This window comes from Canis aureus, chromosome 21 (assembly GCF_053574225.1).
Source record: "Canis aureus isolate CA01 chromosome 21, VMU_Caureus_v.1.0, whole genome shotgun sequence".
Taxonomy (NCBI): domain Eukaryota; kingdom Metazoa; phylum Chordata; class Mammalia; order Carnivora; family Canidae; genus Canis; species Canis aureus.
Genome location: NC_135631.1, coordinates 44,352,764 through 44,638,550, shown reverse-complemented (window position 1 = coordinate 44,638,550; position 285,787 = coordinate 44,352,764). Strand labels below are relative to the sequence as shown.

The 285,787-nt window shown below is 38.3% G+C and overlaps 2 protein-coding genes, 2 long non-coding RNA genes and 2 gene segments (V, D, J or C); 4 read left to right on the top strand and 2 right to left on the bottom strand.

The window, feature by feature from the left end:
* The first annotated feature begins 20,631 nt into the window (after positions 1-20,631).
* On the top strand, positions 20,632-36,026 carry LOC144293010 (T-cell receptor gamma chain C region DFL12-like). The segment is given in 4 exon segments: positions 20,632-21,333; positions 29,694-30,023; positions 33,288-33,335; positions 35,784-36,026. Coding segments are annotated over 3 exon segments (315 nt in total).
* A 32,526-nt stretch (positions 36,027-68,552) lies between these two features.
* On the bottom strand, positions 68,553-77,607 carry LOC144293009 (uncharacterized). Its single transcript, XR_013360438.1, has 4 exons — positions 77,464-77,607; positions 77,042-77,165; positions 75,945-76,156; positions 68,553-68,817 (listed from the first exon to the last, which is right to left on the bottom strand). It is a non-coding gene; the product is annotated as an uncharacterized LOC144293009 (long non-coding RNA).
* A 127-nt stretch (positions 77,608-77,734) lies between these two features.
* On the top strand, positions 77,735-119,220 carry LOC144292074 (uncharacterized). The gene is made up of 6 exons (XM_077861789.1): positions 77,735-78,271; positions 79,133-79,966; positions 80,076-80,602; positions 112,994-113,354; positions 116,830-116,877; positions 118,745-119,220. Exons 2-6 carry the CDS (start codon positions 79,924-79,926, stop codon positions 118,885-118,887), a joined length of 1,122 nt encoding a protein of 373 aa, XP_077717915.1. The 5' UTR covers positions 77,735-78,271; positions 79,133-79,923; the 3' UTR covers positions 118,888-119,220.
* Positions 119,221-121,006: 1,786 nt separating this feature from the next.
* Positions 121,007-148,538, top strand: LOC144292073 (T-cell receptor gamma chain C region C10.5-like). The segment is given in 5 exon segments: positions 121,007-121,086; positions 134,029-134,105; positions 141,737-142,066; positions 145,580-145,615; positions 147,942-148,538. Coding segments are annotated over 5 exon segments (666 nt in total).
* Positions 148,539-151,594: 3,056 nt separating this feature from the next.
* On the bottom strand, positions 151,595-206,935 carry STARD3NL (STARD3 N-terminal like). Of its 2 annotated transcripts, XM_077864088.1 has the most exons (10): positions 206,754-206,935; positions 206,010-206,066; positions 175,784-176,051; positions 170,117-170,194; positions 167,087-167,164; positions 164,676-164,729; positions 164,445-164,562; positions 164,142-164,237; positions 153,513-153,588; positions 151,595-152,336 (listed from the first exon to the last, which is right to left on the bottom strand). In XM_077864088.1, exons 3-9 carry the CDS (start codon positions 176,006-176,008, stop codon positions 153,530-153,532), a joined length of 708 nt encoding a protein of 235 aa, XP_077720214.1. In that variant the 5' UTR covers positions 176,009-176,051; positions 206,010-206,066; positions 206,754-206,935; the 3' UTR covers positions 151,595-152,336; positions 153,513-153,529. The 2 variants fall into 2 exon arrangements, with proteins under 2 accessions (XP_077720214.1, XP_077720213.1); XM_077864087.1 differs by lacking the exon at positions 206,010-206,066 and having other exon boundaries at positions 206,754-206,934.
* Positions 206,936-207,141: 206 nt separating this feature from the next.
* On the top strand, positions 207,142-263,116 carry LOC144293007 (uncharacterized). The gene is made up of 3 exons (XR_013360437.1): positions 207,142-207,638; positions 209,493-209,614; positions 261,159-263,116. It is a non-coding gene; the product is annotated as an uncharacterized LOC144293007 (long non-coding RNA).
* Positions 263,117-285,787: the final 22,671 nt, after the last annotated feature.

Genomic DNA, 285,787 nt, shown 5'->3' with positions numbered 1-285,787 from the left:
TTTTTATTGGAGTTCAATTTGCCAACATATAGCATAACACCCAGTGCTCATCCCATCAAGTGCCCCCCTCAGTGCCCATCACCCAGTCACCCCCACCCCCCGTCCACCTCCCTTTCCACCACCCCTTTTTCTTTTCCCAGAGTTAGGAGTCTCATGTTCTGTCTCCCTTTCTGACATTTCCCACTCATTTTTTTCTCCTTTCCCCCTTATTCCCTTTCACTATTTTTTATATTCCCCAAATGAATGAGATCATATAATGTTTGTCCTTTTCAATTGAATTTTCAAAGTCTATGGAAAGCTTAGTGGCATTAATGTACATGATTACTCAAAGTCTAAATGATCTCAAGGTTCACTAACTCCTCTTTATTCTCTGAGCTTCTGTTTTTGTAGTGGGAGATTTTTAATTTAGACATACCTTCTTTTGAAAGAGCCCAGCTAATGCTCTGACTCTCTATTAAAGGTCTGAGCCTTCCAGCATACTCAGGAAGGGGTGAGGATAGAGGGGCAGAAATCTATCTTGGTCTGTTTGGGGTATGTCTTCATCCCCCATTTTGTCTTCCCCATTTCCTAATACAAGCAAACCCTCTCCTCTTGTGGAATCCTCTCAGGGCCTAACTCCACAGAGCATGACTCTGAGACCTATTAAACTGACTATTAAACTTAGAGGGAAACTAGCTAAATATGAAGACACTCTCAGGAGAAATCAGCCCAAGTCAATTAAATTACAAGTTTTCAACATGATTCCATATGACCTTTGAGTTACACATAACTGGAAGGACAGTAGCCTTGGGCATGGAGCAATCAACCCTATGGTGGGAAGTGAGGGGCAAGCCCAACTTTTGAGACATTTCCTCCATCTGCCCTTCTCATCTTGGCTAAGATGAATTTCACCAAGGACACTTTGGCCACAAACACCGAAGGCAGACCAGCCAGAGGCCAACCAGCCCTCCTGTCCTAAGTAAACATTTGCTAATTAAATAGTTGGGTATTTTTAAGATTTTATTTATTTATTTGAGAGAGAGAAAGAGAGAGAGAACAGCAGAGGGAAGGAGAAGCAAACTTGCCACTGAGCAGGGAGCACAATGTGGGGCTGGATCTCAAGACCCTGAGATCATGACCTGAGCTGAAGGCCCAGGCTTAACCGACTGAGCCACCCAGGTGCCCCTAGATGGTTGTTTAAATGAATGATTCATAAAAACACCGAACGCTTCTTATTCCAATGGATAACACTGGGTATAGTGGTGACTACATTAATGTCCGTTGAGGTGAGATTGATATTTTGAGTATTAGAGAGGAGCTCACATTACCTATCGGTGGGGGATTTTGCATAGATGAATGCTCAAAATGTCCTGATAATTTGGGCTCAACTCATTTTCTTTCAGTCTTGAGGTGGGTGAGACACAATGAGTTTGAAAAATTTGACTAACATTATGTTATCACGTTAAAGCTGATTAAGTTTAAGGATATCTTAAATATCATGATTTCATAGTAACATCCATTACCAACTGACCATACATAGTAGTACTGTGTAAAAGTTGATGTCCGTTACATCAGACTCACCTTGTAAAAATCACAATTCTAAAAATTGCCTGGTAAACCTGGAAATTCACATTTCTGTTTTGTTTCGGGTACTCTTTATATTCAGCTCTGAGCACAGGTTCACTGGCACAGCCTGGGCCATAGGAATGGGATAACTTTGGAGAGGTCAATATTAAACATTAGAATCAGGAAATTTTTTTGTCACTTCCACATTCCCTAAATTATCTCATAGACACCTTGCATTGCTTTTAAATTTTATTTTAAAATTTATTTTAAAAATAATTCATGGGGTCCTTAGTCTCAGGCCAAAGCAGTGATGGATTATACAGGTATGGCCAAGACTAAGGATCCAAACCATCCAGACAAGAAGAAGGAGGAGCTGCTTAAAAAGCAGGAAGACTAAAGATGGAGCTGTCCCAGCTGCACATTGTCGAGGTGACAGGAGGTGCTGTTTCCAAGCTCTCCAAGAAAGGACTTATTCACAAATCCATCACCTATGTTCTCACCATCATCAACCAGACTCAGAAAGAGAACCGCAGGAAATTCTACCAGCATAAAAGGACAAGCCCAAGGTATGGTATGAATATGTAGCCCAAGAAGACAGGTGCCATGCTAGCTGAACGAACAGGAGGAAAACCTAAACACCAAGAAGCAGCAGTGCAAGGAGTGGCTGTCCTGGTGGGAAAAGCATGTTGTCAAGACCTGAGCACTGGTATCAATAAAACACAAACTAGTGGAAAAAAAAGAATTCACCTGGCTCGTAATGCTAAAAATAACTGCATATTATTGAGCACTTAGACACCACATGTGAAATTTGATACTTAGAAAGGCCAATAACTGGCTCTGTCTTGATCATTTTTCTCTCCTCTTCTCAAACAACCTTGGCTTCTTTACAAAATAAAACCTTATTTTCTTTTTCACAATATTAATTCTGCCAATCCATGAGCATGGAATATTTTTCCATCTCTTTGTGTCTTCCTCAATTTCTTTCAGAAGTGTTCTATAGTTTTGAGGGTATAGATCCTTTACATCTTTGGTTAGGTTTATTCCTAGGTATCTTATGCTTTTGGGTGCAATTGTAAATGGGATTGACTCCTTAATTTCTCTTTCTTCAGTCTCATTGTTAGTGTATAGAAATGCCATTGATTTCTGGGCATTGATTTTGTATCCTGCCACGCTACCGAATTGCTGTATGAGTTCTAGCAATCTTGGGGTGGAGACTTTTGGGTTTTCTATGTAGAGTATCATGTCATCGGCGAAGAGGAAGAGTTTGACTTCTTCTTTGCCAATTTGAATGCCTTTAATGTCTTTTTGTTGTCTGATTGCTGAGGCTAGGACTTCCAGTACTATGTTGAACAGCAGTGGTGAGAGTGGACATCCCTGTCTTGTTCCTGATCTTAGGGGAAAGGCTCCCAGTGCTTCCCCATTGAAAATGATATTTGCTGTGGGCTTTTCATAGATGGCTTTTAAGATGTCGAGGAATGTTCCCTCTATCCCTACACTCTCAAGAGTTTTGATCAGGAATGGATGCTGTATTTTGTCAAATGCTTTCTCTGCATCCAATGAGAGGATCATATGGTTCTTGGTTTTTCTCTTGCCGATATGATGAATCACATTGATTGTTTTACGGGTGTTGAACCAGCCCTGTGTCCCAGGGATAAATCCTACTTGGTCATGGTGAATAATTTTCTTAATGTACTGTTGGATCCTATTGGCCAGTATCTTGTTGAGAATTTTTGCATCCATGTTCATCAGGGATATTGGTCTGTAATTGTCCTTTTTGGCGGGGTCTTTGTCTGGTTTTGGAATTAAGGTGATGCTGGCCTCATAGAACGAATTTGGAAGTACTCCATCTCTTTCTATCTTTCCAAACAGCTTTAGGAGAATAGGTATGGTTTCTTCTTTAAACGTTTGATAAAATTCCCCAGAGAAGCCATCTGGCCCTGGACTCTTGTGTCTTGGGAGGTTTTTGATGACTGCTTCAATTTCCTCCCTGGTTATTGGCCTGTTAAGGTTTTCTATTTCTTCCTGTTCCAGTTTTGGTAGTTTGTGGCTTTCCAGGAATGCGTCCATTTCTTCTAGATTGCCTAATTTATTGGCGTATAGCTGTTCATAATATGTTTTTAAAATCGTTTGTATTTCCTTGGTGTTGGTAGTGATCTCTCCTTTCTCATTCATGATTTTATTAATTTGAGTCTTCTCTCTCTTCTTTTTAATAAGGCTGGCTAATGGTTTATCTATCTTATTAATTCTTTCAAAGAACCAACTCCTGGTTCTGTTGATCTGTTCCACAGTTCTTCTGGTCTCGATTTCGTTGAGTTCTGCTTTAATCTTTATTAACTCCCTTCTTCTCTTGGGTGTAGGATCTATTTGCTGTTTTTTCTCTAGCTCCTTTATGTGTAAGGTTAGCTTTTCTATTTGAGTTCTTTCCAGTTTTTGAATGGATGCTTGTATTGCGATGTATTTCCCCCTTAGGACTGCTTTTGCTGCATCCCAAAGATTTTGGATGGTTGTATCTTCATTCTCATTAATTTCCATGAATGTTTTTAATTCTTCCTTAATTTCCTGGTTGACCCTTTCATCTTTTAGCAGCATGGTCCTTAACCTCCACGTGTTTGAGGTCCTTCCAAACTTCTTGTTGTGATTTAGTTCTAATTTCAAGGCATTATGGTCTGAGAATATGCAGGGGACGATCCCAATCTTTTGGTATCGGTTCAGACCCGATTTGTGACCCAATATGTGGTCTATTCTGGAGAAAGTTCCATGTGCGCTTGAGAAGAATGTGTATTCAGTTGAGTTTGGATGTAAAGTTCTGTAGATATCTGTGAAATCCATCTGGTCCAGTGTATCATTTAAAGCTCTCGTTTCTTTGGAGATGTTGTGCTTAGAAGACCTATCGAGTATAGAAAGAGCTAGATTGAAGTCACCAAGTATAAGTGTATTATTATCTAAGTATTTCTTCACTTTGGTTAATAATTGATTTATATATTTGGCAGCTCCCACATTCGGGGCATATATATTGAGGATTGTTAAGTCCTCTTGTTGAATAGATCCTTTAAGTATGATAAAATGTCGATGTTACCCAGGGCAATATACACGTTTAATGCAATCCCTATCAAAATACCATGGACTTTCTTCATAGAGTTAGAACAAATTATTTTAAGATTTGTGTGGAATCAGAAAAGACCCCGAATAGCCAGGGGAATTTTAAAAAAGAAAACCATATCTGGGGGCATCACAATGCCAGTTTTCAGGTTGTACTACAAAGCTGTGGTCATCAAGACAGTGTGGTACTGGCACAAAAACAGACGCATAGATCAGTGGAACAGAATAGAGAATCCAGAAGTGGACCCTGAACTTCATGATCAACTAATATTCGATAAAGGAGGAAAGACTATCCATTGGAAGAAAGACAGTCTCCTCAATAAATGGTGCTGGGAAAATTGGACATCCACATGCAAAAGAATGAAACTAGACCACTCTCTTTCACCATACACAAAGATAAACTCTAAATGGATGAAAGATCTAAATGTGAGACAAGATTCCATCAAAATCCTAGGGAAGAACACAGGCAACACCCTTTTTGAACTCGGCCATAGTAACTTCTTGTAAGATACATCCACGAAGGCAAAAGAAACAAAATGAACTATTGGGACTTCATCAAGATAAGAAGCTTTTGCACAGCAAAGGATACAGTCAACAAAACTCAAAGACAACCTACAGAATGGGAGAAGATATTTACAAATGACCTATCAGATAAAGGGCTAGTTTCCAAGATCTATAAAGAACTTCTTAAACTCAACACCAAAGAAACAAACAATCCAATCATGAAATGGGCAAAAGACATGAAGAGAAATCTCACAGAGGAAGACATAGACATGGCCAACATGCATATGAGAAAATGCTCTGCATCACTTGCCATCAGGGAAATGCAAATCAAAACCACAATGAGATACCACCTCACACCAGTGAGAATGGGGAAAATTAGCAAGGCAGGAAACAACAAATGTTGGAGAGGATGCGGAGAAAAGGGAACCCTCTTACACTGTTGGTGGGAATGTGAACTGGTGCAGCCACTCTGGAAAACTGTGTGGAGGTTCCTCAAACAGTTAAAAATATACCTGCCCTACGACCCAGCAATTGCACTGTTGGGGATTTACCCCAAAGATACAAATGCAATGAAACGCCGGGACACCTGCACCCCGATGTTTAGAGCAGCAATGGCCATGATAGCCAAACTGTGGAAGGAGCCTCGGTGTCCAACAAAAGATGAATGGATAAAGAAGATGTGGTTTTTGTATACAATGGGATATTACTCAGCTCTTAGAAACGACAAATACCCACCATTTTCTTCAACGTGGATGGAACTGGAGGGTATTATGCTGAGTGAAGTAAGTCAGTCGGTGAAGGACAAACATTATATGTACTCATTCTTTTGGGGAATATAAATAATAGTGAAAGGGAATATAAGGGAAGGGAGAAGAAATGTGTGGGAAATATCAGACAGGGAGACAGAACGTAAAGACTGCTAACTCTGGGAAACCAACTAGGGGTGGTGGAAGGGGAGAAGGGCGGGGAGTGGGAGTGAATGGGTGACGGGCACTGGGGGTTATTCTGTATGTTAGTAAATTGAACACCAATAAAAAATAAATTTAAAAAAAAACCTTATTTTCTCTCCTGATTCCCATTAACTCTCTTCCAAGTTATAGACAAGGTTCCTGCTTGGGAGATCCCAGAGTAGCTTCTTGACCACAGTATGTCTTTTCCTCTGTGTAGGATAGACACTAAGTACTACAGAGAGTGGCACAAATACTCACTCTTTTTATTAACACTGTACTATGACACTGTAGTATATGGCTTTCTTTAAGTCTCTTGTTCACGTGCAGATGCAAGAATGAGATGGTCTCTAATAGACTTGCACACAGTATTGCTCAAAACTATAGTTTCTTTCAGGAAAGTTGTTTGGGACTTTTATTGTCTGAAAGCACAATTTACTAGCTTTCTTGGAACAGGTGCTAAAAAATCAGCCTCATGTGATCTTCACTTGGGACTAAGAAAAGATAGACTTTCAAGTAGGACTCTGTGTGTCCCCTTAGTTGGGGACACAAAGTTCTTTCCCAAAAGAAAGGCAAGGATGCTGAGGGACAGGAAGGGTGGATCCTCTGAAACCTGTTTTTTCCTCAGGATCGACACTCCGTGTTTCTCCATACTGGTCTGTGCCCTCTTAGGCTAATCCCTATGGGTTCCACTAAGGAGAATCTTTGCTCTGATTGCTATCAAATCTTGGCCAATCAAAGTTGAAGTTCAAAGAACCATCACTATGTCACCTGACACAAACATTCCTTCTTGGGCATTAGATTTCCAAGCATGTGGATCTGAGGTCCTGGGAGCAAAGAAACAAATATTTCCAGTGAGTTAATTAATATGAAAGGGAACAGGCACTCGCACCTGCACCTCTTAGTTCCTGAGCATAAACCTCTGGTTCTGGGGTAGATGGCACCATATGTTGGCTCTGGGGAATGATGCACATCATCTGTCAGGGAGGCATCTTGAGCTCTCTCTGCTCCCACTTCTCAGTCTCCTGGTGATGCTCTAATGACTGCTTCCAAGCAGCACCCAGAAGATAAGGAAGACCATAGATGCAGCCTATGAGGGTCTGCCTCATAATACTTGGGACAAGGTAAAGAGAGATAGCAGTCCCTATGCAGGAGCAAAAGGGATAAATCAAGCAGATGATTAAATGAGTGAGTTATGTTTGTTCCAAATTTAGCAAAACAATTTGAGACATAGGGGGAAGATTATATCTAATTTGTTTCATTTCACTCTCCACAAAGCCACCAAGTCCCATGTCTAACAGAACAGGATGTGCCCTGTTCCTTTGGTAACAAAACAGGAAACAGGACTAGAGTTGAGAGATTATCATTAAATTCTGTGCTTTTCTAGTTGATAAACTAAGAAAGAGCATGTAGATTATTTGTAATGCTTTTGTTCTTTGGTTAAATAATGGATTCTCTGGTATTTGTTGACATTAGGTAAGTCAACACATAAGTCAAATAAAATAAGTAATATAAAAGAGATCAATGTGTAGATATATGATTATACTGCTTTATGAACCAGTACTATGATGAATCCAATTCTGCATTCTTGATGTTCTTTAATACAATAAGCAAGTGTATAGTAGTGAAACAACTCCAATTCTTATTAAATAATTGAGCCTAGAGAAATGCCTGCCACTTTCATAATGTCAACAAAAATTCAGCCTCATACATTTGTTATACTTGATTTATCCCTTCTGACCTTCCTTAATCTACTTTCCTGCCATCTATGAGTCAACTTTTAACTATTTCAATCACAAGTTGATCATTCCTAGCTATAGTAATTCTGTTGCCTTTATTTTTTAACTTCTAAATTAACTAGTTATAAAATAATTACCAAAAAAATCTGTAGTTATATTCTGGAAATGGTAGTATTAGCATTTGCACTTCAAGGGTTAACGGATTTCTTTGACTCTACAATCTGAGAAGTTGGGATTTAAAGGTAGAGAATCATTTGTGAGTAATATAAAACACCATGGGATTGAAGCCAGGCCAGCTACTCAATACTCCCTGAAGGTGTCCATGGTGGGAAAATGGTGAAGTTAATTAATGTTGCATTCAAAATTTGAAACACTAGATGTCTACCAAAAATAGTGACTTCAAGGAATAAGCTTGAAAATACTAACTTGAAAAAAAATAAAACAGCAGAGTATTGTATATATGGTCAGCTCTCAGATATGTGAATATGTATATTAATAAAATCAAGGTAAATTTAAAAGTTATGCTGAGTGAAGTAAGTCAATCGGAGAAGGACAAACATATGTTCTCATTCATTTGGAGAATATAAATAATAGTGAAAGGGAATATAAGGGAAGGGAGAAGAAATGTGTGGGAAATATCAGAAAGGGAGACAGAACATAAAGACTCCTAACTCTGGGAAACGAACTAGGGGTGGTGGAAGGGGAGGAGGGCAGGGAGTGGGGGTGAATCGGTGACAGGCATTGGGGAGGGGCACTTGACAGGATGAGCACTGGGTGCTATTCTGTATGTTGGTAAATTGAACACCAATAAAAAATAAATTTATTTAAAAAAATAGTGATAAAGCCTGTGATGGACAATTTTTACTTCCTTGAACTTTTTCTGATTTTTTAAATGTTTAAAATGACTTCCTATAAATTTGTTATAAAGATACACACTGTAAAATGTTAAATTTATACTTACCTATAAATTTCAGTTATAAAAGTATTCATAAGTCTATAATAAAACTAAAAGTATAAATGAGTCTATATATAGAGATGATCACTTAAATTATATATGTATATGTAATTTAAAATTATGCATGTATATAATTTCATATTTGCACATAATCATATAATTTTATATCTATCTATTTATCTACTAAGCTGTAGGGGAAAACCCTGAGAAAACAGTGAAAATAGACTTGCCTACAGTGCTATAATAATGGAGGCATTTATTATTTTTATATATTTCCCTTTCCACAGAATTTTTTATTGAGTTCTCATTTACTTATCCAAGCTCCCACATGTACCAGCTGTGAAAGTTAACATCCGTTTGTTACATTTCTCTCATTTGTACAGCAGTGACTGTAATAATATCAGCATCTTAAGACTGTTGAGAGACAGTGCCTAAAAGATAGCAAGTGTTCAAAAAATAGTAATATTAATGGTGGCTATTCCATGCCAAAATTACTTTTAGAAGTTCTTCAAGTATTGAGGTATATTTGAGACAGACAACAAGGTTTAGGCAGGTTTCAAGCCACTATCCACTCTACACACAAGTCTATCTGGTGTTATCCAAAACAAGTGAAAGATAGAAATTGAAATTTGGATTTTGTGAAGTTGTATCTGTGTTGAGATGTTCAAATTAAGTTTTTAAATCTATCCTACTGTTTGTTAATTTGGTATCCAAATAATATCAATAAAAATTACAACAATGGATATAAATATTGAAAAATACTGCAATGTCTCACATTTCTCTGTCCTGAATCCACAAAGTGAAGGGTTTTACATTGAACAAAAGGATCTTCTCATTTGTTCTGTATAAACAACTGAGAAGGACAGGGGTTTAAAAAGGAAAATTAAGGCAATCTCTGCATCATCACCAACACATCAACCAACGCTGTCTCCCTTGATCTTCTGGGCACCCATGGGTGTCCTGTCTGTCTGCAGCCAGCACAGAAGAGCCCTAGGGAACCACGTGACCCACGCAAGTCAGGCCACACCCTTCTCTCCCTGACCTGAACTATCTGGTCATTAAGTTCTTATTTTCCTGTCTTCTCAGGAAGATGTCATTGCCAGAAACATTCATCTCTTCCTTCTGAGCTCATAGCTGCTCCTAGTCCTTTCAATTTTTGATGAAAGAGCAAAGAAATTATTTAATGGTGCATATTTATATATCAGGTGTATAGAATTTCTCTTTTTGATAACAGTTTGGTTTTTACACTTTAAGTAGGAGTAACCTGAAATGTTAATTTTCCAGATAAATATATAAAAAGTCCAAATACTGTGTAAGATGATATCTACCCACTTGTACCAGTTAAAACACACCCTGATATATATTTAACAACAATGTCATGTGCTCAAGTTCATTTAGGTTCTGTAGCCAAAAACAGTACTCCCAGGTTCATTTTGCCTTGATATAAATTCACAGGAAAGGAAAATGTGGGTATTTACTATTGTGCCTGCTACAAGCATAGTATAGAGGTGTCCATAATGAAGGATAGTCAGATGAAAGACAGGCAGGAATAAGGGGTGCTGCCTTAAGAGGAAACCACCCTTAAAAAGATTTTGTACCTCTCTGGAGGGAGCCCACCACCTTTTCCCACCTGAACAACTACATGTTAGATAGATGAGCACACAGACAAAAACCTGGTTAGTTGACAGGTGCATGGAGGGTTAATCAGATTAATACATCAACCAACAAGCTCACAAAAACCACTAGACTTAGAAATTCTGGGGGCAACTTTCCCAGGTCCCCTTCCTCTTTGAGAGCTTTGTACTGTCGCCCAACAAACTTTGCTTTGCTACACACCACTCTTTGTCTGGTCTACCTCTTCATTCTTGGAAGTGGTGTAACCAAGAACTGTGGGCATTAAAGGAAAAAGAAATCCTGCAAAACCCAGACAACCCACACAGAGCCTCTTCTCAGGTTTGTGTCAACCTGAGCAGACCTCATTGGCTCGTTCTCAGGGCTGACCAATGTAAACTTGCATTATATTCACACATTAGGACCTACAGAATCCAAATCATGTGCTCTTTTTTTCCTTAACTGTCTAGAGATTTCATGAACATTTAACATTGCTCAGATCCAAAGAGGAAACCATTAAGTGCCAGGAAACATGCTGCTGTGCTGATAATATATATCACAATTGTGATATATATATATATATATATATATATATATATATATATATCACAATTCTCTCTCTCTCTCTCTATATATATATATATATATACATAAAATCATCACATTTTTGCAGTATAATATTGATTTTGTCCACTGTGATATGAATAATCTGAGACTTAGAGAGATGAAATAACTTTCAAATCCCTCATCCCATCTTTCTTCATCTCCATCAGTTCATCTGCAGCCATTCAGCATTTATTTGCTCTATACACACTGGAGGAGAATGTGGACAGGAGCTCATACCTTCTCCTACCCTGAAGAGTATAGATTATTTCACACTGTAGGATCAGGCTACAGCCCAAGCAGCATACTTCCCTCTGTACAAGCCTCAGATCCTCCAGGGCAGGGGGATGGACATTAGTGATCACAGAGTAAGGTGGAAAATCCTATCAGGACCCTTTTCCCCCAAGGTTCTGCTGTGAGCCTAGAGAGGACTGCAGAGGCCATTTAATCAGAGCTGCTGCTCTTTCTTAGGCACTGTTCTAAATCCCTTAGATATAATCTAGCTCATCCTGTGACAACACTGTGACATTGGCACTGTCATAATTCACATTTTATAGATGAGGAGACAAAGGCATAAGGACATTATTTACTTTGTGGTCACAGAGTTGCCAAATGGAGATAGAGGGCTGGTTTCTGGCTCAATTTCTGTCCTTGTACACAAAGTACTATTCTGCCTCTGAAATACAAGCAGTAGAAATGGCATTTACTCTGTTGTTTCTACAGCCAAAGAGAAAACAAACTGTCATTCACAAGATAATTACCGAAGCAGATAGATGAATATCTATGCTGAGTCAGAATTTGAGCATTGTCTTCCTAGAATAAGTCTAAACATGTTGGCTGATTGGACTTTCAAATCATAAAACAATAAGCTACAATAGCAAACAATAAAACAGTATAAGAAAGAACAAAATATAAAACAAAACCCATAACATAGTATTTTCTTTTTTAAAAAATAAAAGAAATAAATTTAAAAATAAACCTTTTATTTTTAGACATTTATAATAGGACACTTGCCCCTGACACTGAAACACAGCCATGCCTATTCATTTCATAACTGTCTATAACTTCTTATGAGCTATATAGCAGAGTTAATGATTAATCACAACAGAGATCTTAAAGTAAAAAAGCTTAAATAAAATATTGTTATCTGACTCTCTATTAAAAAATATTTGCCAGGCTCTGCTATGCAACATAAAGTTAGGGAATGAGTTTGCAACTATAACTAAAACTCAGGATGCAATAAGAAAAAGATAATGGTAAATTACTACATGGAAATGAAAAAAAAAAAGCTTGCATAACAAAAAGCAGCAAAAGTTAAAACAAAGGACAAATTATAAATCATTAGGAAAGAGTTGCAACCTGTAAAGCACATAAAGGCCAACTACCTCCAATATAAAAATACATTTTAAAAATGGAGGTAAAATATTTAAAATACCTATAATAAAAAGGCAGAAGACATGAAAACCCAACTTATGGAGAGAAACATAAAAATAGCCCTTAAAGATATAAAAAGATGATCAACTTCACTTATAATAAGATAAAGATCAATTAAAACTACATTAAGATATCATTTCTCACTCATGAGATTTGCAAGAATTTAAAATTTTGACAATACATTCTGTTGGTGAAGCTGTGGGGAAAAGCAGGCACTCATACATTGATGGTAAGGATGAAAAATACAATCGTTTTGTGGGGAAATTTGGAAATATCTAACAAAAGCTCTTATGCATTTACCCTTTAACCTAATAAAAGCACTTTTAGAAACTTAGTCTAAAGGTACAACTTTCAAAAATGTGAAAATGTATATGGACTTTCATTGTGTAACGGCAAAATGTTGGAAATGACAAAAATATCCAAATATAGAGAGATTGTTTGAATAAATAATGGCACATGCACATAAAGGAGGGCTAAACACCATAAAATAGAATGTGAGATGTAAAATCAATTGTAATTATAATGGCAATTCACAACTGGAAAGTGAAATTTTAGAAATAGTATCATTTACAGTAGCAACAGCTACAATATAAAAAAACCTCTACAATATTTAGAGGTAAATTTAACCAAAATGGGAAGGATTTGTATGCTGAAAACAATAAAACTTTATTGACAGAAGTCAAAAAAGAACTAAATAAATCTAGAGATATACTATGTTCATAGATTGCAAGATATACCATGTTCATAGTTACAAAGTTAGACATTCTGCAAACTGATAAATATATTCAATGTAATCTCAACCAAAATCCCAGGAGTGCTTTTTCTAAAAATCAATAAACTGTTTGCAAAATTTATATGGGAAGACAAAGAACATAGTATTGCCAAAATAGTTTCTTTTTTTTAATAAATTAATTTTTTATTGGTGTTCAATTTATCAACATACAGAATAACACCCAGTGCTCATCCTGTCAAGTGCCCACCTCAGTGCCCATCACCCATTCACCCTCACCCCCCGCCCTCCTCCCCTTCCACCACCCCTAGTTCGTTTCCCAGAGTTAGGAGTCTTTATGTTCTGTCTCCCTTTCTGATATTTCTCACACATTTCTTCTCCCTTCCCTTATATTCCCTTTCACTATTATTTATATTCCCCACATGAATGAGAACATACACTGTTTGTCCTTCTCCAATTGACTTACTTCACTCAGCATAATACCCTCCAGTTCCATCCACGTTGAAGCAAATGGTGGGTATTTGTCATTTCTAAGAGCTGAGTAATATCCCATTGTATACATAAACCACATCTTCTTTATCCATTCATCTTTCGTTGGACACCGAGGCTCCTTCCACAGTTTGGCTATTGTGGACATTGCTGCTAGAAACATCGGGGTGCAGGTGTCCCGGCGTTTCATTGCATCTGAATCTTTGGGGTAAATCCCCAACAGTGCAATTGCTGGGTCGTAGGGCAGGTCTATTTTTAACTCTTTGAGAACCCTCCACACAGTTTTCCAGAGTGGCTGCACCAGTTCACATTCCCACCAACAGTGTAAGAGGGTTCCCTTTTCTCCGCATCCTCTCCAACATGCCAAAATAGTTTCAAAAAGAGTTTAAACACTATTAAGCTACAATGGTCAAGATAGTGGGGGTATTTGTGAAAGCATAGATACATAGAAAAGACAAACAGAATCCAGAAATAGAGTAACACATAAATGATTAGCTAATTCCTAACGCAGATGCCAGGAAAATCCAATAGACAAAGAATAGAGTTTTCTACAACTGGTTAAGAAAAATTTTTCATGTATGTAAAACAAACAAAAAAACTTCTACCCATGCTATACATCATATACACAAATTTAAAAATGCATTGGAGGCCTAAAAGTAAAAACTAAACAATAATACTTCTAGATGAAAATATGGAGAAAATCTCTGTGACTTGGGTTAGGAAAAGATTTCTCATACAAGACACAAAAAGCAAGAGTCATAGGAGCTCCTGGGTGGCTCAGCAACTGAACACCTTCCTTCTGCTCAGGGCATGATCCCAGGGTCGGAATCAAGTCCCACATCAGGCTCCCTACTGGGAACCTGCTTCTCCCTCTGCCTGTGTCTCTGCCTCTGTGTCGCTCATGAGTAAATAAAATTATGCTGAGTGAAGTAAGTCAAAGAAGGACAAACATTATATGTTCTCATTCATGTGGGGAATATAAATAATAGTGAAAGGGAATATAAGGGAAGGGAGAAGAAATGTGTGGGAAATATCAGAAAGGGAGACAGAACATAAAGACTGCTAACTCTGGGAAACGAACTAGGGGTGGTAGAAGGTGAGGAGGGCGGGGGGGGTGGGAGTGATTGGGTGATATGGGCACTGGGTGTTATTCTGTATGTTGGTAAATTGAACACCAATAAAAAATAAATTTAAAAAAATCAAGAATAATAAAAGAAATATGTGGTCTATTGCATTTCCTCAAAATTAACATTTCTGTTCTTCTCAAAACTGAAAATTGAAGGAAAATAGAAATTTCAAAAAAATGGAAAGAAAAGCCACAGGTTCAAAGAAAACATTCTCCATATATATATCAGAGGAAAGGTTGATGTCCAAACTACAGAGAGAAGTCCCAAGACTCAATAATGAGAAAAGAAATCCTGTTTAGAAATTGGAAAGGTATATAATGGGAATTTGTGCAGAACTCAACTGAAACTTACTTCTCTTCTTTTTTTTAAAAAAGATTTATTTATTTATTCATGATAGACACACACACAGAGAGGCAGAGACACAGGAGGAGGGAGAAGCAGGCTCAGCCCAACACGGGACTCCATCCCGGGACCCCGGGATCCCGCCCCAGGCCAAAGGCAGGCGCTAAACCGCTGAGCCACCCAGGGATCCCCTGCTCTTCTTCTTTTGATAGAAGAATTTTAATGTAAATAGCAATTTACACTAAACAAACTAACAACAACAACAAAAAAGGAAAAGGACACACATGTGCTCAGAGATGTGGAGAGTTGGCAATGGCACAGCTCTCATCTTACTGTAACATCCAAAAAAGCAAGACACACTGAAATTTGATACTTTGTTTGAACCCATCAGATAACTAGGGTTTCAGGGTTAATGACTTACACAAAAACTGGAAATAGAAAGGCACTTGCAGGGAGAAACAGAATGCTCACCTTGGACAGATATTGTCAAACACATTCATCTGGTAACAAGACTAAAGTGGACATTTTTAATGAAACAGTAAGAGCTGAGTATAGACTAGTGGAAGAGTGTAAACCCTGGGGGACCATATATATGAGGTACTTCCTATCACCTTTTAAGCTTCTTCTCCAGGATCTCCATAAAATTCTTGCAGGGAATATCAGGGACAATTCAGAGAAAGCTTCCCAGGAGGGTATGAACAGCTACTGCTGAAATCCACCCAGACCTCATCTACCTCAATCATCACTGTAGGAAACAAGTGACTTCACCTGCAAGGGAAGGTGCTGGTGGAATCGCACTGCAGATAAGAGAAGGCAAAGGAAGTGACCACTGAAACTGCTCAGAACATCTCCCCTCTCTTCAAAAGTAACAAATTTTCACCTGCAGAAGAATGGGCATCAAAACTACAGCCTGAAGTAGGTGGGTACTTACTGCAGTTGGGGGAGGGGGACAAGGATTTAAAATATTCTACCGGTGTGGGTGCCTGGGTGGCTCAATTGGTTGAGCATTGGACTCTTGACTTTGGCTCAGGTCATGATTTCTGGATCCAGTCTGTGTTGGGTTCAACGCTCAGTAGGTAGCCTGCTTTGGATTCTGTTTCTTCCTCTCCCCCTTCCCCTGCTCATGCTCTCTCCCTAAAAAAACAAAATCTTTTTAAAAAATTAAATAAAATGTTCTACCTCTGAAAAAAAGAAGCAGGATTACTTGTGAAAGTACATCCTTAAGACCCAGTTTCACTGTATCTGGTTAAAATTGAGACTTCATAAAAATATCAGAGAATGTCTCCTTTCCTGATCTTTCACCCCCATGCTAGCAATTCTTGAGTAAAACTAACAGTGAAATAGAGCTAAGAGAGCTCCAAGAGACCTTTCTTCGGGAGCAGAACAAAGACTCAAAGACAAGTGAAGAGACAAAGACAAAGTACAACTAGAGAAATTTTAAGTGTCTGAAGTCACAACAACAAATTTCACAATTTCACAACTTACCAAACTTCAAATCCAGTCTAACTCCTGACCGGTGAACCCAAACCCTCATACTAAAGGCCTAGCAAGAAAGATGCATAAAATATGTTTACCTCAGTATCTTCTACACCATACAACATGTTCAGCTTCCAACCAATAATTTCAGAGGCATACAACAAGTCTAGAATAAAGACAGTCTGATGACACAAAGCAATCACCAGAACAGACTGAGGCATTACCCAGATGTTAGAACTATCAGGGAATTTAATATAACTATGATTAACATGTTAGAGACTCTAATCTAATAGAAAAGGTAAACAATATGCAAGATCAGACAGATAATTTTAGCAGAGAGATTTCGAGAACCAAAGGAAATGCAAGAAACCAAAAGTACTTAACAGAAATGAAGAATGCAATGAATGGCTCACCAGTGTATTTAAGAGATATAAAGAATTGGCACAAAGACAGGCCACTAGGAATTACACAAACTGCAATGGAAAGACATGAGAGAGAGAGAGAGAGACAGAGACAGAGACAGAGACAGAGACAGAGACAGAGACAGAGACAGAGAGGCGGGATGGAGGGGACAGAGAAAGAGAGACAGAAAATCAGAACTCTCCTCCTCCCTTCTCCCACTCTGATTTGAACCAATAAAGGAACAGTCCTTTAATAAGAAATGGCTTCTTTACACTAATATCATTGGATGGTAACAACCACATAATGATGTCAGAAATCTGCTGATAAACTGACTTAGAGCCCTGTGTTGCAGGATGTTTTAGGGTAAATACTGTGGGCCCCTTCTCTGCAGTCTATGAGTCTTTGCTGTGTGTTCAGAGCACCACTTCCTCTTACTAAACCAGCCCTCAGATTTGCTCAGAGATCAGCCCGGTGTTCAGTCACCTCTGACAAGAGCTGGTAGGATGCTGCTCCTAACACACGTTATCCTTGTGACATCCCTGTGGAGCTGTAAGTGGCTTTACCCATGGGGGATTTCATTTCGTGAAGAAAGCTGGCAGAAAGAATGGGCAATCAAGTCAGCCCATAAGGGCAGAAAAAAGCCCACATGGCCATTCACCTTAGGCTGATAAATTACACCATGACCTTGAATTCTTCAGGAAGAACATGTGAACCTCAGACCCCAAGCTTTTCATCAATAGAGAACAATGAACACTATTTAAAATAAATGTCAATGTTCTCATTCATTTGGGGAATATAAATAATAGTGAAAGGGAAAATAAGGGAAGGGAGAAGAAATGTGTGGGAAATATCAGAAAGGGAGACAGAACGTAAAGACTGCTAACTCTGGGAAACGAACTAGGGGTGGTAGAAGGGGAGGAGGGCGGGGGGTGGGAATGAATGGGTGACGGGCACTGGGTGTTATTCTGTATGTTAGTAAATTGAACACCAATAAAAAAATTAAAAAAAAAATAAATAAAAATAAAATGAAAAAGAAAAAAAAAATAAAAATAAAAAATAAAAAAAAAAAATAAAATAAATGTCAAAATTTTGCTGATGCTTTTCTTTTTCTTTCAGATACCAAGGCAGACACTTTAATAACCCAACTCATGCCATCCGTTATCAAGAAGCAAGGCAACACAGCATTTTTAGAATGCCAAATAAAAACAGGTGCCTTTAAGAAGAATGTATATATACACTGGTACCGACAGAAGCCAGACCAGCCTCTACAACGAATTCTGTATATTTCCTCGAATGAAAATGTGGTCCACGAACAAGGTGTTAGTGAGGAAAGATATGAAGCCAGGAAATGGAAGCAGGATTTGCCTGCGAGTCTCAGGATACACCGAGTTAATGAGGCAGATGCTGGGCTGTATTACTGTGCCTGCTGGGATACACCATATGGAAATGCTCCACTGCCACTGAACAAAAACCCTCCCACAACTCCACACCCCTGCAAACACTTACATGCTCCTTTCTACCTTCCAGAGGGACCTGGCTACTATCTATACAGGGCTTTCTCCTGCATTTGTGTCCTCGGGAAGGTCTGAGCTAGGAGTCCAAGGATGCAATCTGTGTTGTTTCTTTCAGTAGGTCACTTTATTATCTACCTCTCTGGGGTCTAGGCTGGCTTTTGTTAGTGACTTAACTGGTATCCTAGTTAGTGTCCTACTTCTCCATCTATGAAAAGTTTCTGAGAAGGAAAGTCAAATCCAGCATGCAAAATGGTGTGCTGACTTGGAAGGAAGGAAGGAAGGAAGGAAGGAAGGAAGGAAGGAAGGAAAGATAGATGATAAATAGATAGATGAGAGATAGATAGATAGATAGATAGATAGATAGATAAATAGATAGATGATAGATAGATAGATAGATGATAGATAGATAGATAGATAGATAGATAGATAGATAGATAGATAGATGATAGATAGATGATAGTCTTTGGAGTAACATGGACCTGGATTTGAATATCTGCTCAGCACTTAACTGAGAGCATAATTCAGAAAAGTTACTAAATCTTTCTCATAGGGTTGCTGGGGATTAAAGAGGTTCCATACAGGACAGATCTAGCACAGGGTCAACATATCATGGAGTTCTTTCCCATTACAACTAATTGTTTCACTGAGCCATCAAAACTAACTGTAGCATTTAAAAGTCACATTTTACATTGTTCTCCAAACAATAGCAAAATTTCCTTTATTTCGAAAAGCTAAGAATTGTGAATGGGAAAATAATTGAGGATAATAAATCAAAGGATATTTTACCTCCAAGAATTTTCTTTCATTCACATCAGAGCACAGGAAACATTCTAGCATCTAAAGCAACAACTACAATAATTGTTAATATTCACCAAACCTTGGGAACTTTCTGCAAATTACTGATGTATAGAATGTACGTATTTCTGAATAAAATTGTGGAATTATTGTCTCACTTGTTACTATATAAAGTAATAAGAATTTCTTCCAATTCTCACAACAGCCATATAGCTTCCTACACTCTCCAAACGTATGGTGGAAAATCTATAACTCAGTGTGAAAAAGAGCTCAAGGATAGGTGTGTTTGGAGCAAAACCTAAGGGAAAACTTGAGGGTGTTGCTCCAAAGGGTAAGATAACAATGAATTATTATAACAGGGGATTTAGATGAGGTCTTATGACATCTGATAGTTTTGTTTTGTTTTTTTTAACCACGAACATAATAACACTGAGACAGAAAGTGAGAAGGTCTTTCATTGGTTCTAAAGCAATCTTCCTCCTCAGTCCCTGCCTCTAAAGAAAAGGGGCTGCCACTGCCTCCCCAGTCCTGATTCATGCCCCATCTTGGATTCCATTCTGATTAGTCACTGGAAATGCCATCCCCATGAACTTATATGCCTTTGCCTTGGATTTGCAGGTTGACTATACCTTTTTTATGCTTTTTCACTGTTAACTTCTTCAAGTGCCTTTGAATTTCCTCTCTTGCTTTTCAGATGGAAACACCAAAATGAGAACCTCTCAGAATCAACTCTCTTTTACCCCAACATCAGACACAACAGTGCACGTACAGTGCACATACTGTTGCACTGTTGCAAGCAGTCTGAGGTTTTCCTGGAGAAGGCCACTGTACCCACCAAAAGAAGGAGAGCCCCTGAAATAAATCCTATATAGCCCAACCAATATTCCCTGTATGACTAGCGCAATTCTGGCTTGGACACTGATAAGAAAGACAACAGAATCTTGTACCTGATAATCATTGAAATCCTCATGTCCAATGAAACCACCTGCTGTTGTGCCTGCTGAGATCTCACAATATCACAAAGTCAGAAGGGACTTGTAAGAAAACCTGAACTCCTTTCTCACTTAAGCAATCAAAGCAGACCTTTTTCTGCTCTCTTAATCAAAGGTTCATAAAGTCTTGGAACAGGAAGAGCCCTTTGGACTTACATAGCCCAATGCCCACACAACAAATGAGGACATGGGGACTGAAGGATGGCAAATGCCTTGTCCAAAACTAGTTAACCTCAGAAGTAGAGCTGCACATGCATTTCTGAAGAACATAGAATAGCTTCCAAGAAGTTTTTTCTTTCAACATTTCAGAGAAATGGATTTTGTTTTGAAATTTTGGTTTAAATAGGAATCTATTATCTCAAGGGAGATAGATTTCTACAAATTTCTTTTTTATTCCAGGAACAATAATGTTGCTACACAAATTAGTTTCTCGTTTTGCCTTGTGTGGTAAAGAATCATGTTGCCAAGTCGTAAAAGTAGCCGATTTTAAAAATGGAGAACACTGTTCACATTTCTTAAGTATATTTCTGTTGGCATATTTGTATTTTTGGTTACTGAAGGTTTCCTCCTTTAAAAATACAATCCCAAATTACTAACAGAGCAGGTCCAGTGTTTGTGAGAACAGAAGGGCTTTTTCCTTTGATGCAACCTCTGAGCAGTTTCACACACTTGAACACCTGGAAATCAAAATCTCTTAATTGACTGAATACTTTTCCTGGTAATGTAGATAAGTAGTTGGTTGATCAGTTACCCCCAATCTCTTCATCTTTTTTCTTTTGCTCTTATTGTTTCTGTTTCCTATCAGCACTTCACAGAAAAATTTATAAAATGTCAGATACTATGAAGCCTATATTCAAGGATTTCCAAGGGAACCCAGATCAAATTGCAAGGTTTTTTTTTTCTACCTACTGGTCATGCCATGAAGCTCAGGAGAAGGCTGACATTTTTGTAGAACCTCCAACCAGTGTGATAACTCAGGCTGGATCAAGATATTTGGAGAAGGAACTAAGCTCATAGTAACACCCTCAGGTAAGTAACTTTGTTTTATTTAAACCCTGTGACCGAAGCTTTTTAGAAAGAACAATGTAGGATCACCTCATCATATGGACAGTAATTTTGCAGCCACTGGGCCCTCTATATGGAAACACAACTACTTTGCAAATGGTTTATTTACTTCCGTGTTTGCAAGCAGATTAAAACTCTACTTTTAGAAAATACCTGCACTGTAAAATATATTCAGGATTGAAATTAAGATATTTTGAGAACTGTGTCTACTAACCATTACTGTGAGTTATTGGTTCAACATGCTTTTCTTGTAGACAGTCACTTACGTGAGAAACACTTTAACTCCCTCTAGTATTAATACTGCCCCTTTCTTAATGAGTAGTGCTTCTTTCTCTAATAACCTGCAAAATCGGTATGACTGCTTTGATCTCTTTTTAAGTGCAGTGCAAAAAAATTAACTCCTACAGTAAATGACTATAGAATATCAATAAATCCCACTTATTCTTATTACTATAGCATCTTAGAGGGGAGGCTGAGACTAGTCAAAATTTGGGCTATTATTATTCTTGCGATATTGCCTAGAGATCATCCATTTTAATGGAATTTGTGAGCTCAGTAAACCATTTCAGCTACAGAATCCATGAAAAGAGTCTTGATGCTTTTACATTTTCATCTGCTCATTTATTGTCTTAGCAAATATTTATTGAAGACAGTTTCTGTGATGGACAATAGAGATAAAAGGGTGAAGAAGACAGTCCCAACACTCAAAAAACTTCTAGACTGGAGGACACGTACTCTAGATTTTGGTCATTGGGCCCCAAATTTTTCGGCTTGTGGCTGCCAGAGACACAGAACATCTTAGATTCATGAGCTCTTTTGCTTTCTTCATTTATGTAACACCTATTGCTCATAAAATTCATATATTTGTTGGAAGAATTTGATAAAATGGCCTGAAATCATACCAGTAGAGGGAATAATAATAATAGGTAAGATTTGTTAAGGGCCAGATACCATGCTGACTAGTCTAGTGCATTATTTCATTCAACTGCCCTATACAAAAAATCCTCTTGATCCGTTTCACAGATAGGCAAACTGAGGTTTGGAGAATTTCATTTATTTGCCTAAAGTCATGGCTGGTTACTCTGGCAAAGACTGGGATCCAAGAGAGACTTGCCCACTCCAAAAAGCATGGCCTCAACCATTATGTGTTATGAGAAACATTAGGCCGTATTTTTTTTTAAGATTTTAAGAGAGAAAGAGGGAGAGAGAGTGCACATCATTTAGTAAGTAGCAGAGGGGAGGGAGAGGGAGAGGAGAAAGAATCTGAAGCAGACTCCATACTGAGTGCGAGCCCAACATGGGACTCCATCCTAGGACCAGGAGATCATGACCTGAGCAGAAACCAAGAGTGGGATACTTAACCGATTGAGCCACCCACGTGCCCTAGGCCATATTTTTATATTCTGATTGTGTAGCCTGACATTTTAAGTAGACTCTTCACCTGAATGCTTAACTAGTAATAGCTCATAATTTGTATTACTATTCATGTGGAAAAGAATGCTTCTACTTCTAATCATGGCATTAAAATTGCTTCTCTTCTCCACAAAAGATCAAGCAAGTCATGTTGAATATGCATTTATTAAAATTTCTTTTTTTTAATTTTTTTATTGGAGTTCAATTGGCCAACATATAACATAACACCCAGTGCTCATCCCACCAAGTGCCCCCCTCAGTGCTCGTCACCCAGTCACCTCAGCCCCCCGCCCACTTCCCCTTCCACTACCCCTTGTTCATTTCCCAGAGTTAGGTGTCTCTCATGTTTTGTCACCCTCACTGATATTTCTACTCATTTTCTCTCCTTTCCCTTTATTCCCTTTCATTAATTTTTATATTCTCCAAATGAATGAGACCATATAATGTTTGTCCTTTTCCAATTGACTTATTTCACTCAACATAATTCTTAGGGTATTTCTAAAGGACAAATCCTTCTGACACCAATGCATTCAGTCTTCTTTCTGTATTGGCATCAAACTGACTGGAAATATTGAAGCTGGCAAAAGGATGGGAGCAGTTGCACTGCATGCAGGACTCAGCTACATAACTCAAAGTTGCCTTTGCACTCATGCTAGAACAACTTCAGAAAGACCAAATCAAATAGGATCCTCTGATGGGCAGCTCGGAATTTTACCCTGGAATCAATACCCTGGAAACTGTTACGGCAATTTCAGGTTCAAAGGAACAGTCTTTCAGGATTAAATAGGTTAAAAGAGATCATCATTATTTCAGACTCTGTAACAACTCATCAGGTCTTGTATCATTGGAGATTAGATTCTGGAAACTCACTTTACAATCAAACCAGATATCCACCCCTCAATACATAGAGATAAAATAATCCTGTAAAAATATTGAATATTAATTTATTAAATACTCAAATACATTATTTCTATTTTTTCTTCTTTGAAAATTAAATAAATAATAACTATAAATTATATTCTAGAAAAAGAACTGATATTATAGAAGAAAACCCTTTAAGGGAAGAGATTAAACGTTCAGGAAAATAGTCAGAAATTCAGACTCTCCAACCGTTGTGAGTAAAATGAGAAAGATGGAACCAAGATGCCCAGGGAGAGAGGGGTCAGTTCATCAATTCATATCTAATGTGGTTTTGCTTGAGCTTCATCGTTGTTTAAAATTAGCAGAATTTGGGGGTCCTCAGTGGCTCAGTCGGTTAAGTGTCCAACTCTTGATGTGGTCTCAGGTCATGATCTCAGGGTCTTGAGACAATTTATTTCCTTGCCTGTTGGTCATGCCTCTCTCCCTGTCCCTCTGCTCCAACTCCCTGCTCTCACTCTCTCACTTTCTCTCTCTCTCTCTCAAAAAAAAAAAAAAAACCTTAGCAGAGTCCTTTTTTATAAATTTATATAAATGTTGAAAAAACGTGGGCACAATTTTAAAAGAGGCACAAAGGGAGTTTTTTGGAAAAGCCTTTTAGACAGTGAGTGGGTATGGCTGGAACAGCAACAAAGTGATGGGTCCTGACACACAGCTCAGGGTTACAGGTAAATTTTCTTTACATTCTTCCCTATAAGGTAGGGAGGGGAGGCAAATAATACAGGGGCTGCAGGCTAGGTGCTGGTGCTGGCTCAGAATTCTAGGATTTGATTCCAGTTTGGTCACAGGTAGTAGCATGATCCTTGGAGAAGTTGGTGACTTTGTCCCAGTTCTTGGAGGTAGTTGCTGCCTGAGCAAGCTTGGAGGACATTAATTAACAAGGAGCTAACTAGCTAGAGCAACTGCAGGTCCCTAAAAGGAGGAAATGTTAGGTGTGCTTGGGATTTCTGCATTGAAAGTTTTGTAAAGAAGATTGTATATGTTATTCATGTGATTCGAAAAATAACCAATGGAAAAGAATGAACAAAAATTATTAAACTTTCATTCAGTCAGAGGATGATTACTATCAACTATCAAAATATTTAACTATGCAACATATTCAAGAATATGCTAGGGTTTTTTTCCCCCTTAATCTCAGTCTAGTAAATTGGTTCATTCTTCATTAGCTTTTTTTAAAATAATAAATTTTTATTGGTGTTCAATTTCCCAACATACAGAATAACACCCAGTGCTCATCCCATCAAGTGCCCCCTTCAGTGCCCGTCACCCATTCACCCCCACCCCCCACCCTCCTCCCCTTCCACCACCCCTAGGTCGTTTCTCAGAGTTAGGAGTCTTTATCTTCATTAGCTTTAAAGATGAAATTTTTCCTTCATGAAGGTTAACATCTTAGAAGGATGTTTCTAGAGTACTAGGTCTAGTCAAAAGTTTTCAAAGAATCTTCATAAAGGCAATAAAACACTGAAAAAATGAAAGACATATATTTAGTTTTCCTTACTAGTTGTGATCAGGGGCACACATGAATACACAAATTGAAAAGGAAGTTTCTGTTGCTCTTTTTTCCAACTGACTACATAGTCAATGTAAATTCTAGCAATCAAGTTTAATAATGGTGGCACAGTTATAATTCATGAGGACCTCAAAAGATGTTTTCGAGGACAGTATGGTGCAGAGAAAAATATGGACTGTGAATCTATATCTATCACTTTCTGTATAATCATCCTTTAGTAAATAAATTTTGATTAACTGGCTATTGCTTTCTTAAAATTATTAAAATAATATACGCTTATTATGGAAAAATTGGAAAAGGGAAAAAATAAAGAAAAATTAAAATTTTATAGTGACACTGTTATTGTTAACATTTTGGCTTTCCATCTATTCATTTATCAATATAACAATAATCTAAAGTGAATGGTGATAGGAGTATATGAAATTAAATATAGAAATAGCTATCATAAAAAACAGGACATGATCAGTGATAAATAATGTCTATTCTCCAGAATTCAAATGAACACCACTGGAAATTTTTATGAAAGCAAGAGTACAGAAAAATATATTTATTACAGGTCACTTTAGAACAAATGGTCTAATTTGTGGAATACTTCAATTTCTTTTTTTTTTTTTTGAATACTTCAATTTCTAATATTCATTGTCACCTGCTTCTAAAAATGATGAGAGTGTAGGGGTGCCTGGGTGGCTCAGTTGGTTGAGCATCTGACTCTTGACTCTTGATTTCAGTTTGGGTCATGGTCTCAGGGTCATAGGATCAAGCCCTGCATCAAGCCGCCTGTCCAGCCACAGGTCAAGCCCCATGGTTGGCTTCACACTCAGCGAGAGTCTGCTTATCTCCCTCTTTCTTCCCCGCTCAAGCACTCTACTTCTGTCTCCAAAATAAATAAATAAATAAATAAATAAATAAATAAATAAATAAATAAATATTAGAAAAAAATTTTAAAATGATGAGAATATAATAAGTATTGTCTCAAATATTGTTACCCTGAATATAAGGTGGTCTCTCATTTTTCAGTGGAAATGTCCAGATATAAAGGAAAAAAGGAAGAGGTTTTACAACCTGAATATATAAACTTATAGTCATATGGATAAAAGTCAAATATTCACTCACATATTTAATATCTTAATTGAATTAACCTACAAAGTTAAAAATTATATCAATGCAAACATCAGTTGAGAAATGCTACTTTTGTTTTGTTTTCACTAAATTCCATTAAAAACTTTTGTTCAGGCTCTCCACACGCATCTAAAACATCTACTTTAGAACACATTTCTGAGTTGTCTCAGAGTCTGAGTGTCTGTTTTTGGATCACATTACGATAAGGTCACCAGATACACTATTTGAATATAAAATTACCCACTTAAAATTTTTTTGAAAAATATTTTTTCATTTACTCCGGTATTGTATATTTTGCAATGCAAGCATAATGTGTAGAGACTTTTGTTCCAAGTAATATTTACCAAATCCATATTAAACTTCCTTATCGTCCTTTAGTAGAACAACCTCTAAAACTAGCATTGAGATTTTTCAGGTTATCTTGTCAAGTAGTATTGTTTGATCAAAGTTGAGCATTAGAAGTGCCTCTTTAAAGTGAGAGATTGCCCAAGGAAACATAAGGCAACCCTGTTGAAGGATAATTGGGGGAACAAAAGACTTGCCTTATGCCCTGGCATTTCAGTGTGTTGAATTCTGTATGTTTTGCATCTATATTGCAGTGTGGAATTTGCAAACATCTCCTATTTTTCAAATAGACTTTAAACCACCAAGCTCTGGGGCAGAAAAAGAAACAAGCTCTAATGCACAAACTATTTCTCATTTATTTAAACTACTTCCAAAATCTATTTGAGAAGAGTTAAAATGAAATACACAAGTAGAGTTAGACAATAAAATGAAAATAGAAGATCAAAAGCACTAAGGAAATCAGATGAAAAAAGACCTGTGATTATCTAGCAAGAAACACAGGATAAAATTTTATGTTCAAAGATAGGAGGTATGTGGTGGAGTACATACTTTATATTACCTGAGAAAATGAAGCACACCAAATATTCAAATTTGTTATGTCTTTCCCACCAAAAAAATTAGAAAAAGACTTCAATGTATGAGTCTCTTAGGGGGAAATGTGAAGTGAAACAGTGGGCATTGGCTTCCACGGCCATTTTATAAAATGGAAGAAATGGTCTTTAAACAGTGCATTTCATGCTACCACTGCATCATTACCATGGGCACCATGACTTTTAATGTATTTACAGATGGTGACCTCCAGCAGATATGGTTAGACATCAACAAGTCTGGCCCTCATGCTCATAGTTATCAGAAAAAGTTTAAACTTTTTAACTATAGTTAGAACTTTAAATAAATTTAGGAATGTCATAAATTTGAAATATATATTTAAATATGAAACTGCTCTAATTATTTACTTAATAAAAGAAAAATAACAGAAAAATAGAGAACAATTAAATAAACATTAATATGGAGGTTTGAAATATCACACTTGCACTTGAAAATGTAGTTGATATTTGGTAAACTTAAATAGAATTCACACTGGTACATCTTAATAAAATATAAATAACTCAGACAATTTAATTCCAATGTACTTTGTGATTATGCAAATGAATGTGTATAAATATATTGGACAGGTTTATTTATCTTGGAATCTAGTTTCTAATTTATGCATCATAAAAATTATTTTGGCCATAAAAATAACTGTTAACAAGTTTAAAAAAGTATGTTGAAAGAAAAACCATGTCATATTACTATCCAAAATATACCACTAACCATATATAATAAAGTGCACTATTTTAATGCTCAGCTAATATTCCATTGAGAAAATTGTGGAAGTTCAAGATTCATTTTATCCTGGAAAGAATAAAATATCAAGAATCTAACTAAAGAAAAGTAACAGGATGTAAAATCAATGTGTTACCGTCCAGAAACTTTTTGATTTCATCATTTGATTTTCAATTTCTTTACAATAATGAATCAGAACTATTCCTATTAAAAAAAACACACCAAGGTTTCTAATATGAAAATTAGATTATTTAATATGTTGAGTAGAGGCTAACATTATGTGAATATCATGCACAATTGAAAAACTAATCTCCTTTATCTAACACGCTTTTTACATTAAAAATAAAGTATATGGTTGGAGAAATATACAGTATCTTACTATTATAATCAATAAAATACTATTTGCAATCCAAGCAAGATGTATAAACTTAAAATAGGTACCTTATGGCCTAATTCTGTTTATAGAATGAATAAATTTCAACATTTGTTTACTGATCAGGAGCTTTGCTACACAGGGAGAAATTCTCAAGATTTTTTTCCTAATATATATATATATATATATATATATATATATATATATATATATATATATATTAGAGAGTGTCACAAGCCACCCCCCAAAATAATTTTTTCCTTTTCTTGCCAAACGAGAAATTTAGCTCCTCTTTTCTAAGGAAATTTCCCATTGATACTAAACTAACTCCAAACTAGCCCAAAGAGAATATTAGTAAAACACTTGGGTTTCAGGTGGAAATAAATTTTAGAAGGGTTCTAACATTTATTTTAATCATTAATAGTAAATGTAGAATCAAGTAACATACCAGTGTTCAAGTGACATGTCCTTTAAAACTAATGATATTTTGTTATATATTTTGACATTATGTCTGCAACAAACTCTACAACCATACACCTAATATTACACCAGTTATATATGTATTATATTCAGCAGGAGAAATCACAGATACTGTGGCATTCTAAAAAAACGTTTATCAGCTGTCAAGGGCAGATTCAACTTTAAAGGGAGACTCAGAGTCAAATTTGGTGTCTTCTTAGTCACACATAAGTTTCAAATGATATTTCAATATAAAATTTGCTTTCAGTGAACATTTTCCAAAGCAAAACAATATTCTGATATGTGTCCTTACTTAACAAGGTTAATATAGAAGTATTTCTGAAAAGAATAAGTTTTCTAATAGTAGTTTTGGAAATACTGCTCCTTTGCTTCTAAATATGAGGCACTGTAAATAATTGGGAGGTGCAGCTTTAAACATTAATCTACTCAAAATCCTCAAGTGGTTCAGATATGAGATTGAAATGTTTTGAAAACAGAAATCAAGTAGGAGACCTCCATCACTTCAGCAGTGTGCATGGGATCCATATTTGAATATTTAAAGGTCAACTTGATAGAGTGTCAAGTACACATGGAAGTAGATTCCCATTCAAAAAGTGAGTGTGTATTGTTTCCAAAAAATCTCACATTTCAATCCATACTCTGCTACTGGACAAGTTACATGACTTCTTGAACCTGTTTTCCCATTGAAAATAAGAACAATTAGTATCTCCTATCCCATTGTGGATGAAAGATGTAAGCACTAATTCTAGGGCAAATTTCCTCTTGTGCTTGGTGGTTCCAAACCACATAATGTTTGTGTTGCTCTAATAATGTTTTAATTGCTGTTACACCTCTCCACAGATAGAAACCTTAATGTAGGCACTTCCCCCAAGCCTACAATTTTTCTTCCCTCAATTGCTGAAACAACACTCCACAATGCTGGAACATATCTTTGTCTTCTTGAGAATTTTTTCCCTGATGTTATCAAGATAGACTGGAAAGAAAAGAATGACAAAACAGTTCTGAAATCCCAGCAGGGAGATACCATAAAGACTTATGACACATACATGAAATTCAGCTGGCTGACCGTGACTGGAGTGTCAGTGAATAAAGAATACAAATGTATCATCAAACATGAGAGGAATAAAGGAGGAGTTGAACAAGAGATTCTATTTCCTTCACAGAAAAAAGGTATGTATATGTATATATAAACAACCTTCCATACCCTTTTTCCAAAGGAAATATCCCACCTTTTCTGTCAGATATTAATGAAAAAAAATTGAAACTTTTCTTTAATGTTTTTATGTTTAATGGTAGCATAGATGTTCTGTTATTTCCCCCAAAGAATCAAAGTAGGATGGGCTTTGGAAAATACAGAGAAAAAGAAAAAGACTAATTTCCTTAGCCTTTCTCAGCCTCAGTTTCATCATCCAAAACATGAAAGTCATCACAATGATGTTTTTAAAGTTATTGTATGAATTAAACGAAATAATACACATGAAAGCACCTAGCAACATCACACACAAGAGATGCTCTAGAAGAGAACCATCTTTAATTATCTCACTTGATCAGGAAATAAGGACAATTATACATCTTTCAGGGATGTTCTACTCAGTAGTCAAGGTGCTTCTCACTTTAATTTTGCTGTACTCAAAATATAACTCATTAACAATGAGATATAGGCTACAATAATATGGTTGCTGAGGTGTTAGTACAGTCTTGTATTTCTCAGATTTGAATTTTATATACCACCCTAAGGTGAAATTTGGTAAGTAAAGATTGGGTGAAGCTAACATGTACAAACATTCATCCATTCTACACATGAATATATTCTTTACCATTGGTAAATGCTGCTCAGCAAACATTTCTTGCAGTTCTAGCATGTGCCAGGCCTGGAAGGGATGCAGGATGAACTACTCTCCCAAGGAGGATCACTACAGTAGAGAGAATACACTTTTCCTAATCACTCAGGGTCACTTGTGATTCAGGCATTGTGACCCAAACTAATCTCATTGGTGCAGATACTGGATATATTTCCACAGTGTGGGCAGATGGATGTGCCCTGGTCTCGCTGTGATCTAGTAACCTCTAGACTGAAAAGTCAAGTCCTGAGCAGGAACATCAAAGACCAAAGCCCCAGAGGGCCCATAAGAAGGAACCAGTTAGAGCTTTTCCCTGTGTTTCACAAGCCCTTGGGAACCAGTGGGAAACAAACACTTAACAACACATGCAAAGACCTTTGCTGTGTACCACTATGAATTGCTAAACTAAATCTTTATCTTCTTGGATCCTTCATTTTTCCAATGATCAAATTAGAGTGGAACACTTATCTTTGCTTTGTCTGGCATGTGATGAATAGAAAGTGCAGTGTCAGTGAAAATGTTTGGTTTTGAAAACATGACACAGATACATTCATTCTTTTGTTTAATGTATTAATGTATATCCTATCCTAAATAAAACTGAGTTTACAAACAACCCTAATTTTTTTTTTATTTCTATAGCTAAGAAACAGGAGACAAATGAGCAAAGCACAAGTTTAATGTAACCACTGGGCTGTAGTCCTTTAGGGATTGATTGTTATAGTGATCAAAGTAAAAATATACTATAGTAAATTCCATGGTGATTAGAGAAAAGGGAGAAATTCTTATATATGATGTATTTTACCTGAGAATTAATTCCTAGAAGGAATATCTTCCAAGATCTTCTCATAGGAACAAAGTTAATGAGGGCATTTCTGTTAATGCCTTTCGTCAGCAAACTTCTAATGCTCTTTCTTGTAAGTTTTTTGTTTGTTCTTTTTGCTTTTGATGAAAGCTAAAAATATATAGTACATGGAAGCCCAAATCCATGAAGTGATCTCAAAGAGAGAAAACTAATCTGATCCAAGTTTTAAGCAAACTTAATTGAGAAAGAGAACTTAGCCTACACCACACAGATTTTTATTTGAGAGATTGCTACCTTAATGTTTTTCAGTCGATCAATGCATGGTGATGGATGTTTATTTCCCTTTTAATGAGCAAAGCCACTGTATGAAAAAGAAAGAGACTTTTAAGACACTTAAAAGTCAATTCCTGAAGATATTTTAACATCTAAACCTGACTAGATGAACATTTTTATTTTTTGGATTTACCCCAAAGCCTATAGCTCAGATTTATTTTTTTAAGAGTGTACCAAAATAAGATTGTATGGAGTGAATAATGTGCACAACAGAACCATATCTGTATGGACAAGGACACATTGAGCAGAGAAAAGATAAATCAAAACCAGTTGAGACTTTCTTCCTCCATCCAACAGTCAATGATCTTTTTAAGGATTCTTGTCTTTGTATGCATGTTGGGTTTTTGTTTTTGTTTTTGTTTTTGTTTTACACTGTAGAGAAATACAACCTTCAACTCAGTTTTATATATTCAGAAAACTATGATTATTTCTTGGCCAATCATTCTATCCCTGGAAAGATGTGCATGAAATGCTGAACTTCTGTAATAAAAAGGTCATTTGCTAAGAGTAATTAACTAACTGTAAGAGATGATGTCTGAGAGTCCACAACGGTGGAGTTATGTATGATTTCTATGGATTGTTTTACAAGGTATTTTCCACATACTCTAGTTCATCTAAACCCTCACAATGGTCCTTTGAGTGCTGCCTTTGCCGGTCACTGGTAAGACTCCCAATAAGTTACTTAGACACTATAAACTTTACTTTTTTGAGTCTAACACGGAGTCCTCCAAAATACAGTTTACATCCATGTCATTGGGGGATCAGATGACGTAATACATGTGAACCTTTCACAAAGTTCCTGGCACAGGAAAATCACTCGATAGATACAGGTTATCATTAGTATCATTATCATGTCTACAAATACCACCACTCCAGAAAATCATGTGCAGGAGCTGAGGATACTGGGAACATGCATGATTTGGAAATATCAGGCTGCTTTCTTTTGCTAAGGTGGGGAATTTACCTAATCCAGACTCCTTCTGACTTATAAGATTCTACTGTGGATTCCAGGGTTGGATGAATTCATTTTGGTAGCAATCCTTCATGTCAGCAGTGGGTGCTGAGGACTGAACGGTATCCACTGTTTCTGGCTATTTTTCCTTTCAATAAGTATTTTTAGAACACCTTCTTTGCAGCAGGCACTGGACTGGGAGCTATGAGCACAGACAGAAAACAAGTCTTAGATATTGCCCTTCAGTTGTGAGAAAAAAAGATAAAATGAATCATTCATGAACTTCAACATCTTCATGTGCAGAAATACAATATATGAATTGATCTACTGAACTACACAGATCAGACCAATCATTTCTGGAATCATGGGGCTCATATTAGTAAAGGCTCTATCCTCTGGGTTGACAAATTCTATCTGTTGTCTATCTATCCATCTATCCACAACACAGACATATTAAAAACAATGTATATGAACCATTGAATCATACTTGCTCTTATTTCTTTTAGAGCTCACTGCTATTACCTCCGCAAAACCTTCTATGAGATATGAAGATGGTAAGTTTTTGTCTATGTTTGCCTTTATGTTACACTACAGCATTTTTTTCTCCTGATCAACTTGACATTTAAACTTCCCTGGTGTCAGGGTGAAATATCAGAATGGCTGGATCTTGCAAAATAGACTGAATCATATTTTAAATCAATTCATCATTTCTCAGGAGTCATCTTTGCAAAGTAAATGCTGGTTTGGGTGTGAAAGAACTATAAATTAGGAGTTCAGTGATGTGCTCTGAATTCTTTCAGCAATGGACTTCATATATTTCTGTGGCCTTTGTTTCTACCAATTGAGGAAAACATGATATCAGGTTGTTTCTAGAGGCTTTTTAATAAGTCTTTATTCTTGCTGGTAGTTAATAACATGAACTGACACTGAAGTTCTTGTACAAAAGGCATTGTGCTGCACTGAGTGCATTTTGTTTAATTCTCTTAATACTCACTATGAAGGATTTTATTCTTATTTTACACACGAAGACAGTGAGCTAAAATTAGTTAAGTTCCTTGCACCACATCACACAGTGAGATCTGGAGCTTTAACCCAGACTGTCTGAGCCAACAATTCATACACTTACTCAGTTTTCTATTCTTCTTCTAAGCTTTTGTCATAGAGTATGAGATCCCAAAGCCAAGGCACTGAGACAGATACACATATGGAAAGGGGTCAGTACAGTTTCAAATGCCATAGACTGGACATTAACCCCAGTCTTTTAATTATTAGTTGCATGGATATGAGTATAGTAGTTACATTTCCTGAGCCAATCAGGAATAATAGGAATAACACCTCACTCAGTTATTGAAGATATAATGTCACATATGTGGAACATCTATCATAGGGTATATCATTTAGCTGATACATTGTAAGTACTAGTTTCTGGCCTTTTCTTCCAAAATATGTACCAAGAAAGCACAAGGAACTTTGGCTCTTGTCCTGCTTATCTGCTCTCCATGTCCAATATCAAGGGGCCTCTAAACCTTAGCTAACATATTATTTGACCAAGGACAAGAAATTATGAGTACAACACCACTAGAGGTCCTTTTCCATGAAGGGCTAATGATTCTGGAATTCTGAATATTTGGAGATAAACATGTAAAACAATATTCCACAGGAACAGACTCAGCCTGGTGGCTCATTGAGTAGCTAATCTGGCCCAACATCTCTGGCATTATTTCTTGGTATCATATTTTTCCTGCAAAACCTCAAAGGATAGTAAATGGATAGGATATAGGATAATAAATTATCCTATAACATCATAGCTACAATTAAGGTATTCAGTAAAGACAAAGGAATGACCTTCTCAAGTTGCAGAGAATTTGGATTAGCACCATTCTTGCACTTTATTTTATTATTTTTTAAAGTTTTAATTTAAATTCCAGTTATACAGCGTAGTATTAATTTAAGGTTTAAAATATAGAGCTTTATCACTTCCATACATCACCTAGTATTCATCACAACTAACCCTCTTACTGAAACCTCCTACCTACTCTACTGCAGCACAACCACATTTCCATTGATTGTTCCCCTAAAAGGAATCTCAGCAATGTATAAGGTGTAATAGCTAAGATGCTTCTAAATTAGCAATCCATCTTTATATTGATGCTTAACTCTTTGTTGTCGGGGGTATTTATTACACGTGGACATACAGAAATACCGAGTAAGTAAGAATGTGTTCTTGAACATTATGTGCTGGGATTAAAATCTTGCTTGTGGTACTTACTAATTGTATGACATCAGGCAACTTAGTTCTCTGTCCTCAATTTATTTGTAAAATAGCAATGAAAATAATAATCTCCAAGGTTGAAAAATTAGAGAGTGAGACAAACCATAAGGGACTCCTAACTCTGGGAAACAAAGGTTGCAGAAGGGGAGGTGGGTAAGGGAATGAGGTAACTGGATGAGGAGCACTGAGGAGGACACTTGACAGGATAAGTGCTGAGTGTTATACTATATGTTGGCATGTAGTATATGCCATATGTGAATTTAAATGCCATATATGAAATTAAATTTAAAAATGTAAAATTAATATTGAAGCTTTGCCTACAAACCTCTCAAATTAGAGGCCTGGCATTTAGTTAGTGGTTAAGGCATATTAGCTATGTTGTTATTTACAGATGTTGTGGGGGTGAAGAAATGGTAAAAGCTATTTTTAACCAATTTTTTTCAGGCTAACTCATTTATCTAAGACATATCCTTACTTTTTAATACTTTAGAATGTTCTAAATGATCTTCTCAGAGGTTGTTTATTGACTCAACCTGCAAGCTGGATTCTGAGTTATTTGGTATTGATGCTGGTGGTAGTATTGATGATGTAGACATTTACTGTTGGGTTGTGCTGATGTGAGAGGTCCTTTCAATCTAGATCATCAAAAATGTATAATGTGAGCCCCTCCCCCGCTAATAAGCCCTAGTCTTCAAAAGAACAGGTGAAACTAATAAGTGACTTCTTTTAGACGTCCTGCAGCTGCAGCTCATGAACACCTCTGCCTACTACATCTACCTCCTCCTCCTCCTCAAGAGCCTGGCCTACTCCGTTGCGATCACCTTCTATCTACTTGGAGACCAGCATTCTGTGGCAATGGGAAGAGTTCCCTAACACACGGTGACACCAAAGGTCCCCTTTTTCTCCATTGGCTATTGTGGCGAAAAGTGTCTGCTGAGGATCTAGTGCAGCTTTCTCTCTGAGATTGGATTATTTCAGCTCAAATGTGTCTTTTCCTATGGAGAAATTATTGTAGAATAGGTATACAAATCACTGGGCAAACAGAAACTTTCACTCTGTAGCAAGAACAAAACTGCCATGACTCAGGGGCGGGGCCAGGGGGCCATTCCTAGGGGCTTCAGCGCTGCTCTCTCCTCGATGTCCACCAGCAGCTCAGCCACTCAGTACCCATACCTCAGAGTTCAACCAATACACAGCTTCCAGCTACATCTCCAAAGGGTCTTTAACCAAATAATTGCTTCAAATCCTTTTATTTTACACATTGGGAAGCTGGCATCTTTGCTACCTCTACTATTTTTGAAAATAGGCATAATAAAAACAATCAAAAGTCTACTTTTGCATCTGTGTTCTTTCATTTGGTGCAGTCTAACTGAGATTCTGAAGTAAGGGACAACATGACAACTGAGTTTTCAAAATCAGCAGTGGTTGTAATAATGGTCAATTCCAAATTTCTAATTCTTTCCCTGACATAGTCCTTATTATGACTTCTTTGAGGCACTGGCACCTGAGAGCCACAGCCAGTGATGGTGCCCAGGTTATTTCTCCTTCAACAGTCAGCTGATTCAGACCCATTTCATTTAAGACACTCTAGTGGCAACAGTATAACATAAACGTCTGGCAGCTGTGGTCAAAACTATACCAGTGTTTCATGGGCACCACATTTCTTGATCTCACAAGAATCCCATGAGAACTGCACTAACACTGGAAAGCTAGAGTGATGGAGGGTTTAAATGGTTGGACTTGAACCCCAAGTTCCTGGGTTTAAATCTTGGTTCTATAGCTATTTGAACTCTCTATGCCTTAATTTCCCCATTTGCAATATTAAGATACAGTGTTCCCGGTCTCCTGGAGCTGTGTGGATGGGATGAGTTAACTTTGCTGGGCACATGCCAGCCCTCAACATCATTAGCATCTACAGTTGGCAGCTCTAATCTCTAAATAATAGATAACACACCTCCTCTCACACACTCACACACAACTTCGAAGTATGCACTAAGATTTACAGGCAATATCATAGCACCATTTTCAACAGTCCCCAGTTAAGTCAAAAGCCTAATAAGAAGCTAAAAAAAAAAGTAAAATAAATGATACTGCATGTGGACCACTATTCATTTACACAAAAATGTAGATTATTGAAGAAATGGAAAATTGATCAGTGTTGTTGAAAGGGTGGCTGGCTGGCTCGGTCAAGGGAGTGAGCAACTCTTGATCTTGGAATCTTGAGTTGGAGTTCCACACCAGGGATAGAGATTATGTAAATAAATGAAAACTTTAAGAAAAAAAAAAGTGTTGTTGAAGAACTTTGCATGGCAGGACCTTACTAAAAGTGTTGGATTATACCTTCACATAGTTCCAGAATCAAAACACTGTAAAAATTGAAAAACAAAACCTTGCTCCAACCACTGTCTCTAACTCCCCACAACTTACATGTTACACTTTTCTTGTCCATCCTTTCAGTTTATTTAGGTTAATACGAATTTAGATATAAAAAATAAATAAATGCAAAAAAAAATTAAATAAATAAATGCAAATAGATCTAATTTTCTTCCTTCTAACACACAAACAGTAGTAATATATATTATTCTGCATATCTTGATCACACATCCTTGTGCTATTTTCATGTCAATACAAAAGAACACTTAGCTGCACAGTATTTCATTGGTGACTATACACTTTATAAGATATGTTATTCACTTCCCTGTGATAGACCAGTGGATTATTTCCAGTCTTTACTATTATAAAATATGCTGAAATTATAATATTGTTTTATGCCACTCTGATGGAGTTATTGGTCATTTTAACAGGTATTGTCAGCTTACCCTGATAGATCTAGCACCATTGTGCACTTCTACCACAATGTAGGTGGATGTCAGGACACTGTTATCAAACATCACAATTTTGCTAATCTGACATGTAAAAAGTAGTATCTCATCATGGTATTAGTTTGCTTTTCTCTAATGAGAATAAGCATCTTTTCATACATTGAATCCATTTATATTTCTCTTTTTGTGCAATATTTGTCCAGTCCTTTGAACATAGTTTCTATGTGCAGTAATACTACCAAGCATGACACTCATTTATATGTGTGTGTATATTTGTACAAACATGAAGGTAAACAAAATGTTCATTGTATGGTTATTGGGTAAAGAAATAAATGACTATTCATTTCTCTCCTTTTCTAATGATTCCTTTTAAAGTAAAATATTTTATATATTAGAATAAAATGTCTCATTTAAAATTCAGAAATTAGAGAGCTTATTTATTTATTTATTCATGAGAGACACACAGCCAGAGGCAGAGACACAGAGAGAGAAGCAGGCTCCTCACAAGGAGTCTGATGCAGGACTCGATCCCAGACCCCAGGATCATCACACCCTGAGCCAAAGACAGGCACTCAACTGCTGAGCCACCCAGGCGTCCCCAGAAGGATCTACCTTTTTATTTACAATCAACATCAGTTGCTATGAAACAGGAGCATTTGGAAACCAAATAGAGGTTCCCATGCGGAAATAACAGACCCACCAGATACAAGGAAGAGGAAATTTAATTTTGATCTGCATTTTGATTCTCAAGAATATGATCAAACCTACTTAGGACAAACAACTGGGCCTCTACTTAGACTCTGGAACTGCTTCTGCATGTGGAAAGGACGGAGGCACAGAGGGGAAACCAGCAAATGATGGAAAGCTGAGTGGGCTGATATTCCTGCTGGGGCTCCTAGACAGTGTCTCCTTCGGTTTCCAACTCCTCAGCACCTTCTTTCCCCAACTGGATCTGGGCTGCCCTGGACTGGGATGTGCAGAGAGGGGGAGGGTGGTGGTGCCAGAGATGGTGTGAGTGGCAGGAGGGTGTTGATGTGAGGACGGTGCTTTATTTTCTCAGGCTTGTTTTATCTATGTGCTCTATCAAACATGGTTGATTCGTGGAAAATGCTTGAGGTCAAACCGGTCTCTGCTAGTTGGGGCTGTGGAAGAGGTGGCCCTAGCGTTTGAAAGATGAAATAAGGACAGTTAAACCACAGCCAATTTTGCTCACTTCCAATAGGCCACAGCTAATGGAAGGAAAATATTCAACACACACATGATCTTGCTATCATACATACTCTTATGCTATGAGTAATGGGTTCCCCTATTTTGTACCACGTTCATTCCAAGTAGCTACTATGTGAGTTGGGATCCTCTGACCAGGACCGTTGACACACTTCACCCTCAGTCCACTCTGATGACACTGTTCTCAAGAAAACAGCACACAGACTTCTTGTAGTGTTAGGTGATCCCAGACATTCCACCAGAGTCTATTCTTTTCCATGGTAGGTGATTCACCAAGTCTCATTTTGTCAGTGTAGGTAGGATGACATGAGACCTCTGCCCATGTCATGAGGTCTCATGCCAACATGAGACTGTTGGCATAGGCAAAGTGTACACATCACAACAGCAGGTGCTTCTCTCCTCACAAGATAACAGACATATGGAGGCCCTGAGTTCAACTGTGTAATTGAATGTCACAGACTGAGTCATCTCAGTCCCTCTAAAGGGACAAGTGACTACAGAGTCAGGCTGAGCAAGGCTCAATAGAGACATGCACATCAAGTAAGTGTGCTGGGGGTGGAGCAGAGGACCACCCTGTTCAGCAATGTGTGCACAAAGAGCAAATTCCCCCACTCCCACCCCACCTGAGCATGGTACACAGATGGTGCCCAGTCCTGGGACCCAATCTGTCCAGTACTTGGGGAAACAAACTTCTATTGCTGAGATTGCCAACCTAGGCTTTCACAGTCTGACTTCACAACACTTTCCCACCATAGACTTCACTCCTGTTAGTCTGTGCTTAAGAGCCATCTTCTGGGTGAATCTTGGCCTCCATGAGTAGAGGCCTCATGCTACTGCTTCAGCCCAGCATGTGTGGAAGAGAGGGTAAATTATACACTCACATCCAGCTTAGGCATCATCTGTGGGCCTGGTGTTTATGGGACTCCACTCCTGAGGTAGGATATTCTAACTGTGGCCACGCCACTGAGTTCTTGATATTTGGGTCCAAAGGTCAGAAACTGTAGACCCTCCTCACCTCTTTCTCCACATTAAGAAACTCTTTCTGGTTAAGCCTCAACCTCTCATATCCTTCTTGGTGGCACTCCTGTCATTTGGTCATTCCAGAACAAGCACAGATGGAATCACTCTAACAGCACAAATAAATGGTCAGTTTCCACCCAAGACAGCACCACTGCCATTACACACAGGTGAGGTTTTTTTGAAGGACACAATGAATAGTGAAGGAAAACTAATAGACACGCTGCCTTCCTGTGAAGCATTAAGGTAAATATTCACGTTTGGAAGAAAGAGCTCACAGTATAATTTATCTCATTTTAATTCAAATTAGTGAAACACTATTTTTTAAAAATTAACCAAACAGAAAGGAAAGATGATGGCAATGATTTCAGACTGTGGGTTCAAAATAAGTCTTACACTATTTCAGAACCATACTTATAAAAGAAATGTGCTATTTCATAATGAAAATAATACCAAAATATCTGGTTACACTGTGCATGTGTTCTCATTCCCTCCTTGCCCCATTCGGTAATTCCAATGCTTCAGGCCAAACACATGATGCAAAACAAAAGAAGCAAAATGAATCCTGTTGATATGTTGGAGTTTACCACTTCTTAAAATTGTACAAAGAGCCCATAAGTGTGATTTAAAAAACACAAGGGAAATGAAGGATGTTAAATAAGAAATACAAAAGAAATATAAAAACACGAAGCAAAAAATTCCAACCTGAAAGGGAGACAGAACGTAAAGACTGCTAACTCTGGGAAACGAACTAGGGGTGGTAGAAGGGGAAGAGGGCGGGGGGTGGGAGTGAATGGGCGACGGGCACTGGGGGTTATTCTGTATGTTAGTAAATTGAACACCAATAAAAAATAAATTAAAAAAAAATTCCAACCTGCATATCTAAATAAAAAGATATTTTCTTCAGGCGCCTTAGTAGTGTGTTCAATTAAGCATCAGATTCCTGGTTTCACCTCTGGTCCCGGTCTCAACACCTGGGGATAGAGCTCCCCCACTGGGATCCTCAGTGCAGAGTCCGCTTAAAGATTTTCACTCCCTCTGCCCCACCCCATAGCATTCTCTCTCTAAAAAGAAATAAGTAAATCTTTAAAAAAAAAAAAAGATATTTTGCATCATAAAAAAGTGTTATTCCAATGTAGTAAGAAATCTTTTGATCCGGAATACAGCACAAGACTTTGCTCCAACTATTCATGAACCGATAAGACTCCGTCTCACTGAACACAGGATGGATCATCACATTATCTTACCAGCCACAGGCAGGTCCTCAATGTACATGGATCTGTACAATGTCTATGAGGTATTACAATAAATAAATTCTTTATTAGCCATGCATTCAAGTCAGCAGTGGACGTCTCCTTCAACTTTCAATAGGGAGACCCCAGCTGTAGTCCTGTTTTGTTTTTGTTTGTTTTATTTTTGTTTTTACCTCCAGTGACTTTCAGTAATGGCTTTTCACACTTAGAAAAAGAGAGAACTCAAAAATATTTGAGATGTACAGTTAAAGAGGAAATGCTACACTTTGCTTTATGTCTTTATGAGAAAGTGTGTGTGCTGAAGATGGGCTGTTATAGACACAAAAAGACCTGGGTGTGGCTACATAAGAATTTATTTTAAAGTATTTTAGAATTTGACTATTCACATGCCCCCTTCTTTGCTGTGTCTCGATCACTAAAGCAGAAAGTCTGGCCAGGGCCTGTGAGCCTCTGGGGATGCAGGCATGGGTTTCATTTGCAGCCTCTCTGGCTGCCTCTGGAGCCAGTCCCCACCTGTACAGGCCCCACCCCACTGTTCTGAGCTGGTCACCACTTTCTTCCTGTCTTCACATAATTAGGCAGAGTTGTTTCTACTATGATTCTCTTTGTGCCTATCTGCTTGCATTTCTGAGGTTGAAGAGCTTTGCTTGATGATTTGAAGGGATTGAACAGACCCCACCTCGAGACCCATCGCTTACTGCTCTGACTGGATCACATGTTTCATCTCGGAGGCTCCACAGCACTTGGGGGACATCTGGGTGCAGGACAAAGACAGACCCTGGTACCAGGGTCTGAGTGGAAGAGCTGGAGCCTGAGTCTCTGCCACTTGCCGCTGTGCCACCTGGGACAGTCACTCACCATTCTAGTCCCACATTCTCAGATGTAAACCAAGACGCCAATGGTTCCCACATCTCACAGCACTGCTCCCCTCATAGCACACTTCGTTGAACAACACCTGACACAGAGCCATTCTGACTGTGTAGACAAGATGCACTCAATCTTACTGTGTAGGAATTTGGGTGGTGATGAGAATAATGTTGGTGGTCACTTTGTTGTGTATACAAATATGGAGTTGTAATGCTGTACTCCAGAAACTTCTATAATGTTGTATGCCAATTTTACTTCAATAAAACAGAGAAAGAAATTTGGAACTCTAACTTATTTTTCAGACTTCAAAAATTCATACCCCAAAAATTCAATTTTTTACCATGCAAAAGAATGGTAAGAAATTGTACATGAAGAACATATAACCTTAAATTCATGTGAATGAGGCAAATCTGCTGTACACTTGTACTTATATCCTTGAATTTTACCTTGAGTCTACTCAAAGAAACAGTCCAATTTTAACTAATTTGTTTCAATAGAGAAACAAATTAAAGTAAGTTTTAAAACAGCATGGTTTTTTACTGTCCTGCTTTTTCTCCGGATTTCCTTCAGATCCTACCTAGTTGAGAAGAAGAGAAGATGTATCACTGTCCATTCAGGAATAATATAATTTATTTAATATTACAATATAAGTGCATCAAATTTTAAGACCTCTGGAGATACATGGGTTTAATCCTCAAGAGATTTAGCTTAACAAAACTGTAACTGTAAAATAAAGTTTTACTTTATTTCTTGTAGGAGGAAAACCTTTAAGAGAATCTATAACTCATGCTAACCTGTCAAAATGAATGTCACTTCTATACTACTAAAAATATTTATATAGACTAAGAATTATTATCTACTGCTATTCTTCCCCACCTCCTGGCTGACCCAGCTTGCATATATTTTTCAAATGCAAATGCCTGTGAGCTTTGGTACAAATAATCTAATCTAATTGTTTTTAAAAGTTGCTGTACCCAGTGAATGAAAGTGGCGAAGACTTCCCAATGTCAAGGGGGATGCCAGATGGTCACTGTTACATGCTCTTGCCTGTGACCACTGCTACAAACATTGTGAGTCATGCCTCATGAGCCTTATATTGATAGTATGTTTGACCCTGCTATCTCACTCTAATATTTCTTAGGAAATATTTTTAACGAAATATTTTATTTCCATTATGTACACTTTTCTCCTAAAAATCATAAAGTCTAAATGTGTGAGAGAAGAAAAAAAAGTTAAATGATTATCATATTTCCACAAAATATTTTACATTTGCTTAAAATTATATTCATATAATTTGGGACGGCATGGAAAATGCAAATTTTATAAAGTAAAGGCAAATATGTAATGAAAAAAAGTGTATATATCACAGGATCATACTTATGATAATAAAAAGTAAGGATACATATGCAAATCAGAAAGACAAGAAGAAAATAACCAGGTGACTTAAATCATTTCTGGATATTCCAAAATTTCTACAGCAAACGGACTTCATAATTTTTAAATTATAATTGTTAAAACAGGGTGTAAATAATACCAGCAGTATGGCCATGATTATGTGAAATTACAATCACAAAACCAGCAGGAGACAAACTGAACTGTCAACGCTGATGTGGCCACAGAGTTAGAAGGACAGGTTCTTCAATTGCTGTTCTGTGCACATTTTTATAAAAGGCAAGTGTTACTGTCAGGGAAGGGACACAAAACAGGAGCAGTGAGAAGACAAGGGAGTGGGTGAGGGATGGAGCCTCCTCACACAGAGGAGGCAGCCTGCTTCACAGCTGCTTTCCTCAGGTCAGATAATATGACTCAAAGAGGACAGTTTGTTCTTCTGAAAATATCTGCCTGCATTATAGGCAAGAACAAGTCTGGTACAGGTAATGAATAGCAGACAATGTTAGGAAAGATCGTGTCCCACTTTTTAACCTCATAAATGTCACAGAGTTCAGATTAAATTTGTGGCAAAATAAATAGACCAGGATATCACTATCAGAAGGCTCCACTTGCCAACCTGTTAAACTGTTGTAAATCTTAAAGACACTAGGATAGAGTAAATGCCTTCTCACTTGGAAATGAGTCTGAGGAAGACTGTCACACACACCACGTCTTTCTGTTTCTGGGCTTCCTCTCCACATGTCAGGCTAATGGTATTTGAGCTATAATAAGCCTCCATGTCTTGGAACTGTGTCTGTGTCCTAACTAAAGATAAACTTTTTTTTAATTATAAATTTATTTTTTATTGGTGTTCAATTTGCCAACATACAGAATAACACCCAGTGCTCATCCCGTCAAGTGCCCCCCTCAGTGCCCATCACACATTCACCCCCACCCCCCGCCCTCCTCCCCTTCCACCACCCCTAGTTCGTTTCCCAGTGTTAGGAGTCTTTATGTTCTGTCTCCCTTTCTGATATTTCCTACCCATTTCTTCTCCCTTCCCTTCTATTCCCTTTCACTATTATTTATATTCCCTAAATGAATGAGAACATATAATGTTTGTCCTTCTCCGATTGACTTACTTCACTCAGCATAATACCCTCCAGTTCCATCCATGTTGAAACAAATGGTGGGTATTTGTCATTTCTAATGGCTGAGTAATATTCCATTGTATACATAAACCACATCTTCTTTATCCATTCATCTTTCGATGGAAACCGAGGCTCCTTCCACAGTTTGGCTATTGTGGACATTGCTGCTAGAAACATCGGGGTGCAGGTGTCCCGGCGTTTCATTACATCTGTATATTTGGGGTAAATCCCCAACAGTGCAATTGCTGGGTCGTAGGGCAGGTCTATTTTTAACTGTTTGAGGAACCTCCACACTGTTTTCCAGAGTGGCTGCACCAGTTCACATTCCCACCAACAGTGTAAGAGGGTCCCCTTTTCTCCGCATCCTCTTCAACATTTGTGGTTTCCTGCCTTGTTAATTTTCCCCATTCTCACTGGTGTGAGGTGGTATCTCATTGCGGTTTGGTTTTGTATTTCCCTGATGGCAAGTGATGCAGAGCGTTTTCTCATGTGCTTGTTGGCCATGTCTGTCTTCCTCTGTGAGATTTCTCTTCATGTCTTTTGCCCATTTCATGATTGGATTGTTTGTTTCTTTGGTGTTGAGTTTAAGAAGTTCTTTATAGATCTTGGAAACTAGCCCTTTATCTGATATGTCATTTGCAAAGATCTTCTCCCATTCTGTAGGTTGTCTTTGAGTTTTGTTGACTGTATCCTTTGCTGTGCAAAAGCTTCTTATCTTGATGAAGTCCCAATAGTTCATTTTTGCTTTTGTTTCTTTTGCCTTCGTGGATGTATCTTGCAAGAAGTTACTGTGGCCGAGTTCAAAAAGGGTGTTTCCTATGTTCTCCTCTAGGATTTTGATGGAATCTTGTCTCACATTTAGATCTAGGATTTTGATGGAATCTTGTCTCACATTTAGATCTTTCATCCATTTTGAGTTTATCTTTGTGTATGGTGAAAGAGAGTGGTCTGGTTTCATTCTTCTGCATGTGGATGTCCAATTTTCCCAGCACCATTTATTGAAGAGACTGTCTTTCTTCCAGTGGATAGTAAAGACAAACTTTTAAATAAAATAAAAAGACATGTATGCTTTGCATAATTTAAAAGTGAAATCTAGCAAAGACTTCTGGCTATAGTCAAGTGAGGTTAACAAATCTTCTACTTAAAAATAATATATAAAATTAGACATTAAAACAGCAAAACCAGTCATTTCAGCCCTTAGTAAATGTCACAATAAGCTAAGAAGTGTTTGTGCTTGAAAAGCTGCAAAATTCATGGAACAACAGTGGTGCTCTTGCCTGGAGCTGATCCTATTCTTCACCCACTTCTCAATATCCAGCTCCATGGAATGAAACTTCTAGATAGGACAGGCCATGAGGACTAGCAGTAAAATTGTACAGTGTTAGAAACCTCAGGTAATTTGGAATGGGGAATGATGTGATGGAGAGCTGACAATATCACTGGTGTGCAAGCAGGAAGGCCAGGGGCTCTGCTGGTTTGCAGTTGTGGTCATGGCTGCAGCAAGCATGTGCATAGTTGAAGCTTTACGCATGCTTAGCAGAAACCTAAACAAACCCAAGCCAGCCAAACACTCCTAGCAAACCCCTAGGCCATAGGCATATGTAAACATGAAGAGACTCACAAAATACATAATCTGGGTAAGACTCAAAATTGCCTAAAATATGAATATGCTACCCAGTACACACACCATAATGATTTGGCAGAGGATGGAAGTCTTAATCAAAGTTCTTGATCACAATCCCTATCTAATTGTGGCTACTAGTAAGCTATGTAGGCAGAGGGTGATCCCCAAGAAGATAGGCTGAAAAAAATAAACAATTAAAAAAGAAAACAAGAGCTCCATGAATAGGCACATATTGCAGGGGATATAATACCACAGATTTACCTCAAGCAACATTGTTAGTACACAAACAGCAATGAAAACAAATTTAGGGGGGGGGAAATCACAATCTAGAATTGCTGGAAAAATTTGCAACAAAATATTTTTCAAGAAAAAATTAACAAGACAGGCAAAGAATCACAAATGTGTGCCTATTACAAGAGGAAAAACCCCACAACTCAACTCAAACCGTCCTTGAGCATGCCCAGACATTTTCTGTAGCAGAACAAGACTTAAACACAGCTATTAGAAATATGTTTTAAAAAACCTAGAAAACCATGTTTAAAGAATTAAAGGAAAGTATGGCAATAAATCAACAAATGGAGATCTAAAGAAGGAGACAGAAATTACAAAAAAGAATAGATTTTTTTTAAAAAAATCTGAAATAGCAAAGCATTACAACTGAAGTGAACTATTCACTAGAAGGCTTTAAGTGAATATTCTAGTTGGCAGAATATAAAACCTTAATAAAAGAGGATTTCCAAAACCTGATATACGGCTTCTTTGAAAACCCATAGCTGACATCACCCTTAATGTTGAAAGACTGAATGCATCCCCCACAAAACAAGACAGGGATGTCTGCTCTTGGTACTTCTATTGAATTTGGTATTAAAAGTTCTAGAAAAAAATGAATATATCTAAGAGATTGCAAAGGAAAAGTTAAAATGTCTTCATCCACAGATGACATGATTCCATGGCTACTACACACAAAGATACACTATTCAAAAGTAGAACTCATAAACACGTTTAGCATTGACACAAGGTGCACATTCAAAGTACAAAACATCAGTTGGATTTATATACACTAACATGAACAACTTGAAAATGAAATTAAGGAAATAATTCTATTTACAATAAACCCGAGGGGGAGGGGCAAGACGGCGGAAGAGTAGGGTCCCCAAATCACCCGTCTCCACCAAATTACCTAGAAAACCTTCAAATTATCCTGAAAATCTATGAATTCAGCCTGAGAATTAAAGAATTAAAGAGAGAACACCTGGAATGCTACAGTGAGAAGAGTTTGCGCTTCTATCAAGGTAGGAAGACGGGGAAAAAGAAATAAAGACACAAAGGCCTCCAAGGGGGAGGGGCCCGCGAGGAGCCGGGCTGAGGCCGGGGCGAGTGTCCCCAGGACAGGAGAGCCCCGTCCCGGAGACGCAGGAGCTGCACCGACCTTCCCGGGCGGAAAGGGGCTCGCGGGGAGTTGGAGCAGGACCCAGGAGGGCGGGGATGCCCTCGGGCTCCCCGGGGACAGTAACAGCAACTGCGCGCCCAGGAGAGTGCGCCGAGCTCCCTAAGGGCTGCAGCGCGCACGGCGGGACCCGGAGCAGCTCGGGGGGGCTCGGGGGCGGCTCCGCGGAGGGGGCTGCGGGGCGGGAGCAGCTCGGGGGGCTCGGGGGCGGCTCCGCGGAGGGGGCTGCGGGGCGGGAGCGGCTCGGAGGGGCTCGGACGGCGGCTCCGCGGAGGGGGCTGCGAGGGGGGAGCAGCTCGGGGGGGCTCGGGGGCGGCTCCGCGGAGGGGGCTGCGGCCCGGGAGCGCGAATCCACCAGCGCAGGCTCCGGAGCACAGGGCGCCGGGACACAGCCCAGGATCCCGCCTCCCCCGGGACAGGCAGAGGCCGGGAGGGCCCAGGACAGCAAGGACGCTCCTGCCCCAGCTGAGCAGATCAGCGGCCCCGCCCCGGAGCCTCCAGGCCCTGCAGACGGAGAGCTCTGGAGCTACTGCCGGGGCTGACTTCAGGGCTCCAGAGCTGGCCCCGCCACTGGGGCTGTTCCTCCTGGGGCCTCACGGGGTAAACAACCCCCACTGAGCCCTGCACCAGGCAGGGGCAGAGCAGCTCCCCCAAGTACTAACACCTGAAAATCAGCACAACAGGCCCCTCCCCCAGAAGACCAGCTAGACGGACAACTTCCAGGGGAAGCCAAGGGACTTAAAGAACACAGAATCAGAAGATACTCCCCTGTGGTTCTTTTTTTTTTTTTTTTTTTTGTTCTGTTTTGTTTGGTTTTGCTTTTTGATTTGTTTCCTTCCCCCACCCCCCTTTTTTTCTCCTTTCTTTTTCTTTCTCTTCTTCTTCCCTTTTTTTTTCTTTTTCGTTTTTTTTCTTCCTTTTTTTTCTCTTTCTCTTTTCTTTCCTTCTTTCTCTCCTCTCTTTTTCTCTTTTTCCCAATACAACTTGCTTTTGGCCACTCTGCACTGAGCAAAATGACTAGAAGGAAAACCTCACCTCAAAAGAAAGAATCAGAAACAGTCGTCTCTCCCACAGAGTTACAAAATCTGGATTACAATTCAATGTCAGAAAGCCAATTCAGAAGCACTATTATACAGCTACTGGTGGCTCTAGAAAAAAGCATAAAGGACTCAAGAGACTTCATGACTGCAGAATTTAGAGCTATACAGGCAGAAATTAAAAATCAATTGAATGAGATGCAATCCAAACTAGAAGTCCTAACGACGAGGGTTAACGAGGTGGAAGAACGAGTGAGTGACCTAGAAGACAAGTTGATAGCAAAGAGGGAAACTGAGGAAAAAAGAGACAAACAATTAAAAGACCATGAAGATAGATTAAGGGAAATAAACGACAGCCTGAGGAAGAAAAACCTACGTTTAATTGGGGTTCCCGAGGGCGCCGAAAGGGACAGAGGGCCAGAATATGTATTTGAACAAATTCTAGCTGAAAACTTTCCTAATCTGGGAAGGGAAACAGGCATTCAGATCCAGGAAATAGAGAGATCCCCCACTAAAATCAATAAAAACCGTTCAACACCTTGACATTTAATAGTGAAGCTTGCAAATTCCAAAGATAAGGAGAAGATCCTTAAAGCAGCAAGAGACAAGAAATCCCTGACTTTTATGGGGAGGAGTATTAGGGTAACAGCAGACCTCTCCACAGAGACCTGGCAGGCCAGAAAGGGCTGGCAGGATATATTCAGGGTCCTAAATGAGAAGAACATGCAACCAAGAATACTTTATCCAGCAAGGCTCTCATTCAAAATGGAAGGAGAGATAAAGAGCTTCTGAGACAGGCAGCAACTAAAAGAATATGTGACCTCCAAACCAGCTCTGCAAGAAATTTTAAGGGGGACTCTTAAAATTCCCCTTTAAGAAGAAGTTCAGTGGAACAGTCCACAAAAACAAGGACTGAATAGATATCATGATGACACTAAACTCATATCTCTCAATAGTAACTCTGAATGTGAATGGGCTTAATGACCCCATCAAAAGGCGCAGGGTTTCAGACTGGTTAAAAAAGCAGGACCCATCTATTTGCTGTCTACAAGAGACTCATTTTAGACAGAAGGACACCTACAGCCTGAAAATAAAAGGTTGGAGAACCATTTACCATTCGAATGGTCCCCAAAAGAAAGCAGGGGTAGCCATCCTTATATCAGATAAACTAAAATTTACCCCAAAGACTGTAGTGAGAGATGAAGAGGGACACTATATCATACTTAAAGGATCTATTCAACAAGAGGACTTAACAATCCTCAATATATATGCTCCGAATGTGGGAGCTGCCAAATATATAAATCAATTATTAACCAAAGTGAAGAAATACTTAGATAATAATACACTTATACTTGGTGACTTCAATCTAGCTCTTTCTATACTCGATAGGTCTTCTAAGCACAACATCTCCAAAGAAACGAGAGCTTTAAATGATACACTGGACCAGATGGATTTCACAGATATCTACAGAACTTTACATCCAAACTCAACTGAATACACATTCTTCTCAAGCGCACATGGAACTTTCTCCAGAATAGACCACATATTGGGTCACAAATCGGGTCTGAACCGATACCAAAAGATTGGGATCGTCCCCTGCATATTCTCAGACCATAATGCCTTGAAATTAGAACTAAATCACAACAAGAAGTTTGGAAGGACCTCAAACACGTGGAGGTTAAGGACCATGCTGCTAAAAGATGAAAGGGTCAACCAGGAAATTAAGGAAGAATTAAAAACATTCATGGAAATTAATGAGAATGAAGATACAACCATCCAAAATCTTTGGGATGCAGCAAAAGCAGTCCTAAGGGGGAAATACATCGCAATACAAGCATCCATTCAAAAACTGGAAAGAACTCAAATACAAAAGCTAACCTTACACATAAAGGAGCTAGAGAAAAAACAGCAAATAGATCCTACACCCAAGAGAAGAAGGGAGTTAATAAAGATTCGAGCAGAACTCAACGAAATCGAGACCAGAAGAACTGTGGAACAGATCAACAGAACCAGGAGTTGGTTCTTTGAAAGAATTAATAAGATAGATAAACCATTAGCCAGCCTTATTAAAAAGAAGAGAGAGAAGACTCAAATTAATAAAATCATGAATGAGAAAGGAGAGATCACTACCAACACCAAGGAAATACAAACGATTTTAAAAACATATTATGAACAGCTATACGCCAATAAATTAGGCAATCTAGGAGAAATGGACGCATTCCTGGAAAGCCACAAACTACCAAAACTGGAACAGGAAGAAATAGAAAACCTGAACAGGCCAATAACCAGGGAGGAAATTGAAGCAGTCATCAAAAACCTCCCAAGACACAAGAGTCCAGGGCCAGATGGCTTCTCTGGGGAATTTTATCAAACGTTTAAAGAAGAAACCATACCTATTCTCCTAAAGCTGTTTGGAAAGATAGAAAGAGATGGAGTACTTCCAAATTCGTTCTATGAGGCCAGCATCACCTTAATTCCAAAACCAGACAAAGACCCCACCAAAAAGGACAATTACAGACCAATATCCCTGATGAACATGGATGCAAAAATTCTCAACAAGATACTGGCCAATAGGATCCAACAGTACATTAAGAAAATTATTCACCATGACCAAGTAGGATTTATCCCTGGGACACAAGGCTGGTTCAACACCCGTAAAACAATCAATGTGATTCATCATATCAGCAAGAGAAAAACCAAGAACCATATGATCCTCTCATTGGATGCAGAGAAAGCATTTGACAAAATACAGCATCCATTCCTGAACAAAACTCTTCAGAGTGTAGGGATAGAGGGAACATTCCTCGACATCTTAAAAGCCATCTATGAAAAGCCCACAGCAAATATCATTCTCAATGGGGAAGCACTGGGAGCCTTTCCCCTAAGATCAGGAACAAGACAGGGATGTCCACTCTCACCACTGCTGTTCAACATAGTACTGGAAGTCCTAGCCTCAGCAATCAGACAACAAAAAGACATTAAAGGCATTCAAATTGGCAAAGAAGAAGTCAAACTCTCCCTCTTCGCCGATGACATGATACTCTACATAGAAAACCCAAAAGTCTCCACCCCAAGATTGCTAGAACTCATACAGCAATTCGGTAGCATGGCAGGATACAAAATCAATGCCCAGAAATCAATGGCATTTCTCCACACTAACAATGAGACTGAAGAAAGAGAAATTAAGGAGTCAATCCCATTTACAATTGCACCCAAAAGCATAAGATACCCAGGAATAAACCTAACCAAAGAGGTAAAGGATCTATACCCTAAAAACTATAGAACACTTCTGAAAGAAATTGAGGAAGACACAAAGAGATGGAAAAATATTCCATGCTCATGGATTGGCAGAATTAATATTGTGAAAATGTCAATGTTACCCAGGGCAATTTACACGTTTAATGCAATCCCTATCAAAATACCATGGACTTTCTTCAGAGAGTTAGAACAAATTATTTTAAGATTTGTGTGGAATCAGAAAAGACCCCGAATAGCCAGGGGAATTTTAAAAAAGAAAACCATATCTGGGGGCATCACAATGCCAGATTTCAGGTTGTACTACAAAGCTGTGGTCATCAAGACAGTGTGGTACTGGCACAAAAACAGACACATAGATCAGTGGAACAGAATAGAGAATCCAGAAGTGGACCCTGAACTTTATGGGCAACTAATATTCGATAAAGGAGGAAAGACTATCCATTGGAAGAAAGACAGTCTCTTCAATAAATGGTGCTGGGAAAATTGGACATCCACATGCAGAAGAATGAAACTAGACCACTCTCTTGCACCATACACAAAGACAAACTCAAAATGGATGAAAGATCTAAATGTGAGACAAGATTCCATCAAAATCCTAGAGAAGAACACAGGCAACACCCTTTTTGAACTCGGCCACAGTAACTTCTTGCAAGATACATCCACGAAGGCAAAAGAAACAAAAGCAAAAATGAACTATTGGGACTTCATCAAGATAAGAAGCTTTTGCACAGCAAAGGATACAGTCAACAAAACTCAAAGACAACCTACAGAATGGGAGAAGATATTTGCAAATGACATATCAGATAAAGGGCTAGTTTCCAAGATCTATAAAGAACTTCTTAAACTCAACAGCAAAGAAACAAACAATCCAATCATGAAATGGGCAAAAGACATGAAGAGAAATCTCACAGAGGAAGACATAGACATGGCCAACATGCATATGAGAAAATGCTCTGCATCACTTGCCATCAGGGAAATACAAATCAAAACCACAATGAGATACCACCTCACACCGGTGAGAATGGGGAAAATTAACAAGGCAGGAAACCACAAATGTTGGAGAGGATGCGGAGAAAAGGGAACCCTCTTACACTGTTGGTGGGAATGTGAACTGGTGCAGCCACTCTGGAAAACTCTGTGGAGATTCCTCAAAGAGTTAAAAATAGACCTGCCCTACGACCCAGCAATTGCCCTATTGGGGATTTACCCCAAAGATACAGATGCAGTGAAACGCCGGGACACCTGCACCCCGATGTTTCTAGCAGCAATGGCCACGATAGCCAAACTGTGGAAGAAGCCTCTGTGTCCAACGAAAGATGAGTGGATAAAGAAGATGTGGTTTATGTATACAATGGAATATTACTCAGCTATTAGAAATGACAAATACCCACCATTTGCTTCAACGTGGATGGAACTGGAGGGTATTATGCTGAGTGAAGTAAGTCAGTCGGTGAAGGACAAACATTATATGTTCTCATTCATTTGGGGAATATAAATAATAGTGAAAGGGAATAGAAGGGAAGGGAGAAGAAATGTGTGGGAAATATCAGAAAGGGAGACAGAACGTAAAGACTGCTAACTCTGGGAAACGAACTAGGGGTGGTGGAAGGGGAGAAGGGCGGGGGGTGGGAGTGAATGGGTGACGGGCACTGGGGGTTATTCTGTATGTTAGTAAATTGAACACCAATAAAAAAAAATTAAAAAAAGAACATCATACTATGAAAAAGAAGCCGCATGCAAAAAAAATGACATATTCTGCAGTTATATAAATTTTCCATAAAGGTCAAATTTTCTTTTTTCAAAGATTTTATTTATTTATTCATGAGAGATACATAGAGAGAGGCAGAAACATAGGCAGAGGAAGAACCAGTCTCTATGCAGGGATCCTGATGTGAGACTTGATCCAGGACCAGGATCACTCCGTGAGCCAAAGGCAGACGTTCAACCGCTAAGACACCCAGGCATCCCAAAGGGCGAATTTTCAATACAGAAAGCAGATCATGATTTACCTGGGACTAGAAGTAGGAGTGAGGACTAGCTGGAAATAAAGAAACATCTTAGAATGATAAAAGTGCTCTAAAATTACACACCGTGTTGATTTAAAAAGTAAAAATTTACTAAAAACCATGCAATCACACATTTACAATGGATGACCATGCTATGCAAATTATACCTCACAAAAAACTGTTTTTTTTTTTTAATTAAGGTTAGGTAATATCCTTAGCCATAATGTGTTAATACTTTTCAACACTGTGTTCCAATCTACGCACTGTACACGAAGTCACTATATAATGATCATCTAATTAGGAGCACTGCTGAGAGATAAAGGCGTTCCCGACACTGGCATGGGGCCTTGAGAGTTAGCCAGACTGTTCCAGGCAAACCAGCGTGTATGGCTGGTAATGTGTAGACAGTGTCAAATTCTAATTTCAGCATCTTCATCCACATATGCTTAGCACAGATAATATTAAGCAATTGAGCTATTCAATTGCAATTTTAAATCAGTCTTCCCATGAGTCAAGGGGTGACCAACTGCTCTTTCCTCAGCATCATGACTGGTTCATTTCAGCTGTCTGACCACACATAACACCTTTAACTCAGTTTTCTAAGAAGATTCTGCCTCCTCGTCCTTCCATTGAATACACAGGTAAGCAGAACACAGTTAGACCAACACGCAAAACTGCAAGCAAACCCCCTTCATATTCTTTAAAAGTAAATCTAACAAAAAGGTGCTAATTTATCAAGTCTCTAAGATATTAAAATTCAAGCCATTTTTTACAAGAAAAAATGCAAATATTTTAATTTTTGGCGAGTCTCATGTTTTTCTTCTCTTCTTTTCATCCATTCCTTCCACAGCTATAAATCTACTGTGTGCCAGCACCACAGTAGGTGTAAGAGAAAGAAAGTCAGGAGAAGGCAAGCTGCCCCCAGATGCCCTCTTCTCCACCAGGAGCCAACCAGCGCCGCATCAGTTCCAGGGCAGCAGAAGCACAGATGCCTGTTCTGTTAAATTTTCAGCCACTTGCCTCCTGAGCCAGCGGTGCTTTAGAGTAGTCTTCTGTCCTCAGCACATTAATTCCAATTACAGTTTTTAAGTATAATTCTTTCCTAACTTGAAGGTCAGACAATGAAAATATAATACAATAAAGTAAGTCACTTTGAACACTCCTTCTCTCCTACTACACACTTGCATTTTGTCTTGAACAAAGCAGCTTCCCAGCAGAGCACCCTGACCAGGTTTGTCCTACTTCAGCTCCATAATCCAATGAAATGGAAATGCTCCCAACACCACTAGGTGGGGGTGAAAGTCAGAGCCAGTGGATTTGGAATTGTAAATCTGATTCACAATGATGTCTCCAGAGGTTTTCCTCCCATTATTATCCTGCTGCTCTGAAATTCTAGTTAAGTGAACACATTACTCCTGATACTTTTATTAGTCTTAGAAAATAAACGCTATGCAAAAACATGCATGAAACTGTGAACTTCCTTTCTTCCAAAGAACAAGTCCTACGACCTACAAAAAATTCTCCTTGTAATAAGCCTCATATTGAGGTATACAGAGTTTAATACTTCTGAGGTTTCGCTAGCTGAGAAATTAATTTTCTGCAAATTCACATCTGTATTTCATCTAACTCTATGCTTTCCTGTTTAACCTACATTTAGATGCAATATCAAGAGTCCAGAATATCATGTTACTTGGAGTTCCCTGATTCGCTGGGTCCCATTGCTGTGTCTCTGATCACTCACATGAGTCTTTCTGCCTGGAATCTGCTGTACCGTCGTGTGTGTGTGTGTGTGTGTGTGAGTTCAATTACTCACTGAGCTCAATGCTGGGAATACAATAATGCAGTCTCTAACTCAGGTACCCATCTGCATGGTAGGAACAGCCGGGTCAGCGCTGAGGGCAGGGAGCCAGCACAGATGACAGGGCTGTGGGAGAGGTTCCTAAGGAAATGCAGAGAACACCCTCCCAGCAGCCCCGGGGTGGGGGTGGGGTGGGAGAAGCCTTCTCTCCTGTGAGTGGACAGTAGGGCTGCAGAGGAACAGTGGGAAGGATAGAAAAGCAAGCTGAGCAATGGCCTGGAGGCTTTGGCTCATGACATCTTCAGCAAAGCTAAAAAGGGAATACAAGGAGACAGACAGGGTTGGACAACTGGTAAGTGAGGTCAAATGGTGCTTTCTGGAAGGCTGAGGACCCATGACTTCCTTGATCCTTTCCACAAGTGAAGGCTTTTGCACAGGGAAGATGTGATCAACACTGTGTTTCCATTAATACTGAAAGGCCGCACATGGATTAGCTGTGAGCATGGACTCCAGCCCTGAGCCGGGTTCAAATCCTAAGTCCATCTCTTACTCTTTGTATGACTTTGCACAAATTTCCCTCTCTGTGCCTATATTTAATCATCTCTAAAACAGGGTTAATGAGACTTTCAAGTCCTAGACTGGCTTCAGGAACCAATGGAACAAGGCTAGTGTTCTATTTCACATGGGGCTCTGGTGGGGCTGGGACAGGGTGACTGTGGCAGGAGGTAGGAGGCTGGTGCAAAAACCGAAGCAGGAGATGCTGAATGGAAGGTGGAAAAGCAGGAGTTGGGACAATGATGAGACATAAGAAGCAGAAATCCAGAGGGAGGACATGGCCCAGTGAGCAATGGGACAAGAGCCCCTGAGAAAGGGCGGGTCTCCAGGGAGGCTCTGGTCTCCATCACCAGCAACCAGGTAGACAGAGCTCCATCCTCACAGTGGGGTCCTGGAGGATGGTCAGGTGAGGGCATGGCAGGTAATCAGAGAACATCCAGCCCCTTCCCCTGGTCTGCCTGTCTTCTGAGATGCAGAGGGCACATCACAGGGTCTGTGGCCCTCAGAGACATTTATTTTACACTATGGGTCTCACCACGGGTCCCACAGCAAGACCAGGTCTCAGTTACTTTCCTGTCTCCATGCCTGCTGTGCTCCATGTCTGCTCAGTGTTCTGAGAGCAGAGGGAGGGAGGAGAGGGAGGGAGGACTGGGCTTTTGAGTGATGAATGAAAACACAAATGACAATCACATTTTTTACCTGCTTCAGATTCAGGAGGGAATAAAACTAAAAAAAAAAAAAAAAAGTATTTTGAAATCTCTTGACAAAAAACCTGTTTTGTTAATAAGCTATGAACAGTTCCAACTAGTTTTAAAAATTGCCTGTTATTCATATGATTCCTTGACTCAGTATTTATGGCATCTCTCCTTGGGGAACACCGTCCTCCCTGCAGAAATCAACAGCATCATCACAACCAAAGCCCAAAGCAAATCTAAATTCCCGGTCATGTCAGACAAATGGCCTAAAGTATGGATTTCAGTAGAGAAATGTAATTTGTAAAGCACAATAGCCTTTTATAAATGTATAAAACATTATAGGGCTGCCTGGGTGGCTCAGTGGTTGAGCATCTGTCTTTGCCTCAGGTCGTGATCCTGGGGTCCTGGGATCGAGTCCCACATTGAGCTCTCTGCTTCTCCCTCTGCCTGTGTCTCTGCCTCTCTCTCTCTGCATTTCTCATGAATAAATAAATAAATAAAATCCTTAAAATAAAATAAATAAAATAAATAAAACATTATTAAGATGATTTTTTAAAAAGCTATTCAATAAAAAGATGCCCACAGATAAGAAAGGAATTTAAAAAGCACAGAAAAGAGGAGGAAGCCTGAGGTGGGAGCTCAGCAAACTCACACGTGGTGACAGGGACCATCTCAGAGAGGCTCAGGGCCCCAGGGGAGGCAACGCTGAGAGAAGTTGGGGGAGCACTCGGCCTAATATGCTGTAGACCATGAAAATACAGGCTGTTGTAAACTGTTTCATTCATCCCGTGTTCTGCTGTATTATTTCTTCTGAACTTGGTTAAATCACATAAACTTTCAAGCCTCAAGCCTCAGTCACGTTAATAGTTGACGTGCTTTCAATCAAGTCAATTTGATGTTGACACACAATTACAGAAGCAACTTCCATGAGCTCTCCCTGCCCCTGCTCCAGGAAAGGTTTCATAGAAGGACAGAGGGCACAGCACAGAATTATCTTGATCTGATTCAGGTGTTTAAAATTTCCTCTTGAATAATAATTATGCCCTTATAGATCTCTGCTCTGTAAAAAAAAAAAAAAATGGAAAAAAAAAAGAACATTTACAGGGTTATTTATCCTCCACTGTTCTTTGGGAACATATTCATGGTTAACTTTCTCTAGGACATAAGACTTTTTTTCTTAGGCAGAGGTGGCTGAGTGGCTCAGTCAGGTAAGTATCTGCCTTTGGCTTGGGTCATGAACTCAGGGTCCAGGGTTGAGCCCCACATCGGGCTCCCTGCTCAGCGGCGAGACTGCCTCTCCCTCTGCCCCTGGCCCTTTGCACTCTCCTTCACTCACTCTCTCACAGGAAAATAAATCAAATAATTTTTAAAAAGCCTTTTTTTTTCTTCTTAGGGCAAACCAAGCCGGATGAGTGACCGAGCATAATCACAGCATGTGTTGAGATGGCCTGGGTCTCTGCACGGAGCCTGGATCATGTCACCAGCAGGAGGGCAGGTGCGGCCCCTGGACTTCCACTCACATCATCCTGCAGAAGATTCCAGCCCAATAATGAACCTTGCAGCTCAGTCCGTCATGGGGATTTCCTGGTCAGTGTCCAGGGAGCTCCCAGCCCATAGGGAGGTGATAACTGCCTGGGAGGGCTCAGGATCCCACAGTGCTAGGAACCCCTCCGCTCCTCGCAGGAGGATGGGGAAGCTAAAGGGGGCTGAGCACTTGTCTGGCTGGCTGCCCCCCTCCTCCACCATTCATGCAGAGAGGTGCTGGCTGTTTCTGTGGCTGGGATGTCCTTTCCCCCAGGGCTCCCACATCTTCTGAGGAAGCCTGGCCTTATAGCTCGAGAGAGGACCACATTCTCTCACCAGCCTGTCATCCACCTGCTCGGGATTTCTTCAGGGCCCACTGAGGGATGGAGCCCCGATGTCCCCCTAACCCTGCCAAGTGTGTCAGATCATGACTTCCAGGCTCTTCCTTCTAGAAAATGTGGGAGGCTGTACTGTACCTGTGACAGGATTGCTCTGGGAGTAAAGGGCACTAGTCACTGCTGTCATCAACTGACAGACACATCATCCAGCACCATTCGCATTAGACCTTTTACATTGGGAGGAACCTGCTCCCAAAGATCCCTGTCTGAGCCAGAAGCTCCCAATGCCTGGAAAAGCTCTGCCCACACCACTCTGTCCCCAGCCCCTGAACCGACACTGGCCAACATGGGCGTCTCCGTGGCTCCCGACCCCACTGGCTGCTGGTGCTCTCCCTCCTCCCAGGGTCTAGCAGGCCACTGTGTGGGGAAACCGAGTTTTTGTCCCCACAAGGTCCAACCTGCAAAGGCACTGTCCCCACAGAAGGGACCCCTGAAATGCAGAGCCGGGGCTCCCCCTAGTGGTTAGGGAGCCCAGGGATCATCCCACAGGACCTGGGCCTAGTCTCTCCATCCCCCCAACTAGGACTCCTAGCACCATGACCCCTGACCAGGGTGATACCAGCAGGAGCCTGACAGAACAGGGATCAGGGGACATGGGGTGTCAAGCTCTGTGAGTATAAACACAGTTGCAGGAACAGTATTTTAGCAAATCACTACACACACACACACAGGCACGCTCACACACACAACCATACACACCCTGCAGCCAGAGGGAGCTTCCTGGAAGAAGAGGCATTTTACATTCTGATACTCATTAGGTTTATAGGCTGACATTAAGTGCCAGGAAGTACTAACATCTATGTTCACCAAAAATGACAACTTTCATAAACAGTGATTTCTTCTCACAGCAGTCACATTTCGGGGCCACTTTTGGTAAGTTTATATTTGTTTGAACAAAATTAATAGATCATATAGAATAGGAAAACCCAATCACTGGCAAAATGTTTATGGAAAAGAATTCTTAATATCTTTCACCTGATTACTCTTTTTTTCCCTATATAATTCTGTGTACAATATAAGCTGACCAGAAATGAACATTGTTAGACTTCTGAATTTGGTAGGTGTTTGTGATTCATGGTTTCAATTCTCTTGGTAGATTCCTGACTTTGATAAATCTTGATAGGGAAATAGCTCTTACTGACCCAAGATTTTTCCAGGGTCTAATTTATAGGCTGTGCAATTTGGGAGCTCCTCCATTCATACCTGTCTGTAAGATCCCTACATGAAATTAACTTCTTCCAAAATAAATGGTGCTTATTTAGTTATCTGGTCCTGGTTCAGAGCCTTTGAAAAACATTTCCACACCAAATAAGAGTCATCAAAATATTTACTTCAGAAAATTTCAAGATCCTTGATCGTCCAAAGCCCTGAAAAAAAAGGATGAGGGGGAGGAGGATGGGAAAGTGGCCTTCTCCAGAAGTGTCCACAGAGATGGTTTGGGTTTTTTGTTTTGTTTTAAGATTTTATTTATTTATTCATGAGAGACACAGAGATAGAGGTAGAGGCACAGGCAGAGGAAGAAGCAGGCTCCATGTAGGGAGCCCGATGCATAACTCGATCCCAGGACCCCAGGATCACGACCTGAGCCAAAGGCAGATTTTTCTTTTCCACTCAGTGGATTTCTAGAGGATATGTGGTTACCACTGTGAAAGTTCTTTCCACCTCTCTCTCTCCCAGCTACTCTGACTCAAGTTCTGAGGTCACCAAACCATTGTAGACACATCCCCGGGCCCTATGTTGGTGAATCTGTAGCAATGTTTTATTCCAAATGGCCTTGACCCAGCAAGTCCTACCCACGCCCACTCTTGGTGTTTTCAGATTTCTCTTTCAAACCCAGTGGCGCGTGGACCTTCGAACAGTTCCAAGACCCTTAAAAAAAAATCACATGAAGCAAGCCTGTGGTTTTTATTAAACAGATAGCTAGCTGGCATTCCCAGCAATACCATGAAGAGATTCTTGACTTATATCTGAGTGGTGCTTATAATTGCCAAGCAGGCCCTCTCTCAATCTGGATTTTTAACAGTCCCTCCGCACAACTGGAGCCCTGGGCTCCGTGCACCATGCTGTCACACTGCTGTCACCTCGGCCTCCTGCTCCTGACAGGGCGGTGACAGCGTCGGAGGGAAAGCTGCTGAGAGATCAGAGAGGGACAGAGGGCTGCGCTCAGCGATGATGCCGCCCGAGTCACCTGGAAGCCTTCCACCGGAGCTGGTGTGCCTTCCTGAGGCCTCACGGATCTTTCCAGAAGAAAGACATTTTGCACTTTTTTCATTAAGTCTGGCAACCCTATGTGAGGCTGATTTTTTACATTAGGAGGAACAGAAAACCTCTGACAAACTGAATTACTATGTGCACCAGTGCATGTGCTCATGCACACACAAACATGCACACACACACATCCATTTACCTTTGAGAAAAGCCAAAAGCGCACCAACATCACTGATCCAAATTTCTTCTAATAAAGCAGGTTCAATGATTGTCAAATTCACTCACCTTTTTAGAGGAGTCCTTGGTGAAGAATGTCTAAGAGCCTGTCATTATCTGTTGACCGAGAATACTCATGTGCACCTGAGATTTTATTTTCAAGGGTTATAAACTAGGGTTAATGTTTGAAAGGCACTTGACCCCCATACCTGACATGTCCTGGGTGCTCTGATATAGTGGCTGAGTTTGAAATGCCAGATCCACCTGATGAGAGAGGCACACAGTACAGAGGAGGGGTGGGGGATTTAATCCTGCCTCAGCTGCTCATAGTCCTGTGATACTGAATGAGTCACTTGCATTTGGGGAGCTGTTTTTTCATCTTTAAAGATGAGGAACAATGAGCTTCTGTAAGGAAGGTTTTCCTTTTCTTGGGGAAAGACTTTCCTCTGCAGTTGTCCTTCTAGTTGGATTTGGAATCAAATTGATATGAGCCAGATTAAAAGGAGAAGATCAAATTAAATAGAAATACATATGAGGGGGTCCACACAGACATGGAAAGTCCCAAAACAATGAGGCAACAGGCAGCTTATAAGAGCTAAGGAGAGAGGTAGGGTCTAGGACACAAGGGGTCCAGGAGCAGGAATGTGAGAGGAGGTGTTTAGAGGAACAAGGCTGCAGATGATCCCTTAAGCAAAGGGGAGTCTCTATTAATAGGTCTCTTGCTGCCACAGGCTCTCCTTTCCAGTATAAATTTTAGCAGTTCAGGGAGAGGCACAAGCTTTTCCTGCATCTGCTAGGTTTTGATTTTTTAACTTAAAATAATCTTCATGCCAAAGTGGCCCATCAAGGTCAACCTTCCCCGGTCCCCACATTTTTCATCTGTAATTGTCAAAGTTTCTGTGATTCCTTAGCAAAGTGTGATTCCCCAGCACACTACTTATAACTGGGTATTAATAATGGGGTTACTCATTTAACAAAAGACAATGGATTTTTTTAACTTATTTCAGTAAAATGTGTTATAAAGGTATAAGATGAATATACAAAAAAATATTTTATCCACCATCTCCTTATAAAAACATATGGATGGCTTTCCTCTTTTGGCTTTTCTAAGCTTGCCCAATTCACTAAGAGATGACATCATGTGGACATCGAATTTATCTCATGGGACCTAGTGAAGAAGTCAAACTGCATTGAATCTCAGACTTTCCCATGGTCAGAAGGGAGCTGTCCCAGGTGAGGGAGAGCAGGCCAGCCTCTCAGAGGTTAAATGAAAAGGTTGAAGCTTCAGCACCTGGCTCTTTGCACAGGGTCTGCCTGAGTCCACACCTGCTCTGACCCACCTGCCTCTCCCCTGGGGCTGAGGTCTGGGGCCATCAGAGCAGTTGTATTCATGGCAGCAGCAGGATGACCTGGGAGGACAGGAAGTACTGCTCCCTCCACAGCCACCTGATTTCTCTTCCTGGAGACCCTCCACTCTTCACAGCGGGGTTGAGGGAAGCCTTAGCTAATCTTTCTGTGCTGATCAAGAGTTTTCTGCTAATAATAATTAAAAGTGTATCTCTTTTAGACAAATAAAACTGTTCAGCAGCACTTACAAAAGTGCACAGATGCATCACAGCAGGAAGAAAATAGAGGACAGGAAAATAATTGTCACTGATGAAATGCATTTCCAGGGCCAGAATGGATCCTCTACACTCTAGGTTGTCAAGTCAGCAAATCAAAACTTCAAGGACTTTCCTGTCCCTGTAAATGTTGCCCTTGACCAGAAACACAGAATATCCCAGCCAGCCAGGCCACAAACATCAAGAATCTGTAATGATTTCCCATGTATACATAAGATCAGATATGCAACCCCAGCCAATCAACCTAACCCATATACTCTATCCTTATTCCCTGACTGACTTACTAGCCTTGTAAGGAAATCCTTGACCTCCCAGCTCATCCATCCTGTTGCCCTTGGGTTACTTCTAAGGTTCTATAAAACTCCCTCTTGCCTAAATTCGCAGGGGCAGAGTGTTCCACTGCTTATGAGGCCCTGAACTCCCCAATCCATGGATAGTTCTCTTTGAATAAAGGACATCATACTCTACACACTGAATTGTTTTACTCTTGTCATTTGACACACCCAGGAGAGTATTTGGCTGGAGGTTTGGAACAGATTTCATTATATACTAAGGGTGATCATAGATGTGAGCCAGTAGATATTGAGTCTTTACTTTCAGCAGTGTCTGAATAAAAATGGTAACAGTAATTGAGAGAAAAAGAATTTTGAATGCTGACAACATAAACCAAAATTTATTTTCATAAAACAATAGATGGTCATGGATTATCCCCCAAAAGTAGGATTTTCCTATTGATAGAAATCTAGAAAAATGGGAACAGAAGATTTCACCCAATTTCTCCCCACCCATATTGTTCAACTTCTATATTCAGACTCTTTCCACCTGTCACTTTGCTGTGCAGATGTCACCCCCATTGTCACTCTTTTCACTTAAAATTTTGGCATAGCTGCCCTAGATGCCGTCTGAGGAATATCTCAAAGGAATATTATTTTAACAGAATATTCTAGTCAACACTTAACCAACTCAGCACAACCTCAAAGCCTGCATTTTGGAACACTTGAGCCTTAAATCTTGGTGATAGCCCACCATATCTGTCCTCCCTTCAGGCTGACAGGCTATCATTAGCATAATTAATTGATATCACAATACCCATGAGGTCCTGGTAAACAGGGCACAACTACAAAGGAATTTCGCATTTAGGTGGAAGTCAATACGACTTTTATTTTTCAAATCTTCATTTCAGAACCTTTTAACAGTTGATCCTTCCAAGGCCCTGCCTTAACCATTTCTGAGCATCTAACACTGGAAGTACAGCACCTGGTCCTGCCCCCTAGAGTGCACTGCCCCCTAGTTCAATGCAGGCTTCTTCTTTCGGACACACACACACACACACACACACACACACATCAGATTTTTCCATAACTGTATATTCCCTATAATTCTACACTATGAGAACCCCAGAAATTATCTACAGCAATCGGTCCAGTTTTGAGGTGAACCAACCCCCATCATTTCTTGAGCACTTTCTATGCATCTGGGGCAGGCTACATGCTTTGCTTGCATTCCCTGCTCAGTCTGCCTGCAACTAAATGGGGTCCCTTTTGACAGATAAGGAAAGGAGGAGAAATGCTTGCCCAAGACTACATAAGAACCAAGTTATGTTAGGGAATTTAAATCTTCTGATGAGCCCTCTGAGAGAAATACTCCAATTTACCTCAGGATGTCTGTTGCCTTTTTAGCAGGGATCTCTGCTCTGTACTTGTCCCTGCCTCGCGAGCAGTCTGCACACCGATTGCTCCATTAGTATCAAGACCATTTGAAGCTTGAGATTTGTGTCCAGTCAGACCTGGCTAACATCACCACCTAATTCCTTTTACCCATACTGCTTAGGAAAAGTTGCTTAAAATACCAGCAAAAGCTTTGCCCATTTTAAAGGAAGGGAAGTAACATTCATCTCACAGGGTGATTTTCGGGATTCAATCAATGAGCAGAAACCATTTAGTATGTGCTCAGGTGTAGTGATGTCCAAGGATTGTTGTTGTCACTGGTGCCCTCGCTGCATCAACACTCCTCAGTGTTTCTCAACATCCTGGCCATAGATGGTCCCTCATCGCCCCCCTTGTGATCAGAAGTATCCCTGCTCTCTGGCCCCTCCCTCCCTCCCGCCTCTCTCTAAAGTACCTGCAAGTACCTCAGGGAAACAGAGGCTCAGACTCTAACCTGCCTCTGCCACCACCCAGGCAGTCTCCTCCCAGCAGGTACAGACTTAAGGTCACCCCGGACTTCTGTCTCCCTGTTAGGACCAGAGTCATGCTGTCCTGTGCATTTTCCTGTTTCCAGGTAAGTCTGGACTCCCTCCCAGGTGCAAGGCATAAGGGCTTCCTGAGGCTCTGACCACCACTGCCTCTTAGTGGTCCTCAAAGGCAGCCATGCAGTGATCAGACTTGAGTGAGGCTATGGTCCTGTTGCCCTGCCCACTGCTACTTACTTTGCAGCTGAGAGTCTGAGAGCAGAAGTAAAGGAAGCAGTAAGGTTAAATTCTCAGCACCCTCCTGCACTGGCATGTCTGGGCCTCAGCTCCTGAGGGGGGGCGGACATGATCCTCAGGCAGGTTGATGCATCAACACTGGATGAGACCCAGGGACCTCCACCTTTACTCTTCAACTCTACTCCATATGGGATTTGGGGATCGGATTCCCTGGACTTCTCTTCTCTCCTCTGTAAAATGAGATGATTTAACATCTACAGTTGTGTGACTGATTTCAGTGTTAAAACAAAATGGTACAAATAAGATAAAACTATGTTCACTACCTTTTTATAAAGTTAGCTGGGTAAAAAAAAAAAAAAAGTAATGAACGAGAGAAAGAAAGCAAGTATTACTGGTTCTCTAGCCTGATCAAGAAACTCTTGCTGTACGTGGGGAAGAAGTAATAGCTCTTTGAGGAGGTCTAATTGAATTAAACCCATTTTCAGTTGAAATTTCAGAGTCTCTATACTGCTCACTAGCATTGGTAACTATGATTAATCAAAGGATATTCTAAATGATCTCAAGGAAATCGGTCCCTTAGGTTCACTAACTCCTTATGTGTCTCCTAGAGCTTCTGTATTTGTGGTGAGAAATTTATGATTAAGAAAGACCTTTAAAAAAAAAAAAGGAATGCTTTGGTTGCACTCCCATCATTGTTGGCCAGTACCCTTTTTCAGTTACTCATTTTTATAGAAATTATATTTGGGTTTGTCACTGGAAGACAAAGAGGCAACTCAACTATGAGTTTTGTTGGGTGTATAATCTGAAAAACAAGCAAACAGACAATAAATAATTATTGACAGATCTGGAAGGAATTAATGTGATTAGTCACTGATCAAGATGTATGTCTGTCACTCACATAATGATTTGTGGACTTCAAAAGCCAGCAGTGAAGTTTGTACTTTTTGTAATAACAGTTAGTATATGTTGGTAATGGAAATATGGAATACACTGTTAAGAGCATGGTATTATTTCACTAAACTGTGGTAACTGAAATTCATGCATATTGAAACAGGCAAAGCTAGGATTTTCTGTATATTTTTATATATCAATATGCATGCATTTATGTATGCAAGTTTCTTTAAATATGACAAGACTTGTTTTAAAAAAATGTAAGACAAAAAAATAATGCAAGACAGATGGTCCTAAAAATTAGTTTTGATCTTTATCCATTCCCCCTTGAAAACTGCCATAACAGGTGTGGTGAGACAGCAATCTGGAGTGTCAGAGCATATGACAGGAGCACCTTGCCTGGCCAACTGCTCCTTGGCCACTATCAACATCAAATAAAGATGTTCTGCATGAAATAAAAAAAAAGAAATGCCTTCTTATGAAAGAGCCCAGCTAACACCCTGACCCTCTACTGAAGGCCTCGGTCAAGGCTAAGACCTCCAGCATGTGCAGGAAGAGGTAAGGGTAGAGAGATAGAAACCTATCTTGGTCTACTTGGGGGATGTTCCACCGTTTGGTCTTCCCCGTTTCCTAATACAAGCAGGCCCTCTCCTCTTGTGGCATTCTCTCAGGGCCTGACTCCACAGAGCAGTGACTCTGAGACCTATTACACTTTAGTTAGAGAGAAACTAGCTAAATATGAAGACACTCTCAGGAGAAGTCAACTCATGTCAATTAAATTATAATTTATCAAGATGGGGGATCCCTGGGTGGCTCAGCAGTTTAGCGCCTGCCTTCGGCCCAGGACGTGATCCTGGAGTTCCGGGATCGAGTCCCACATTGGGCTCCCTGCATGGAGCCTGCTTCTCCCTCTGCCTGTGTCTCTGCCTCTCTCTTCTCTCTCTCTCTCTCTCTCTCTCTCTCTGTGTGTGTGTCTCATGATTAAATAAATAAAATCTTTAAAAAAATTTATCAAGATGATTCCATAGTACCTTTGAGTTACACACAACTGGAAAGACAATGGTCTTGGGCATGGAGCAATCAACCCTTTGGGGTTGGTGGTGTAAGTTCAACTTTCCAGGCATTTCCTCCACATGCCCTTCTCCTTTTGGCTAAGGTGAGCTTCACCAAGGACACTTTGGCCACACACACCAAAGGCAAACCTTCCAGATGCCAACCAGCCCTCCTGTCCTAAGTAAACATTTGTTAATTAAATGGTTGTTTAAATCACTGATTCAGGGGCTGCCCGGGTGGCTTGGCAGTTTAGCGCTGCCTTGGCCCAGGGTGTGGTCCTGGGGTCCCAGGATCGAGTCCCACATTGGGCTCCCTGCGTGGAGCCTACTTCTCCCTCTGCCTATGTCTCTGCCTCTCTCTGTGTGTCTCTCATGAATAAATAAATACAATCTTTAAAAAATAAATAAATAAATAAATAAATAAATAAATATCACTGATTCATAAAAACACTGGAATAATCTTATTTGAATGTAAAGCACCAAGTTCAGTTGGTGACTCCTCTGTTGAAGTGAAATTGATATTTTGACTCTTACTAAGGGGTTCACATTGCTTCATGGTGGGGGATTTTGCATAATGGAAGCTCAAAATATTCTGATAATTTGGGCAGAACTCATTTTACTTCATTTCTGAGGTGAGTAAGGACACAATGTCTCTGAACAATATGACCAACATTATGTTATCAAATTAAGGCGGATTAACTCTCAGAGTATTTTAAATATCAGGATTTTCATTAGGTCCATGACCAACTGCCCACAAATACTAGTATTTTGGAAAAATTAATGGCTATTTACCACAGACTCACCATGTAAAAAATCACAATTCAAAAAATTACTTGGCATACCTGGAAATCCATGTTAACTGTTTTGTGTCAGGTGCTTTTCATGTTCAGCTCCTAGAACCAGCTCAGGGACACAGCCATGATAGAGGAAAGGGCACAACTTTGGAGAGGTCACCTCAGCACATTAGGACCAGGATAGTTTTTTCTGTCACTTGCACATACCCTAAATTGTCTCATAGAAATTTTGTATTATTTTTTAATTTTATTTTAAAATTTATTCTAAAAAGAATTCACGAGGCTTCTTGGTGGCTCAGTGGTGGCTCAGGTCTTATTCCGGTGTCCTGGGATTGAGTTCCACCACTGTCAGGGAAGGAGCCCTGAGCTGACTCTGCTCCCACTTCCCAGTCTCCTCCTGATGCTCCTATTGACTGCTTCCAAGAAGCACCCAGAAAATAAGGAAGACCAAAGATCCATCCTATAAGGGTCTCCATCTTAAGGGCCAGGGCAAGGTAGAGAGTCTTGGTTCATGTAGAGGAGCAAAAGGAAGAAATCAAGCAGATGGTCAAATATGTGAGTTATATTTGTCTGCAAATTAGTAAAACAATTTAGAGAGTAGGGGGGAGATTAAATCTAGTTCATTTCATTTCACTTTCCACAAAGCCACCAACGTCCCATATCTAACAGAACAGGATGTGCCCTATTCCTTTGGTAACAAAACAGGAAACTTGACAAGTGTTGAGTGATTATTATTAAATTCTGTGCTTTTCTGTTTAATGAAGTAAGAAAGGAGTTTGTGGATTATTTGTAATGCTTTCATTCTCAGATTAAATAATGGATTCTCTGGTATTTGGTGACTTATTCAGTAAGTCAGTAATACATAAGTCAAATAAATAATATAAATGAGATCTAGGTGTAAATAAATGACTTATGAATAAAAATTTTTGATGAATCCAATTCTGTGTTCTCAATGTTCTTTAATACAATAAGCAAGTATGCAGTAGTGAAAAAAAATCTCAACTACAAAACAATTGAGACTAGAGAAATGGCTGCCACTTTCATGTCAACAAAATCTGCCTTCCACTCTTGTGTTAATTGATTCATCTTTTCTGTAATTTCTTAAACTACCTTTTTTCCACTTTTGTGTCAACATTTAAGCATGTTTCAATCACAAGCTGATCATTTCTAGCTACTGTAGTTCTGTTGCCTGTATTTTTTAACTTCAAAATTGAAGTTACAGAGTAATTACCAAAAATGCCATTATATTCTGGAAGTAGTATAATTAGAAATTTGCAGCCATTTGAAACTAGAACTAAATCACAAGAAGAAGTTTGGAAGGATTTCAAACACATAGAGGTTAAAGGCCATCCTGCTAAAAGATGAGAGGGTCAACCAGGAAATTAGGGAAGAATTAAAAAGATTCATGGAAACTAATGAGAATGAAGATACAACCATTCAAAATCTTTGGGATACAGCAAAAGCAGTCCTGAGGGGGAAATACATCGCAATACAAGCATCCATCCAAAAACTGGAAAGAACTCAAAAACAAAAGCTAACCTTGCATCTAAAGGAGCTGGAGAAAAAACAGCAAATAGATCCTACACCCAGCAGAAGAAGAGAGTTAATAAAGATTCGAGCAGAACTCAATGAAAAAGAGACCAGAAGAACTGTGGAACAGATGAACAAAACCAGGAGTTGGTTCTTTGAAAGAATTAATAAGATAGATAAACCATTAGCCAGCCTTATTAAAAAGAAGAGAGAAAAGACTCAAATTAATAAAATCATGAATGAGAAAGGAGAGATCATCACCAATACCAAGGAAATACAAACGATTTAAAAAACTTATTATGAGTAGCTATACGCCAATAAATTAGGCAATCTAGAAGAAATGGACGCATTTCTGGAAAACCACAAACTACCAAAACTGGAAGAGGAAGAAATAGAAAACCTGAACAGGCCAATAACCAGGGAGGAAATTGAAGCAGTCATCAAAAACCTCCCAAGACACAAAAGTCCAGGGCCAGATGGCTTCCCTGGGGAATTCTATCAAACGTTTAAAAAAGGAGCCATACCTATTCTACTAAAGCTGTTCAGAAAGATAGAAAGAGATGGAGTACTTCCAAACTCATTCTATGAGGCCAGCATCACCTTAATTCCAAAACCAGACAAAGACCACACCTTAAAGGAGAATTATAGACCAATATCCCTGATGAACACAGACGCAAAAATTCTCAACAAGATACTAGCCAATAGGATCCAATAATACATTAAGAAGATTATTCACCATGGCCAAGTAGGATTTATCCCTGCGATGCAAGGTTCAACACTCATAAAGCAATCAATGTGATTCATCATATCAGCAAGAGAAAAAACAAGAACCATATGATCCTCTCAATAGATGCAGAGAAAGCATTTGACAAAATACATCATCCATTCCTGATCAAAACTCTTCAGAGTGTAGGGATAGAGAGAACATTCCTCAGCATCTCAAAAGCCATCTATGAAAAGCCCACAGCAAATATCATTCTCAATGGGGAAGCACTGGGAGCCTTTCCCCTAAGATCATGAACAAGACAGGGATGTCCACTCTCACCTCTGCTATTCAACATAGTACTAGAAGCCCTAGCCTCAGCAATCAGACAACAAAAAGACATTAAAGGCATTCAAATTGGCAAAGAAGAAGTCAAACTCTCCTTCTTCACTGATGACATGATACTCTACATAGAAAACCCAAAAGACTCCACCCAAGATTGCTAGAACTCATACAGCAATTCGGTAGCGTGGCAGGATACAAAATCAATGCCCAGAAATCAGTAGCATTTCTCCACACTAACAATGAGACTGAAGAAAGAGAAATTAAGGAGTCAATTCCATTTACAATCTCACCCAAAAGCATAAGGTACCTAGGAATATACCTAACCGAAGAAGTAAAGGATCTATACCCTAAAAACTACAGAACACTTCTGAAAGAAATTGAGGAAGACACAAAGAGATGGAAAAATATTCCATGCTCATGGATTGGAAGAATTAATATAGTGAAAATGTCAATGTTGCCCAGGGCAATTTACACATTTAACGCAATCCCTATCAAAATACCATGGACTTTCTTCAGAGAGTTGGAACAAATCATCTTAAGATTTGTGTGAAATCAGAAAAGACCCCAAATACCAGGGGAATATTAAAAAAGAAGACCATAGCTGGGGGCATCACAATGCCGGATTTCAGGTTGTACTACAAAGCTGTGGTCATCAAGACAGTGTGGTACTGGCACAAAAACAGACACATAGATAAGTGGAGCAGAACAGAGAATCCAGAAGTGGACCCTCAACTTTATGGTCAACTAATATTCGACAAAGCAGGAAAGACTATCCACTGGAAAAAAAGAGTCTCTTCAATAAATGGTGCTGGGAAAATTGGACATCCACATGCAGAATGAAACTAGACCATTCTCTTGCACCATACACAAAGATAAACTCAAAATGGATGAAAGATCTAAATGTGAGACAAGATTCCATCAAAATCCTAGAGGAGAACACAGGCAACACCCTTTTTGAACTTGGCCACAGCAACTTCTTACAAGATGCATCCATGAAGGCAAGAGAAACAAAAGCAAAAATGAACTATTGGGACTTCATCAAGATAAAAAGCTTCTGCACAGTAAAAGAAACAGTCAACAAAACTAAAAGACAACCTACAGAATGGGAGAAGATATTTGCAAATGACCTATTAGATAAAGGACTAGTTTCCAAGATCTATAAAGACCTTATTAAACTCAACAGCAAAGAAACAAACAATCCAATCATGAAATGGGAAAAAGACATGAACAGAAATCTCACAGAGGAAGACATAGACATGGCCAACATGCACATGAGAAAATGCTCTGCATCACTTGCCATCAGGGAAATACAAATCAAAACCACAATGAGATTCCACCTCACACCAGTGAGAATGAGGAAAATTAACAAGACAGGAAATCACAAATGTTGAAGAGGATGCGGAGAAAGGGGAACCCTCTTACACTGTTGGTGGGAATGTGAACTGGTGCAGCCACTCTGGAAAACCGTGTGGAGGTTCCTCAAAGAGTTAAAAATATACCTGCCCTACGACCCAGCAATTGCACTGTTGGGGATTTACCCCAAAGATACAGATGCAATGAAACGCAGGGACACCTGCACCCGATGTTTATAGCAGCAATGTCTACAATAGCCAAACTGTGAAAAGAGCCTCTGTGTCCATCGAAAGATGAATGGATAGAGAAGATGTGGTCTATGTATACAATGGAAAATGACATTAGAAACGAAAATACCCACCATTTGCTTCGACGTGGATGGACCTGGAGGGTATTATGCTGAGTGAAATAAGTCAATCGGAAAAGGACAAACATTATATGTTCTCATTCATTTGGGGAATTTAAAAATTAGTGAAAGGGAGTAAAGGGAAAGGAGAGAAAATGAGTGAAAATATCAGTGAGGGTGCCAAAACATGAGAGACATCTAACTCTGGGAAATGAACAAAGGGTAGTGGAAGGGGAGGTGGGTGGGCAGTTGGGGTGACTGGGTGATGGGCACTAAGGGGGGCACTTGGCGGGATGATCCCTGGGTGTTATGCGATATGTTGGCAAATTGAACTCTAATAAAAAAATTTTTTTAAAGAAATTTGCAGCCAATGGGCCAACAGATTTCATTGACTCTACTTCTATTCTTTCCTTAGTCAATTAAAAACAAAGAATTCATTAGTTTCTGTGTACAAAGGTGAATGTGCAGCCATTCCGTCAAGGAGTGGAGTTCCATATGAAAATGAAAACACATAATGTAATGAGGTTATAAAAACATATGACAGCTATTGGTAATTGGTATTCCTTATGCACTAGGCACTGTATTAAGTTCTTCGTATACTTTCTGTTCTGTAATCCCAGTAACCATACCTGAGATAGCCATTATTAGTATCATCATCTCAATTTTATAAGTATTTTGTAGTTAGAAATGTGATACTTGGAAAAATTAAGTCCTCTGATAATGAACAGCAAATTGGAATCTGACTCCGGATCTGTCTAATGACAGCATCTGAGCTCTCGATCCAGAGTGATGAGCAAAACAAAACAAAAACACAATTTTTTGAGGAAGACATGTTGGGGGAAATAGAATTTAACCTTCCATACGATTAAGTTTTTCTTTTCTTGATCTGAAGCATATTCCATTTCCCGGAACCACACAAAGTTATTAACATTGATCCCTGTTCTATGAACTTAGAGACAATCTGCAGATGATTTTCTGCAAAGACTATTATGCAATCATTTTTTTCTGACTTCTGGATCCCTAGATTTTTTCTCCAGGAAAGATAGGCATAACAAAAACTGTTTATTGAGCAAAAGAAAGCATTGAGATGGAAAACAAATTGATGCTCCTTGATTACTGTCTTTGGAGCTGCATTCCTCCACTCTCTGCCCACTGATGTGTACTGTACAGAAAACTCTTCATATGTGAATGGACAAGAGAGTAAAGGACCTCCAGGTCAATCATGGAGACTGCATTGAGAAGTTGATTTGATACTTTGCTTGCTGAATATGGGTGCGTTACATCCTTCTTAATTCCTTTTCTGAGTTTATATATTTTCATAAAAGGGACTACAAGAATATTTAGAATCAAAATATTGTTTAACAAAGTCTTCCTTGTTTTCCAATAATAATAAAAATATAACTTTAAAGCATCAAAGGAACATATTTCCAGGCACAGATGGACTTTGTGTCTATTATCATTTTTAGCATGATAGCATAAATTAACTTTCTGAAGGACATTTACTACACTAATTATAGATGTAGAAACTCAAACATGAACAATTAAATAACTCAGCTGACATCCGAGGGGGTAAGTAGTATAGAAGAGTGCCTATTTTTATAGGTCAATAATAATATTCACAATAACGTTTTAAGGACTTGATGTATTTCAAAATATGAAGTTAACTAAATGGGTTAAGTGGTAGAGGAGGAAGTTTGATTATCTCTGTCAATTAAAAATATTCTCATAGATAATTTAAAGACCTGCAATATTGCTCACAATAAGAAGTGGTTAACTTTATTTGGTTAAAATTAAGAGAATAAAAACCAAATATGAAAAATCTCCCTTAAAAATGTTATGTTTAGGGGCAGCCTGGGTGGCTCAGTGGTTTAGCTCTGCCTTCAGCCCAGGGCGTGATCCTGGAGACCTGGGATCAAGTCCCACGTCAGGCTCCCTGCATTGAGCCTGCTTCTCCCTCTGCCTATGTCTTTGTCTGTCTCTGTCTCTCTTTCTCGTGAATAAATAAATAAATAAAATCTTCTAGAAAAAAAGAGTCTCTCTCTCTTTAAAAAAAAAAAATATATATATATATATATATAACTGAAAGCATTCCTATTTCCATTTTTAAATATGCAGAGTGATGCCTGGGTGGCATAATCAGTGAAGTGTTGGACTCTTGGCTCAGGGCCTGATATCAAGGTCCTGCAATCCAGCCCTACATCCAGCTCAGAGCTCAGCATGGAGTCTGCATGGGATTCTCTCTCTCTCTCCTTTTGCCCCTCCCCCCATGTATACACAGGTGCACTCTCTTGTCTCTCTCTCACAAATAAATAAATATTTTACAAATTATAAATATGTAGCAAATGATCAAAGTAAAATTAAATGATGGGTGCTTTGTATTGTCATTTTTATAATTCATTTTTATAAGAATTTCCTTATGGAACTGTTACTTATATGTGTTTTCTTATTTCCTGTCTCTGTGTCTTTGTAGGAGTTCCTTATCTTTGCCACAGTCCTCATTTGTGAAATGGAGATTAATTATAACAGCTATTTCATGGGCCTACAGAATGTATTACATAAAATAATGCAAGAAGGCATTTACAACATTGCCTCAAAAACTGCAAGGCCACAATGGACTTTAGACTTTAATAGATATTAGCTATAAAGCTGACCACTCTACTCCACATAACATTGCTTTGAAAATTATCCCGTCTGTGACATCCTGCTCATGAGACAGTTCAAGGGACAGAGCGAGTAGAAGTCTGCTTTCCAGAGACTGCTCAGACTCATGTATCCCCAGCAGTTGTAGTCTAGTCCCTTTGTAGAGACACCTAAATTAAATATAAAATTTGATTCTTGTGTATTAATCTAGCTGGTGACATTTCAGTCAACTTTAAAAATGCTTGTGCACAAAGCATACTCTGTAACCTCATGAGATATTTCACTGTCTGAGTTCTGTTGTGCTATGTTACCAAGGAGTTCAGGTTGGGTTTCACATCCCATTCCCAGAACAACTGCAAATCGGAGAAAGACAGACATTGGGGCCAAAGCCAGCAGGCCTGTCCTCATGTTCCTGAGCAATGCTTTTACAGTTTTGGATTCCAGAGGGAATGGCTAAGTGGGTATGAGCCATCCTACCTAATCCAGATGAGCCTATTCAAAAGGAATTTCTTTCCAGATCTCCTGATTGGGATCCCTCTTACTCAATCTGCCCAACATTCATGGGGAGGATGCCACAAAATGCTCATTTCCTTCGTTGATTATGAAGAACCCAGGAAACTGTCTAAGTCACCACTTTTTCTGAGAAACCTGAACCAGCCCGCCCATCTGCCAATGACATGATAAGTGCTGTTAAGAGGGACCTCACTTCTTACCTTTTTGCTGGGGATCCAGCCAGGCCAACAGGATACTACTGCTGGAAGCGGTCATCATCTTACCCCTCTGGGCTTGTGAGTTGTCCCCAAGTCATGTCAGTCACAGAAGAGATTCAAGAAACTCTTTATTGTTGCCTTTCCTATAATATTTGTTCATGGAAATTTCTCTTCTTTGCTTGCAGTTGGCCTTGGGCAGGTAAAATTGGAACAACCTGAAATATCAAATTCCAGAGCAAGAGATAAGAGTGCCCACATATCATGCAAGGTAGTCACTGAGGATTTTAACAATGAAGTTATACACTGGTACTGACACAAACCAGATTAGGAGATAGAATATCTAATATTGGTTCAAACAAGCTCTACTCAAGTTTCTTTAGATGTGAGGAAAAACAAACTTAAGTAAAAATGCTCCTACTTCCACTTCAACCTTGAATATAAATTTCTTAAAAAAGGAAGACAAAGCCATGTACTACTGTGCCTGCTGGAATAGGATCCACAGCATCAGAGTTGCCAAGAGAAGCTGCACAAGAATCATCTTCTGGTCTGACCCACCCACATTCTTCTCAATATGAGAAACCACAGAAGCTGCACAGCTGGGTGCCCAGCCTGAGCCTCTCCCTCTGCATTATTTTCTGAGCTTTCAGGGAGACTTCATAGACTCTGCTTGGTGAACCCCACGTGATATCAGCAAAGATAATGTATATATATAAACATTTTGATATTGTTTCCTTCAAAATTCATTTTCTGGGAACTCTGAAAATACATCATATACGGTTAAGAGAAAAATCATTTTGTCTGTTAACTGACTTTAGAGGAAGAGATTTTTAGTACTTGAATGGTTCAGAAGGAAGACAGGAAGGGGTATATATTTTACATAAATGTCCCTGTTATTATTACCTTCGTATTTTACTTCTAGGCATTACAACTCCTCAGAGTGCAATGATCTGTCAAATGTAACAGTTGGATGCCTTTTAATAGTGTCTGTGGCCATCCTGAAGGAACCTACTGACCATGAAATCCTCTAGTAGACAATCAGCTATTTCGAGGAAAGGAGAGAGTAAAGTAAAATTCCTGTATCCTAGAAGTAGAAGCAGTACCTTACTCCACATTCAAGATCCATACTGGGACAAAACCAGGATTGAGCCATTGGAACTTGCCCCTGAGCAAATCAAGTGCCTCCAGCATGACAGATATGCCTCTAAGACTTTGTTTTCCAGGGTTCTACAAAGCAAATTAAAGATCCTGATTAACGACCAGATGGTTAAAAGGAAAGATAATGCAATCTCTCTACATGTCTAAAGAAAAGAAAGGTAATGTCTATCACAAATCAATAAAACAAAAATAATTTTGAGGGCCAATTTATTTGATTAGTCACTGGATGATTGTGAATTTTCAAGAAACAGGGAAACACACACTGTAAAAACTCCTCTCCCACAGCTTTAGAAACCACTTTCAAAGGATGAGATAAATCCTTTACTTCACAAAAATAATGGTACTTTTGGTAACATGTTTATCTGACCATTTAATTGCCATGCCAGCAGTTTACCCCTGGTTCCTGAGATCATGAAACACACTCATTCTGTTTCTCATTCTAAGAATCATTGGCCCTATCAAGTGCAGAGATGCTATGGAAAGCAGAATGAATTCCTCCCACAGCAGTGTCAACCCCTTCCCAGCGGCAAACTCAGGATCCTGTGTCCCACACCTTGTCCATTATGACTCATAATTGTGGTAGGTCCCCAGTGGTAAGGCCCCAAGGGATGGGCCTCACCTCCCCCTCTACGCCTACACAAACAATGGCAAGAAGACCCCAGAATGAAATATAGAGTCAGAGAATATAAACCCTTTCTGGAAAGAAATGAATGAAAAGAGAGATTAAGCTCCTCCCAATCTCTGTGCTAAATACTTAATACAGATTATTTAATTTAATCCTTAAAACAATAGTGCAGAATATGATCCACATGGCCATATGTGGATTAATCTCAGGCGATGGAGCCACCCTGATTTTTCAACACACAATAATCATGAAACACTACAGTGATGAGCAATAGGAAAGGGGGTACCTTATCTACACGGTTTTGAAGTACAGGATAGTTTATAAAGAAGAACATGTTTTTCTTGAAGAATTATAAGTAAAATTTACAAATTTACTGAAGGACAAATGAAGTCTGCCCTGGTCTGGACCTTGGCAGGCATTTCTAAGGTGTGCATATTAACCTACAAGGGGATACTCTGGTTTCTCTTCAGATCATATAAATCTTTCACCTTTTTACCTCCAAGGGGTCCACAACATGTAGCACCAAGAGAGGACTTGACCAGGATGAAAGGTAGAGTCAGTATTTTCAGCACCCCTGCCATCAATAGTTTGGGATTTTTACATTTAATAACAAATTGTTTATATTACAGTTTAAAATATACCTGCATAATAAATAATAAAATAGAACTGTATAGATGACATGTAAAATGATTATATATTTATATTATCCCATGTAATACTATTACTACCTATATCTACGGATAAAAGGAAAACTAAAATAGTATAATTAAACACATTGGCAATAATGGTTGGAAGAGGGTGTCTGCTAATTATGCCCATGCGCAGCAACCCCCAGTTTTGTAAATCAGTTTTCATTTAAACTCGGCCTTGGCCATATGCTTACAAATTGCCTATAGCTGTCATTATACCACAATGGCAGAGCTGAATATTTGCAACAGGGGCCCAAAGCCAAGATGTTGATCTCTTCGCCCTCTACAGAAAATATTTAACAATCACCTCCCTAGAATTATATACTGTGGAGTGCATTTATTTTTATTTCACATTTCCCTATTCCTCCAAGTTTCCTCAATGACCCTTTGTTGTTACATAGCCACTCCACCCATATTATCTGTCTTCCTCTGGATAAATTGTTTAAACTCTCATTCTTTTTCCTCAGTTGGAAAAGGAAAATATAAATATATTTACCTAGAGGAACTGTCAAGAGGACTTACTTGCAGAATACATATAAAGTTCTTACAAGTGCTTGGAGCATGCCTCATGCTCACTCTCCTTAGGCATACTTTGATTATATGGGTTATTATGGCATATTTGAACATAACAAAATATGGAAACAAAACTGTACCTTATTATTTGCTTCAACTTTTTATTTTAAATAATAGAATAAATGAAAATAGACCAATTTTCCTTTCAGACATTTCTAGTAGAACACCTGCTGCTGACATTCCTGGAACACAGCCATGCCAATGCATTTCCTAACTGTCAATGACTGCTTTTGTGCTACAATGGCAGAGGTGGTAAATCACAAGAGAGATCTTAGGCCAAACAGTCTAAATAAAATATTTGCAATCTGGCCCTGTACAGAAAAATGTTGGCAGCGTCTCTGTGCAAAATGAGTAAAGGAATGAATTCATAGCTATCACTAAAATTTAAGATACAAGAAGAAAATATATTGCTATATTTTACTGCATGAAAATGAAAAAAAAACTTGCAATGTAAAACGCAGCATAAGATGAAGCAAAAGACAAATGACAAACCATGAGGAAAACTTGCAACTTGTATAGCACATAATGGTCAACTATCCTCAAAATAAAAATCCATTCTAAAAATGGAAGTAAATCACTTAACACATCCTGTAGGAAAGTAGCAAAAGATGAAAAGCCTATTTATGAAAAGAAATATAAAAAATAGTTCTTAAAAATATAAATAGAAGTTCAACTTCACTTTTAATAAGATAAATATTAATTAAAACTATATTGAGATACCATTTCACATTCACAAGATTGAATAAAAATAATAACCTCGTGAAGCTATGGGAAAAACAGACATCTCACACACTGCTACTAAGGATGCAAAATACAACACTTTTGTGAAAGAATCTGGAAACCTGAACCAGCCCCGCCTTCCTGCCAATGCCTGACAAGTTCTTTTAGCAGGGACCTCACTTCTTACCTTGTACCCTGGGGAGCTAGCCAGGTCAACAGGATGCTACTGCTGGAAGTGATCATCATCTCATCCCTCTGGACTTGTAAGTTGTCCCCAAGTCATATGAGTCTACAGGAGAGACTTGAGAAATTATTTATTGTTGCCTTTTCCCATATCATTTGTTCACTGGAGTTTCTCTTCTTTGCTTGCAGTTGGCCTTGGGCAGGTGAAGTTAGAACAACATGAAATATCAGTTTCCAGAGCAAGAGATAAGACTGCTCGCATATCATGCAAGGTGATCACTGAGGATTTTAACAGTGAAGTTATACACTGGTACCGACACAAACCAGATCAGGAGATAGAACATCTAATAATGGTCCAAACAAGCTCTACTCAAGCTTCTTTAGATGGGAGGAAAAACAAACTTGAGGCAAGTAAAAATGCTGTTACTTCCACATCAACTTTGAGTATAAATTTCTTACAAGAAGACGACGAAGCCATGTACTACTGTGCCTGCTGGAAAGGATCCACAGCATCAGAGTTGCCAAAAGAAGCTGCACAAGAATCATCTTCAGGTCTGACCCACCCACATTCTTCTCAATATGAGCAACCACAAAAGCTGCACAGCTGGGTGACCACTCTGAGCCTCTGTCCCTTGGCAGTATTTCCTGAGCTTTGCAGGAAGACATCATTGGTTCTGCTCAGTGAATTCCACATGATATCAGCAATGATAGCATATGTATAACCATTTTGATACTATTTTCCTTGAAATTCACTTGTCTGAGAACTCTGAAAATACAAGGTGGTTGGTTCAGAGAAAGCTCCATCTGTCTATTAATTCATTTTAGAGAAAGAGATTTTTAGTACTGAATAGTTCAGAAGGAAGACAGAAAGGGGTATATGTTTTACATAAGTATTTCCTTTTATTACTATTCTCTGATTTTAGTCATAGGCATTAAAACTCCACATAAGTGCAATGATCTGTCAAACATAAAAATCGTATGTCTTTTATCAGTAGTCTGTGGCCATCCTGAAGGAACCTACTGACCATGAAATCCTGAAGTAGACAATCAGCTTTTTGGGGAAAGGAGAGAGCAAAGTATAAGTCCTGTATCCTAGAGTTAGAAGTAGCACCTCACTCCACATTCAAGGATCAATACTGGGACAAAACTAGGATTGAGCCATTGGAACAGGCTCCTGAGCAAATCAAGTGCCTCCAGCATGGTGGATATGTCTCTAAGACTTTGTTTTCCAGGGTTCTTCAAAGTAAACTAAAGATCCTGAATAAGGACCAGATGGTTAAAAAGAAAGATAATGCATTCTCCTTACATCTTTAAAGAAAAGAAAGGTAATGGCCATCACAAATCAATAAAACAAGAAATAATTATGTATAATTGAATTCTGTGATTAACATCTGGATGGTTGTGAATTTTCAAGAAACAGGGAAACACACAGTGTAAAAACTCTTCTCCCTCAGCTTTAGAAACCATTTTCAAAGGATAAGATAAATACTTTACTTCACAAAAATTTGGTACTTTTCATAACATGTTTATCTGACCATTTGATTGCCATGCCAGCAGTTTACCCCTGGTTCCGGAGATCATGACAACAGTTTCATTATGTATCATTCTAAGAATCATTGACCCTATCAAGTGCAGAGGTGCTATGGAAAGCAGAATGAATTCCTCCCACAGCAGTGTCAACCCCTTCCCAGGGGGCTAACTCAGGATCTTGTGTCCCACACCTTGTCCATTATGACTCATAATTGTGGTGGGTCCTCAGTGGTAAGACCCCAAGGGATGGGTCTCAATAGAGACTTGAGACCTCCCCCTACACACCTACAAAAACAATGGTAAGAAGATCCCAGAATGGAATATAGTGTCAGAGAATATAAAACTTTTCCAAAAAGAAGTAAATGAAAATTGGGTTTAAGTTCCTCACAGTATCTGTGCTAAATATCCTATACAGATTACTTAATTTAATCCTTAAAACAAGAGTGCAAAATTTGATGGCAAGGCCACATGGGGACTGATCTCAGGCAATGGAGCCACCCTCACTATTCAACACACATTAACCATGGAACTTTACACTGATGAACAATAGGGAGAGAGGTAACTTATCTAGGAGGCTTGGAAGTGAAAAAATACAATGTAGCTCTTTGAAAATATGTTTTCTGAAGAAATATACATAAAATTTATAAATTTACTGAAGCACAAACCAAGTCTGTCCTGATCTGAACCTTGGCAGGTGTGCATTCTAACCTCCAAAGGGTCCAGAACATGTAGCCCCATGAGGACTTGATTGAAATGGAGGGCCAAAGTTAGAGTCAGTATTTTCAGCACTCTTGCCATCAATAGTTTTGGATTTTTACATTTAGTAACCAATTGTTTTTATAACAATTTAAAATATAACTGCATAACAAAAAATACAGTAACTGTATAGATAACAAGTAGAATGGATGTATATTTATATTTTCCCGTGTAATAGTATTACTACTTAAACCTCCAGAAAAAAAGGAAAACCCAAAAACTGTAATAAACCACATTGGCAATAGTGTTTACCTTGGAACAGGAAGACTGCTAATTATGCCCATGCCCAGCAACCCCCAGTTTTGTAAATAAGGTTTTATTGAAAGTTGGCCTTGACCATATGCTTACACATTGTCTATAGCTGTTCTTGTACTACAAAGGCAGGGCTGAATATTTACAATGGAGATCTACAAATCCTAAAATATTCAGCCTTTGTTACATATCCACTCCCCCTCCATATTAACTGTCTTCCACAGGATAAATTGCTTGACATATCTTTGATTCTTATCCTTCAATTGGAAATAGAAAATATAAATATATTTACCTGGAGGAACTGTTGAGAGGACTTACTTACAGAATACATATAAAGTCTTACAAGTGCTTGGAGGATGCCTAATACTCACTCTCCATAAGCATACTTTGAATATATGGGTTATTATGGCATATTTGATCATAAGATAACAAAATACAGAACCCAAACTATGACTCACTATATGCTTCAATCTTTTATTTTAAATAATAGAATAAGGAAAAAATAGACCACTTTTCCTTACAGGCATTTCTAACAGAACACCTGCTGTTGACATGTCTGGAACACAGCCATACCTATGTATTACCTAACTGTCAATGACTGCTTTTGTGCTACAATAGCAGAGGTGGTGAATCACAGGCATCTTACATATTGCTGGTAAGGATGCAAAATACAACCCTGTTGTGCAGGAATTTGGAAATATCTAACAAAAACTTTTATGCATTTATAATTCAACCTAGGAAAAACACTTTTTGAAATTCACTCTTGAAGCTACAGTTTCAATACTATGAGCAAGTATATGCAAAAAGCTTCATCTGGTAATGGCAAAATCTTGAAAATGACATATCAAAACATAATGGATTTGATTGAATAAGTTATGACACATGCACCTAATGTGGGAGTATACACTGCTATATAGAATGTGAGGTGTAAAACCACCTGTAATTTATCTAGTGGCAATTCATAATTAGAAAGTGAAATTTTAAAAATAGTATAATTTACAGTAACAACAATAACTATCAAAAGACCTCTATAACACAGAGAGATGAGATGAAATTTAACTAAGCATGGGAAGGATTTCCATGCTAAAAACAATAAAACATTATTGACAGAAGCCATAGAAGAACCAAATAAATCTAGAGATATACCATATTCATAGATTGGAAGACTCAATAGTGATAAATGCGTTCAATGTAATCCCAACCAAATTCCCAGAAGAGCTCTTCATAGAAATCAACAAACTGGTTGCAAAATTTATATGGGAAGAGGAAAACATAGCATTGCCAAAACAGTTTTGAAAAGTACGTAAAATGCCATGAAGCTACAATGGTCAAGACAGTGGAGTATTGGTGAAAGCATAGACGCATAGATAAGAGGAACAGAATCCAGAAATAGGGCAACACATAAGCACTTAACTAATTCCTAACAATGACTGGGAAATCCAATGAAGAAAAGAGAGACCTTTCTCCACTGTTTATGAGACAACTGAACTTCTGTGTAGAAAATAATAAATTTCAATGCATATCAAACACCACATACACAAACTAACTAAAAACAGATGCTAGAACTAAGTTTTGTGATTCCTTAGCAAAGTATGATTCCCCAGCACACTACTTATGACTGGTTGTAATAATAGAGTTACTCATCTAACAAAGACAGCTGATTTTGTTAACTGTTTTCAATACAATGTATTATAAAGGTAGAAATTGAAAATAAAAGGAAGAATATTTTATCCACATTCTACTCATTGGAATGTATTGATAGCTTTCCTCTTTTGGGTTTTCCAATCTTGTCCAGTTTTCTAAGAGTTCACATCATGTGGACATCCAATTTATTCCATGGGACCTAGTAAAGAAGTCAAACTGCATCAGATTTCAGATTCTCCCAGGGTCAGAAGGGAGCTGTCCCAGGTTAGAGAAAACTCACTGATGTCTCAGAGGTTAAATGAAAAGGTCCAAGTTTCATCACCTGGCTCTTTGTACAGGGTCAGCCTGAGTCCACACCTGCTCTGACCCACCTGCCTCTCCCCTGGGGCTGAGGTCAGGGGCCACCGGAGCAGTTGTATTCATGGCAGGATGACCTGGGAGGACAGGAAGTACTGCTCCCTTCAGAGCCACCTGATTTCTTTCTTCCTGGGGACCAGGAGGTCTTGCTCAGAACCCTCCACTTTCCACATGAGGGTAGAGGGAAAGCCTTAGCTACTCTTTCTGTGCTGCTCAAGAGTTTTCTGCTAATAGCTTTTAAATGTATTCCTTTTAGACTATATAAGTTTTCAGCACCACTTACAAAGTGCACAGATGCACCACAGCAGGAAGAGGAGTAGAGGACAGGAAAACAATTGTCACTTGTTGAAATGCACTTCCAGGTCCAGGGTGGACTCTCTATTCTCTGGGTTGTCAGATCAGCAAACTAAAACTTAGATACTCTCCTTTCCCTGTAAATGCTGCCCTTGACCAAAAACAGTCTATCCCAGCCAGCCAGGCCCCAGACACCAAGAATATGTAACGTTTTCCTGGTTCTACATAAGATCAGATATGCAACCCCAGCCAATCAACCTAAGCCAAATACTTTCTCCTCATTCCCTGACTGACCTGCCAGCCTTGTGAAGAAATCCCTGACTTCCCAGCTCATCCTGGGCTGCTTCTAAGGCTCTACAAAACTATTTCTTGCTCTGAATCCCTGGGGCAGAGTGCTCCACCACTTATGAGGCTCTGAACTCCCCAATCCATGGATAGTTCTCCTTTGAATAAAGGACATCACATTCTAGAATATACATTGTATATTATTTTGTCATATGACACACTCAAGAGAGTATTTGGCTCGAGGTGTGAGACAGACTTCATTACACGCTAAGGCTGGTCATGACCAAAAGTTGTTGAGTCTTTGCTTTCAGCAGGGTTTGAACAAATGATAACAATAATTGAGAGAAAAATACTTTTGAAGGCTGACAACACAAACTAAAATTTAGTTTCATCAAATAATAGATGGTTGTGTATTATTCCCCCCTAAATAAGATTCTCTTATTGGTAGAAATCTAGAAAAATGCAAAGAAAAGTGTTACTCAATTTCTAAGCACCCACATTGCTCAACATCTATATTCAGACTCATTCCACCTGTCATTTGCTGTGCCGATGACAGCCCCACCGGCTCACTCCTTTCCACTTACCACTTTGGCCCAACTGCCCTACACCTGATGAGGGCCTGAATGATGGCTCTGGAATATTCTTTTAGCAGAATATTCTAGTCAACACTTCACCAAGTCAGTATAACCTCAAAGCCTGCATTTTGGGGCATTTGAGACTTCAATCTTGGTTATAGTTCAGCATATCTGTCTTTCAGTTTTTACCAAGAGGAGGAGCTCAGAAGCTAGGTCTGGTGGTGGGTGTGAAGGACCCAAACTTCCTGCCCCGGCCAACCCTTCCTGACCGTCTCCACTGCTTTCTTCTTCCAGGCTGACAGGCTGTCATTAGCATAATTTCCGTAACTACACCCAAAAGGCCCAGGTATACTTTCACATTTCCTTGGCAGTCAATACTACTTTTATTTCTCAAAGCTTCATTTCAGATGCATTCCTCAGCTGACCCTTCCTGAGGCCCCGCCTTTATCATTTCTGAGCATCTGACACTGGAACTGCAGCACCTGGTCCTGCTCCCTGGTCTGCACAGCCCCCCTGGCTCAATGCAGGCTACAGACACACATACACACACATGCACCTATTTTCCAAGACTATAATAGTTCTTATAATCCTACACTATGAAGACCCCAGAAATCATCTACTGCAATCAGTCCAGTTTTAAGGTGAAAGCATAACATTTCTTAAGTATTTTCTATGCATCTGGGACAGGCTACATGCTTTGCTCATATTCCCTACTTACACTGCCTGTAACTAAATGAGGTCTCTTTTGACAAATAAGGAAAAGGAGGAGAAACAGCTTGCCCGAGACTACACAACTCTCATGTTATGTTAGGGCATTTAAGTCTTCTGATGAGCCCTCTGGGATAAAGGCTCTAATATAGCTGCTCCCTTTTCAGCAGGGATCCCTGTTCTCTGCTTATCCCTGCCTCCCAAGCATACTCACTGCTCCATTAGTACCACGAGACCATTTGACGCTTGAGACCATTTGACGCTTGAGATTTGTGTCCAGTAAGAACTAGCTAACATCCACACCTACTTCCTCTTAGGCATGCCACATTGGAAGAGTTACTTAAAATGCCAGCCAAGCCTTCCCCATTTTAAAGGGGGGGAGGGAGTAGCATTCATCTCACAGGGTGATTTTCAGGATTTAATCCAACAATGAGCAGAAGTAATTAGCGCAGTGCTCAGGTATAATCTATATCCAATGAAGGACTGTTGTCACTGGAGCTCTGCTTGTACCGCCATTCCTTAGTATTTCTCAGTGCCCTGAGTACTGATGGTCTCTCACCCTCCCTTGTGGTCAGACCTAACCCTGTCCTCTGCCCCTCCCTCCTCCCACCTCTCTCTCACCAGTACCTGCAGGTGCCTCAGGGAAGCAGAAGCTCAGACCCTAACCTGCCCTCTGCAGTCTCCTTTCAACAGGTGCAGCCTTGAGGTCACACCAGGCTTCTGTCCACCTGGTAGGACACAGGGTCATGCTGTTCCAAACACATTCCTGTTTCCAGGTAAGTCTGGACTCCCTCCCAGGTGCAGGGCATAAGGGCTTATCCTGAGGCTCTGGCCACCACTGCCCCTTAGTGGTCCTCAAAGGCAGCCATGCAGTGATCAAACTTGAGCAGAGGCTATGGTCCTGTTGCCCCGCCCACTACTAGTTACTTTACAGTGGAGACTCGGAGCAGAAGCACAGGAAGCAGTAAGGCTAACTTCTCAGCACCCTCCTGCACTGGCATGACTGGGGTTCACTGTGGGGGGACATGATCCTCAGGCAGTTTGATGCATCAACTCTGGATGAGAACCAGGGCCCTCACCTTCCACTTCTGCTTGAATTCTGCTTGAATGCTACTCCATAAGGGATTTGGGGATTAGATTCCCTGGACTTCTTTTCTCTCGTCTGTAAAATAAGATGATTCAACTTCTACGATCGTGTGACAGATTTCAGTGTTAAAACAAAATTGTACAAATAACATAGCACTGTGTTCATTACCTTCTATAAAGTTAGGTGATTAATAAGAAAGAAGAAAGAAAAAGAAAGAAGAAAGAAAACTGGTGTTTCTGTTCTCCAGCTCCAAACAGGAAAACTCCTGCTGAATGTGGGGAAGAAGTAAAAGCTCTTTGAGGAGGTCTAGCTGAATTAAACCCATTTTCAATGAATTTTCAAAGTCTACATATGGCTCAATAACATTGGTAAATATAATTAATGAAAAGAAATTCTAAATAACTGAGACAAAATTGAACCCTCGGGGACACTCACTCCTCATCTGTCTCCATGAGCTTCTGTTTTTGATCCGGGAGATTTATGATTAAGAAATGCCTTCATCAAGATAAGAAGCTTTTGCACAGCAAAGGATACAGTCAACAAAACTCAAAGACAACCTACAGAATGGGAGAAGATATTTGCAAATGACATATCAGATAAAGGGCTAGTTTCCAAGATCTATAAAGAACTTCTTAAACTCAACACCAAAGAAACAAACAATCCAATCATGAAATGGGCAAAAGACATGAACAGAAATCTCACAGAAGAAGACATAGACATGGCCAACATGCACATGAGAAAATGCTCTGCATCACTTGCCATCAGGGAAATACAAATCAAAACCACAATGAGATACCACCTCACACCAGTGAGAATGGGAAAAATTAACAAGGCAGGAAACAACAAATGTTGGAGAGGATGTGGAGAAAAGGGAACCCTCTTACACTGTTGGTGGGAATGTGAACTGGTGCAGCCACTCTGGAAAACTGTGTGGAGGTTCCTCAAACAGTTAAAAATATACCTGCCCTACGACCCAGCAATTGCACTGTTGGGGATTTACCCCAAAGATACAAATGCAATGAAACGCCGGGACACCTGCACCCCGATGTTTCTAGCAGCAATGGCCACGATAGCCAAACTGTGGAAGGAGCCTCGGTGTCCAACGAAAGATGAGTGGATAAAGAAGATGTGGTTTATGTATACAATGGAATATTACTCAGCTATTAGAAATGACAAATACCCACCATTTGCTTCAACGTGGATGGAACTGGAGGGTATTATGCTGAGTGAAGTAAGTCAGTCGGAGAAGGACAAACATTATATGTTCTCATTCATTTGGGGAATATAAATAATAGTGAAAGGGAAAATAAGGGAAGGGAGAAGAAATGTGTGGGAAATATCAGAAAGGGAGACAGAACATAAAGACTGCTAACTCTGGGAAACGAACTAGGGGTGGTAGAAGGGGAGGAGGGCGGGGGGTGGGAGTGAATGGGTGACGGGCACTGGGTGTTATTCTGTATGTTAGTAAATTGAACACCAATAATAAAAAATAAATTAAAAAAAATAAAATAAAAAAAAAAAAAAAAAAAAAAAAGAAATGCCTTCTTTTATAAGAGTCCAGCTAACACCCACAGACACATACTCTTTTGAAGGCCTGGATCAAGGCTATGACTTCCAGCATGTGAGGAAGGGGTAGAGGTGGAGGCGCAGAAATCTTTGTTGGTCTGTTTGGGGGATGTTCCTCCATTCCGTCTTCCCCATTACCTAATACAAGCAAACCCTCTCCTCTTGTGGCATCCTCTCAGGGCCTGACTCCATAGAGCAGTGACTCTGAGTCCTGACTATTACACTTTAGTTAGGGAGAAACTAGCTAAATATGAAGACACTCTCAGGAGAAGTCAGCTCATGTCAATTAAATTATAATTTATCAAGATGATTCAATAGTACCTTTCAGTTACACATAACTGGAAGGACAGTGATCTTGGGCATGGAGCAATCGACCCTATGGGGGGCCGTGTAAGTTCAACTTTCGAGACATTTCCTCCACATGCCCTTCTCCTTTTGGCTATTTTGGCTAAGGTGAGCTTCACCAAGGACACTTTGGCCACACACACCAAAGGCAAACCATCCAGAGGCCACCCAGCCCACCTGTCCTAAGTAAACATGTGCTAATCAAATGTTATTTAAGTTGCTGATTCATAAAAACACTGGAATCATCTTATTTGAATGTAAAGCACCACGTTCAGTTGTTGACTCCCTTAGTGTCTGTTGAAATGAGATTGATATTTTGATCTTACTGAGGGCTTACATTACTTCATGGTGGGGGATTTTGCATAATGGAAGCTCAAAATATTCTGATAGGGATCCCTGGGTGGCGCAGTGGTTTAGCGCCTGCCTTTGGCCCAGGGCGCGATCCTGGAGACCCGGGATCGAATCCCACGTCGGGCTCCCGGTGCATGGAGCCTGCTTCTCCCTCTGCCTATGTCTCTCTCTCTCTCTCTCTCTCTCTCTCTGTGTGTGTGTGACTATCATAAATAAATAAAAATTAAAAAAAATATTTTGATAATTTGGGCATAACTCATTTTACTTCATTTCTGATGTGGTTAAAGACACAGTGACTCTGAACAACATGACCAATATTATGTTACCAAATTAAGGCTGATTAAGTTTCAGAATATTTTATTTTATTTTTTATTATTTTTTTTTAAGTTTCAGAATATTTTAAATATCAGTATTTTCATAGGTCTATTATCAACTGCCTGCACATGCTAGTATTTTGGAAAAATTCATGGCTATTACCTCAGACTCACCTTGTAAAAATCATAATTCTAAAAATTGCCTGGGACATCTGGGAATCCATGTTGACTGTTTTGTGTTGGGTGTTCAGTCACGAGAACCTGCCCAGGGACACAGCCTGACAGAGGAAGAGCACAACTTTGAAGAGGTCACCTAGGTACACTGGGATCAGAATAGCTTATTTTATGTCATTTCCATATTCCCTAAATTATCTCATAGAAATTTTGTATTATATTTGAATCCTATTTTAAAATTTATTTTAAAAGAATTCACATGATTCTTAATATTGAAAATCTCTGCATATTACTCAGCACTTAGACACCACATGTGAAATTTGTTATTTTAAATTCCTGTAACTGGCTCTATCTTGACCACTTTTCTCCCCTCTTCTCAAACCTTGGCTTCATTTAGAAAACAAAATTTTATTTTCTCTCAATTCCCATTGCTCTCTGCCAAGTTAGAGACAAGGTTTATTCTTGGAGAGCTCAGAGTAGCTTCTTGACCAGACTGTCTTTTCCTCTGTGTAGGATAGATACAAAGTCCTAAAGAGAGTGGCACCAAAATGCCATCTTCTTATTAACAAAGTACTGTAATTTCTTGCTTGATGTCTTGCAAGATGTCTCTTGCATCCCCATGCATATGCAGGAATGAGATCACATCTAGCAGAACTGCACACAGTGTTGCACACAGGCAGTTTCCTTCAGCAAAGATGTTTGGCACCTTTATTGCCTGAATATGTGACCTCCTAATTTGGGGAAATGTTGCTAGAAAATCATTTTCATGTGATCTTCACCTGGAGACTGGCAAAAGATAAAATTTCAGTTAGTACTCTGTGTGTCCCTTTCTTTGTGGGCACACATTTCTCTCCCAGTCAAATGATAAGCATGGATGCTGAGGGGCATAAAGGCTGGGTTCTCCGAAACCTTGCTTCCCACCCAGGATGGACACTCCTGGTTTCTCCACACTGCTCTCTGCCCCTTTGGCTAACCCCCATGCATTCCACTAATGGACATCTTTGCTCTGATTGCCAGCAGATCTTGGCCATTCAAAGCTGAAGTTTAAAACCATCACCATGTCACCTGACATAAGCATTCCTTCTTGGGCATTAGATTTCCAAGCCTGTGGAAACAGAGCTCTGGGAGAAAAGAAACAAATTCATTCAGTGGGTTAGTTGGTATGAAAGAGAATGACCTCTCCCACTGGCCGGCCCCTCTTAGTTCTGAGTATAAACCTCCAGCTCTGGAGTAGGTGCCACAATATGTTGGATGCAGTTTGATGCTGCCAACCCAAAGCCACTGTCAGGGAGGGACCCCTTAGCTGAATCTGCTTCCACTTCCCAATCTCCTGCTGATGCTCCCAATGACTGCTTCAAAGCAGCTCCCAGAAAATAAGGAACACCATAGATGCAGCCCATGAGGGTCTGCCTCTTAAGGTCCAGAGCAAGGTAAAGAAAGGTAGATGATTCTTGTAGAGGAGCAAAAGGAAGAAATCAAGAAGATGGTCACAAAAGTGGGTTATGTTTGTCCCCAAATTAGTAAAATAATTTAGGGCATAGGGGGGAGATTAAATCTAGTTTGTTTCTTTTCACTTTCCACAAAGCCACCAAGGTCATATCCCTAACAGAACAGGATGTGCCCTATTGCTTTGATAACAAACAGGAAACTCGATAACTGTTTAGAGATTATCATTTAAAGTCTGTGCTTTTCTGTTTGATGAGCTAAGAAAGGAACTTGTGGATTATTTAAAATGCTTTTGTTCTTAGATTAAATAATGGATTCTCTGGTGTTTGATGACTTATTCAGTTAGTCAGCCATACATAAGTTAAATAAAACAAATAATATAAAAGAGATCCATGTCTAGATAAATGAATTATGAATCAGTATTTTGATGAATGAATTCTGTGTTCTCAGTGTTCTTTACTACGTAAGCAATTGTTTGGGAGCTCAAAAAAATCTCAAACTCTTATTAAATAATTGAAACTAAAGAAATGCTTGTCACTTTCATGACAACAAAATCTGCCTTCCACACTTATATTGATAGATTCATCTTGGGCAGCCCAGGTGGCTCAGCGATTTAGCACCGCCTTCAGCCCAGGGCCTGATCCTGGAGACCCGGGATGGAGTTCCACGTCAGGCTCCCTGCGTGTAGTCTGCTTCTCCCTCGGCCTGTGTCTCTGCCTCTCTCTCTCTCTCTGTCTCTCATGAATAAATAAATAAAATCTTTTTTTTTTTTTAAAAGGACTCTGAATCCTGTCTGTCACATCCCAGTCCTAGATCAACAGCAATTCATAGACATAAAGGCCAAACCCAGCAGGCTGGTCCTCATGTTTCTGAGCCAAGTTTTTGCAGTTTGGATATCAGGGGGAATGGCTGAGTGAGTGTGAGAACCATCCTATCTAAGCCAGAAGGACACATTCATACCAGGAATTTCTTTCCAGATTTCCTGATGGGAGCCCTCTTACCTCATCTGCCCAGCACTCATGGGGCACAGGAAGCTCCAAATTGCTCATATCGGTGACAAATCATGAAGAACTTCAGAGAGCTTACTAAGCCACCACTTCTTCTGAGAAACCTGAACCAGCCCACCCTCCTGCCACTGATCTGACAAGTCCTGCTAAAGGGATCTCACTTCTTACCTTGTGTCTGGGGATCCAGCCAGGCCAACAGGATGCCACTGCTGGAAGCGGTCATCTTCTCTTCCCTCTGGACCTGTGAGTTGTCTCTAAGTCACATCAGTCTGCAGAAAAGACTCGAGAAATGATTTATTGTTATCTTTTCCCATATCATTTATTCATGGAAATTTCTCTTCTTTGTTTGCAGTTGGTCTTGGGCAGGTGAGGTTGGAACAACCTCAAATATCAATTTCTGGAACAAAATATAAGAGCATTAACATATTATGCAAGTTGCATGCTCAAAACTTTAACACTAAAGTGATACACTGGTACCGACAGAAACCAGAGCAGGACATAGAACATCTAACATGGGTCCAAACAAGCGCTAGCAAAGTCCCATCTTTAGATGGGAGGAAAAACAAACTTGAGGCAAGTAAAAATGCTCTTACTTCCACTTCAACTTTGAAAATAAATTTCTTACAAGAAGAAGATGAGGCCATGTACTACTGTTCCTGCTGGAGTAGGATCCACAGCATCAGAGTTGACAAGAGAAGCTGCATAAGAACCATCTTCAGGTCTGACCCACTCACATCCTTCTCAACATGGGCAACCACAGCTGTGTACCCAGCCTGAGCCTCTCTCCCTTGGCAGTATTTCCTGAGCTTTGCAGGAAGACATCATCAGCTCTGCTCAGACAGTGAATCCCACATAATATCAGCAATGATGGCATATGTATAAGAATTTTGATACTGTTTTCCTTGAAATTCACTTGTCTGGGAACTCTGAAAATATAGGGTGGATGGTTCAGAGAAAACTCCATTTGTTTGTTAACTCAATTTAGAGGAAGATATTTTTAGTACTTGAATGGTTCAGAAAGGGTATACATTTTACATAAATATTTCCCTGTTATTGGGTTATTTCTGATTTTACTCATAGGCATACTATTCCTCAGAGATGCAAAGATCTGTCAAATGTAAAAATTGGTGCCTTTTGTTAGTGTCTCTGGCCATCCTGAAGGAATCTAGTGACCATTAAATCCTGAGGTAAACAATCAGCTATTTCAGGGATAGGAGAGACCGAGGAATAAATCCTGTGTCCTAGAGGTAGAAAGAGCACCTGACTCCACATTCAAGGATCAATACTGGGACAAAACAACCACTGCTCCATTGGAACAGGCCCCTGAGCAAATGAAGTGCCTCCAGAATGGTAGATATATACCTCTAAGACTTTATTTTCCAAGGCTGTACAAAGAAAAATAAAGATCCTGAATAAGGATTAGATGGCTAAAAGAAAGATAATACACACTCCCTACATGTCTAAAGAAAAGAAAGGCAATGTCCATCACAAATCAATAAAACAAGAAATAATTATGTATAATTGAATTCTGTGATTAACATCTGGATGGTTGTGAATTTTCAAGAAATAGGGAAACACACAGTGTAAAAACTTCTCTCCCACAGATTTAGAATCCACTTTCAAAGGATGAGATAAATCCTTTACTTCAAAAATTTGGTACTTTTGGTAACATGTTTATCTGACCATTTAATTGCCATGCTGGCAATTTAACCCTGGTTCTTGAGATCATGACAACACCTTCATTCTGTATCATTTTAAGAATGAGGAGACCTTATCAAGTGCAGAGATGCCATGGAAAGCAGAATGAATTCCTCCCACAGCAGTGTCAACCCCTTCCCGGGGGCAAACTCAGGATCTTGTGTCCCACACCTTGTCCATTATGACCCCTACTTGATTTGGGTCCCCAGTGGGAAGACCTTGAGGGATGAGTGTCAACCTGGCCTCACCTGGCCCCTAACACTCCCTAACACCCCTAAGAAGACCCAGAATGGAATATAGTTTCAGAGAATAAGAGCCCTTTAAAGAGAAGTGAATGAAAAGAAGGATTAAGCTTCTCCCAGTCTCTGTGCTAAATACTTTATACAGATTATTTCATTTAATTCTTAAAATAACTGTGCAAAATCAGATTACTGTGGACACATGAGGACTAACCTCAGGAGATGGAGCCACCCTGACTATTCAATATACATTTAACCATGAAACATAATACTGATGAGCAATAGGGAAAGGGATACCTTATCTAGGAGGCTTTGAGTGACAGGATCCTCTGTAACTGTTAGGAAACATGTCTTTTTTGAAGAATTATAAGTAAAATTTATAAATTATTGAAGGACAAACCAAATCTGCCCTAATCTAGACTTTGATAGGCAATTCTAAGGGATGCATATTAACCTCCAAGGGCCCAGAACATGTAGCCCCAAGAGAAGACTTGATCAAGATGGAGGGCTAAAGATAGAGTCAGTATTTTTAGCACTCTTGCCATCAGTATTTTTGGATTTTTACATTTAATAATAAATGTTTTATAAAATAGTTTAAAATATAACTGCATAACAAATAATAAAATAAAAGTGTATAGATGACATGTAAAATGGTCACGTATTTATGTTTTCCCATGTAATAATATTACTACTTATATCTCCAGAAAAAAGCAAAACTAAAAAACTATAATTAACCACATTGGCAATAGTAGTTACCTTGGAACAGAGGTCTGCTAATTATGTCCATCCCCAGCAACCCCTGGTTTTGTAAATAAGGTTTTATTGAAACTTGGCCTTGACCATATGCTTACAAATTATCTATAATTGCTCTTATGCTACAATAGCGGAGCTGAATATTTGCAACAGAGACCCACAAAGCCTAAAATTTTTATCTTTTCGCCCTCTACAGAAGATATTTGTCAATCGCTTCCCTAGAATAATATACTGTGGAGCGACACTTATTTTTATTTCACATTTCCCTATTCCTCAGAGTTTTTCACTGACCCTTTGTTACATATCCACTCCCCCCCCCATATTAACTGTCTTCCTCTGAATGAATTGCTTGACATGTCTTTGAATCCATTTCCTCACTGGAAAATGGAAAATATAAATATATTTACCAGGAGGAACTGGTGAGAGGATGAACTCATAGAATACATATAAATTTCTTACAAGTGCTTGGAACATGCCTAATGCTCACTCTCTTTATGCATACTTTGAATATATGAGTTATTATGGCATATTTGAACATATTATAACAACATATAGAACCAAAACCAAAATATATAGCTTATTATTTTCTTCAAATTTTTTATTTAAATAATAGAATAAGTGAAAATAGAGTACTTTTCCTTTCAGACATTTCCAGTAGAACACCTGCTGTCGACATTCCTGGAACACAGCCATGCCTATGCATTTCCTAACTGTCAATGACTGCTTTTGGGCTAGAATGCTGGAAGTAATGAATCACAAGAGAGACCTTAGGGCCAAACAACCTAAGTAAAATATTAGTTATCTGGCCCTGTACAGAAAAATGTTGGCTGCACCTTCCATGCAGAATGAGTAAAGGAATTAGTTCATAATTATCACTAAAATTCAAAATACAATAAGAAAGTACATTGATAAATTTTACTACATGAAAGTGAAAATAAACCTTGCTTTGCAGAAAGCAGCATAAGTTAAATCAAAAGACAAATGATAATCTTTGAGGAAATATTTGCAATATGTAAAGCACATAATGTTCAACTGTGGTAAAAAGAAGAACACATTTTAAAAATGGAAGTAAATCATTAAAATCATTAAAAAATCATTAAAAACCTTCTATAGATAAATAGCAAAAAACATAAAAAGCTAATTTGTGAAGAGAAATATAAAAATAGTTTTTACATATATGAATACATGCTCAACTTCACTTTTAATTAGATAGATGTCTATTAAAACTATAGAGAGATACCATTTCCTATTCATGAGAATGAATAAAAGTGAAACATTCTGTTGGTGAGGCTGTGGGAGAAAATTGGCGTCTTACAACATATTGCTAGTAGGGATGCAAAATACAACCCTTTCATGGGGTAATTTGGTAACAAAAGTTCATATGCATTTACCTTTCAACCTAGCAAAAACACTTTTTGAAATTACTCTGAAGGCACAGCTTCAACACTATGAGCATATATAGGCACAAAGATATTCACTGGGTAACTGCAAAATGTTGGATATAACACAGCAAGTTTGATTGAATAAATGATGGCACATGCACCTAATGGAGGAATATACACTGTAAATAGAATGTGATATGTAAAGCCACTTGTAATTTGTATGCTGGCTATTCACAATTGGAAAATGAAATTTAATAAATAGTATCACTTACAAAAACAACACTAACAATTAAAAAAAAACTCTATAATACATAGAGGTGAAATTTAACCAAAAATGGGAAGGATTTGTATCCCGAAATCAATGAAACTTTAATGACATAAGCCAAAGAACAACTAAATAAATCTAGAGATATACCATGTTCATAGATTGAAAGACTCAATAGTGATAAATGCATTCCATGTAATCTCAACCCAAATCCCAGAAGAACTTTTAGAAATCAACAAACTGGTTCCAAAATTTATATAGGAAGAGGAAAACATAGCATTGCCAAAACAGGTTTGAAAAGAAGTTAAACACTTACTAGGAAGCTACAATAGTCAAGACAGTGGGATATTGGTGAAAGTATGGACACATAGATGAGAGGAAGAGAATCCAGAAATAGGGCAACACGTAAGTGGTCAACTAATTCCTAATGAAGATGCCAGGGAAATCCAAAGAACAAAGAATAGACTTTTCTACAACTGGGTATGAGACAATTGTTCATCTATGTAAAAAAACAATAAACCTCAATCCATACCAAACATCACATACACAAACTAACTAAAAACAGTTTCCAGGACTAAATGTAAAAACAAAAACAATAACACTTATAGATGAAAATACAGGAGAAAATCTTTGTGACCTTGGGTTAGCCAAAGATTTCTTACATAGGACACAAAAAGTAAGAATCCTAAAGGAAATGTTTGATGATTTGCACTTCCTTAAACTTACAATTTCTGTTTATCTCATGACTGCAAATGGAAGGAAAATAGAAAAGGGAGAGAAAAGCCAGATTAAACTAAAATATTGTTCAAATACATATCAGAGAAAATACTGAGCTCCACAATACAGAGAGAAGTCTCAAGACTCAATAATAACAAATGAAACTCAGTTTAAAAATTACAAAGAGCTATACTGGGAATTTGGGCAGAACTCAAATTTACTTCTCTTCTTTTGATAGCAGAACTTTAAGGTAAATAACAATTTACACAAACAAACAAACAAAAACTAGGAAAAAGGACCCCAATGTGCTCAGAAGTGTAGAGAACATGGCTCCCATCTTAAACAACACCCCAAATAGCAGGACAACCTGAAATGTAATACTTTGTTTGAATCAATTGAATAGCTGAGATTCAGGGTACTTTACCTAAACAATAATTGTAGACACACAGGCACTTGCAGGGAGAAACGGTAAGTGAGCATTTGCTAACCTTGGACAGATGTTATGGAACACATACACCTGGTCACAAGATTAAAGTGTAAATTTCCAATGGAATATTAAGAGCTGGAAAAGTGTGAAACCTGAGGGACCATATGTAAGGTATTTCCTGTCACCTTTTAAGCTTCTTCTCCAGGATCTCCATAAAATTCTTGCAGAAAAGATCAGGAAAAATCCAGAAAAGGCTTCCCTGTTGGTGTTATAAAAGGGGGAACAACTACTGCTGAGACCCACCCAGACCTCACCTACCCCATCACCACTGTAGGAAACAAGTGACCTTATCTGGAGGGGAACGTGCTGGTGGAATCTCATTATAGTTGAGGGAAGACAAAGGAGAGGACCACAAAAAATGTTCCCCAGAAATGTTCAAAAATAACACATTCATCTGCAGAAGGATGAGCATCAAACCACAATCTGAAGTAGGTGCTTACTTATTGTGGTTGAGGGAGGGAGACAGGATTTAAATTTTAAAATTTTCTACCTCTGGAAAAAAAGGCAGGAATATCTGTGAAGGCCACATCCTTAAGACCTAGTTTCGCTGTACCTGGTTAAAATTGAGACTTAATAAAAATATCAGAGAGCATCTCCTGACCTTTCACTCCCATGCTATAAAACCTTGAGTAAAACTAAAAGTAGAATAGACCTCATAGAGCTTCAAAAGACAGCCTTTCTCAAAAAAAAAAAAAAAAGACTTTCTCTGAGGAAGAGTACAAAGCGAAGACTCAAAGACAAGTAAAGAGAGAAAGAAAAGTTACAACTAGGAAATATTTAAGTGTCTGAACTCTGAAAACAATAAATTTCAACCCTGATAACTTAGCAACTACAAGCTTCAAATCCAGTCTAACTTCTAACTAGTTAACACAAACTCCCATGCTCAAGGCCTAGCAGGAAAAGTGTGCTCATTTCAAGCACAAAATATATTTACCTCAATATCTACTATACAAGACAACATGTCCAGGTTCCAACCAAAAATTTCAGAAGCATACAGTAGGTCAAAAAGAAGTGCAGTCTGAGGACACAAAGTAATCACCAGAACCAGATAGAGACATGACAAAGATGTTGGAACTATTAAGGAATTCAAAATAACTATGTTAAAGGTTCTAACCTAATAGCAAAGGTAAACAATATTCAAGATCCAAGAGACAGCTTCCAAGAAGCTTTTTCTTTCAACATATCAAAGAACTGGATTTTTTTTTCAAATTTTTGGTTAAATAGGAATCTATTATTTCATGGAAGATAGATTTCTACAAATCTATTCCTTCATTCCAGGAATAATATGTCACCACACAAATTATTTTCTCATTTTGCATCATGTGGTAAAGAATCATGTTGTTAAGTTATAAAAAGTCATTAAGATGAAGAACATTGTTCACATTTCTCAAATATATTTCTGTTGACATGTTTGCATTTTTGGTTACTGAAGAGTTTCCTTCTTTAGAAATACAATCCCAAATTACCAATGGAGCAGGTCTGGTGTTTGTGAGAATACAAGAGCTTTTCCTTTGATGCCTTTTCTGAGCAATTTCACACACTTGAACACCTGGATACCAAAACCACTTAATTCACTGACTGTTTTCCTACTGATTTATATAAGTAGTTGGCTGACCAGTTAATCCCGGTCTCTCTTCTTTTTCTTTTGCTCTTGTTTGTTTTCTATCAGCATTTTTCCATGATTACAGCCTCCTTGGAAAACAGACATTTGGGTCAGCTAATCTGAGGAAAACTTACAAGGTAGCAGATGGTTTCAGATGCCATGAAACCTATATTCAAGGATTTCCCAGGGAATACAGAAGATCAAATTGACCATACAGGGTTTCTACCTGCTGGTTATGTTGTGATGTTCAGCAAAAGGCTAATGTTTTTGTAGAGCCTCTAACCAGTGTGATAACTCAGGCTGGATCAAGATATTTGGAGAAGGAACTAAGATCATAGTAACTCCCCCAGGTAAGTAACTTTGTTCTGTTTTAATTCTGTGAATGAAAAACTGACAGATTATTTTTAGGAAAAAAAAACAATAATAACAATGTAGGATCAGCTCAGCGCATGGACAGTAATTTTGCAGCTACTGGTCCCTCTATATGGAAACACAACTACTTTGCAAATGGTTTATTTACTTCACTGCTTGCAAGCAGATATTAAATCTGCCTTTAAAAAATACACACACACTGAGATATATTCGGGATTGAAACTAAAATTATTTTTAGGACTGTGTCTATGAACCATTGGTGTGAGTTATTGGTTCAACATGCTTTCCTTATAGACAGTCATGTGATAAACGTTATTAATTACCTCTAATATTAGTAGGACTTCTTTTTTAATGAGTAGTGCTTCTTTCTCTAATAACCTGCGAAATTTATATGATTGCTTTTGTGTCATCTTTAGGAGCAGTGCAAAAAAATTCACTCCTACAGTAAATGACTAATAGAACATCAATAATTCGACTTATTACTGGAGCATCTTAGAGGGGAGTCTGAGGTTAGTAATTTGTACTATTGTTCGTCTGGTTAATAATACCTAGAGATAGTCCAGTTTAGTGTATTTGTAAGCTAAATAAATCATTTCAGCTCCAGAACCCATAAAAAGAGTCTGCATGACTTTAAATTTTTGTTTGTTCATTTATTGTCCCAGCAAACATTTATTTTTTTTAATTTATTTTTTATTGGTGTTCAATTTACTAACATACAGAATAACCCCCAGTGCCCGTCACCCCTTCACTCCCACCCCCCGCCCTCCTCCCCTTCTACCACCCTTAGTTCGTTTCCCAGAGTTAGCAGTCTTTACGTTCTGTCTCCCTTTCTGATATTTCCCACACATTTCTTCTCCCTTCCCTTCTATTCCCTTTCACTATTATTTATATTCCCCAAATGAATGAGAACATATAATGTTTGTCCTTCTCCGAATGACTTACTTCACTCAGCATAATACCCTCCAGTTCCATCCACGTTGAAGCAAATGGTGGGTATTTGTCATTTCTAATAGCTGAGTAATATTCCATTGTATACATAAACCACATCTTCTTTATCCATTCATCTTTCGTTGGACACCGAGGCTCCTTCCACAGTTTGGCTATCGTGGCCATTGCTGCTAGAAACATCGGGGTGCAGGTGTCCCGGCGTTTCATTGCATCTGTATCTTTGGGGTAAATCCCCAACAGTGCAATTGCTGGGTCGTAGGGCAGGTCTATTTTTAATTCTTTGAGGAACCTCCACACAGTTTTCCAGAGTGGCTGCACCAGTTCACATTCCCACCAACAGTGTAAGAGGGTTCCCTTTTCTCCGCATCCTCTCCAACATTTGTTGTTTCCTGCCTTGTTAATTTGCCCCATTCTCGCTGGTGTGAGGTGGTATCTCATTGTGGTTTTGATTTGTATTTCCCTGATGGCAAGTGATGCAGAGCATTTTCTCATGTGCATGTTGGCCATGTCTATGTCTTCCTCTGTGAGATTTCTCTTAATGTCTTTTGCCCATTTCATGATTGGATTGTTTGTTTCTTTGCTGTTGAGTTTAATAAGTTCTTTATAGATCTTGGAAACTAGCCCTTTATCTGATATGTCATTTGCAAATATCTTCTCCCATTCTGTAGGTTGTCTTTGAGTTTTGTTGACTGTATCCTTTGCTGTGCAAAAGCTTCTTATCTTGATGAAGTCCCAATAGTTCATTTTTGCTTTTGTTTCTTTTGCCTTCGTGGATGTATCTTGCAAGAAGTTACTGTGGCCAAGTTCAAAAAGGGTGTTGCCTGTGTTCTTCTCTAGGATTTTGATGGAATCTTGTCTCACATTTAGATCTTTCATCCATTTTGAGTTTATCTTTGTGTATGGTGCAAGAGAGTGGTCTAGTTTCATTCTTCTGCATGTGGATGTCCAATTTTCCCAGCACCATTTATTGAAGAGACTGTCTTTCTTCCAATGGATAGTCTTTCCTCCTTTATCGAATATTAGTTGCCCATAAAGTTCAGGGTCCACTTCTGGATTCTCTATTCTGTTCCACTGATCTATATGTCTGTTTTTGTGCCAGTACCACACTGTCTTGATGACCACAGCTTTGTAGTACAACCGGAAATCTGGCATTGTGATGCCCCCAGATATGGTTTTCTTTTTTAAAAATCCCCTGGCTATTCGGGGTCTTTTCTGATTCCACACATCTTAAAATAATTTGTTCTAACTCTCTGAAGAAAGTCCATGGTATTTTGATAGGGATTGCATTAAACGTGTATATTGCTCTGGGTAACATTGACATTTTCACAATATTAATTCTGCCAATCCATGAGCATGGAATATTTTTCCATCTCTTTGTGTCTTCCTCAATTTCTTTCAGAAGTGTTCTATAGTTTTGAGGGTATAGATCCTTTACATCTTTGGTTAGGTTTATTCCTAGGTATCTTATGCTTTTGGGTGCAATTGTAAATGGGATTGACTCCTTAATTTCTCTTTCTTCAGTCTCATTGTTAGTGTATAGAAATGCCATTGATTTCTGGGCATTGATTTTGTATCCTGCCATGCTACCGAATTGCTGTATGAGTTCTAGCAATCTTGGGGTGGAGACTTTTGGGTTTTCTACGTAGAGTATCATGTCATCGGCAAAGAGGGAGAGTTTGACTTCTTCTTTGCCAATTTGAATGCCTTTAATGTCTTTTTGTTGTCTGATTACTGAGGCAAGGACTTCCAGTACTATGTTGAACAGCAGTGGTGAGAGTGGACATCCCTGTCTTGTTCCTGATCTTAGGGGAAAGGCTCCCAGTGCTTCCCCATTGAAAATGATATTTGCTGTGGGCTTTTCATAGATGGCTTTTAAGATGTCGAGGAATGTTCCCTCTATCCCTACACTCTGAAGAGTTTTGTTCAGGAATGGGTGCTGTATTTTGTCAAATGCTTTCTCTGCATCCAATGAGAGGATCATATGGTTCTTGGTTTTTCTCTTGCTGATATGATGAATCACATTGATTGTTTTACGGGTGTTGAACCAGCCCTGTGTCCCAGGGATAAATCCTACTTGGTCATGGTGAATAATTTTCTTAATGTACTGTTGGATCCTATTGGCCAGTATCTTGTTGAGAATTTTTGCATCCATGTTCATCAGGGATATTGGTCTGTAATTCTCCTTTTTGGTGGGGTCTTTGTCTGGTTTTGGAATTAAGGTGATGCTGGCCTCATAGAACGAATTTGGAAGTACTCCATCTCTTTCTATCTTTCCAAACAGCTTTAGGAGAATAGGTATGGTTTCTTCTTCAAACGTTTGATAAAATTCCCCTGGGAAGCCATCTGGCCCTGGACTCTTGTGTCTTGGGAGGTTTTTGATGACTGCTTCAATTTCCTCCCTGGTTATTGGCCTGTTCAGGTTTTCTATTTCTTCCTGTTCCAGTTTTGGTAGTTTGTGGCTTTCCAGGAATGCGTCCATTTCTCCTAGATTGCCTAATTTATTGGCGTATAGCTGTTCATAATATGTTTTTAAAATCGTTTGTATTTCCTTGGTGTTGGTAGTGATCTCTCCTTTCTCATTCATGATTTTATTAATTTGAGTCTTCTCTCTCTTCTTTTTAATAAGGCTGGCTAATGGTTTATCTATCTTATTAATTCTTTCAAAGAACCAACTCCTGGTTCTGTTGATCTGTTCCACAGTTCTTCTGGTCTCGATTTCGTTGAGTTCTGCTCGAATCTTTATTAACTCCCTTCTTCTCTTGGGTGTAGGATCTATTTGCTGTTTTTTCTCTAGCTCCTTTATGTGTAAGGTTAGCTTTTGTATTTGAGTTCTTTCCAGTTTTTGAATGGATGCTTGTATTGTGATGTATTTCCCCCTTAGGACTGCTTTTGCTGCATCCCAAAGATTTTGGACGGTTGTATCTTCATTCTCATTAGTTTCCATGGGTCTTTTTAATTCTTCCTTAATTTCCTGGTTGACCCTTTCATCTTTTAGCAGGATGGTCCTTAACCTCCACGTGTTTGAGGTCCTTCCAAACTTCTTGTTGTGATTTAGTTCTAATTTCAAGGCATTATGGTCTGAGAATATGCAGGGGACGATCCCAATCTTTTGGTATCGGTTCAGACCCGATTTGTGACCCAATATGTGGTCTATTCTGGAGAAAGTTCCATGTGCGCTTGAGAAGAATGTGTATTCAGTTGAGTTTGGATGTAAAGTTCTGTAGATATCTGTGAAATCCATCTGGTCCAGTGTATCATTTAAAGCTCTCGTTTCTTTGGAGCTGTTGTGCTTAGAAGACCTATCGAGTATAGAAAGAGCTAGATTGAAGTCACCAAGTATAAGTGTATTATTATCTAAGTATTTCTTTACTTTGGTTAATAATTGATTTATATATTTGGCAGCTCCCACATTCGGGGCATATATATTGAGGATTGTTAAGTCCTCTTGTTGAATAGATCCTTTAAGTATGATATAGTGTCCCTCTTCATCTCTCACTACAGTCTTTGGGGTAAATTTTAGTTTATCTGATATAAGGATGGCTACCCCTGCTTTCTTTTGGGGACCATTCGAATGGTAAATGGTTCTCCAACCTTTTATTTTCAGGCTGTAGGTGTCCTTCTGTCTAAAATGAGTCTCTTGTAGACAGCAAATAGATGGGTCCTGCTTTTTTATCCAGTCTGAAACCCTGCGCCTTTTGATGGGGTCATTAAGCCCGTTTTCATTCAGAGTTACTATTGAGAGATATGAGTTTAGTGTCATCATGATATCTATTCAGTCCTTGTTTTTGTGGACTGTTCCACTGAACTTCTTCTTAAAGGGGAATTTTAAGAGTCCCCCTTAAAATTTCTTGCGGAGCTGGTTTGGAGGTCACATATTCTTTTAGTTGCTGCCTGTCTCAGAAGCTCTTTATCTCTCCTTCCATTTTGAATGAGAGCCTTGCTGGATAAAGTATTCTTGGTTGCATGTTCTTCTCATTTAGGACCCTGAATATATCCTGCCAGCCCTTTCTGGCCTGCCAGGTCTCTGTGGAGAGGTCTGCTGTTACCCTAATACTCCTCCCCATAAAAGTCAGGGATTTCTTGTCTCTTGCTGCTTTAAGGATCTTCTCTTTATCTTTGGAATTTGCAAGCTTCACTATTAAATGTCAAGGTGTTGAACGGATTTTATTGATTTTAGGGGGTGATCTCTCTATTTCCTGGATCTGAATGCCTGTTTCCCTTCCCAGATTAGGAAAGTTTTCAGCTAGAATTTGTTCAAATACATATTCTGGCCCTCTATCCCTTTCGGCACCCTCGGGAACACCAATTAAACGTAGGTTTTTCTTCCTCAGGTTGTCGTTTATTTCCCTTAATCTATCTTCATGGTCTTTTAATTGTTTGTCTCTTTTTTCCTCAGTTTCCCTCTTTGCTATCAACTTGTCTTCTATGTTACTCACTGGTTCTTCCACCTCGTTAACCCTCGTCGTCAGGACTTCTAGTTTGGATTGCATCTCATTCAATTGATTTTTAATTTCTGCCTGATTAGCTCTAAATTCTGCAGTCATGAAGTCTCTTGAGTCCTTTATGCTTTTTTCTAGAGCCACCAGTAGCTGTATAATAGTGCTTCTGAATTGGCTTTCTGACATTGAATTGTAATCCAGATTTTGTAACTCTGTGGGAGAGACGACTGTTTCTGATTCTTTCTTTTGAGGTGAGGTTTTCCTTCTAGTCATTTTGCTCAGTGCAGAGTGGCCAAAAGCAAGTTGTATTGGGAAAAGGAGAAAAAGAGAGGAGAGAAAGAAGGAAAGAAAAGAGAAAGAGAAAAAAAAGGAAGAAAAAAAACGAAAAAAAAAGAAGAAAAAGAGAAAGAAAAAGAAAGAAAGGAGAAAAAAGGGGGGTGGGGGAAGGAAACAAATCAAAAAGCAAATCAAAACAAAAAAAAAAAAAAAAAAGAACCACCGGGGAGTATCTTCTGATTCTGTGTACTTTAAGTCCCTTGGCTTCCCCTCGAAGTTGTCAGTCAGTCTAGCTGGTCTTCTGGGGGAGGGGCCTGCTGTGCTGATTTTCAGGTGTTAGCAGTTGGGGGAGCTGCTGTGCCCCTGCCTGGTGCAGGGCTCAGTGGGGGTTGTTTACCCCGTGAGGCCCCAGGAGGAACAGCCCCAGTGGCGGGGCCAGCTCTGGAAACCTGGATTCAGCCCCCGCAGGAACTCCGGAGGTCTCTGTCTGCAGGGCCTGGAGGCTCCGGGGCGGGGCCGCTACTCTGCTCAGCTGGGGCAGGAGCGTCCTCGCTGTCCTGGGCCCTCCCGGCCTCTGCCTGTCCCGGGGGAGGCGGGATCCTGGGCTGTGTCCCGGCGCCCTGTGCTGCGGGGCCTGCGCTGGTGGATTCGCGCTCCCGCCCCGCAGGCCCCTCCGCGGAGCCGCCCCCGAGCCCCCCGAGCTGCTCCCGCCCCGCAGCCCCCTCCGCGGAGCCGCCCCTGAGCCCCCCGAGCTGCTCCGGGTCCCGCCGTGCGCGCTGCAGCCCTTAGGGAGCTCGGCGCACTCTCCTGGGCGCGCAGTTGCTGTTACTGTCCCCGGGAGCCCGAGGGCATCCCCGCCCTCCTGGGTCCTGCTCCACCTCCCCGCGAGCCCCTTTCCGCCCGGGAAGGTCGGTGCAGCTCCTGCGTCTCCGGGACGGGGCTCTCCTGTCCTGGGGACACTCGCCCCGGCCTCAGCCCGGCTCCTCGCGGGGCCCCTCCCCCTTGGAGGCCTTTGTGTCTTTATTTCTTTTTCCCCGTCTTCCTACCTTGATAGAAGCGCGAACTCTTCTCACTGTAGCATTCCAGCTGGTCTCTCTTTAATTCTCAGGCCGAATTCATTGATTTTCAGGATAATTTGAAGGTTTTGTAGGTAATTTGGTGGAGACAGGTGATTTAGAGACCCTACTCTTCCGCCTTCTTGCCCCTCCCCCCCCAGCAAACATTTATTAAGGACAGTTTTGGTGCTGGAAGCTAAAGGTAAAAGGGTGATCAAGACACAGTCCCAACACTCAAAAAGCCTCTAGTCTAGAGGACAACTGTTCTGGATTGTGGTCATTGGACCACCTATTTTTCCACTTGTAACTTCCATGGACACAGAATGTCTTGGATTCATGAGTTCTTTTGTTTTCTTAATTTATATAAAAAATTACTTATAAAATCCACATATTTGGATTTGGTAGAAGAATTTGATAAAATGGACTGAAACCATCTCAGTAAAGAGAATAATAATATTAGCTAAGATTTATTGAGGACCATTTACCATGTTAACTAGTTCCAGTGCGTTATCTTATTTCTCAACAGCCCTATACAGAAAAGTCTCTTATTGCATTTCACAGACAGTGAAACTGAGGTTTGGAGAAGGTCAGTTATTTGCCTAAAGTCACATGGCTAGTTACTATGGCAGAGAGTGGGATCCAACAGAGATTTATCCATTCCAAAATGCATGGTCTAGACTATTAAGTGATACTAAAAACAATAGACCATGTTTTTATATTCTGATATTTACTGTTCTGTAGCCTGAATTTTTAAATAGATAGTTTAGCTGAATTCTTTATTAGTAATAGCTCATAATTTGTATTACTACTCATGTGGAAAAGAATGCTTCTGCTTCTAATCATGCCACTAAAATTGACTCTCTTCTCCTCACAAGATCAAATAGGTCATGTAGAATATGCATTTATTAAATTCTCACAATGTGCATCCCTGGGTGGCTCAGTGGTTGAGCGTCTGCCTTTGGCTCAGGTCATGATCCCGGGATCCTGGGATCCAGTCCCACATGAGGCTCCCTGTGGGGAGCCTGCTTCTCTCTCTGTGTCTCTCATGAATAAATAAAATGTTTAAAACAAAATAAATTCTCACAATGTGATTCTTATGGTATTTTTTATAAAATGACAAGTCTTTTTGACACCTTTGTATTCAATCTTCTTTCTGGAAGAAAGAAGAATTTTGCTGGAAATATTGAAGCTGATGGAATTGGAGTAGTTGTACCATATGCATGATTCAATTACATAACTCAGAGCAGCCTTCCCACTCATGCTGGGGCAGCTGCAGAAAGACCAAACCAAATGGAGTCCTCTGGTGGAGCAGCTCAGATTGTAAATCAGCTCAGATTGTAAATCAAAACTGCTAGATATTTTCAAGTCCAAAGGAGCATTCTTTTAGGAATAAATACATTAAGAGATCATCATTAAAATTTCAGACTCTATAACAACTCGTCAGGTCTACTATCACTTGGAATTAGATTTGGAAAGAGCTTACTTTACAATCAAACAAGATATCCACCCCTTAATGTATAGAAATAAAATAATATCTGTAAAAATATTGAACACTGATATAGTATATACTCAAATATATTATTTCTATTTTTGTTCCTCTTTGAAAATTTTAAAGAAATAATAACTATAAATTACACTCTAATAAAAAAGTGACATCAGAAGAAAACTCTCCAAAGCAAGAGTTTAGACAGTTCAGGAAAATGGAGAGAAAAGGTAAAATCATCATCTCTAACACTTGTGAGTGAGATGAGAAAGAGAGAAGAACCAGACTAGGCAGAGAGGAGTCAGTTCACATCCACTCTTTAAAAAAAAAAAAAGCATTATTTATTATTTATTTTAGAGAGAGTGAGAACAGGGGAGAGGGGCAGAAGGAGAGGGAGAGAGAGAAAATCTAAAGCAGATCCAGTGCTGAGCTTAAACCATGGCTTGGTTTCAGGACCCTGAGATCAAGACCTGAGCTGAAATCAAGAGTTAGGCTCTTAAATGATTGAGCCACCAGAGGCTCGAGTTCATATCTATTCTTGACTATGTTCATGTCTAATGGGATTATGCTTAAGTTTCATCTTTGTTTAATGTTAGCAGGGTCCATTTTTAATATATTTATATAAATACTGAAAAAAATATAGGCACAATTTTAAAAGAGGCATCACAGGGGTTTTTTGTAAAAGCTTTTCAAACAGTGGGTTGTTTGACTGGAGCAGAATCAAAGTGTTTGGTCCTGGCACAAAGCTCATGGTTACAGGTAAATTTCTTTACATTCTGCCCTATAAGTAGGGAGGGGAGGCAGATTATACAGGGGTTGCGGGCGAGGTGCTGGTGGTGGCTCAGAATTCTAGGATTCAATCCCAGTTTGGCCAGAAGTAGCAGCAGGATACTTGGAGAGGTTAGTGACTACATCCTAGTCCTTTAGCTAATTAGCTAAAGCAACTGAAGTTCCTTAAAAAGTGTAGATGTTAATTCATTTGGGATTTCTGTGTTGAAAGTTTTGTAAAGAAGTTTGTATATCTTATTTATTTGATTTCAAAAATAACCAATGGTCCCCCCCCCAAAAAAAATAACCAATGGAAAAGAATGAACAAAAAAATTTTTATGCAATATATTCAAGAACATCATAAGGTAGGGGTTTTTTTTTCCCCCTGAATTCAGTTTGGTAAATTTGTTCATTCTTCATTAGCCTTAAAGATGAAATTTTGCCTGAATGAGGGAGAAAATCTCACAGGAATATTTCTAGAGCACAAGGTCTTGTCAAATAATAAAAATATTTTATATTTTTAAGATTTTATTGATTTATTTGAGAAAGAGAGAGAGAGAGGATGAGCGGGGGAGGGGCAGATGGAGAAGGAAAAGAAGCAGATTCCTTGCTTAGCACAGAGCTCCATGTGGAGTGACCCTAGGATACTGAGATCATGACCTGAGCAGAAGTCAGATGCTTAACCAACTGAGCCACCCAGGTGCCCCTCATATAAAAGTTTTCAAATAATTTTAACAAAGGTGATAAAACATTGAAAACATGAAAGAAATGATGTATTTAGTTTTCCTTAGTGGTTGTGATCATGGGCACAAATGAATTCATAAACTGAAAACTAAGTTTCTGGTGTTCTTTTTTCCAACTCACTACATAAGCAATGTAAATTCTAGCAATCAAGTTTAATAATGGTGACACATATAATTCATGAGGTCCTACAAAAATGTCTTCTAGGAGAGTGTAGTGCAGAAAAAAATATGGATTGTGAACCTAGATCTATCATTTTCCATATAATCATCCTTTAACAAATGCATTTTGATTCACTTCTCATTGCTTTCTTAAAATTATAAAAATAATACATTACTCATTATTGAAGAAATTGGAAAAGAAAAAAATTAAAATTTTATAGTGACACTTGTTACTGTTAACAATTTGGATTTCCATCCACTCACTTTATCAATGTAACAACAATATCAAATGAATTATGATAAGAGTATATGAAATTAAATACGGAAATAGCTATCGTTAAAATTGGGAAATGATCTGTGATAAAGAATGTCCATTCTTCAGAATTCAAATGACCACTCACTGGAGATCTTTATGATATCAAGAGTACAGAAAAATATATTACTAATTACCATCTAGTCTGAGGATCATTTTAGAACAAATTAATTTTGGAATACTTCAGTTTCTAAGACTCATTGTCACCTGCTTCTAAAAATGATGAGAATGTAGTAGGCACTGTCTCAAATATTATTAGCCTGAATATAAGGTTATCTCTCCTTTTTAAGTGGAAATATTCCAGACATAAAGGAAAAAGGAAGGAGGTTTTGCAACTTGAGTATATAAACGTATAGCGATCCAGAAAAAAGTCAAGTATTCACTTGTATATTTAATCTCTTAATTGAATTATATCTAAAAGTTAAAAATTATATCAATACGAACATCAGTTGAGAAATACTGCTTTTTTTTGCCCTCAGTTTCATTAGAAAATTTTGCTCTATCTCTTCACATGCATCTCAGACTTTAGAGAAATTTCTGCCTTATCTTAAGGTCTGAGTGTCTGCTTTGGGATCCCCTTATGATGTCACTGGATAGTCTATCTGAAGACAAAATTACCCACTTACAAAGTTTTTTAAAAACATATTTTTTATTTACTTTGGTATTCTATATTTTGCAATGTAAGCAGAACATGCAGAGACTTTCATTCCAGGTAATATTTATCAAATCCATATTAAACTTCTTTATTGTCTTTTACTAGCTCTACCTCTAAAACTAGCATTGAGTTTATTTCAGTTGATATCTTGTCAAGTAGTATTGTTTGTATAGTAGAGCATTAGAATATGAGAAGCTAAAACAGAAGGCAACCTCTGTTTCATGAGGTATAATGTTGGGAAAGAAAGCCTTACCTTATGGTCTGGCATTTCAGTGTGTTGGAACTACACATGTTTTGTGTCTATATCACAAAGTGAGATTTGGAAGCATCTTCTGCCACTTTTTATGTCATCTTTGAGATAGACCTCACCAAACTATGAAGCTCTGGGGCAGAAAAAGAAACAAGTTCTGATGCACAAACTATTTTTCACTTATTTATTCTGCATATTTCCAAAATCTATTTGAGAAAACAAAATAAAATACACAAGTAGAGTTAGGCCATGAAATAAAAATATAAGATCAAAAGCACTAAGGAAAGCAGAGAAAAATGGCCTGTGACTATCTAGCAAGAAACACAGAGTAAAATTTTATGTTCAAAGGTATGAGAAAAATATGGAGTACATACTTTATATTATCTGAGAAAATCATGCACACCAAATCTTCAAATATGTTATGTTTTTCCCACCATAAAATTAGAAAAGGATTTCTCTAGAAGGAATGTGAAGTGAAACAATGGGCATTGGCTTCCACAGCCATTTTGTAAAATGGAAGAAATGGTCTTTAAACAAATGCATTTCATGCTGTCACTGTGTCATTGCTATGGGCACCATACATTTAATGTCATTCACAGATAGTGACCTCCAGCAGACATGGCCAGACACCAACAAGTTTGGCTTTCATGCTCATATTTACCAAAAAAAAAAAAGTTTAAACTTTTTAACTATAGTTACAACTTTAAAGTTAGAGATGTCATAAATTTGAAATTCATATTCAAATATGAAATATCCCTATTTATTTATAAAAGAAAAATAGAGAACAATGATATCAACACCAATATAAAAATTGAAATATTACACTTGTACTTGAAAATGTACTTGACATTTGGTAAATTTCCATAGAATTCACACTGCTGCATCTTAAGAAAATATAAATAACTCAGGCAATTTAACTCCAATATATTTTATGATTATGCAAATGAATTTGTATAAATGTGTTAGGCTTATTTATTTTTGAATATGCTTTCTGTTATACGTATTATAAAAATGATTTTGGCCATAAAATAACTGTTAATAAGTTTTAAAAAGAATGTTGAAGGAAAAACCATGTAATATAGCTACCCAAAATATAGGCACTAACCATATATAATCAAATACACTATTTTAATGCTCAGCTAATATTCCATTGAGAAAATTGTGGAAGTTCAAGATTCATTTCATGCTGGAAAGAATAAAATATCAAGAATCTAGCTAAACAAAGTAACAGGAGGTAAAATCAATGTGTTACCATCCAGAAACTTTTCAATTTCATCATTTGATTTTCATTTATTTACAATAATGAATCAGAAGTATTCCTATTAAAAAAACACACCAAAGTTTCTAAGATGAAAATTAGATTACTTAATATATTGACTAGAGGCTAACATGTAAATATCATGTACTATTGAAAAAATTAATCTCTTTTATCTAACATGCTTTTAAATTAAAAATAAAGTATATGATTGGAGAAACATACAGTATCTTACTATTATAATCAATATTTGAAGATTTAAAGGTCAACTTGTTAGATTGTCAAGTACGTGTTGAAGTACATTCCCATTCAAAAAGTGAGTGTATACTATTTTAAAAATCTCACATTTTAATCCAAACTCCACCACTTAATAGCTGTGACTTTGAGCAAATTTTTGACTTCTTGAACTGGTTTTCCCAATAAAAATAAGAACTATTAGTATCTCCTAACCCACTGTGGACAAAGGCCACGATAAGCCCTAATTCTATGACAAATTTCCTTCATTTCACTGTGGTTGGTGGTTCCAAACTACATGACATTTGTGTTGCTCTAATAGTGTTTTAATTGTTCTTCCACATCCCCCACAGATAGAAGCCTTGATGCAGACAATTCCCCCAAGCCCACCACTTTTTTCCCTTCAATTGCTGAAACAACACTTCACAATGCTGGAACGTATCTTTGTCTTCTCGAGAATTTTTTCCGTGATGTTATCAAGATAGATTGGAAAGAGAAGAGTGGCAAAACAATTCCACAATCCCAGCAGGGAAACACTATGAAGACTAAGGACACATTCATGAAATTCAGCTGGCTGACTGTGATGGAAGCATCAATGGATAAAGGATACAAATGTGTCGTCAAACATGAGAGAAATAAAGGAAGGGTTGATCAAGAGATTCTGTTTTCTTCCCAGATAAAAGGTATGTGTATGTATGTGTGTATGTGTATATACCTTTTTTCAAAGGAAATACCCCACCATTTTTGTCAAATATTAATGAAAAGAAACAAATAGAAATCTTTCTTTAATGCTGTTACCTTTAATGGTAACATAAATGTCCTGCTATTTCCCCAGAGAATCAAAGTAGACTGGGCTTTGGAAAATATAGGGAAAAAGAAAAAGACAAATTCCCTTAGCCTTTCTCAGCCTCAGTTTCATCATCGAAAATTATGAAGTTTACAGTGGTGCTTTTAAGGTCATTATATTGACTAAATGAAAAAATATACATGAAAGCACCTACTAACCTCACACACCATAAATGTTCAGAAAAAGAGTCCACATTTGATGATCTTATTTGATCAAGAAACAAAAACAATTATACATTTTTGGGGAATGTTCTATTCAGAAGTCAAAGTCTCTTTCATTTTAATCTAGTCTAACCAGGTACTACCCATCAATGAGTGGATGACAAAAATACTATTCATTTGAGGGAGCTGGATCACAGTTCAACAAAAATAGTAATTTGGTTGCTGAGGTTTAAGTTTGTCTTGAGTTTCTCAGATTTGAATTTTATATACCACCCTAAGGTGAAATTTGGTAAATAAAGATTGGGTGAAGCTAACATTCTTCCATTTTACACAATGAGTATATTCTTTACCATTGGTAAATGCTGCTCAGCACACATTTCTTGCAGTTCTAGTGTGTGCCAGGCCTGGAAGGGATGCAGGATGAACTACTCTCCCAAGGAGGATCACCATAGTAGAGAGAATATACTTTTCCTAATCACTCAGGGTCACTTGTGGTTCAGGCACTGAGACTCAAACTAACCTCTTTGGTAGAGATACTGGACATATTTAGACAGTGTGGGTAGATGGCTGAATGTGCCCTGGCCCCCCTGTGCTCTAGTAACCTCTAGACTCAGGAGTCAAGTCCTGAGCATGAACATCACAGACCAAGGCCCCAGAAGCCCATAAGAAGGAACCAATTTGTTCTTTTCCCTGTGTTTCACAAGGCCTTGGGAAGGACCAGAGGATAAACACTTAACCAAATATGCAAAGACCTTTGCTGTGTACCACTCTGGATTGCAGAACTAAATCTTTATCTTCTTGGATCCTTCATTTTTCCATGATCAAATTTAGAGTGAAACAATTATTTACTTTTTCTTTCTCCTGGCATTCGATGAACTGCAAAAATAGCGAAAATGTGTGGTTTTGAAAACATGACATGGATGCATTTATTCATATCTTTATTGTATTTATCCATATTTTCCTAGAAAAACTGGTATTAGATTACAAACAGCCCTAGTTTTTTTTTTTCTACACCTAGGAAACAGAGGAGACAAATGAGCAAAGCACAAGTTAATGTAACCACTGGGCTGAAGTCCTTTAGGTATTGATTTTTATAGTGATCAATGTAAAAATATAGTAGGTTGCATGGTGATGATTATCCAAAAAGGAGAAGTTCTTGTTTATGGTGTGTTTTACTAAGTAATTAAATTTTGAAAAGAATGTCTCTCAAGATCTTCTCATAGCAACAAAACTAATGAGACCATTTCTGTTAATGCCTTTCTACAGCAAATTTCTAATGCTATTGCTTGTAAGTTTTTTTGTTTCTTGAAGCACAATCAATGAAGTCATTTTGAAGAGTGAGAAACTAATCTGGTCCAAGTTTTCAACCAACCTTGGTTTAGAAAGTGAAACTAGGGATCCCTGGGTGGCACAGCGGTTTGGCGCCTGCCTTTGGCCCAGGGCGCGATCCTGGAGACCCCCGATCGAATCCCACATCAGGCTCCCGGTGCATGGAGCCTGCTTCTCCCTCTGCCTGTGTCTCTGCCTCTCTCTCTCTCTCTCTCTCTGTGACTATCATAAATAAATAAAAATTAAAAAAAAAAGAAAGTGAAACTAGGTTACATATAAAGATTTAATTTGAAAAATCGTTGCCTTAATGTTTAAACTTCAAACAATACATGATGATAAGAGATTTTTATTTTTCTTTTGGTGAGCAAAGCCACTGTATGGAAAAGAGACTTTTAACACACTTAAAAGTCTGTTCTTGAAGATATTTTAACATCTAAAAATAATTATATGAACATTTTTTATTCTTTGGATTTATCCCAAAGCTTATAGCTCAGAATCACTTTTTAAGAACATACCAAAATAAGATTGTGTGGGGTGAATAATTTGCATAACAGAACCATATTATGTGCACAAGGACACATTGAGCAGAGAAAGGATAAAACAAAGCATGTTGGGATTCTCTTCCTCCATTCAACTGTCAATGATCTTTTTAAGGATTTTTGTCTTTGTATGCATGTTGGGTTTTTGGTTTTGTTTTTATTTTTGTGAGTTTTTTTTCCCACTGTGGAGGAATACAATCCCCACCTCAGTTTTATATATTCAGAAAACTATGATTATCACTTGGTCAATCTTTCTGCCTCTGGGGAAGAAGTACAACGAAATGCTGAGCTTCTGTAATAAAAAAGACATTTGCTAAGAGTAATTAAGATACTGGAAGGGATGATGTCTGAGAGTCCACAATGGTGGAGTTATGTGTGATTACTATGGATTGTTTTACAAGATACTTTCTACATGCTCTAGCTCATCTAAACCCCCATAATGGTTCTTTGAGTGTTGGCTCTGCCAATAACTGGTATGACTCCCAAAAAGTTACTTAGACACTATAAATCTTACTTTTTTGAGTCTAACATGGAGTCCTCCAAAATACAATTCACACTAGTGTGACTAGAGGAACCAATGACATAATACATGTGAGCTTTTCACATACTGCGTAGCACAGTAATAATCACTCAATAGATATTGACTTTCATTAGTATCATTGGCATGTCCACAAATACCAGCACTTCAGAAAAACATGTGCAGGAGCTGGGGATACTGGGAACATGCATTATTTGTAAATGTCAGGCTGCTTTCTTTTGCTTAGGAGAATTTACCTATTCTAGGCTCCTTCCAAAATGTAAGATTCTGCTGTGGATTCTAGGGTTGGATGAATGCATTTTGGTAGCAATCCTTCATGTCAGCAGTGGGTGCTGAGAACTTGACAGCAGCCACTGTTTCTGGTTATTTTTCCATTCAACAAGTATTTATAGAACACCTCCTTTGCAGCAGGCACTGGGCTGGGAGCTCTAAGTACAGACGGAAAACAAGATAGTCTTAGACATTGCCCTTAAGTTGTGAGAAAAAAAGAAAAAAATGAATCATTTATGAATTTCAACATTTTCATGTGCAGAAATAAAATATATGAATTCATCTACTGAACTACACAGGTCAGACAAATCATTTCTGCAATTGTGGAGCTCATATTAGTAATGGCTCTATCCTCTGTGTTGAATAATTTTATCCATCAGTTGATCGATCAACCTATCAATCTATCCAAAGCACAGATATATGTCAATTAATGGATATGAACAATTGAATAATACTTGCTCTCATTTCCTTTAGAGCTCACTGCTATTACCTCAACAAAATATTCTCTGAAAGATAAAAATGGTAATTTTTTGTCTATGTTTGCCTTTATGTTATGCTATAGGATCTTTCACCCCTGATCAACTTAACCTTTGAACTCCCCTGGCTTCAGAATGGCTGAATCTTGCAAAATAGACTGAGTGATATTTGAAGTCAATTCATCATTTTTCAGGGGTCATGTTCACACAGTAAATGCTGACTTGAGTATGAAAGACTGTAAATTAGGGGTGCAGTGATGTGCTCTGAATTCTTTCAACCGTGGATTTCATTCACTTCTGTGTCTTTGCTCTTGCTGGTAGTTAATAACAAGAACTGACACTAAGAAGTTCTTGTGCAGAGGTGTTGTGCGGCATTGTGAGCGCATTTTGTTTAATCTCTTAATATTCACTGTGAAGGATTTTATTCCCATTTTGCAGATGAGGGCAATGACCTAAAGTTAATTAAGTCCCTTGCATCACACCACACAGTGAGATCTGAGGCTTCAACCCAGACCATCTGAAAAAAAAAAAAAAAAAAGGCTCACACACTTACTCATTTAGCTGACACATTGTAAGCACTAGTTTCTGGATCTTTCTCCCAATACATGCACCAAGAAACTATAAGAAGCTTTGGCTCTAGTCCTACTCATCTGCCCTCCATGTCCAATATCAAGGAGCCTCTGGAAGTTAGCTAACATATTACCTGACCAAGGGCAAGGAGTTATGAGTACAGCACCACTAGAAGTCATTTTCCACACCAAAGGCTAATGATTCTGGAGTTCAGACTCTTTGGAGATAAACACATAAAAGAAATTTCCACATGAAAAGACTCAGCCTGGTTTGTTGCATAGCCAGTTATTAAATATTTCTTGATATCATGTATTTTCTGCAAAACCTCAAAGGAAAAAAGATAAAATTATCCTCTAACACCATAACTAAAATGAGGGTATTCAGGAAAGACAAGGGAGTGAGTTTGACCTCCTAAAGTTGAAGAGATTTTGGTTTAACTCTTTTCTTCCACTTTATGTTATTTTGTTATTTTTTAAAGTTTTTATCCAAATTCCACTTGGTTAACATACAGTGTAATATTAATTTCAGGTGTACAGTATAATGACTTAATATTTCCATACATCACTCAATGCTCATCACAACTAATGCCCTTTTTAGTAAAACCTCCCACCTACTCTACTCTGAACACAACCAAATTTCCATTGATTGTACCCTTGATAGGAATCTCAGTAATGCACAAGATGTAGTGGTGAAGATGCTTCTAAATCAGCAATTCTTCTTTATATTTATGCTTAAGTCTTTGTTGCCAGGAGTATTTATTACACGTGGAGGTATAGATATACAGAGTAGGTAAGAATGTGTCCTTGAACATTATGTGCTGGGATTAAAATCTTGCTTGTGGTACTTACTAATTGTATGACATTAGGCAAATTAGTTCTGTGTCCTCAATTTATTTGTAAAATGGCAATTAAAATAATAATCTCCTAGGTTATTGAAAAATTAAGTAAGATTACAGCTTTTCACACAGACCTGTCAAATTAAATGTCTGGCATTTACTTAGTGGGTAAAGCATATTTGCTAGATTATTACTTACAGACATGGTAGAGATGAGGAAATGCTAAAAGCTAACTTTCAATAATGTTTTTTTCAGGTTAACTCATTCATCTAATATATATCCTTACTTTTTAAGACTTTGGAATGTTCTAAGTGAATTTCCCAGAGGTTGTTGATTGATTTGGCATACAAGCTGGATTCTGAGTTATCTGGTGGTGGTAGTGGTGGTGATGGTATGGGAACATCCCTTCAACCTGGGTCACCAGAAATGTATGATGTGACCCCTCCCCATTAATAAGTCCTAGCCTTCCAAAGAACAGAAAGTGAAACTAATAAATGACCTTTTTTAGATCCCCTGCAGCTGCAGCTCATGAACACCTCTGCCTACTACACCTACCTCCTCCTCCTCCTCAAGAGCCTGGTCTACTCCGTCGTCATCACCTTCTATCTGCTTGGGAGACCAGCATTCTGTGGCAATGGGAAGAGTTCCTAACACATGGTGACACCAAAGGTCCCCTTTTCTCCATTGGCTATTGTGGCTAAAAGTGTCTGCTGAGGATCTAGTGTGGCTTTCTCTTATTTCAGTTCAAGTGTGTCTTTTGTTAGAGCCATTACTGTAGATTGGGTTTACAAACCACTGGGCACACAGAAACTTTCACTCTGTAGCAGGAACAAATTCCGCCATGACTTACGCATGGGGCCAGAAAGCCATCTCCGGGGCTTGAGCGCTGCTCTCTCCTTAACGTCCATCAGCTCCTCAGGCACTCGACAACCGTGCCTCTGAGTTCAGCCAACACACAGCTTCCAGTTGCATCTCCTGAGGCTCCTTAACCAGATAATTGCCTCAAAGCCCTTTATTTTACACATCTGAGAGCTGCCGTCTTTGCTACCTGAATTTTGTACTGCTTTTCATGATGAGAACAATAAAAACAATCAAAAGTCTACTTTTGTATCTGTGTTCTTTCATCTGGTGCAATATAACTGAGAGTCCAAGGTAAGCAACAGCATGACAACTGAGCCTTCACATTCAGTGCTGGTTGTTATATTTCCAATTCTTGCCCTGAGATGGACCTTATAACGCCTTCTTTGAGACATTGGCCCCAGGGGAGTCATAGCCAGTGAAGGCCTAGGTTATTTCTCCTTCAAAGATCAGAAGAAAAAAAAAAAAACAAAAACAAAGATCAGAAGATTCAGACTTACTTGGTTTAAGACACTCTGGTGGTGACTGTACAATATGTCCCATGACTGGTGGGTATGGTCAAAACTTTACCAGTATTTCACATGCACTATGTTTCTGATCTCACAAGAAACCCACGAGATCTTCACTAACACTGAAAAGGTAGAGTGGTGGAGGAATTAAGGGCTTGGATTCTTAACACTAAGTGCCTGGGTTTAAAATCTTGGTTCCATATCTATTTGAACTCTCTGTGTCAAAATTTTCCCATATGTAAAATGAAGATACATTGTGCCCTGTCTCCTGGAGCTGTGTGGATGGGATGAGTTAACTTTGCTGGGCACATGCCAGTCCTCAACATCATTAGCATCTACACTGGCAGTTGGCAGTTCCACTTGGGAAACAATTGATAACACACCTTCTCCTATACACTCACACAGACCTTCAAGGTATGCTCTAAGATTTATATGCAATACCATAGCACCATTTACAACAGTCCCAAATTAAGTCAAACACCCAATAAGAAAGAGAAAAAAATAAAATAAACAACATTGTATGATGGACTAGTATGTATTTACACAAAAATGTAGGTTGTTGGAAGAAATTGAAAATCAGAAAGTGTTGTTGAGGAGATGGCTGTCTGATTCAGTGAAGGAGTCTTGATGTTGGGGTCATAAGTTAGAGCCCCACATGGGTGTAGAGATTGGTGTGCAGAGATTGGGTGTAGAGATTACATAAATAAATAAAAACTTTTTTAAAGATTTTATTTATTTATTCATGAGAGACCAGCGAGAGAGAGAGGCAGAGACACAGGCAGAGGGAGAAGCAGGCTCCATGCAGAGCCTGACGTGGGACTGGATCCTGGGTCTCCAGGACCACACCCTGGGGTGAAGGTGGTGCTAAACCACTGAGCCACCCGGGCTGCCCAATAAAAACTTTTTTAAGAAAAGAAAGTGTTGTTGAAGAAATAGACATTATAGGACTCTAATAAAACTTTTAGAATATACCACATAGTTCCAAAATTTAAACACCCTAAAAATTGAACTACAAAATCTTACTTCAACCACTGTCTCTGCCTGCCCTCAACTTATAGGTTACACTTTTATTTCTCACCCATCCTTCCGGTTTTTACTTAGGCAAATATGAATTATAGATATAAAAATGAATAAATGCATATAGATATAATTGTCTAACACACAAGAGTAAAGACATACATTATTGTGCACTTCTCACTTATACATCCTTGTGCTCTTTTTATGTCAATACAAAGGAACACTTAGGTGGCTTCACAGTATTGCATTGGTCACTATATACTTTATAAGATACTTTATAAGATCAGTTCCTTGTGATAGGCCAATGGATTACTTCCAATCTTTTACCGTCATAAAATATACTGAAATTACATTGTTTTATGTCACTTTGGACGTGGTTACCGGTCATGTTGGTAGGTATTGCAGCTTACCCTGATAGAGATAGCGCTGTTGTGCACTTCCAAGATGATGATGTCAGGACAGTGCTGTAAAACATCACGATTTTGTTAATCTGACAGGTGAAAAAATAGCATCTCATCATGGTCTTAGTTTGCTTGTCTCTGATGAGGATAATCATCTTTTGATACATTGAGTCCATTTCTATTTCTTTTTTATATGCAATATTTGTCCAGTCCTTAGACCATGATTTCCAGGAGTAATAACACTAACAAGTATGACATTCATTTATATGTGTGTGTATATTTCTACAAACATGAGTATAAAACAAAATGTTCAATGCCTGGTTGGTGAGGGAAGAAATAAATGATGGTTTGTTTGTCTCCTTTTCTAATGAATATTTTTGAAGTAAAAATTTTTACATATTAGAATAAAACAATGTCTCATTTAAAATTGGGAAAGATTTTTTTATTTACAATCAGCTTCAGTTTCTGTGAAAACAGATTCTGTTGGAAACCAAATAGAGGTTCCTATGTGGAAACAACGTAATACCCACTGGATGCAAGGAAGAGGAAATTTAATTTCGATCTACTTATTGATTCTTAAGAATTTTATCAGCTTCTTTGGGACAAATCACTGGGACTTTACTTAGAGCTCTGGAACTGTTTCAGCATGTGGAAAGCACAGAGGCACAGAGAGGAAACCAGCAAATGATGGAAAGCTGAGTGGGCTGATATCCCTGCTGGGGCTCCTAGGCAGTGTCTCCTGTGGCTTCCGACTCCTCAGTACCTTCCTTCCCCAACTGGATCTGGGCTGCCCTGGATTGGGATGTGCAGAGAGAGGAAGAGGGTGGTGGTGCAGGAGACAGTGTGAGTGGCAGGAGACCACTGGTGTGGTGATGGAGCTTTATTTTCTCAGGCTTGTTTTATCTATGCGCTCTATCAAATGCGGTTGATTCGTGGAAAATGCTTGAGGTCAAACCGGCCCCTGCTAGTTGAGGCTGTGCAAGAGGTGGCCCCGGGGTTTGAAAGATGAAATAAGGACAGTTAAACCACAGCCAACTTTGCTCACTTCCAATAGGCCACAGCTAATGGAAGGAAAACGTCCATCTGCACACACATGCTCCCGCTGTCAAACACATTCTTGGGCTGTGAGTGAGGGGTCCCCTGTTTTATACCATTGTTCATTCCAAGTAGGAGCCACATGAGTTGTGATCATCTGACCAGGACTGTTGAGACACTGAACCCTGAGTCCCCTCCTATGACACAGTTCTGAAGAAAACAGCAGGCGACTTCCTGTAACACTAGGTGATCCCTGACATTCCACCAGGATCTGTGTTTTTCCATGGCAGAGGATTCACCAAGGCTCCTACTTTTGATCTCATTTTGTCAGCGTAGGCAGGGTGACATGAGACCCCTGCCCATGAAGCTACTAGCACAGGTAGACTGTGGATGTCACAACAGCAGGTGCTTCTCTCCTCACAAGAACACAGACATATGGAGGCCCTGAGTTCAACTGTGGAATTGGATGTCATAGGCTGAGTCTATGTCCCTCTATAGGGACACATGACTGCAGAGTCAAGAATAATCAAAGCAAGGCTATTTTTTAAATTTTTAAAATTTTTATTTAAATTCAGTTAATTAACATATAGTGCATTATTAGTTTCAGAGGTAGAGCTCAGTGATTCATCAGTTGTATTTAACACCCAGTGCTCATTACATCACATGCTCTCTGTAATGCCTATTGCCAAGTTACCGCATCCCCCATCGCCCTCCCCTCCAGAATTCTCAGTTTGTTTTCTACGGTTAAGAGTCTCTTCTGGTTTGTCTCCCTCTCTGATTTCATATTCTTTTATTTTTTCCCTCCCTTCTCCTATGCTCGTCTGTTTTATTTCTTTTTTTTTAAGATTTTATTTATTTATTCATGAGAGACACAGAGAGGCAGGCAGAGACATAGGCAGAGGGAGAAGCAGGCTCCATGCAGGGAGCCTGATGTAGGACTCAATCCCAGGACCATGAGATCATGCCCTGAGCTGAAGGCAGATGCTCAACCACTGAGCCACCAGGCATCCCCTCTGTTTTATTTCTTAAATTCCACATACGAGTGAGATCATAATTGTCTTTCTCTGATTGACTGATTTCGTTTAGCTTAATACCCCTGAGTTCCATATACATAGTTGCAAACAGCAAGATTTAATTATTTGATGCCTGAATAATATTTCCATTCTGATAATAATATTCATTCTGACTGGTATTAGATGGTACCTCATTGTGGTATTGATTTATACTTCTCTGATGCCAAGTGATGTTGAGCATTTTTCGTAATCTGTGGGCCATTTGTATGTCTTCCTTGGAGAAATGTCTGTTCTTGTCTTCTGCCTATTTCTTAACTGGATTATTTGTTCTTTGGGTGTTGAGTTTGACAAGATCTTTATAGATTTGGGGCACTACCCCTTTATCTGATAAAATATTTGCCAATATCTTCCCCCATTCTGCAGGCTGTCTTTTGGTTTTGTTGACTGTTTCCTTTGCTGTGCAAAAGATTTTATCTTGATGATGTCCCAAAAGTTCATTTTTGCCTTTGTCTCCCTTGCCTTTGGAGACATATCTAGCAGAAGCTGCTCTGGATGAGGTCATAGAGGCTGTTGCCTGTGTTCTACTGTAGGATTTTGATGGACTCCTGTCTCACATTTAGGTCCTTCATTCATTTTATTTTATATATGGTATAAGAAAATGGTCCAGTTTCATTCTTCTGCATGTGGCTGTCCAATTTTCCCAACATCATTTGTTGAAGAGACTGTCTTTTTTCCTGGATATTCTTTCCCACTTTGTCAAAGATTAATTGTCCATAGAGTTAAGGGTCCATTTCTGGGTTCTATATCCTGTTCCATTGATCTATGTGTCTGTTTTTTTGTGCTAGTATCACACTGTCTTGATTATGACAGCTTTATAATAGAGCTTAATGTCATGAATTGTGATACCAGTAGCTTTGGTTTTCTTTTTCAAGACCCCTTTGGATATCTGGGGTCTTTTCTGATTCTATGCATATTTTAGGATTATTTGTTCCAGCTCTGTAAAAAATGTTGATGGTGGGGATTGAATTGAATGTATAGATTGCTATGGGGAGCATAGACATTTAACAATATTTGTTCTTCCAACTCAAGAGTATAGAATGTTTTTCCATTTCTTTGTGGCTTCCTCAATTTCTTTTATGAGCATTCTGTAGTTTTTAGAGTACAGATCCTTTGCCCATTTGGTTAGATTTATTCCTAGGTATCTTATACTTTTGGTGCAGTTGTAAATGGGAGAGTTCCTTCATTTCTCTTTATTTTATCTCAGCATTAGTATACAAAAATTCCACTGATTTCTGTGCACTGATTTTATATCCTGCCACTTTGCTGAATTCCTGTATGAGTTCTAGCAATTTCAAGGTGGAGACTTTTGGGTTTTCCACATAGAGTATCACATCATCTGCAAAGATGTGAGAGTTTGACTTCTTTGCCAATTTGGATGCCTTTTATTTCTTTTTGTTGTCTGATTGCTGAGGCTAGGACTTCTAGTACTATGTTGAACAACAGTGATGAGAGTGGACATCCTTTTTTTTTAATTTTTATTTATTTATGATAGTCACACACACAGAGAGAGAGAGAGAGAGAGAGAGGCAGAGACATAGGCAGAGGGAGAAGCAGGCTCCATGCACCGGGAGCCCAATGTGGGATTCAATCCCGGGTCTCCAGGATCGCGCCCTGGGCCAAAGGCAGGCGCCAAACCGCTGCGCCACCCAGGGATCCCGAGAGTGGACTTCCTTGTCATGTTTCTGACCTTGAGGGAAAAGCTCTCGGTTTTTCCCATTGAGAATGATGTTTCCTGTGGACTTTTTGTATATAGCTTATGTGATATTGAGGTATGTTCTCTCTATCCCTATACTGGAGAGAATTTTAATCAATTAACAGTGCTCTACTTTGTCAAATGATTTTTCTGTATCTGTTGAGGGGATCATATGGTTCATTACTTTCTTTTATTAATGTAGTGTATCACATTGATTGATATGTGGATGTTGAGCCCCTCTTGCAACCCAGGAATAAATCCCACTTGGTCATGATGCATAATCCTTTTAATGTACTGTAGGATCCTATTGACTAGTACCATGGAGATAATTTTTGCATCCATGTTCATCAGGGATATCCATCTGTAATTCTCCTTTTGGGTAGGGTCTTTCTCTGGTTTGGGGATCAAGGTAATCCTGGCTTCATAGAAAGAGTTTGTAAGTTCCTTCCACTCTATTTTTTTGAAGCAGCTTCAAAAGAATAGGTATTAATTCTTTTTTAAATGTTTGATAGAATTCCCCTGGGAAGCCACCCAGCCCTGGACTCTTGCTGGGAGATTTTTGAACACTGTTTCAATTTCCCTGCTGGTTATAGGTCTGTTCACGTTTTCCATTTCTTCCTGTTTCAGTTTTGATTTGTAAATCTTTAGGAATGCATCAATTTCTTCCAGATTGCCTAATTTGTTAGCATATAGTTCCTCATAATATGTTCTTATAATTGTGTTTCTTTAGTGTTGGTTGTGATTTCTCCTCTTTCATTCATGATTTTTTTAATTTGGGTCCTTTCCATTTTCATTTTGGTAAGTATGGCCAGTGCTTTATCCATCTTATTAATTCTTTCAAAGAATCAGCTCCTAGTTTCATTTGTCTGTCCTACTGTTCTTTTGGTTTATTTTTCATTGATTTCTGCTCTAATCTTTATTACTTATCTTCTCCTGCTTACTTTAGGCTTAATTTGCTGTTCTTTCTCCAACTCCTTTAGGTGTAAGGTTAGGTTGTATATTTGAGACTTTTCTTGTTTCTTGAGAAAGGCTTGTATTGCTATATACTTCCTTCTTAAGACTGCCTTTGTGGCATCCCAAAGGTTTCGAATGGTTGTGTTTTCATTTTCATTTGCTTCCATGAATTTTTAAAATTCTTCTTTCCCTGGTTGACCCATTCATTTCTTAGTAGGATGCTCTTTAACCTCCATGTATTTGTGTTCCTTCTACATTTCCTCTTGTGGTTGAGTTCAATTATGAAAGCACTATAGTCTGAAAATATGCAGGGAATAATCCCAATTTTTTGGTACTGGTTGAGACCTAATTTATGACCCAGTATGTGATCTATTCTGGAAAATGTTCCATGTGACTTGAGAAGAATGCATATTCTGTTGCTTTAGGATGGAATTCTATGAATATATCTGTTAAATCCTTCTGGCCCAGAGTGTCATTCAAAGCCTTTGATTCCTTATTAATCTTCTGGTTAAATAATCTGTCCATTGCTGTGAGTGAGGTGTTAAAGTCCCCTACTATTATTGTATTATTATTAGTGTGTTTATTTAGCTTTGTTAATAATGGGTTTACATAATTGGCTGCTCCCAAGTTTGGAATATAAATATATATAAATGTTAAATCTTCTTCTTGTATAGACCCTTTAAGTATGATATAGTGTCCCTCATCATCTCTTATTAAAGTCTTTGGTTTAAAATCTAACTTGTCTGTTATGAGAATTGCTACCCCAGCTTTCTTTTGAGGTCAATTAGCATTATAAATGGTTCTCCACTCCCTCATCTCCAATCTGGAGATGTCTTTGGGTCTAAAATGAGTCTCTTGTAGATAGCATATCAATGTGTCTTGCTTTTTTATCCAATCTGATGCCCTGTGTCTTTCGATTGGAGCATTTTGCCCATTTACATTCAGAGTAACTATTGAATGAATAGTTACTATGAATTCAGTGCCATTGCATTACCTGTAAAGTCACTGTTTCTGTATATTGTCTCTGTTTCTTTCTGGTCTGTTAGTTTTGGGCACCCTCTTCACTTAAGGGATCTCCTTTCATATTTCTTGCAGGGCTGGTTTGGTGATCACAAATTCTTTTAGCTTCTGTTTGTCCTAGAAGTTCTTTATGAATAATACCCTTGCTGGATAAAGTCTTCTTGACTGCTTATTTTTCTCATTTAGCACCCTGAATATATCATGCCAGTCCTTTCTGACCTGCCAGCTCTCTGTGGATAGGTCTGCTGCCAGTCTAATGTTTCTGCTAAGGACCTTTTGTCCCAAACCACTTTCAGGATTTTCTTTTTATCTCTGAAATTTGCAAAGTTCATTATTACATGTAAGGTGTTGACCTGTTTTTGTTAATTTTGAAGGAAATTCTCTGTGTTTCCTGGACTTGAATGCCTGTTTCCTTCCCCAGATTAGGGAAGTTCTCAGCTATGATTTTCTCAAATATACTTTTGACTCACTCCATTCCTCTTCCTCTGGGACCCCAATTATTCTAATATTGTTTCACTTTATAGTATCACTTATCTCTCAAATTCTCCCCTCATGATCCACCAGTTGTTTATTTCTCTTTTCCTCGGCTTCTTTATTCTCCATCATTTTGTCTTCCATATCACTGACTCTTCTGCCTCATTTATCATAGCAGTTAGACCCTCCATTTCTCATTGCATCTCAGTAATACCCTTTTATTTTGACCTGTTTAGATTTTAGTTCCTTTATTTCTCTATAAAGGGGTTCTCTAGTGTCCTCTATGCTTTTTTGAAGCCCAGCTATTATCTTTATAATTCTTATTCTGAAATCTAGCTCCAACATCTACTTTTATCCATTATGATTAAGTCCCTGGCAGTTAGTGCTGTCTCTTGTTCTCCTTTTTGGGGTGACTTTTCCATCTTGTCATTCTGTCAAGAGAAGAATAGATGAGTAATAGAACAAAAATGGCAACAAGCCCCCCAAAAATATACCCTAAACAAATCAGAAGAGATCAGAAACCAAAAAAGAAAAAAAAAGAAGAAAAAGGGGAAAAAAGAGAATATAATCAAACAGATGAATAGAACAAAGGAATACACTAGATCATGGGTGTATTTTTGTCTGATTGTTAGAAGAGATTAGGTCCCAAAATTGTAAAGAAAGAAAAAATTTATATATATATATATATATGTGTGTATATATATATATATATATATATATATATATATCCCCTAAAATCGATTTAATAAAAGAGTTGATAAAATAAGAAATTAGTTGAAGGGACACCTGTGTGGCTTAGTAGTTAAGCATCTGCCTTCTGCTCAGGGCATGATCCTGGAGTCCCAGGATTGAGTCCCACATCCAGCTCCCTGCATGGAGCTTGCTTCTCCCTGTGCCTGTGTCTCTGTCTCTGTCTCTCTCTTTCTCATGTATAAATAAATAAAATCTTTAAAAAAAAAGAAATTAGGGGATCCCTGGGTGGCTCGATGGTTTAGCGCCTGCCTTCAGCCCAGCGGGCGTTATCCTGGAGACCCAGGGTCGAGTCCCATGTCGGGCTCCCTGCATGGAGCCTGCTTCTTCCTCTGCCTGTGTCTCTGCCTCTCTCCTCTGTGTCTCTCATGAATAAATAAATAAAATCTTTTAAAAAATAAAAAAGAAAGAAAGAAATTAGTTGAAAAGGATAAAAGATTTTGAACTGAAAGACTAAAGAATCCTGAGGGGAAAAAAACATGAATTCAATATACTATTTTCCCCTAGCAGTGGAGTTTTACTGCTCTGTATGATGGGTAAACTTGGCAATAGCCAGATGTTCTTGCTAATCTTCTGGGGGAGGGGCCTGTTGCACTGATTATCAGGTGTCTTTACCCCAAAGGGATTTGCACCACCCCCTTGCCAGGTGGGGCCAGGCTCAGTGTAAGCAGCTCCAGATTGCTCTTTGTGGCTTGTGTTCCCGGAAGCCTTTCCACACCACTTTGGGATATGGAAATCAAAATGACGTTGGTTGTGCACCAGATCTCCAGCCCCAGAGCTGGGAACTCACACCTGCCCCTCCTCCTCATTGTGCTCTCAGGGAAAAGCAGTGAATCACTACTGTCTCGCTAGTCCCGTTCAGCACTCTGCACTCACCCAGCCTGTGACAAGCATTTCTATCTCAAGCACGCAATCCCATTTCAAGTCTCCAAACCCTGCAGGCTCCTGCAGCTCCCACTAATGCCACTCCTCCCAGATGAGAAGGGGGAGGGGATCTTGCCTGTTGTGTTGCTTGCTGGGCCCCTGCTCAGAGAGCAGATGCCCAACTATGCTGCTGTTTCTGGTTTCTGGCTATCCCAAGCTGAGAGCCCACTCCTGGGCTCACTGATTGCAGCAGGTTTCCCTGCTCTAATGTCTGGGAACTCTGCTGTAGACACTCGTATTCTTTCTGTGACCCGGAGGATCCTGAGACACACTCTCCCACCTAGGATTTGGCCCCCTTTGCTACCTGAGCACCTGTCAAGCCAGGGTGTATCTCACCAAAGCCGGACTTCTAAAAGTTCTGATTTCATACCCTGGTGCTCTATCACTTACCAGTGCTGGCTGCCAGAGGTTCTGTCCCCACATGGTCTCTCTTCCAATATATCCTCCCAGATTCCCTTCTCCACACCTCCTACCTTACACAAAGTGGTCGCTTTTCTATTTGTAGAATTGCGGCTATTGCTTTCTTGGCTCTCAGGTTGAGTTCACAGGTGTTCAGAATGATTTGATGCTTATCCAACTGAATTCCAGGGAGCAGACAAATCAAGGGTCCCCTATACCTCCACCATCTTCCCTTCCCCCGAATAGGGCTTAATAGAAGACATGCACGTCAGAAATGTGTGCTGGGGGTGGAGCAGAGGAGGGCTGTTCAACAATGTGACCACAAAGAGTAAGTGTCAGCAGAAATCCCACCTGGTCATTCAAACTAAGCTGACAAATTTTGTCATGACCTTGAATTCTTCAGGAAGAAAATGTGAATCTCAGATCCCAAGCTTTTCCTTAATAGAGAACAAATGTGTACTATTTTAACAAATGTCAAAATTTCACTGATCATTGCTTTTGTTTTTCTCTCACATACAAATGGAAACACTTTAATAACACAGCTCATACCATCTATTACCAAGAAACAAGGAAACACAGAACTTTTAGAATGCTGAATAAAAACAGGTGCCTTTAAGAAGTATATATATATATATATATATATATATATATATATATATACACACTTCTGTAGGTACCAATACAGTATATATATACTGTATTGGTACCTACAGAAGTCATACCAGCCTCTACAACAAACTCTGTATATATTTCCTCAAATGGAAATGTGGTCCATGAACAAAGTGTTAGTGAGGAAAGATGATACGAAGCCAGGAAACTACAGAGGGATTTGCCAGCAAGTCTCAGGATACACCGAGTTAATGAGGCAGATGCTGGGCTGTATTACTGTGCCTGCTGGGATGCACCATATGGAAATGCTCCACTTCCACTGAACAAAAACCCTTCCACAACTCCACACCCCTCTAAACATTTACATGCTCCTTTCTACCTCCCAGAGGGACCTGCTCACTCTCTAAACAGGGCTTTCTCCTACATTTGTGTCCTCAGCAAAGCTTGAGGTAGGACTTTCAGATCCAGCCTGTGACATTTCTATTGATAAGAACACTTTATCATCTATCCCTACCTCTCTGGGTCCTAGGCTGGCTTTTGTTAGTGTCTTGATTTTTTTACTTCTCCATTTATGAGGAGTTTATTGGGAAAGAAGCCAAACTCAAGGTGTAAAATGGTGTGCTAATGAAAGAAAGAAAGAAAGAAAGAAAGAAAGAAAGAAAGAAAGAAAGAAAGAAATCTGAATTTCAAATTCCTACTCAGCCACTTAACTCACAGCACCATCCAGGAAAGTTACTAAATCTTTCTCATAGGGTTTCTGGGGACTACGGGAGGTTCCATACAGGACAGTTCTGGCACAGGGTCAACACATCACTGTGTCCTTTCCCATTACTACTAAAATGCTTCACTGAGCCATCTCAGCTAACACAGGAGCTCAGGGACTCTTGAAAAGTCACATCTTACATTATCCTCCAAACAACAGTAAAGTTTGCTTTATTTTGAAAAGCTAAAACTTGTGAATAGTAAAAGAGTTGAGAATAATAAACCAGAGGATATTTTTGCTCCAAGATTTTTCTTCATTCACATTAGAATATAGAAACATCTGAAGCAATAATTACAGTAATTTTAATATTCACCAAACTGTATGAACTTTCTACAAACTACAGATCTATATGTATAAAGTTGTATGATTATTATCTCATTTGTTATTATACAGTAATTAGATTTTAATAACATTATTACACTTTTAATTATTGCACATTACACTTCTGCCTAATGTGAGATTATTATCTCATTTGTTATCATACAGTAATAAGACATTTCTTCCAGTTCTCATGATAGGCATAGAGCTACCTATACTATCACTTAGAATGAAAAGTCGGAGAAGGACAAACATTATATGTTCTCATTCATTTGGGGAATATAAATAATAGTGAAAGGGAAAATAAGGGAAGGGAGAAGAAATGTGTGGGAAATATCAGAAAGGGAGACAGAACGTAAAGACTGCTAACTCTGGGAAACGAACTAGGGGTGGTAGAAGGGGAGGAGGGCGGGGGGTGGGAGTGAATGGGTGACGGGCACTGGGTCTTATTCTGTATGTTAGTAAATTGATCACCAATAAAAAAATAAATTTAAAAAAAAAAAGAAAAGGTGCTCAAAGATAGGTGTGTTTGAAGCAAAACCTAAAGGACAACGCAAGAATGTTATTACCAAGGAGGAGATAATAATGAATTCTTACGACATAGGTGTTTTGGTGAGGTCTAGTGGGATCTGATAGTTCTTTATACCAGGAACATAATAAAATGACACTGAAACAGATCATAATGAGATCTTTCCTTAGTCCTAAAGCAAACCTTCCTCCCCCATCCTTGCTTCTGGAGAACAAGGGGTGTCACTGCCTCCCCAGTCCTGATGTATACCCATCTTGGAGAAAATTCTGAGTAGTCATTGGCAATGCCAACCCTATGGATGCACATGTGTCTTCAGCTTGGGTTTGTAGATTGAGTAAACCCCTTTCTTGTCTCTTCACTGTTTTTATGTCCACTGTCAACTTGTTCAAATGGCTCTGATTTCTCTCCTTTGCTTTTCAGATACAGATAGCAAAATAAGAATATCTAAGGATCAAGTCTCCTTTAACTAAAGATATGAGGGAATGGCCCACATAGGTTGCAAACTGTCTGGGGTTTCCCTGGAGCAGCCTATTATGCATGGCATTAACAAAAAGAAGGGGAGCCCCTGAAATGAATCCTATATGGTTCAACCAATATTATCTGTAAAACAAGCCCAATTCTGGCTTGGACACAGATAAGAGAAACAATAGACATTTGCTTCGATGTGGATGGAACTGGAGGGTATTATGATGAGTGAAATAAGTCAATCGTAGAAGGACAAACATTATATGGTCTCATTCATTTGGGGAATATAAAAAATAGTGAAAGGGAATAAAGGGGAAAGGAGAAAAAATGAGTGGGAAATATCAGAAAGGGAGACAGAACATGAGAGACTCCTAACTCTGGGAAATGAACTAGGGGTAGTGGAAAGGGAGATGGGCGGGGGGTGGGGGTGACTGGGTGATGGGCACTGAAGGGGGCACTTGATGGGATGAGCACTGGGTGTTATTCTATATGTTGGCAAATTTAACACCAATAAAAAATAAATTTATAAAAAAAAGAGAGAGACAGCAGAGTCTTTTGCTTGATAATCAATAATGTCCTCAAGTCCAATTAAGTCACCTGCTATTGTGCCTGCTGAGATCTCACAATGTCACAAAGTCAGAAGGGACCTGTAAGAAAACCTTCTCTTTTACTAACACTCAACTACATCCTCACTTGTTCAACCACAGCAGACCTTTCCTACTCTTTTTTTTTTATGATAGTCACACACACAGAGAGAGAGAGAGAGAGAGAGGCAGAGACACAGGCAGAGGGAGAAGCAGGCTCCATGCACCGGGAGCCCGACGTGGGATTCGATCCCGGGTCTCCAGGATCGTGCCCTGGGCCAAAGGCAGGCGCCAAACCACTGCACCACCCAGGGTTCCCACCTTTCCTACTCTTAATCAAAGTTTCATAAACTCAGAATAGGAAGGGCTCTTTGGACATACATAGCTCAATGGCCACACAACAAATGTGAGATGTGAGAACCCAGGGATGGCAAATGCCTTGTCCAAAGCTAGTTGACCACAGAAGTACAGCTACACATAATTTGCTAAAGATCATAGAATAGCTCTCAAGGGGCTGCTTCTTTCAATGTATCAGAGAACTGGAATTTTTTTCAAATTTTGCTTTAAATAAGAATCTATTATTTCAAAGAGGATAGACTTCCACAAATTTCCTCTTATTCTAGGAAAAATAATGTCATTACACAGATTATTCCCGCATTTTGCATTATGTGGTAAAGAATCATTTTTTAAATAATAAATTTATTTTTTATTGGTGTTCAGTTTGCCAACATACAGAATAACACCCAGTGCTCATCCCGTCAAGTGCCCCCCTCAGTGCCCATCACCCACTCACCCCCAGCCCCCGCCCTCCTCCCCTTCCACCATCCCTAGTTCGTTTCCCAGAGTTAGGAGTCTTTATGTTCTGTGGTAAAGAATCATGTTGGTAAGATGTACAAGTACCTGATTAAAAAATAGAAAACATCGTTCACATTTCTCAAGTATATTTCTGTTGGCATGTTTGCATTTTTGGTTACTGAAGAGTTTCCTCCTTCAGAAATACAATCCCAAATTACTAACGGAGCAGATCTGGTGTTTGTGAGAACAAAAGGGCTTTTCCTTTGATGCAATCTTTGAGCAGCTGCACACAATTGAACACCTGGAAATCAAACCCTCTTAATTCACAGACTACTTTTCTTAGTAATTAATATAAGTAGTTGGTTGACCAGTTACTCCCAATCTCTCTTTCTTTTTTTTTCTTTTGCTTTTATTGTTTCTGTTTCCTATTGTTTCTGTGATTACTGCCTCATTGGAAAACAGACACTGTTGTCAATTAATGTGAGGAAAACTTACAAGATATCAGATGCTATGAAGCCTATATTCAAGGACTTCCAAGAGAATCCAGAAGATCAAATTGCCAGTAAAAGGTTTTACTGTTGGTCATGCCACAAACCTCAAGAGAAGGCTGACATTTTTGTAGAAGCTCTAACCACTGTGATAACTCAGTCTGGATCAAGATATTTGGACAAGGAACTAAGGTCATAGTAACTCCTCCAGGTAAGTAACTTTGCTCTGTTTTGACCTTGTGAATGAAAACCTGATAGCTGTTTTTTAGAAAAAATAATGTAGAATCACCTCAGCACATGGACAGTAATTTTGCAGCTACGGGTCCCTCTACATGGAAACACAACTACTTTTCAAATGGTTTATTTACTTTTCTACATGTAAGCAGATTAAAATTCTACTTTTAGAAAATATATGCATGCACTCAAAAATAGACTCAGGCTTGAAGTTAAAATCATTTTTAGGACCGTGCCTACAAATCGGTTGTGTGTGCTATTCGTTCAAGATGCTTTTCTTCTAATTGGTCTCTTAAGTGAGAAACACTTTGATGAAGTACCTCTAGTATTAATAGTGTTCCTTTCTTAATGATAACATGTTTCTCTAATAACATGCAAAATCTAAGTGATTACTTTTGATGTCTTTAACAGCAGTGTAAAAAATTTAACTCTTACAGTAAATGACTATAGAACATTAATAATCCCATTTATTACTCTAGCTAGGGGGAGGCTGACACTGGTCAAAATTTGTGCTACTGCTAGTCTTGGGATATTACCTAAAGATGGTCCAGTTTAATGAAATTTGTGAGCTCAGTAAACCACTTCAGCTCCAAAGAGTCCATAAAAAGAGTCTGTCTGCATGGTTTTACACTTTCATTTGTTCATTTATTGTTTCAGCAAACATTTATTAAAGACAGTTTCTCTGCTGGATGCTGGAGATAAAAGGGTGAAGAAGACACAGTCTCAACACTCAAAAAGCCTCTAGTCTAAAGGGCAATTATTCTAGATTGTGGCTTCATTGAGTCCTATGTTGTTTTGGCTGGTGGGTGTGAGAGACACAGAACATCTTGGATTCATGAGCTCTTCTGTTTTCTTAATTTATGTAATACCAGTTGCTTATAAAATCCATATATTGGGACGCCTGGGTGGCTCAGTGATTAAGCGTCTGCCTTTGGCTCAAGGAGTGATCCTGGAGTCCCAGGATCGAATCCACATCAGTCTCCCTGCATGGAGCCTGCTTCTCCCTCTGCCTGTGTCTCTTCCTCTCCCTCTCTCTCTCTCTCTCTCTCTCTTTCTCTCTCTCTCTCTCTCTCTCTGTCTCTCATGAATAAATAAAATCTAAAAAAATAAAATCCATATATTTTGTTTAGTGGAAGAATTTGATAAAATGGCCTGAAACCATCCCACTAAGGAGAATCATAATAGCAGCCAAGATTTTTTGAGGAACAGGTCTTAGTGCATTTTCTCATTCCTCAACAGCCCTATATGGAAGATACTCTTATTCCAAATTCACTGATGAGCAAACAGGCTTGGAGAAGTTCAGTTATTTGCCTAACGTCACATGGCTTGTTACTATGGCAAAGAATGGGATCCAACAGAGACTCGTCCATGCCAAATAGCATGGTTTAGACTATTATGTGGTATTTGAAACATTAAGCTGTAATTTTATATTCTGATATGTACTCTTTTGTAGCTTGACCTTTTAAATAGACTCTTTACATGAATGCTTAATTAGTAATAGCTCATAATTTGTATTACTACTCATGTGGAAAACAATGATTCAGCTTCTAATCATGGCATTAAAATACCTCTCTCCCTCACACAAGATCAGGTAAGTCATGCCGAATACACATTTATTAAATTCTCGCAGTGTGATTTTTTGGGTATTTCTATAAAAGTACAAGTCCTTTTGACATTAGTGCATTCAATCTTCTTTCTGTATTGGCAACAAATTTTCTGGAAATATTGAGAATTTTTGCATCCATGTTCATCAGGGATATTGGTCTATAATTCTCCTTTTTGGTGGGGTCTTTGTCTGGTTTTGGAATTAAGGTGATGCTGGCCTCATAGAATGAGTTTGGAAGTACTCCATCTCTTTCTATCTCTCTGAACAGCTTTAGTAGAATAGGTATGGTTTCTTCTTTAAACGTTTGATAGAATTCCCTAGGGAAGCCATCTGGCCCTGGACTTTTGTGTCTTGGGAGGTTTTTGATGACTGCTTCAATTTCCTCCCTGGTTATCGGCCTGTTCAGGTTTTCTATTTCTTCCTCTTCCAGTTTTGGTAGTTTGTGGTTTTCCAGAAATGTGTCCATTTCTTCTAGATTGCCTAATTTATTGGCGTATAGCTGCTCATAATAAGTTTTTAAAATCGTTTGTATTTCCTTGGTATTGGTGGTGATCTCTCCTTTCTCATTCATGATTTTATTAATTTGAGTCTTCTCTCTCTTCTTTTTAATAAGGCTGGCTAATGGTTTATCTATCTTATTAATTCTTTCAAAGAACCAACTCCTGGTTTTGTTCATCTGTTCCACAGTTCTTCTGGTCTCTTTTTCATTGAGTTCTGCTCGAATCTTCATTAATTCTCTTCTTCTGCTGGGTGTAGGATCTATTTGCTGTTTTTTCTCTAGCTCCTTTAGGTGTAAGGTTAGCTTTTGTATTTGAGTTCTTTCCAGTTTTTGGATGGATGCTTGTATTGTGATGTATTTCCCCCTCAGGACTGCTTTTGCTGCATCCCAAAGATTTTGAACGGTTGTATCTTCATTCTCATTAGTTTCCATGTATCTTTTTAACTCTTTCCTAATTTCCTGGTTGACCCTCTCATCTTTTAGCAGGATGGTCCTTAACCTCCACGTGTTTGAAATCCTTCCAAACTTCTTCTTGTGATTTAGTTCTAGTTTCAAAGCATTATGGTCTGAAAATATGCAGGGGACGATCCCAATCTTATGGTATGGTTCAGACCTGATTTGTGACCCAGTATGTCGTCTATTCTGGAGGAAGTTCATGTGCACTTGAGAAGAATGTGTATTCAGTTGTGTTTGGATGTAAAGTTCTGTAGATATCTGTGAACTCCATCTGGTCCAGTGTATCATTTAAAGCTCTCATTTCTTTGGAGATGTTGTGCTTAGAAGACCTATCGAGTGTAGAAAGCGCTAGATTGAAGTTACCAAGTATAAGTGTATTATTATCTAAGTATGTCTTAACTTTGGTTATTAATTTATTGATATACTTGGCAGCTTGCACATTCAGATCCTCTTGTTGGATAGATCCTTTAAGTATGATATAGTGTCCCTCTTCATCTCTCACTACAGTCTTGGGGATAAACTAATTTATCTGATATAAGGATGGCTACCCCTGCTTTCTTTTGAGGACCATTTGAATGGTAGATGGTTCTCCAACCTTTTATTTTCAGGCTGTAGGTGTCCTTCTGTCTAAAATGAGTCTCTTGTAGACAGCAAATAGATGGGTCCTGCTTTTTTATCCAGTCTGAAACCCTGAGCCTGTTGATGGGGTCATTAAGCCTATTCACATTCAGAGTTACTATTGTAAGATATGAATTTAGTGTCATCATGATACCTATTCAGTCCTGTTTTTGTGGATTGTTTCCTTGGACTTCCTCTTTCTTTTACAGATCCCCCTTAATATTTCTTGCAGAGCTGGTTTGGTGGTCACATATTCTTTCATTTTCTGCCTATCTTGGAAGCTCTTTATCTCTCCTTCTATTCTGAATGAGAGCCTTCCTGGATAAAGTATTCTTGGCTGCATGTTCTTCTCATTTAGGACCCTGAATATATCCTGCCAGTCCTTTCTGGCCTGCCAGGTCTCTGTGGAGAGGTCTGCTGTTACACTAATATTTCTCCCCATGAAAGTTAGGGATTTCTTGTCTCTTATTGCTTTAAGGATCTTCTCTTTATCTTTGGAATTTGCAAGTTTCACTATTAAATGTCAAGGTGTTGAGTGGTTTTTATTGATTTTAGGGGGGAATCTCTCTATCTCCTGGATCTGAATACCTGTTTCCCTTCTCAAGTTATGGAAGTTCTCAGCTATGATTTGTTCAAATACACTTTCTGGGCCTCTGTCCCTTCCGGCGCCCTCTGGAACCCCAATTAAACGTAGATTTTTCCTTCAGGCTGTCCATCTTGCTCCACCTCCCCAATTTGCTGGAAATATTGAAGCTAGCAGAAGAACTGGAGCTAGTATACAACATGCATGACTAAATTGCATAACTTAGAGCTGACTTTCCACTTATTCTGGGACAGCTGCAGAAAGACCAAACCAAATAGTATCCAATAGTATCCTCTGATGAGCAGTTCATAACTGTAAATCAATACCCTAGAAACTGTTAAGATAATATTGAGTTCAAAGAGGCGATCTTTCAGGAATAAATAGGTTAAGAGATTATCATTAAGATGTCAGACCCTGTAACAACTCATTTGGTCTCCAGTTAGTGGGGATTGGATTCTGGAAATAGCTTGCTTTACAGTCAAACAAGATACCCACCCCTCAATTTGTAGAAAGAAAAAAAATACCTGTAAAAATATTGAATATTTACTAAATATTCTTTGTTCCTCTTTGAAAATAAAAGAAATCATAGCTGTATATCTCAAGTAAAGGAGTTATATCATACAAGAAAACCTTTAGGAAAGAGATTTCTAAGGGCCAAGAAAATGATGAGAAAAAGTGAAATCATACTCTCCAATTTGTGTGAGTCAGATAAGAAAGACAGACCCAAGCTGCCCAGGCAGAGAGGGGTTATTTCATCAATTCTTGACTATGTTCATTTCTAACGTGATTTTTCTTGAGTTTCATCTTTGCTTAATGTTAGCAGGGTCCATTTTTATATATTTATGTAATATTGAAAAAATATAAGCGCAATTTTAAAAGAGGCACAAAGAGAGATTTTTATAAAAGCTTTTCAGGCAAGATTAGTATGGCTAGAGCAAAATCAAAGCATTTGGTTGTGGCACAAAGCTCAGGGTTACAGGTAAATTTCTTTATATTCCTCAGTATAAGATAGGGAGGCGAGGCAGATGAGGCAGGGGCTGCTGGCTAGGTGCTGGTTCTGGCTCAGAATTCTAGGATTGTTCCCAATTTGGTCACATATAGCAGCAGGATCCTTGGGGAGGTAAAGGACTCTGTCCTAGTCCTTGGGGGGAAGGGTAGTTGCTGTTTGATCTAGCATAGAAGACTTTAACAAGGAGCTAACTGGGGGTCCCTAAGGGATGGAGATGTTAGGGCCATTTGGGATTTCTGTGTTGAAAGTTTGCTAGAGAGGGATGCCTGGGTGGCTCAGTGGTTGAGCAGTCTGTCTTTGGCTTAGGGCGTGATCCTGGAGTCCTGGGATCGAGTCCTGCATCAGGATCCCCACCGGGAACCTGCTTCTCCCTCTGCCTATGTCTCTGCCCTTCTCTGTGTGTGTCTCATGAATAAATAAGATCTTTAAGAAAAGAAAGTTTTGTAAAGAGGTTTGAACGTCCTATTTATTTGACTTCAAAAATAACCAATGAAAAAGAATGAACAAAAAAATGCTAAACTTTCATTTAGTCAGAGGATGATTAATAACAAGTATCAAAACATTTAACTGTGTAAACATATTCAAGGATGTTATAAGCTAAGTTTTCCCCCTAAACTCAATCTACTATATTTGTTCATTCTTCACTAGCCTTAGAGATGAAATTTTGCCTGAATGAGGGAAAATATATCACAGGGATGTTTCTAGCATACTAGGTCTACTCAAATAAAATTTTCAAGAATTTTCACAAAGATGAAAATTGAAACATTGAAAAAATGAAATAAATATATCTTTCTTTCCTTAGTGGTTGTGATGATAGGCACATATGAATTCATAAACTGAAAAGCAAGTTTCTGGACCTCTTTTTTCCACCTGACTGCCTAATCAATGTATGTTCTAGCAATCAAATTAAACAAGTTAAACAGTGGAATGGCTCAGTCAACCATTCTACTGACAAAATTGTGGAAGTTCAAGATTAATTTTATCCAAAAGAATAAAACATCAAGACTATAGCTAAGGAAAAGTCACAGGGCGTTAAAACGTGTACTATTATCCTGAAACCTTTCAAGTTCATCATTTGATTTTCAATTTCTTAAGTGTAACAAATCAGAAGTATTCCTATAAAAAACAAAATTTCTAAGATGAAAATTAGATTCCTTAATATATTGACTAGAGGCTAAAATTATGTAACTACCATGTACAATTGAAAAATTGATCTTTATTTAACATGCTTTTTAAATTACAAGCAAAGCATATGGTTGGAGATTGTACAGTGCCTTACTATTATAATTAATAAAATACTATTTCTCAAAGCAAGATGTATAAACTTTATTTTATTTTATTTTATTTTTACAAAGAAGTTCTAATTCAGTGAACTCCTTCTTTTTTTTTTTTTTTATTTATGATAGTCACACAGAGAGAGAGAGAGAGAGAGAGAGGCAGAGACACAGGCAGAGGGAGAAGCAGGCTCCATGCACCGGGAGCCCGACGTGGGATTCGATCCCGGGTCTCCAGGATCGCGCCCTGGGTCAAAGGCAGGCGCTAAACCGCTGCGCCACCCAGGGATCCCAAGATGTATAAACTTAAAATAAGCATGTTATGACCTAAATCTACTTAAACCATGAATAAGAACTCACTGTTTCCCTGCTGATTTAGTATAAAAATCAGGAGCTTTGCCACCCAGGTATAAATTCTCTTGCATTATCCAGTCCCTCAAAAAATAGAGTATTAAGAGCCCCCCCCCTAAAAATTTTTTCCCTTTCCTTTATCAAATGAGAAATCCAATTCCCTTTTTCTTAAGAAATTGAATTATTAAACTAGTCCAAAGAGAAGATAATAAAAACACTAGAAAGAGCTGTGGAAATCAATTTTAAGAGAGTTCTAACATTTGTAATTTCAACCATTAAATTAACAGTAAATGTATAATTAAGTAACATACCAACATTCAAGTGACATGACCTTTAAAACTATGATATCTTGATATATATTTTGACATTTTATCTGCAAGAAACTCTGGAATCATAACTTTTAACACTATACCAGTTTTATGTGTACTTTATTCAGCTGGTGAAATCACAGTATATTGTGGCATTCTAAAACTGTTTGGCAGCTTTTTAGGGCACATTCAACTTTGAGGGGAATTCTAGAAGTCAAAATAAATTATGTCTTCTTAGTTATACTTAAACTACAAATGATATTCCAAAATAAAATGTGCTTTTGGTAAACATTTTCCAAAGCAAAACAAGATTCTGATAAGTGCGTTATTTGATAAAGTTAATATAAAGGCATTTTTGAAAATAATATTTTTTCATAGCAGTCTTGGAAATACTGCCCCTTAGCTTCCAAATTCAAGACATTGTAAATAATTGGGAGGCAGTTATAAACATTGTCCTACTCAAAACCCTGGAGTTGTTCAGATGTAAGACATCTCAGTCTTACAATCAGAACAATCAAGTAGGAGACCTCCATACTTCAGAAGTGCGTATGGGATTCATATCTGAAGATTTAAAGATCAACTTGATAGATTGTCAAGTACACATGGAAGTAGATTCCCATATAAAAAGGAGTGTGTACTGTTTAATAAAATCTCATATATTAATCTAGACTCTGCCACTTAATAGCTGTGACTTGAGGCAAGTTATATGATTTCTGGTACCTATTTTCCCACTGAAAATAAGAACAATCAATACCTCATAACTCATTGTGGATGGAAGACTATAATAAGCACTAATTCAATGGCAAGTTTCCTTCATTTCACTCTGTGCTAAGTGGTTCTAAAGTACACAATGTCTGTTTTTCTCTAATAATGTTATTAATTGATATTCCATTTTCCTTCACAGATAGAAGCCTTGATACAGACATTTCCCCCAAGCCCACAATTTTTTTCCCTTCAATTGCTGAAATAAAACTCCATAAGACTGGAACATATCTTTGTCTTGTTGAGAATTTTTTCCCTGAAGTTATCAAGATACATTGGAAAGAGAAGAATGGCCAAATGATTCTGAAATCCCAGCAGGGAGGCACCGTGAAGACTAATGACACATTCATGAAATTCAGCTGGCTGACCGTGGCAAAAAAGTCAATGGCTGAAGAACAACAATGTATCATCACACACGAGAATAATAAAGAAGGGATTAATAAGGAGATTCTTTATCGTTCAATGAAGAAAGGTATGTGATATAGAAATAGAAATATAATCTTGCAGTGCTCTTTTTTTGAAGGAAATACTCCAGCTTTTCTGTGAAATATTAATGAAAAGAAGCAAATAGAAATCTTTCTAAACTGTTAATGATAGCATAAATGTGCTGCTTTTCCCCCCATGGATTGAAATATTCATGGTTTTGGAACATTAAAAAAGAAAAAGGAAAAAGACAAATTCACTTACCCTTTGTTGCCTCAGTTTTTCATTCAAAATATGAAGGGTACAGTGATTTTTTTTTTTAGGTTCATTGTAGGGATTAAATGAAACAATGCACATGAAAGCATCTCGCAACTTTGCACAACATAAATGCTCAAGAAGAGAGTCTGTTTTTGATAATCTTACTTGATCAAGACATAAAAACAATCACACATCTTTCAGGAATGTTCTACTCAGAAGTCAAAGCCCCTCTTACTTCAATCTGGTCTACCTCAGGTATAACCTGTCAATGATGAGTTGGTGGCAAAATGCTATTCATTTGACGGAACCAGATCCCAACTCAACAAAAAATAGAATAATTTGGGTGCTGAGGGTTTAGTACGGCCCTGTGGTTTTTAGATTTGAATTTTATATACCACCATAAAGCAAAATTTGGCAAATAAAGTTTGGGTGAGGCTGATGTGTAAATACATTTTTCATTCTACACAATGAACATATTTCTTAACTTTGATAAATGTTGCTCAGCAAAAATTTACTGTAATACTAGCATGTGCCAGGTCTGGAAGGGATGCAGGATGAACCACTCTCCCAAGGAGGATCACTACAGTAGAGAGAACATACTTTTCCTAATCACTCAGGGTCACTCATGATTCAGGTATGGTGTCCCAAATTAAGCTCATTGGTGCAGAGTATGGACATATTTAGACAGTGTGGGCAGAAGGCTGAATGTGACTGGCCCAGCTGTGGTCCAGTAACTCGCTGGGCTGAGAAGTCAAGTCATGAGTATGAACATCACAGATCAAGGCCTCAGAGGACCCATAAGAAGGAACCAGTTTGCACTTTTCCCTGTGTTTCACAAGCCCTTGGGAAGCAGTGGGGAACACGCACATAACAAGACGTGCAAAGACTTTTGCAGCATGCCACTCAGAATTCCTGAAGGTAATCTATATCTTCTTGAATCCTTGGTTTTTCCAATGATCAAATTAGGATGAAACACTTATCTTTGCTTTGTCCTGGCATGTGATGAAGAGGAAATGCAAACATGTCAGTGAAAATGCTTGATTTTGAAAGCATGACATGGGTGTATTTATTCATGTTTATTGCATTTATGTTTATCTTTGCCTAAAATAACTGAACCGATTTTACAAACAGCCCTAATTTTTTATTTCTATAGCTAAGAAACAGAGAGAAGGCAAATGAGCGAAGCACAAGTTTAATCACTGGGCTGAAGTTCTTTAGGTATTAACTTTTATAGTAATCAAAGTAAAAATATACTATAATAAGTTCCATGGTGATGATTACAGAAAAGGGAGAAATTCTTATTCATGATGTGTTTCACATGAGAATTAATTTCTGAAAGGAATGTCTCCCGAAGTCTTCTCCTAGAAACAAAGCTAATGAGGGCATTTCTATTAATGCCTTTCATCATCAAATTTCTAATGCTGTTGCTTGTAAGTTTTTTGTTTGTTCTTTTTGGTTTTGTGAAAGCTGAAAATATATAGAATGTGTAAGTACAAATCCACAAAGTGATTTTGAACAGATAAAACTATCTGGTCCAAATTTTCAACCAAGTTTGATGGAGAAAGCGAATCTAGGGTACACTCACAGATTTTAATTTGAAAAATTGTTAACCCTAATCAAATTGTTAACCCTACATCAATCATTGCATGGTGGAGAGATATTTTTATTTCTCTTTTAATGGGTAAAGCCATTGTATGGAAAAGAAAGGGACTTTAAGACACTTTAAAGTCAGTTCTTGATATTTTAACATCTAAACATAATTATATAGATATTTTATTTCGAGGACTTACCCTAGGGTACCCTAGGTGTACCCTAAAGCCTACACCTCAAACCCATTTTTTTAAGAACACACCAAAATAAGGCTTGTGGAGTGCATCAATTTGCACACCAGAACCATGTCTTTGTGTGGACAAGAGCATATCCAGCAGAAAAAAAATAAACCAAAACACCTTGTAACTTTCTCTTCCTACATCCGATGGTCAAAGGAATTTTGTCTTTGCATGTATGTTGGGCATTTTTTTTTTACACTATAGAGAAATGCAACTCTCACCTCAGGTTTTATATATTCAGAAACCTATATTTATTACTCGGTCTATCTTCTGTCCCTGGAAAGAAGTACACTGAAATGCTGAGCTTCTGCAAGGAAAAGGTCATTTGCTAAGACTCATTATGATATCGGGAAGAGATGATGCCTGGAGTCCACAATGGTGAAGTATGCTTGATTTCTATAGATTATTTTACAAAGTACTTTCCACATGCTCTAGCTCATCTAAACCCCGACAAGTGACCTCTGAATGCTGGCTCTGCCAGTTACTGGTATGTCTCATGGCTAGTTAATTACTCACTAAAACTTATTTCCTCAAGTCTAACATGGAGTTTTCCAAATTTGTCTCATATCGTTGTCCCTGGGGGATCAGATGAGATAATGCACGTAGGTGCCTAGCACAGTAATAATCACCCAATAGGAATTGGCTTTCATTAGCTTTATTGTCATGTCCGCAAACAGCATCCCCACTTCAGAAGATCATTTGGGAGTTGGGAATAATGGGGCATACACGATTTGGAAAGGTAAGGCTTTCCTCTTTAACTTAGACAGAAATTTACCTAAATCAAACAACCAAACTTCTTCAAACGTGTAAGATTTTACTGCGAATTCTAGGCTTGGGCAAATTCATTTGAATTCATTTTATAACAACCCTTCATGTCAACAGTGGGTGCTGACAACTGCACAGAAGCCACTGTTTCTGGTTATTTTTCCATTCACAAATATTTATAGAACACCTATAGTGCAGCAAGCACTGGGCTGGGAGCTATGAGCATAGACGGAAAACAAGATAGTCTTAGACATTACCCTCTAGTTGTGAGAAAAGAGGGAAAAAACCACATCATTCATGAATTTCAACATCTTCAAGCGCCAAAATACAACGTATGAGTTGACCTACTGAATTACACAGAATCAAATCAAGCATTTCTGGAATTGTGGGACTCATGTTTGTAATGACTCTCCTCTCGGTTATATTTCTTTTTTTTTTTTAATTTTTTTTTATTATTTTATTTATGATAGTCACACACAGAGAGAGAGAGAGAGGCAGAGACACAGGCAGAGGGAGAAGCAGGCTCCATGCACCGGGAGCCCGACGTGGGATTCGATCCCGGGTCTCCAGGATCGCGCCCTGGGCCAAAGGCAGGCGCCAAACCGCTGCGCCACCCAGGGATCCCTCGGTTATATTTCTATCCACAACATAGACACATGTCAAATAATGATTATAAACATTTGAATAATATTTGCTCTCATTTGTTTTAGAGCTCACTGCTATTAATTCTACAAAAACTGATGATGGTAAGTTTTTGTCCATGTTTGCCTTTATGTTATGTTATAGCATCTTTTCCTCCTTGACCAAATCACCCTTTGAACTCCCCTGGCTTCAGTGAGAAACCTCAGAATGGCTGGCTCTTGCAAAATAGACTGAGTGATATTTGAAGTCAATCCGTCATTTCTCAGGAGTCATGTTCACACAGTAAATACTGGGTTGGGTATGAGAAGACTATGAATTAGGGGTGCAGTGATGTGCTCTGAATTCTTTCAACAATGAAGGAATTTCTGTGGCCTTTTTTTCTACTGACTGAGGAAAACATGGTATCAAGTTTTTTTTTAAGTCTTTCTTCTTGCTGGTAGTTAATTATATGAACTGACATTAAGAGGTTCTTGTACAGAAGGTGTTGTGCTGCACTGTGAGTGCATTTTGTTTAATTTTCTTAATACTCACTGGAAGTATTTTATTCCCATTTTACAAATGAGGCAATGAGCTAAAAAGAATTCAATCCCTGCACCACACCACACAGTGAGATCTGGGGCTTCAACCCAGACTGTCTGAATCAACAATTCACACACTTACTCAGTTTTCTTTTTTTTTTTTTAAGATTTTATTTATTTAATCATGAGACACACACAGAGAGAGAGAGAGGCAGAGGCACAGGCAGAGGGAGAAGTAGGCTCCATGCAGGGAACCTGACGTGGGACTAGATCCCGGGTCTCCAGGATCACGCCCTAGGCCAAAGGCAGCGCTAACCACTGGACCACCGGGGCTGCCCCACTTACTCAGTTTTCTATTCTTCCTCTGTGATGTCATCATAGACCAAGAAATCCCAAAGCCAAGGCCCTGAGACAGGTGCACACATGGGGAATCAGTGTGAGTGCAGGGCTTCCAGTGCCACAGACTAGGCATTAATCCCAGTTCTTCAATTATTAGTTGCAAGAATGCAGGTACAGTAGTTACATTTCCTGAGCCAAGCAGGGATAACAAGAACAACGTTTCACTCAGCTACTAAAGACATAATGTCACATATGTGGAATGTCTATCATGGGGTATATCATTGGCTCTCATCAGACCCTGCTCATATGCCTTCCATGTCCCATCCCAAGGGGCTCCTAGAACTTAGCTAACATATTACCTAGCCAAGGGCAAGAAGTTATGAATACAGTACAACTTGAATTAGCTTTCCACACCAAGGATTAATGATTCTGGAGTTCCTTCGCCCTGAAGATAAAGCATGTAGAAGAAATTTCCACAGGAACAGACTTGGCCTTGTAGTTCATTGAGTAGCCAGTCTGGTCCACCATCCTTGTCATTAATTATTTCTTCATATCAAATATTTTTTCAAAATCTCAGAGGATATTAAAGACAATTATCCTATTACATCATAGCTATAATTAAGGTATTCAGGAAAGACAAGGGAATGAGTTTGATCTCTTAAAGTTGCAGAGAATTTCAATTAACCCCTTTCTTCCACCTTATTATTTTTTAAGTTATTTAAATTGCAATTAGTTAACATACAGTGTAATATTAGTTTCTGGTGTACAATATAGTGATTCAACACTTCCATACATTAGTTGGCGCTCATTGCAACAAGTGCCCTCTTTACTAAAATCTCCCACCTACTCCACTGTGAGTACAACCAAATTTCCAAAGATTGTCCCCTTGTTACAAATCTCATTAATGCATGATGTGTAATGGCTAAAATGCTTCTAAATCAGCAATTCATCTTTATATTTATGCTTAACTGTTTATTGTCGGGGTATTTATTGCACGTGGATGTTCAGAATTACAGAATAGGTAAATGTGTTCTTGGATATTACGTTGCTGGGATAAAATCTGGCTTGTGGGACTCAGTAGTCGTATGACATCAGGGAAGTTGCTTCTCTGTCCTCAACTTATTTGTGAAATGGAATGAAAATAATCTCCTGGGTTACTGAAAAATTAAGTAACATATTAAATCTTTGCACACAAAGCTCTCAGATTAAATGTTTGGCATTAGTGGTCCATATTAGCTATTATTACTTAGAGACATGGTGAAGAAATAGTAAAAGTTACTTACCACCAGTGCTTTCTTCAGGTTGACTCATTCATCCAAGACCTAATCTTACTTTGTAATACTTTGTAATATTGCAGGTGAATTTCCTGGAGGTTGTTGTTTGACTTGATATACAAGCTAGATTCTGAGTTGTCTTGGTGGTGATGGTGGTGGTGGATAGTTTACTATCAGGTTGTTTTGTTGTTGGGGTGTCCCTTCAACCTAGATCAGAAATGTATAATGTGACCTGTCTCTCATTAATAAGCCTTCATCTTTCAAAAGAACAGAAGATACTAATAAATGACTTCTTTTAGACATACTACAGCTACAGCTAAAGACCACCTCTGCCTACTACACCTACCTCCTCCTCTTCCTCAAGAGCCTGATGTACTCCATCATCACCGCCTTCTGTCTGTTTAGGAGACCAGCGCCCTGTGGCAATGGGAAGAGTTCCTAACACATGGTGGCACCAAAGGTCCATTGGCTTTTGTCGCTAAAAGTGTTTGCTGAGGATCTAACTGGGCTTGCCAAAACCAGAGTTTTGGGTTATTTCAGTTCACATGTGTCTTCTTCAATTGTGTCATTATTGCAGAACAGGTTTACAAACCCCTGGGCAAACAGAAACTTCCACTCTGCACCAAGAACAAATTCTGCCATGACTCAGTGGTGGGGCCGGGGGCCATTCACAGAGGCATCAGCACTGCTCTCTCCTTAATGTCCACCGGTTCCTCCCTCTACCCAGTACCCATGCCTCTGAGTACAGCCAGCATATAGCTTCTAGTCACATCCCCCAGGGCTCTTTAACTGGATAACTGCCTGGAAGCCTATTTACACATCCAGAACCTGCCATCTTTGCTACCTAAAGCTTGTACTGTCTTACATAATAGGCACAATAAAAACAATTAAATGTCTACTTTTGCCTCTGTGTACTATCTTTTGGCGCAATCTGAGAGTCCAAGATAAGGGACAGCATGACAACTTCCAATTCAGTGCTGGTTGTAATACTGCTCAACTCCACATTTCTACTTCTTGCCCTGAGGTAATCCTTATGATGCTTTCTTTGGGGCACTGGCCCCGGGAGAGCCATAACCAGTGAATATGCCCAGGTTATTTCCCCTTCAAAGGTCAACAGATTCATACTCATTTAAGACACTCTGGTGGTGACTGATGGGTGACCTCAGACCTTATAGCAGTGTTTCATGGGCACCATGTTTCCTGATTTCATAAGAACCCCATGAGAGCTGCACTAACATCAGAAAAGTAGAATGGTGGAGGTTTAAGTGCTTGGACTCTGAAACTCAAGTGCCTGGGTTTAAATCTTGGGTCTATAGATATTTGAACTCTCTGTGCCATAATTTTCTCATTTGTAAAATAAAGATATAGTGTGCCCTGTCCCTGGAGTTGTATGGGTGAGATGATCTAATTTGGGGGTACATGCCAGTCCTCAATGCATTAGCATCTACTGTTGACAGCTCTACTTTAGAAACAATAGATAATATACCCACACACATTAGCACACACACACCCACACAAACACACACACATACACAAAAGGTATGCACTAAGATTTATGTGCAATACCATAGTACCATCCGTAACAGTCCCAATCAACTCAAATGCCCGATAAGAAACTAAACAAACTAAATGATGTCGTATGATGGAGTAGTTTGCATCTACAAAAAAATGTAGATTGTTAAAAAAATGGAAAATTAATCAGAAAGTGTTGTTGAAGAACTATGCATGGCATGACCCTACTAAAATTGTTAGATTATACCTTCATGTGGCCAAAATCAAAACACCCTAAAAATTGAACTAAGAAATCTTCCTCCAACCATTGTCTCTACCTTCCCACCACTTACAGGTCACATTCATTGCTTGTGCATCCTTCCAGTTTTTATGTATGTGAATATGAATTTATAGATAAAATATAAATGCACATAAACTAATTTTCTTCCTTCTAACACAAAGGTAGAGTACAATATACATTATTCTTGCACATCCTTGAGCTCTTTTTATGTCAGTATAGAAGGACACTTAGCTGCACAGTTATTTCACTGGTGACTTTTTAAGATCAATTCCTTGTGATACACCAATGGATTATTTCCAATCTTTTAGTATTATAAAATATACTGAAATTATAATAGTTTTATGCCACTTTGGACTTGTGTACTAGTCATTTTGGTAGAAGTATTGCCAACTTACTCCAATAGATCTAGCACCATTGTGTACTTCTGCCACGATGTAGGTGGATGTCAGGACACTGCTATCAAATATCAGGATTTTGCTAATCTGACACATGAAAAATAATATCCTATCATGGTTTGAATTTTTCCCTGATGAGTATAACCATATTTTCATATATTGAGTCTGTTTATATTTCTTTTGTATAATATTTGTCCAGTCTTTTGACCATGATTTCTACTAAGTAATAATACTACCAAGTATGATATTCATTTACATGTGTGTATCTCTTCAAACGTGTGTAAAACAAAATGTTCAATGCATAGTAGGTGAGTGAACGAATATGTGATTATTTTTCTCATTTTCTATTAATCCTTTTAAACTAGAAGTTTTATGTGTTAGAATAAAACAATGTCTCACTTAAAATTGGGAAGGATTTTTTACTTACAATCAGCTTCAGTGAAACAGATACTTTTGAAAACCAAGTAAAGGTTCCTATGTGGAAGCAATATAAGACGCACCAGATGCAAGGAAGAGGAAATTTAATCTCGATCTACTCATTGATTCTCAGACCTCTTTAGGACAAATGCCTGGGCCTCTGCTTAGGGATCTAGAACTGTTTCTGCATGTGGAAAGCACGGAGGCACAGAGGGGAAACCAGCAAATGATGGAAAGCTGAGTGGGCTGATGTCCCTGCTGGGGCTCCTAGGCAGTGTCTCCTGTGACTTCCAGTATCTTAGCACCTTCCTTCTCCAACCCAACCTCGGCTGCCCTGGAGATACAAATTGGGGGGAGGGTGGTGGTACAGGAGATGGCGTGAGTGGCAGGAGGGTGCTGGTGTGGTGGTGGTGCTTTATTTTGTTTTTTTGGTTTTGTTTTGGGTTTTGGTTTTTTTTTTTTTTTTTTTTTTCTGCCTACGTGCCCTGTCAAATGTGGTCAAGTCATGGAAAATGCTTGAAGTCAAACAGGCCTCTGCTGGTTGGGGCTGTGCAAGCAGTGGCTTGGTTGTTGTAAGATGAAATAAGGGCAATTAAACCACAGCCAGCTTTGCTCACTCCCAAAAGATCACAGCTAATGGAAAGAAAATATTCATCAACACACACATGGTCTTGCTGTCAAACATACTCAGGCTGTGCTTGAGGGGTCCCCTATTTTATACCACGTTCCTCCAAGTAGGAGCTACATGAGTTGGGATCCTCTGACCAGGACTGTTGAGACACTGCACCCTCAGTCCACTCGAGACACTGTTCTGAAGGAAATAGCATGCAGACTTCCTGTAGCACTAGGTGATCCCTGACATTCCACCAGGATCTGCACTCTTCTATGGCAGGTGTTTTACTGAGGTTCGTACTTTTTGGTCTTGTTTTGTCAGCATAGGCAGGGTGACGTGAGACTCCTGCCCATGAAGCTACTAGCACAGGGAGACTGTAGATGTCACAACAGCAGTTGCTTCTCTCCCCACAAGAACACAGACATATGGAGGCCCTGAGTTCAAGTGTGTAATTTAATGTCAGACTGAGTCATCTCAGTCCCACTAACGGAACAAATGACTGCAAAGTGAGGCTGAGCAAGGCTCAGTAGAAGACATGCCCATCAGGTAAGTGTGCTGGGAGTGGAGCAGAGCTGATCTGACCTGCACAAATGGCTGCTTTCCAGCCAAATGACCACCAGTCAGTACACACAATTGAGTTTTTCTTGAAGGGCACAATGAATGAGGAAAGAAAACTGGAGACACACTGCCTTCCTATGAAGCATTAAGGTAAATATTCATGTTGGAAAGAAAGAGTTCACAATATAATTTAGTTTATTTTAATTCAAATTAGCCACACAAAGGGAAATGATGGCAATCTGGGTTCAAAATAAGGATCTCACACTATTTCAGAACCATACTTCTAAGAGAAAGATGTTACTTCATAATGAAAATAATACAAAAATGTCTGGTTACACTGTACATGTACTCGCATTCCCTCCCTGCCCCATTTGGTAATTCCAACACTTCAAGCCAAATGCATAATGCAAAACCAAAAAAATAAAATGAACCATTTTGATATGTTGTATTTATTACTCTGTAAAATTGTACAAAGAGCGCATAAGCGTGAGTTAAAAAACACAAGGGAAATGTCGGATGTTAAAAAAGAAATACAAAAGAAATCTGAGACATGAAACAAAACATTCCAAACTGCGAATCAAATAAAAAGATATTTTGCTTACTAAAAAAGTGTTATTCCAATATATTAAGAAGTCTTTTGATCGGGAATACAGCACAAGACTTTGCTCCAACTATTCATGAACAGATCAGACTCCGTCACACTGAACACAGGATGGATCATCACATTATCTTACCAGCCACAGGCAGGTCCTCAAGGTACATGGTCTATACAATGTCTATGAGGTATTACAATAAATAAATTCTTTATTAGCCATTCATTAAAGTCAGCAGTGGATGTCACCTTCAACTTTTAACAGGGAGACCCCAGCTCTGGTCCTTTTTTTTTCCCTGCAGTGACCTTCAATGATGGATTTTCACACTTAGAAAAAGAGAACATAAAAATATTTGAGATATAGTGTTAAAAAGTAAAGTCCTGCACTTTGCCTTATATTTTTATATATATTTACATGCCTTATATATTTTATAAGAAAGTCCATGAAGATGGCCTGTTATAGATACGTAAAGACCTGGATGTGGTCACATGAGAATTTATTTTAAGGCATTTTAGAACTTTACTATTCACATGTCCTCATCTTGGCTGTGTCTCAACCACCAATGCACAAAGTAAGGCTGGAGCGTGTTGGGGCCCTGGGGGTGTAGAAACAGGGTGTGCTCACTGGCCCCAGGCTGCCTCTGCGGCCAGTCCCCAGCTGTCCCACTTGCTCGGCAGCTCTGAGACAGCCACCACTTTCCTTCATCACTAATTAGGCAGAGCTGCTGTTACTACAATTCGCTTTGTGTTTATTTGCTGGCATGTCCGAGGCTGAAGTGTTTTCCATTGAGGATCTGAAGTAACTCAACAATGTGGCTCCACTTGAGGCCCATCAGGCTACTGTTCTGACCAGAACATACCTTTCATTAAGGCATCTCCCCAGCACTTGGCAGACCCTGGTATCATACTGGGTGAGCCTGAGTCCCAGCTCTGCCACTTGTCAGCTTTGCCGCTCAGGACAAATCACTCAGCATCCTAGTACCATGTGCTCGGGTGTAGACAGAGACTAGCAGTCCCGCCTCTCATACAACTGCTCCCCTCAACACACTGAGTTAGGGTTTGTAACTGAATAACACCTGACATGGAGACATTCTGGCCAAGTGAAGAATAATGAACTCATCCTTATTCTGTCTACGTGGATGGTAACTAGACTTATGACGGGGATCACTCTGCAGTAGTGATCTGTAGTATACACATATACCGAATTCTGATGTTGTGCCCTGAAACTTTCATGTTACCAGCCAATTTTACTTCAATTAAAAAAAAGAAGAAGAAAAAGAAATTTGAACTCTGAGGCATTTTTCACACTTGACAAATTCATACCAATGCAAAAGAATGTTAAGAGATTTTACATGAATAAACTACAACTATAAATTCAAGTGAATAGGACAAATCTGGCTATGTATTTATACTCATATTCTTGAATTTGACCTTGAATCTACTCAAAGAAGTGATCCATATGTACCCAGTTTCTTGTTAATGTTTCTGCTTTCAAAGACTCACTTTAACAGAAGTGGTACTCATAGTTCTAAAAGTGGTTTTTCACTGTCCTGTTTCTCTTCAGCTTCTTCTTCAGATCCTAGGAAAGGGAAAGAGAAAAAGTACTGTATTCCATTAAGGAAATGAACAATTTTTTTTAATTATACTATGTGGGCACCAAATTTTAAGTGGGAGATACCGATGTTTAACCTCAGTATCAAAGGTTTAGGTTAAAAAACTGTAACTGTTAAATAAAGTTTTACTTATTTCCTGGAGGAAGAAATATTTAAAATAGAATCTATGACTCATACTAATCTGTTAAACAGATATCAATGAGGTACTACTAAAAATATTCAGAGAGAACAAGAATTAATTACCTACTGCCCTTCCCTAACCATCTCTTTGCTGACAAGCCTGAATATTTTTTTTAAGATTTTATTTATTCATGAGAGACAAAGAAAGAGAGAGGCAGAGACACAGGCAGAGAGAGAAGCAGGCTTCATGCAGGGAGCCCGATATGGGACTCGATCCCAGGACTCCAGGACCATGCCCCAGGCCAAAGGCAGGTGCTTAAATCGCTGAGCCACCCAGGGATCCCCAAGCCTGAATATTTATCAAGTGCAAATAACTTTAACCTTTGGTACAAATCATTCAATCTACTTATTTTTACAAATCACTGTATCCAGTGAGTAGGCATGGTGAAGACTTCCTAATGCTGAGGGTGATGGCACTGTAGGCTGTTACCAGTGAGCACTGGTATCACTGTGCTGGGTCCTATCTTGTGAACCTTATGTTACTTGTACATTTGAGCCCACAATTTCACTCTGGAATTATTTCTTTAGAAAATATGTCTGACGAAATAACATTCATTTTCCATTAAGCAGATTCTGCTGCTAAAAATCAGGGGAAAAAATCTAGATGTCTGAGGGTAAAAGTTAAAAAATTATTTTACTTTCACTGAGTATCTTGTACCCCCTTACATTTATATAGTTCATTACAGCATTAGAAGTGCACATTTTATAAAGTAAAAGCATATACATAATGAAAAATTAGGATCGTAATTACATAGGATCATAATTACAAAAATAAAAACCTAAGTATATATGCACCAATCAGAAAGCCTATAAGAAAATAACCAGATGGCCTGAATCATTTCTGGATGTTCCAAAATATGTGCAACAAACTGACTTCATAATTTTTAAATTATAATTTTTTCAAAAAGGTTGTATAAATACCAGTAGCATGGCCACGATGATGTGAAATTACAAACACAAAACCAGCAGGAGACAAACTGAACTGTCAACACAGATGTGGCCATAGAGTTGGAAGGACAAGATCTTCGATTGCTCTTCTGTGCACTTTTTTTGCTTTTTTGTTTGTTTGTTTTTTGTGCACGTTTTTATAAAAGGCAAGTGTTACTGTCAGGGAAGGGACACAAAACAGGAGTGGTGGGAAGACAAGGGAGTGGGTGAGGGATGAAGCCTCCTCACACAGAGGAGGAAGTCTGCCTCATAGCTGCTTTCCTCTGGCCAGATAATAGGCCTCAAAGAAGACATTTTGTTCTTCTGAGAATGTCTGCCTGCATTACAGGCAATAACAAATTTGGTACAGGAGTATGAACAGCAGAGAACCTTAAGAAAAGATCGTGCCCCACATCTTAACCTCATAAATATCAGACGGCTCAGGTTAAGTTTGTGGTAACATAAATAGATAAATGTACAGTGGTTGGAGGGTTTCACTATCCAGTGTGTTAAATTGCTGTAAATCATAGTCACACTGGGGTGGGTGACTGCGTTCTCACTTTGAAATGAGTCTAAGGCAGATGATCATACCACATCTTCCTGTTTCTGGGCTTACGTTCCACCCCACTTGTCAGGCTAATGGCATTTGAACCACAAAGAGCTGACATGTCTTGAAATTATTTGGGAGTTCTAAATAAAGCCAAACTTTTAATTAAAACATAATAACAGGTATGTTTTATGTAATTTAAAAGTACATGCTAGCAGGGCTTTCTGGTTATGGTCAAGTGAGGCTAACAAATCTTGAAAAGCAGCTATACAACTGGACTAGATGAGCAAAACCAACCATTTCAAAAGTTGGGAAATGTCCAAAGACATACAACAATCTAAGAAGCGTTTATGATTGAAAAACGGCAGAAAGGAACAACAGTAGTGCTCTTACCTAGAGCTGATCCCATCCCTTCCCGACCTCCCAGTATTCAAGTCAATAGGTATGAAGGTTCTTTAAGACAGGCCAGGCCAGGAGGACTGGCAGCAAAATTACACAGCTGAAGGAAGCTGAGTTACTTTGGGGTGGAGAGTGATGTGATGGTGAACTACAAACTCAGTGGTGTGCAAGCAGGAAGGTCATGGGCTCTGCTGGTCTGCGGTTGTGGTCATGGCTGCAGCAACCATATGCTTGGCTGAGGCTGTGTGCATGATTAACAGAGACCCAAAAGAGCCCAAGCCAGCCAAAGACTCTTGGTCAATCCTGAGGCTTTGGACATATGCAGAGGAGATGTGAAAAGACTCAGGAGAGAGTACAAGCAGAGGAAAACTTGAAAATCTCTAAAATCTGAATATGCTATTCTATATACACCCATAATATTTGTCAGAGAATGGAATTTTTTTTATTTCCAGTATAATGTATACTGTTGTATTAATTTCAGGTGTACAAATAGTGATTTACCAATTCAATACATTACGATAAATATACTCTTAATCCCTTTCATCTATTCTACACATCTACCCACCTACCTCCCCTCTGGTAAAAAGTTTGTTCTCTATAATTAAGAGTCTTTTTTTTATTTATCTTTTTTTTCTTTCTTTAATCCCACGAGTAAATGAAACCAAACCATACGCTATTTGTCTTTCTGACTAACTTATTTCACTTAACAGAGGATGGAGATCTTATCAAGGTGCTTGAGCACAATCTCCATCCAATCTTTGGCTACCACTAAACTATACAGACACACAGGTGAACCTACGGAGCTAGACTTAAAAATAAATTAAAAAAAGAAAAAACTGAGTACAGCCATCAACAATCGTATACTGCAAGGGACACAATTTCACAGGTTTAGCCTAAACAATTTTTTAATTTAAAAAAATTACAATAAAAGCAAACTTTTGGGGAGAACAAAATTAGATTCTCGAGTTGCTACTATGTTTTTTCAACAAAATATTTTCAAATTAAAAAAAAAAGAAAGGCAAAGATTCAGAAACTGTGTCTATTCTCAGGGGACAGGGAGGGAAATCCTGACAATTCAATGGAAACTGTCTTTGAGTGTGTCAGCAAAGTGTGAGCATTTTATTTAGCAAAGACTTCAAAGCAGCTATTATAAATATGTTCAAGAAAGTATAGAAAACCATGTTTAAAGACGTAAAAGAAAGTATGACAATAATAAATGAACAAAGAGATATTCTAAAGGATGGGACAAATTATTAAAAAAAGAGAAAAGATAGTTTTTTTTAAGATTTTATTTATTTATTTATTTATTTATTTATTTATTTATTTATTTCACAAAGAAAGGCAGAGACATAGGAAGAGGGAGAAGCAGGCTCCTTGCAGGGAGCCCGATGCAGGACTTGATCCCAGGACCCCGGAGTCACAACCTGAGCCAAAGGCAGATGTTCAGCCACTGAGCCACCCAAACGTCCCAAAAAGATACTTTAAAAAGTAAAATGTGGGGGGTGCCTGTGGCTCAGTCAGTTAAGAGTCTGCCTTCAGCTCAGGTCATGATCCCAGGGTCCTGGGATCAAGCCCCTCATTCAGCTCCCTGCTCAACATCTGCTTTTCCCTCTCCCTCTGCCTGATGCTCCCCCTGCTTGTGTGCGCGCTCTCTCTCTCATAAAATAGTAAAATATATATATATTTTTTAAAGTAAAACGTAGAATAGAAAAATATAGTACTTTAAATGAAACATTCTCTAGGAGTTTAAAAAATATATTCAAATTGGCAGAAGAAATAATCTGTGAATCTGAAGATAGAGCTGTATAAGTTATCCAAGCTGAGTAACAGAGAGAAAAAGACTTAAGAAAAACTGAACAGAGCTCAGAGACAAATGAGATAGCATTAATGGCATGGGACTCCCAGATGGAACAGAAAGGGGAAAAAAAAAAAAAAAAAGAACATGAAAAATGATTTGAAGAAACAACGTCTCAAACTTCCTTATGGCTAAAACACCCAATTTTGTTGAGAAATATTAATCTACAAATCTAGTAAAACAAATAAGATTAGGATATACACAAAGAGATTCACCTAACAGTAAACCTGCTGAAAGCCATGAGTGCATGAAAATAAAAATATAACACATCAAATTTCATAAGAGGTTGCTAAAGCAATGCCTAGAAGCAAATTTATAGCTTTAAATGCCTACGTTAGGAAAGAAGAAAAATCTAAAATCAATCATAGAAAAGAAAGCAAGCTAAACTCACCCAAATAGAATACAGGAAATAAAAATTGGAACAGAAATAATTGAAGTAGAATAAAGAAAAACAAGAGAGGAATATCAATGAAAACAAGTCAGTTTTCTAAAGTATCAACAGGTTTGATAAACCTCAACCTAGAGTTACAAAGAGAAAATGAAAGAAGACACAAATTACCAAAATCTAGAAGAAAAAAAATAAAAAAGGAACATCACTACCAATTCTATAGAAATTTAAAATGATTATAAGGGAATATTATGAATAATTTGTCAAGAACTAGATAATTCAGAAGAAATGATGAATTCTAGGAAAACACAAATGATCAAAAGAAATAAAAAATCTGAATATATCTGTATGTAATAGGCAAAGAAACTGAATTCGTCATTAAGATAATTCTTGGCCCAGATGGTTTCACTGACAAATCTATCAAACATTCAAAGGAGAAACAATATTAATCATTCATAAGAATTCATTTGGAAAACAGTGTGTTTGGAAAGACTTTCTAATGTACTCTATGAGATCACCTGTACTGATATTAATGCCCAGGACATAAGAACACTACAGACCAATAGGCAAAATATCATGAGTATATATTTTATATGTACATATATGCACAAACATTCTCAGGAAAATATAAGCAAATCAAATCTACAAAAATAAGAGTGGATTATACAACATGACCAAGTGGGATTAATACTATATAAACAGTTGATGTGACATCCAAATATTAATGTACATCATCATATTAATTAATTGAATACAAGATAAAAACCGCATTATCATCTCAACAGATGCATAAAAAGCATGTGAAAAATTTAATGCCTATTCATGATAAGAACTTTCACTCTAAGAATAAAAGCAAACTTCCTCAACCTGATAAAGGACATCTGTGAAAACCCATAGCTAACATCATACTTAATGCTGCAAGATTGAATGCATCCCCCCAAAGATCAGGAACAAGATAAGGATGTCTGTTCTTGACGTTTCTATTTAACATAGTTTTACAGTTCTAGACAGTGCAACTAGAAAAAAGAATGAAGATATTTAACAGAGTGAAAATTTAAAAAGTCTTTAACCACACATGACATAATCCTGTATGTAGACAATGCCATGGAATCTACATATACACAAAACCAAAACTAGAACTAATGAGCCAGCTTAGTTAGCACTGTCACGAGGTACACATTACATACACAAAATATCAGTTGCATTTCTATACACTAGCATGACAATATGGAAGTGAAATTAAGGAAACAATTCCATTTACTGTAGAACTAAAAAGGATAAAACACTTAGGAGTTAATTCAATAAAAGAAGAGCAAAACTGTGAAAATTACAAAACAATGCATAAATGAGTGGTAAATATCAGAAAGGGAGACAGAACACGAGAGACTCCTAACTCTGGGAAACGAACTAGGGGTGGTAGAAAGGGAGGTGGGGGGGGGGGTGACTGGGTGACGGGCACTGAGGGGGGCACTTGATGGGATGAACACTAGGTGTTATTCTATATGTTGGCAAATTGAACACCAATAAAAAATAAATTTATAAAAAGAAGAAAAAAACAAAACAATGCAAAAAATTAAAGAATAAATAAATGCAGAGAGAGTCCACATTCATGGATTAGAAGATTCAAAATTGTTGTGATGGCAATTCTTCCCTAATTCAGCTATAAATCCAATGTAGCAGTCTTCATTCACAAAAATTAACGAGCCCATCTCAAAATTGACATGAAGACCAAAAATTGACATGAATAGACAAAATATTTTCAAAAAGAACACGGTTGAAGGGATGATATGGTCACCCTGCAAAAGCAGTGTAGGAGGGCACACTCAAAATTTGATTTGGATGAGGAGACTGATGATGCCACACACACAGAGGGTGTCGAAAGGTTTATTACTGACACATGGAGTTCTGAGGACAGCAGGGTGGGCCTTTCAAGTAAGGCCTTGCAGGACTTGATTTCAAGGCTTACAGAAAGATTAAGTTACAGTAACAAGCCAGTGTGCTATGAGTGCAAAGAGAGCACACAGGTCACTGAGAGAGACCTGAGAGCCCAGAAATAAACACTTACATTTATGGTCAAATGGTTTTTGACAAATGTGCCACATTAATTCAGTGCAGGAAGGGATAGTCTGTTCAACAAATGGTACTCCAACAACTAGATATCTGAAGGCAGAAGAATGAACTTAATTCCCTACCTCCTCCATACATGAAAATTAATTCACCATGGACGATAAACTTAATGGAAGAGCCAACACTATAAAATCTTCTAGAAGAAAATATAACAGAGAATCTTTGCAATACAGGATTAAGGCAAGGTATTCTTAGATGTGGCCCCAAATACATTATCCATAAAAGAATACATTCTGATAAACTGGACTTCACCAAAATTCAAAACGTGTGCTTCAAAAGGCTCCATGAAGAAACTGAAAAGTCTACAGCCTGGGAAGAAATATTTGTGAATCATATAAAGGACTTTTATCTGATAAAAGACTCTTACCTAGAATGTATAAAGAACTTTTACAACTCAATAAGAAGACAAACAACATAACTTTAAAAAAAAAGGGGGGGGGAGTGGGGGGTAAAAACAGACATTTCTCTAAAGGAAATAAATGAATAACTCTCACAAGCACATGGAAAGGTTCTCAAGGTCATCAGTCCTCAGCGGCAAATGAAAAGCACAAGGAGAAAGTACTTCACACCTTCTAGAATAACTAGAATGAAAAAGACAGCCTCTGCCAGGCACTGGTGAGTACGTGGAAAAACAAATCCTTAGATACTACTGGATAGAATGAAAAATGGTACAGTAACTTTGGAGAAGACTTTGGCAATGATTTGAAAAGTTAAACAGAAACTCACCATCATACACAGAGAGTCCTCTCCTAGGAATTTAAGAAAAATAAAAACAAATGTCTCCACAAGGACACGCACATAAAAGTTCATAGCAGGATTAGTCATAATAGCAAAAACTGCCAACCATTCCAATGGCTAACCACTGATGAGTAAAGAAAACACTGTATATATATTCATAAAAAGGAATATTATTGAGTCACATAAAAGAGGAAACTACTTACACATGCTACATCATGAGTGGCTTGTCAAGAATATTATAGTAAGAGAAAGAAGCCACATGCAAAAAATTACATATTCTGTGATATTTATGTTAATTATCCAAAAGGGGCATATTTTCAGGAGAGAAAGTAGATCAGCATTTTATCTAGGAAATAGGAGTGATGATTTGATTAAAAAAAACTATTTTTGGATGATAAAAGTGCCCTATAATTATACTATGATGTTGGTTTAAAAAGTACAAATTTACTAAAAGCCATACAATTGCATATTTACAATGGATCAACTTTATGGTATGCAAAGTATAACTCATTAAAGCTATTCTTTTTTTTAAATCAAGGTTTTGTAGTATCCTCAGTGGTGATGTTTTAATACACTTCAAAATTTTTAATAAAAACTAGAAAAACTGTGTGTCAAATTTATTGATTATCTGTAAGGTGACTACAGAATTGATCATCTAAACAAGAACATTTCCTAGAGATCAAAGGAGTATAATAATAATTACATGGACCCACAGGAGTAAGCTAATACTGTCCAGGGCAAACAAGCATGTGTGGCTGGTTACTATTAGAAAGTATCAAAGCAGAATTACAGTGTCTTTCCCTAGATTTGCTTAGCACAGAGTATATTATGCAACTGAACTACTCTTCAAATGAAGTCTTTTGATGATGAGGTGACTAACTTTTCCTCAACATCACAATGGGTTCACTTCAGCTGTCTGACTACACAAACAACTTCATCCCAATCACCTGACAAAGGACTGTGCTTCCTCATTCCTTCTACTGAATACACAGGTAAGCACGATATGGTTAGACGAATATGTAAACCTGCAAACACACCACCTTAATAGCCTTTAAAAGTAATCTATCAAAAGGTGCTAACTTTCAGAATCTCTGTGATACTAAAATTCAGGCCAATCCTTCACAAGGAAAAATGCTAACATTTTAATTTTTGTTGACTCTGATTTATTTCTCTTCCTTTCATCCATTCCTTCCACGGCTATAAATAAATGTACTCTGTGCCGGCACCACACTAGGTGCAGGAGAAAGTCAGGAGAAGGCAAGCAGCCCCCAGGTGCCCTCTTCTCCACCAGGGACCAACCAGCGCCGCATCAGTCCCAGGGCAGCAGAAGCACAGACGCCTGTTCTGTTTAATTTTCAACCACTGGCCTCATGAGCCAACAGTGCTTTAGAGTTGAATCTTCTTTTCTAGGCACAGTTTTTAATTCCAATAACAGTTTTTAATTATAATTCTTTCCTAACTTGAAGGTTCAGCCAATGAAAATATAATACAATAAAGTAAGTCACTTTGAACACTCCTTCTCTCCTACTACACACTTGCATTTTGTCTTGAACAAAGCAGCTTCCCAGCAGAGCACCCTGACCAGGTTTGTTCCAGATCAACTCCGGAGCCCAATGAAATGGAAATGCTCCCAACCACCACTAGGTGGGAGTACAAGTCAGAGGCAGGAAGCCAGTGGATTCAGACCTGGGAGCTTGAAGAAGAATGTCTAAGGTGGGATTCCTCCTGTTTATCCTGCCGCTCTGAACTTCTAATTAAGTAAACACATCACTACTGAGAACTTTTATTACTCTTAGGAAAATAAAAGCTATACAAAAGCATGAACAAGAATGCAAACTTCCTCTTTCCAAAAGAATGAGTCCTATAACAAAAATACTCAAGGAAATAACTCTCATGAGGTATACAAAAGGTTAGTACTTACTTGAGTTTCTGTTGGCTGAGAAACACATTTTCTGCTAATTCATATCTGTATTTCATCTGATCCTATGCTTTCATATTTTAACCTGCTTTTAGAAGCAATACCAAGAGTCCAGAATACCATGTTACTTGGAGTTCCCCTGATTTGCTATGTCTCATTGCTGTCTCACTGATCACTCACATGAGTCTTTCTGCCTGGAAACTGCTGTACAGTGTGTGTGTGTGTGTTCAATTATTCACTGAGCTCAATGCTGGGAATACAATAATGCAGTCTCTAACTCAGGTCCCCATCCCCACGGTAGGAACAGCGAGGTCAGCGCTGAGGGCAGGGAGCCAGCACGGATGACAGGGTGTAGGAGAGGTTCCTAAGGAAATGCAGAGAACACCCTCCCAGCAGCCTGGGGGTGAGGGTGGGGTGGGAGAAGCTTTCTCTCCTGTGAGTGGAGAGTAGGACTCCCGAGGAACAGTGGGAAGGATAGAAAAAGCAAGCTGAGCAATGGCCTGGGGGTTTTGGTACATAGTGTTTTCAGAAAACTAAGAGACACAAGGAGACAGGACTGGGAGTTTGGATAACTGCCTATGGGAGGTCAAATGGTGCTTTCTACCAGAATGAGGACCATGACTTACTTAATCCTTTCCCCTACTGAAGGCTGTTGTGCAGGAGAAGATGTGATCAACACTGTGTTTCCATTAATACTGAAAGGCCACACATGGATTAGCTGTGAGCATGGACTCCAGCCCTGAGCCGGGTTCAAATCCCAGCTCCATCTCTTACTCTTTGTATGACTTTGCACAAATGACTTCCAGGGTTAATGAGACTTTCACATCCTAGAGTGGCTTGAGGAACCCATGGAATAAATCTAGTGTTCTACTTCACATGGGCTGTCACATGGTGACTGTGACAGGAGGCAGGAGGCTGGTGCAGAAACCGAAGCAAGAGATGCTGAATGCAAGGTGAAGAAACAGGAGGTGGGACAATGATGAGACACAGGAGGCAGAAATCCAGAGGGTGGACATGGCCTAGTGAGTGATGGGATGGGAGCCTCTAAGAAAGGGCAGGTCCCCAAGGAGGCTCTGGTCTCCATCACCAGCAACCAGGTAGACAGAGCTCCATCCTCACATAGGGGGTCCTGGAGGATGGTCAGGTGAGGGCATGGCAGGTAATCAGAGAACATCCAGCCCTTCCCCTGGTCTGCCTGTCTTCTGAGATGCAGAGGGCACATCACAGGGTCTGTGGCCCTTGGAGACATTTGTTTTACACTCTGGGTCTTACCACGGGTCCCACAGCAAGACCAGGTCTCAGTTACTTTCCTGTCTCCATGCCTGCTGTGCTCCATGTCTGCTCAGTGTTCTGAGAGCAGAGGGAGGGAGGAGACGGAGGGAGGACTGGGCTTTTGAGTGATGAATGTAAACACAAAGGAGAATCACAATTTTTTTTTACCTGCTTCGGATTCAGGAGGAGAATAAAACTGACCATCAGAAAGACCACCAGGTATAAGTGCTGCCCTCTCTGAAGCATCCTGAACTATCAGGAGTCCTGGAAGAGAAGAAATTCAAATGCTGGGAATGATGTCATACTTCTGGTAGCTTCTGGGCAAGGTTAATCACAATAAAATGCTGTTATCATTATATTAAAGGAAGGCTTAGCAAAAAGGTAAGTTCTGTTCAAATCAGGACTTCCAGGGTCTCCCTTCTAGCTTGGTACCTAGCTGGTCTCAGGAAGCTAATCTGGGGAGACACTCACTGTTTTCCTCTTCTGCCTCTTGAGGTAAGACTTTGAAATCCAGGAACCAGGTCTCAATCCAGGCCAGGAGGAAGGAAATGATGGGCAGCACATAGCCGAAAGCCCCTTGAGAGAAAAGCTGGAAGGACAGATGTGAGCAGGAGAGGGAAATGCAATTACCAGGAGCTCACAATGGAAAATAAGGCTTCGCCATTATAGATGGTAATGGTAAGAGAACATGGGAGGCTGTACCTTTGAGAGGATCACTTTTGCGAGTAAAAAGGCACTGGTCACTGCTGTCGTCAACTGAAAGACACATCATCCAACATCATTTGCATTAGACCTTTTACATTGGGAAGGCACCTGCTCCCAAAGATCCCTGTCTGAGCCAGAAGCTCCCAATGCCTGGAAAAGCTCTGCCCACACCACTCTGTCCCCGGCCCCTGAACCGACACTGGCCAACATGGGCTTCTCCATGGCTCCCAACCCCACTGGCTGCTGGTGCTCTCCCTCCTCCCAGGGTCTAGCAGGCCACTGTGTGTGTGTGGGGGGGGGGGGGGGGACCGAGTTTTGTCCCCACAAGGTCCAACCTGCAAAGGCACTGTCCCCACAGAAGGGACCCCTGAAATGCAGAGCCGGGGCTCCCCCTAGTGGTTAGGGAGCCCAGGGATCATCCCACAGGACCTGGGCCTAGTCTCTCCATCCCCCAAAGAGGATTCCTAGCAACATGACCCCTGACCAGGGTGATACCAGCAGGAGCCTGACAGAACAGGGATCAGGGGACATGAGGTGTCAAGCTCTGTGAGTATAAACACAGTTGCAGAGTCAGTATTTTTTAGCAAATCACCCCCCTACACGCATTTATATATATATATATATATATATATATATATATATATATATATATCCACACACACACACCCCAGCCAGAGTGAGCTATATCTGAAAGAGAGGAGGCATTTTACATTCTGACACAAATTAATTTTATAGGCTGACACTTAGTACCTTATTAGGTACCAGGTGAGTCCTCCTTCCAGCTGGCTGACCCCTCTCTGCAAATGTTTTTAAAAGGAAAAATAAAAAATAATCAAATGGATGTGCTAAGCATGACCTATCGTTTCATAATTTGGAGTAGATATTGGATACTTTCTAAAAACTCGGGGATCCCTGGGTGGCTCAGTGACTGAGGGCTTGCCTTCGGCCTGGGGCATGATCCTGGAGTCTGGGGATCGAGTCCCGCATCAGGCTCCCCGCAGGGAGCCTGCTTCTCTCTCTGCCTGTGTCTCTGCCTCTCTGGGTCTCTCACGAATAAATAAATAAAATCTTTAAATAAATAAATAAATAATAAAAACTCACTGAGTATCACTCACGCCTCTGAAACAAATATCGAGACAGATGGTCTGACAAACACTAGTGTACGTTAAAGAAACTTTGGAGTAGAATGTCTCAAATGGGATGGCTGAAGAAAATCAGAAAGACACAATCACAGCTATTTGTTACCAGTAAAAATATATTCAGGACAGGGAGTCAAATCTGGCTAATGCTGTCAGCCTACATCTGAGACACATTAGCTTGGGACTCAGCTGAGGGTCTGATGTCCCACCTGTGATTCTGTGGATGCTCAGAAGAGCTGGCTCCTGGAGGACCACGTCTTAGAAGAGGGTCCATCCCCAGCTGGGCAAGCTTTGCTGGCCCACACACACACACCGAGGCCTCACTCCAGAAGCAGAACTGCAAGTATTCTGGAGCTGCTCCCTCCAGCTTGGGGAGCTCAATGTTATCCCCATACACCTGCCTTATTAGAGCTCTTCAAAAGGTCAGTATTCAGACATCTGTGGAAGTAGCAAAAATAACTGAGGCAGAATGGCTTATAATTCTTCTTTTAATCAGTAAATATTTACTGATGGTGAAGAGCAAGTGCCAAAGCTCCGTGCCGGATGTGAAGAAACAGAGACGAGGAAAAATACCACTGCCTTCAGGGCTCCTTCACCTTCAGTTAAGTGTCTGACTTTTGGTTTTGGCTCAGATCAGGATCTCAGGGTTGAGACACTGAGCCCCACTTCTGGTTCCAAGCTCTGCAGGGAGTGCACCTGAAGTTCTCTCTCCCTCTCCTGCTCCCGCTATGTGCTCTAGCTCTCTAAAGTAAATAAATGTTTAAAAACACCACTGCCAAAAAAAAAAAAAAAAAAAAACCACCACTGCCTTCAAGAAGCCTGAAGGTAACAATATAAAAGGAGCACAGGAACTTTTCCCTTTGATATTAGAGGGAGGGGAATAAAATAGCAAGAAAGGCAATGATCAAAATAAGCAGAGAACAAGTCATGAAGAATTACCAAGCAGTTTCAACCAAAGGGGAAATTTTCACAAGTATCTTTATGACAGAGGTACTGATTTCATCATTCATTTGCAAAATGAGGCAGAGGGTGTGTTGGTGTTTGGCCAAGAACCATTGTTGGGTCTCTATGTTCCTCATTTGGCTCAGTATCCGTTGAGACAAAGCTAGTTACTCATTGCCATTGGAAAGAAGCCCTGGAGTGTTGAACCTACTGAAGCTAGAAGAATTCAACCCAGATGAAAAGCACATTTTCTCCCAACCTGTTGCTGTGAGCAGGCCTGGGCCACCAGCACTGGAGAAGATGAACAACTCGCACAGACATACTCACCGCTATTGCCCACCAATGGCGCAGTCTGCATACAGCATATGCAAGTATTAACACTTTAAATCGAAAAACTGCCAAAAGCTGTATTAAGAAAAAGACAAAGTAAGTTTTAAAAAACAGATACAAATATAAAATAATGGAGTTTTATGAAGAACTCACCAAAGCATCTTTATTATTCTGACTTAACTGATGACTGGCACTGGGCTATAGATCCATATTTGGGATCTCTGCTTTAGAATTTATGGAATACTGCCCAAATAAGGATTCAAATTCACTTCCCATTATCAACACCATTTTTATTTTTATAAAAATAAAACACCATTTTATTTTTCCTTTCTATTTGAGTACACATATATTTCTGATATGCTGTTAAGACTGGAGAGGATGCTCTCAGAGTTGACTTTCCCACTCCTGGTACAGACACTCACTTTTGAAAGAGACAGGTTCTTAGTAAAGTCCACTGTAAATCTCTGGGTTACAGGGTTACTGGGAGAGTTCTATCCAAGTAGCTACCACCCGATTACTTAGGGTAGCTCTGTAACATTTGTGAAATCCTTCATGTGTATTATTATCCCATGTAATCCCTTTGTCAACAATCCCATGTATCAATTACTGTCATTAATCCCACTATACACATAAAGTAGATAGAAAAATTATACAAGGTCACACAACTCCTTGGGGAGGAAGCCAGGACTTGAAACCAGGTGGTCGGGCTCTACTGAACCACTATGGCACAGCTGTCTTTGTAATTCTCATTTAGTAAGGAATACACATAGAGTAAGATTTTACCAATTTTCCTTGGAAGACATGCCTATTGTGGATAGAGAAAAGTCAGGTGACTCTTGAGCAGTGCCTGAGGGCAGGAGTCAGCCAAAAGTTTTTCACTAATCAAAACTACTGAAAGGTTGGAGGCTGACAGCCTTTTTGCAGCCACTGACCAGAGGACCACACTTAAGATCCTTTTACGTAAATGAAGGTCACAGGTTATGTTTTGTTTTAATTTGCTGTTTTCATTAAAAATGTATTTTCCAACAATCTGCAAACTGTTTAGCTTCTCTATTCATTCTAATTCTAGCCCTGCATTCTGGGTTTGGCAAAAGGATAAGTCTTCTTCAGCCCTCTATGTCAAAGTCTCCCTGGTCCAAAGGTTTCCTGGAGGCTGTGTCCATTTCCAGGCCAGACATATCAGTCCTTTTAGTCTGAGCTAATGGGCCCTGACTATTTGTCCAGGACCACTGACTTCCTAAGCATAAAGAACAGACAACTCTCAGAGATCTGGCTGATAGATTAGCCTGGTTTCCTGGCTGAGGCTAGTTTAAGATAGATTCAGCAAGGGAAAGAAGAGGAAAAAGGGAAATAAATCTTGCTATTATAGGTCAATTGTTTTTGAAGACAGAAATGTCAATAAATATGGGATCTATCACCTCTGCCACGAACTTTAATGACCTGGGATGGGTCAAGACACCGAACCAAAGAAACTCAATTTCCTCACTTGGAAAAATGAGGGAATTAAAATTATATTAGTGATTTTCCAAATATTCTGTAGCAACCAAACACTTTTTCAACACAATCTTATTGGAAGTCAAACATATCATACAGAGAAAAATGGAACTACTTGGGTTGCAAGATGTCAATGACAGGGAACCCTAACCTCTGCTTACTGGGAGTCACAGCTCCTTCCCCATACACACTTCTGCAGGCCCCTTCAGAAATAAAACAACAACAACAAAAAAGCCTTCTAGTGTAGTTTGAAAACCACTAGAAAATATAATTACTCAATTACTAAAATTCTCAACCAAAAATGATGATGATGATAGTGACAGCAGGTGGTTCTTTGAGCTTCCAGGATGTATCAATCATTGGCCTAAATGTTTTCCATGCATTATTTTATTTACTTTTCAGAACTAGGGTAATCTTATTTTACATATGAAAACACTGAAGTTTAGACCCAATACATTAAAAGATGTACAAATAGTGATAGTGGTGTGAATCAAACCCAAGTTTTTCTGACTGTCGTGCTCTTAACAACTGTGCATAAAGCTTCTGAGGGTAGTGAACAAAGTAGATAAAATGAATTTGGAGGAATTCACTGTGAATATGAATTGCCCACACTACATCTAACATGATGTTACAATCTGATTTATTTACACTATCAACTATAAAAAGATACTGGGGAGACATACCAAACCCAGTGCGAGTTACAGTGTGCCCTGAAAGATTGTAAGCATTCTTTTGAATGAAATGAAGGCCTTGTCTATAGAGAATCACATCTGTGTAGTTCTATAACTAACTAAGGTTGCCCAGAATTATCAACAGATAACTTTCCTTGAAAACTCCAATTATAGAAAAATGAAATGTTGTATATTAATAGAAGTACACTCAGAAATCTATCTCAAGGCAGGAAAGGAATGGCATTTTCATCATGTTGTTATATAAACAGGTCAATTTTCCTGTTAGTGATTAGGGTGGGTCACTGGCTTCTATGAAAAGAATAAAGGCTCCTTCTGACAATCATTATATGGTTTCACTCATATGGGGAATATAAAAAATAGTGAAAGGGATTATAGGGGAAAGGAGGGAAAATGAGTGGGAAAAATTAGAGGGTGACAAAACATGAAAGACTCCCTAACTCTGAGAAATGAACAAGGAGTAGTGGAAGGGGAGGTGGGTGAGGGTATGGGGTGACTGGGTGATGGGCACTGAGGGGGCACCTGACGGGATGAGCACTGGGTGTCATACTATATGTTGGTAAATCGAACTTCAATAAAAAATATATATATTAAAAAAAAAAGGCTCCTTCTGTTGCCCTTCCTTATCTCTCATTAATCATTTTCTTTCCTTCCTGTGACAAGACGATTCATTACAAAGAGAGTGAGAGTGCACTGACTGGTCTGGAAACTGAGAGGGAAGGAAAGCCAGGGTTTAAGAGAGGGAAAGAGAGAATGGCATAGTGTGTGTGATCGACTCAGAAGAAATTCACTTGTGGTTAGATTCATCATATCTGAAGTGAAATGTAAAATAGGAAATACTTACGAATATATCAAAATAAGAGGAGTAGTAGTCATACTGCACCACCTCCTTCTCTAATGTGTTCTCAATGCCTCCATTCACCTAGAAAGGAGAGTGAGAAGTAAAAATGAGACATTTACGTGTGAAAATAATACAAGAAAACATACATGTAAGGTTTTGTACACACTTTTCTGCCTACCTTCTTAGAACCCTGAAATGTTAAAATAGGAAGAACAAATACTCATTAACTCTAATAGAAAAAATATTGAATAGCATTTCCCACTTCAATTCTGAATTCATTTATTCAACAAATATAAATGTATGATGAAAAACAATGCCTTGTTTGTAGTTCCTATTTTAGCAAACTAAAATGTTTTTAAAAACCGCTTCTTTTTTCTTCTAAATAAAATCTTCAATTATACAAATGTATAATTTTAAGGGAGACAATTCACATTCGTCCAGGGCTGCCCTCACTCTCTGCCCACTTTCCATTGTTTTAGCTCTTGGAAGGCCAATGGGTCCTCTAATCTTAGCAAAGATCAATAACATGGGACAGAAGTGTAGATATTCTCTCTGGTTTTTCTTTTTTATTTGCTCCTGGCATATGAAAACCCTGCACTTTTATCAACATATATTTTTAACGTGGTAATGAAATGAGGGACAAACCAGACCTACAATCATATGTGCTTAAGTTACAATAAATGATGAAAATCAGACCTAAGATTACAAACTTTCCTCTGCCAATTCTCCTACCAAGATGACTTTTAAATGATCAAGTTCAGAACTCTACATATTACACTTATAGAAAATATTTTTTTTAAAAAAATAAAATAATAGGGCATCTGTGTGGCTCAGTGGTTGAGTGTCTGCCTTTGGCTCAGGTCTGCCTTTGGCTCAGGTCGTGATCCTGGGGTCCTGGGATCGAGTCCCACGTTGGGCTCCCCACATGAAGCCTGCTTCTCCCTCTGCCCATGTTTCTGTGCCTCTCTTTGCGTCTCTCATGGATAAATACATAAAATCTTTTTTAAAAAATCAAGTAAAGGAACGTGTGTCTGACAGTTAATGCAGCAGTTAAGCAGACACTAGAATCATTAGGGCCAATGGATTAGGGAATATGACATGCAACAGTAAACTGGCATTTCCAATCTGGAGTATAGACATTGTTTATCCTGGCAAACTGATGGAGATGATCTGAAAAAGGACAAACTGAAGGGTGATGGACCAAAGACCTGGATAAATGAGGAGAAAATCAATTAAGGAATGCCTTTGTAAGGTTTGCTAATTGGTCAAACTGGAATTAAAGTTGCCACAAGGAATGGATCCTCTTGGCTTGGAAACTTTTACAAGTATTTGTATTTGTTGTTTAAATGCAAATATACCATAAAAAACATTTGGCACTTTAAAATCCCTTAAGGAGGTTTCGGTTTCTGTGTAATTTGTGCAGACTAGCTACTGACCTGCTTGAATATAGATCTATATAGCATATAGAATGGAAAACTTGGGAGCAAAGAAAAATAATTATTAAAAGCCAAACAATCATGCAGTGTTATCACTGTGTGTCTCCAAACTAAGGACACTTAGCACTATCTCAAATATTAGAAGAATGATTATTCCAACTGACCTACAGTAAAGAGGGGTTCTTAATCTCTATCCTCCTTGCTAAGAACAGCTAACAACCTGCTCATGAAGTTCTTCAATCAACAGACAGTAGAAAAAAGGTTTTCTACAGTATCTGCACACTTTAAAAGACCCTGATTTGGAGGGTGCCTGGGTGGCTCAGTTGGCTAAGCAGCTGACCCTTGGTTTCAGCTGAGATCATGATCTTGGGGTTGTGAGATCGAGGCCCATGTCAGGCTCTGTACTCAGCATGGAGTCTGCTGGGGATTCTCCTTCTTCCTTCTGATTCTCCCCCTGCTTATGTTCTCCCTCTCTCTAAATCTTTTTTTTTTTTTAAAAGACGGATTTTGTCTTGCCTTTAAATAGAGAAATCTCAATCTACATCTGTAGCTCCAACCTGCACTCTAAATCTTATTTCAAAATCTTTGTCTCTAGCTCAAGGTGTCCACTATAGACTCGTCTTTAGTTTCACATGGAACCTCTCCTCACAGTTCTGACAGAGCTCATCCTGTTCTTCTACATTCCAACACGAGAAATCTTCAGAGTCGTTTTTGGACACCGGGGATGATAAAACCAGCCTATCGGTAAGTCTATCAGCATACTTATTTTTTTAGTATTTTTCTAAGGTTAGCTTTTTCTTTTCTAGTCCCACCACCGTACATGGGATTCCTTTAACAGCTTTAGAACCGATCTGTCCGTAAGGTAATCCAACTGGCAAACCACTGCCACAAGATCTTTATCCATTCACCAAATATTTAATGAAAACGTATTAAGCGTCAAGTATGGTTCTAAATACAATGAATACTTTAGTAAACAAAATAGTATCTCTGTCTTTATGGAACTTATATTCTACCAAGCAGTGAGAGATGACAAACAAGAAAATAAGTGCCATGCAGAGAACAAAGCAGAGCAGGGTGACACTGTAATGGTTGACTTCTTTTGGTCCAGTGGTAAATGGAAGGCTTCTCTGTGGTAATATTTAAACTGACAGATTACCAGCATGATAAGCAGTCAGAATCTGCATCAAGATAAAGGCATTTAACCATTTCATTTAGAAGGAACAACTAGTATAAAGGCCCCAAACAGAAGAGAGTTTGTTACATTGTGAGACCAGGAGGCACGTCTGGGCTGCTCTGGGTGGACCAGAACAGAGAGAGAGTAGGGAAGGAAGTCTGGAAGCTCCTTGGGGCTGTGCAAGCCATGTTACAGCATTTGGATTTTATTCAAAGTGCTCTGATAGGTCAGTGAAGGGTTATACATAGAAAGTAACATTATCTGATTTGTGTTTTTACTTTTAAAAGTCCCTCTGGCTTCTGTGAGGAGAATGGGCATTAGGAGGACAAGAGTGGAAATAGGCAAATCGACTGGGCCTCTGGTACAGTAGTTTGGATGAGTGCTAGCACCGGCATTGTTGAGGGGACCAACTATAGGAATGGAAAGAAGAGGTCACATTTTGAATATATTCTACAAGCAGATTTGACAGGGCTTACTTTTCCCCTGGATGTGGAGCGTGAGAAATACAAAACAAACAAGCAACTTAATAAACGATGAGTCTTCATTTTTGGCCTGAGAATCCTGCTTCCTTGAAGCAAGGAGGAAAACTGGCTACTTTGAAAGTCATAGATGAGGGCAAAGTATTTTGGTTACTGTTATGATTGCAGAGGACAGCTGAGTCCCATTACTCTGCCAAAAGCCTAACACCCTTTGTGCTATTTCTTTCCTCTTTTCAAGACCAACACTACAAGGCAGTATAAGATACGTGTCTTATCTCCTCAGCCAAACTTCAAATCTTATATAATTTTTTTTGTGTAGTTCACCATGCCCTATGCCCTAGCACTCAGAAACGTAGAGACATGTAAAAAGAACAATGGATGTGAGTGATTAGAGATTTAGAGACAGACCACAAATTAAAGGGATGAATAACCCAGGTCAGGACTGACAATATAAAACAAACCGAATTAGAAACTAAATGTTAATAAATCATTTATTAATAATAAATAAATAAATAAATAAATAAATAAATAAATAAATAAATCTTTGCTTAAAAGGTCAAGATGTGCTATTTTACTATATTCTTATATGATCTTTTAATTTTCCAACAGGGGTAACTAGTAGTCAGTGGAAAAGTTGAGTCTTAAAACACATATCTTAATTTGAAAAGATATATGCACCCCTATGTTTACTGCAGCATTGTACGATAGCCAAGAAATGGAAGCAACCCAAGTGTCCATCAACAGATGAATGAAGATGTGGTGTATACACACACATACACACACACACACACACACACACACACTGGAATATTAGCCATGAAAAAGAATGTGATCCTGCCCTTTGCAATAATGTGGATGGACCTAGAGGGTGTTATGCTAAGTGGAATAAGTCAGAGAAAGACAAATACCATATGATTTCTCACTCACATGTGGAACTTAAGAAACAAAATAAATGAACAAATGAAAAAAAAGAGACAAACAAAACAGACTCTTAAATACAGAGAACTGATGGTTGCCTGAGTGGAGGTGGGTGGGGTGATGCATGAAACAGAGGGGATTAAGAGGCATAAGCTTCCAGTTACAAAACAGATAAGTCACAGAGATGAAAAGTACAGCATAAGAAATATAGTCAGTGAGACAGCAATATTGTTGTCTGGTGACAGATGGTGACTATGCTTATTGTGAGGACTGAGTGATGTACAGGAATGTTGAATCATTATGTTCTGAAACTAATATACCATTGTATATGTTCATTATACTTCAATAAAAAAATTAAATAAAAATACCTTTCTTAATTGCTAGGCCTAGTGATTTTTTTTTATTTATAACATGTTGCATAGAGGCAAAAACCGATCCTCTCTGATGAACAATAACAGTGCACAGTCCACTTCACTTCCATTTCAATTTTGTTGAAGCAATAAGAAAGGAAGGATGAGAGAGTGTGATCTCCCCCCCCCCCACAATTTCACACACTTAAAAGCAGATAGTGATATTACTGGTAAATCAATAAATGCTTTGATTTTGTGCTGTCATTAAAATTAAAATTAAATTAAATTAAAATTAAAATTTTTAAGTGAGTTCCCTTAAAACTACTGCTATGCTTTCCTGTTAAAAGATGTATTTCTTTTCATTTCTTAATACACAGTCATTAGTTTTGGAAACTTTAACTCTTTTGAAATACATATTAATTTAAATATTGTCTTTAAAATATACATGTGGGACAAATAATAAAAAATATTCTAAATTACGATGTTTCTAAATTACAATGTCTTATCACTGGCTTGATTGGTTTTAAACAACTCTTGCCTGTGAAGAAAGCATTCTGGAAGTTTCCTATTTGTTGGTAAGGAATATAAACAGAGCCAAGGCTTTGGGAGAAAACAAATCTATTGAGTTATATAAAATATATTATTTAAATGTATTTTTACCTTTATTAATGTAGCAACTGGAGAACTTAATCATCTGTGAGGCTTGCATTATATTTCCATTGGACAGTATTAGTCCAGATAATTATATGACAATATAACTGCATAGACTTGACAAGACAGAGATAAACCTCCAAATGTTTCTACAACATTTTTTTCCATAAAATATGAATAGTCCCTTTCTGAAACAGTAAAGAATGCATGAAAAATCTCAAACATGGGGATTAGAAAAGTAGGTTTAACAGCTAAAACATATTCCAGAGGCTTACTACCTTTTTGGAACAAGAAAAGGGTCAGGAAATAAATACTCAAGTCAAGCACTGAGCACTAAAGCCAGTCATGAACAATAGGTAAATGGATGGGCAGGGTTGTGTTCCAATAAAACTTTATAAAAAAGGCCAGATGAATCTGTCCCCCAGGCTGCAGTTTGTTCACTCCTGGTATAGAGCAAAACACCATGAATTCAAACTTCAAAGTGAGTTTAAATGACCTGGCTTTGCTTTAAAACATGCCAATACAGCACAAGAAAAGTCAAAATCAGCTGGAAAAGAGCATGGAATTCACAAAATGAGACAGAAATGATGAGAAAAATAAGAAAATTGTTTCCTGTCTCTGGAAACAACTCTTATATAAAGTCATGGGAAAAAAACACTTACATTTAACTCTATTATCCACAGTAATGTTACAAATAAGAGGTCAAAGGTGACAAACAAACAGAAAGTCCTCCTGACATCAGATATGCCTTTCTTCTCTCTTCCTTCATAGGATTCAATCCTGGCCATGAGGTGTGTAGGGTTGATGGAATGGACGTCGCGCAAAGAAGCGTGAGAGCTCTGGCTCCCTGTGAGAGCGTTTTCCATGTCTTCTTGCAGGGGGTTCATCCTGAAGGAAGGTTAAAGGAGCCTTTTTCCAACTTCACCATCCCTAGAGAAAGGAGAGCTTTGTGTTAAATCAGAGCTCACCTAACACCACCATGCCAGCCCCACCACCCACCACCGTGCAACTGTTTCTTTAATGAGCAACAGTGTCTTAACTGAAGACATTTGTTTTGATGAAGACAATAAAGAGAAAGTGAAATGGGAAGCAATTCTAGATGTTATCAATCAATACCACAAAAGAGCTGTTACAGAAATGAATGAAATAAAGAAGAATGCAAATTTACAGTATTAAAGAGAGAAGACAGGATGCTAACCACATGAGAAAGGTATAACTGATAATCCAGAGCAGACCCGTCCTTTGCTGTGCCAGGGATAAAACCTTTCCAACTCTGTGTCATTTCTCCTGAACCAGGAAAACATTTTCTGAAAGCTCCCCAGACAGTAGGTAACCAGAATATCTAAACTAGACAGGAAAAACATATTCCTGAAGAGGAAATGCATTTCCCCATCACCTCTGAATGAGTAAGCATGTTTCCTGGCCTCTTCTTGGAAAAGAAGTACACCCCCCCCCACCACCACCACCAAAGTTCAGCATTATGCAAACACCTCTGTGCTAATTACACAAGTTACAGCTCTATCTAGAGATCCAGGGCCATCTCTCCCCAAGATCAGGATGTGCTTCTATAATAAAGGTAAAAGATTAGTAATCTAAGTGGTCTGATCACCTCACAGGTGATGCAAAGTCATGAAACAGTATGGTGAACGGTGTCGTTTACCAAATATTCCCGTTTCCCTCCCATAGCATCTCTCCCCATGGGAGGATTCTATACCCCTGGCTCTATCAACCTCATGAGCCTTTCTTTGGCCAATGTATCGCAAGCAGAAGTCTGTGTGCCACTTTTGTCCAGATCTAGGAAAAATGCATTGATTCCTTTCTTTCTAGCATAGTGACTGGTGATGTCCAGATAAAGAAAAGCATTTTCAAGGTGAGTAAAATAGAATTTGTTAACAGACTGCTGAGATTTTCCTAAAGCACTGTTTTCCCACTTGGTCCTATTCACAGTCCAGAACTATCTCTTTACACATGACCCTCACTTCTCTCCCTTCCCACATTCGGGAACAAAAGTCCTTCCCACATTTTCATAGATGTGGTAATAAAATGAATTAACATTCTTGAAAGCAATTTGGTTACATAAACTAAGATGCTTTAAAATATTCATCCTTCTTGGGCTAGTAACCTTACTTCAGCAAACCTAGAGAAAATTAACTGTAGACCTTCAGGACAGAAACTGATCTATGTCATTAGAGGTCAGGTTTGTGATTACTCTTGAGCAAGAAGTTGACTAGAGCTCACAAGTTTGATCAAATTCCATTTCTTGGCTTGAGTAGTACTACCATGGATGTAGGTAGTGGTTTCAGTGGTATATTGATTTGTGAATATTCAAAATGCTATACACTTATGTACACTTACCTATTTATGAACTGTGTATGTGTCTCTGTTAAGCAGACCTTATCATCATATATCTATAATAGTTCTGGTTAGAAAACAATCTAAATATCTAACAGAAAGGTAATAATCATAGATAAATAGATAAATCATAGTACAGACACAGTAGTCATTGAAATACTTATACAGTATTTAGAAGTCAGAAAAAGGCTTATATTACAATAGTAACTAGCCTAAAAGCTGAATATTAAATGGAACACACATACACATACAGAGTATGTTCACAATTTTGTAAAAATAAAACCAAATTTTTAAAAGAATGTACCTATAAAGCATATCAAACGTTAATACTGATTATCTCTCCCTGATAATATTATATCCCCCCTTTTCCTTTTCCATATTTTCAGATTCCCTATTTTGTTCATAGTGTATTTACAACAGGAAGGACTAAATTCAAACGTAATATTTTTATAGTCCTGGACAGATGTCCCAGGACTTTATGAGGCTCTTTCCTACTTTTTCAACACATCCGGGTGACAGTAGATAACATCATCTTGGACGTTCTGAAAAGCTCAAAGAAGTCCACTTCAGTGCTTTGTAAAATAAAATAAAAAATTCCAAAAACCAAAATTATTTATACACAATTTCTTTCTCAATGAGATCATTACCATCCTAGGGGAAGGAATACCATTGGCATATTCCCCAGTATAGTTGCTCTTAAAACAAAGTTTGCAAAACACTAAATTTACATGCCAGGCTTCTAGGAGTTCATTCTGAAACAATAAATAAAAAGGAAAGCAACTGTGTTTTCTGTGATGAAACACACATTTCAGAGTTCAAAAAGACACCAGAAATGCTCTCTAAATTTGAACCCAGATAAATACAGACCTATTTCTGTAATAATACATTCTACAGTAAGAAAAAGCAATCTAAATAGCGTTTAAACCAATCTAATATTCTATTAGCAACTGTATCTAAAAATTAAATTCTCAAGTCTACTAAACTGTACAGACAATCCAACAAATTCACAACTGAAACTCAGGGCTGTTTTTAGGAAGAAAATCACTTCCAAGGTAATTAGATCATTTTCTCAGGCTCATTCATTCCTCCTTCCCTGAGCCCATTCCTCATGAATAAAAAATGGTAACAAAAGGCGAACCCTAGAAATCGAGCCTATTTCAAACTAAAACCTGACACCATACAATGGTATGCACCTGCCTTGAGAAATGAGAATCATTACATTATCTTTTAGATTCATGTGCACAACTGCTAACTAGCTAAAATATATAGGTATTTATATACCTTCAACAATAGTTACTCAAAGCACAGACTGTCGTGAGCAGATTGATTCTTATCAGACTGATCCTTCCCTAGGACAGAGGGAAATCTTAAAGGGGAGAGCTTCCTTTTAATGTATAAAAAAAGAGAAGGGTACTACATAAAGCCCCTTCCAACTCTACAATCATAGGACTTCATGCTAACTTTGTTCTCCCAAGATTCAAGTGTGGATTCCTCTAGGAAGACGTCACTGAAATGCTTGCCACATTCCAATCCCCAGGCAGGGTCAAGCACATCTTCAAGTTCCCCTGGGACTGTAGACATGCCACTTCCGGTATTGCTTACCACAATGTGCCCTAATTACCCATTACTCGCCTCTCTCTCCTGCTGGTCAGTGTGCTCCATAAAGGCCTTGAGTTTGACTTGCATACCTCTGTGCCCCAGGAATTACCACAGTATATTGCACATGGCAGGAACAAAACAACTGCTGACTAAGTCAATTCTACCATCTAGCACAGTTGGCTTTCAAAATTCTCTGAATGGAAGAGACGACAACTGTTTTTTTCTAAGGAAGAGCTTGGATATTCGCCCAGTTATAATTTTGGAACTATTGAATATTCAGTTCTTGGTACTGAGAGCCTCTGGGGTTGGCTTGAGGAAAGCTAAGCCTCTCTAACGTGGGTGTTACGCATTGATTAGCTGTATGCACAGGAACCTAAATCTACAATTCAAGATTTTTTCCAAATATGGGGAAAAAATATGGGGGATGAGGAGTGGGGTGGAGAATTATTAAAAAAAAGACAAACATCTCCTTATCTTTTTCTTGGATTTGTATAAGATGAGAATCCCCTTTTGTTGTTTCAGTTTTTGAAAATGAGATTCCTGTCTTCCTGCCTAGATCAATATCTTCCTATACTATAATATTAGCCAGCTATTTTTATAATCATGCTGTTTTAACAACTGCCTAAAATTCAGTGGCTTAAGACAATCTACATTTATTCTCAAGCTCACAGGTCTATAGGTTGCCTGAAGTTCAGCTTATCTAGTAGAGGCTCAGCTGGGCAATGAGGCTTCTGAGGCTCAGCTGGGCAATGAGGCTTCTGGGGACAGTAGAACTTGGCTTCACACTGTGTGTTCCATCTACTCTGATCTTTGTCTGTCCTCCTCCTTGGACCAGGACTATCTGGGTCATGTTATTTTCATGGCAAGTGGCAAGAGCACATGAGACAAGCTAGATCATGTAAATACATTTACAATCTTTGTATACACGTCTGCTCATATTCTATCAGCCAAAGTATATCTCAAGGCCATGCCCGAAGGCAGCAGAGCTGGGATGTACGCTCCATTCAAAGAAGAGGAGAAGGAGTATTTGCTGGTTAACGTTCCAATCCAGCACAGCTATCAAGGTTCTAAACCAGGGTTGGCAAACTATAGCCTGAAGGTCAAATAATGGCCTGCTGCCTGTTTTTGAATATCGGGTTTTAATAGAACACCACCACACCCAATCGTATTGTCTATGGATGCTTTCACACTATGATGGCAGAGGTGAATTGTCACAACAGAAACCATATACTACAATATTTACTATGGGCATTTTTCTAGAAAGAGGGATTACTGTTTTCATTAGCTTCACAAAGAAGACCCATGTAAGATTTAGAGTTGTTTAGATTAGCAAAACTAGGTTAATTGATGAATATTAATTTTTCCGACACATGCTCTGATTGCGTGATTGGCAAAAACCTGTAATTCATTCTAATTTTTCCACAAGTTGCTCTAGTGACACCACAGGTTAGGTATACACCTTAATGGTGGCTTACCCGAGGGCCACTTCAGCAGTGCCTACAGCATAAATATGCTGCTCTTTGACTTAATTCTCTTTCCTTAATTTCACACTACCAGAATTGGAGAAAAACTATGCCCCATTTATGTTGGTAGCTTCATGAATGATGATATCCTTCCCACATGCAAGAACCGAAACAAAAAGAACAAAGATCCTTTCTGCTACCAAAGAGAAATGCTTACATCTTTGGGATTCTTCTACTGCACTCATCCCCAGGCTGGGTGCAAATGCTGAGCCAAAACTTCAACTCCATCTGCTTCAGCACAGAACTGATACTATCCAGATGGTAAACAGCAGCTGCTCTGAGCACTCACTACCACTGCTAGCATCAGACAAAAGTCCCACACATTCTTGTACCTTCCTAGGAGGAGTAGAGAGAGCCTCTAGGCACCTATTGCCGGTGCCAAACCATGTCTTTCAACCCAACCACCCAAGCTTCTTCTCTGTACTACTTCTGGCAACAGCCAGGACACTGTATGTTCTCCAAGAGAGTGTCAGAATGACAGACTTTAAAATCACTTAATTTTAGACAAACTTTAGTCATCATCTTAACCAAAGGGCTAGGGAGCAGACTTGGCTTATAGGCATGTTTTGATTGGTCTTGCACATTGTTTCTCAAGATTTTGAACTAATCGCTAACATTTTAAATAATAAATTTTCATATAAAAATCCAGATGTGCAGCTTCCCTTGAAAAGTTAAAAATAGAATCCCCAGGCCTGCATTTCCTTACCATGACAATAAAGTCAAGAAGCTGCTGACCTCTTTAGATGGGGCATGCACTTTCTACTTGGCCTAGGTTTTGACCTAGCTTGGAGGCATTTGAGTTTGCCACTCTGACCTATTTCCTTGTTTTATAGACAAGGAGATGAATTAACACTTGAAGACTAGTCTCATATTGTTTCAAAGCTTTCATCTTTGTTACCAAAGTTATTCTTGCCTATAAAACAAATGTATTCTTAAAGATAAATTAAAAATAAAGAAAAGAAAAAAAATAAAGAAAAGAGAATCTGAGGCCTATGTGGATTATAGGGATGTGCCCATCTAAGAGATACTTTAAAATATATTTTAAGATTAAAATTTGGGTCTTCTACTTCTTTCCTCTCCATCACTCTGCCTCCTCCCAGATTACTAAAAGGAACTAGGAGTTCCTTAGTGTTTAAATGGACCCAGGGATGCAGGCAATGAATTTGAGAGTCCGTAGAGACACGGGCTGCCTCGCTGTGCCCACTCTATCATAGGACTGGGTTTCTTTGGGAGGAAGAAGCAGCCTCAGCTGGCTATCCTCTTGTAAGGCCCACATATAATAAGACCTAGTTTATGATGGCAAAAGTCCTATCTAGAGTCTAAAGGTTCCAAGATTAATCAGCTAGAACTGGGGAATGGGAATATTGAGAAAATAACCTGACACTTACAAACATGCCCTGCCAGTAAGAGAAAGAGGCATGGTAACTAAGAAACATAGACGCTTTAAAGAATAAACATGCAGGGAACCCTGGGTGGTGCAGCGGTTTAGCGCCTGCCTTTGGCCCAGGGCGCAATCCTGGAGACCCGGGATTGAATCCCACGTCGGGCTCCCGGTGCATGGAGCTTGCTTCTCTCTCCGCCTATGTCTCTGCCTCTCTCTCTCTCTCTCTCTCTGTGACGATCATAAATAAATAAAAATTAAAAAAAAAAAAAAGAATAAACATGCAGAGAGAGAGGATGTGGGAAGGGAGCTAAAGCCAACCCGGAGTGTCAAAAAAACATAGTGAAACAACCTTCCTATTTTAAAGATCTCAGTATGAGGTGAGCAAAGCTCTGCTATGCCTAAGAGTTGGATATCCTACATGTCAAACTCAATTATTAACCTTTCGTAAAATAAAAATGTCAAGACAGTGTGGTACTGGCACAAAAACAGACGCATAGATCAGTGGAACAGAATAGAGAATCCAGAAGTGGACCCTGAACTTTATGGGCAACTAATATTCGATAAAGGAGGAAAGACTATCCATTGGAAGAAAGACAGTCTCTTCAATAAATGGTGCTGGGAAAATTGGACATCCACATGCAGAAGAATGAAACTAGACCACTCTCTTGCACCATACACAAAGATAAACTCAAAATGGATGAAAGATCTAAATGTGAGACAAGATTCCATCAAAATCCTAGAGAAGAACACAGGCAACACCCTTTTTGAACTCGGCCACAGTAACTTCTTGCAAGATACATCCACAAAGGCAAAAGAAACAAAAGCAAAAATGAAGTATTGGGACTTCATCAAGATAAGAAGCTTTTGCACAGCAAAGGATACAGTCAACAAAACTAAAAGACAACCTACAGAATGGGAGAAGATATTTGCAAATGACATATCGAATAAAGGGCTAGTTTCCAAGATCTATAAAGAACTTCTTAAACTCAACACCAAAGAAACAAACAATCCAATCATGAAATGGGCAAAAGACATGAACAGAAATCTCACAGAGGAAGACACAGACATGGCCAACATGCATATGAGAAAATGCTCTGCATCACTTGCCATCAGGGAAATACAAATCAAAACCACAATGAGATACCACCTCACACCAGTGAGAATGGGGAAAATTAACAAGGCAGGAAACAACAAATGTTGGAGAGGATGCAGAGAAAAGGGAACCCTCTTACACTGTTGGTGGGAATGTGAACTGGTGCGGCCACTCTGGAAAACTGTGTGGAGGTTCCTCAAACAGTTAAAAATATACCTGCCCTACGACCCAGCAATTGCACTGTTGGGGATTTACCCCAAAGATACAAATGCAGTGAAACGCCGGGACACCTGCACCCCGATGTTTATAGCAGCAATGGCCACGATAGCCAAACTGTGGAAGGAGCCTCGGTGCCCAACGAAAGATGAATGGATAAAGAAGATGTGGTTTATGTATACAATGGAATATTACTCAGCTATTAGAAATGACAAATACCCACCATTTGCTTCAACGTGGATGGAACTGGAGGGTATTATGCTGAGTGAAGTAAGTCAGTCGGTGAAGGACAAACATTATATGTGCTCATTCATTTGGGGAATATAAATAATAGTGAAAGGGAATATAAGGGAAGGGAGAAGAAATGTGTGGGAAATATCAGAAAGGGAGACAGAACGTAAAGACTGCTAACTCTGGGAAACGAACTAGGGGTGGTGGAAGGGGAGAAGGGCGGGGGGTGGGAGTGAATGGGTGACGGGCACTGGGGGTTATTCTGTATGTTAGTAAACTGAACACCAATAAAAAATAAATTAAAAAAAAATAAAATAATAAAATAAAATAAAATAAAAGAGAAAAAAATAAAAATAAAATAAATAAATAAATAAAAATGTCTACTTCATGTTTGCTTAAGTGAAGCTTATATTTTTTAAAACCTCCAAAGTGGTTTGTAGAAAAGATGTTCTAAACAAGGAAAAAGTACAATTCATTGCCCTGTACTTCATGCTGTTGGTGTTATGAGGTATGTCGATCTTAGCCTGGAAAGTAAAGGCCTGGTACAATGCTGATGAAAGTGGCTTTAGAAAGACTGGCAGTGGGCAAAGTTAAGGAGCTGACGCCTCTGTGCAACACTTGGGCTTCCTGAGCTGGAGAACCAGGATTACAAAGTACTACAGGCAGTTTAAAAAAATCAAGGTCAAACAAACCCTTTTTTGGGGGGCAAATAGCCCACTACCTATTGGTTCACATTTCAAAAGTCTTGGTTTACTTTATGCCATATAATACTTCAAACTAAATACAATGTCTACAAAAATATTTCTAAAATCTAGGCTATTGGATTGAATTTTATTATCTTTTATTTTGTTTGAGGTTTTTATTTAAATTTTAGTTAACATACAGTGTAATATTGATTTCAGTAGAATTTAATGATTCATCATCTACATATAACCCTCAGTGGTCATCACTAGTGCCCTCCTTAATGCCCACCACCCAGCTAGCCCATCTCTCACCCATGTCTTCTTCAGCATCCTTCAGTATGTTCTTTATAGTCATCATAAAGAATGAAATCTTGCCATTTGCAAGGACACGGATGGAGCTAGAATGTATTATGCTAAGTGAAGTAAGTCAGTCAGTCAGAGAAAGACAATTATCCTAGGATTGAATTTTAGTAAAAAAATTTAGTAAAAAATTCTATAAAGCACTTAAATTAAATCACCCTGTTGTTTGGTATTACTTCAAATAAAAAAAAAACTCTTTCCTCAGTCAAGTCAAATTTTGCCAGTAGATCCCTATAAGTTTAACAATTGAGTGAAATATTAAAAAAAAAAAGAAATGTATGTGCATGTATAAAAACTCTGCAAAGCTTTTTACAGATCTGCCCATATCATCAGGGCTACAATGGGGGAGGAAAGAGAATTTTGAAACAATTAATACTGCTCTCTGATAAACAATAAATTCAACACATCAATAATCAGAGTAGAAATACTGTGTTCCTAAAGAAGTAAAATGGTTCGCAGACCAAGATAGGAAAACACTGACAGGACATATGTTCATCCCTCAAGAGGGGAAGAGGAAATGTGCCCATCAGAAAACGGATGGATGGAGGTCAGTCCAGAAGACAGAAAAGGACTATCACGACATATGGAAGCTGTATTTAGCCTGGCATCTTCAAGTGGGAGTACCCTGACTGTTGGATTTTCAGTATCTCCAGTCCACAGGCCAGATTATTTCTATGATTAATATGATGGTATAAAGGTATCATCAGTGCCTTTTGTCACTAAACAATTTAATAATTCCTTGCATGCCTCCTACTACCTTTTAAAAATTGTTTCTTATTAAAATGTCATAGTGTAGATAGATAAACAATAGACTGACCAGCTTGAAATAAACAGTCTACATAGCAGCTACAGTATTCACTGCAGATGTGAGATGTGAATTAACCCATGGGGCTCTATAAACAGATGGTGACAAATCGAGTTTCTCGCGCATCAAGAGAAAGAGCTGTACTATAACAAAGACTATATGATGCTGCTGAGAAATTTTTGGGGAAGTGGATGTCTGGATGTCACCTGATGATCCTCAAAAGCATTGCTCTTTGAGAACTCCTAGAGATACCAACTCTGAATGGTAGTCATCTTTAAATATTAGCATATTTTGTTTAGTGACGTTCCAAAAATAAGAGATTTATAGAAAGTCATACATTCACTCGATTCTTCTTCCAATATCTCCTTATAAACTTACAAGATACACAACAGTTGTGAGAATGGACATCCTTGTCGTATTCCTAACCCGAGGGGAAAGCTCTCAGTTTTTTTCAATTGAGGATGATATTCGCAGTGGGTCTTTCATATTTGGCTTTTATGATGTTGACGTATGCTCCTTCTGTCCCTATGTGGTGGAGGGTTTTTATCAAGAAAGGATGATGTATTTTGTCCGTCTACTGAGGGAATCATGCAGTTCTTACCCTTTCTTTTATTAATGCGGTGTATCACACAGATTTATTTGTGGACTTATATGCAATTATCAATAATTTTCTGTAAGTAAATTATTAAGAGGACCACAGTTATCAGGCTCAAAACAGAGATAGAATAAATGAACTTGACTCTGTCATGGTAATACAGTACATTTGCCTATTTTAAAATCTAATTTACTAGTATTTGAGTATGAATATTAATTCATAACCAATAAAAGGCAGGGGAAGTTCAGCTAAAGCTTCTTAATAAGGATATAGATTCTGACATATATCCTCTTAACTAAGCAAATATAGCTAATATTTAGATAAGTGTAATACATTTGAAATCAGATGTAAGATTTACCACTCAGTATCAATAATGTATGCCTTACCAGAAAGAACAGAGATAAAACATGCATCTTAAAAATGAATAAAATGTAAAAGCTAAGTAAATGATAGATTACAATCAAAATGGGAGGTTTAATAGTTTACTTTTTTAAAATATCTATTGGTATTTTAATGACATACATATGGATGCAGATTATTTGAATACATAAGTTTTTTAAAGCTTGATAATTATTTTTTAACCGCTCCGTCATAGACTATATGTTATTTTGAAGATATAATATTCTTATATTGAATTAGATTTTTTTCAGCATAAAACTATACTACTAAAAAAATCTAATTCAATAAGTCTTAAAATTTGGAACTGTATATAGAAAAAATAATGCATAATAGACACTCAGAGCAGTACTTTCTAAAATAACTACTGAGATAAATATATAAAAATTTTTGTAATTAAATTTAAAAACTGATAGTTAGACCTTAGGAAAATGTTCATATGGAGATGTTTATAAAAGACTTCTGAAGAGGCTCCTGGGTGGCTCAGTCCGTTAAATATTTGACTCTTGATTTTGGCTCAGGTCATGATCTCAGGGTCCTGGGATCAAGCCCCACGTCAGCCTCCACACACTCAGCTGCTTGAGATTCTCTCTCTCTCCCTTTCCCTCTGCCCTGCCTTCCCCCCTGCATGTGCATACCTGCTCTTTCTCAATAAATAAATAAATAAATAAATCTAAAAAAAATTCTGAAAATGTTCTACTATAGAATCACTGAAGTAAGAACACGTGAAACTCTCTGATATTGAATGTAAAGTTCCATTTTTTCCTTTCCTATATCAGGGATGAAAAGTGGATACAATGGAAGTAAAACATCTTACTCTGGAAAAAAAAATTCATTTGTATAAAAAAAAAATAACAGCAAAAATAGTGGAAAGTTGCACTTATAAAATTCACTTCAAGTGCTTTAATTACTTTTTAAATAAAGAATAAAATTTAAAAATTAGACATTTTGGGATGCCTGGGTGGCTTAGCCATTGAGAGTGTCTGCCATCGACTCAAGGCATGATCTTGGGGTCCCGGGATCAAGTATCACATTGGGCTCCGTGCATGGAGCCGGCTTCTCCCTCTGCCTGTGTCTCTGCCTCTCTCTTTCTTTGTCTCTCATGAATAAATAAAATACTTATAAAAAAATTAGAAACTTAAATTATAAGGTTACAAAAATCACAAGTATCCTACAGGGAAAAATATTAAAGAAAAGAAAAACAAGAGTATAATTAATAAATAAATCCTAAAGGAGAAGGATAAATGTTCCAAGCTGGGGGATGGATATAATAGGTTTCATTATACTAAACTCTCTACCTTTGCAAATGGATGAAAAATTCCACAAATTTAAAATATATAAATAAACCCAAGAAATAGGAAAATAGGTAAACTTAGACTGGAAATACTAAATCAAGAAGATGTAGATGGCCTGACTACAATGAACCATCCCAAAAAAGAAAAGTAAAAAAGTTGACAAAGAATTACACTGTGTGGAGGTTCCTCAAAGAGTTAAAAATAGACCTGCCCTACGACCCAGCAATTGCACTGTTGGGGATTTACCCCAAAGATACAGATGCAGTGAAACGCCGGGACACCTGCACCCCGATGTTTATAGCAGCAATGGCCACGATAGCCAAACTGTGGAAGGAGCCTCGGTGTCCAACGAAAGATGAATGGATAAAGAAGATGTGGTTTATGTATACAATGGAATATTACTCAGCTATTAGAAACGACAAATACCCACCATTTGCTTCAACGTGGATGGAACTGGAGGGTATTATGCTGAGTGAAGTAAGTCAGTCGGTGAAGGACAAACATTATATGTGCTCATTCATTTGGGGAATATAAATAATAGTGAAAGGGAATATAAGGGAAGGGAGAAGAAATGTGTGGGAAATACCAGAAAGGGAGACAGAACGTAAAGACTGCTAACTCTGGGAAACGAACTAGGGGTGGTGGAAGGGGAGGAGGGCGGGGGGTGGGAGTGAATGGGTGACGGGCACTGGGGGTTATTCTGTATGTTAGTAAATTGAACACCAATAAAAAATAAATTTAAAAAAAAAAAGAATTACACAGCAAAGGAATTAGAGCCAGACAGCTTGTTCAGTATTTCAAAATTTGATTAAAAAGGGTAAAATATTGCAAACTGTTCCAGAACATTAAAAAAAAAAAAAGCTATCATATCATTAAATAAGGCTAGCATAATCCTGACATTATCTGACCAAGAATATACAAGGACAAAGAACACAAGTATAAACATATCCTATCTATGAAGATGTTATTATATAACACTGTATATACCATATATTAGCCTAGTAGCAAAATGAATAATTTCCTTAGCACAGACTGAGTTACCCAGAGTACTGGTACTTAACTTACACTGGAATCATTTAAGCCTCACAATAGCTCCCATGAGTAGGATTCCTATATTCAAATGTATTTCCGAAACATGTCATACATAAGTCAAAACTCATACAAATAAAAACTAAACGCAATAAGGCAGATATTTCTACCCATTAAAATGTTTATTTGCAAAAAAAAAAATGTTTCTTTGCATTTCAAAAGTATGCATGAACAAAAACATGATTCACATGAGACAAAAAGCTTTGAAATTATATGAATTTTGACTGGTTTTCAGTTTAGGAGGCCTGGCATACTTTCAAACTTTGTGGACTCTTCATCTCCAAATTGACATCTACTGTCTTCCACTTTCCTTCAAGTATGGCTCTTTCAAGTCTCTCCTTCTCCATGTTTTGAAAGAGACAGGGTAATATATTAGTGATATAAGAAAAAAGCGTAAACTGAAAGAAAAAATTAACAACTGCAATGCTGTGTGGCAGGGAACAAGAGGCATCAGAAGAGGAGTGTGTGCCCATCCTTAGGGACACACGTGTGGACAGAGAGGCTATAATGTTGATCTATCAGTATAAGTCAGAAATCTGGACTGTAAGAGGAAATAAACCAAACACCAAGTGTTAGTTTAATCAAAAATAAATAAATAAATAAATAAATAAATAAATAAATAAAGCCACTAAAGATCACGGAAAACTCATTACTTATAAACCATCTGGCCTGAACTTCTGCAAAAAACATCTTCAGATGATAAATATGCCATCAAAATTCAGTTGCAAAAGAAAATAACTAGTCTTTCTGGCTCACAGAGAAAGAAATTTATATGTCAAAATATATTGAAGGTTCCATTTAAGTTAATGAAACAAAACCACCTGCACGCATTATGTAGTAAAAGAAACTGCAGGTAAATAAATGATTTTAGGATGAGGAATTTGTAAGAACATCTACAAAGAGAAACATCCGTATATAAAAATCAAAGGTGTCTCTATCTTACATTAGAAGTGAAACTTAACAATGTTTATAGCAGCAATGTCCACAATAGCCAAACTGTGGAAGGAGCCTCGGTGTCCATCGAAAGATGAATGGATAAAGAAGATGTGTATATGTATACAATGGAATATTCCTCAGCCATTAGAAACAACAAATACCCACACTTGCTTCAACGTGGATGGAACTGGAGGGTATTATGCTGAGTGAAATAAGTCAATCGGAGAAGGACAAACATTATATGGTCTCATTCATTTGGGGAATATAAATAATAGTGAAAGGGAATAGAAGGGAAGGGAGAAGAAATGGGTAGGAAATATCAGAAAGGGAGACAGAACATGAAGACTCCTAACTCTGGGAAACAAACTAGGGGTGGTGGAAGGGGAGGAGGGGGGAGTGGGGGTGAATGGGTGACGGGCACTGAGGGGGGCACTTGACGGGATGAGCACTGGGTGTTATTCTGTATGTTGGCAAATTGAACACCAATAAAAAATAAATTTATTATTAAAAAAAAGAAGTGAAACTTAAAAGTGATTAAAGACATAATGAAAATCTTAAAATTCAATTAGAAAAATGGGCAAAGGGATCCCTGGGTGGCGCAGCGGTTTAGCGCCTGCCTTTGGCCCAGGGCGCGATCCTGGAGACCCGGGATTGAATCCCACGTTGGGCTCCTGGTGCATGGAGCCTGCTTCTCCCTCTGCCTATGTCTCTGCCTCTGTGTGTGTGTGTGTGTGTGACTATCATAAATAAATAAAAAATTTTTTAAAATTACATAAAAAAAGAAAAATGGGCAAAGACAAGACACATAAGAAAAGAATGTATTGATACTCTAATAAAAAAGAATTCTCATCCGATACCTGTAAATTTTTTAGAGAAGCAAATTAAATTTATGAGATCATCTATTAAATAATTTCCTCAGACCTTCAGGTAGACATCAAACTCTTAAATCTTGCCTAACCTACCACCTGGTCTACTTCTGCCTCCCTCTCCAGAACCACTCATACTAAAAATCATAAGCACTTCCCTAAAGTAATCACATTCTCTGGAAGCTCTACTTGTATTTTTCTCTCTACCTGGAGTGCTACTCTCCTCATCTCTATGGCTGACTCATCCTATAAGCCTTAACTCAAAGGTTACTTTCTCAGGAAGCCTTGGCTTCTTCCACTCTTTCACACCTCTCTGCCCTGAGAAAAAAATTGGCAACTGCAGTTCCGGAACTTCTATAATGACATTTATTTCACTGCATCAAGATTATTTTTGCTCTTCATTTTTTTTAAAGCAAGTTTGCTTAAAATGTTGGGATTCATCTATTTACCAGTCCCTTCATTCTGGACAGTGAAAGTGGGAGAAATTAAAGACAGACAGACATGGAGCACCTGGGTAGCTCAGTCAATGAAGTGTCTGACCCACTTGTCTGTCTTGATTTTGGCTCAGGTCATGATCTCAGGGTGCTGGGATCCAGCCCTTCATCAGGTTCCCTGCTGAAAAGGAGTCTGCTTATCTCTTTCTGTCCCTCCCTCTGCATGTGTGTGCTCGCTCTCTCTTTCTCTAAAATAAGTAAATAAACCTTAGAAGAAAATACAGAAGACTATTGAAAATTGCATCAAAAACACTCAATTGAACAAAATAGATGCAAGATCCCAACATTGAAAACTATAAAACACTGCTTAGAAAATAAAGATGAAAATAAATGGAGAGATATATGATGTCTACGGATTAGAAGAATTCATAGTGTTAAAACTTCAATTCTTCCCAAATTGATCTACAGCTACGACTTAATCCTAATAATAATCCCATCAAGTTTTTTTTGGTAGAAATTGACAAAGTAATTCTTTTTTTTTTTTTTTTTTTTTTTTTTTTAGTAATTCTAAAATATATATAGAAATGCAAAGAAATGAGAATATCCAAAGTAATCTTGAGAAAAAAGAACTAAATTGGAAGACTCACATGGCCTAACTTTGAGATTTTCTATAAAGCTTCAGTCATGAAAATGGTGTGGTACCAGCATAAGATCAACAGATAGATCAATGGAGCTAACAGAGAGCCTAGAAATAGACCTGCACTTCTATGATCATTTGAACCAAGATATCAGAGCAATCCAAAGGTAAAAAGAAAGTTTGTTGGGGATCCCTGGGTGGGGCAGCGGTTTGGCGCCTGCCTTGGGCCCAGGGCGCGATCCTGGAGACCCAGGATCGAATCCCACGTCGGGCTCCCGGTGCATGGAGCCTGCTTCTCCCTCTGCCTATGTCTCTGCCTCTCTCTCTCTCTCTCTCTCTCTCTCTCTCTGTGTGTGACTATCATAAATAAATAAAAAATAAAAAAAAAAAGAAAGTTTGTTTTTAATGAATGATCCTAGGGCAACCAGGTATCAAAACTGAACGGGAAAAAAAAAAGAACTTTGAATCCTGACTCCCACTGTACAAAAAATAAGAATGTGTGGGAGAATATTTTTACAACCTTTTCACAGGCAAGGATTTCTTATAGAAGACACAAATCTATAATCATTAAAAAAATTTGTATATGCTGTTTTGAAGGGTTCCCACTGGCGAATGTAGGAAAACCTCAACATGAAAACAAGTAATGACAAGATATGTTGGAAAAACTGAGGGCTGCCTGGGTGGCTCAGGGGTTGAGCATCTGTCTTCAGTTCAGGGCGTGATCCCAGATTCTGGGATGGAGTCCCTCATCGGGCTCCCTATGGGGAACCTGCTTCTCCCTCTACCTATGTCTCTGTCTCTCTTTCTGTTTCTCTCATGAATAAATAAAGTATTAAAAAAAAAAAAACAAAAGGAAAAACTGAAAGTTGCAAAAGTCCACAGTAGTATTTATTGTAAGAGAGAGAGAGAGAGAGAGAGAGAGAAAGAGAGAGAGAGGTTCTCCTTTACAGGAAAAAATGTCACATAAAAAAGGAAGAAGAGATAATATAGTTGGAAAAAATCAATAATTTGTAACCCACAATTGGAGTAACTGAGCCATGTAAAAATCTTCAATGGACACTAAAAATTATTAAGAGATAGTTGAGAAATAGGATCTTCATAATCCAAAGTCTTATTCTTCAGATTATCTAATAATTCCTTTGAGGATAATATATCTTTATAGTGAAGACATCTAGCAGCCACCATCTGTACCAAGTCTTCAAACAGCATTATCAACACTGGAGTCAGCTGACATTATATACCCTCTGATGTGATGCAGTAAGAAATACATAACACCAATTACCTATTGTGACATACCCTTGCCAAAAATGTTTAACCTGATTTTACTCATAAAGAAACAGGGGTGCCTCAGTCAGTTAAGCATCTGCCTTCAGCTCAGGTCATGATCCCAGGTCCTGGGATCCAGTCACCCCACACTGGGCTCCCTGCTCAGAGGGGGATCTACTTCTCCCTCTCCCTCTGCACCTCCCCCTGTCAGTCTCTCTCGTTCTCTATCAAATAAATAAAATCTTGAAAGGAAAGAAAGAAAGAAACAATCAGACAAACCACAGCATATTGAGATGTTCTCCAAGATACTATTGTGGACTGTTCAAAGAAGTCAACGGGGTTAAAAATAAAACAAGAACAGAAAGAAGGAAAAGTGTGCATACTCTTTGAACTTAAAAAACATAGATACAATTATCAAATGCAATGCAGAAGTCTAGACTAAATGTTGAATTTAAGAAAGAAAAAGAGAAAGAGGGGAAAAGAAAGAAAGAGAGAGAAAGAGAGAGAGAGATAAAGAGAGAAAGAGAAAGAAAAGAAAGAAGAAAGAAAGAAAGAAAGAAAGAAAGAAAGAAAGAAAGAAAGAAAGAAAGAAAGAAAGAAAGAAAAAATATCTATAGAAGACAACTGGGGAATTGATTATAGTTCAGTACTCTGGTTATAGAGAATGCCCCTATTCTTAGTAGATGCATGCTGAAGTACTCTGTAGTAGTGTCATGAAGTACACAGCTTAACTTATGAATAGTTCAGAAATACATGAGGACAGAAAGATGTTTTGTAATAGATTTGGCTCTCTTTAACTATCCATCCAACCAGGACCTATAAACATAGATAGGACATACACTTAAATACAATGTATATACAATATGTACATGCATATGTAGCATATAGACATTAAAAGAGCAAAGTCAAATTTTCATTACAAAAAAATAAATCACCAAAGTATGAGCACAGAGGCACTAAATTCATCCTAGAAAACCGCTTAAGCCATTCTACAAAACAGAATGAACAGACATTTTGTATACATTTGCATAATTCTTCTGAATTCTTCTGTACATGACTGTTTGAGACAGTGAGACTAAAAGGAAAACCTCTGTAAGATCTCTAGGCATCCAAATCATTTTGCTCTTTATATAACCAACAAATTATCCCCACACAAATGAAAATTGGTTGAAGACTTCTAAAGTACTTGTGACTGCAGATAGAAGTCAATTTGTATGAACTTTCAGCCAGTGTCAAATACCTAATGGCCTTTTTTGTCCATCGATGGAGGCCCCAATCAAATGATGGAGGGTACATTGAGCAACAGTCTAGGCTCTAAAGTTTGCTCAATTCTTTAGTGAAAATGTGCACAAGATAATTATTTGCTGTAAGCTTTTACTAGCCAAATCTGTCCCACATTTGGTTCCATACAGTAGTACCCAAACTTTCCCCAGACACTTGGGGAAAGGGATTTTTTACAAGGTATCATGCACCGAGGCCCAGGCATACCATGTACTGTTTTATTCATGCAGTTGATTTATTATACTAACTTGTACCTACATTTCAACACCACCTCCTTCTGTTCCTACTTCTCTTTAAGAATTTAAGAATATCCAACTCCATAGTCATCTCTCCATATATATTTTCCAAGGTTTTATTCCAAATATTTATTTTTTAGGTCTCATATTTCCTAGTGTTGTTTACTCACTTGGGATGTAACAAAAGCTTTTATTCTGTCCTGACAAATCTACTCACTCTTCGCTGCTACTTTCTGCTCTCTTCCCCCTGTCCCCAACACACACATTCAAGGTTTTCTATTAAAACCCTCGGTCATTTCTTGCAGTCTTGTCTCACTCAATAATTTCTGCTAATATCAGACCAAAGTAACTGTGTGTGCATAAAAAGGATTTGACCTTTCAATAGTATGCTTCAAGACTAAGATTTATTTAGAAATTAATATTAGTGATGGGGAAAAATTAAAGTAGAAAACAAACATGTTATGGTGCTGCTTTTAGGTCAGTCTTCTTTTTTTTTTTAAGATTTTATTTATTTATTCATGATAGACACAGGGAGGGGGGCAGAGACACAGGCAGAGGGAGAAGCAGGCTCCAGGCCGGGAGCCCGATGCGGAACTCGATCCCGGGACTCCAGGGTCACGCCCTGGGCCAAAGGCAGGCGCTAAACCACTGAGCCACCCAGGGATCCCCTTAGGTCAGTCTTCTAACAACACTAATTTATCTCCCAAGCCCAAAGCTGTTTTTATGAAAACCTGACTTCTAAGTGATCTATTTCTATAGCAATAGTAAAAATATTTGTGAACTTTTGACACTGAATATAGACATATTAATGTTTACAGATGGCTGGATAAATCCATAATGATGTTTCCATAATTTGTAAAGCAAACAAAAATATATACTGAGAAGCTGAATCTGGATGTGTACTACAACATTTTAAAATTGCATTTGATAATTTCTGAAAATTCAGAGTTTCCCAGGAATATACCATGTCCACTTTTATTGCTCCACAAATACATTCTGAGCACCAAAAAAATGTGTCAGGTCTTCCTCTGAGCAGTGGGGATGTGGTAATGAACAGACAAAAAAGTTCCTGCCCTCACAGAGCTTACTTTCTAAAGTAAGGGGGCTGAGGATAAACAGAAGAGCACTGTAATTCTTAAACTGGACAGTCAGGATGACCTCCCTAGGAAGGTGGAGCAAAGACCTGAAAGGAGCAGTGTGAGGAGACGGAAGAAGGCCAATGCCCTCAGGTGGGGTGCAGCTGGCCTGGCCACCTAGGAATCCACACAGGTCTTTAGCTTTCAGTTTTGCTGGAACGAAGTAACAGAATAGAGTTGGAGAAGAGGACAAGAGAGAGGTTAAGAAGGGGCAGAGGAGTTTGCAGGCCACTGTAAAACTTTAAGGAGACAGGAAGAAACTGGAAGGTTTTCAGCAGAGGCTCTCTAGCTGAGAGAACCATAGAAGCAGGAAGACCAATCAACGGACATGGCAACAATTCAGGGAAGAGGTGATACAGTGACTCAGCAGACTGGGATGGTAGCAGTGGAGGTGATGAGAAGAGACTAGTTCTAAACATGGAGGCAAAAGCATTTGTTGATGGACTGGGTACAGGGTATGGGATAAAGGAAGGACTCAAGAACTGCGGGTTTTACAGCCGGGGGACACAGAGGGATGGAGTTGCTCTTTACTGAAATCGAGATTATGGATGGGCAACTTCGAGGAAGAACTTCTATCAGTTTAGTTTCGACACACAGAGTGTGAGGCACTTATTAATATCCAAGTGGAGGGATGCCTGAGTGGCTCAGTGGCTGAATGTCTGCCTTTGGCCCAGGATGTGATTCTGGGGTCTGGGATTGAGTCCCACATCAGGCTCCCTACATGGAGCCTGCTTCTCCCTCTGCCTGTGTCTCTGCCTCTCTCTCTCTCCATGTCTCTCATGACTAAATAAATAAAATCTTTAAAAAAAAAAACATTCAAATGGACAGTATTTATGATTAAAGTAGCTGGAAATAAGTCAGGAGTTCAGGAGATAGATCTTAGCTAGACATAGAAATCTGAGAGTCGACAGCATACAGATGGAAGGTCAAACCATGAGACAGAACAGAAAGTTGAATGTTCTCCCTTCTTTCCATAAAAGTGAGAAAATAACAAAGTGCCTTTATTTGTAGAGCAGAAAATAAGAAAGTAGGTCCACTAAAAGTTCCCATTTTGTTAAACAATAAGCGCTGAACACCTACAAAATGTAAAACCCCAAGGATATTTAAAAGGATTCAAAATGCAATGCAAGAGATCATCACCTACTCTCAGCAGAACTTCCATCTAATTGAGGAGACAGATAAATAAGAGAAGGGAATGACCAAAGAAAAAGAAAGGAAGGAAGTCAAGTATGTCCCCCTGAGAATAACCATGTCCTTGGGTGTGGCCTGGTCCAGGAAAAGATGAACCAGTTGGAGAGAGGAAGGACATCTGACAATGTATATTTGTTCTTCCATAGATCACAGGTTGGCAAAATGGCAGCATGCCATGGAGTGGCCAGTCATGTTGGGTAGTTCATATTGTTAGCTCACTACCTCTGCAGGGGTTGACAACTTGGTAGGGAGTTATGCCCCCCGACTGGCGAGTCAGATGGCTGGTATGTTACAGCTACATCTCATCAGTGTTAAAAAAAAATAAAAAATAAAAAATAAAAAAGTCTCTCTCAAGATGGGCTCTGGCAAACAAGAACATTCATCTTTTTCAGAAACTGCTATCAGGTGGCCAAGAATAACTGGAATGACATGGTCTTTATAGCTACCTTCCTGCAGCTTCTATTGTCTCTCTCCAAACTCTGATTCTCCTCCTAGTAGAGCTCTCCTAGTGCTCAAATGGATTTTCCAGCTTTTCTCCCCTTCTCAGCTTTAGCTCTAACTTCTCAACTCATATATTTCCTTCACAGCTCACCTAGAAACAACTTTATTTTAATCTTCTAGGTCACAGAAGCTATACATAACCCCATTTCCCTTCATGAGTCAAAGTCATTTCCACAGGTATAAAACACTGCTGATTTTTTTTGGTTGCTGACTACCCACCATTTTCCAGAACTTGTTCTTGTTCCCACAGAAGGAAATCTACTTTTAGCTTTCCTAAAAAATCACAAGAGATCAGTTATTATGGCTATTATGGAGTTAGCACTATTTTTCCCAATTTTGAATTCATTAGTACTCTCAACCATCAGGAGTCGGCAATTCGGACAACCATGTTGCTCCTGACCACACACATTCTCATGAATATTTAAAACTTCATCTTAGGGATGTGCTGCCAGCTTTAGCTATCATGGAGTCAACAGTCATTATTTTCTAGACAGCTGAGGTCTGTTGGAGGAGATCATCAAGAAGACGTGACCACCAGCCAACCTGTGAGCTGGACCTGGCCAACTGGAGGCTCCCCATCCCCTTTCCTGTCCTTGGAATGTGTAATCTGCTTGCCTTCCTCACTCCCAGAAGCTGCTCCAAAGATACAGCCTTGAAATAGAACTGTGGTGCTGAAGCCATCTGGACTGGGTGTATGACTGACTAAACTCGCTGGAGGCCTCGATGTAAACTTTTAAAGATTCTGGAGGCTGGGTGAGGAAAACTATTCATCTTGCAGCTGCTCAAACAAGCCTTGTAAGTTAAGTTCCTTGGTTCCTTACAACTGCCACAGCCAATGTGAAGTGAACTGACTCCTTCTTCACTCTGTCCCTGTCCTATACACACAGGGGCCAGTTTCGGGTTACACTCTGGAAGCTCCAGAGGAAGTTGTAAACCAACAAAATCCCTCAATTAAGAAACCTGAAATATTTTTCAGTGCATTTGAGGACATCTCTGCACCACGTAATGCAACTTCTTTAGTGCTTAGTGCAAGCAATTTTCAAATGGAGACTTTTGGTTCTCAGAACAAACTATAATCTTATTGATCTAGATCTGAAAATCAGTTAATAGCCCAAGGCAGTGAGCTCACTGGTCGCCTGGGAATCACAGGCAAGGGGTTACCAGTGTATACTTCTCTTAGTAACCATCTTTCTTCATCTCAATGACTAGAATTAAGAATGTGTTCATCACACATTCTCCATAGGCCTCTCCAAACTTCTGTTCTCTACACAGGAGGGAAATAGCAGCTAAATTCCAAGTAGCCAGCTGATGAGTAGACAGCAAACCTAAGGTGGCTATCCAGAAGCGAGTAGGGTTTCTTTTTATTCAACAACACAAGACTCCTTCTGTGAAAGAGGAGAAATAAGCATTCCTGCAAGGATCACTCTAGCTGACAAAGCCATCCTCTACTCACCGCTCCTACAGTGGCTCCGACACAGGGAGAACTGGTACCCTAGGAGTGACGCCAGGGAAGACAGAGTATCAACCGCCCCTGGCGTTATCCAAGGCCAACTTTCTAATTCACAAACGAGAGCAAGCCAATAAAAGGATTTGTTATTCACATCTTTGCCCAGGCCTATCTGCCAACAGGCAGACGTTACACGTGTTATCTCCTCCACTCTGACATACAGATATGGCACACAGTTCCTAATATAATTACTAATCTCTACCGTGGATGAAGATCAGCTTGGTGCATATGACAGATAAGGAAAATCAATGGCAAAATCGTGATGCCTGGATTTTTTAAAAAAGTAATCTTTTCTTTTGTCATCTGACTTCTTAGGTGGTCACACAGGAAACTGACCTTCAGGAGATCAGCACCAGTAGACTTTATCAACCTAGCTTACGCTTCAGAAAACAGAATCACAAAAGCAAAGACCAACTAATTATAAGACTCAATGCAACTATAGGGTGATATACCCAGAAAACTGAATTATAGCTTCATAATGAGAATGGATGCAGAGAACGTTACAGAGGCAGAGGACATCACAAAAGTAGTAGGATCTCTTTAAGCTCTCAAGGTTCTCGATAAAGGTTTGACACCAGCTCCATTATTTGCTCTCAATGTAACAAGAGATAAGCAATTACAAAATCAAAAAGAAAATTATAAGAATGACTTAAAAATACAGATAACGATGTAAAACATATATACTACCTGTAAATATTTCAAACATGTTTAAGGTAGGAAAAAACTAACAAATAATAACCCATAAGGTCTTGTGTACAGTTTTTACTACAAAGACAATGCATTTATTTTCATTCTGCCATGAGTTCCATCCTCCGAACTGGGGACCATGTCATTCCCCTAAGATCTCTATTGGACTTTCCCAGTTTTCCCAATTATCATTTATTCACATTACTCCAATAATTCAGAATCACTTATCCTCGAAACACCCTCCATGCTGGTATCATGCTAGGTTTTTAAAAATGAAAACTTGAATGTTCATTTCATCCCTCTACTCCAAACTCAATTTCTCTCTAGCCATAGAGAACCAGGGCTCTAGCCATAGGAACCTATTTTTAGTTCCCAATACAGGAGGAAGTTCAACATGTATGCCTTTGCCCTAATGCTCCCTCTTCCTAGAGAGCCTTTTCGTCTGAGCCCTTAAACAACAACAATAAGTCATTGTTCAAGGAAGCTTAAGTACCACTTCCTCAAAGAAACCTTCTGTGGCCCCACTGCATGACACACATGGCACATATCTTTAATGGCACCTCTAATCTTTCACACATTTTTTCACATGTCCTTTTCTCAGTGCTATCAAGAGTTCCTACAAGACACGTCTATATCCTTTGCACCTGGGGAAATACCTGGTCATATGTTAAGCATTTGTTTGTTCAATTCATGAATCACTAATATCATTGTAAAGAAGTCTGGGGTCTGGGTACTTGTTAACCAAAATTAGGCAAGTTTACACACATGTCTGGAGTTTCAATATATTACATTAAAGGAACCAAAAATACTTGAACTTTCTTGAATTATTATAACTGACAAAACAATCAGAATGCCCTGATTTAATGATTTTGATCATCTCTTTTTCCAAGGTATTTGGAAAGGGGGTTAAAGATTTTATTTATTTATTTGACAGAAAGAGACACAGAGACAGAGAGAGCACCAGCAGGAGGAGCGGCAGAGGGAGAGGGAGCTGGATACAGGGCTTTATGCCAAGACCCTGAGATCATGCATGATCTGACCCGAAGCCAGATACTTAACCGACTGAGCCACACAGGGACCCTTACAGTGTATTCTGAATGCTATTTACTGAAGTTACTCCAAAACAACACACTACATAAACTGAAACAAATATATGGAAAAAGAGAAAGAAATCACTATGTGAATGGGACCCAAACAGACAGATATGTAAGTATCTACCACAAGTAAGACACTATGCTAGAGCTATGAGGAAAACTAAGATGGAAAAGACGTGACTCTGATCCTCAAGTAGAATTAGTTTTATAAAGGAGGTAAAATAGTTATACAAATAATGAGGAATCAAAGCCTAAGATAATTATAATACAGAGAACACTGAACTTTAGGTTGTGGTGACCAGAAAAGGCTTCATGAAAAAGCTGGCCCAAAAGGAAACATGACCTTGCAAGAAACGGAAAGATAGTATATTTTGAGGAAGAAGAGGAGTAGAATAGATTAAAAAGAGGCATAGGAGCACGTCCAGGAGCAGTGAGCCACGGATGGTCTGGGAGGGGCCCCACGTGAGGAAGCTTCAGAAGGTACAGCTGGACCAGGAAGGAGGACAGGTGACAAGGCCCATGGATGGGGAACAGGGGAGCATGGGCTTGATTTCACACCGAGAGCAGAGGCATGAGGGCACACAGGCTCAACTAAAGAGGCCAGAGTCTGAGGATGAGGATAATGCACTGAAGACCACAGCCATCCATCTGCTACTGAAATGTAAGCAGAGGTACTGGTTATTCAAAGCATTAAAGGTGGACTCGGGATCCCTGGGTGGCGCAGCGGTTTAGCGCCTGCCTTTGGCCTAGGGCGCGATCCTGGAGACCCGGGATCGAATCCCACGTCAGGCTTCCGGTGCATGGAGCCTGCTTCTCCCTCTGCCTATGTCTCTGCCTCTCTCTCTCTCTGTGTGACTATCATAAATAAATTTAAAAAAAACTGTTTTAAATGTGGACTCAACTGATTTCTGGCTGTCAACAAAGAGAGGTATAGTTGGGGTTTGTTTCTCCAGGATACAGCCGTTCCGGGATTCCAGAATTTATGTTTTCTCAATGTCCTATAAAAATATCTATTTTACCACCTGGAAAAGTAGAGGGCATGAGAGAAACAGTTACCAATGTGCCGAAGGGCCAGAGAGTACAGAACTTTCAAATGGTCTGCACTGAGCAGCAGAGCACTGAAAGTTCAAAGGTTGTCGGATGGCCAGCTTTCATTCTCATGCTGGCTTACAAAGCAGCAAGACACCCACTTCTAGTCTGGGAGCCCCTTGCCATCCACCCTCATTTCCAGAGCCTTCAAAGGGAAACATGCCCCTCACACATATTTCTGCCATCAAATGCACACACACCTATCATCTCACACCGCTGCAATGTTTACACACAAAAATACCCAGCCCAAAATGTCAACAGGATGAGAAATCCAGACACAAAGCAATCAGAACAGCAGCTGGCAGAGAAGGCCTCTCTAAGTGTCGGCTCTTATCAATAATGCCCAAAGTCCTGGCTGGCTTCCTACCTCGGCTGGAGAAATTTCTAATAGCTCAGGAGCTCCTTGCTTTGATGAACTTAACTACTATACAAATAGGAAAATGTACTTGAAACTCCCTGGTTCCACAGCTTTAGCTCAACAAGCAAGTAGTTAATTAAAAAAAACAAACAAACGAACACCTGCAAATATATTTTCCTAAAACGAAAAGCAAACAAGAATATACCTGGACGAGCAATAATGCACAGTATTTGAAAAGTATCCTGCCCTGTAAAACAGGGGTCGTGGAAACCTGTGATTACCATAACTTAGAAGGCACTAGGCAAAATTCCTCTCAACTCCCAAGTTTTACACACTGAGGATACCCACTGGTCCCAGGATATTTTTTGGAAAACGAGAAGAAATAGAGGAGAAGGGTTTTAAACTAGAGGGCTGACCAAACCCATTACTTACTTCCCCAATACCTGCCCAGGAACATCCTGCAGGCTTAAACAGCTGAGGCAGGGATCCTGGGTGAGATGTCCTGCTTTGATGTGGAGTCACCACAACAGGTACCTTCCAGATCCAGATGGAGAACAAGCCAAACAAGTGAAATAGCACAGAAAGCCTCGAGCTCTGCAGGACATGGGAGCCTGCAACAGCTGGTGGGAGCCCCTGCTGCCTTGAGCCAGGGATGTGGACTAGGCTTCTTAGCTCAGCGGGACACCCACCACTGGCTAGGCTCTCTGGGCCTTTTCTAATCTTTAATATTAAAAAGTGGACTTGATATTACTTTTTCCAATACCATCAAGACAGACAATAACGATTTTTACTTGCGACAATGTGCCTTCAACATCTATAACCCCATAAACATGAGCTCCTCTCAAGGGAATTGAGGGTCAGAAGTCAGATCCTTAACTGAAACGGTAAAGAGGTTCTGTTGAATCAAAGCCAAGAAAACCATAACAGTGCCTCTCTCAAAGATGAAATGATAAATAAAACTAAAGGGCTCTACAAACCACAAAAAACTTTGCATGTTATAACATGAATCCTTAAGTGTCTTTTAGACTCAAGCAAACATATATGTATAAGAGTGTATGACCAAGGATACCAGGTAATATAATTCTACTTTGACTAATGAAAGACAATCTCTATTAACTTATATAAGGAGAGTCAAAAAGCCACCAGAAAGTACTTTCTTGTACACTGTTAGTTTACTATTATTCACCTGCCATATCCCAATCATAATGAACTAAGCCTGGAAATGAATAATAAGTATTTTTAAATTTGTAGGAACATAGTAACCCATTTTCAACCATGAAACTCATGAAATTATTTTTACTTTTTTTAAAAAATGATTATATATTACCAAGAAAGAGAAGTTATATTTCTGAGCTAACCCGAGGACTTCCTCAATTCCAGGAAGAAACTCCACTTGCTAACAGAAACTATGAGCCTGCAATTCTAGACAATGTTCTCACACTTGGAAGTACACGGTTAAATCTGGAAAACCAGTAACAAGTTTTGAACTCCATTTCAAAGATGTGGGCAATCAGGGGCACCTGGGTGGCTCAAGTCATGATCCCAGGGTCCCAGAATGGAGCCCTATGTCAGGCTCCTTACTCAGCAGGGAGCCTGCTTCTCCCTCTCCCTCTCTCACTGTCACTGTGACTCCCTCTCTCTCTCTCTCTCTCAAACAAAATTATTTTAAAAAATTTTTTTAAAAGATGTATGCAATTAATCCTTAAATCTTAAAGTCATTTTGAAACTACTATCTTTCTTCTAACAAAAATCAAGGATTCATTCAGAAAGTCTGCAGCTGCTCCCTGCTGAGAAAAGGTAAGGAAAATAAGGCAATGGACTGTACTAGCCCAAGAAATATTACTACCTTGAATGAGTTGATGGACAATAAATTCACCATGTTGAAATATTGTATTCTCAGGAGCGCCTGGGTGGCTCAGTCAGTTAAGTGTCTGGCTCTTGCAGGTTATGTGAGACCCTTGAGGGTCATGAGATTGAGCCCCACATCAGGCTCTGCACTGAGCCTGGAAACTGCTTAAGATTCTCTCTCCTCTCTGTGTCCCTCCCTCCCCACTCTCCCACCTGCTCATTCAAGATCTCTCAAAAAAAAAGAAATATTGTATTTTCATATATGTAGAAACCCATTGTGATGGAACTTTTATGAAGTATAACAGAAAAAAATATTTGGCTGAGATTCAGTAAGGTAAGAACTTGGTGCCAGTTATGCTTTGAAAATCTGGGCCTCCACAACTTGACCTTTAAATTGAGAGGACTGGGGGCGCCTGGGTGGCTCAGTCCATTATGCATCTCCCCTCGGCTCTGATCACAATCTTGGAGTCCTGGGATCAAGCCCCACATTGGGCTCCCTGCTCAGTGGGGAGTCAGCTTCTTCCTCTCCTTCTGCCCCTCCTCCTACTCATGCCTGTGCTCTCCCCCCCCCCAAAATAAATAAAATCTTTATAAAATGAGAGAACTGAATCATCATGACCTCTAAAATATCATTTCAAAAATATAATTTCAAATAACAGAGATTTGTAGCTACTGCTATATATTCAGGGAAGCAGTGAGGTGGAGTAGCATGGATTAGACTTTGGGGGCAGGCTAACTGGAGTGTTCAAATCTTTACTCACTCAGTACAAGCTGGACAGCCAAAGGGTAAGCTTCCTTTCTGATCAAGAAGGGATCATATTTACCTCTGCAATATGTTGGAAGGATAAGAATGTATGTAATGCACCTGACACACTGTAGGCACTAAATAAAGGTAGGCATTAAGTCTCTGGTCAGTTCAAAGTTCTCATGGAAAATGGTAATCCACTTGACAGTGCAGTTTCCTAGAACTCAGCTTGGACAAGAGCTGGGATTGACAGCCAGTTCTTTCCAAAGGGCCAACACATAAAGATAATACTGGAGGATTCATAGGAAGGAAGGATAAAAGCAGGGAGCTGAGAATAAGCAGAGGCTTAAAGTCCTGCACATAATAATGAACACACACAAAAAAATAGCATGGGACACAGTGCTCAAGGGAAGAAGACATATTTTCATTGAGAGGTGACTACTGGTGAAAAAAATACGTAATGAGTTGCTGCAATGATTTCATAACCAAAATAAAGCAGAGAGCTGGCTAGAGTCTATGAATGTCACTAAATAAAGAGGGATTGGCAATACACAAATCCTATGTCCTCTGCCTGTCTGCACGGGGTTCAGATGATGCAGCTCACACCCAGCTCTCCACTGTCATCTCCCCCCCTTCACTCTCTCCAAGGTTCACTCCATTGCACATAGCTTCTCTTCTACCCCTGGAACATGCTCCTTTGCACTGCAGTGTCTGCCTGGAAACTTCCACCGATCTTCCTGTGGGCTGACTCATTCCAAACATTCACGTCTCATGAAACTGTCACTTCCTCAAGGAAGTCTTCTCTGATTACCATACCTAAATTCCCTCCTACTCTCCCACATCCCAGTCACATTCTATCCTCTTATCCTGAACTATTTCTTCTACCATTTATCATTACCTAAAACTGTCATTTTCGTTTACATGTTTATTGTGTCTCCACCAAAATGGAAGGTCTTTAAGGATGTAAATTTTTCAGCACTTAATCCTCAACGTCTTCAGGCAAAATGCGGCAGAGATGAGGTACTCGTCTGATAGACTTGTTCAAAGAATAAATTCAAATGATTAAAATGGCCATCCTGTGAACATCAGGAAGGAAAAGTGCCCCCAAAAGTGACTTCAATTCCATTTTTAATGCAGTTTTATGCAATAATGCAGACTTAAAAGTCCAATGTTTTCGACAGCAAGATTTAAAGGGAATGATTTTTTTATGAAAAGAAGAAAACATCATATATGTATGCATATATTGTGTAGTGCACATTTTTCACTTTATGGGCATGAATCCATGCCCATAAAAGCAAAGGTAATGAAAGTTTTATTTTTTGAGATCCAGCTTTTAGAAAGAGAGGGTATATAGATGGGAATGATCTTTCAGAGCCCTTCTCAACAAAGATTCTAAGGGAAACCATCTGAACTAGTTCCAGTATATTTGAGGGATTGGACCTGTTAGTTTGTTACCTTGCTAAACTTATCCAAACTATTAACTGAGTCAAGTGATGAATTCAGTGATTCCATCTGTGAAATAGAAGACAAATGACATGGTGAATAACTGGCGCATTAATGGAAGGGTAAGAAAAGCTCCACAATGTTAACCCATATTTGAACAAAAGAGAGGGGAGGGAAAAAAAAATATCTCTTTGTAGAAAATCCTCAACAAAAATCATCATGCTACTGAGATTTCAAAATATGGCCGGATACCATGGGTGGGCAAGGCAGTGAAATGAAACTACCACCACGACACCCATAACTTGTGCTTTAATTTTTAAAATTTTTGAACACAGATTGTCTTAAATGAGTAAAAGAGGCCAGGGACCGTCCCGGCCTGCAGAGCCCAGGCGTCGCCCTAGTCTCCCTTCCTGGTAACTCTGGAGGGCCCCGGGCGGGACCCCAGCGGGGGCTCCGGAGGGTGAGGGATGCAGACCTCACTGCCTGCATCCAGCCCCGCATCCCGGCCCGGGCGCCCAAACGAGGTGGGGCTCTGCAATCTGCAACTTCACCCGTGCATCCTTTACGAACAGCCGAGCCCCTCCTCCTCCCTCCTCCTCCCGGAGGACCGCGCAGCGCTCCGCAAACGCCCCGACGCTCGGGCTCCGGCCTCCGTCCGCGCGGTCTCCCGCGAGCTCCCAGCAGGTCATCTGACCCCCCCCCCCGGTGACTCAGTTTTCCAATCTGTCAAATAGGGTCACGGGAAACCCAGCCTACCTTATCGGGGGGCTTCGGGCCGGCCGCCCCAGGCTGGCCCGGGGACAGCGGTTCCGTGATTGCGCCCGCGGGAGCCCCAGCGGGCGGAGGGGCGGGGCTTGGCGGGGCGGGACCGGGGAACCGAGCCCCGCAGCCGTCGCGCAGCCCACCGCCCGCCGTCAGCCACCCCCGGTCCTCCTCCAGAGCCCGGCCCGTGACGTCAACACGCTGACGTCGACGCACAGAGGCCCCTCTAGCCCGGGGGACCGCAGACGGGGCGGGGGCGGGGGCGGGGCCGTCACAGAGCCGGCGATTGGCGGGAACGTCTGTCGATCACTCGCTGCCCAATAGGCGGCGCGGATCCGGGGGAAAGGGGCGGGCTGGCCTGCCCCGAGGGGAGGGTGGGAATCTGGCGTCCGGACCCTGAGAGCGCGGAGCTGCTCGGACCTGATGGTCGCCGCGCGCCGCTGGGTGAAGCGGCCGCTTCCCCTTTTTCGGGGATTCTGCTTCTTGGGCTTTCCTACAGTGTCTCGGTGGGGATTGAGGTTCCAGTTCGCGGAAAATGGTCCTGGCCTGGATTTCGGGGCCCCTGGCACGTCGCACCGAGCGCTCCGGGAGGCAAAAGTGGGACCTTCCGCCCCTGAGCGCGGGCCCGCGGCCGCGGTGACCCAGGTCGGCCCCGGCTGGGCGGCCTCGCTCTGCGCCCCGCGGCGGGGCTGGCGCCCGACCTCCGTGTCGTCACGCTTAATTATCCTCGTCTTCTGCTTTCCCACGAGATGGAGCGCCTTTCAATTACCTTTTAAGTCCTAATTGAACTTTTTTTTTTTTTTTTTTTACCAAAAAGATGCTACATTTAAAGAAGAAAGGCCTAGAGTGAAAATTCTTCGGCTTCCAGGCCCTCCCGCGGCCAGTTCGCCTATTGGAGGGAACCCGTGTTGTTCTCTGGATGGATAGGCTTCCAAAGGCACCCTAAGTGCTGCTATTAGTTATTAAGTTACACATAATAATGGATGTGCACGTTGCAAATTGGGCTGAAATCCTTTTCCGCCGCTAGTTACAAACCCGGTCCCTATAGGAGGACACCTAGTTCCCATGCATTTGCATATGTGTAGGGTTCCCCCCCCCCACCATCAACATTACATCCTTGGGATTTTTCCGTATTATATATAAACCTTCCTCTTTTTTTTTTTTTTTTTTTGGAATACTGCATGGTAGTCCTCGGAACTAATAGATACAATTTATGATTTCCTTATTCATTCATTCCTTGAATATGTACTTGGTTTCTTTATTTTCCATTGGAAGCGTTGCTACTGGGTGTTAATGCTATCTGTTGGCAAATTGAACTACAATTTAAAAAAAAAAAAGCGTTGCTACATTCCACCTAAGTTCATGCTCCTTTTTGTGACCCACATCCAAGTGTTCTCTAGGGTAGAAATACTAGCAGGTCGGGGTGCTGCATGGAGAATGTACATTTTAAATCCCCATGGTGGGTTCTCTTCATTTGCTCCTTTAAGTAGCTGTTACAACTTAGCATTCCTACCCGTAGTATATGATGAGCAACTCCCTGCACCCTTGCTAAAATTGAAAAAATAAAATTAAAAAAAAAATTCTGGGATGATCAGTGTGAAAAAAAAGTTTTGAGGGATGACACATGTGCAAAAGAAGTGCACTGATCATGAGTGTATGTCTTGGTAGGAAAATGAGTGATCTTGTGTAAGCATCTCCTAGGCTAAGATTTTAAAGGTTTACCAGAAATATAGAATCTCTCCTCATACTTGTCACAGTCATTGTTCTACAGATGAATAGCTACTATTGCAAAATTTTCCACCAAAATTAGTTTTGGCTGCCTGAACCTTTGTAAATGGACAACAGATAGTATGTACTCCCCCATGGCTCTTTTAGCTCAACAATATGCTTGTAATACTGATCTGTGTTTAAAAAGGTAGTAGTTTATTTTCGTTTTTGTATACGCTTCCAAAGTTTCTCCATTGATTCTAATATTGCTTGACATTAGGTTGTTTGAAGTTTGCAGTGGCTACAAGTGATACTGCTATGAATATCCTTGTCCATCTCTGTTGATGCACCTAGTTACCCATCTGATTTTGGCATATACCTGGGAGTAGTGTTACTGTGCCACAGGATATGCATATATTCACTATTAGTAGACCCTGGCAATTAGTGTTTTGGCTTGCCAATTTACAACTCACTAGTAGTGAGTAAAAATTCCAGTTGCTCAACATCTTTGTTGACACTTGATATTCTCAGTTTTGTTTTGTGCTCATCCTCTTTTTTCTTTGTTTTCAGTTTTATTGAGACAAATTGAACATACAAAAAAGTTGTGTGTGTGTAATGTCTAAATAGTAATGAGTTTAGACAGTATGTATATACATGATACCATCACCACAAACAAGATAATAAACATATCCATCATCACCAAAATATTTCTTGTGCCCCCTTGATTTTGTTGCTTTTTGTTTCTTCCCTGTAAGAGAACATAGCATGAGCTCTACCCTCTTAACAAGTTTTTAAGTGCACAGCACCCTATTATTAACTATGAGTTCTGTGTTGGACAGCAGATCTCTAGAATTTATTCATTTTGTACTATAACTTTGTAACCATTACAAAATTCCCCATTTTCCCATCTCCCATCTTCTGGCAACCACCATTCTAGTCTCTGCATCAATGAGTTTGACTATTCCAGACTCTTCATATAAGTGGAATCATGCAGCATTTGTTCCTCTGTGACTGACTTATTTCCAGGCATGTTTTCCATGATGATACAATGTCTCCTGTTCCTCACACCAAACCTCATGAAAACCCCAAACCGGGCTAGTCTTCAGTGTCTGCCCTGAGGATAATCATCACCAGGGGACCACAAGCAGGTAAGAGGTGCTGTGGTAAGTGTGGGTCACTTTCTACTCCTTTCTGCCTGCCGCCCCTCTTAGCCCCCACCTCAGACTTCCCTAGACCTGGCACCTAAACCTAAAAGTTTCTCTGTAGCCGCCCCATTCAGGTTCCGGGGACCCATGTTTGCCTAGATGTCCAGGATAAGTCTTGGCCCTGGATTTTGTAGTCCACAAATCCCTAGGAATTGTCTGAGCAAGACAGATGCTATAAAGGAAGAGTGATGTTTGAACCTAAGTGAGACAACGTCAGAGTAAGAACTTGTCTCTGGTTCTGCAACTGGCCTTTCACATGACTTTTAGGTAATCAAAACTACAAAATGCAATCATTTGTGACCCGAGTAAGTTTTTAAGGCCAGAAATGCCTGGATTATCTCTTTAGCTTTTGGCTTAAAGCAATTATTACTTAGATGAAAGGATATTTAAAATGAAAAATGGGGCAGCCCAGGTGGCTCAGTGGTTTAGCGCCGCCTTCAGCCCAGGGCCTGATCCTGGAGACCCAGGATCCAGTCCCAAGTTGGGCTCCCTGCATGGAGCCTGCTTCTCCCTCTGCCTGTGTCTCTGCCTCTCTCTCTCTCTCTCTCTGGTCTCTCATGAATAAATAAATAAAATCTTTTAAAAATGATAAAACTTAATCCAGAATATTCCCTTCTACTTTTTAAATGCTTGAAAAATGCACAATATTTTCTAAGTCTATCCATGATGTCACAAGTGATAGAATTTCCTTCTTTTTTAAAAGCTAAATAACATTTTATTTATGCATACACCACATTGTCTTTACTCATTTATCTGTTGATGGCAATTTGGATTATTTCTGAATCATGACTGTTGTGAATCATGCTGCAATAAACATGGCAGTGCAGATAACTCTTTGAGATCCTTATTTCAATTTAGATATGTACCCAGGAATGGAATTATTGGATCATATGGTAGAAGAAATAGAAAATATAAACAGACTAATAGATAAGCAAGGAAATTGAATCAGTAATCAAAAACTTCCTAACAATGAAAAGCCCAGGACCAGAAAGCTTCACTGGTGAACTCTACCAAACATGTAAAAGATTAACATCAATCCTTCTCACACTCTTCCAAAAAATTAAAGAGAAGCAACACTTCCAAACTCATTGTACAAGCCCTGCATTACACTGATATCAAAACCAGAAAAAAAGACACTACAAGAAAAGAAAATTGCAGCTCCATATCTCTGATGAACATAGATGCAAAAATCTATAAAAAAGAATGCTCAGTGTAAAAATTTGTGACAAATATTCTAGCAAACAGTTCAATGGCATATTAAAAGGATCATATACCACAATAAAATAGAATTTATTCCTGGGATGCTGAAATGCAATCAATAGATGTTTATTGATCATATCATAAAAATCATTATTATCTCAATAGATGCAGAAAATGTATTTGACAAAATTCAACATCACTTTAGGTTAAACATCTCAAATTAGGTATAGTAAGAATTCATTCAACATAATGAAGGCCACATATGAGAAGCCCACAGCTAACCTCCTGCTCAGTGGTGGAAAACTAAAACCTTTTCCTCTAAAATCAGGAATAAGACAAAAGTGCCCTTTCTCACCACTTCTATTCAACATAATACTGGAAGTCCTAGTAAAAACAATTAGAAAAGAAAAAGAAATAAAAGACATCCGAGTTGGAAAAGAAGTAAATTGTCTGTTTGCGGATTATATGATCATATATATATATAACCCTAATAATTACACACACACACACACACACACACCTATTAGGATGAATAAGTGAATCTAGGAAAGTTGCAGGGTATAAAAATCAACATAGAAAAATCAGTTGCATTTCCATACAGTAACGAACTATCCGAAAAGGAAATTAGGAAAACGTTCTCAGGTACCTTAGTATCAAAAATGATAAAATATTTAGGAGATGAAAGATTTGTACACTGAAAATAATATACTAGTGAAACAAAGAAAGCACAAATAAGTGGGAAGAGTTTTCATTCATGGATTAGAAGGCTTAATATTATTAGAATGTCCATACTACCAAAACTATATATTCAGTTCTATTCCCATCAAAATTCAAATGGCATTTTATACAGAGATAGAAAAATAATCCTAAAATTTATGTTCAACAACAAAACGCCCAGAATATCCAAAGCAACCTTGAGAAAGAAGAACAAAGCTGGAGACATCACACTTCATGATTTCAAAATATATTACAAAGCGGCCATAGTTAAAACAGTATGATACTGCCATGAAAAGACTCATAAACTAATAGAGCATACTAGAGAGCCTGAAAATAAACCCACACATATATAGGCAACTAATCTTCAACAGTGGTATCAAGAATACACAGTGGGGGGATCCCTGGGTGGCTCAGCGGGTTAGAGCATACCTTTGGCCCAGGGCGTGATCCTGGAGTCCCGGGATCGAGTCCCACATCGGGCTCCCTGCATGGAGCCTGCTTCCGCCTCTCTCTCTCTCTCTCTCTCTCTCTGTGAATAAATAAAGTCTTTAAAATAAAATTCTTAATTATTAAAAAAAAAAAAAAGAATACACAGTGGGAAAAGGCTAGTGTCTTCAGCAAATGGGGTCAGGAACACTAGATATCTGCATGTAAAAATATGAAAATAAACTACCTCAAAACACACACAAAAATAAACTGAAATAAGATTAAAGCTTTAAACAGAAGACCTGAAATTGTAAAACTTCCAGGTGAAAACCTTCAGGACACTAGTCTTGGTAATGATTTCATGGGTATATGGATTGGACATCTAAAAGACAGGAAACAAGCAAAAGTAGAACTAAAACAAACAAAAGCTTCTTCACAATAAAAGGGAAAAACAGAATGGAAAGGCAGCCTAAAAATGGAAGAAAATATTTGCAAACCACGTATCTGATAAGAGGTTAGCCCCTCTCCCCATAACATATATATGAGGAACTCCTACGACTCTCTGACAAAGAAAACAAAAACAAATAGCCCGGTTAAAAAAGAGACAGGAGACTTGAATAGCTATATCTCCAAAGAAGACTCATTAAATTGGCCAACATATATATGAAAAGGTGCCTAACATCACTAATCAGAGAAATGCAAGTCAAAATCATTAAGATATACACCCCACACCAGTTGGGATTGAAATGAACAAAAGATGGCAAATATTGACAGAATGTGGAGAAGTTAGAATTCTTGTACACGGTGGGGATGTAAAATGGTACAGCCACTATGGAAAACAGCATGGAAGTCTGTTATACAGAATGTTATACATTCTGGTGCATACGTAGAGGAATCACATTGTAGGTTTAATTTGCATTTCCTGGATGACAAAGAGTTTAGCACTTTTTCATATGTCTATATGCCACTTGTTCAAGTCTTTTGCCCAATTTAAAATTAGACTGTGTCAATTATTTCTAGGAGATTTTTCTATATTTTAGGTATGAGTCCTATGTCAGATATATGTATTATGTATCTTTTTCTCACTTTGTGACTTACTTTATAATTATAAAATATTCATTTTACTAGAATGTACAACAAATTAATATTTTTTCTAGTTTCTGGAAAATTCAAGGACTTTAGAACATAAATTTCATTTACCCAACTCCTAATTTGGGGGCAATTGTTGTCATGCATTTTAAATTCTATTAAATTGAAAAACCCAGCAAAATATTATTATGTAGAGAGAAATTTAGATTTATCCATATATTTTTCCTTTACTCTCTCTTTTATTACTTTTGGCTTTTCTGACATTACATTTGAATTTTTTGTGCTCTTTGTTAAACAGTTTTAGAGTATGTCTGCTGATTTGCTAATGATGACATCCTGGCTATCTAAGATGATATACCTATGCTGTCTCTCCTGGCTGTTTTGGTGACTCTCTGATGCAACTGTTTTCTTTTCAAACTTAATCCAGCATTGTGGTTATTCTTGGTAGGAAGTTGGTTTGATACCAAATAGTAAATTATAGCTCAAAATGGATCATGTATGTTGACAGGTGTGGATAATATTATTTTGGTGTCCCTTAGCCTAGAATAGTGATGTGCACCACAAGAAAAATATTTGGAAAGACATAGGTGAAAAAGGTGGAGTAGGCAGCTCCAATAACTTACTCATCCACAGAAACATTAAAAAATTAAGCAAAAACTGTCAAAATCAACTCTCTCAGAAGTCTGGAAAACAGACAAAAGTTTACAATACAAACATGTGTTGAATCAAAGAAAAGGCAACTGTGTAATGGTAAAATAGTTTGGGTTGTTTTTACTTGCCCTCAACCAGGCCCCTTCAGGTTCTGTAGTGGTCTTGAAGATGGGAGCCTGTGTTCCCAGTGTGGGACTCTGGTCCCTGGGTAGGAAAAGAACAGACAGGAATAGAAGGTATCCAGATTGGAAAGCGAGAAGTAAAACTATAGATATTCACAGATAGTATAACCCTATAAATAGAAAATCCAAAGAATTTTTTTTAAAACCCTACTAGAGCTAATAAATAAATTTAGCAAAGTTGCAGATACCACATCAACACAAAAAAATCAAATGTGTCTCTGATCAGGTGTTTCTCTACACTAGCATAAACAGTGAGAAAATGGAATTAAGAAAACAATTCCATTTACATTCACATAAAAAAAGCTAGGAATGAATTTAACTAATGAACTGAAAGGCTTATATACTGGAAACCATAAGACATTGCTGAAAGAAATTTAAGAACTAAATAAATGGAATGACATCTCATGTTCATAGGCAGTATTTCTCAAAGCTCTCTACAGATTCAGTGCAATCTCAACCAAAATGTCAATACATTTTTTTAGAAAGGGAAAAGCTGATCTTCCAATTCATATAGAATTGCAAGGGGCTCCAAATAGACAAATCAGTCTTGAAAAAGAAGAACGAAGAGGGGAATTCATACTTTTTGGTTTTAAAACTTAGAACAAGGCTACAATAATCAAAACCATGTGATGCTGGAATGGAGACATATGGAGCAATAGAATAGAATTGAGAGTCCAGAAATAAACCCCAAAATCTATAGCAAAGTGATTTTCAACAAAGATGCCGACAGCATTTAATAGGGTAAAGAACAGTCTCTTCAACAAATCATGCTGGGACACCTGGACATACATATGCAAAAGAATAAAATTGGACCCCTACCTCACTGGTGTGTCAAAAATTATCTCAAGAGGAGGCAATAATCTAAATATAAGAGCTAAAACTCTTAGAAGAAAACATAGGAAATAAATTTTAAAAAAGAAGAAAACATAGGGGTAAATCTTTATGTCCTTGGATTTAGCAGCGGATTCTTAGCTTTGATAATAAAAGTGTGAAAAACAACAAAAATAGATAAAATGGGGCAGCCCAGGTGGCTCAGCAGTTTAGCGCCACCTTCAGCCCAGGGCGTGATCCCAGGGTCCCGGGATCAAGTCCCACGTCAGGCTCCGCGCATGGAGCCTGCTCTGCCTGTGTCTCCGCCTCTCTCTCTCTCTCTCTCTCTCTCTCTCTCTCTCTCTGTGTCTCATGAATAAATAAATAAAATCTTTTAAAAAAATAGATAAAATGGACTTCCTCAAAATTAAAAACTTATGTGCATATATCAAGAAAGTGAATAACATATCAAGAAAGTGAAAGCCTGCAGAATGAGAGAAAATATTTGCAATAATGTATCTGATAAGAGTCTGGTATCCAGATTATATAAAGAACTCCCATGACTAAACAACAAAAGACAAACAAAAAAAAATAGGCAAAGGACATGGATAGACATTTATTCAAAGTAAATCTACAATTGGCCAATAAGACATGAAAAGATGCTTAATATCCATCATTAATTTTAGTAAAATGAAATCAAAATCACAGTGAAGTACCACTGCATACCCACTAGAATGACAAATAAAACAAGAACAACCCCCCCCAATAAAAATAGAAAATAAAAGTATTAGCAAAGATATGGAAAAATTAGAACCCTTGTCCATTGTTGCTGGGAGTGTAAAATGACATGGTTTTTATGAAAAACAGTTTGGCATGCCTCAAAAAAGTTATATATAGATATAGTATGACCCAACATTTCAACTTATAGGTGTATAAACAAAATAATAAAAACAAGTCAGATCAATACATATACATGCATATTCACAGCAGCACTATTCGCTATAGCCAAGAGGTGGAAAGAGCTAAAAAGAACACATCAATGAGTAAATGGGTATGCAAAATTTGGTATACACACACAATGAAATAATATTTAGCCATAAAAAGAATAAAGTATTGAAACATGCTACAGTTTGAATGAACCTTGAAAACATTATGCTAAGTGAATAAAATCAGACACAAAAGATTGTATGATACCACTTATATGAAATGTCCAGAATAGGTAAATCCATAGAGAGAAAGTACATTTATGCTTATCAAGAGAGGGTGATAGAATGGGAGCAAAGCAAGTGCTTGAGGGATAAGAGGTTTTCCTTTGGAGTGGTGCAAATGTTTTAGAACTCTATAGACATGGTGATTGTACAACGTGGAATGCACTAAATAAATGCCACTGAGTTGTTTACTTAAAAATGTTAATTATGTTATGTGAATTTCACTTCAGTTTAAAAAATAGCAATTTTCTAACCTCTCCCTGCCCCAAAGAAAAATGGTTAAAAGAATTTTCTTCTTTCCCCAAATCCCATGGATTTGAGGTAATGAAGAGACAGACCTATAGCTGTTTTAAATAGGGAAGAATTATCTAAATTACAGTATTCTACTTAAGCTATATAAGTGTAAAAATAGAACAACACAGAAAATTCTGTCATTATATGCCCAACTTATCTGCCCTCCTCCTCCAACTTTCCATTTGGCTAGCTACACCTTTTTTCTGTTCTAGATCAGGTCAGAGGCTTAGAAATGTTTGTGGGCAGCCCCGGGGGGCTCAGAGGTTTAGTGCCGCCTTCGGCCCAGGGCATGATCCTAGAGACCCGGGATTGAGTCCCACCTCGGGCTCCCTGCATGGAGCCTGCTTCTCCCTCTGCCTGTGTCTCTGCCTCTCTCTGTGTCTCTCATGAATAAATACATAAAATCTTTCAAAAAAAAAGAAATATTTATTGAATGATGACACAATGAATAAGCATTTTACAATGTTCAAGCAGTACAATGCTGCTGTTTAATCTGTCCTCTATCCTGCCACTAGGTAGTCTCTATGGGATATAAGGAAAGCCTGCAGGCTTGCAGTAATGTTTATAATGGAAATCAGTAAAATACATCAGTATGGATTAGAAAGGAAGTAATGAATATGTATGTAAGCTATTAAAGAAATAGAATGGACAAGATTTGACTATTGTCTTTATTTGGAAAAATGGGAAAATAAAAATTGGGAAGAGGGGAATGGTTAGAGAATTTCACTATTCGGAATTTAGGAGGAAAGCTAGATTGGACAGGGTCTGTGTTCTAGCCTCTCTTTTGAACATTTTGTGTTTGAAATAGGTATGCTTCATTTGGAATTGTGTGTCTTGTGTGTCTTTATAATCTAGATTACAAACCTAGAGAGTTCAAGGGCACCTGGGTGGTTCAGTCAGTTGATTGTTGATCAACAACTGACTGATCTCTGAGTTGATCTCAGAGTCATGAGACTGAGCCTAGCTTGAAGATTCTCTCTCTCTCTGCCCCCACCCCCCACTCAAACTCTCTCCCTCTCTCCCTCTTCCCTCAAATAAATAAATATTAAAATATGAATGTGTATATATATATGTACATATACATAAGAGATTAATTGTAACTTGGATCTTAGGGAGTAAGTAATATAAAGCAGTAAAAAAGTAGGTGGAAAATGGAGAAGGATAAGCATTAGAGAAAAAAAATGCAGGTAGCAATGTGTGAGCAGCCTGAAGGTAGCCTTGACTGAATGGTACATGGAACAATAGGTCCTTTTATTATTTAAGCTGGTAAATCACTTTAGATTCTGAGAGAGGCTATGTTTGGTCCTATGATGACAAGAGGGATTAACACATTTTGTTCTGATGTTTTCACTTTATTATTTATTAGTTTGCAACTGCAAGAGTCTGGAGTTTATCTAAAAGGGGTATTTAGGAATCCTAGTATTTAGGAATTTGACAAAATTAGGAATTTGACAAATCAAGAGTATAGATTACAGTTAAGTTCCCATAAAATACTACTACTGTATAAGTAAAAAAGTTAAAAACCTGGGATTGGAGGTTTCAATAAAAAAAAACACATACACACAACACCAACACCCCAATCCTGGAGAATGCAGTAGTGGATGGCTGTTGGGAAGGGCAGTATGTGTACTGTCCAAAGAGACATGGGCTCGGAGGCAAGTTGGGACGTTGAGTCTGATCCAGGATAGACCTTAAATGTTAATTCACCCTTAAACAGAATGGAAATTCCTATAGAAATTATTGAAAAGACAACTTCATTTGTAGCAATTTAATTACTAGAAGTCGAGAAGACAAAGGAAAACATGATTTATGAGCCCAGAGCTAATGTTAGAACTTGATAGAATTTTGCCAACTCAAACCATCAGTGAATTTGGCCTTTCTCATCCTGTTCTCTCCTAATTTGAGGGATTTGGTTGCATCTTGGTGAAGCTGTTTAGCTCACCGCGGTCTCTCACGTAACGGGACCACAACCCCAATGAGCATCCTCTTCTGCTCCAGAGTGAGTCAAGACAGCCAGGAAGGAGGCTGTCTTCTGCCACTGTGACTCATGGCACATGAGACTGAGCTGGTCCCCTGGGGTATGGAGCCACTGCACACCCCTCTTCCATGTGGACCTGATGTTAGCCAAGGCTGGGCAAACCACCAAATCCACATGTCAAATTAGGCCTCTGTCTTGCAAAGTTGCTAAGAAGTCATACAGAGTTCATTGGTTTATTCTTCCCAGTGATGTTTGTAAAGTTTTCACACAATGCTTATGTTGGCAGGAAGCAGCTCCTATAAGATTCTAGTGGTAACGTGAGGAAGGGCCAAAATAATGGCAGTATATGCAGGAAAGCAATGCTTACCATTTTCAAAGAGGGTTTTCCAGTTTGCTTCTTTGACCTGTTGGGTTCTCCTAGTCTTTTTGTAAGGGCTGCCTTTCCATGTCACAACAAAGAAGTAAAGGCGTTGTTAGTAATTCTTAACTTTGGAAAGCACCATATTGATGTAAAATTTCTCCATAAAATTGTGCTATCCATAAAGAGGTTTAAAAGAAAAAAGAAAAAGAATACAGACAGAACTATAATGCTAACGTTCACGCTTGGTGAAATTCACTATCAGCAGAAACTGATCGAGTTAGTAAGGATTTGGGGTTGTTTTCCATTTAAAAATTATAGGGAAAAGAAGACTGGACGTACCTCATGCTCCCTTCCTTCCCCTTCTCCTCCACGTGTTGCTTCCTTCTTCCTCTTTTTGCTACAGAAAAAGGAAAAAAGAAAACACAGACTTCACACCTGGCTTCATTTTTGATGCTGCATATTGATAATTTCAAAAAAAAAGTTCTTTCCCACGAGGTTCACTAATGTCTGGTTATAACAAAGTGGACAGTATTTAGGCAGACTCATTACCTGTACAAAATAAACGTACATAACCTGTTAATTCCAAATTCTGACTTTAAAAATCAGTAAGTGATATATAAATATATACTCCTTGCAAATAACTCTAATAGGACAGATGTAGAGTGCATGAAGAAGAAAAATCTTTCTTTTTTTTAAGATTTTATTTATTCACAAGAGACAGAAAGAGAGAGAAAGGCAGAGACAGGCAGAGGGAGAAGCAGGCTCCCCAATGAGAAGGGAGCCCAATATGGGACTCCACTCCAGAACCCCGGGATCATGACCTGAGCCAAAGGCAGACGCTCAACCACTGAGCCACCCAGGTGTCCCATTTGATCTTTCAAATGATCCCCTTTTTAATCCATCCCCAAAGATGGCTACTATTAATCACTTAGTATACAGCTTTTCTCTATATTAATATTAAGTACATTAGCATTTGAAACTAATATACTGGACAGGCAAAACACATTGGATATACATTTAAAAGATCTTCATTTTCGTATTTCCTATTGTGTCTTTTATACAAGCTCAGTGGGAAATTTCTCTCTCTGCCAATAGGTTAAAACTGGGCATATCTATTTACTCTTCTGCTCCTTCCTAGTTAACTCTAAATTATAAATTATGGTCCTATCTTAGAAATTAGAATGCTAAACACTACACTTGAGTCTCCCAATCACAGACCATCCCTCCTTCCCCCAATCACAAACCATCCCATCCTTCCTTGTAATGACTGGGCTCATTACAAGTGGACCACCTGCTGCTAGAGAAAGGGTGCTCCTCTTCTCTCCTCTTTTTAGTACTTCTTTCCCTCTTACTGGCAGTGACCCACTCTAGTTGGAGCTAGAAGGATGGGAAATAGGGAAGAAAGAGAAATGGCTATGGGAGGTAGGTAGGAAAGTGTTAATTTTTATTGACCATGAAGGCTTCATGGTCTCTGGTCTTGGGTGTTTTGTATTATTTGAACTGTGGTTAAAAAAGTAAAAATTACCATCTCAGCCAATTTTAAGTGTACCCCATAGTGTTAACTATATTCACATTGTTGTGCAATGCTCTCTAGAACTTTATCATTTTGCGAATCTGAAACTCTGTACCCGTTGAACAACAGCTCCCCATTTCCCCTTTCTAACAACCCTTGGCAACTACCATTCCACCCTCTGTTTGTATGAGTTTGACTACTTGAGATATTTTGTGTAAGTGGAGTCGTACACTATTTGTCTTCTTGGACTGACATATTTCACTTAGCATATTGTCCTTAAGGCCCATTTATGTTGTAGAATGTATCAAGATTTCCTTCTTTTTTAAGGATGAATAATATTTCATTATATATATATATATATATATATATATATATATATATATATGGTACTTTTTTTTAAATCCATTCATTCTTCAATGGACACTTGGGTTGCTTCCTCCTTTTGGCTATTGTGAATTACGTTACAATGAACATGAGTATGCAGAGCATTCTAATTCCTTGTCTCAATTCTTTTGGAAAAATACCGAGAAGTGGAATTGCTGGGTCTTATGGTGATTCTATTTTTAATTTTTTGAGAAACTTTACATTCCCACTAATAGTGCATAGGGTTCCAATTTCTCTACATCCTCACCAACATTTGTTATTTTCTGGGGTTTTTACTGATACTTCATTGCATTTTTCTAATGGTTGGTGATGGTTACTATTTTTTCATATCTTTGTTGGCCACTTGTTTATGTCTGTTTGGGTGCTTTGCACATTTTAAAATCAAGGTTTTGTTGTTGTTGTTGTTGTTGATTCATAGGAGTTCTTTTTATATTTTAGATATTAACCCCTTATCATATATATGATTTGCAAATATTTTATCCTCTATTTTGTACGTTGTCTTTTCACTCTGCTGATTACTTTTTTTGATGGAGAGAAGTTTTTTAGTTTGGTGTACACACATTTATCTATTTTTACTTTTGTGGCCTATGCATTTGGTGTCATATCTAAGAAATTATTGTCTAATCAATTGCCACAAAGTTATTCCCCTATGCTTTTTTTAATACAGTTTTACAGATTTATGTCTTACCTGTAGGTCATTAATACATTTTTAGTCCATTTTCATGTATACTATAAGGTAAAGGTCCAATTTCATTCTTTTGCATGTTGTTCTGAACAACAAAGATTCACAACAGCCATGTTTTGGTTTTGAAAAGGAAAGAAAACATTGTTACTATTATAGAGACCTAATAGAAACAGAAGAGGAAAGGAATCTACATATAGGCAATAAATAAGAATGAGGCAAAGTTACATCAAATCAGCTACTTATGATATCCAACCTCATCAGCTGGGGAAGCCCCATGGAAACAGCCAGGCTGGAGTCCCAGTTGAGAAGCCTGGGTGGAGTATCCTCATGTCAAGTGAGACTTCCAACTGACCATCCCCATAAGGGCAATATTTATAGGCAAATGACAGGGTTTGAAGTTAAACATTTGTTTGCCTACGTGCAGTTTGGAGTGAGCTGCATTTCTATGTTATCACGGTTTTTATGTTTTCAAGTAGCCTGGACTATATGGATATGACTGCCCTCCCACATTCAATTCTGGAAGGCAAGCCCAGCCTGGAGCAGGAGATGTGAGACAAGATTTGTAGTTCTTTGCATCCAGAACAGAAGGTCCAGTTCTGACCTGGAGGCCAGATCATATGTTTTAAATAACCAGGCTCCCAAGATTACTCACACAACATGAGTCTCACAACCATTTCTTAACCTGCCTATGAATATGGAGGTCCAGGTGGTCGGTTATGCCAGACCAATCACAGAAACATCCATATAGAACACATGTGAATACCTAGTTTTCCCAGCATCATTTGTTGAAGACTATTCTATTCCCATTGTGTGGTCTTGGCACCTTAGTCCAAGGTCATATGACCAAATGCATGAGGGTTTATTTCTAGCCCCTCTAGTCTGTTCTATTCGCCTGTATGTCTATCTTTATGTAGTACCACTATGTTTTGATAACTGTATAGTTTTGTAAGGTTTTGAAATGAAAGAAGTGTGAGGACTCCAACTTTGTTCTTTTCCAAGATTTATTTGGGGTGCTTTGAGATTGCATATGAATATTGAGATTTTTTTCTATTTCTAAAGAATTGTCATTGAGATTTTCATAGGGATTGCATTCAATATGTAGATTGTGGGATGCCTGGGTGGCTCAGCAGTTGAGCATCTGCCTTAGGCCCAGGGCTTGATCCTGGAGCCCTGGGATCGAGTCCCACATTGGGCTTCCTGCATGGAGCCTGTTTCTCCCTCTGCCTATGTCTCTGCCTCTCTCTGTGTATCTCTCATGAATAAATAAATAAATACAATTGTTAAGAAAAATCTGTAGATTGCTTTGGGTAATATGGAGATTTCAGCAATATGAAGTCTTCCAATTCATAAACATATGATGCCTTTCCATTTATTTGTGTCTTCTTTAATTTCTTTTATCAATGCTTTGTAGTTTTAAGTGTACAAGTTTTTTTTTTTTTTTCCATCTTGGTTAAGATTATTTCTAAGTATTCTGTTCTTTTTAGGGCAGCCTGGGTGGCTCAGTGGTTTAGCGCTGCCTTCAGCCCAGGGTGTGATCCTGGAGACCCAGGATGGAGTCCCATGTCGGGCTCCCTGCAGGGAGCCTGCTTCTCCCTCTGCCTGTGTCTCTGCTTCTCTCTCTCTCTCTCTGTATCTCATGAATAAATAAATAAAATCTTAAAAAAAAAAAAAAGAACTTACAAACTCTGTTCTTTTTAATTTTGTGGTTGTTTTCTTAATTTCCTTTCTGGATTGTTTATTGTTAACATATAGAAACACAACTGATTTGGGGGTATTGTTTTTACATCCCACTACTTTGCTGAATTTATTTCAACAGCGTTTGTATGTCTGTTATCTGTGTGTCTGTGTTTATTTTTTAGTTTTCTACGTATAAGCTCATGTCATTTGCAAACAGAGATGATCTTATTTCTTCCTTTCCAATTTCCATGTCTTTTTTTTTCTCCTGATCAATTCCTCTGGCTAGGATTTCTAGTACTATGGTGAATAGAAGAGATGAGAATGGCCATCCTTCTCTTGTTCCTTATCTGAGAGGAAAAACTTTCCGTTTTTCTCCATTGAGTATACTGTTGGATGTGGGCTTTTCTTATATGACCTTAATTATGTGAAGTAATTTCCTTTGATTCCTGGTTTTATGAGTGTTTTATCATGAAATTGTGTTTAATTTTGCTGTATGATTTTTCATCAATTGAGATGATCATGTGGGGTTTTTTTCCCTTCATTTTGTTAATATAGTATACTAAATTGATTGGTTTTCATGTGTTGATCCATCCTGACATTTCAGGAATAAATCCCACATAGTCACTGTGGAATGCTTTTAATGTCCTGTTGAATTCAGTTTGCTAGTAATTTATTGAACATTTTTATACCAATATTAATCAAGGATATTTGCTTCTAGTTTTTTTTCTCATAGTGTCTTTCTCTGGCTTTGGTTTCAGGGTAATGCTGGCCTCCTAAACTGAGTTTGGAAGTGTTCCTTCCTCAATTTTTTTGGAAGAGTTTGAAGAGTACTGGTGTTTTCTCCTGTAAATATTGGTAGAATTATCCAGAGAAGCCATCTGGTTCTGAGGTTTTCTTTTTTGGGAGATGTTTGATTACTGATTCAGTCTCCTTAGTGATTATAGGTCTGTTAGGAATTTTTTTCTCTATGAGTTGGTCTTGTTAGAGTCTATATTTCTAGTAATTTATCCATTTCTTTTAGATTACCCAATTTGTTTGTGTATAACTGTTCACAGTCCTTTTTACTTCTATGGCATCAGGTGTAATATCTCCTCTTTATTAATTTATTTTTTTACTTTTATTTTAATTTTTTTAGAGAGAAAGAGACCATGCAAGTAGCAGAGGAAGGGCAGAGGGAGAGGGAGAGAGACTCTTAAGCAGACTCCACACCCAACACAGAGCCCTACATGGGGCTCCATCTCATGATTCTGAGATTATAACATGAGCCAAAACCAAGAGTTGGATGCTTAATCAACTGAGCCACCCAGGCACCTGTCTTTTATTTTTTATTTTATTTATGTGGGTCTTCTGTTTTTTCTCAGTCTAGCGGAGTTTGCCAATTTTGTTGGTGTCCTAAAAAAACAACTCTGTTTTGTCTTTTTCAATGTTACTCTATTTCATTTATTTTTCCTCTAATCTTTATTTCCTTCCTTCCACTAACATGGATTAAGTTTGTTTCTTTTTAGTCCTGAAGATGGAAAGTCAGGTTGTTGATTTGAGATATTTCTTCTTTTTTAATGTAATTGTTTACTGTTATAAACTTCCCTCTTAATACTGTTTTCACTGCATCCCTTAAGTTTTGGTATGGTGTTTTCTTTTATTCTTTGTTTCAGGATATTTTGTTGATTTTTGACCCATTGGATGTTTAAGAGTATGTTAAGTTCTATGTATTTGTGAATTTTCCAGTTTTCTTTTTGCTATTGATTTCTAGTTTCATCTCATTGTGGCTGGAAAAGATCTTTGGCATGATTTAAGTCTTCTTAAATTTGTTAAAACTTGCTTTGTGGCCCAACATGTGATCTGTTGTGGAGAATGTTTCATGTGCAATTGAGAAGAATGTGTATTTAGCTGTCTTTGGGTATAATGTTGTATATACTTGTTAGATCTTATTGGTCTATAGTGTTATTCAAGACCTCTGTTTCCATATTGCTTTTCTGTCTGGTTATTTCAGCCATTTCATAATAAAGTCCTCTTTTAATATAGAGGACTGTTAAAATTTCCTTCTATAGTGTATTGCTATTTCTTTCTTCAATTCTGTCAACTTTTTTCCTAAATATAAGGGAGCTCAGATGTTAAGTGCATATCTTTATAATTCTTATATTTTCTGATGAATTGATCTTTTAATTATAATAAATTGTCCTTCCTTATCTCTTAAGACAGTTTCTGTCTTACCTATTTTATGTTATAATTACAGTCACCTCACCTATTTACTTTTTGCCCATTATGTATTTTCCTATCTTTCTGCTTTCAGCCCTATATGTGCCCTTAGATTTTAAAGTGAGTTTCTTATAGACATCATATAGATAGACCTTATGTTTTTCAACCCATTCAATAACTCTATATCTTTTTATTGGGAGCTTTAATCTATTTACATTTAAAGTAATTAACAATAGGGTAGGACTTATTATGGCCATTTGTTAGTGGTTTCCCATATGTCTTGTAACTATTTTGTCCATCTTTTTCTCTTACTACCTTCCTTTGTGTTTCATTTATTTTTTTTTTGGTAGTTACATGCTTTGATCCCTTTCTCATTTCTTTTTATGTATCTTCTATAGTATTTTATTTGTGGTTACCATGGAGATTACAAAAAACATCTTAAAGTTATAACAATCCATTTTATTTTATTATTTTATTTATCTTTAATTTTAATTAAAGTATATTTAGCTTACAGTATTATATTGGTTTCAGGTGTACAATATAGTAATTCAACAATTCTGTACATTACTCGGGGCTCCTCAAGATAAAGTACTCTTAATCCTACTATTAATCCCCTCTACCTGCCCCCCTCTACATAACGATCTGTCTTAAACTGATAGCAATTTACCTTTAATTGCATACAAAAACTCTGTGTTTACATCTCTGTTCACTTTATGTTTTTGATGTAATAAATTACATTTTTATACTGTTTATCCATTAACATAGATTTATAGTTATTTTTAATGCCTCTGTCACTTAAAATCTGTGCCAGAATTAAAGGTGATTTATGTGCTGACATTGAGGATTCTATGTTTGCCTATATGTTTCTCTTTACCAGAAAGTTTTATAATTGTGTAGGTTTTCAGATTGGTATCCAATGTCTTTTTGCTTCAACACGAAGAACTATTTTTTAGCATTTCTTGTAGGGCAGGTATTGGATCAGTGAACACCTTCAGCCCTTATTTGTCTAGGAAGGGCTTAATTTCTCTTTTATTTTTGAAAGGCAGCTTTGCCATTTTTCTTGTTTGGCAATTTTCTTCTTTCATCATATTGAATATATCATCCTAAGCCCTCTGGATTGCAAGATTTCTATTGAGCAATCCACTGATAATCTCATGAGAGCTCCCTTATATGGGATGAGTCACTTTTTTCTTGCTGCTTTCAACATTCTTTCTTTGAGACTTTTGACAATTTGCATGACCCTTTTTGTATTTATCCCATTTGGAGTTCTTTTTATTTCTTGAGCTTTTATATCCATTTTATTTCTCAAATTTGGGACATTTTTGGCCTTTATTTCTTCAAAGGACTCTTTGTTCCTTTCCCTGTCTCTTCTGTGACTCCCATAATGCATACATTACTCTTTTGATCATGTCCGTAAGTCCCTTGACTCCTATCACTTCTCACGCTTTTTTCTCTTATAATTCTGACATATAATTGTATATTATTTTTTATTGGAGTTCAATTTGCCAATATATAGCATATCACCCAATGCTCATCCCATCAAGTGGCCCCTCAGTGCCAGTCACCATCATCCCAACCCCTTGCCCACCTCCCCTTCCACTACCCCTTATTTGTTCCCCAGTGTTAGGTCTGACTCATAATTTTAAATGACCTATCTTCATGTTCATTGTTTCTATCTCCTGCTTCATCAACTCTGTTTTTGAATCCTGCTAGTGAATTTTTCAGTTCTACTTTTGTATACTTCAGCTTCAGAATTTTTCCTTGATCCCTTTTCAGTATATTCTATTTCTTCATTAAAGAAATTATTCTCATTTTGTTCATGCATTTTTTTCCTGATTTTATTTAGTTTTCCATCAGTGTTCTCTTTTAGCTTATCAAGCATCTTTAAAATTGCTATTTGTAATGGTTCTTCATCAGCTAATTCATAGATTCTCATTTCTTTTTTTCCTTGTTCAATTAATTAATTTTTAATTTAATTTAAATATCAATTGATTAACATATAGCATATTATTACTTTTAGTTGGAGAGGTCAGTCTTATATAATACCCAGTGCTCATTGAATCATGTGCCCTCCTTAATATCTATTACTCAGTTACCCCATCCCTCCACCCCCATCCCTTCCAGCAACCTCAGTTTGTTTCCTATGATTAAGAATCTCTTATGGTTTATCTCCCTCTTTGATTTAATCATGTTTTATTTTTCTCTCCCTTCCCCTATGATCTTCTGTTTGTTTCTTAAATTCTACAATTGTCTTTCTCTGATTGACTTATTTCACTTAGCATAATACCTTCTACTTCCATTCAAATCATTGCAATGGCAAGATTTCATTTTTTTGGTGGCTGAGTAATAGTCCGTTGTATATATATATATATACCACATCTTCTTTATCCATTCATCTGTCAATGGACATCTGAGCTCTTTGTTTTTGTTTTTGTTTTTTGATTTGGCTGCCAGTGTGAGCAGGTGCCATTTAGTTTTAATTTCAAATTACCTATAGATTTTTGGGAGATCTGTCAATGAACTATATAAATAAGACATAAAAGTATAGAATCCAGTGAACTGGATTCTAAAGTATAGAACTCAGTGAACATTATTTCAGAAACTGCTGGGCTTGAGATCTGTCTCAGGAGAATCCCGGCATGTTTCTTATAGAGTACATTCTTGCTTGTGAATGTCTCCAGCTGTCGACAAAGAGGTGCCAGAGCTGTGAGGTGGGTGAGGATGAGCACTGGGTGCCTGCTCCATGCTCTCACTGGGAGAGCATAGTTTAGCTATTGTGGACATTGCTGCTATTAACATTGAGATGTAGGCACCCTTTTGAATCACTCCATTTGTATCGCTGGGGTAAATCCCTAGTAGTGCAATTGCTCGGTCTTAGGGTAGCTCTATTTTCAACTATCTGAGGAACTTCCACACTGTTTCCAGAGTGGTTACAACAGCTTGCATACCCACCAACAGTGTAAGAAGTTTCCCCTTTTTCTACATCCTTGCCAATATCTGTCATTTTTTTTTTTTTTTTGCCATGCTAGTTTTAGCCATTCTGACTAATGTGAGGTGGTATCTCATTGTGGTTTTGATTTATATTTCCCTGATGCCAAGTGATGTTGAGCATTTTTTCATGTGTCTGTTAGAGCCATTTGTATGTCTTCTTTGGACAAATGTCTGTTAATGTCTTTTGCTCATTTCTTGATCGAATTATTTGTCTTTGGGTATTGAGTTTGTTAAGTTCTTTATAGATTTTGGGTACTAGCCCTTTATCTGATAAAGCATTTGCAGATATCTTCTCCCATTTTGGTTTTGTCAACTGTTTCCCTTGCTGTGCAAAATCTTTTTATCTTGATGAAGTCCCAATGTTCATTTTTGCCTTTGTTACCCTTTTGTCTTTGGAGATGTATCTAGCAAGAAATTGCTATGGCCAAGGTTGAAGAGGTTACTGCCTGTGTTCTCCTCTAATATTCTGATGGATTTCCCACATTTAGGTCTTTTATCCATTTTGAATCTATCTTTGTGTATGGTGTAAGAAAATGGTCCAGTTTCAGTTTTCTGCATGTGGCTGTCCGATTTTCCCAACACCATTTGTTGAAGAGACTTTTTTAGCATTGGATATTCTTTCTTGCTTTGTCAAAGATTAGTTGGCTACAGATTTGAAGGTACATTTCTGGTTTCTCTATTTTGTTCCATTGATCAATGTGTCTGTTTTTGCACCAGAACTATACTTTCTTGATGATTATGGATTTGTAATAAAGCTTGAGGTCTGGAATTGTGATACAACTAACTTTGGTTTTCTTTTTCAATATTCCTTTGGTTATTTGAGGGTCTTTTCTGGTTCCATACAGATTTTAGGATTATTTGTTCCAGTTCTGTGAAAAAGATTGATGGTATTTTGATAGGATTGCATTTAATGTATAGATTGCTCTAGGCAGTATATATGTTTTAACAATTTTTGTTCTTCTAATCCATGAGCATGGAACAATTTTCTATTTCTTTGTGTCTTCCTCAATTTCTTTCATTAGTGTTTGATAATTTTCTAAGTACATATCTTTTGTTTCTTTGGTTAGGTTTATTCCTAAGTATCTTAGTTTCGGGTGCAATTGTAGATGGGATTGACTCCTTAATTTCTCTTTCTTCTGTCTCATTGTTGGTGTATAAAAATGCAACTGATTTCTGTGCATTGATTTTATATCCTGCTATTTTGCTGAATTCCTGTATGAATTCTAGCAATTTTGGGGTGGAGTGTTTTGTGTTTTCCACGTAGAGTATCATGACTTCTTTGCTGATTCAGATACCCTTAGTTTATTGATTTATTTTTCATCTGATTGCTAAGGCTAGGATTTGTAGTACTATGTTGAATAATATAGGTGATAGTGGATATCCCTGTCTTATTTCTGACCTTATGGGAAGAGCTCTCAGTTTTTCCCCAATGAGAATGGCATTCACTATGGGCTTTTGTGTATGATTTTTATGATATTAAGGTATATTCTCTCTATCCCTACACTGTGAAGAGTTTTAATCAATAAAGAATGCTGTACTTGTCAAATGCTTTTTCTTCATCTATTGAGAGGGTCATATGGCTCTTTTCCTTTCTTTTATTAATATAGTGTATCACATTGATTGATTTTCAGATATTGAACCACCCAGGAATAAATTCCACTTGGTCATGATGCATAATCCTTTTAATGTACTATTAGATCCTATTGGCTAGTATCTTGGTGAGAATTCTGTCATCCATGTTCATCAGGGATATTGGTCTGTAATTCTCCTTTTTGGTGAGGTCTTGTCTGATTTTGGGATCAAGGGAATGCTAACTTCATAGAAAGAGTTCGCATGTTTTCCTTCCTTTTTTATTTTTTGAAACCACTTCAGAAAAATAGATATTAATTCTTCTTAAAAACCATAGAAGATACTAGAGAATCCCTTTCTGGAATAATAAAAGAACTAAAGCCTAATCAAGTCAATTTTTTTAAAAGCTATTAATGAACTACAATAAAAAATAGAGGCTCTAACTGCTAGGATAAATGAGTCGGAAGAGAGAACTAGTGATATGGAAGACAAAATGTTGGAGAATAAAGGAGCTGAGAAAAAGAGAGATAAACAACTACTAGATTGCGAGGGGAGAATTTGAGAGATAAAGGATACCATAAAGTGAAACAATATTAGAATATTGGATTCCAGAAAAGGAAAGGAAAGAAGGCATATTGTAGCAAATTATAGCTGAGAACTTCCCTAATCTGGAAAAGGGAAAAGGCATCCAAGTCCAGAAGGCACAGAGAACTTTCCTCAAAATCATAAAAATAGATCAACACCTTGACATATGAGAACGAACGTTGCAAATTTCAGAGACAAAAGAAGAGAAAATCCTGAACACAACTCAGGACAAGTGTCCATAACCTACAATGGTAGAAACATTAGACTGGTAGGAGAGCTCTCCACAGAGACTTGGCAGGCCAGAAAGGACTGGCATGATGTATTCAGAGTACTAAATGAGAAAAACATACAGCTGAGAGATAAAAAGCTTCCAGGACAAACAGAAACCAAAATAATTTGTGATCACTAAACCACCCCTGCAAGAAATATTAAAAGAGATCATTTTAAGTGAAGAAAAGGCCAAAAAGTAACATAGATCAGAAAGGAACAGACACAATATACAGAAACAATGCCTTTACAGATAATACAATGGCACTAAATTCGTGCCATTATCAATAGTTACTCGTAAATGGGCTAACTGCTCCAATCAAAAGGCATAGGGTATCAGATTAGAGAAAAAAGCAAGACCCATCAATATTCTGTCTGCAAGAGACTCATTTTACACCCAAAGACACATCCAGATTGCAGGTGAGGGGGTGGAAAATCATTTATCATCAATGACATAATCAACATCAAAAGAAAAATGGGGTAGCAATCCTTAGACAAATTAGATTTTAAACCAAAGACTGTAATAAGAGATGAGGAAGGACACTATATCATAATTAAAGGGTCTAACAAGAAGATACAACAATTGTATTTATGCCCCTAACATGGGAGCAGCCAATTATATATAAATATTATATATATATAATTATATATAAATATTATATAAATATATATAATATTTATATATAATTATATATAATATTATATAAATATATATAATATTATATATATAATATTATATAAATAATAACAAAATTAAAGAAATACATTGATAATACATTAATAGCAGGGTACTTTAACATCCCACTCACAGCAATGGACGGATCATCTAAGCAGAAGATCAACAAGGAAACAAAGGCTTTGAATGACACACTGGACTAGATGGACTTTACAGATATATTCAGAGCATTCCATCCTAAAGCAACAGAATACACATTCTTCTCTAGTACACATGGAACATTCTCCAGAATAGATCTCTTATACTGGGTCACAAATCAGGTCTCAAACAGTACAAAAGATTGAGATCATTCCCTGCATATTTTCAGACTACAATGGAGTGAAACTTGAACTCAGTCACAAGAGGAAATCTGGAATGAATTCAAATACATGGAGGCTAAAGAACATCCTACTAAAAAGTGAATGGGTCAACCAGGAAATTAAAGAATTTTAAAAATTCATGGAAACAAATGAAAATGAAAACATAACTGTTCTAAACCTTTGGGATGCAAAAAATGTGGTCCTGAGAGGGAAGTATATAGCAATACAAAGCTTTTTCAAGAAACAAGAAAGGTCTCAAAATATACAACCTAATCATACACCTAAGGGAAGAAAAAGAACAGCAAATAAAGGCTAAATCCAGCAGGATAAAAGAAATAATAAAGATAGAGCAAAAATCAATGAAATACAAACCAAAAGAACAGTAGAACAGAAACCAGGAGCTGGTTCTTTGAAAGAACACGATTGATAAAACCTTGGCTAGACTTATCAAAGAGAGAGAGAGAGGGATCCCTGGGTGGCGCAGCGGTTTGGCGCCTGCCTTTGGCCCAGGGCGCGATCCTGGAGACCCGGGATCGAATCCCACGTCGGGCTCCCGGTGCATGGAGCCTGCTTCTCCCTCTGCCTGTGTCTCTGCCTCTCTCTCTCTGTGACTATCAAAAATAAATTTAAAAAAAAAATTTAAAAAAAAATGGAGAGAGAGAGAGAGGGAAATCATGAATGAAAGAGGAGAGATCATTGGGACACCTGGGTGGCTCATGGTTGAGCATCTGCCTTCGGCTCAGGTCATGATCTGGGATCCTGGGATCAAGTCCCACATTGGGCTCCCTGCAAGGGGCCTGCTTCTCCCTCTGCCTGTGTCTCTTCCTCTCTATGTGTATCTCTCATGAATAAATAAATAAAATCTTAAAAAAAAAGAAAGAGGAGAGATCACAACCAACACTGAAGAAATACAAACAGTTATAAGAACATATTATGAGCAACTATATGCCAACAAATTAGGCAATCTGGAGGAAGTGGATGCATTCCTAGAGATGTATAAACTATCAAAATTGAAACAGGAAGAAACAGAAAACCTGAACAGACACATAACCAGGAAAGAAATTGAAGCTGTAATAAAAAATATCTCACCTCAAACAAGAGTCCAGGGTCAGATGGCTTCCCAGGGGAATTCTAGATCCCCATTTTCTAAGTTTGGTTTCTGGATATTTTCCTTTTTTTTTTTTTTTTTTTTTTTGGTATATCATGTGATTCTTTTGAAATTGGGACATTTGAAAAAAACACCACTTCTCAGTCTTTTTGGCCTGACTTTGTACAGGGGAAGATTTTCAGCAATGAAGCTGACTAGAGATTCTGGAATATCTCAACTCTCTTATGTGTATGTGACTTCTTTAGGCTTGTACATGTAATTTCTATGTTAAAGAAGTTTGACCTTGTTTCTTTTTCAGGAACTTGTAATATTTTGCTTTCCCTGATTCCTGTCTATGGTAGTGTAGTCTCCCTAGTGTTGAAAAAGCCACCATGCTAGCCTTTGTTCTCAGTAGCCTCTAGGCATCCCAACTATATTGGTTCCTGTCAGAGCTGAGTGAAGTAAGACAAAAACTAGTCCTTGGAACAGCCCTCTGAAAGTCAAAGTGACAGATGTTCCATGCTCTATGTCTCCCTAGGGAGAAGCTACAAGTTGGAAGTTTTCTACCAATGTGCTGTTCTGTGCTGCAGAAGGGGAGGGGACATGGTAGGTCAATGCAACAAACTTTCTTACCAGATTTCATGTGGCTCTTCTTGGCTTTGCCCACATCAGGGGTGCTGCAAACTCTTACCTGGTTTCTTGAGTTCTCACAAAGGCAATTTAGCCTATACATTATTGAGTTGGTGTCTCTGTGGGAAAACAGAGGACTGGGCCTTCCTATTTCACCATCATACTGGTGTCACTCCTGAGCATGGGTATTCTTTGTGTGTTCTTCATTCACTGACAATTTTACTTTCTCTATTTCAAATTCTCTATATAGTTTAGTAAATAATTTGGAATATACATCTATTTTATCTCCAAATTTAACATCCTGTTTACACATATGGACTTGAAGTTCCCATAAGGCTAGTAATGCATTCTTATCTTTGGGTTTCTTACTCCTCAGTCTCTGTTATTTTAGTATGCACTCCATTTTGATGTTCTTCTGGGGTCCCATCTCAAGGTCAACCTCACAAGTAGAGGCTAGCTCTCTCCTTTTTATTGTGATCCACAGGAAATATTCTTGCATCCTTTGCACCATGGCAGTGTAAGTTTAGCAGGCTCCCAGCAGAGCCCAGTTTCTCTGTCTCTGTTCTGCACCTCCAGCATGATAGCTGCAGCCCCTCTCCTTTAGAGTCCTGGGGGTTTGCCAAGTATTAGGTTTCTGTGACACCCAACTGCACAACTCTCATAGAACTTATATCATGCCTTCTGAGTGCTCTTACAGGACTCCTCCTTGAGAAAGGTTAGTATCCTCTAAAATACCCTGTACCCTTCCACTTGCTGTATATGTGACAAACATGTATAATTTGTTCTAAAGAACACTTTCTTCTAAAATCTTCTCTCAGCTTTAATGAGTTTTACTTACCCTATTTCAAATTCTGAATACAGTTAGGTAACTCTTTTAGAAGACAATCTCATATCTTTAAATTTAACATCCTATTTACACATATAGAATTGCATTTATAGGTGCATATAAATTTCCAGTTATGTGTGTGTTCATGTGTGTTATTTGTATGTTTTACAAAAATGGAATCATACCATGTGTGGCAGGCAGAATAATGGTGCTACAAATATGTCAACATCCTAATGCTCATAGCTTGTGAATATGTGATTTTACCTGGCAGAGGAGACTTTGCAGATGTGATTAAGTTAAGTGTAATCATGAGGGCCCTTCCAAATGAAAGAGGAATATGTGAGAGTCTGAGAAGGAGATGTGATGATAGGAGCAGAGATTGAAATTATCTGATTGCTGGTCAGGGATGTGGTTTGAGGAATGTTGGCAGCCTCTAGAAGATCAAAAAGACAAGGAAAAATTATTTTTTTCATAGAACCTCCAGTGGAACATGGCCCTGCCAATATCTTGGTTTCAGACCAGTGAAATCCATTTGGAACTTCTGACCTCCAGAAGTGCAATGCAGAAAATTTGGGGTGTTTTGAGGCATTAAGTTTCTGGTAATTTGTTGAAGCAGCAATAGAAAAGTAATAAGTGTTTGATTAAATGAAATATAGAAATCATAGATCAATAACCTGTGGAAGAGCCAGGTATTAGTCACTCCTACAACCTAGGTTCCAAGTGCACCCCTACATTTCCCAGGCTTCCCTGAAGTTGAATTGAGACTAATCATGGCCAGTAGGGTGTTATTTCCAAGCCAGCTAAAGGCTGGTGAGCTTTTATCACCTTCCCACTTCCCTTTCTCGGCAGCGTCAAAGGCCATATGTTTAAAAGTGTTGCTACGATCATGTCCACAATAGCCAAACTGTAGAAGGAGACTTGGTGTCAATCGAAAGATGAATAGATAAAGAAGATGTGGTCTATGTATACAATGGAATATTACTCAGCCATTAGAAATGAGGAATACTAAAAAAAAAAAAAAAAAAAAAAAAAGAAATGAGGAATACCCACCATTTGCTTCAACGTGGATGGAGCTGGAGGGTATTATCCTGAATGAAGTAAGTCAATCGGAGAAGGACAAAGATTATATGGTCTCATTCATTTGGGGAATATAAAAAATAGTGAAAGGGATTAAAAGGGAAAGGAGAGAAAATGAGTGGGAAATATCAGTGAGGGTGACAACATGAGAGACTCCTAACTCTGGGAAACGAACAAGAGGTAGGGGAAGGGGAGGTGGGCGGGGGGATCAGGTGACTGGGTGACAGACACTGAGGAGGGCACTTGACGGGATGAGCACTGGGTGTTATGCTATATGTTGGCAAATTGAACTCCAATAAAAAAATTATACAAAAAAATAAAAGTGTTGCTATGATAGAATTGCTAAAAGATGGTGGTGGACAGTCATTTTACCTTAAAGTCTTGGTTTATTACAAGTCTTTACCTGCACTGTAAATAAAAATTATCAATATCAATAATGTCATAAAGAAGTTATCTTTTTTCCCTAAAACATTAGTTTGCCTTTTACAGTTAGATATTTATTCAACTAGGGTTTATTCTCTATATTAGGTAGTAATATAATTTCATTCTATATTCATAGCCAATTGGACTCTTTTTTTGAATGGTCAACCCATTTGCACATATTTGTCATTATGTATTTGTGTATGTGTGTATATGTATATATATATTATATATACACACACACAGTATATATATATATATATATATATATAGTGCATATATATATGCACTATTTTGAGTAGTCCTCATTTCTATTTTATTTGCTTGATTTATCTATCCCTGAGCTAATACTAGACTGTCTTAAAGTCTATTGCTTCATAACATGTTTCCCTTCCTTTTTATCAAATTTGCCTTTGAGATTTTTGGTTCTTTATTAGTATCCAGTGGAAAGTCTGGTGGGATTTTGTGCTTATATTTAATTTGTATATTTATTTAAAGAGAATTTCTAGAGAGGCTTCTAATTTTTGGAGTTGCTATTTTTTTCCTCTTAATTTAGGTTTTCTTTTCCATTCTTCAAAAATGTTGTGTGGCTTATTTATTTGTGTGTGTGTGTGTGTGTGTGTGTGTGTGTGTGTGGTTTATTTTGTAAAAACTCATTAGATTTTTTTTCTGGACACTCATAAATTTTGGTCACTGTTATAAATGGAATATTTTTTCTACTACCCTAATAGTAGAAACAGTCTAATATATAACTGGACATATATGAGGATACTATAGATTCTTTTCTTTGTATCTGGAAATATCATTAATCACTCTTACTGAGTCTAAGGGTTTATCTGTAGATATACTTGAATTTTCTATATAGACAATAATAGAATCTGAAACAGAAAGTTTTGGCTCTTCTCAATTCTTGCATCACGTGTTTATTTTTCTTATTGATTTAACTAGCATACTAATGTTAAATGGCAATATGACATGAAAAGATGCCCAACATCACTCATCATCTGGGAAAAATCAAATCAAAACTACAGTGAGGTATCACCTCATACCAGTCAGAATGGCTAAAATTAACAACATAGGAAACAATAGATGTTAGTGAGGATGCAAAGAAAGGGGAACTGTCTTACTGTTGGTGATAATGCAAACTTGCAATTACTCTGGAAAACGTCTTGGAGATTCCTCAAAAAGTTCAAAATAGAACTACCATAGATCCAGCAACTACACTACTAGGTATTTAACCAAGGATACAAAAATATTCTTTTTTTTAAGATTTATTCATGAGACACAGAGAGAGAGAGGCAGAGACATAGGCAGAGGGAGAAGCCAGCTCTTCACAGGTTGCCCAATGAGGGACTCGATCCTGGATCCCGGGATCACAACCTGAACCCAGGGCAGTCACCCAACCACGGAGCCACCCAAGTGTCCCAAAAATATTCATTCAGAGGAATACATGTACCCTGATATTGTTAGCAGCATTATCAGTAATAGCCAGATTGTAGAAAGAGCCGAAATGTCCACTGACTGATGAATGGATAAAGAAGATGTGGTTGGTGTGTACACACACACACACACACACTGGGATATTAGTCAGCCATAAAGAAGAATGAAATCTTCCTATCTGCAATGATGTGGAATGAGCTAGAGTATTATGCGAAACAAAATATGTCAGAGAAAGACAAATGCCATATGATTTCACTCATATTTGAAAGTTAAGAAACAAAACAGATGAACATAGAGGGAAAAAAGTGAGAGGCAAACCATAAAACAGTCTCTTAACTATAGAGAACAAACTGAGTGAGAGTTGCCGGAAAGGAGAATCACTAAATCCTGCACCTGAAACAAACAAAAACAAAGGCAATGTGAATTCCCTCTTGTTTGTTTGTTTGTTTGTTTGATTTTCTGTTTCATTGATTTTTGCTCTCATGTTTATTATTTTCTTTTTCTGTTTTCTTCATATTATTCTTGTTCCTTTTCTAATGTCTTGATTTGAATGTTGAACTACTTAACTTTAAATCATCTCATTTCTAAAATATATACAGTTGATTATATACATTAAACTCTAAACCCCACTTAACTGCATCTCATGAACTTTGATATGTAGTACTTTCATAGATGTTCGTTTATGATTATTCTATTATGATATCCTCTTTATATTTTAAAGGTTTCAAATATGGAGGGTTAAAGGAAGTTTGGCTTTTAAATAATCTTAATTTTTTTCTAATTTTATTGTATTATAGTCAAAGATTATAATTTACATGCTAATGATTTTTAACCAAATACCACCAAAGAATACTCTATGCATTGCAGCTTTTCTAAATATTCCATTTACACATTAATATACTTTGTATGTTTCTCTGAAGCAATCGTTATATACACAGGAGTGTAAATATACGAAATCAAGTTGTTAATTCTGTTAAGTGTACTGTATTCTAATTTTTGTTCACTGGCTCTATCATTTTATAAAGTGCATGTAACCATTCCCCACTGTAACTGGATGTGTATTCTTTCCCTATAGCTCTATTTTTGCCTAATGCATTTTATTTTATTGTGATATGTAACATAAAATTTACAATTTTCACAATTTCTGAGTACAATTCAGTGACATTAATTACATTCACAATGTTATATAACCATCACTGCTATTTCCAAAACTTTTTCATTAGCCCAAACAGAAACTCAATAACCATTAGACAATAACTCCCCGTTCTTCCTTCCACTGGCTCTGATTGTCATTAATTTACTATCTGTCTCCAATTATGTGTCTATTCTGGATACCACTTGGAATCATATGTCCTTTTGCATCTGGTTTATTTTACTTAGCATAACATCTAAGAGGTCTATCCATATCATAGCTTGTGTCAGAATTCCTTTTTATTTTCAGGTGTGTTCAAAACCCAAAACATTCTGTTTTTTAATATTTTATTTATTTTTTCATGAGAGAGAGAGGCAGAGACATAGGCAGAGGGAGAAGCAGGCTTCATGCAGGGAGCCCGATGTGGGACTCGATTCCAGGACTCTGGGATCACGCCCTGAACCAAAGGCAAATGCTCAACCACTGAGCCACCCAGGCCTCCCAAAACCCAAAACATTCTGATTAGTAATTTTTTTGACTGTCTTTTGTTATTTTATATGTTTTAGAATTCAGTTTGCAGCTTCTTTTGCAGTGAAAAGGTCTCTCTCACTCTCCCTTTCTGTCTCTCAGTCTCTTTGTCTCAGGTTGCCTCCAGTAGAACCATCTGGTTTCCCAGTCTAGAACCAGGTCTGTGTAATACAATGAGTTAATGCTCACATTCTTCTGTGACACAGACATAAAGCAGATCAAGATCTGAGCCAGCAGGTGGTTGGTTTCCATTCTTGTGTATGAGGTTGTTTACAAGTCTTCTCATTTCCTTATGCCCAAAGCTTCTTAAAAGCTATAGCCACATGCTGTATTGGGCAACCACAGTTGGGTTTTTTTTCTTCTCAGTGCCCTTTCATGACCAGCACAACTCCACCCCAATATCCGGCATTAAGTCATGAGTCTAGCTCTCTAATTTCTTGTCTTGGATGGATCTTTTTCTTGTATGTTACCTTACATAGCTGAAAATCCCAGACTGCTTCCACACCCAGAGCCTTGCAGGCCTATTGGTGTAACCCTGCTGACCACTTGCATTTTTCTTTTTTCAGTTTCTGGTCCAGAGAGATGTTTATCTTGTTTTCAATCTCAGCTGTGTCTTTTCATATTTTATCTTCCCCTGCCTTGAATCAATAAAATTTCTATAATCCTTTTCCCCTTTATTAATTTGGAAGCTGTAGCTTGTATTTCTGTTCCTTAATGGCTATCGTTAAGGGTTTTTTTTTATTTTTTTAAGATTTTATTTGTTTATTTATTTATTTATTTGAGAGAGAGAGACAGGGATAGCAAGACAAAGCACAAGCAGGTAAGAGAGAGAAGCAATGTCCCCTACTGAGCAGGGAGGCCAACTCAGTGCTCAGTCCCAGGACTCTGGGATCATGACCTTAGCTGAAGGCAGATGCTAAACCAACTGAGCCACACAGGCACCCCAAGTTTTTTAAATGCAGAGAAATGTAACATTCTAATAATGAAGTATATGAGAATATATTCATTCTGTTTAAAGAACAATTATAAAATGTCTACATCTTTACCAATATCAAGACAAAAAAAAAGAATATCATCATGCCTTATAATCTATCTATGAGGCCTTCTTGGATTAGTCTCCTTTGCTCCTTTTTAGTGATAGTTAATGTACAAGAATTTATATTAATTCTTTATTTCCTAACTTTTACTGCTTTTCTTTCCTATCTATGTCTGTATCCTTTAACAAAACTAATGTTTTTTTTGTTTTTTTTAAACTAATATTTGTCTACTTTTGAAGATAATGTAAGTGAACTGCTTGTTTTCCTATTTGCTTCTTTTACCCAATATGACATTTAAGATTTATCTTTATGCATCAATGTATATGGTTAGAATAATATATTACAAAATTATCCTTTCCATATTGAATTGTTTTGACACCTTTGTTGAAAATCAATTGACTCTACGTATGTGGATCTATTTTTGGAAACCTTATTCTACTCCATTGATCTATATGTCTATCTTTATACAGAAAACACAGTGTGTTATTTTGTGTAGCTTTATAATTCTCCAGAGAAACCATCTGGATCTGGATATTTCTTTTAAGTTGCATTCAATTTCTTTAATCGTTATAGACTATGAAAAAAATAGTTATAGACTATGAAAACTATTTCAAACTGGCTGAGTTGTGGCAATTTGTGTTTCCAAGGAATAGGTCCATAGCATTTAAATTGTCAAGTTTATGAGTATAGAATTTGTTCGTAGGGATGCCTGGGTGGCTCAGCAGGTGAGTGTGATCTGGGAGTTCTGAGATCAAGTCCCACATCGGGCTCCCTGCATGGAGCCTGCTTCTCCCTCTGCCTATGTCTCTGCCTCTCTCTTCTGTGTCTCTCATGAATAAATAAATAAATAAATAAATAAATAAATAAATAAATAAATAAAATCTTTTTTAAAAAAAGAATTTATTTGTAGTTTTCTTTATTATCCTTTTATTCTCCTAAAAATCTTTGCTGATCTCTACCTTTCGAATGGCATATTTAGACTATTTACACTTAATGTAATTGTTGATGTGTTACGGCTTAAGTCTATTATTTTCTGTCTTATGTTTGTTGTTGGTTTTTTTCTGTTTTCTTTTTTCCTGACTTCTTGTGGGTTACTTGAACATTCTTACGGGTTCCATTTTTATTTGTTTAGGGTACCCTGAGGTATATTTCTTTGTGTAGCTTTTATAGTGGCTTCTCCGGGTAGTACTTTATATTTATACATAATTTATAACAATCTATTAGTGTCATTATTTTATCACTTTGAGTGAAGTATAAAAGTTACTTCTCTTTACATCCCTTTACTGTTTCCATTTATAATATAATTGACTTAAGTATTTCCTCTTTATACATTTATAACACCAATGTGGATGGTGTTACAAACCACATCGGTGTTACAAATAGTTTGATTACACCAGCAAAAATCATTTAGAAAACTCAGAAGGAGAAGGAAAATCTATGGTATTTATCTATATTTTCGTTTATTCTTTTTTTCCCTTCTGATGTTCCAAAATTCTTCCTTCTATCATTTCCTTTCTGTTTTGATGACCTCTTTAGCCATTCTTTGAGAATAATTCTACTGGCATGAATTCTAGTTTTCCTTCATATAATAGTTTTTCAATGTCCCCTTCATTCCTGAAGGGGATAATATCTCTGGATATAGGATTCTAGGTTGAGTTATTTTCTATCAGCTCTTTAAAGTGCTGTGTCTCTTCCTCCTGGCCTCCTTGGTTTCTAATGAGAAATCTACCACCATTTGAATTGTTTTTCCCCTAAAAGTAAGGTGTCACTTCTCTCTCACTGCTTTCAAGATTTCTTCTTTGTTTTTAGTTTTTATAAGTTTGACTATGACATATTTTGGTATGGATTTCTTTTGGCTCATTCTCTTTGGGATCCCCTTAGCTCTAAAATCTGTAAGAAAGGTTTTTTTTCCCTAACTTAGGAAGTTTTCAGCCTTATTTTCTCATTTTTTCAGCCCCATACATTGTTCCTCATCTTCCAGGATTCTGATTACAGCAGTGTAAGACTCATCCACAGAGTTGTAATTATCTATGTTTTCTTCAATCTCTTTTCTCTACATGTTCTTCAGAATTGATAGTTGTTGAGTCTATCCATTAGTTATTGTGTTTTTCACTTACAAAGTTTCTACTACTTTTTATCTTCTATTTCTTTGCTAAGACTTCTATCTTTTTCATTCCAAATTTCACTTCATTTCAGTTGTGTTCACAATTGATGAGTATCTAACTACTCACTGGGTCTTCTCTGACACTACCCCAGTATGGAGTAGGACAGATATTTTGTTATTACCAGACAAGGGATGGAATTCCAGAAGTGATTGAGTATGGCAAAAGGTAAGATCAAAGAAGTATATAGTACTTCTGTATACAGAGTCCACAAGGGCTCTGTAATTCCTTGAAGATGTTTTAATACTGAAAAGGTATTCTTAAAAAATTTGTTTTCTTGGGATCCCTGGGTGGCGCGGCGGTTTGGCGCCTGCCTTTGGCCCAGGGCGCGATCCTGGAGACCCGGGATCGAATCCCACGTCGGGCTCCCGGTGCATGGAGCCTGCTTCTCCCTCTGCCTGTGTCTCTGCCTCTCTCTCTCTCTCTCTCTCTCTCTGACTATCATAAATAAATAAAAATTTATTTTAAAAATTTGTTTTCTTTAGTCACTTATATATCCTTTCTTAGATGCTCTTTAAGCCACAAAACATTTTCCATAGCCTGATATTTTTTCATTACTTATTCTTAAATGAGTTTTCTACCATGATCTGGTTTTCTCAGGTGAGTGGATTCTTCCTAGATTCTAATTTTCCATTTTGATGCTATCTTAGGCATTCTCTTAGTTCTCCAGCATTGCCTGGACAGGTAGGAAAGAGACCTGGACCATTGATGCATCTGTTAGTCCTTGTCCTTTTCCATCCACTCATTTCCTCTTTGGTAAAGTTACCTTGCCAGATGTAGCCCTAGTGTACACAGGCCTCTTTGTTAGGTGTAAAACAGCCTTGTCTTTTGGGAAAGACAGTCCTTTCCTGTTGGCCTGTTTTATGGTGTTACTACACATATACTCAGTCCCATGTTTAATTTACCAAGAAGCTCTTGAATATATTAGCCATAAACCCTGATCACTGGGAAAACCATACCTCAAAGTCATTGCTACATTGTCCATGGTCTTCTTTTCTCAGTAAATGCCTGTTCCCAGGGGTCTGACTTCAACAAGGCATTTGCCTGAAACACTTCTCTAGAACTGCTTCCCTGTTTGCCTGCTACTCAGGAAATCCTCTGCTGCATCTGACTTTACTACCCAGTGGTCCCTGACTTTTCCCTTCACTATGGGCAAGGACATTGGTCTGAGTCTCTCTCAGTCTTTCAAACCCTACTTCCAGCCTTTGCTTCATAACTAAAGTACATTTTTAGAATTCAGAGCATTTCTGCTTATTTGTTTGTTCCAATATGGTCTGATTGGCACTGTGTATAATATATAATCTTGAGATTTCATTATCTAGAATAGCTGTTAGCAAATGCCTGCTTTCTGGGGCTGGCATTTCTTATCAACTTCTTGTACTAACAATGCAGGTTATGCTCTCTCGCCACACACATACTTTCTGGGTACTTTTAAAAGAATGTCATTGGAGAAGAGAGAGGTCATACATATGCTTTGACTCACCATCTTTTTCCAAGAAATCATGATCATTATATGCTAGGTACTTTCTAGTTCTCTATTCCATTTTACTTTAAACTCTAAGTTTTTTACATTGCTAGGCTTTGAAATATCCACCTATCACAATATCATTATCCTCCCTTTTTCAATTACTTCTCCCTACCCATGTATCTTTTCTCAAACATGACTAGTAGTACATTCACAATTTACCTATAATTCACCCAAGAAAATTTGTTGATGGGGATGACATTCTACTAGTATCTATACCTGAAGTTTAATATACATGCTTCTATGTTTTTTTGAGCTTCCATTTTTCAGGAGTTTTCAAGCAGTTTTTCAACCCTACAATGTATAGAATAGAATGTGGTCAGCTTTTATTGATTGATTGACCAATTGAGAAAGAGAGTGTGAGCAGTGGGGAAAGAGAATCTTAAGCAAGCTCCGTGCTCAGCACAGAGCCCAATGCGGGGTTCTATCTCACCATCCTGAGATCATGACCTGAGCTAAAATCAAGAGTTGGATGCTTAACTAATTGAGCCACCTAGGTGCCTCTGTGTTCAGCTTTTATAGTGAAAATGGTATCCTTCAGTCAATCTTCAAATAAGGAACTTCTCTCTTTTTTTGGGGGGGGGGGTTTCATGTCAGGACATATTAAAAAATATTTGATAATCCTAGCTTTATCCTCTCCAAATCACATTAAAATTCCTCCTCAGTATAAAATATTTGTAGGGTACATCTCTAGTGTTTATTTCATGTTTATTTCAAAACTGTGAGGAAGTTCTCACAGGTGGGACAAATTGCTTCTCCATGAATTGCTTTGGTTTCTTTATCACCACATTCTTTGTCACATGAAAGAGTAATTTACTATAATATTCAAGTTCAAGTAATTACTTTACTCTTACAGCATGTAGCAGGATGTAAGTGTGGTTGGGATAATGTGTTAGTATACATCTGTATGTGTGTTTATGATATAATTCAACACTTTTTAAAAAAAGATTATCCCACCACCACCACAATACACATACACAAGTGTACACCCTTGCATGTACACACATATACACAAACTGAAAGTATTCCATAGTCCTAAGAGTTTTATAGTTATATATAAAAATGAGGAGATTTCTATGACCCAGGAGTTACAAAATCTGTTTTATGTTCTCATATCCTGCAAACCATGAGAAAGCAAAACTTAGCCTTTGTGGCAAGGACAATTGCAAACCAGAGTAAACAAGTCCCCAGATGTGCTGAGCCATCAATTTATCAGCTTCACTAGGAACATTCGATTTACTCTAAAAAAGATATGTTGTGATTTTTCACATCTATGCAACATTTACCATTTCCCCTACATATAATAGTTTCCATTCTTTCAAAGAAAATGATGCAGTGTTTCTTTTTTTTTGAAATCACACTTATTCATGAAAATGTTACATATCACATTTTTTTATTGGAGTTCAATTTGCCAACATATAGCATATCACCCAGTGCTCATTCTGTCAAGTGCCCCCCTCAGTGCCCGTCACCCAGTCACCCCAACCTCCCACCCCCCTCCCTTTCCACTACCCCTTGTTCATTTCCCAGAGTTAGGAATCTCTACATATCACATTTTGAAAAAGTAGAGGACAGACAGAGCTCTTTACTGAATTACAAATAAATCCATCCTTGGCTGACTAGGCCTTCTGTCATGTAGGTGATCCTTTTTGTTGTTTTTTTTCTTGTGTGCTTTCTTTCTGCTCTTCTAACTTTAGGGCTGCTAATTAAAGATGAGCAAGGAAAAAAACGTGTTGATATATGGCGAGACACTATTTTAATATTTTGTAGGACCAATCCCCCATGGAATTTGTGACATACTTGGGAGAACAGAATCATTGTGGAAGTTGGAGAAAAGATATTTTGACCAGCAGATACCTAAGGAGTACTGCTACAAGTGCAGGATTCTCACCCTGATATCCCTTAGTTATGGGTGTTCTGATGGTGTATGCATAGTGATTCCTGTAATATCTACAAAGAAACTAGCCACAAGACCACATTAGTTTCTTAGGGTTCCCCTAATCAAGTACCACAAACTGAGTGGCTTAAAACAATAGACATGTGTTGTCTCACAGTTCTGGAGGTTAGGAATCTGAAATCAAAGTGTCAGCAGGACCATGCTCACTCTGACAGCTTTAGAGAATATCCTTCCTTGCCTTTTCAAGGTTCTGGTATAGCCACAATACTTGGTGTTCCTTGGCTTGCAACTGTGTCACTCCAATCTTTGCCTCTGTCATCACATGGTGCTCTCCTTAGGTATCTGTCTCCAGGCAACCCTCTTTTCTCATCAGAGCACTAATTATTTTGGATTAAGGGCCCATCTTATTCCAGTAACACGTCATCTTAACTAATTACATCTGCAACAACCCTATTTCCAAATAAGGTCACATTTGGAGGTGACATATTTGAGATTTGGGGGGGGGTATAACTTAAACATATATTCATAGGGGACATAATTCAACCCCATAACAAAGACTAAACCCTATCTCAGAGGTCCTGGAGAGGTAGTAGTTAGGTTACATAGAAATGTTCTAGAGGACAAAGAATAAGATAGAAGTCCAGTCATAAGAATTGGAGCAAAAGGTCAGAAAGTGAGATAATGCCAAAGCATACTGTTAGCAAAAGAGAAGGAATTGTGGATTGTGGACAAAGTTACAAGTTGTTCTAGTACCATAATATTGGGGTCATGGGGAGAGAGTGGATTGTGGAAATTGGGAGCCAGGTAGGCACAGATAATCTTTAACATTTTTATTTTATATTTAATGACATGAATCACTTTGTGTAGCCCTTTATTTATTTTTTTTAATTTTTATTTTTATAAATTTATTTTTATTGGCGTTCAATTTGCCAACATATAGAATAACACCCAGTGCTCATCCCGTCAAGTGCCCACCTCAGTGCCCGTCACCCAGTCACCCCCACCCCCTGCCCACCTCCCCTTCCACCACCCTAGTTCGTTTCCCAGAGTTAGCAGTCTTTCATGTTCTGTGTCCCTTTCTGATATTTCCCACTCATTTTTTTCTCCTTTCCCCTTTATTCCCTTTCACTATTTTTTACATTCCCCAAATGAATGAGACCATATAATGTTTGTCCTTCTCTGATTGACTTATTTCACTCAGCATAATACCCTCCAGTTCCATCCACGTTGAAGCAAATGGTGGGTATCTGTTGTTTCTAATGGCGGAGTAATATTCCATTGTATACATAAACTACATCTTCTTTATCCATTAATCTTTTGATGGACACTGAGGCTCCTTCCACAGTGTAGCCCTTTAAATTTTTCAAAAACATGAGACCATCTTTTATGTGCCAGGTCCTCTACTGAGTAGTGCAGCAGATATAGTGATGGAGGCTGCCTTGTTCTTTAGGGCTTTCTAGCATTTTGGCAAGGCAAAATTATGGCATTTAGACACGACTGTTACTATAAAGGGCAATCAGACTGATAATTGGTGCATAAATGTGTTATTGAATGGAGGGGAGGGACAAAATAACTTGACAGAGAGTATATATTGTTTCCCTCAGCCTGCCACTCCTTCTCCACCCCCTTTTATCTGTCTTCCTCTCTTAGTTCTGCCTTCTATGTTGATCTGATCTTGGCAAGCATGTCTCCCTACTTTACTGTGACACTGAAGCCAAAGGCTTCTGGTACAGACTGGATTTTGTGTTCTCTCAAAATTCATATTGAAACCTAGTGCCCAATATGATGGTATCTAGAGCCTTTGGGAGGTGCTTACACCATGAGAGAAGTAGTACCCATATAAAAGAGACCCCACAGATCTCCCTAGCCCCTTCTGTCATATGAGGTTACAGTGAAAAGATGACTGTCCAAGATCAAATCAAATCTTGGACTTCTTGGCCTCCAGATCTGTGAAAACTAAATTTCTGTTGTTTATAAGCCACCTAGTCTATAGTATTTTGTTATAGCAGCCCAGAAAGACTAAAACAGTTTCTCTTAGTCTTTATTTCTACTTTGATGCCTACTTGATGGATGATTAGATGGGTGGAAGGAAAGAAGGAAGAAGAAAGGAGGATGGGAAGGATGAAGAGAGATCCTCAGTGTGCCAGCGAGAAAACATTGAGGAGGGGAATTGCTTGGAAAACATATATATTAACTCTGAAATCTAACCCTGGCTCAAAACACTGAGGCAAAATCACCATCTAAGCCTTCATTGTAATTAAGTTTTTAGACCTGCAGGCTGCTACCTCACTGTTAACTCTGAGGAATCAGTGAGTTTACGCGTACTATGACAGGAAAAATGTAATTTTAGTGGTTGACTTGCACATATACACTTTTCCCCAATCAGCAAAATGGGAATATCAGCAGATGCACTCTTTCCTGTCTTTGCCTGAGCATAAGAACCACCTGGGGCAACAGTTAAATGTCCAGATGTCTGCCCTAGCTCTAATGTATCAGCCTCTCCAGGGGAGGGGATCTCAACATCGGTTTTTAATTTAGGAGAGCCTCATGATCAGGCAAGTTTGGAAACACTGAGCTAATATAGGGAAATATTTCTGAGAAAAAAACTAGTAGAGCACTCAACTTACAAATAATGTAACATGTTTTTAGAAATAACTATCCCATTGACTAAACATACTTTTTAAGTAAGGAATGTCTAGTTGATATCTTAAATCTTTTCTAAGTTTGAGGATGATATACATACCCATAAACTTTCCCCTCTGCCTCATCTTCTGTAAAAATAATGTAATCATATTGAACTCCCTAACTGGCATCTTTTAACTAAATGAGAATTCCAAGTAATTCTTCATGAAATACTGTTATTATTTGTTTAAAAGAAAAGTTTCTGTAGAAACAAAAGGAAAATCAACCTGCCTCTTATATGAAGGGAAGAAATGATCTTTATTTGAGCACTTACTATGATTCTTATGCCATATGCCATGTAACTTCAAATCAAGGCTTGGGTTTCCATTTTACTGATTGAGAAGGAGATTGGGAAAAGCAAAGAGGCTTTCCCATGGCCATAGAGTATAATATGGGCCAAGATCCAAACCCAGATAATTTATTAGTACAGCTAACTCAGTAACTAAGTGGAGATGAAAGTCAGAGAACTTATGTTGTATTTTAAAAACAAATCTGTCATAATATATGCAAGAAAGAAAAAGCTGACAAATGCTTATTTTAACTCCTAAAGGATCTAGGCTGATTTTGTATTGGCGTTTGTGTTGATTATAGCAACATCAGTGACATCACAGACAGTGGGTTGAATTCTACAAGGGTAATGAGTAAGTGTAACTATAGCAAACAAACAATGACAATACAGTGTCCCACAAAAACAAAATAAACATCCCTGTCTTCTAGTCTCTTGTCATGCAGAAGCAAACCATAGGAAAATTTCTTGGAAAAGCAAAGTCAAAAATTTTATATCAGAATACAGAATAATGGGGCTTAACTATTTTCCAGCTTCTCTCAATATCTTGCCCACTGCTGTTAATTCTACAGATCCTCATATCAAACTATCTTCTTATTGTTTCAGATTTTTCTTTTTAACTATTTTGAAAGCTAGTGGTCTCTTATGTTGACTATAATTTTAACCAATGATAAATAAAACTATTCAGTTTTATAATTTTCTAATACCACCCTAAGCAGGATCTCAGTGAAAAATGGCTACTGACTCATTTATGTTATTTACCCTTCAAAGATAAACTATAAACATCTACTAGAATCTGTGTCAGGAAATATTTTGATGCACAATTTATTAAGTATTTAAAGAAAAGATACCAAACTTGGTAGGACATCAAAGAACTTTCCAGAGAAGCATTACAATAGGAAAAAATAATGCCACAGTATAGCATACAGTGTTTTAGAATGTATACTGGCTTTCATAGGATTCTGACTTATATTCAACCTGTGAGATAAATTTCTCACGTATAAGTTTTACTAGTAACTTATTTAAGTAAATTATACAGGTAAGTTACTAGTAACTTCTCACCACTCAAGGATAGTATGGATTCGACTGTAATAATTCATGTAAAGCATGTAGCATAATGTCTGTAGTCACCAATAAAATTTAGTCATTATTAAAAGTTGTCATTATTAAAATTGTCTCTACAGCATGTCTCCTTCAAAATGAGCAGTCCTGTTGGAAATAGAAAATGTTAAACATGTTTGTGTTGCTGGTTGGTATATCAAAAAACTTGAAAGCATCATGTGGTTTTATAAAAAAAAATCACATAATACTATAGTAAGATCCTTGGGAGAGATGAAATATTTATATAGAAGTTCATCACACATATGGAAAATTACAAATGCATACAAAAGTAGAGAGAATAGTATAATGTGTCCACCAGCAGCTTCAACAATCATCAACCCATGGCTAGTGTTTTCTAATGTAGCCCCTGGGCCATTCTTCTCCTCCATCACACAAGTTATATTGCACAAATTGCAGAATCATATCATTAAATAAAAATTTTAATCAGCTTTAATCTCATTAAATAAGATCAATTTAAAGGATATGAAACTGATCATAAATATGATCTAAAAAGCAAAAATGTGAAAAAGTCTCATGCTGTGGACTTTCATTTTTTTAAAACAGAAGAATAAAATAATATTATCTTTCTGCCAGATGTTTCCTATTTACCTCTCAAATATATGATTGGAGAAGTAAAAAATTACGGAACATTTTTAATATTGATATGTTTTGAATGACTATTATTTGATAATACTATCTAATCATTTATTTAAAGAGTAACAAAGTATTCTAAAATAAATGTAGTTATCACAGGATCTGTTATTTGGTAAGGGGTATGTGGCAAGGTACTAATTCATTTCTCAAAAAGACAAATCAATTTCTACTGAAACTAGAGATGACCCTTTTTTTTTTATACTTAGATATGTAGGTTATAGTAATATGAAAAATGGGTAAGTCAAAGAGGAAGAAATGTCTGGATGCAGAATGTAACTGAACTAAAGACTTGGTGTAGGCACAGCCCCACATAAGTACTATAGAATATTCACCATCCTGAGATGCTGGCAGAATCACAAACTGGCCCTAGAACAACATGCAAAACATTTTCTTCCTATGATATGTGTATTAGTCATCTACTGCTGTGTAACAAATCACACCCAAACTTAGAGCCTGAAAACAGAAGTCTTAAAAGAAAAAAAGATTTTATTTATTTATTCATGAGAGACACAGAGAGAGAGGCAGAGACACAGGCAGAGGGAGAAGGAGGCTCCTCATGGGGAGCACGATGTGGAACTCGATCCCAGGACCCCAGGATCACGGGATCAGGTGAAGGCAGACCCTCAACTACTGAGCCACCCAGGCGTCCCAAAACAGAAATCTTATAGTCTCTACTGGGGGAATCTGAGCTTAGACAATCTGGGTCCTCTGGCTCAGGGATTTTCACAAGGCTATAACCACAGTGTTGTCGGCAGCCATCTCCACAATCATCTGGGGCAGGCCTGCTTCTAGGCTGTTTTGACCGTTGCCAATGGGGATCAATTCCTCACTGGCTGTTGTACTAAATGCCTTAGTTCGTCCCTGGCTGTTGGCCAAAGGTTGCTCCCAGTTCCTAGTGATGTGATCTTCTCAGCCATCTTGCCATTAAAGCCAGCAAGACAGTCTGCTAGTAAGACAGAAGTCATCATTTTTGTAACCTAATCAATTAAAGTATTCTACTCACTAGACACAAGTCAGAGGTTCAGCCCTCATTCTGGGAAAGGGCGTTACACAGAGTGTGACTACCAAGAGGCAGGCGTTATTGGGGTCATCTGGGAAGTTGGTCTATTGAATTAGGTCTTTATAAACTTCAGCCCAAAGCCATATTTCCTTTTGCATTAAGATTTTTTTCTACCACATCACAAGAAAATCTTTGACCTGCAATATATTAAGCCAAGAAATTCACAAGTCTATGAGGAGACTGCCTCAAAATAAGCAAAATTTTCATTCTTAGATATGTGTGAAAATTATAAAGTTACAGAAGCAGCAGAAATTCTGAAACATGACATCCATACATCAATGACTTTAGTACAAATCACATCAGTTTATATAAACAGGATATGTTGATTGGTCAGCACAGCACATTTTTTATGTTTTTAATGTGAATGTCTTTAAAGTATGTTCTTTCTGATTCCTTACTGACCCCTTCACTGCTCCTGGACCTTTGACAACCCTAAGTGGTTTCTCACGTAACTAACAAACCCATCACCAAATCCATAGTACTGGAACTCCCCATGGTGTCCACTTGGCAGAAGCTTTTTAGACATTTCATAAATCTAAGATTCTCAGTTTCTTAGTGATGGAGTCTTTTAGAATCTCTTTCATGTTCTTGAAGAAGACTAGCATAATGGAGGGACAGCATATAACCTTCATCGTTATGCTTAGTATAGGTGGTCAGCAAACCAAGGTAGCAGATATTTTAGGTTTTGTGGACCACATATGGTTTCTGTCATATATTCTTAATTTTGTTTTGTTTTTATTTAAAAATGTAAAAACTCGCTTAGTTCCAGGTTGTATGAAAATGACTGCAAATTTGATTTGCCATAGCAGTTTTAGTTTAACTCTGAAAGATTAGTTTTCTGAAAGTTTTTGATGTTCAAAAACGAATATACCATGTCTCTATTTTAGATGGCACATTTGTTACAAATAGTGATTCAAATTTATTTATTATTTTGTGTTTTAAGAAATTTAGTTAATATTTTCCTTTTTACTTACTAACATATTAATTGAGTATAATATTAAATGAATGAAAGGCTACCTGTCATGCCTGATACTTTGTGGGACATTTGATTTGAGAAAAATTTCTTCAAGAACTTTGAATGGATTACTCTGTTAATAATTTATCTCTTTCATTCTTTTCCACCCTTTTAATGAATTTGTTATTATTAAGATATTAGGCCTCTTGAATTGATCCTTTTTTTTATCACATTTTTCCACTCATTTTTGGGTTTTGGTCATGCTCTATGGGAGATTTTCCTAATTTTTACCTTTCAATCTTTGGATTGTCCTTTTAATAGTTCTAAGAGCTCTTTTTTGTTCTTCAGCTGTCTGCATTTATACATTTTCTAAAGTTTCATTCAGTTTACTCTTTTAACTCCATTACTTTGTAGTTTTCCCACAGATAATATTGTGATTACTGTTGTGTGCTCACATTTATTTGCATTTCCCTGCTAGCCTTCTGTGGACATAGCATGTTTTACGGCAGTCTTCCTCTTTTCACTATAAGGAAGGGATGCAATGTACTGACCGATGGGGTGGCTAATAGCTAGTTTTCTTTTATGCAGTTTTCCCCACCATTCTTCTTATTTTGCCAACATGGCACCAACTTGATTCTTAGCAAAAGTCTCCATCACTCTTTTTTTGTTAGGCAGAGGTAGTACTGCTACATGCTCATATGTTATAAATCATTTCATGAGTTCCTGGGGCTGGATCCCTAAAGAGTGTGTAGATGCCTATCAGGATTATCCTCCTGCAGAGTAACAGAGAGCATTTGTTATCTATCACTTCCTGATCCCCATTGGTTGAGGGTTCCTCAACAGGTTACTAATACCTGAGCTTTTGGTCTGCAAATGTATTCATGCAGAGTGGTTTTTGTGTCCTATGCTGCAATAATGAGAAGTCCTGAAAAGGGAGTATGGGCAGCTGAGGTATTAGTCATGTTAGTATGTCATGAGACAAAATGTTCACAGAGTTTTTTGCCATAACATGGCTAAAATCAGGGATAAGGCTGAGAAAGTGTAAGACAGGTACAAATGACATCTGATATAGGGAATGAGGTAGGAAATTTCAGGCAAAAGATGTAGAGAGACTCCTTCTGCAGATACTGTTCCCATGAGACATAAGAGAAGCTTAATAAAAGCAAAGACAGGTCCTATTTGTTGTTACCTGCCTTTACAAAGACAATAACCTATCCAAATAAGTCTCAGGTGAAAACAGCTCCTTACAACACTTAAATCTGATTCAACGGAATACATTTTAGACCAAGATATACAAGCAACCCTCTTCTCAGGATGCCTGGGTGGCTTAGTGGTTGAGCATATGCCTTTGGCTCAGGGCGTGATCCTGGGGTCCTAGGATTGAGTTCCACATTGGGTTTCCCACAGGGAGCCTACTTCTCCTTCTGCCTATACCTCTGCTTCTCTGTCTGTGTCTCTCATAAATAAATAAATAAAATCTTTAAGACAAAAGCAAAACCCTCTTCTCATTGCCATTTTTTTTGCATTACATCCTTATTTCAGGATCCACCCAATGCTGTTAAAATTCACAGCATAACAATAAGAAAGTGGGCCAGCATTAGGGAAGAGGGAAGGAACTAGGGATACATGCTCTCTTCACCTATAGCAGGGACATTTATCCTTGGAAATCTGTCATAGTTTCTCTTCTCTCTTTGGTCCTTATGATTTTTAGCATCCTCCCACAAGCACTGAAGGATCTGGACTTTAGCAGACAACTCAGAAGAGGATTATAACTTCTCAATAATTATTAGATTCAGTGTGTGCCAAAATTATGTGTCACTCTGTGTGTGTGTGTGTGTGTGTGTCTATACACTATATGTATACACTAGGGGAAATTAGTCTCACAAAGACGATGGATAAACTTTTGCTGAATAACTGCAAAACTGACACAAAATTACATGTCACTGTGTGTGTGTGTGTCCAGTAGGGGAAATTAGTCTCACAAAAACTATGGACAAACTTTTGCTGAATAGCTACATTTATAGAAAATAATAGAGGGCAGGCATGTAATGGAATACTGGAGGACAAAAGTAAAAAGAATATTTACCTCTAACTCCCACTGTTTATGAAAATCTTTTACAATACAATTTCTACAGGATAGTCTCCTTATAAAGCTTCCTTTTAAAAAAAGGAAAAAGAAAAAAATTTAAAAATTAAAAAAGGAAAAAGATACAATGTGAGTGAAAGCAACAAAGAAAGAAAATTTTAAGAATGTGGAAAATACCATCCATCCCATGTTGCTGCAGCAGCAGCAAGTTTGAAGGAGGGTGTTCTGACATTCATAGCTAAAGGGGTAGGTAAGGATTAGAGCATGAAATACCACAGTAAGTTGCCCAGGCATTATTCTCCGGGCATTCACTGAAGAGTCTTAAGCATGAAAATGATGTAATCAGTCTTCATCTAAGAAGAGTGATTGGAAATTTTGAGGAAAATGAAAATGAAGGGACAAAATGAGTAGCAAAGAGGGTATGTAGGCATCTTCTGCATCTCCTTGAGGGTTATGATGGCAGCCTGATCCCTGGCAGTGAAACTTAGTTGGAGAAGAGAGTTATGGTAGCAGAATATTTGGGATATAATCCACGACTAAGTTAAGAGTGTGGTATAAATAGTGAGGAAATAAGGAGCTAAAAGGTACAGCAGACTTTAAGCTTGAATTTGGGTGGCTGCTTGTATAGCCAGTGCATATTAGGTTATGTAAAAATGCTTGAGGAAAGAATGCAGTAGGAAGAGATTGCTTATAGAAATACTAGATTTAGATTCTCTCAAAAATTAATAACTGGTCCAGCCAGCTAGTGAAAATCTCAAGAAGGGGAGGAAGTTGAGTTGGAAATATAGAATTGGAAGTCAAAAGCATACTGATGATAGTTAAAAATGGCATAGGATGAGTTAACTTTACATACTTTTTTTGTCCATGGTTATGGGCAGAGGGCTGAGAAAATAATCCAAAATTAAAGAATATGTGATAGAAAGAGATTCACCCATAGAATTGGAGATAGAAGTAAGAAAGTAGTGTGTCTTGGAGAATAATGGCATAACACATTTCAAAAAAGGATAGCATTAACAGTGTTACATAAAGTACAGGGATCCAGTAAGATAGAAACTAAAAATGACTATTTGGTGACAATACTATTATGGACTCCCAACAAGAGCAACTTCAATGGAGTGCTGAGAGTGGAAGCCAGAATTCAGCAGATCTGAATGGCAAATACATTGCACATCTCATCCTTCAATCTAGGATCTGTGGATCACTAATTATGGTGCTTTTTGTGGGGAGGAAGGGTGGTAAAAGAGCAAGTAGGACAGAAGAGATCAAACATTTAAGAGAGACAGTGGATGATAGAAGGAAGTGCATGAGGTCAAGGGCTGGGTGGCTGCCCATCACCTAAGTAGGGAGAACTTAGACCAAAGGAAAGAAGGTAAAACTGGATAGGTGATAAATAAATTTGCAGATAGGATGGAAAATTCAGAATGAGAAAAAAAATTAAAAATACTCAAACCAACCATTGAAAGCTTTGAATATACTCTGAGTAGAATTTAACATTGAGAAGATATGTGAGGACAAGTTATATTGTGAATTTAATGGCAGAAAAGTCACGGTTTATATTAAGAAGAATCGTTGAATGGAATGAAAGGGGAAACTTACGTTAGCTAATAAAAGTGCAGATAGAAGGCCAGTGACTTGTGAAGTCAGAGCCCAGAAGTCAGGTTTTATCAGTTTGCAGAGTTGTTCAATTAAGGGCTAAGTCCCCTAGATAAAGTAGGGAAAAAAGTAGATTATTCCTTGTCTTTTAGCCAAGGGTCAGATAGTATGCAGAGTGGATAGCAGGAGAATAGAGTATAGGTAAACCCAAGGGGCTTGTAAAAAGGTAGAGAAGATCAATCATGAGGTTCAGGGCAGGTAGGAAAGCTACTAGTGAGGGGACACTTGGGTGAGACAAGATGAAGAACTGAGGAGAGGGAGGTTTCTAGGGTAAAGATAAGGAGATCCTCCAAGAAGGTCAGGAGGTGTTGGTAAGAATGTAGGATATTGAAATCTATGATTTCTAAGGCCTGAACACATTCTTCAGACCAAGATGGGACAGACTGGTTTTGGGGCTTCGGGATAGAAGATGAAGACCCAAAGAATTATTTCTATCCCATGTAACAATCTTCATCAATACCCTAGATCAATACTGGAGGATAGGGGATCCCTGGGTGGCTCAGCGGTTTGGTGCCTGCCTTTGGTCCGGGGCACGATCCTGGAGTCCCGGGATCGAGTCCCCCGTCGGGCTCCCAGCATGGAGCCTGCTTCTCCCTCCTCCTGTGTCTGTGCCTCTCTCTCTCTATGTCTATCATAAATAAATAAATCTTTGAAAAAAAAAATACTGGAGGATAAAGTAGCACAGTGGTTATCTATTTACAACTTTTCTGATTCCTGCCTCTTTTATCATTCAAGAGAAATCTGGTTAAAAACAACCATTAATGGGAGCCTGGGAAGAGCTGACTATGCAGGAGAATGGGAAAGTTAATCTATTAGACATTCCCTCAATCACCACTCAGACATAATGTGATTATGAGTGGTCTCTAGTGGGAACATTTGCAAGGTGGGAATATTGTACCACAGGAAATATCGTATTATGTACTTGTTTCAGTATATTTTAACAAAATGCTATGTGATGGAATAATCTGATACTAGGTGTAATGTTTAAAGATACGTCAAAGAGAGGATGACTTAGCCTAGAGGTTTTGAAACACTACGGAAAAAATGGAAATCTTGGGTTGTTCTCATTAACTATTGTGGATAACCACTATATTTCTCAATCTGCAAAGTATGCAAATTGTAGAATATTCACAAAAATGTTTTTGGAAAATGGTAACAAAGATGTAGATAATCTAAATGATTTTTCTTCCAGAGGAGATTATTAGCATTTAACTTGGTTTTCCATTGTACCCTTAAATATTATCCCCTACAACTCACACAGGAAGTAGAGTATACTATACTGCATTTTTCTTTTGGTTACAGGTCTGTCATCTTTCAAAGCTTTGTGAACTTTTTTCAATCTAAAAAGCATATGACCCTAGAGTAGAAATTGCTTTAAACATTCTTTTATTATTAGATCACTTTATAACATTATTCAGATTTTCTAGCCTCTTCCTTCTGGGTTGGTACTCTGACTTAGGGGGAAAAAAAGGCTAAAGCTTAATGGAATAAGGTATATTGCCAATCTAAGCAACTTTTTAATATATCTTAGACTGAGCTGGTGAAGTTCAGTAATTAGCATCATAAACACATCATTTTCTTTGCTTTGCTGGTTTAGAGTGTTTATGTACTCTATGGGTATAAATTTTTTAAAAAGTCCACCCTTGTAGTTAAATTTTCTATTCCATCAGCAAAGTTTAGTTGAATGGGGCCTAAAATATGCCTTCTGATAGAATGAGGTATCCTCCAAATTACTGACACCAAACTCTGCCGCTCAATCAAGGGTGTATACATTTAGGAAAAAGACACTGTTTGACCAGTCAAATGTAAATGTTTAATAATTTAGAAACACAAGAACACAGCTTGTTTTGATTTATTTTGCAACTTTCCAGCTCCAACCCAGCCTCAGGCAACCATGTAATCGAAGTTCCAGCCAAGTGCGACATTTCTTTTTTTTTTTTTCTTTTAAGAATAAGGGGAAAATAAATATTAAAATTTAAAAAGGGCAAATTGAAATTCCTTACCGTCTCAGGGTCACAGAAAAAGAATAGAGATGCAAAGTAGGCCATCATGAACCTAAACCAGTGGGTGGTACAAGAACTGATTGGAAAGCTAGTGACAGACTTTCAGAAGCCTTCTGTGTGTATGTGAATTAACTCCCCACACAATAAATTCCTTTATTTCAGTTTTTCTAACTCCAACATATTGCTCAATTTTTCCCCAGTCACCAAAGGAGATCTTTGTTTACATGTTCTGTCCTCTACTTCAAATTCACTGGAACTAAATCTGAATGCATCTCTTCCAACCCAACTCTCACTCCTAAAGATAACTCAATAACACAGTTTGCCTTCCAAAGAAGGGTAGATATTCAGTGAAAAAGGCTATACAATGTGTATTTCCCTGCTTTCCAACTCAGTGGGGCTTTTTTCTTTGCAGAAGCCTATGGAAGATTAATTCAGTGAGACTGAGGGTAGGGCATAGTGAGCACAGAGGCAGACATGTGATTTCTGAAGGAAAATCTCTTTAGACTAATTCACAAGGGAGAGAGAGTTCTAATGTTTCTCTTGTGGTTGTGTTGTGCTTTACTGCACTTTGTAATAAACGCTCTGGTCAAAAGACCCAAGTTCTGATGAAGTGGCACAAAACTGCATGTCATCCCACAGCCTCAGAAAGGAGGTCTCTCTGTTTTTATTTTAAGCATACCATAACATGGGATCCCACCAGTCTTTGAGAACTGAAATATAACAGCACACAACTGTTGTTTGGATTGCCTGTAAACCACAAAAGAATAGCCGCAATGCCAGCAACTTTCCTTCTCAGCTCCAGCCAAATGTTCTAAAAGCTGTATCCTGGAATTCTAATGTGGAATATCATTGATTTCTGGGGGGGGGGGGGGGGGGGGGAGTGGTTTTAGAAGACAATGACTGATTAGTTCTAATGCAATGTATGGTAATAGAAAGTGCCTTAGATAGGAACTTTTTTTCCACCCCAGTAACTAACCCTGCAATTGAGGTCAAATCATTTGGAGCCCTTCATTTAACAGATGAGAAAATTAATGTTGATAACAATGAGTTTCCTTATCTGTAACTGAAAAAAATCAAACTTTGAATATCATGGTCTATAAGAACTTTCTAGAATGCTAAACTCTCCCTTTTTGCTTTGGGAGGGGTTGTATCATTGATGTAAAAAGTATTAGTTACTTAATACCCTCCATTTTAAAGATATATGACTTCTCAAGAAATTATTTTTCTTAATTCCTAGGGAAATTAATCAATGTACTAATTTTTTAAAATGATTTCCTTGGCTAATTACTTCTAGAACTGATTGACTAGAGGGGATATGCAGTTCTACTTCCTGGGAGATCAGAGATTAGGATACAGGTACTTCTCAATTACAATGGGATAGAGTAATCGAATTCCTACTTAAAGGATAATGAAGCAGGACTCAGAAATTAGACAGTAATCAGTTATTATTGCCACCAATATTCACTAGACCTCCCTCTCCTTTCCCCAGAGGACCAGAGCAAGGATGGTGGCTTTAGGGAAATTTGAGCCAAACCTTGGAGATAGGCTGCTTCTAGGTTGGTAGAAGGGAGTTGGGAAGCAGTAGAAGATGATGCATAGTTTATTTCAACTTTGACTTTGGGTTATTTATGAATTTCTTTTTGTTCAGATTAGTTGACGGTTGAATATATGTCTGTATTACTCTATGTCCAGAACAAAATGGAAATTTACCAAGGTTGTTTCTGATCTAATCGTTTGATGATCCTCAAATCCATGCTCAGCATTTTCTTCATATTTACTCTTTATCTCATATCTGTACTTAAAGATACAGAAATATTTTCATGAGTAAGAACACTGGCATATAGTGGGATTATAAGAGAAAAATATTTTGCAGAAATGGAAACTTCATTTAAATATCATTTGTTGTTCCACAGCATACTCCCCTAGCTCTTAGATGGCAAATAATAATCACATCAATTATTTTTTACCAAGAAGGGATTTGGGGATCATCCACTTGGCATTGAACTACTGAGGATGCTTCAAATAGTCCACATCAAATCTCTGAAGCCAAGGTGATTGAATCCAGCAGAGTAATTCTATTGAACAATAGAGAGATTAATAGGCATAAAGTTCACTGAATCCAGATGAACCATACTTTTGTAACAAGGTCGAGTGTTGCCATAAAGGAATGTTGTTCTACTTTTTTTTTTTAATTTTTTTTAAATTTTTTTTATTTTTTATTGGTGTTCAATTTACTAACATACAGAATAACACCCAGTGCCCGTCACCCATTCACTCCCACCCCCCGCCCTCCTTCCCTTCTACCACCCCTAGTTCGTTTCCCAGAGTTAGGAGTCTTTACGTTCTGTCTCCCTTTCTGGTATTTCCCACACATTTCTTCTCCCTTCCCTTATATTCCCTTTCACTATTATTTATATTCCCCAAATGAATGAGAACATATAATGTTTGTCCTTCTCCGACTGACTTACTTCACTCAGCATAATACCCTCCAGTTCCATCCACGTTGAAGCAAATGGTGGGTATTTGTCATTTCTAATAGCTGAGTAATATTCCATTGTATACATAAACCACATCTTCTTTATCCATTCATCTTTCGTTGGACACCGAGGCTCCTTCCACAGTTTGGCTATCGTGGCCATTGCTGCTATAAACATCGGGGTGCAGGTGTCCCGGCGTTTCATTGCATTTGTATCTTTGGGGTAAATCCCCAACAGTGCAATTGCTGGGTCGTAGGGCAGGTCTATTTTTAACTGTTTGAGGAACCTCCACACAGTTTTCCAGAGTGGCTGCACCAGTTCACATTCCCACCAACAGTGTAAGAGGGTTCCCTTTTCTCCGCATCCTCTCCAACATTTGTGGTTTCCTGCCTTGTTAATTTTCCCCATTCTCACTGGTGTGAGGTGGTATCTCATTGTAGTTTTGATTTGTATTTCCCTGATGGCAAGTGATGCAGAGAATCCAATCATGAAATGGGCAAAAGACATGAACAGAAATCTCACAGAGGAAGACATAGACATGGCCAACATGCATATGAGAAAATGCTCTGTTGTTCTACTTTTGATGAAAAAGGGGATGGTCATTGAGACAAAGATAGAGAGGAAGTTCTTTCACATTAGAGGTTAGTAAAGAAGGTAGGAGGGTAGAGTGGTAATTGTAAGCAATTACATGGCTGTGACTAAAAATCCCTCCAAATTCAACCACCCCAGAAATTTAGTGTGGATCTTGTAAAAATGTCTTTATATGTATACTCAATTAGTCTCATAAATAAGACTGAAGTCATGGGGGTACTCAGGCCTACAATGGCGCAGAATTATCATAGTGGAAAAGGATACTAAGGAGAGTTTTCTTCTCCCTGTGGATAAATGATGGATGGCAATAGTGGTTGTAGGTCACCAAACACCAAAGCTTTTTTTTTTTTTTTTTTGCAGTGGTTTCCTGCCACTGCACCTGTCCGGGACTCAGCAACAACATGAAGCAGCAGGAACCCTACCTGGGTGGCTGTGTTCCCTGTGTTTCAATAGCGACACCGTGTGGCAGCAACTGTAAAAAAAAAGAATGGCTTCTGCCACTGAGGGAGCAGATTTTCTGGTTCTTTCAGCCTGGGTAAGCATCACTGGGTGTTTTGGAGTTCTCACAGGAAGGAGAATCCTTGAGAGAGAAGGAAAAGAAGGATTGCATCCAGATGGACCATGGCGCTACCTGAAAGGGAGCCTTTTCTTTTCTTCAAAATGGAGAAGACAGAGGGGCACTCCTAACTGTCTGCCTTCTGGAATGATGTCACTCAACAGAGAAAATCAGGATAACCAGTTTTAGGGCTCACAAAGATCCAGTGTGAATGGCAAAGCAAACCAAACTACATGCCTACCTAATTACCACATAATTTCTCTGCAGCAAGGGCCTTAGAGTAGAAACTAAAAGCTTGGCCTTTGCTTCAGACTTACCTGGGCTTAAACCGACTTCTGCCACTTACTGTGTTTGACTTTGGAGAAGTTATGTAAACTCTGGGACACACCTTTCTTATCTGTATAATATGAAGGAAACAACACACCTCATAGAATGATTTTAAGAATTTAATGCATGAATCTATATCAAATGCTTAGCCCAGTACTGGATTCAGTCAACTGACATTTGCTGTATGCTGTTGGTTTTTTACCTTTTTATGATGTCTTGCTGCTTACCTTGCTCTAAGCCTCCTTTACTTTCATTAATTCAGTATTATTTCCATAAGGTAGTAACCAGATCTTAATTTCTGCCTTATTTCTTCTCTTTTGACTTTACATCTATATTTCTGAAATACACTTCAGTATTAAGTTATATTTTTCTTGGGTTTGGTTTGGTTTTGTTGAATAAATAGCTATTGCTTGAGACTTTCCGGTACAACTATAATGTACAGATCACACAGCTAAACAACTATAGAGGCCAGATGGGATTATAAGTGATTAAAGCAGACAAGATGAAAAAAATAAGCAGGGCCTCATGTGAGAACACATGCTCTCCTTATAGAAAGGATTTGGTAGAGTCAGTCTCTACCGGCCGTTGGCAGGTAGAGAGGCAAGAAATACAGTTTTATAACATGGAACTCTCGAATCTTAAACATAGACCAGTACTACAAATTTTTGAAAACATCTTGGGCCAATCAAAACACGTTTGTGGGTGAGAGTCAGGCCTTGTCAGTTTGCAACTTCTAAGCCATCTTCCTGGGTAAATACAACTTTGGATGAAGGCCACCTAGTGGTAAAAATGATAATTAAGAGACAGTAAGTAACTTTTACACAGGGTTTATAGTTTATTATTATAATGCTAAGTATACATGGTATTGGTGTCCTCTGATCTTTTCCTAAATAATTACCCATGGATGCTTGTGGAGTCAGTTAGTTTTAGGAATCTCTTTTATCACAAGCTGTGATATCGTAAAGGTGGCTGGCTAAACACTGCCCCAGAATTGTAAGCCAGTAAGATCACTTACATTCCATCATATGCGTCTTGGGGATTCTAGTCTTATAAACTCTGCTGTCTGAAATCACTCTCTAAGCCTATGTCCTAATTTTTACTTTGTCTAGAACTGGTATGAGGTGGGAATGAGGGAAAAGGGAAGAAATGATGAGTTAATGATGAGGAAGAGGGTAAAAATTCAGGCTATCTACCATTTTTGCTAGTTCCTTTTCCTCTCTTTTACTGAATACCTATTCCAACTTCTGAGATTAATTTTTCTTATAAAACCATGATATCTTAATTTATTTCTTTGTATCTTAAAATATTCCTTAGTATATATGTTAGGCCCATAATGATGACTTTTCAATAGACCAAAGGTCACAAACTATGGCCCATTGGCCAAATATGACCTATCACATGTTTTTGTAAAAAATAAAAGTCTTACTGGAACACATGTATGCTCATTTGTTTACGTAATGTCTGTGGCTGCTTTCTTACTACACCTGCAGAGTTCAGTAGTTGTGACATATAGCCAAAAATATTTATCTGGCCCTTTACAGAAAAATTTTGCTGACTTCTGCAATAGAATGTCTTTTGATTACTGAATGCATGGTATATATTTTATTACTTATAATCTTTCTGCATATTCATATTTTAAATGTGTCTCTTTTAAATAGAATATTGCTTCATTTTATTGAATCCAACCTTAGTTTTTATTTTGCATTAAATATTTTGCATTATTTAACTGCCAAATTCAGTTTAACTGACATATTCGTCATTTATTTTTGCCATCTTATTTTGTGATTTCTGTTTATCTGCTTTTACTCTGTGCTCCATTTTCCCCTCCTTTCAAGCTTTAGTAGATTGTTTTATTTAAAAACCCAATAACACTTTTAAAGCTTTTGTTCTATTTCTCCTTGTAAATAAACAGTCTTACATTTTATTTTATTTTTTTAAAGATTTTATTTGTTTATTCATGATAGTCACAGAGAGAGAGAGAGAGAGAGAGAGAGAAGCAGAGCGAGAAGCAGGCTCCATGCACCGGGAGCCCGACGTGGGATTCGATCCCGGGTCTCCAGGATCGCGCCCTGGGCCAAAGGCAGGCGCCAAACCGCTGCGCCACCCAGGGATCCCAGCAGTCGTACATTTTAAACACACACATGCGACTCTGGAAAGTTGAATGTTAATCAGTATTTTTATTCCTCTCTCAAAATACTTTAAATAAGTTGTAAATAATAATTATAATACTTTATGTATAAATTCTTATTCATATTTACCCCAATATTTGTCAGCTCCTTTATTTACCACTGATTCTTGCTTTGAAGTTCTTTTTTTAGGTTATATTTCCTTCTTCTGGAAACATATTTCTTAACTGATGTTTCAGGGAAGGTCTATCATATAAGAAATTGGAGTTCCAGAAGGGAATAAGACAAATGATAGGAAAAAATTAGTATTTCAAAAGATAATCTTTCCAAAATTGTATAAATCTGACCAGAGATAAATAATATAATCAAGAAATGTATAAAGTAAAAAAAAAAAAAAAAAAAAAAAAGAAGTGTATAAAGTCCAAGCAAGGTAAATACAATGAAAGCCACACTTTGACACGTCAGAATCAAACTGCTGAAAATGAAAGAAAAAAATCATTATAAGTATGCAAAGAGAAAGGGGATCCCTGGGTGGCTCAGCGGTTTGGTGCCTGCCTTTGGCCCAGGGCATGATCCTGCAGTCCCAGGATTGAGTCCTGCATCAGGCTCACAGCATGGAACCTGCTTCTCCCTCTGCCTGTGTCTCTGCCTCTCTCTCTTTCTGTGTGTCTTTCATGAATAAATAAATAAAATCTTTTAAAAAAACTGCATTACTTTTAAAACAGTAACAATATGGTGGACAGCTGATTCCTTAACAGAAATGATGGAAGCCAGAAGACAGTGTAATGACACATTTAATGATGAAAGAAAATAACTGCTTTAGAAATATCTATTATTTATAGTTGCAAAAGAAATAAAGAGTTTTCAAATGGACAAAAACAGGATTTACTATCAGCAAAAACATTACAATGAACACTACAGGGGATTCTTAAGACAGAAGTAAAATGATCCCTGACAAAAGAACAAAAATGTGAGAAGGAAAAATATCAGTGATATTGGAAAATGCATGTATAAATATAAAAAAATTATAATAAAAACTAAATAGCAATATTTGGGGATTTTAACATGTAGAGAATTAAATGCGTAATAGTAACAAAATGTCAGAGGATGTTAAAAGAAGTTTAAAAAATCATAACTTTTCTCATTGTTAAATAGAGTAAAAACTATTATATGAGATGATAATAAGTCTAAGTTTCAAAGGATGCATATAGTAATTTCTGAGGTAACTATATGTATATATAAATATATATAGCATGTGTGTGGATAAATAGAAATATATAGTGTAACTATACCTATACCTATCTATAAACATAACTATGTATCTATATGTAAATATATTTAGATATATGAAGCTACATAAAATATATACATCTATTCCTGTATTTACATACCTTACAAGTTAAGAGAGGGAAAATTAGAATAATAAGATACTTGATCAGTGAAACATAAAACAAATTGTATAAATAGAAAACAAATAGTTGGTAGATATAAAAGCAATATTATCAATAATTGCATTATGAATATACTAAATATTCAAGTTAAAAAACAAAGATTTCCATACTGAATAAGTAAACAACACTAAACTATATGCTCCTTAAAAGATACAAGTTTTATTTTTTTTATTTATTTTTTATTTATTTTTATTTTTTTTATTTTTTATTGGTGTTCAATTTACTAACATACAGAATAACCCCCAGTGCCCGTCACCCATTCACTCCCACCCCCCGCCCTCCTCCCCTTCCAACACCCCTAGTTCGTTTCCCAGAGTTAGCAGTCTTTACGTTCTGTCTCCCTTTCTGATATTTCCCACACATTTCTTCTCCCTTCCCTTATATTCCCTTTCACTATTATTTATATTCCCCAAATGAATGAGAACATATAATGTTTGTCCTTCTCCGACTGGCTTACTTCACTCAGCATAATACCCTCCAGTTCCATCCACGTTGAAGCAAATGGTGGGTATTTGTCATTTCTAATAGCTGAGTAATATTCCATTGTATACATAGACCACATCTTCTTTATCCATTCAAAAGATACAAGTTTTAAATGTAAGAATATAAAAAGATTGCAGCAGGATAGAAAAAGATATTCTTTGTATACTTTTAGTAATATCAGATACAATGAACTTTAGGGCAAAAAATGTTAATAGAGTCAATAACAGACATTTGATTTTGCTAACCACATAAATCTACCAGAAAGAAAACAATTCAAAATTTGTTTGTACCTGGTAACTAATCACTTTACAACAAAAATTGGCATAATTTAGGAGAAAAGATAAACTCATAGGTACAGTGGTGAACTTAAACATGCCTCTCTCAGTAGCTGATAGACCAACCTTTAAAAATTAGTAAGCATATAAATATCAGAAAACATGATTGACCATATTGACTAAGTGGCATATGCAGAAAACTGCACCCACCAATGACAGTATGCACATTCTTTTCAGAGCATATGAACAATTACCAAAATTGGTCATGTGCTGGGCCATAAAACAATTTCCAACAAATTACAAAGGATTCAAATCATTCAGAGGATGTTCCCCTACCACACTGTAGGTACTCTAGGAATCAAAAGCAAAAGGTAACAATAAAATATATAGTTACCCAAATATTTAGAAATTTAATAACATTTTTTCTTTTATTAAAATGTTTAATTTCAAAGAAGGCAAGACAAAAAAAAAAAGAGAAGGCAAGACAACTTGTTTTAAAAAGAATAAAACATTACCAACAAAGCATCCAACCAGCTACCAGAGAACTTCCTTTCTAACATTGACTTTCTGAAATAATGATTCTTTTTTTAATAACATATTTCTAAGCAATTTCGAGTAAAAGAAGAAATCAGAACGAACAAGAAAAGAAGGCTGAAAATAAGTTATCTAAGTATCTATTTTAAGAATATAGAAAATGAACAAGTTAAACTCACTTTTAATTAATTAGAAAACAAATGCAAACTAGAAAATAGGAAATAAACCAAAAGTATCCTCTTTAAAAAGACTAATAAAGTTGATAAACTTTGGGGAGAGAGATCAATGAGAAAAAAAGAAGAGAAAGGCAGAACTTATTAATTTCAAGAATGGATGAGCACTGGGTATTATGCTATATGTTGGCAAATCGATCTCCAATAAAAAATATACAAAAAAATTTTTCAAGAATGAAAGTAAAAATGGTTTTATCACCAAACAATATTTGTGTACCTATCTATTCTTTGGCTAACATTCCACAGTCTTGTTCTAGTTTTACAAGTTTTGAATAAAAGTAGAAAATAATCATCTTAACATGTTTTTTAAGACACTTTGACTATTCTTGAATCTTTGCATTTTCATAAATTTTAGAAACAGCTTGTAAAATTTTACAAAACGACCCTGGTGTATTCATTGAGTTTGTATGAATGTATGAATGGATTTTGAGAGAAATGACAAGTTTACAAGGTATTGAACATTTCTACCCATGTATCTTCCATTTCTTTAGGTCTTATCTGTTTTTAAATAATGTTTTTCTCTATAGAGAATTGCACATCATTTGGACTATTCATTTTTAGGTATTTTATATTTTTAATTGTATTAAAATTGTAGATTTTGCAAAATTTTATCTTGTATTTCTTGGCGGTACAGTATGTGGAAACACTTTTTAAATGGGGATGTGACAATAATCACATTTGATATTTAGAAAAAACTGTGGACGATGTGGAAAGTATATTAGAAGAAGAGCAAAGTTGGAGAGCAAGAAAATATAGTAGCTTTCTGCATTACATGTGATGTAGTCTAAAATAAAATTGTGACAATGCAAAAAAAATAGTTAAAAGGGAGATATTCATAGCTTGTGTGACTATTGGACATGAGCTGAGGGAGAGAAAGGATCCAGAATTACTCTAAAATCTGGAGGGATTATAGTATTACTCACAAAGGTGGAGGAAGAAACATTGGGGCTTGAAAGAAGAAAGCCAGACCTAAAACTGGAACTCATTGAGTTTAGAATGGAACATCTAGGTAAAGCTCTCCAGGATTTAGCTGAATTTAACATGGGTATGAAGTTTAGAAGAGAAATCTTAGCTTACATTATTATGTAAGTGGTAGGTACAGATACCTACAGAGGTTCAGAAAATTACTTAGGAAGTGTGTAGGAAGAGAAGCAAGCTGTCAGATGTAGAACCGTAGATACATCAATATTTAAGAGATAGGCAGATAAGTTAGAGCTTAGGCATAGGATAAAGGCATAAGATAAAGAAGTAGGAAGAAATTAAGAAAAAAAAAGGCCAAGGTAAAGGAAAGATCAGTGTCAAACACTGCAGAAATCTAGTTACAAAAGAGTTGAAAAGTTAGAAAAAAATCTTTTGAATTTATCACAAGAAATGTCATGATGACCTAGGAGGATATATCTAGCATCTTGGAAGTGAAAGGCAGATAATGAATCTTAGTCTACTCTGTAAGCCACCATGAACTATACTTTTAAAAGAACGAAAGGGAAAAGAAAGATCAAATAAAAATCGAGGGAGAGAAGAGCCAGTGGCTATTTTTAATGTAATAAGCATGAAAACAAACAAACCAAAAGTATATATCACTAGTTCTCAAAATTTAGCATGTGCAAATATATTGTCAAGGACACTCAGATAAAAGAGATTTCTGAGTTCTGCCTCACAGAATTGCTGATTTAGTAGGTTTGAGGTGAAGCACTGGAATCTGTTTTTAACTAAATCTGCCAGGTGAATGTGAGATGTATATTGGAAAGACCACAATTTTAGAAACACTTCAGGAAAGGGAAAGTAAACAAGAATAAAACTGATAGAGGTTTAGAAATAAAGAGTTGGCTGGTCAACTTGCATGTTACTGACAAGAGGTTATTGGGATTATTTTCTGATGGGACTAGCATGTCACTAAAGCAGGCCTTTTGATATATTACATTTTTTAAAAAAGCAAAACAGAAGTTTAGATTTTATTTTATTTTTTATTTTTTATTTTTTTTGAAGTTTAGATTTTAATCCTGTTGTAGGGTTTTTCTGAGTCTTCGTTTTTACAGAATCACCCATTTGCTTTGGCTGTCTCCTTCCTATCTCTGCTCTATGAGGTCATGGGGACAGCCCTGGAGTCAGAACATTTGTCATTTTGTATCCTAGTGTCTATTCTGAGTGTGGGATGCTCCTTTCCATTGTTAAGATTCCCGAGGAGTTACTTTTTCTTTTATAATAAAAAGCAAACCCCATCTTCATCCCTAAAAAAAAAAAAAAAAAGAATAAAACTGATAAAACCTAGCACATGGAGATATGGGAGGGATGGGGCCTAGGGAATTAGGTGCTAGAATAAGCATTATAAAGGAAAAATACACTTTTTCCTCCAGGACAGGAGGGAAGGAGCAAAGTTTGCAATAGATGCACCTGTTTGTTGTAAGCATATGAAGATGAGTGAGTTTTGTTCTGAAGATTTCCTTAATTCTCTTTAAAATAAGCAACAAAATCATTAGAAACAATGGACGAGGCTGAAGAGTAGAGACATGAGGAAATAATTTTTAAATGACTATTTTCAGGGAATGGAGAAGAGACAGGATGCTCGTGAGCATGACGGCATTGCTGGACACTAAGGCCCAGGCGATTCGCAGTAACCGGTCTCCCCTTCTCTCCCACCAGTCTATACTAGGTATTGAATGGCTCTAAAGTTAGAGTGTTTGCAACATTCTTGGAAGAACAAAAAGGTATGCTGATTATGCCAGTTGTCGATTTATTGTCTTTCATTTCCAAATCCACCCTTCTTGACCTGCTTTGTGATACTGGGGCTGCGCCCTATAAACATTTCTCCGAGCCAGTGGACACAATGCAAAGCCTTGTCAGGAGAGTGCTGGACGGACACTCTAAGAGGAAGGGAGCTTCTTCTCCTTACACTGATGCTTTCCTTCTTGATCTTGAGGCACAGCTGCTGAGGATGGCTTCCTTGCCAAGGACACTTCCTGGACGTGGGCAGCTTCTTGATCAGTGGTGTGCTGGACCCCAGTGGGTGGCTTCTTGGCAAGTCTCATCCATGCTTGAGGATGGAGTGGAATGCTCCTCTCAGTTTGCTTCTTTCTTGAGCTGTTTCCCACAGCCCAAGAGCGATGAGTGTTCTTTACACTGCTTATTTTTTAGAGTTCTCTTTATCCCTTTTGTAGCTAATCCCCTGTTACTATGTTTTTATGTTAAAATTGCCCTGCTCACAGTAATCACTGGTATCATTTTACCTCCTTACTTCATCCTGAATGATTACACTGATTGAGAACGTTTCCTTTGAAAACAGCAATTTGAATAAGTTAAAATCTATATTCACAGAAGGTTGAATAATGAGACAGATTTTTGAGGGTAAGATGAGGCAGGGAGTTCGGTCAACTTGAATCATTGCTCCCCGTGCTCAGTGACAAATATTGGTTTGTTTGAATGTAAAGACGAGTGGTTCACTAAGAAGAAAAGTAAAAGGAACTATTGAATCTCCACATAAGACATCTGGAGAGCCATTATTGTGGCTAATAGTTATTGCAAAAGTACATTGTTATACATGATTTTCTTCACATCTTAACAGTGACAAAACATCTGCACAGATTTGCCTCTTTCCAACTTGCTTGAAAGTTCACAGGATATATGAGATGTTTTGACAAATTATATTTAGCCAGTTGTTTTTATATGTTAATAAAATATAATTTTCTGCTATGCCAGCTCCAAATCTACTCCCACTTGCCCTGCTTTGTGATACTGGGCTGGACCCTGTAAACATTTCTCCTTGCCAGCTGGACGGTATTAGGCCTTGTCAAGAGAGTGCTGGAGGGACACTGTAGAGGAAGGGGCTCCTTCTCATAGTGGTGCTTTCACCACTTAATTTTGAGGATAGTACTTAGGACACATATAAAGCTCTACTTTTAATTCGTGACTGCTATAGGAAAGGAATATTCTTATTTAAAGAAAAATCTCCACTTAAGTACTTATTTTCTATCTTTAGGAAAGCAAAAAAGAGAGTTAATGCTTTGTTGATATGCATTATCAGCATTTTTCTGGCCATGGGTGAACGCTTTATTCATTCACCAAACATAATTGCACACATCACCATTAGATACCAGGAATGAAGAGATGCAGAAGTCAAGATCACTGCCCTTGAGAAAATCTAAAATCAAACAATTACTTTTTTTAACATATTCTAAAATTCACACTTTTCCCCACATTTTGACACTTAATGTCTAAAATTGGTAGCCCTGAGCCATGCCAGCCATCTAGCTGATGGCATCTTACCCCTTTATAGTTACTAAGGACCGGGATGCAGTTGGGAAATCATTGTCATTGCCTGCATATGGGTGAATTTGGGCTTAGCAATTCACCTAGTCATGTCAGTAATATACCACTAGTCGAAAGCCTGGTGGAGGGAGAGAAAAAATGGACAGAATAGAATCCCTCCCTCAAAGGAACATGAAACAAGAAAGACATTTCTCTGACCAGAAAGAGACTCCTCTAGGGTTCATAGTGAGAGGGAAAATGAAGTGGGATACCTATCAAGTATGAAATTGATGGATTAAAGACTCTCCATTACTGATCAAGCATGCTACTTTTTATTTAATTTTGTGGACAAGCACTGGGAGAGCAAAAGGAAAAGCTCAACAATAAATATAATGACTTTGTTGCTGTGTCTGATGGCATGACTAGACAGCTTCAGCTCTGAACACCTTAGTCAGCAAATATTAAATACTCATTTAAAAAGTAATGTGAGCCCTAATTATTTGAAAATATTCCACTGATTCCTTCTGGTAGACTTTTTAATGTCAGCATCAAACACTTGAAAAGCAGATGTTGGTAGTCTGGAAGAAAAGCCCGGACACAAGAGTGGACCCTCTTCTTAGCATGTGATGTAACAACACATCTCCTGATGCCCCAAAGGTGGTATGAGGGAAAACATGGGCATCGACATCTCTAATTTGGAGGAGTTGAACTCTGAAAGGGAAGAAGTTTTAGGAATGATAAGCAACTTTTTTGGTAACATTTTCTTTTCTTTTTTATAATTTATTTAAATTCAATTTGCTGACATATGTATAATACCCAGTGCTCATCTCATCATGTGCCCTCCTTAGTGCCTGTCACCCAGTCACCCCATCCCCCACCCAACTCCCCTTCTGCAACCTTTTGTTTCCCAGAGTTAGGAGTGTCTCATGGTTTGTCTTCCTCTCTAATTTTTCCCCATTCAGTCTCCTTCCTTCCCCTTAGAGTCCCTTTCAGTATTTCTTATATTCTACATATGAGTGAAACCATATGATAATTGTCTTTCTCTGATTGACTTATTCCACTCAGCATAATACCTTCCAGTTCCAACCATGCCAAGATAAATGGTAGGTATTCATCCTTTTGGATGGCTGAGTAATATTCCATCGTATATATAGAGACCACATCTTCTTTATCCATTCATCTGTCAAAGGACGTTGTGGCTCCTTCCACAGTTTGGTTATTGTGGACATTGGTGCTGTGAACATTGCGGGGCAGGTGTCCTGGCATTTCACTAAATCAGTATCTTTGAGGTAAACACCCAGTAGTGCAATTGCTGGGTCATAGAGGGTAGCTCTATTTTTAACTTCTTAAAGAACCTCCACACTATTTTCCAGAGTGACCACACCAGTTTGCATTCCCACCAACATTGCAAGAGGGGGTTCCCCTTTCTCCACATCCTCACCAACGTGGTAGCATTTTTCATTTGATATAAGCATGAGAGTTACATATGATAAAAATCTGGGTCTGAATATGTCCCAAAGAGCTCTTTCAAAGAGTATAAATTTAAAAACATAACATGATAGAATTGGCAACTTTTTTCTTCCTAGTGGTATATAAAACGATGTATTTTATAATTGGTAGCATCATGGTTTCAGTGAAATGTGGTTCATAAAATTGCTATATAAAGAGATGACATAAAAAATATGAAGGGTTTCTTTGCTATAGACTTGGAGCTTGTTATCACATATTACTAAACATCGATTAACTTTTAACCTCTGGAAGAGACTAGATAAATATTTTACCAAGTGCTTAGAAACAAATTTCTCTATTTCCAATCCCCCATTTCTTCAGATATATTATTTCTACATATACATTCTTAGAAGCAGAGCAACTAGATTGAAAATCTAGTATGGAAAGAGTAACAAAATTCCATAATTCACATAATTGGTATTATATTCTGGAACTTTTTTGGTAAATTCGTCACACTTCCATGCAACACTTCTAAGTCTAGCTTCTGTTAAATTCTGACCCATGCCTCATTCCTTAAATAGTGAGTATGGATAGAGAGAGAGCTTATTTTTGTAGACTCACCTGTGAATGACATTGAGCCTGTTAATTATATAGCTCTTTCCATCCAAAGAGGCAAAAAGAAAGATTTCAGTGATGCTTACGGGATATTTATGACATAATGAATACCTGTATTTGCAGTGCACGATAGGTTGTGTAGTACACCAGTTCCTTTTGAACCAACAGTATGGCTGTCATAGAAGAAAGGCTCAGGGCACAAACCTAACCGTTTGGTTTTCTGCAGTCCCAACCTAATGTTTCTTTCTTCTGTCCTTGCTTATTTTACCCTCATTAGGTTCATACAGAGTTTAAACTTATTCCCCACCCAGAAACCCACAGGAATCAAGCAAATGTGTTTTGATGGATTTTTGTAGTTTCCTTTCAGATCCAGATGTTGGACAGTAGCCACCTTAATAAAAACACTTGCTGCGTGAGGCAGGTTAAAAAGAGAAGGAAATCTGAAGAAGAAATCAATTGGGAAAAAACTATGTTCAGCATATCCGCAAATTAGAAATTTTATTGGTTGCTAAATAGTAACTCAAAATTTGAATTCTATAATCCCTGGAAGTGACATTGACTTCCACTCACCGAGGCTGACCTGGCTTTAGCCACTGCTGAGTGCCCAGTCGGCCAGCAGCAGGGACTACTAACATTCAGACCCCAGTATGACACCATGCTCTGGGTTGACTGTGCATTGAAAAAAGGAAACAGATTTCTGTAAGATTAGTGGTCACTGCTTCCAGAACTGATATTAATTCAAGGAGATTTGAAATGTCACAATGGTCCTCCAGTGAGAGCAGGGACTTACAGAGATCAGGAGAGCAATGGAGTTTCAGCTCAAGTCTTTCTCACAGTGGGTCCAGTAGGTCTTTGAACTCATCCTCTGGTTATTTCCCCAGTGCCAGAAAACGTAATCAGACTAATAGGCATAATTCGCAAGTAGCAGAATCCCAAACAATTTCAAATATTAGTGGTATTAGAATTGCCCTGAGGTCTTATTCAAACACAAATTTCTGTGTTTCTGATCCAGTAGGGCAGGAGTAGAATTCAAGAAGTTGCATTCCCAACAAGTTCCCAAGTGCTACTGCTGCTGTCGGTAATAGTGTCAGCCTTCGAGAACTACTGACTTAAGCCATGATATGATTAAATATTTTTATTTAATTTCTTACCATAAATATTAAAGACCACCGAGATGCTATATGGGTCAAAGAAAGGTGTTGTGAGGGACTGAATGGATCAGTGTAAGCATCCAGCCAATATAAATGATGAGAAAATTTGGATATTGTATCTGTAGATATATAACCAATGAGGGAAATCTGCACAATTCAGGAATTAATTCTTAAATTTTGTTGTTAAGAGAGCTTTCATTAACTTTGAAATAAATGAAACTTTTTTCAGTCTTTCATTCTTTCTGCAGCATGAAGATCATCTAAAATCAGATGAACTAGAAGTGGAAGCTTTAAAAATAGTATATTGCAAAATATTTTCTTTTTCTTTTTTTTAAAGATTTTATTTATTTGAAAAAGAGACAGACATAGAGAGCATGAGTGGGGGGGAGACAGAGAAACAGGCTCTCTGCTGAGCAGAGAGCCTGACACAGGGCTCAATCCCAAGACTCTGGGATCATGACCTGAACCGAAGGCAGAAGCTTAACTGACTGAGCCACTCAGGTGCCTCATAAAATATTTTCAATAAGGGTTTGATAAAGAACTATGTATTAGTTTCTTAAGGTTGCCATAACAAATTAGCACAAACTGGTTGGCTTAAAGCAATATAAATTTATTTTCTCACAGTTATGAAGGCCAAAAGTCTGAAATCAATGTGTCAGCAGGGCCACACTCCCTCTCAAGTCTTTTTTTTTTTTAATAAATTAATTTTTATTGGTGTTCAATTTACCAACATACAGAATAACACCCAGTGCTCATCCCGTCAAGTGCCCCCCTCAGTGCCCGTCACCCATTCACCCCCACCCCCCGCCCTCCTCCCCTTCCACCACCCCTAGTTCGTTTCCCAGAGTCAGCAGTCTTTACGTTCTGTCTCCCTTTCTGATATTTCCCACACATTTCTTCTCCCTTCCCTTATATTCCCTTTCACTATTATTTATATTCCCCAAATGAATGAGAACATATAATGTTTGTCCTTCTCCGACTGACTTACTTCACTCAGCATAATACCCTCCAGTTCCATCCACGTCGAAGCTAATGGTGGGTATTTGTCATTTCTAATGGCTGAGGAATATTCCATCATATACATAAACCACATCTTCTTTATCCATTCATCTTTCGATGGACACCGAGGCTCCTTCCACAGTTTGGCTATTGTGGACGTTGCTGCCGTAAACATCGGGGTGCAGGTGTCCCGGCGTTTCATTGCATCTGAATTTTTGGGGTAAATCCCCAACAGTGCAATTGCTGGGTCGTAGGGCAGGTATATTTTTAACTGTTTGAGGAGCCTCCACACAGTTTTCCAGAGTGGCTGCACTAGTTCACATTCCCACCAACAGTGTAAGAGGGTTCCCTTTTCTCCGCATCCTCTCCAACATTTGTTGTTTCCTGCCTTGTTAATTGCCCCATTCTCACTGGTGTGAGGTGGAATCTCATTGTGGTTTTGATTTGTATTTCCCTGTATTCCCTCTCAAGTCTTTAAGGGAGAATCTTTGCAAGCGTTATTAGCTTCTGGAGGCTCCGGGTATTGTAGAAACAAAACTCCAATCTCTGCTTCTCCAGTCTCCACATGGCATTCTTTTTTTTTTATTTTATTTTTTTATTTATTTATGATAGAGAGAGAGAGAGAGAGGCAGAGGGAGAAGCAGGCTCCATGCACGGGGAGCCCGACGTGGGATTCAATTCCGGGTCTCCAGGATCGCACCCTGGGCCAAAGGCAGGCGTCAAACCGCTGCGCCACCCAGGGATCCCTCCACATGGCATTCTTCTCCCTGTGTTCCTGAGTCTTCTCCTCTTCTTACAAGCACACTTGTCATTAAATTTAGGGCCCACTCAGTTAATCCAGAATGACTTCATCCTTAATTACATTTACAAAGACCCCTTTTCCATAAAAGGTCACATACATGGGTTCTAGGGGTTGGGGCTTGGATGCATAATTTTAGAGGCCATTAGTCAAACCATAACTCATGAAAGAATCCTTTCTGATTTAGTGTTGACTAAAACTTCACATATTTGGAATTTTGAGAAACAGAGTGGGATATACTTCTGTAGTTAAACTGCTATGTAGCTATAGGAAAAAAAACAATGATAGTTTTCATACCATTCTTTTATTGGGAAATAATTCTTTGTTACATCTTACTGAGGAGCAAAACCTTGTGTGGTAGATTGTCTGCAAAGTAGACTATCAGTGATTACTCCTGTCCCAGTAAAACAGGAGCCTCTTTCTTCCCCTGAATTCAAGTTGGCTCTTTGACTTGCTTTGTCCAGCTGAATGTGGCAGAAATTATTTGGTATAATCTATGGGCATAAGTCTTAAAAAGCTTTGCAGCATTCATTTTTACCTTATTGGATGCCAGCTACGATATAAAAAAGTCAAATACACTGAAAGAAAAGAAACCACATGAACAGAGAGGCATTGGAGGAAAAGAGGTTACAAACAGAGAAAAAGAGGAATGGGATGCTCAGGTGGCTTAGTCAGTTAAGTGTCCAACTCTTAATTTTCAGCTCAGGTCATGATCTCAGGATTGTGGGATCGAGCCCTGCATCAGGCTTCATGCTGAGTGTGGAGGCTTCTTAAGATTATCTCTCTCTTGGGGAACTTGGGTAGCTTAGTTTGTTAAACATCTGCCTTCCACTCAAAGTCCTGGAATTGAACCTCACAGCAGGCTCAGCTTAGAGTCTTCTTCTCTCTCTCCCTCTGCCTGCCGCTCCCCCTGCTTGTTCTCTCTCGCTCTGTCAACAAAATAAATAAAATCCTTTAAAAAATAAGATTGTCTCTCTCCCTCTTCCTCTGGCCTTTCACCTAAGGGCATGAGCTCACACACTATCTCTAAAAAAAAGAAAGAAGAAAGATAAAGAGAACTGGCCAGTTGGAAACATGTGAGTTAACCCCTAGCTGAGCTGCCCTTATCCAAATTACATGGCGCCAAGAGCTGTCACTGCCAAGTTCTGCTCAAGTTACAGAATTATGAGCAAATCCATAATCATAATGCAGCAATAGACAATTGAAACAGTTCGTTTTAAATTTAAAATATATATATATATACATATAGTACTCCCTTATTGTGAGAAAATTCATCTTACTTTTTATTGTTAAAAACTTTTTCAAAAGCATCAAATAATTGTCTTCTGATTTTCTAGTTCTTTTTTAAAATTTAATTCAATTCATTAACATTTAGTGTATTATTAGTTTCAGAGTTAGAAGTCAATGATTTATCAGTCTTATATAACACCCAGTGCTCATTACATCATGTGCCCTCCTTAATGTCCATCTCCCAGTTACCCCATCCCTCCATCCACCTCCCCTCCAGCAACCCTCAGTTTGTTTCCTATGATTAAGAATCTCTTATGATTTGTCTCCCTCTCTGATTTTGTCTTGTTTTACTTTTCCCTCCCTCCCTCTGTGATCCTCTGTTTTGTTTCTTAAATGCCACATATGAGTGAGATCATATAATTCTCTTTCTCTGATTGACTTTGCTTAGCACAATATCTTCTACTTCCATCCATATCATTGGAAATGGCAAGATTTCATTTTTTTTTTTTTTGATGGCTGACCAGTATCAGAACAATACATTTGTATTTGGGGGTAAATCTTGAGTAGTGCAATTGCTGGGTCATAGGGTAGCTCTATTTTCAATTTTCTGAGGATCCTCCATACTGTATTCCAGAGCAGCTGCACCAGCTTGCATTCCCACCAACAATGTAAGAGGGTTGCCCTTTCTCCACCTCCTTGCCAACATCTATCATTTCTGACTTGTAATTTTAGCCATTCTAATCAGTGTGAGGTGGTATCTCATTGTGGTTTTGATTTTTATTTCCCTAGTGCTGAGTGATGTTGAGCATATTTTCATGTGTCTGTTGGCCATTTGAATGTTTTCTTTGGAGAAATGTCTGTTCATGTCTTCTGCCCATTTCTTCTTTTTTTCTTTTAAAGATTTTATTTTATTTTTTTGAGAGAGAGAGAGAGAGGCAGTATGAACAGAGTAGAGGGGCAGAGGGAGACGGAGAGGCTGACTCCCCACTGAGCAGGAAGCCTGACTGAGGGCCTGATGCCAGGACCCCTAGATCATGACCTGAGTTGGAGGCAGGTGCTTAACTAACTGAGCCACCTGGACACCACTTCTGCCCATTTTTTGATTGGATTATTTGTTCTTTGGGTGTTGAGTTTGATAAGTTCTTTATAGATTTTGGATACTAGCCCTTTATCTGATAAGACCTTTGCAAATATCCCTAGTTATTTCTGTCAGTTATTTATTTTGCTGTGAATTGAAGTGGTAAAACCTGAGAGGGTCAGTAAATAACTTGGTAAGAAGTTGCAATTGTCAGACAGAGGAGGATGTTATTATTCCTTTCTACCTTTTTGCTTTTTTTTTTCCTTTTTGCGTTTGCTAGGAATGGCTGGGTAGCTGTGAAAATGTTGGAGATAGAGAAGTACTTGAAAATAAAGTTATAAATATATTAAGCCTAGTTGAAAACATGAATTTCAACTCAAGGAATTTTGACTGAGTAGTAAATAGCCATTTCATGTGATGGATTTGCAAAATATATTAAGAAAGTTGAAGACTTTCACTTTCAGACTGGCATTCAGTGTCTTCCCACTGCTCACCAATTAATCTGTATATATTAGACTGCCTCCAATTGGTACGTTAAACTAATCAATTAAAAGACAGAGATTGCCAAAATGGATTCAAAAATTGTCTCTTGTGCTTGGAGATCAACTATGTTCCATAGAAATAGCACCCAAAAGAAAGCTGGATGGCTATGCTAATATCAGACAAAATAGACTTTAAGTCAAAAATTGTTGCAAGAGACAAATAATGATATTATCTATCAAGAAAAAGTTTAAATTATCAAGAAGCTATAATAATTATAAACATATATGCATCAAACAATAGAGCCTCAAAATATGTAAAGCAAAATAGCAGAACTAAGGCAGAAATAGTTCTACAATATTAAACATTTTTTTAAAGATTGTATTTATTTATTAGAGATACAGAGAGAGAGAGAGAGAGAGAGAGAGGCAGAGGCACAGGCAGAGGGAGAAACAGGCTCCATTCAGGGAGCCCAACGTGGGACTCAATCGTGGGTCTCCAGGATCACACCCTGGGCTGAAGGTGGCGCTAAACCACTGAACCACCAGGGCTGCCCTAGTTCTACAATATTAGTTGGAAACTCCATATCCCACTTTCAATAATGGACAGAAATAATGGATAGAAATGTACAATTACAAAAACTGAAAAAGAAAGAAATAGAAAATATGAACATACCAATAACTAGTAAAAAGTTTGAATGAGTAATTGAACTTCCCAGAAAAAAAAAAAGCATAGTATTAGATGGCTTCACTGATGAATTCTACAGAACATTTAAAGAATTAAAACATTTAAAAAACACCCATCCTTCTCAAACTCTTCCAGAAACTATAAGAGAAAGGAATACTTCCTAACTTGCTGTATGAGACCAACATTATTCTAATACCAAAGCCAAAGATATTAAGAAAATAGAAACTACAGACCAAAGATCCTTATGAATATAGATGCCAAAATCAAATATAGTTTGCCAAATATACAGACTAATGAAGTCAGTCCAATAGCATGTTAAGAAGACCAAGTGGGATTTATCTCAAGAATGCAAACATATTTCAATATAGGAAAATCAACCAGTGTAATATATATTTCATTATTATAACAAAAGGAAAACTTATATGATCATCTCAATCAATGCAGGAAAAGTATCTGACACAATACAACACCTTTTCATGGTAAAAAAAAGAAAGAAAAACACTCAGAAGACTAGGAATAGAAGGGAAATTTCTCAATGTGATAAGGGCATTTATGAACAGCCTACAGCTGGCATTGTAGTCAGTGGTGAAAGAGTGAAAAATTTCCCCCAAGATCAGGAACATGATACATATGCCTGCTTTTACCACTGCTATTCCATGTTGTACTGGAAGTTCTAGCCAGAAAAAAACGGGCAAGAAAAAAAATCATTCAGATTGGAAAGGAAGAAGTAAAACTATATTTGCAAATAACATGATCCTATAAAGAAAAATCCAAAGAATACACACACACACACAAAGTGCTAGAGCTAATTAAAGAATTTGATTAAATTAAAGGATAAAAGGCCAATACAAAAAACAGTTGTAATTCTATAAAATAGCAATGAACAATCTGAAAAGGAAATTAAGAAAATAATTTCATTTAAAACAGCATCCAAGAGAATAAATTCCTAGAAATAAATTTGACCAAGGAAGTGAGAGATATACACTGAAAACTATGATGAATACTATAATCTTTCAACAATATTGTTGAAAGAAATTAAGGACACAAATAAATGGAAAGACATCCCTTCTCCATGTACTAAATACTTAGTATTGTTAAGATGACAATAATACCACAAGCTATCTAAAAATTCAATACAGTGCCTATCAAAATTTCAATGGTCTTTTTTTTTTTTTTTGCAGAAGAGGAAAGCTGAACTTCAAATTCATATGTAATTTCAAGAAGCCCTCAATAGCCAAGACAGTATTGAAAGAGAAGAATAATAATAAGGATCATACTTCACAATTTCAAAATTTGCTACAAACCTATAATAATCAAGACTGAAGTACTGGCATAAATATGAACATCTAGACTTATGGAATAGAATTTAGAGTACAGAAAACAATCCAAGTAGAAGTGATAAAAACAACCTAATATGAATATGTAGTAAATATAAAACTGTAAAACTCTTAAAACTTAAGGGTAAATCTTAATTTAAAACCTTGGATTTGGCTAGCCAAAACAATCATGAAAAAGAATAACAAAGCTGGAGGTATCACAATTCCGGATTTCAAATTATAACACAAAGCTGTACTAATCAAAACAGTATGGTAACGGCACAAAAATAGGCACATAGATCAATAGAATAGAAAGCCCAGGAATAAACCCACATTTTTGTGGCCAATTGATCTTTGACAAAGGAGGCAAGAATATGCAAAGGGAAAAAAAAGACAGTCTTATCAACAAAATGGTGTTGGGATAACTGGACTACTTTCTTATACCATACACAAAGATAAATTCAAAATGGACTAAGGACCTAAGTGAGACCTGGGACTTTAAAAATCCTAGAAGAGAGCACAGACAATAATTTCTCCAACATCAAATGTAGCAACTTTTTTCTAGATATGTCTCTTGAGGCAAAGGAAATAAAAGCAAGACTAAACCATTGGGACTACATCAAAACAAACAGCTTCTGCACAGCAAAGGAAACATCAGCAAAACTAAAGACAGACTATTGAATGGGAAAAGATATTTGCAAATGACATCTCTGGGAAAGGATTAATATCCAAAATATATAAAGGACATATAACTCAAGACCCAAAAAGCAAATAATCCAATTTAAAAATGAGCAGAAGATGTAAACAGACATTTGATGGCAAGCAAACACATGAAAAGATGCTCAATATCACTCATCATCAAGAAAATGAAAATCAAAATTGCAATGAGATATCACCTCACACTTTGTCAGAATGGCTAAACTAAAAAACACAAGATGCAACAAGTGTTTAAGAGGATGTGGAGAAAAAAGAACCCTCATGCACAGTTGGTGGGAATGGAAACTTGTGCAGCCACTGTGGAAAACAGTATGGAGGTTCCTCAAAGTGTTAAGAATAGAACTACCTATGATCCAGTAATCACACTACTGGATATTTAAAAAAACAAACAAACAAAAAAACAAACAAACAAAAAAAAACATGAATTCAAAGGGACACATGCATCCCTATGTTTATTACATGGAAACAGCCTAAGTGTCTATCAAGAGATGAATGGATAAACAAGATGTAGTAAAGATGTAGTATGTATGTGTGTGTGTGTGAGTAACGGAATATTATTCAACCATAAAAAAGAATGAAATCTTGCCATTTGCAATAACATGGATGGAGCTAGAGAGAGTATCATGCTAAGCCAAGTAAGTCATACAGAGAAAGACAAATACCATGTGAGGGACAAATACCATATAGAGAACAAACTGATGGTTATAGGGAGGGGGAGCAGTGGCAGATAGGTGAAATAGTCAAAGGGCATTGAGAGTTACACTTGTCATGATGAGCACTGAATCATGTATGGAATTGTTGAATTACTGTATTGTACACCTGAAACTAATATAACGCTGTATGTTAACTATGCTGGAACTAAAAACTTCGTTTTTTAAAAGGTACAGAAGAACCCCAAAAAAACACCTCGGATTTAGCACTGGATCCTTGCAGATGACACCAATAGCATAAACAACAGAAGTAAAAAGAGATAAATTGGACCTTATGAAAATTAAAAGCTTCTCTGCATCAAAGAACATCGTTAAGAACATGGAAAGAAAGAAAAAAAAAAGAACATGGAAAGACAACTTACAGAATGGGAGCAAATATTTACAAATCATGTAAGGCTCTAGGACTCAGAGTATATAAAGAACTCTTTTATCTCTCAACAACAACAACAACAAAAAAAGATGAGCAACCCAGTTTTAAAATATACAGATGACTTAAAATGACATTTTTTTCAGAAAATATACACAAATGGCCAACAAGCACATGAAATGGTATTCTACATAATTAGTTATTAGGGAAATGCAAGTCCAGACCACAATAATTAGGGAAGTGCAAGTCAAAACCACAAAGAAATACTCCTTCACATACTAATTAAGAAAAGAGAAAATGAGGGTTAGCAAGGGACTATAGAAAATAGAACACAAGGACATTGTTGGTAGGGATATAGAATGGTGCAATCACTGGAAAGCAATTTGGTTTCTGAAAAAAACAAATTTGGTTACTGAAAAATCTAAACATAGAATTAATATATGATTTCATAGTTCCTCTCCTACCTATTTATCTTCCCAAATTGAAAACAAGTACGCAAACATATACTTGCACATAAATATTCATAACAGCACTATTCCCAATAGCCAAAAAGTGGAAACAAGCCAATACCCAGCAATGGATGAATGAGTAAATAAATTGTGGTATAGAGACGCCTGGGTGGCTCAGGGCATGATCCCGGGGCTGGGATGGAGTCCCATATCCCACTCCCTGCAAAGAGCCTGCTTCTCCCTCTGCCTATGTCTCTGCCTCTCCCTGTGTCTTTCATGAATAAATAAATAAATAAAATCTTTAATAAATAGATTGTCATATATAAATTGTGCATATATGTACCATAGAAAATTATTCAGGCATAAGAAGAAATGAAGTGCAATGTATATGATCCTCAGAAAGATGCTAACTGGAAGACACCAGACACAAAGATTACATATTGTCTGAATTTATTTGTAGGAAACATCCAGAATAGGTAAACCTGTAGAGGCAGAAAGCATATTGGCAATTGCTAAGGTCTATGGGACGGAAAACGAGGAGTGACTGCCTTATGGGTGTGAGTTTTTCTTTCAGGGTGGTGGAAATGTATTGGGACTAGATGGAGGTGTGGTGGCTGTACAGCAGTGTGGCTGTACCAAATGTCATTGAACTGTACATTTTAAAATGGAAAACTGTGTGGAGGTTCCTCAAAGAGTTAAAAATAGACCTGCCCTACGACCCAGCAATTGCACTGTTGGGGATTTACCCCAAAGATTCAGATGCAATGAAACGCCAGGACACCTGCACCCCGATGTTTCTAGCAGCAATGGCCACAATAGCCAAACTGTGGAAGGAGCCTCGGTGTCCATCGAAAGATGAATGGATAAAGAAGATGTGGTTTATGTATACAATGGAATATTACTCAGCTATTAGAAACGACAAATACCCACCATTTGCTTCAACGTGGATGGAACTGGAGGGTATTATGCTGAGTGAAATGAGTCAATTGGAGAAGGACAAACATTATATGTTCTCATTCATTTGGGGAATATAAATAATAGTGAAAGGGAATAGAAGGGAAGGGAGAAGAAATGGGTAGGAAATATCAGAAAGGGAGACAGAACATAAAGACTCCTAACTCTGGGAAACGAACTAGGGGTGGTGGAAGGGGAGGAGGGGGGGTGGGGGTGAATGGGTGACGGGCACTGAGGGGGGCACTTGACGGAATGAGCACTGGGTGTTATTCTGTATGTTGGCAAATTGAATACCAATAAAAAATAAAATTATTATAAAAAAAATGGTTCATCTTTAATACCAGATTTTACTTTGAGAGATCAAAAAATGAATTACTTTATTGATTAAAGGCAAGAATATCAAACGGGGCTTGCAAATATAATGAATTGAAGTAGATGGAATGGCCTAATTTAAAAAATGTCTAGTAGTGATTTTCATCTTTGCCGCCTATTCTAATAAGCTATTTGATTGCTATAATGTGCGATTAGACGCATCTACATAATGCTTGCCTTGGACTGAAGGGGAATGAGTGAATATGAGATGGAATCAGAATATCTGAGTTACTAACCTTTTCTAAAACCAGAAAGAACCCCAAAGAGCTAACTCCCTGCTCTACCAGCACAAACCCACAATTCCACAGTGCATTCTAAAGCAAGCACATCTGGTCCTACCTTGTAAATCCAGACACATTGGTTCTTGGCAACTCCAAAAGTCTCACCTCAGAATGATTTGTGATTTTCGTTATGCGTAGCTTATTCTCTAAACTACTAGTTAAATCTCTCTTCATTAATACATAAGCATATTAAGAACCTCAACTGTCATGTGGAAAATTGCCTTAATGCAACAGTAGTCTCCAAATACACTTTATCATCAAACTACCCCAAAGAGGCTCCTAGATTAAGCTAAGACACTTGGGTCATTCAGTTTATTGAATTAAAACACGTAAGAAGAGGAAAAAGAAGTGGTAGGTTAACATATTAAGTATAAGTTCCAAGCAGAGCAGAAGGACCACACTACTTAGATCCTAGCTTAAGCAATGTTTATTTGGCTTGCTCCTCCCTCCGCCGCATTAGCATTCTTTGTTGATCTTGGAGTTATGAGGACCAGAATTAAGGTTGAGCAAGGGGGATAAGCAGATGGAATGTACCCAAAGTTAACCATACACAGTTGCTCTAGCAAAAAAATAGAGGACAAATACTGGTCACAGCTGTAGTTCACCAGTGAGCCTAATGAGCAGCTACGCATTTTATGTGTATTTCTTGGGTTGGCCAGTGGCCAGAATGGGTGTCAACAATAGATGATAAATATAAAGCATCATGAATAAGTGAGTGCTCAATATGTCTCATTTGTTAGCATATCACACACATTAGATGCCTCTTGGTCCTTCAATCTCTACTTACTTCACCTATGGTTTAACATAACTCACAAGTTAATAACTTGATAATCTATGTTGAAACATTTAAGGGCTTTGTCCATGTTGTAAAAAAAATACAATTACTTATCCATATTTAACACATTTTATGAGTCTCTCCTATGTCTGAAAACTACTAACTTATTCATTATCTGTATGCTTAGCATGGCTTTCAAGTTTTATACATCCCATTTGTTCTTCTCGTGTTCCATAGCAGAGTTAAATACTCATAGTTAATCTATGAATCATTAATTAATGGGAAATGACATGTTAATAGCATTAGCTATGTTCAAGGTATTATGTTATATGA

Coding starts and splice junctions, on each gene's coding strand:
- LOC144292074 (XM_077861789.1), top strand. CDS start 79,924: ATGCTACTGCTGGAAGTGATCATCATCTCATCCCTCTGGACTT. Junction 113,355..116,829: donor GTTTTCTTCCCAGATAAAAG/GTATGTGTATGT, acceptor CATTTCCTTTAG/AGCTCACTGCTATTACCTCA. Junction 116,878..118,744: donor TTCTCTGAAAGATAAAAATG/GTAATTTTTTGT, acceptor GACCTTTTTTAG/ATCCCCTGCAGCTGCAGCTC.
- STARD3NL (XM_077864088.1), bottom strand. CDS start 176,008: ATGAACCCCCTGCAAGAAGACATGGAAAACGCTCTCACAGGGAGCCAG. Junction 167,165..170,116: donor CCTCTTATTTTGATATATTC/GTAAGTATTTCC, acceptor TTCTTAATACAG/CTTTTGGCAGTTTTTCGATT. Junction 153,589..164,141: donor TCCTCCTGAATCCGAAGCAG/GTAAAAAAAAAT, acceptor TCCCTTTCCTAG/GATCTGAAGAAGAAGCTGAA.